Source organism: Eschrichtius robustus, chromosome 6, assembly GCF_028021215.1.
Source record: "Eschrichtius robustus isolate mEscRob2 chromosome 6, mEscRob2.pri, whole genome shotgun sequence".
Classification (NCBI taxonomy): domain Eukaryota; kingdom Metazoa; phylum Chordata; class Mammalia; order Artiodactyla; family Eschrichtiidae; genus Eschrichtius; species Eschrichtius robustus.
This window is the reverse complement of record NC_090829.1, coordinates 121,206,773-121,495,130: the sequence shown is the minus strand read 5'-3', so window position 1 is coordinate 121,495,130 and position 288,358 is coordinate 121,206,773. Positions and strand designations below refer to the sequence as shown.

The following is a 288,358-nucleotide window of genomic DNA, read 5'->3' as shown; positions in this document are numbered from 1 at the left end:
TTCTGACTGCAGGCAGGTGTAGGAAGCATGATGATCTAGTAAATGTTTTTCTGTGTCTGCAGGAGGAGGAAACAGTATGGTGACTGTGTAACCTTGTCTCTGTCTCACTTTCCTCTATAGGATAAATACCTAAGTACAATCTAAGCACATTGCTTTCACTTTGGGCCAATTTTCCTAGTATTATATAAATCATCGTAGTTTTCCTTAGCACACTCGTATTTTTTTAATTTCTCAATATTTCATAATGCAAGCTCTTAAATTTAATAAAAGACTACCTTTACTTTGTCTTCCTGTTTCAAAACACTTTATCTAATAGATCCAAGTTTTTTGAGGTTATGTCTAAAGAAGCAAAGCTTTGGGATAATATATTAATGTGCAGTTTGGGACACTTCATTTATTTAGGTCAAAGAGTTAGGAAGAAGCCCTTTAGGGCACTTACTGGGAATTGAACACTCAGACATTTACCCCAGTTTTACAATAATGAGATAAAGCAAAAGAAATCCTTGTCAATTTAATAGAAAATTCATCATCAGAGAGAAGTCTGTTGGCTTGAGCTTGCAGCAAAGCATGTTTATTGCTTGATTAACTATTAATACGGTTAGAGGTTACGCTCTTTGGTAAAATCCTATTAGAAACACACAGTGGAGTAAAAAACATTCAACATCAGCATTATTTGTAATACATTTAGAACTATGTGACTAACAGCTAAAGAATGAAAACTTGAGCTTACTTGCGTATAGAAACCATAGACAAGACACTGCCATAATGCAGTAATGCCAAGGGGAGATTTAATATACAAGAGATAAAAAAGGAAGAGTTTCATTCTTCTGACAGTCTAGACAGTGCAAAACCATATTTCAAGATCAAATGGCAGTTAAAGTAAGTACATGTGTCTGTATTAACTAATCAATCATTATGGTTATACAGTCTAATTAAGTAGAATTGAATTGTAGCCTATCGCAAACTGGTGATTAAATGGTAAGAAGGAAAATCCGAGGACCTGGCTCTATTAATGTGAACACAGATAAATGACAGGTTCTTGGTACCACCCATTTCTCTATGTGTAACACTAGGATAATGCCTACCTGGACCTGATAGTTTTAGGATATTTTTGATAAGGAATTCCACTCAAAATGAATGAAGGTTCAAATGGGGAATATGGAAAAGATAAATAATAAATGTACAAACAGTGTAAAGACTGCTTATCTTTGGTGTCACTAACATTTTCCATAAACACCAAAATATAAACATATCAACATTGAATTATTACTTAAAAACACATGTTATGCAATTAAGAGCTAAGCTGACAAATAAGGCCAGTTTCTAGTTTAGTGTTTAGGCTGTAGAGGCGTTTAGAGATCCTTTACAATTGCTACTGTTAAAAATGTCTCCAATCTATATTATGTGCGGGCAACTTATTTTTATAAACTTTTCTACTTGACTAATCATTCTTTGAATTCCTGTCTGAGGAACTTCTCTCCTGGTATCTTAATTTGATGGCATTTATTTTCTGATGAGATAGCTGGAATCCAGGATTATAAACTATTAACTCTTTAAACTTACTTTTTACTCATTATAGCCTAAAGTTAATATTCAGAAGGTTAATTCACACACAATTTAAAGTCAGACTCCTCTTAAAAACTGGTAGTTTTTTTTTTATCTTCATGGGCTTAAATACAAAGCATTGTAGAAAATAATGCCTCCTTTTTTAACTGTATTTCAAATCGAATGAGTATGAATGAAATTGGGATGATATTGTTACTTGAGAAATAAGATAAGACTCCACTACTGGTGTTCCCACAAATAAGAATCTGGGAATTAAATGAACAAGATGAGCGTCTATGTTAAAGCAAGATCTAATTCAATTAAAATTGACAGCTCTTTCTGAATTGCATAAGGGAGCACTGTATTTCACACAGGGATTCAGTATCACACATACATCATACAGGAGTCATTTATTTCAGACCTTTAACATGTTACTCTTTCAAAGGCGGTCCATGACTTCGTAAAGGATCTGACCGACAGTCCTAAAGATCTCTCGCTTACGTGTATCCATAACACAGGCACCCACTGTGCAAATGTCTCCACAAACCCGGCATTTATGTGTGAACTATACACATCCTGAACTGATGACAACAGGGTATTTGTTGCACTTGGTTTCCAGGGAGACAGCACTTTCCAGGACCCCGACTTATGTTGCTCCATGCGAAGCTGCCTTAGAATCGCCTTCAAAGACCCCTTGTCTCCATCTGTGAGCTCAAGGTAAAGTGCTGTGATGGCAGCTGCTAATGAGCTGACTCGCCTTCATCAGGACAGCCTGAATTTATTTCTGCTGTCCCCCTAGGGAACTGTCAACTAGGAATATGAGTGAGAGGAGAAGAAGTGATTGCCCTTTCCCAGGAGCATGGCACTCTCTCGAACACACTGGCTAATTTGATAGCTACAACAAAGAATGGGGGGAAAAAACTCCATGTACGTTTGCTGATACTGCAATGTCAGCTAAGTGTTTTCTTCCTAACTTTTCCAGGGGCGGCTTCACCCTGCCACGCTCTCTGCATGTGCCCGTGACTCTTCGTTTTGTCAGCTGTGTGTGCTTGTTCCTAATTGCAGATTTTGTTCCCATGCTCCTAACCTGCAACTGATGACAAAGAATTTTAACAGAAACTACTGAAAACTTAAAAACATGTTTGAGATCACTAGTTGAAAAATTTTTGTGATCTGGTAATATTTATTAATGGGGCACTGCAATGAGAGTATTAATGGCAGAGGTCCTCTGTACACTGGGTCCCACATCAGGGCCATCACTGTGAAGCAGAGACACGGTTAAGTTAGGCTACGAAGGCTTGATTCTGAGGGATAATTAGATAAATTCTGCTGAGATTGGAGCAAATTCATGACTGATAGCATGCTTCTGGTTGCATATTTTGGGGACTGTTATATTCCATTGGGAGGTTTACTTCAAAATAATGTAAGTAAAGGACAATAGGATTCTTACTAAAGACACTAGAATAGAGGAAGCATTGTGAGAGAAGAAATTGATAAAATTACGACCACCGACTAAATTTACAGAAGGTGAAACAATTGGTATCCCTTGAATTGGACCCTCATTTACACATCAGCTACAACTCCTCTAGCTGGACTTATTGCGTCTTATAGAACAACACATAATCTAGGTGGCTAGACCTTGGACTATTAGGAGAAAATGATGGTGAGATTTAGATCATTTAGGCTTCCAGAAATAATGCATTTCTTCTGGGAACCTTGAAGGAGACAGCAGAGTACGTTAATGTGATATAAGACCATAAAGGGTGTACGTGGGAAATAAGGGGGGAGTTATTTGTGTGACTATGTGAGTGTGTGTGTATGTGTGCATACACACTTGCATACAGAATCTTTAGGTTCAGAAAGCCGTTATAGTAAAATTATACTGAGAAAAGTATGTTTGTTTTCTATATAACTGAGTGTAATCCTTATGACAGCATAGCTAGGGGCTGGAAGCAGCCATGGGGATGCATCTGAAAGTCAGGTTGAAAGGTGAATGGAATGAGAATCCCTATAAACTAACAAAAGCGATTGTATGGATGGAAAACCAGAAAGCCGTCTGTGAAGAGAGAAAAAAACGTGTTCCAACGAGTGCCATGTTTTACTTTTCTCCCTTCCGAAATCTGAGTTTTTTTCCAAATACCAACGTAGCATTGAGAGAAGAAATTACAGGTTCTCCTTAAAAGAAGATATAAAGAAATCCAATGAGGCACACGACTGAGGATCTGACAAAGATGGCAGAATCACTGATGGCTCCTAAAAGAATTAAGGCTAATTCCCTGAAGAGAGGTTCTTCTGAGTGTATTAGTCCAGAAACACGTGCTTAGGGAGTTTGTTTAAGAGTAAACTACCCCTACTGTAATAGATATATATATATATATTTATATATATAAAATGTATGTATATATATAATATATATATTTATATATATAAAATGTATATATATATAATATATATATATATAATGTTTGTTTCTACACTGAAACTTAAGTAAAGATAAACATGTCAATGATAACCTTTGATCCATTGTTAATATCCAAAGAAATAAGAGCCAAAGGAAAGCTTGATAATGATATCTAAAAAGAAAGAAAATCAAGAGTAATATGGCATTAAGAATAACAACATAAATAGCTCTATCTAAAGATATTACCCTTTTGTGTTTGTTTGTTCGTTCATTTGTGTTCTGAAAATGCCTATATTCAAAGGCAGCTAGGTTTACAAGAACTAGGAGCTGCTCTAGCTTTTCTTTTTTTTAAAAAAATTAATTAATTTATTTATTTTTGGCTGTGTTGGGTCTTCGTTTCTGTGCGAGGGCTTTCTCTAGTTGCGGCAAGCGGGGGCCACTCTTCATCGCGGTGTGCGGGCCTCTCACTATCGCGGCCTCTCTTGTTGCGGAGCACAGGCTCCAGACGCGCAGGCTCAGCAGTTGTGGCTCACGGGCCTAGTTGCTCCGCGGCATGTAGGATCTTCCCAGACCAGGGCTCGAACCCGTGTCCCCTGCATTGGCAGGCGGATTCTCAACCACTGCACCACCAGGGAAGCCCGCTCTAGCTTTTTGATATTCTCTTATCTTCCTGAGGAGTCAAGCAACAAATTTCACTACACTGTGGCAAAAATATCCTCAATGATCAAAAATTGCCAATAGTTGTGAAAGCCTTGCTTGCAGTCTCTCAAGCTGGTTAGCATAGTCATGGATGTGACTGGATGGTTTCTCTTCCCTCTAGAGTTTACTGGATCCCCAGTGACCCGGTTCCTTTCTCTCTGTTCTCCAGCTCAAGGCTGTCCCACTTCCATTACCTCAACCCTTTCTAAGTGGGGACCCGGAGAGCTAAATCTAACCTGCAGACTCATTCCTGTGCCCTTTGATTCAGCAGACAAAAGTTTGAAAAATTGAGAAACTCCCTATAAAAGCTCAGTTTCCGCTACTTTTTAAATAATCCAAGAAGGTATAGCGATACTGAATCTGTCTGGAGATGAGGACATCTTGACGCCAAAACTTTACTCATTAATTCAACAAAACCCCCATTGCTACCTGTTGTCCAGTACCTGTCCTTGTTCAGCAATTTGAGTCACCTGAATGGCTTCTTAAGACATTTCAGTTTCGGGCCCTTAAAGGTCCTGATCCTCTTTTTTCTCAAGTCTGTAGATAAATAAACAATTTTCACTTTTTAAAAATGGTATGTATCTGAGATATTGCACCCATTATTTTATCACCGAAAATTTGCTTTAGTTCTCTAAAGATCTAAGTTAAGCTTCATATGTATTTGGGAAAGCATCTAAAAATGTTACTGGATAAGCAGCTATACTATATGAGTGATATGATAGAATTTTGTTTGGGTTTGTACTTTGAGAAAACATTTCTAATATATAAAATAACTGAGATGAAAACATGGGGATTAAAGGAAAGTAGTTAAATTAGGGTTGGAGAAAATAAATCAATCATTGAAAACTGAAAAAGGTTTTTGAAGTTTGCTTTAGTTCTGTGTTACAAGCTACTTTTTTAAAATTTACATTTCTCAGAGAATGATAAAATAAACGCATTGCTCTAAATTGCTGAAAATACATATCTTTAAATGTTAAAAAGATCAAATGTTTCCACAAATGCACGTTTCTATAATGTTTACTCCTTGCAGAGCAAAAGACTTCTAGAAAGTCAAAATAGCAATAGAAAATTAGTGCAATTATGGGGGACAGTTCTGCTGTCTCATTCCTGGCTCTCTGCTTTCTCACTGTCCTCACATGGTTTCATGAGAGAAAAAGGAAGCAAACTCTCTCAGGTCTCTTATTAGGGCACTAATCCCATCATGAGGGCCCACTTTCATGACCTAATTACTTCCCAAAGGCCCCATCTCCCAATACCATTGCAATGGCATTTGGTGTTAAGGATTTCAACATATGAATTTGGGGGGAGACACAAGCATGAAGTCCAAAACACTGGGTCAAAAGGTATTCATATTTTACATTTTGATAGTTACTACTAAATTACCTTCTTAAAGTATTATGTTGATTTCCACATCTATCAACAATAGAATAAGGAATACGTATTTACTAATATTTTATTTATCAATAAGATCTCAACTCAGATTTCACTTTCTCAGGGGAGCTTACACTGACCACATTTACCACAACTAATACTTCCCATTAGTTATACCTTCATGGCACAACATGCTTGCCCTTCTCAGGATTTAGCATGGTTGCAATTATATATTCGTTTCTAAAATCATTGATTGTGTCTCTTCATCTGACTCCTAAGCTTCATAAATATGCAGCAGGATTTTTCCTTGTTTGTTTCTCCCTTCACTGTTGAATCCCTGAGACTTAATAGAGTACTGGGTACATAGTAGGTATTCAACAAACATTTGCTTAATGAATTCTTTTTAACGAATAAATATATTGCTAGTTCCTTAATTATTGCTAATGTTGCACAACTTTGACTCTAGTCATCGTTCTGGATCTTCTCTAATTTTTCCATACTCCACTTTGTCTGAAATTCTTACACAAAAAGACAGCCAAGGTAGTTGTCTCAAATTATTTTAGAAATTAGGCAGAATATAAATTAAGCAAATAATGATCAATAAAATGTTAATGCATTTGGCGAATTCCAACATTCACAGAGAACCAATTATCCGTCCTTTGGTAGGTGCCAGGCTATCAATGAAGTTTGATACTTATAACATTTTAGAAACCAACTCACTGTTGATTTGTATCAGACTCAGAGTTTTTTAAAAATCTAAAGCTTTTTTACCTATTCTTTGATTTTGCACTTGGTTGAATAGGGTTTTCCATTTGTCACTATTATATGATGCCTTATTAGATTAATCTTATAGATTCCAACATGTTAAAATATTTTTGGAACTTGATGATGAATCCAAAATCTAGGGTCCAGAGTGCCGTGGCCTCCTGACAGAAACCCATTCTACATTAATTTTAGGGCTTTTCCTGTCAGTATGAATAAGAGGTCTAAATTAAGCTGCAAATATGGCCATTTGTACAAATATGGCCATTGTACTATTTAAGTATTTTTTCCATGACTTTTATCAAATTTTTCTTTGTATAAAACATTCCTACCCATCCCCTTTTGTCCCCTCCTTTATTTGACTGAGTAAAGGAAATGTGCCTTATGCATGCATGCCTGGCAGTATTCATTTTAACAGTGATTTGTACATTGTTGGTCAAAAATGTATTCATTCAACCACTTAAAAAGCGTATGTTGAACTTCTACTCTGACTTATAAACTATGCTATAAATGTGAATAAGACACAGAATTGGAGAACAGGAATTCACAGTTCTAGCAAGGTGGCAGGCACATGAAGCATTATGAAACAATTGAAAAATGCAATTGTAGCAACGAGCAAAGAATATGTGTCAAATGTTAAATTGAGTTGAAGTAATCCTGTCTGCCCACCTCCTCAATTATTTTTAGTCCTGAATTCTCAGAATAGCAAATGATAGTATGAGGTCCAGAGGCAATCAATTAACTTCTTCATCACCCTAAACCAAGCCCTTCATAGATATCTCCTCACCCAGAGAGGTTTTCAATGTATTATATTAATCATATTATGTTATGCATATCATATCATATTATATCATATCATATCATTAGTATTTGGGGAGACAATTGATGCCCTGCATAGTTCTCATTGTAATCCTATTTCAGCTAAAATGAGCTCTTCTTGTCCAGACCTTGGAAATGTGGAGAATTCTCCAAGGCATCTACAAGAAAATTTTATTAAACTTTCCACCACCTTTTTTTACAGTAAGATCTAAGAATGTCACAAAGTACAATCAAATTATTGGAAAGAGATATATGATATGAGCTCTTCTTGCATAAGATCTTGAAGTGGGAAATGATTGCAGTTTATCGAGACAGTCATTGAAAAAATACTTGTTAAGCATCTGTTACATATTTGTTACAGTGCCAAATGTAACATAAAAATAAGAGCTTTTGCCCATGGAAAATAGAGTATAAAGACAGATCTATATATTCGTTCATTTATTTAACAAGCATTTATGGAGTGCCTACTATATATTCAGCATTAAACTGATTTCTGGAGAAACAATAAAATACGTTTTTTAATATCAAATCTAAGTTTAATGGGGGAAGTAGACCCAGAAGCACAGTGACACTATGTTGTACATGCAGAAGCAGAAATATGTACAGGGTTTTATAGAAAAAGAAGAAGCACTCAGCCTATTTGTAGCAACAAGTTAATGTGGAGATGTGTAGTATCAGGAAAGTCATCTCAAGGTGACCCTAGAGCTGAGTTTCAAAAATTGGAATCTTTAGTCCTGCTAATAGTTGTTGAAAGGGCATTCCATGCAGAGGGGCAATGGGACCAATGTCAAAGAAGGGAGAGAATCCTAGAATAAAGAAGGTCAATTCAGGAAAGTATAGCAAGCGTTCTAGGAAAATATGATGTTGCCTGAACTAGGACCAGACATAGAGGTATGGAAAGGAAGGAAGTGACTCAAAATGTTTCTAGATGTTTTGGTGAAGGATGAGAATGAGAGGGAAAGACAGTTGAAGGATAATCCTCACATTTCCAGGTTGATTGACTGGGTTGATGATGACTCCCAAGCAGAATTTCCAACCCAGTATGGTAACTGGTTGAAATTTAGCAGACTTTATGATCCCCTAAGCTCTCACAATGGTTACTATGGCTTGGGATAGACGAACCCCTCAACACATCCCCACAAACCTTGAGAAGCCTGCTACATTTCTTCAGATGCATGTTAACATATTTTCATTTCCTAAGAATCGTGTGGTATGGGAAAGGTAGGAAGAAACTACATGAAGAATTTATACACAAATAATAATTACCCCTCTCCTAAACATCATGCCATAATAAATCTTTCAGAAAAGAAGCAAAAGAAACATTGGTGGTACTTTCTCTGTTATTGAATTCATATGGGTAAGATATACATGTGCATAATAGAATCAATTAAGATTTTTTTCAACCATAATTAAGTCTAAAGTGGTTCTGTCTTAAGAGAGTTACATAGTTTTAAATCCTAGAAACAATTCATTATAATAGTCCACAACTGGGACCTTAAAAAATATTAAATAGAACGCCAGTCTATCTAGACCCAGATAAGAGCTAATACATTATAATGAGATTAGTTGATGATTTTTCTCCCTGATGGAGAAATAGTAGCAAATATACCTTAGATCTTGTGAACATCCAATATAAGACATCTATTATAATCCTACATAAAATAAAGCCACAACCAAGTTCATTATCTCCTTCATTCTTTCCTATCCATTTAATCCCCATCACCCAGGATTAATAAACCTTGGCATCCTCTTTAATTGCTGTTCCGTTAGGACTTGGGGGAAAATGCTTTTCTGAAGGAGATGAGTCAGGATTAGGAAAGGCCAAGCAAGGCTTGATGAAGTTAGGGTACAGGAGTTCAGGCAGGCAGTCTACACATATCGACATATCGTACACCAAGTTGGAAGAGGCAATTTAGGACTCAAGTAAGCAATATTTGATCAACAACAATCTAGGTACAGGAGGTCAGAGCATGGTAGTCAATCAGCTAGACAGGCAGCTGGGGGATCAAAAGTACACAGGTAGGGAGTTCCTAGAAAAGATGCTGGGTGAGTGAACGGCTGAGCAGGTAGTCAGGAATCAGAAAATTCAAAGGAAGCAAAGAGCAGAGCAAGGTCAGAGGGTCTGCAACCAGATCAGCACAAGAATGAGGAATTTGACAGGCAGGACATCTCACCAGCAGTTCTGTACCAGTCGGGATCAAATATAACCACCAGCAGACTTGCTGCTCTGCTGTTTGTAAATTACAGAATATTTCAGACTTTTAACGTCTGGCTTTTCAAGATGGAAAAAATAAAAGCCCATAAAGCTAAATGATGAAAACAGGTAGGTTTAGAACATTGGTCGACAGGCTCTACTATTGCGACTCTTCAGGATTACAAAAAGGCTCAATTTGCTTTTCATGTGTTATTTGATTTAAATAGGCATATCGACAGAACAGTCTTCATGCAAATTGTGATTCACACATTAGAGCCCAGATTTTTACTCAGCAATGAACATCAGGAAGATTGTGAGGCAGGCAAAATTACCTTTTGTGCCCCCTCCCCCTTTTTTTAGTGTCATCTCATCTCCTACAGCATAAAGATGACTGAAGCGATTCTGGTTTTTATTGATTGACTTGTCCCATATATAATTTCAAAATAGATTTGAGATAGCTAAGAATATCCTGATGTAAACCCACAGTATAACATATCTCTTCAGGCTTATCAAAAGATGTATTATCACAGCTTTCAAAGGATATTGCTTCAGCCAGGGTCCTCGGTCCCCTCTTTTTAACTCCTTTTGTCCTTCAATTATTCTCTCTTTATTTTGGATCCTTCATTTCTCATTCTCTTTTTCCCTTTTGTCTGCAAGCATGCAATCTACTTGACTAAATATTACAACACAATATTTCCTAAATATTGTAACGCAATATTTCTAATCTTATAACATGATGTTTGAACCTAATGGTAACCCCTTGATCTTAGTTTCCTATTAATTTCACTGCCTGTATTCTCAAACAATGATTTACCCTAGCATCTATTTCCCCTTTTCTCTATTCTAACCAGCCAACATCTTTCTCCTATCTCTGTCACTTTGATGAAAGGACACTTTCCAATATGGCATTGACCTGTTATTAATTACTTAACTCCATGATATTTTCCCCAGCCCTCTTGACCTATTTTTAAAGTTTGACTTCAGGGAATTCCTCATTCTGTGCTTCTGGTTAATTGATCTCTTGTCTCCTATGCACACCTAAGACAATCGTTTTGAATATTTCAGTACTGGTTATTCTTTCTCTAACTAGTAAATTCAGATTAACCTGTATTTTAGCTTTTAGTCCCCTATTTCACTTTTTTTTCCTTTCACTCAAAAATGTATCACCTCCTTCTGATTAAGTTAGCATTTGAAAATACAACTATAAATCTATACTGACAATCTAACTCCTCTCTGCAGCTCTGCCCTGCATCTCTGAGGAGAATCATTATATTTAATCAATGAAAGACATGTTAACATATCTAAAACTGAACAGATTTTTCTGTCTTTTATCCTCAGTACAAACCCACTTCCTCTTCCTTTTGTTTCATGTCCTCTGGGCGTAAATTCTCATAACTGCTTCTCATCCCCTCTCCCTTCTGAGACCTCCACATTTAATCAACCCAAATCCATACCGTCTCCTATTTCTATCTCACTTCTCTTTTAGTCCTTTCTTTTTTATGTCCGTAGCCACTGTCCTAATTAAGGCTCATAGCATCTCAAGTTTGTTCTATGAAACAGATTCCTAAAAGGTCTTCTCTCACTCACGTTTCTCCTCATATGAATCTATCTGGCAAGCAGGTTAATCTTTCTAAACACTGCTTTGATCATGCCACACATCCGATTCCAATGCTTTGGATCAAATCAAAGCATCTCAACCTGGAATTCAAAATTACATACAATATATCCCTAATGTAGCTTTCTAGATTCCTCCAACTACCCCCCTCCCCACCCCTACTCACCAAAACAGATAGCTTTAGATACGGACTGGCATCGGTACATGTCTGGACCATCCAGATCTCTGAGTCTTCCCATGTTTTAACATCTTCATCACCTATCTGATGTTGTCCCAAATTTCAAGACCAATTTCAAATTCCTATCCCCTCTCCATAGAACACTTTAATTTACTCCAACCCATGATGATCTCCTAAAGTCTGTGTATACAACACCCAGCATATTTGTCACACAAAATTATGCAGTATAGTCTATGTTGACATGTGCATTGGCTCTGCAACTCTATTTCAATTATTTACTTCAAAGAATGGGTCTCATATTTCTATATTAGCCACTCATTTTTAGTTCATATTAAGGACAGTGAACTTTTCATTGCTTTTTAAATTAAAGAACATAATATTTATTAGTGAAACATAATAATTAACTTCCTTTTCTCTCTCCAATATGTGTATGTTATATGTATGTATGTAATTCATTATTTAATTGTGGATATTTCTTTCTTTCAATTTTATTGGAAAAGTATTTCTTTATCTCCATTTTTGCCCCTGTATGTGCACATACACATCACACATATTCACTCTCTAATTTCTCTGAGATTTAGACAAGCAATGACATTCTGTACCTCAATTTCTTTCCTTTTAAGTTGGTGATTATACTACCTGTCTTTACTGCCTCACTTTGGTGTGTAAACATGAATATATATACTGTGTTATGAATATATACCGTATATGTATAAATACATCATAGCCCTTCTGAGGAAAGCAGCTAAGTTATCATTACCATTATTATCTGACATTATGAAGAATAGAAATCTTTACAATAAAAGATAACAGGGCTTATCTAAGCAAAACTACTGTGGAGTTCCATAAATATCTTTTTCTTTATGTACATTTTTTTCCCTAAATGTACATCACAAAGTCTAGTAAAATTAGTTTGATGGAAGTGCCAATTTAAGTGCTCAGAGTTTTCAAATTGTCTGATAAATAATATTAACTGCAACAAATTTATTTTTCTTCTTTTAGAGCATTTCATATTACAATCCAAACTTGCCACCTTGAACCCCTACCTTTTAAAATCTTCAGTATTTATTGTGGTTACACGCTGGTTTGATATAGAGCAGCAGTGCCCTCTAGTGGCTGCTTTCATTTAGGAAGCAGCATGGTTTTTTTCCTTAAACAATTTTAACCACTTTTGACTGACTTTTCATAAATGTTTTCTAGTGAAATGTGTCACAAATTATAATTGGATACACATTTTTTCAAACTATCTATCCTTCCAAAAATATATCAAAACATATACGACCATTAATTTAATGATTTTCAAATATTTAACTTTTTTTTTAACGTGGAAATCAAATCTCTAGAACATTTCTGACAATTTTCCACCCAAACCAGTTTCAACTTCTTGCCAAATATGACTAGAAATTCAATATACATGCGAAACTTTGAGGCAGTTTGAAAAGATATGTTTCATATATTTTATCTATGGCAGATTTTAATGTAAAATGGCTAAGGGGGCCATGAGGAAAAGGAACAGCCTGATAATAAGTTCAAATATTTACTCCTCCCCCATTACTAAGTTGTCCAGAATACATAAAGTGTTCAAATAATAATTCTTTTCCAGTGGCTTATATACCTAGGAAAATGAGCAGATGTCTAATGTCTAATGTTGCTGTTTAATTCAGTTAAATAAATATTTATATCAACACTGGGTGGTGAAGATATACTAATAAATGTGCTTCAGTCACAAACAGCATTTCTCCAGCACCTGTTTTATTAAAATAATATCCTGTAGTAATTTCATTCGGTTCTTGGATATCAATAACCTTCCCGCCGAACCAGTAAAACAACTAGATTGTAGAAAGTCCAGAATGTGTCCAAGAGCATTTTGAAAACAGGAGCAGAACTCTGGTAGGCATTCAGCATTTAAATCTTAGAATACCTGTCAACTTGTGTGATGTTTTAAAATATATAGTGTTTATAAACACAAGTAGACATACACTTTAATCAAAAATGTGAATAGTTCCATAAAAAGCAAGATTTTTAAAGCTTCCAGGGCAGGTCTATAATGTTGAGAATATGTTGTACAAAACTTATGTTGTTCTCATTACCTCCTCAGTTATGAAAAAAGGAGTTGTTAAAGATTTTATTATGCTGGACCTAGTTTGCTGATGCCTTTAAACCGCAGAAGTGGCTACAAGTGATTTCCATGAAATAATGTTGAAATTTCATTTTCGCTGGGTATCTTTCATTTGAGTTTTCACATCCTCTCTTGACCCTTCTCAGCCTTGCTCTGAGTGCTGGCAGGCTGCTGTGCATGCGCTGCAGAAGTGGTCTTCTGGCCTTCCTGTGGCTCCAAGGAGTCAAAGCGAAAGAAGAATTCACTCCCCAGCCTCCTTTCCTCTGGGGCTTTGCTTTTTCTCTCACCAACACTCAGTTCCCGTCAGGTATCTCTCTGCAAGGTCTTCTCTGTCTCTGGGTTCGTATAACTGCTGCTTCTCCTCGTTTCTTCAGGCCTCGCCTTGCCAAGAGCACTGTTATGGACTGAATTGTGCTCCCCAAATTCATATGTTGAAGTCCTAACCCCCAGCACCTTAGAAGATATTTGGAGCAATGGTCATTAAAGAGGTGATTAAATTAAAATCCAGCTGTTAGGGTGCGCCCTAATCCAATCTGCCTGGAGGCCTTCTATGAAGAGGAAATTAGCACAGACAAAAGAGGCACCAGGAATGCATGGGCAACTAGGAAAGGCTTTCTGAAGACACAGCGAAAAAGCAGCCATCTGCAAGCCAAGGAGAGACCCTCAGGAAAAACCAACCCTGCCGGCACGTAGAGCGTGGACTCCTATCCTCCAGAACTGTGAGAAAATAAATTTCTCTTGTTTAAGGCCCCCCAGTCTGTGGTATTTTGTTATGGCAGCCCTAGCAAACAAATACCCGCAAGCTTTCCTACACCCTGGTCACACCTTTATGAGGAGTCATTTTGTTATATTTTCTTGAATACCCTATTAGAATCATATGGTTCCTAATGGATTTACCCTTATGTATTAGTCCCGTTTGGGGTTTTTCGTTTGTTTGTTTGCTTGTTTTTTTAAGTTAATGGCAATGATAGCAGTCATTTCCTAGAATAGTTTTGGCGACCAGAAGTCTGAAATCAAGATGTCAACAGGGTTTTACCCCCTCTGGGGGCTCTAGGACAAAATCTGCCCTCACCTCTTCCAGCTTCTATTGGCTCCAGGGGTTCCTCAGTGTTCATGACTCCAGTCTCTGCCTGTTTTCACACAACCCTCCCCTCTATGTCTTCCGTTCCCTTCTCTTCTAAGCACACTTGTTATTGTATTGAGAGCCCACCCTTAATCATCCAGGATATTCTCATTTCAAGATTCTTGAATTAATTACATCTGCAAAGACCTTTTTTCCTAAGAAAGGTCACCTTTAGAGGCTCCAGGTAAAATTTCTTTTGGAGGACCACCACTCAACTTACTACAGGTAGAAAAAAAATCTGAAAAGGAACTGAATATCTTCTTATCTGATGTCTTTTATTCAGTGTAGGATCTCTCTTGAGAAGAATAATAGAGAAGTATCATTATTAGAAAGCATAGGATCCCATAGAATTAATATAGAAGTATGCTACAGTGTGCATCCTTGACTTTCTTAACTCAAAATAAGGCACAAGAATACTTGAGCATAGAAAAGTGTTAACTAAAAGAATTTTTATAAATAGAATATAATACCATTTAGCACGTTTTAACAACTATATAAGGAACCATAGTTATTTAAGAAGAGCATCCCGTTGACTCATTCACAGGGTGTTTTTATGCCTACTATTTCTAAGACACAGCCTTTTCAAAAAAAAGAGAATAGTGATTCTTAAGAATCTATATTATGAATCATAAAATAATAAGAATTAAGTTGAGAAGATGATTTAATGTAATCATTTATTATACACATGAGAAAATCGAATCTTTATTCATAAAGCTTTTAAATCTTGGCATGGGTTTCATACTCAAATTCCACACCACACATTAACTCTTTCACATTAGCTATCTTACATTTCTTTTTTTTTTTTTGTCAATTTGGAAAAAGAGGATAGTCATAACTATTCTCTCTATATAAAAATTGGTAATATCTTAAGAGACATATAGAAACACACAGGCCAAAATTGAGCTCTTAAAGCTGTACTTGGTCAATTATGGTCAGAAAATGTATCCTTAGGTAGTTTTCATATTTTTATTCTTTTGAAAGAAATTGAGAAATCATTTCTCTCTAAGGACTCATGGTCTAAAGGAGTCCTATCAGGTTTTCGAATATCATGTGGTTAAGAAAGATTGTTTTAAAACCTGATCATAGCATTTAATGAACCCATTGTGCATCAATTAGCGGTTCATAAAAGTCTGGTCCTACAATGTTCACGACAGAATAATGATAACTCTAAAGCATTCTTATCTCTGCTTCCTCTTTCTCTATAGTATTATGCCCAACTTACTTCCCTTTGTTTTCCAAATGGAGTGTAAAGAGAATGTTATTCTCTAATCTCTGAGATGTTTATTTTACATTAGATTTGATGATGCTTTCACATTTCAATCAGACATAGTCTTTTACATTACAATTATTTTGAAAAGAATAGATTTGGCAGTTTTTGAGAAATGGTTAGTATTACTTCATGACTACCTGACAGTGTAATTATTATATAATACAAGTCCTTCAAATAAAACCATCTTTTATCAATTTAAAACTTCTTTTGAAAATAGTAAACTTCATGGAGTCATTCCAAAAAGTAACAGGTTTAAGATATTTTCATGTTTATTTTATTTATATGTGTCCCCTAAACATTTCCTTCCTCTCCAGGAGAATGAGATTCAAGCACTAAGCCAGTTTTATGCCTGATGCTTCAAGGAATGACCAGGCAAAAAGAAAAAAGTCAAAAGAAATCAAAGACTTTCCTTTTTGGTTTATATGTGATTCATACACAGATTCAGGCATTTCTATTACATTCATATTCATCAAAATGCCTGCTGAAAACCACGCAAACGTTGAATACTCCCTGAGTATTTCCACAGGAGGTTGCAATCCACATCAGGCACTTGGTGCAGTAACTTTTCATGCTTAGTGTGACTCGTGGCTCACTAGGAGGACGCCACATGGTGATGGAGTCATTAAATTCTTCGCAACTAGACATGTGAGTTAATTTCATTCTTTATTTACAAAGAAGTATGTCCATTTAAGGAATTACTACTAAAGATTCGAAATCCAAGGATCTTGGAATGCAATCATCTATGTAGTAATAGAGATAGATAGATGCCATCTTTAGTATCAAAACCAAGACTATGTGGACAGCCATGGAAGTCACTGATGCATTGAAAAGTCAAGGGCATGGAAGACATGAATCAAACAGGAGTCTCTCTTTTTCTCTATTATTTCGTAAAGTAAACTTTGCAATGACGAATGTACAGAAGATACCTATTTCTGGATGTATACAATGAGATGTGCTGAATATCAAGATTCCACATCAAAGCTAAGTGTATCTGGCTTTTCTTCACTGTACAATGCAAATTGCAGGTAGGAAAGTTGCAGCTTTACCTTAATTGTGAAACTCAGGGTGTAAACACAGTTCGCAAAAGTTGTAAGAGAATAGGCACATCTGGGTTAGTGACTTCTACATTGTTGCACCATGCCCTGCAAAGACTCTGCAGCAAGCTTCCTGTTTTTCTTCCCAATAATGCCTGTTACTGGTTGTAGATATATCACTGTCTTCCAACTCTCTAATCAAAGTTAACAATTTCCTTCTTTTTGCTCCCACTTTCTTTAAGTCACTAGCAAATAATTATATACCCTGAAATAATTTGTGCTTATATATTTCTAAGTGTGTCTTTGTCCCTTAGCATGATGCCTAACACAATGAACACTCAATACATTTTGCTGAATTGCTAGTAAACCTGACCATGATGAACTTTAGAATTTGCTTTTATCCGAATGCTGTCCATAAGCAATTTTTGCACCTTGGGCAAGTAACTCATTTTCTCTAGAGCAAGCTCTTATTCAGCAAAATAAATTGTTTTAACCAGAACTAAAATTCTATGGGCCCAAGTTTTGAGCACCACAATTAAAAATGTAAAGGAGTAGTCTTAGAATTTCAAACACAGTAGAATCTTGGTCTTTGGAAAAAGTATTCAAGATTGAGAAAAAATACTTTGTCTTTAAAACCCCAGAGAAAATCTATATCCTTAACATGGGTGCTTAAAATCAAAGGCCTAGTGATCATTAAAACTAGTAGCTACATACGCATTACGTAGCAACACAGTGAAGGCTAATTGGTTTGGGAAAACAACATTTGATCATAACCGCCAAATGCATACGATATACAATGATGAGTGAAATAAAGCTAGCGCACACTCTGTTCCCACTGTTTAGCAGTAATTATTAGTGGCTGCCTACCGCCTTGCCCCCAGCAACATCAGCGTTGCTAGAGCTACTGAACCCACTTACTCTCCATTCACTGCTTGCCTTGCTGCCTGCAGCTGTATTAATACATCCTAGAAGAATTTGTTCCCATCAATTATAGTAGCAGCTATAGTCACTGTTCTGTGACACATCAGCACTACTGCGAGCAGACAAAAAAAGTATATAAAATAAATAAAATAAAAACAGACTCAGCTCATGAGTTAGTGCAATTAAGATGCTGAGATATGAGTACAAGAGAAAAATAAAAGGCACCTCTCCTTTTTTTGTTTTTTAATCAATTGCACTTTCTTTTTTAAAACTTATTTATTTATTTATTTATTTTTGGCTGTGTTGGGTCTTCGTTTCTGTGTAAGGGCTTTCTCTAGTTGCGGCAAGCGGGGGCCACTCTTCATCGCGGTGTGCGGGCCTCTCACTATCGCGGCCTCTCTTGTTGCGGAGCACAGGCTCCAGACGCGCAGGCTCAGTAGTTGTGGCTCACGGGCCTAGTTGCTCAGCGGCATGTGGGATCTTCCCAGACCAGGGCTCGAACCCATGTCCCCTGCATTGGCAGGCAGATTCTCAACCACTGCACCACCAGGGAAGCCCAAGGCACCTCTACTTTACAAGATGAATTGATAGTTAAGATATTGCTGGACAGAGTTTAAGAATGATTTCTGGAATGACCAATGCATTTAGGGTTAGTTAAATTTTCAGAGTGAGACTGGACAATCAGACTGAAAGGTGTACAACACTGGAGAACCAGATTAATTATTTTGAGTCCTTACTTGTGACCCCCCTGAGTTTATTCTTAGAAGATTACTTTTTCTCTTAGGAATCTCTTGTTAAACTTGTATTCCTACTACCAGAAATTATTTGTAAACAAGAAATGCCATGACTGATCAACATTATGGTGTTGCTAAGATTTGAATAATAGTCCTAGAAATAAAAAATAACACTTTTATACATGTTTATTACTATGATTACTTATGACTTATATGGGCTCACTGAATTTTAAAGGCTGAAGAAAATCTGGATTCACACAGCTACATCAATTCATTAATGAAGAAACTGAAATACTTTGCCTGGGTACAAGGGGAAATTAGAGCCAATCATAATAGTCTATTTAATACTGTAACCTGCTCATCTCTCCCTCAATATCCCTGATCTCCTTGACTTCTATCTACTTTTCTTTTTTGACTTACAAGTTTCCAATCTTATCAACTCTACTTATTTATTATTATTTGTCCCTTCCTCCCATTATAATGGATTCACTAAGAGAACAGGTTCCTGTAACTATTTTGTCTGTGAGCATATCCAAAATATTTGGTGTAGTATTAAAACACAGTATTATGCTGAATAAATAATAAAGGAATGGGATACTGCATGGAAAAAAATCCTTTAAGGAAGTAAGGGAGGAAATACTCTCAGATACATAAGTGGAAAGACATTTTTACCAATAACAACAGAAGAATGAATTTATATAAGGGTAATGTGGCTACAGATGGGGGTCTTCATATTTTAATATAAAAAGTTGGTAGATTTTTGTAACCTAATATTGTTTTATTTCAAATGAAGCGGTCGGACAAGAGTATTAGCTAAAAGTGAGAGTTGAAACATCATGGAATACAACCCTTGAAGAGCCTGTGAAGAATTAAAATAGCCAGTGAGAAAATAGGAAAGAAATCTCCCAGCGAGCAGATCCCTTTAAGAAGCACTGAGAGGGTGGAAGATGAATATAGAGCGTCCGCAGTTCAAAAGGCTCTTCGATATTTTTCTGTATGAAAGCAACCCTTCCTGCGTAGTTGTAGAAAAGACAGACAATCAGTAGTGACAAGGACTCAGGACTTTGCTTTCCTCATGTTGTGGGGATCAAAGGATACAGATGCTCTAGTGAAAATGGTTGATGTGGTCTTGACACTGAAGGCTACACTGCTGTCAAAAGAAATCTGCACTGGATGGAGAGCAATGATAGCTGCAAAGGGGGGGAGGTTGTATTCAGAGAGCAGGATGTTGAAATTTGAGATAAGAAGTGTAAGAGCCAAGGTTAAAGCAACATAGCCCAAACAAGGTGATGATGTGTCTCCAGCCAATAAGATACTTTGTATTTGTCTCTTCCTGGTCCTTTATTCTTCATCCCATAAAAATTTCCTGCCTTCTGCCCCATTTTGCAATTCTGTGAATGGAGACTGTCTGCTTCATGAGGTTCAACAATAACGTTTGTATTATATAAATCGTCTTTAGTCATTTTTCAACAATTTATACAAAATGCTGTGGAAAAGTCCTTTTTATCATATTAAATATATACCTCTTTACCTTGATTAATATCCCTTTATCTCTGTCAATACTTCATTTTGCCATTTTTTCACTTTATTTATTGAGATATAATTGACATATAACATTAGTTTCAGTTTTAAAGCATAACGATTCTATATATGTGTCTATTGTGGAATGATCACCACAATAAATCTAGCTAACCACACACATAGTTACACTTTTTTTTCTTCTTGTGATGGGAACATTTATAATCTACTCAACTTTTTCATTTGACAGATAAAGAGACAGTGTCTATAAAAATGTGATCTTTTACTAACTACCTGTGTAACTTTGGGCAAGTTGTTTGTCCTGCTTAAACTCCAATTCCCTGGTTTTTTAAATATTGCTAATACCTCATAGAGTTTCTATATAGATGAAATAAGATAATCGATCTTAGTGGTTTTCCTGCAACAAAATAAGACCTCACTATGTTACCCTGTAACATTTACTACAAGTAGTAGTTTAAAAACTCTGGTCCAACCCTAGAATCAGAAGTATTCCCTGGAGACTTCTATAAGATATTTAAAGAGGAAAAAATACAAATATACAAACTCTACAAGTGTTTTTGCAAGAACTTCCAGAGTTCTAAAAAGTTATGAGGCTAGCATCATCTTAATATCAATATCTGAAAATATGTGACAGGAAAGGGAACTACAGATTTATCTCATAAACAAAATATTATCAAATATAGCACAACAATATACACAAAAGATGATAAATTATAACAAAGTATGGTTTATTTCAGGAATTCAAGGAAAGTTAAAATTCACAAACCAATTAATATTATTCACCGTGTTAATAGAATAAAGGAGAAAAATTAATTATTTTAATAGGTGCTGAAAAATGATTTGACAACATTCTGTACTCATTCACAATTAAAAACAAATAAAACAAACAAAATATCTTAGCACGTAAGAATAGTGTGGAATTTCTTTGATATGAGAAATGGTACCTACAAAAGACCTATAGCTAAGATTATACTTGATGACTTTTCCCATTGACTTCAAGAATAAAAAATAGAATGCCTGCTATCATCCCTATTTATTCTTCATTATAGTGAAGGTTTTAGTGAGTTATAATACGGAAGGAAAAAATACATAAAGATTCAAATAAATAGAAAATAAAACTGTCATTGTTTAGAGATGAACTGATTCCGTGCATAGAAAATCCAGTAATTTAGCAAACGTATGGGATACAAGTTAACATGAAAAAAACAATTGTATTGATTTTGTTTACTAGCTACAAACACATGGAAACTGAAATTGTAAAAGATACCATTTATAATAGCAACAATATACCAAACAAATTATACACAATTTTAACGAAATGTGTAAGAACTCTATATTAAAACAGAAAGAAAGACAGAAAGAGAGAGAGGGAAAGAGAGAGGGGAAGGAAGAAAGAAAGAAAGAAAGAAAGAAAGCAAGCAAGCAAGAAAGCAAGCAAGCAAGCAAGCAAGAAAGAAAGAAAGAAAGAAAGAAAGAAAGAAAGAAAGAAAGAAAGAGGAAGGAAGGAAGGAAGGAAGGGAGGAAGGAAGAGAGGAAGGAAGGGAGGAAAGAAGGGAGGAAGGAAGGAAGAAAAAGACGACTTAAGTGACTCAATATATTGGAACACTCAATATTATAAAGGTGTCAATTCTTCCTAATCCGATATGCAAGCCCAATTAAAAATCTCTCGTTTATGAGGAAAATGACAATTGATTCTAAAATTTATAAACTAATGCAAAGTGCTGAAAATAGGCAAGATAATCTTGAAGAATAAGAACAAAAACAGAAACATGCACACTTGCATATATTTTACAAACTAATAGTAATTAAGACTCCATGATGATGGTGCTAGATAATTATTATAGAGATAGATAATAAAAACAGAATACAGAATATGGAAACAGACCAACACATATATGATCACCTTACTTATGTCAACGACCTGCAGTATAGTGGGGAAAGGTAATTCTTTTTAATAAATAGTGCTGAGTCAATTGGAAATCCAGTTGGAAAAATATTATATCTTGATCTCTATATATATCATATAATGCATAAAAATATACCAGATGGTTTGCATATCTAAATATATAAACCTTATGAATGAATGAATGAAGAAATAGACAAATATAAATATTTTTCTGCATGAGAAGGATAGGGTTAAAATTAAAAGCAGGTTTGTAACCTATTTTCTCGCTTTACTGGGACACTTGAGAAATGAAGAAATAGTCTGATCAAATCCCCTTGCAATTATGCCATTAAACAGATGTACTTGTAAAGTCATTGCATAAACATCTCATGTTAAATCCAAACCAGAGCATGTCTGAATGCAAGAGATGAAGAGCCTTTGGGGAGTAGCATTGACAATTTTGGACCTCCCCAAAGCCTAGTCATGTCTTTTGCTACTGCCTGTATCCTCTGAATCATTAGTAATTTGCTACGGGGTAAGATTTTCAAAAAATTATATTGCATCTGATATGATAATTTGACCTTTATTGTAGGTAAAGATTTCTTAGTTCACCAGGTAGCAAATTCCTTCTAAGAATAGATAAATACGCTATGTATAGTCACACAATGGTATACTACACAGAACACGAATGAATAACCTACAACCATATGCAACAATATAGATAAATATTACAAAGATAACTTTCTTAGGAAAAAAAGAAAGGGTAAAAAGTCATATATACTATGATTCCAATTATATAAAATTCTAAATCAAGGATTAGTTAAGAAGATTAATCTTTGGGGTTAGATGTCAGAATATTGTTTATAATTGAGGATTAGCTACTGGATGTGGACACAGGAGAAGTTTCTGGCATGCTGGTAGCAGTTTCTCTATCGGATTCTGGTTACTTGGGTGTGGTCACCTTGTGAAAATCCATCAAGGTATACGTGATGATTTGTGCAATTGGGGGGTGGGGTACAAATGTCATGCTCCAATTTAAAAAAAAAAAAAGACTTAAAAAAAACAAGATCTAGGAAAAGTGAGGTAGGTTGTCAATAATCACACAATTGCTTTAAGAAAACAGGCTGGGGTTTCCCTGGTGGCGCAGTGGTTGAGAATCTGCCTGCTAATGCAGGGGACACGGGTTCGAGCCCTAGTCTGGGAAGATCCCACATGCCGCGGAGCAACTAGGCCTGTGAGCCACAACTACTGAGCCTGCGTGTCTGGAGCCTGTGCTCCGCAACAAGAGAGGCCACGACGGTGAGAGGCCCGCGCACCGCAATGAAGAGTGGCCCCCGCTTGCCGCAACTAGAGAAAGCCCTCGCACAGAAACGAAGACCCAACACAGCCAAAAATAAATAAATAAATAAATAAATAATTAAAAAAAAAAAAAAAAGAAAACAGGCTGAAATAATATCAGCCTGGTCTTGTCCTACCATTTTAATAATGAATAAATATGAATAACACACACCTACTATACAAATTCACAAATCTTCAAAGAAAATTTGTATATGCAACTTTCTAATAATTTTGATAGGCTTGCTAACAAAAAATATTGTGCTATATAAACACTACTAAAAGGGAAAAAGTTACATAGAACACCTTAAAAGACTTGCCCAGGGTTTCAAAAACATCATGATGTAACAAATGTTAAAACCAAAACTCTGACATTAGAACCAAAGGACTGAATTACAAGCAGTTGCTAAACATCAGAGTACAATCTATTTTAGTTGAGAAATAGCCCAAGGTACAGAGAATCTAACTGCTAACTTTGGAAAAGTAATAAATAGCAGTGACAAGTAAAGACTACCTATGCATTCCCCTACTTGAAAATCACATTTCATCTGAACTCTAGTGTGCTTTGAGCAAAATTATTTTTAAGAATTACAAAGAAAATTAAATGTTACAAATAGAATACTAATAAATTTGGAAGGGAATGTAGAACTTTTATGGTAACAACTCTAATGAGGTAAATCAGGAATTTCTATGATTAAAGCCTATCTGGTACTATAGATGCTAATAGTACTAACCATGGCTGTTTGGAAAGAATGAACTTTTTGCTATTTAAGGTCCAAGACTTTAGAGATAATCTAAAAGTATGGAGAAAAAAAAAAAGAGATAGAAGCACATTAGGATAAAATAAATTATTAATGAGAAAATATTTAAGTTGAATTTAGGAAAGAATTACTCCTTATAGAAAAATATTGTATATTGAGATGTCAAATTGGAATAAAGGGGTAAGTATTCTTGAAAGAAAATAAATATAATTCATAAAATTCCAGGCCAGATATCAAATATTTTTTAATATTTAAATGGGTTTGGAAATGCTTACCTAGTTTATTTATTTATTTAGCATTTGGACTTCAGAGGGATAGTAAGAGAAATGAGAAAGAAATACAATGAGGCACAAAACTTCAAACAATCTTCATTCTAGACCTTTTAAAAGAATCACATAAAATATTTTCCTCGGCGTTTAAAATTATATCCTTTGTCTTATACACGTTCCAACCAAAATTGCAATTACCAAAAAAGAAGGAAAAAATATAAAACTGAATAAAATTAGGAGATCTGATTTACAAATATATTCTCATTAGGTAGTTTATCTATTTGTTTTGCTGATGTTTTGTTTTGGGGTTTTTTTTCAGTGCGGAAACTTTTTTGTTTGATGTAGTCCCATTTGTTTATTTTTGCTTTTGTTTCCCTTGTCTGAAGGGACATATCCAGAAAGACATTGCTAAGACCCACGTCAAAGAGCATACTGCCTATGTTTTCTTCTAGGAGTTTTATGGTTTCAGGTCTTAACGTTCAAGTCTTTAATCCATTTTGAGTTGATTTTTGTGTATGGTGTGAGATAGTGGTCTCGTTTCATTCTTTTGCTTGTGGCTGTCCAGTTTCCCAGTACCATTTATTGAAGAGACTATCCTTTCTTCATTGTATATTCTTTGTTATTTGCAAATCATATATCTGATAAGGGGTTAATATCCAAAATATATAAAGAACTCATACAACTCTACAACAAAAAAGCAAAGAACCCAATTAAAAAATGGAGAGAGGAGCCTAACAGACATTTTTCCAAAGCATAGAGTTAGAATGGCTATTATCAAAAAGGCAAGAAATATCAAGTGTTGGGGAAGACGTGGAGAAAAGGAAACCATTATATACTATTGGTGGGAATGTAAAATTGGTGAAGCCTCTATGGAAAGCAATATGGAGATTCCTCAAAAAATTAGGAATAGAACTACCATGTGATCCTGCTATTACACTTCTGGATATTTATCTTAAGATTACAAAAACACCGATTCAAAAAGATATATGCACCCCTATGTTGATCACAGCATTATTTACAATAGCCAAGATATGGAAACAACCTAAGTGCCCATGGACAGATGAATGGATAAAAAACAGATGTGATATATATATATCTCACATATATACATGTGTGTGTATATATATATATATCTATCTCATATATGTGTGTGTGTGTATATGTATATATATACATATACACACACACACACAATGGAATACTACTTAGACATAAGAAAAGATGAAATCTTGCCATTCAGGACAATACAGACAGAACCTGACGGTATTATGCTAAGTGAAATAAGTCAGGTGGAAAAAGACAAATACCATATGATTTCATTCATTTGTAGAATAGAAGAAAGAAAAAGAAAGAAAAATAAATAAATTAACAAATGAAACCAAACAAAAACAAACACGTAGATACAGGGAACAGAGTAGTGGTTACTAGAGGGGAAGGGTGGGGGAAGGGCCAAATGAGTAAAGGGGTCAACTGTATGGTGATGGATGGAAACCAAACTTTTGGTGGTGAGCATGCTGTAGTATATACAGAGGTCAAAATGTAACATTGTACGTGTGAAACTTATATAATGTTATAAACCAATGTTACCTCAATAAATAAAATTAGGAGAAAACTTATGTTTTTAAGAATATATGCTTATTTGAAAACACTTTGAGATACACTGTTCTTAGAAGTGTGAAAATATTGATTTAAATACATACTTTCTGAAATCAAATTTATAAAGGTGTCATCAAAATCAGTGTTCAAACTGGATAATTGTTAGTTAAACTCAGTTTATCAATTATTTACATTATGATTCAAATTCATTAATATTAATAATAAAAAGTGAATAAAATAAATTGAAATAATATCATTTTAGTTTAAATACATTCACAAGTGTTTATATATAAAATTATTGAAATCATAGCTATCATAGATAAAATTACAACATTAATATAATTTCCAAAGCAAAATAAAATAATAATTAATTGTATTACACAAAAATTATTAGTATTCAATTATATCTGAAGAAAAACGTGTTTAACTTATGAAACAAGTATTTTCTCAGAGTTCGCTTTCATGATTTCTCTTTTTCCCCCACTGCATTTGATTAGATATATTAAGATTAATTCCTACTGAAACCAGATCTGCCTCGTGGTTATAAAGCCTTGAAATAGGCCCTTGATTAAATGATATTTGTATTGTTTTGTCTGCCTGTTGTTACTATACAAAGTTCAGGGATGGTTGTTTTAAGTTAAAATAGGAAAAAAGAATAAAAAATAATTAAGAGATTATAAAGACAGAACTGTATATAGGGCTGGAAAAATGTCAATGATTAAGGCTTGACTTTTTATTTTATCTCAAGATAAAAATATTTATTTTCTGATCTATCTTCCTTAGTTTTGCTTTTGACAGGTTGATAATTTGAGTGCAAAGTTCATGAGACAACACCCCTCACCTTTGACGTCAAGCAGGAATCAGCAAAAGAAAACATCAAGGAGCAGCATAGATTGTCCTACAAATGAAAATTATGTGTAACTTAATAAACCAGATCTTTCTTCTTTGATTTATTAGGATAAAACAGATTATACATAACATCTGAATAACCTAGTGAGTTCGATTAGGGACTTTATATACTTTATTTTATTTTATCCTCACAAATATAAATTGATGCTATCAAAGCCAGTATTTCATAAATGAGCAAAAGGAAGCTCAGAAGAGTCAAGAAAACAGACTGAAGTCATCTGACTGATGATCAAACAAGAGAGGAACTGTTAACAATACTACTTTATACATAAAAAAGCAGAGTCTCAGAAAGGTGAAGTAACCTTCCAAAGGCTACAGTTATTAAATGGTAGAGCCAGGATTCAAATCCTGATATGTAATTTGACCCCAGAATTCACTACAGTTGGCCCTCAGTATCTGCAGATTCTGCATCCTTGGATTCAACCAACCACAGATGATGTACCATGTTTAGATTCTGTGTTGGCTGAATCCAAGGATACAAAAGGCCAACCATGAGGCTTGAGTATCTGTGGATTTTGGTATCTGAGGAGGGTCCTGGAACCAATCCCCAGTGGATACCCAGGGACAACTGTATATCAGTTGTTACTCTGTGCTTCTTCCCATTATAGTTCTCTTGGGATTGACATGTACACACTGCTGTACAGATACATACACCCCAATGTTCATTGCAGCACTATTTACAATAAGCAGGACATGGAAGCAACCTAAATGTCCATCAACAGAGGAATGGTTAAAGAATATGTGGTACATATACACAATGGAATATTACTCAGCCATAAAAAAAGAATGAAATAATGCCATTTGCAGCAACATGAATGGTCCTAGAGATTGTCATACTGAGTGAAGTAAGTCAGACAGAGAAAGAGAAATATCGTATGATATTGCTTATATGTGGAATCAAAAAAAGGGTACAAATGAACTTATCTACAAAACAGAAATAGAGTTACAGATGTTGAAAATAAACTTACAGTTACCAGGGGGTAAGAGGCAGGGAGAGGGATATATTGGAAGATTGGGATTGACATATACACACTACTATATATAAAACAGATAATTAATAAGGACCTACTGCATAGCAAAGGGAACTCTATTCAATACTCTGTAATGGCGTATATGGGGAAAAAATCTAAAAAAGAGTGGATATATGTATAACAGATTCACTTTGCTGTACACCTGAAACTAACACAACATTGTAAATCAACTATACTCCAATAAAAATTTTTAAAAAATAAAATAAAATAGATAACAAACAAGGACCTGATGTATAGCACAGGAAACTGCTCAATACTCTGTAATAACCTAAGTGGGAAAAGAATTTGAAAAAGAATAGATACATGCATATGTATAAATCATTCTGCTGTACACCTGAAACTAACACAACCTTGTTAATCAACTATACTCCAATATTAAATAAATTTTTTTTAAATTTTTGATTCCAAGACTATAATATTCAGACCTGATTAAATTCTATTAATGGGACTATTGATGACTCATAATGTTAATTAGAATTAGTCATGTTTCCTTTTGTTCTTTCATTATGCTATCTTGTTGATAAGAGTCAGTCATTTTAGGAATAATGACTGGATAGGTAACCTCCACCAACCCTTAGTAATATAACAAAAGCATGTGAAAATGAGGTAAGAGTTAATATTCTTTACCTTGTTCACTTGCTTTGTGTTTAGTGTTAGTGAAGCAGAGTCATGAATTTAAATCCCATTTGAGTCACATAAATTTTCTAGACTTGATAGCTATCTATTGCCCTCTCAGATCCAAGCTAGTTATTTTTTTCTGACAAATAAATAAGGCTGGTCACAAGAGAGGCAAGATAAAAGCTTATAGATGAACCCTCATCATCACACTGGCCAAAGAACTAAAGTCCATCCATCGATGTCGTTCAGTCATTTCATCTTTACTTAAAAACTAAACTTGTAGGTCTCAGTAAAATTTAATTCTACTTTAAGAAAATGTCATACATGTCTTCAAACTTTTGTATATGCATAGTTGACCTGACATAACCTGGCCTGGTTAGACTGTAGAAAGCTTACTAAAATCTCCTGGAGAATCTATTGTAAAAAGCTGTTATCAACTTAAAACGTCACTCAAAAGAGAGTCAGAAAGACAAGTAAACACCCAAGATGAACTGGACTGACAAGTTTCTCAGGGTGTGAGAATTCCAGTGCTAAAAGCAGCATAGCCCAGCACTGACTGGGACGGCTGGCCACCATATTATTATGACGAGCAGTTGAAAGAATTGGAGAAATTTAATGTGAAATAATTCAGAGAAAACCGATGCTGGATTAGTTTTCTCTGGTTGCCATAAAAAATTACCACAGACTGGGTGACCTAACAGAAATTTATTTTCTCGCAGGTCTGGAGGCTAGAAGTCTGTGATCAAGGAGTTGGAAGGTTTGTTTCTCTCTGATGTCTCTCTCCTTGGCTTGCAGATGGCTGACTTCTCTTTGTGTCTTCACATGGTCATCTCTTTGTGCATGGTTGTCTCACTTGTGTTCAAATTTCCTCTTATAAGGACACCAGTCATATCGGATTAGGGCCCAACGTAAAGGGCTCATTTTAACTTAATCATCTGTTTAAAAACCCTATCTTCAAGTACAGTCACATTCTGAAGTAATGAGGTTAAGGATTTCAATATGTGAATTTGTCAGGAACACAAGTCAGCTCATAATAAAAACCTTCCAGTAGTTGAAAGACTCTCATTTTAGATAGGTTTTTAAATGTTCTTTTAGGCCTCAAAAGTGAGAACTGACCATGAGAAAAAATTACCATGAATGTATTTGTGACTCAAAACTATACAACTTAATATGCTTCCCTGTCAGGTAGTTAACAAATTTTAATCACCAGATACTTGGCAACCTGTCACAGAGCTGTCTTCTCTAAAAGGAAATTTTGACTTGATTACCAGTACTGTCATTTCTTAAGAGTTAGTGAATTCTGAATAGACCACATCTGACATTAAAAATCAGGGTATACATGTTTTGGGGTTTTTGTATAAATGTATGTATATGCATGTTTTCAATCATACAAAAACTTCAAATTTAAGGGCCATTGTTATATGAAAGCATTATACAAAGAGAAATTATAGCTTAAGATTGAAGCTGATAAATGTAAAGATAGAGATATAGAGATAGCCATACTTTCAGAGAAGGGAGTAATGAAAGGGAAAAATAGTAATTTTACAGTGAAGAAACCTGAAAAAATTACCTTAACCAAATGATGAAGGTTAACATCGCCAGTAATTTTCTGACAAAATCCTGCATTCCCTGATATTACGTAATGAGATCACTTCGTATCTGTGTCATTCTTTCCAAAAACCCATAACTCCAAGTTAACCATGAAGAAAACATAAGAAAAAATCCAAATCTGGGGATATTCTATACCATCCCTGGCCAGTATTCCTCAAATCTGACAAGGAAACGAAGAAAGACTGAGAAATTCACACAGACCAGAGGAGGTTGGAGATACATAACAACTAGATGCCGTGCGGTATCCTGGAGTAGATTCTGAAACAGAAAGAAGGCATTTGTGGGAAAAGTGGTGAAACTCAAGTAAAGCCTGGAGTTTAGATAAAGTCATGTACCAATGTTGATTTCTTATTTGGTAAAATGTACCATGGCCAGGTAAGATGACACTGGAGGAAACTAGTTGAGGGGTACACCGTGATTCTCTGTATTACCTTAATCATTTTTCTGTAAAGTTAAAATTATCAGAGAATAAAGAGCTATTTTTAAAAATCTGATAGCCTATAAAATAGATAATAGAAGGATTAAGCTTAATGAGGGGGAGGCATAACAAAACCCAGATGAGAGATCATGGAATTGGTTTGGGGCAGTGTGGAGAGAGGGATGAAAATAATCCATTTGAAAGTTAAATGTTACAAAGGACATAACTCAGTGACACTGTGGTTTTCCTGTTTGTTTGTTTTTTTTAATATTTTCAAAAGCCTCATTGCTTTTTCTAGCTAATGTATCACATGGTTAATGTATATGGAATTTACTTTGGAAAAAAATCATTAGCCTTTCCACAATCATAAATAAGAAATTTCAACATCCTCTATAGCTACAGCTGCATTTATGAACTCAAGTATAGGATCAGATATTACCCTTATGAATTCAATTCCTCATGGATAACTTTACATATTTGAATGGATATTACTTACTTTCGCCACTCAGATCCATTCACTGTTGTCCTGGAAAGAGGACCGCTCCCAAATTATGGGTGGTAACCACATCTCCCCCATTCTTAAGCGTGGAACTGGAGTATAAATCCAGTCTAAGAATGGGCATGTAATTTAGACCTGAGCCAAGCCGTCTAAAATACTACCACGGTAAAGATGATTAACACAGAAAAGACAAGTGATGCACCTATGGCATACAATTTTAATCATACTCTTAGGAAAAGGAAAGTAAACCTTGTATTTTCTCTAGACCTGCACTTTAATAAATGAAGTCCTGGAGTTCATAGAAACCAAACGTCATGATTGAAGTCTGCATGGAAAAGAACAAGTCAAGAGAGACCATCTACAACTGTATCACTTACACTTCTCAAATCCTACAAGACCTGATTTACGTGATTCACTTTTCTTTCCCTTTTCTGCCCATACAAGTTCAATCTTCATGTTTGTTACTTGTGACCAAAAGCCCTAAAGGATAAATGATATCTATGATAATGAACTCTATCATTTTTATGCACTTCATATCTGTAGATTTGTTGGCCTTTTATGACTCCTAATTGTTTATTTAGATCATGAGAAAAATGTAGACGAGCCCAGAGATCAGTGAGAATTCTGAGATGAATGATTAGAAACCTCACTCATTCATATCCAGCCTCTGAGAATGAATCATGACTGGTGTAAGTCAGTGATTTTCAGACATCAGAATACATCAAAACTACCTAAAGATCTTGGTTATCCTCTGCAGACTCCAATGCCAGAGTCTCTGGCAGAGGATTGGTTTGGGACATGAGAATTTGGATTTGTAACAAGTTCCTATAGATGGCACTTTGAGAACCACTGGTATAGGCATATAATTTTCATGTTGGGACTTCATTACTCTCTGTAACTCAACTAGGGGCTTTCCAGGAACAATTTTCACTGTTTTAAGAAAGACATAGGGTAATAGAGCCCTCATTTTCAAGTTGTTTTCTTCCAGTGTTGGACACTGTGATGAGAGATGTAGTGCTGGGAGTTGACACAGTCACATGGGAATCAAGAGAAAAAGCCAAGGGAATTACATCTACGCAATGCCCTGACCAGCCCTGGGACTAAAGTCTTTCAGAGTTCTTGTTAGGACAAGCAAATCAATGTCATTATTATTATCTAACCATTAGTCAGGCACTCTGTTACTTTTAGCTGAATGTTCTGCTTGAGATGCTTATAATGGCCTATTTGTAGGGCAAGAATAGAGACATAGACGTAGAGAACGGACTTGTGGACACAGGGGGCAAAGGGGACGAATTGGGAGATTAGGTTTGACATAAATACACTACTATGTGTAAAATAGATAGCTAGTGGGAACCTGCTGTATAGCACAGGGAGTGCAGCTTGGTGCCCTGTGACGACCTAGGTGGGTGGGATGGGTGGTGGGAGGGAGGTCCAAGAGGGAGGGGATAGAGGTATACATATAGCTGATTCACTTCATTGTACAGCAGAAACTAACACACCATTGCAAAGCAATTTTACTCCAATAAAAAAATTAAAAATAAAAAAAAATTTTTTAAAAAGAAGGCATTCTTCTGGTTGTAAGTTATTTTAGTGCAGCAATGTTTTGCTTTAGATTCTATAAACCCACAACACACAGCACAATTTCTTTTTTTATTTTCATTTTTTTGTTAAAGTAATGCATGTACATGGTTTGAAAAGCCAGTTAATATTGTAAGGCTTTAAGGAAACCCAGCAGTCCCTGCTTCTCTCCTCACTGCAGAGCACAATTTCTTGAACACAATAGAAGCTCAATAAATATTTGCCAATTTAATGATAAATGACAGCAATAGCTTGGTTTCAGTCTAAAATAGTTTGAGGTTTTAAGCATGAAAATTTTTTATGTAATTTTTTTTTCTATCCCTCCCATTAGTTACACAAACATTGCAAAAATCATTTATCTGTTTCTGATATTGTAGTTCATTCTCCCTTTTGAGAGTATTTCTCTCCCACAAAGATTTGAAATACATTTTCATACCACATATCTAAAAATAGTTTAATATGGGGAAGAATCTGGGGTTGCAGTTTGAAGTCATAAAATAATGCATGCTAAAAATGTGGAGTATATGTATCTTTTCTTGTCATGGAATATTTATAAATGCCACCTACAAGGACATCATTTCTCAGGATGTTCTAAGGCCCTAAGTCAGCTATTTAATGGAGAAGAATACTAAGAAATATGATTCAGATAAAATAGTTTTATGGTATATAATTCTTTTTTCATACATAATTTCTTAATGTGTGTGAAAGTTCCTATAAATCAGACTTAGACATGTTACATCAAACACTTTTTTGGCTTCTTTGCAACAGAGTAAGATACAATTCTCATTAATACTTAACTTACTATAATCTGCATCACCAAGCCTTTTATAATTAATGTAGCATTTCTAGAATTCTGTCAATAAAATTAAATCGTATATTTAATAGATGTAGGTAAGGATCATAATTTTATGTGAGCAAATAAAATCTGTACAAAGTCCAAAAGTGATCTTGTTTTAAAAAAAAGCCAGAAGTTCAAACTATTACAAGCTATAAGCCAAAGCAATTGCTCCCTTGTTTGTAGTACATGTGCTTTATCTTAAAAGTTATAGCACTTGCTGGTAGTGACTGATAAAGTTAGCAGTTTTCAACCTAATAGCACTGCTATCATTATTCAAAATAATTGATAATTTATTTATTATCATTTATTCAAAATCAGAAGAAAAATCAGCATTTTCAAAATTAAACCCCTCCCCTTTTCCCTTCATTTTGAAGTGATTGGGAGGAAAATTATATTTTAAGTACAAAACAAATTGATACTAATTCACTGTTTTTACCTCTTTTTGTTTAATAATAGCAAACATTCTAAAGACAGACTTATATTTTAGCTTCCAGTTTGGAATTTTTTTAACATTTGTGTGAATAAAAATAATAATTTGGAATTGGCATTTATACATGGTTCAAATCAAATTAAAAAATGACTAAGTTTTCTACTGGGCTATTACATGAGTCCATAATAATTTACAACCTCTATTGGAAAACAAAGCAAAGCAGTACATTTAGGTTTCAGCTCCCTTAGAAATAATGTTGCTATTATACGGGTCATTATGAGTGGGATGCCCACATGGAGACACTCTACACCATTGTCTCACATCTTTCTAGTCCAGGTAACTGTATGGTCTCATCCTACTCACATGACGCAGGTATCTCTGGGGAGGCTGCCGAATTCATCATGATTTCGATTCTGTGACAGGGCATACTTGGGCCTGTGTTTGAGCTCCATGACCTTTGCTCCTCTACCACGGAAGATGAAGGTACATTTGTGTCTTAGATTAGGCTAATCTTCTTCTCCCCACTCCATCCCATGAAATAGACAATTGGAATGGAGAATCATGGACCCTAATAGTGCTAAAACCTAATAACATCTTTCGTTGACACTATGAAGAGTCTGTGAAAAGTTGTTTTTGGTACCTCTGGAACTTCCCTCATCCCTGACCTTTCCAGAGCTTGGCTAATTAGCTCTTCCTAGCTTCTCTGCAGAATTCCTTTTTGTTGATCACAATAGCCAGTTCACATATCATATGTCATACCCATAGAAAAAATGTATATCTTTCTTTATATTGTTGCCTACCTACTTATCCATGTACCTCTGTTGATATATGGATAGATGGCTAGATGATAGATAGGTGATAGAGGATAGGTGACATATGGATATCTTTATATCTCTGTATATATGATATATATTGATATATATGACATTTTATATATTCATAATACACATAGGGTTACAGTGGACTTAAGAGCTGCCCCTTTAAAAGTAAAATGTCCCTGATCACATTGAATAACTTAATGGTCACTGGCTTATGACCTCTGTTTAATACCATCTATCTGTACCAAAAGACTCAATCACATGCCAATGAGGCTTTGACCAAGATAGCACAAATTCTTGATAGCAACCTAGCTGGAATAGTCTAGAAAAAGTAGATAGTAAATTATATCAATAAAATCAACTTTCCTGTTCATTAATGAAAAAAGTACATTAACAAGAATGTTGCCATTTACAAAAAATTGCCTTACTCAATAATTAATTATAATATGCAGTCAATAAGATGGAAGAGAAAAATTAGGAATGGATATTCTCAGGGTGTGAAATGGGTGGTATAATCAGTTGTATAACCAATTTTCTTTATTAGAAAGAGTAGTTGTCTTGTCCAATTCCCTGCAGCTGCTATAAGAATCTTTCCTAGATAAAGATTGATTTATTCAAAATATTTATGTGAAGAACAGATAACTAAAAAGGGATTAAAACACACACACACATATCCATTTATAACAGATATGAAGAAAAAAAAGATAGTGAAAAGAATACAAGATTGTTGTAAAAAAAAAAAAAAAGTCATAGTTGTGCCTGTATGGATACAGCCTGCAGACTTTATCAATTAATGCAAGGACAAATTTAAGGATCATAATCACAAAATGCACATTTTATAAAATAACATTCTGCTAACCAACCTGACCTGAATTTTCAAATAAAGCATAATATTCCTTCCGTGGTCAATGACCTCTCTTGTCTTTTACACAAAGTAACTATTCAAAGGCAGAGAGAAACGTGTGCTTTGATAAAACTGCTCATTCTTTTTTTTTTTTTTTTAAATTAATTAATTTATTTATTTATTTATTTTTGGCTGTGTTGGGTCTTCGTTTCTGTGCGAGGGCTTTCTCTAGTTGCAGCAAGTGGGGGCCACTCTTCATCGTGGTGCGCGGGCCTCTCACTATTGCGGAGCACAGGCTCCAGACGCGCAGGCTCAGTAGTTGTGGCTCACGGGCCTAGTTGCTTTGCAGCATGTGGGATCTTCCCAGACCAGGGCTCAAACCCGTGTCTTCTGCATTGGCAGGCAGATTCTCAACCACTGCGCCACCAGGGAAGCCCAAAACTGCTCATTCTTAAAGAGCTTCTGATTTTTATGCTGCACCAAAAACTCAGCTTTAGATAAGAGTGTTTTATTTCCATTTAACTCATTTATTACCTCTCTCCCTTGGGACTTGAAAAATTAGGCTAGAACTACAACTTGGACAGATTCCTTACCTAGCCCTTAAAAGTGATTTCGATAGAATTTTATTTGGATACAAACAACATCCATCTCATAGTACTTATTACTATAATCACATGCTTTATTAAAATAGTCTTACCAAACTTATATGTTATTGTGCCCTCTTATTGAACTGCCTCTAGAATTCACATTTTCAGTGAGGTCATTCATATTCTAAAGTACTTCTAGTGTAGTTTTTCTTATTGCCCCAACCTCACACATCCCCATTTATTGATCTAAACATTTATGCAATTTCTTTTTCTTTCCCCACGGAATTACTGTATGTAAAATTTTGTGTATTATTCCTATTGCATCTCTGGGCATATTTCCTCTTCCTAACTCCTACTTCTTGTCATGAGCTGCTTTATTATTGGTTTCATTTCTTGGTTGTTTTGTGTGTGTGTGTGTGCTTGTGCCATTCATTTAAATTCATCTAATACTTTATTTCGGTGCTTTGTGACATAATTTTGAGCTACTTTACTATCATGAAGCTAATAGAAACCTAGCCAATTAGATGATTAGATATGTATCACTCATTTAGCTTTAAATTTTTCGCATTACCCTGTTTTCTATGCTATGAGAAATATCACGCAAATAATTGACTGAGTTGAGTTCCACAAATGAAAAGAAATAAGTTCACCTCTAGAACATAACCCATTTATTTATTTTCAGGCTAGTTTCTGTTAGAATATGATATATAAACTGTGAGACTTATTCATTACTTCTACTTCCAGATTTCTTTTCACTGAGAGAAAATGTTTAGTGATATGAAAATAAAATTGCAGGCAATCACACAAAGGGCAAGCGTCACTCATGCAACAATTATTTCTTAATATTTAATCTAAATTTTCTATCTTGATAGTTATTTCTCTATTGAGTGATACCCACTTCCAAAGCAACTTCTGACTGAAGCAACAATATCTTCAGAAAAAGATGAATTGTGCTGTCTCTCCCTAGGAGTTTTATTTTACTTCCCATTTTATCAGTTTGTTTCAGCCACGGTTACACAAAGGACAACTGCCCGTATTGCCTGCCCTTTGCTCTCACCCCAGCAGGCCGACCACAGTGATTGTGTTGTCTTGTTGACCCCCATAATGTTACTGGATGTATTTAATTCTCCTGTCTGTCACGTGGAAAAACCTCCTTGGTTTCTGCCTTGCAGAGCAAGACCTCAAAAATCTACCCGAGCTGAAAATAGCAGCTTAGATACTACAGATAGAAAAAAAGTTATAGTTAATTCATAGACACGAGATTACAAAACCACAAATAGAATACTAAGTTCTTTTTTTTTTAATATCAAAACAGCCTAACTTCTTTTAGGAGACAATGTGTAAACTTGATACAGTTCTATTGAACTTCGGACTACTGAAACCCAACATTTCTGCCCTTGACAGTGAGAAAAATTGAGTTCCATCTCTTCTAGTTCACTCTGTAGTGTGTTCCACTATAGACAATGGTGTCCGGGTACCTTCTTTTGTATATCAATCACCCCTGGAAAGAGAGATTTAAGAAGTCTTAAAAACAATGATGCTTTTACAAACTTTGTGACTTCTCTACTTCTAGACTAATCTCTTTAAGGATACAAAGATTGGTTTCCCAGAAAAGCATTCTGTGGGTATTTAGCACTAAAATATCTATTAGTGGAAAAGCCTTATCTTATACCAGTACATTTCAAGTTTTTGAAATAGAGGAAATAAAGCCTCTCTGGCTTTGTTTTTTACAATGTTAAATACTTGAGATAAGATTATTTACCCTTTGTTTCCCCCATTCTTTCATATTTCTTTTCCTCTCTTCCAAAAGCCCACATATTAATACAATAAAGTTTATCACTATCGGTAACTGCTTCAAAAAAAAAAAAAAGAAAAAGAAAATAAAGAATCTGTGCAACTCAAGTGAGACGTATGTGAAATCAATGAACAGACCTTATCAATATAAATTTGCATTATAAATGAATTTCAAGACTTTAAGCTCTTCTTTTTCTGCATGTTTTATACACATTGATCACCTTCACAAAGAGATATAGGTCAGTGTAGTCTAGGCCTAGAAGCACCACATGGTAATATTGAAATGTGTAATTCTTAGCCACTTTCTACAATATTCTTAAAATTTTACAAGAACAAGGAAGCTTTTAAAAAAGCATTCTCATTTTTGTTTTGTACGTGGGAAGGGAATATATGAGACCAAGTATTGGGATCTGGAATTGTATGTAAGAAAATCATAGCTAAGGATGACTTGGAGTCAAAAAGAAAAGTTGCAGAGAAATGAAAGAAATGGAGAGTGAGTAATATGGGTGCTTTACTGTCACTTTCTCTGGGAGAGGACAAAGGATATTCCCCAACTAATCCTCACTTGTTCCACAAAGTAGAACTATGACTCTAGTAGATTTGTTCACCTGAAAATTTACTAAAACACTCAGCTACCCTTCCTTTGTTTCAGACCCAAATAAATAACAAAATAAAATATATTTAGGAAAATTTACCAAATTTACTAAAAGCTAACAATGTTTCTAGTTCAATTTTAGTTTTCATGGTAATTGAGAAAATTCAGAATCATTTTACTTACTGTTACATGAAAAAAACCAAAGTTATCTCTAACTTTAATAAAGATACAGGACTATACTGCATTTGCAGAGATAGTATACAGTACTGAGTCTGAGTTAGTCCTGTGACTAAAAGAAATAAGACTGATTATTTAAAATTTTACGGCATACTTGTGTTGCCATTCCCACAGGATTACAGAACAGAGTTTATAGGAGACTCTCCAAATTAATTCTGCCCATTAATAACATTAAATTCCCACCAAAATCTGTTACAATATGTGGCTCTTGCACTATATACTTCCTCCCTTCCTTATATCAAGGTTTTAATTATTATAAAGAATATTATAATAATAATTTATGAGGAACAAAAAAACAAAGACCCAGATGGAATTACATGGTGATTTACTACACAGGATCCAAGATTTTCACAAAATTTTTAAAATGCTAAGTATAAAATTTAATTTTTGTATCTCCTGACAAATAACAAATATTAATAATTTATCCAAGTGATTCTTTTTTTATGGTAAAAATGCTGCTTCAAGGCCCAGGAAGGCAAACTGAATTCCAGGGAAATTCCAGAACTTAAGGTATCAAATTATGTAGTTAAATTGAGATAAGAAATTATAAACAATAACCTCTCAATATACGAAGGCTATATTTAGGCATTCAAACACTTAAGAAGGAAGTGACCTCCTTCTTTTATTACAAACACTTATTTACATCCAAAAGAATTCTATAATCATCCATGTCCTCCTCCTGCCTCCAAACTGTAGTCGACAAATAAAAGGAAACTGCTGGAAATGCAACTGTAGTGAAGGTTGTGTTCATTAGTCAGGTGGACCCGAGAGCCAAGGCTTTCAACAGCCAGCTGCAATTGCTTTTTCCTCTGACATTTATGTTAAAGCATGTGATTTTCTACTTTATATACATGCAAATGTTATTAGCACCAGAATGATTTCTTTTCCATTCAGAGGAATTCATAACTTAAGACATGCCTGAATACTCCGTATTTTGTTTTGCTTTTCCAAAATGAAAGTTATTACTAGAACACATTTATTGAACCTAACAGAGTGCAGCTTGCTCTGTGAAAGGTAGAATTATATATGGTACCACCTGGAGGTCTTGAGAGGGTAAATTAAAAGGCAGGGAACTAAGTATACATACAAAGCATATGAAATACAATTACTCATTTATGGTAAATGAAATAAAATGAAACACTGACTGTGGGTAAAGGAAACAATTACCCACTTATGAAGCAGGTCTTATATTTTTCAAGCTTTGCCTCACTTCTCAATGTGTAACTTAAATATGACTTATAAAAGTATATAATGAAAAAGTTCTTAGAAATAATTGATGAAGCAGATAAAAAGTATGCAAAACTCTCATTGATTACCTTTTTGTTAGAAGGACTATATGTTTCCCTGGTTTGTTCTGTTCTATATATGCACCAAAATTAAAGGTTCCAGAGAGCTTTGGAAAGGAAGCCAGTAAGAGACATTGCAACCAGTGAACAAGAGAAATATCTCCTTCATTAACCAGCAATTACATAGCAATTATATATCAATCTGAATTGGCTGGCATATTCCCATAATGAAAATAAAGCAATTGTTTATTGTTTACAGCTTCATTGATGTATGATTGGCAAATGAAAATCATATATATTTAGGCTGTATAACATGATGTTTTGGGTTTTTGTTAGTGTATAATGTGATGATCTCATATACCTTTCCATTGTGAAATGATTACCACAATCAAGTTAACACATCCATTAACTCACATAGTTAACTTATGTAGTGTATGTGTGTGTATGTGTGTGTGTGGTGAGAATAATTGAGATTTACTCTCCTAACAAATTTCAAGTATGCAATACAGTATGATTAACTATAATCACCATGCTGAACATTATATCCCTAGAACTTATTCATCTTATAACTGAAAATCTGTACGCTTTGACCAACATCTCCTAATCTCTCCCACCACCCAGCCCCTCACAACCACCATTCTAATCTCTGGTTCTGAGTTTCACTTTTTTACCTTCTATATGGAAATGATGTATGAGAATATTTGTCTTTCTTTCTCTGGCTTGTTTCACTTAGCATCATGTCCTGCAGGTTCATCCATGTTGCTGCAAATGGCAGGATTTCCTTCTTTTTATGTTTGAATAATATTCAATTGTGTGTATATATACCACAAAATGGCCAATGGGTACATGGTAAGGTGCTCAACATCACTAATCATCAGGGAAATACAAACCAAAACTACAATGAGATATCACTTCACACCTGTAAAGATGCCTAGTGTCAACAAGACAAGGGGTAACCAATGTTGGCAAGGGTGTGGAGAAGAGGGAATGTACATTGGTATAGCCATTATGGAAAACAATATGGAGGTTCCTCAAGAAATTAAAAATATAAATACTATGTAATCCAGCAATCCCACTTCTAGGTGTATATCCAAAGAAAATGAAATCCTTGTGACGAAGAGTGATCTGCACTCCCACGTTCATTGCAGCATCATTCATAGTAGTCAAGATATGGAAACAACCTAAGTATGGGTACATGAACGGATAAAGTAATTGTGTATTTTGCCAGTGAGTGTGATAGCCTGGAAAGAGCATAGAGGAAAAAAGCTATAGCACTAAGGCTAAATCACCCACTGAAGGGATTCTCTTTTTTCATTGTTTGTAAATGAATGGGTTTGAAAAGAGAATGTCAATTACCCATATAAGCTTTCTAAATCTCTAAAGAGCTAAAAATGAAAACAAAATCTCAATGTTGTAACCACTCTGAAAATAGAAATCTGTAGAATTTGTTTGAATTAATCAAGTGTATATTCTATAATTTTGTTATTATTATGTAAATATGGTCTCATTGTAATTCACACAATTGGCCTGAACTTTCCAGTGAAACTCTCACCAGTTCTTTTTCTCTTTTTCTCCTTCCCCATCATCTCTCTCTCTCTCTCTCTCTCTCTCGTCTCTTTCTCTTCTGTCTTAAGAAAACTAAAATTACAGAAACTCTGGATTCTGAAACATTTTCCTTTTTTCTGGGATTATCCAACCATAATCTTCCTTTTCTGTTTACTCCCTTATCTTTTTAGCTTCATTTATTGGTAGCATCCACAGGGCAATATTATGAAATAATATCTTCATCATATTGTCATCCTTGAAACATAAATCTTACATCACGGTCTCCTGGTCCTGATTGACCCCCACCCTCCTCTTCATACAGACCCAGGACTTCTCCCTCATGATTAAACCTGTATGTCTCAGGTTCAAGAACTCTACTCTGTTCCTCCTCTTTTCAACTCTATTCTAAAACATTTTCCAAGAAAAAAAAAAGACTTTTTTCAAACCCTGGTACATTAATTATTTTGTATTAAAGTAATTAAAGGTAAATTACTCTGTGTCATATTTGCATCTCAAATTGGATTCATCAAGGTTTATTGTTCTCACATTTTAGCTCCATGATAGGAAAGTAGGAATTTGTTTTTCTTTAATCTGAGATTTTAAGCTGTGATATTTAGGCAAGCATTTCTCTTTAACTGAAAGCTATTTCTACAATCAATTTTTTTTCTTGCTGTCACCTCTCATTTTTATTTTCCTTAGACCAAGTTCAAGTTCTCAACATCTTAAAAGGTAATTTTTAAGTATATTCTACCTAAGTGTTTCAAAATTTTTATTTTATTTTAATAATGTGTGAGACAACAAGCAAAGACTATGGTGTTCTTTCTGTTCTTTCCTCATATGTGACCATTTACGAATACAATAGTTACTTGATTGGGTCTAACAGTGATTTTCCTCACAAAATGGATTCCTTTCTAGGTATAACATACCCCCTCAAGTGAGAGACCTGCATTAGAGACGTCATGGATAAAACAGCAATTCCAAGCAGAAATTGTGAGACTATATCACACTCTCATAGAGCAAAGGTTTGTAGAAACAAACTATTAGAATTGTAATTCACCACACTGTGTTTTATACTGCTATTGTACATAATCATGAATAATATTTTAATGCAACTTTTAATCTTTTAAGACTTCATTTATCAAAAACCCAATTAACTTCAGCATTCTATGACCTTGAGTGCTAGCAATTTTGGCTCTTTTTAGGATGGAAATGTATTTTCTTTGTGTTATCAACGCTGTAACAACAACATTAGTTGTGACTCTTTCCCTATCACTTGAATGTGTACAATTGCATTGGGAAGAATAAATCCAAGTCATATCAGAATTATAAACAAAAACAGAACAAAATATCATGACTCTCACAAAAACTTAACATATTTGACCAAGGCAATTTTGCATAGAAAGTTTATAAAATTTTGCAAATAATTTTAATAAACAAAGATATAGAAAGAAATTCCTCTTCCCAGAAAGGAAGTTTATGCCTATTTTATAACACATGGAAGTAAATTCCAGACAACCCCAGTAGCCAAAGATAACTGATAACTTTAAAAGGACACTGAAAATAATTCATTTTAAGTTATGACCAACATTCCATAGTAAATAGTTAAAAGGAGGGGAGGGATGTCTGAATGAAACATTACTGTAAAAGAAGAAACTAAAACTTATGAGACAAATTTTATTTCATAAGCTATTTCATAAAATTTTGCTTAAAACAGAAAACATGTATTATTTCTGAGAGTGGAAACAGCATTAATGAAATGTTGAATTTTCCTTCCTATAAAAAGGGAAATGTTGGAGATTTTAGTTTTTCATGATGTCTAGCTATTATTAATGATACAAGCTACATAAGGTATATTAATATTCTTTTTTCTTAATTGAGGTAACATTTATAACATTACATAAGTTTCATGTGTATACACTACAGCATGCCCACTACTGAAAGTTTAGTTTCCATCCAACACCATACAGTTGACCCTCCTTTACCTACTTCACCTTCCCCCCACCCTCCTTCTCCCTGGTAACCACTACTCTAGCTTGGTTTTGTTTGGTTTGATTTGTTTATTTACCTTGGGTTTTTGTTTGTTTGTTTATATTTCACATATGAGTGTAATAATACAGTATTTGCCTTTCTCCCTCTGACTTATTTCACTTAGGGTCATCCATGTTGCAAATGGCAAGATTTCATCTTTTAATGGCTGAATAGTATCCCACTGTATATATATATATATACCACATCCTCTTTATTGATTCCTCTATTGATGAACACTTAGGTTGCTTCCATATCTTGGCTGGTATAAATAATGCTGCAATGAACATATGGGTGCATATATCTTTTTGAATTAATGTTTCTGTATTCTTCAGATTAATGCTCAGAGGTGGAATAAACAGATCATATGGTAGTTCTATTCTTAATTTTTTGAGAAATCGCCATACTGTTTTCCATAGCGGTGCAGCTATTTTGAGTTGTTTTTTGTGTATGATGTGATATAGTGGTCTAGTTTCATTCTTCTGTATGTGGCTCTCCAGTTCTCCCAGCACCACTTACTGAAGAGACCCTTTCTTCATTGTAAGTTCTTTGCTCCTTTGTCATAAAGTAATTGTCCGTATATGAGTGGGTTTATTTCTGGGCTCTCAATTCTCTCCCATTAATCGATGTTTCTATTTTTCTGCCAATACCATGATTACTATAGCTTTGTAATATAGTTTGAAATAAGGGTGTGTGATACCTCCTGCTTTGTTCTTTTTTTCTCAAGATTGCTTTGGCTATTCAGGTCTTTTGTGGCTCTATATAAATTTTAGGATTTTTGTTCTATTCCTGTGAAAAATGTTATTGGGATTTTGACAGGGATTGTATTGAATCTGTACATTGCTTTAGGTAATATAGACATTTTAACAATGTTAATGCTTCCAATTCATGAGCATGGAATAGCTTTCCATTTCTTCATGTCTTCTTCAATTTCTTTCAACAATATCTATTATTTTCAGCGTACAGATCTTTCACCTCCTTGGTTAAATTTATTCCTAGGTATTTTATTATTTGTGTTGCTATTATAAATGGAATTGTTTTCCTGATTTCTTTTTCTGCTAGTTCATTGTTAGTTTATAGAAATGCAACAGATTTTGTATATTGACTTTTACTCTGCAACTTAACTGAACTCATTTATTATTTCCAAAAGTATTTTGGTGGAGTCTTTAGGATTTTCTATATATAAAATTATGTGATCAGCAAATAGTGACAGTTTTACTCCTTCCTTTCCAATTTGAATGCCTTTTATTTCTTCTTCTTGCTTAATTGCTCTGGCTAAAACTTCCAGTACAATTTTGAATAGAAGTGGCAAGAGTGGGCATCCGTGTCTTGCTCCTGATCTTAGAGGGACAGTTTTCAGTTTTTCACCATTGGATATGATGTTAGCTGTGGGTTTGTCATATATGACCTTTATTATGCTGAGGTATGTTCATTCTATACATATTTTATTGAGAGTTTTTTTTATAATAAATGGGTGTTGAATCTTGTCAAATGCTTTTTCTGCATCTATTGAAGTAATCATGTGATTTTTTTTATCCTTCATTTTGTTAATGTGGTGTACCACATTGGTTGATTTGCAGATGTTGAACCATCCTGGTATCCCTAGAATAAATCCTAATTTATCATGGCATATGATCCTTTTAGTGTATTGTTGTATTTGGTTTGCTAATATTTCATTGAGGATTTTTGTGTCTATGTTCATCAGAGATATTGATCAATAATATTCTTTTTTTGTGCTGTCCTTGTCTGGTTTTTGTATCAGGATAATGTTGGCCTTGTAAAATGACTTTGGAAGCATTCTCTCCTTTTCAATTTTTTGGAAGAGTTTGAGAAGGATAGGTATTAAATCTTTTTTTGTTTTTTGAATGTTTGGTAGAACTTCACCTGTGAAGTCATCTGGTCCCGGACTTTTGTTTTGGGACAGTTTTTAATCACTGTTTCAATATCCTTCCTAGTGATTAATCTATTCAAGCTTTCTATGATCCAGTCTTGGAAGTTTGTATGATCCTAAGCATTTGCCCATTTCTTCTAGATTGTCCCATTTGTTGGCATATGATTGTTCATAATATTATCTGATAATCCTTTGTATTTCCCGATACTCCTTGTTATTTCTCCTCTTTCTTTCTGATTTTATTTATCAAAGCCTTCTCTCTTTATCTGTTAGTGAGTCTAGCTAAAGTCTTGTCAATTGTTTTTATCCTTTAAAAGAACTAGCTCTTGGTTTCATTGACATTTTCTTTTGTCCTTTTAGTTTCCATTTATTTCCACTCTGCTCTTTATTACTTCTTTTCTTCTACTGATTTTGAGCTTCATTTGTTCTTCTCTAGCTTCTTTAGGTGTAAGGTCAGATTGTTTATTTGAGATTTTTCTTGTATCTTGATATATACCTGTATTGCTATAAACTTCTCTCTTAGTATCACTTTTGATGCATCCCACAGAATTTGGAATGTGATATTTTCATTTTCATTTGTCTTCAGGGAATTTTTGCTTTCTCCTTTGATTTCTTTGTTGACCCAATAATTGTTTAGTAGCATGTTGTTCATTCTCCACATATATGTGATTTTTCCAGCTTTCTTCTTGTAGTTGAATTCTAGTCTCATATCATTGTGATCAGAAAAATGCTTGATATGATTTCAATCTTCTTAAATTTAATGAGACTTGTTTTGTGTCCCAACATATGGTCTATCCTTGAGACTATTCCATGTACAGTTGAGAAGAATACGTATTTTGCTGCATTTGGATGGAATGGTCTAAGTAAATCTATCAAGTCCATCTGTCCTAATGTTTCATTTAAGGTTGCTGCTTCCTTGCTGACTTCCTGTCCAGATGATCTATTGATTGATGTAAGTGGGATGTTAAAGCCCCCTACTATTATTGTGCTGCTGTCAATTTCTCCTGTTTGATCTGTTAATAATTGCTTTATATATATATTAGATCCCCAATGTTAGGTGCATATTTATTAATAACTGATGCTGTGAGTTTGTTACCAAATTGAAGACCTCTGTTAAGCAAGAAGGAATTCTGTAGTACACAGCCTTCAGACTTGAACTGCAACATAGACTCTCTTTTGAGTTTCCAACCTGGTATCTCACCTTGCAGGTTTGGGACTTGCCAGTCTCCATAATTATGTGAACATATTCCTTAAAATAAATCTCTCAATCTCTCTCTCTCTCTCTCTCTCTCTCTCTCTCTCTCTCTATATATATATATATATATGTACACACACAGACACAGACACACTTTCTATTGGTTCCATTATTCTGGAGAAGATGATTAACACATAGTGTAAATAAATAGTTTAATAATTTAAGTAAAATGTTATAATGCTATCACAGGGGCTTATTCAAAGAACCATTGAATTCATCATCTAAACAGAATAAAAAACAAAAATCATACATTCCTGTCAATAGATAGAGGAAAAAAATATGTAGCAAAATTCAACAATTTATTATAAAAAATTTTAGTGAATTTAATTTGATAAATGGTATCTATGAGAAGCCTACTGTTATACCATATTTACTGGTGAAGTATTGAACTCATCCTTGTTATGACTGAGAACAAAGCAAGGATATCATTTCTTACAATATATTTTTCAACATTGTGTTGGTGGTCCAATCCAACGCAATGAGGCAAGAAAAAGAAATATAAAACATAATATCAAAAAGTAGTAAAACTCCTTTTGTGTAGGGCATTCATAGCCATTCAGTTCTACAAGTGTTTTGATTTCTATTATGATTTTCTCTATGATCCATAGAGTTATTTAGGAGTACTTTTTTTTTTCTTTCCAAACATTTTATTCTTGAATTCTAATCTTTTTTATCCTGGACAGAGAACATGTTTTATACATTAACTGTTCTTTGAAGTCGTTAAACTCTCTTTAGTGATGTAATATGTGGTCATTAAAAAAAAAAATGTGCACTTGAAAAAAAAAAAAAGTCATAAAACTATCTCTGTCCCAGAACGCATAATAAAAAAAAAGAAATCTATCAAGAAACTACAGCAATAATAAATAAATTTTTAAGAGTCACAGAAGAAAATGTCAAACTTTAAAAATCAATTATATTTCTTTATGCTATCAAAAACCTACTCTATGTCATAGGTGACAGAGATGACTAAGCAAGGACTCTGTTTACAGTTCAATGAGGGAGAAGAACTTGATTAAAAATAAAGATTTAAATGTGTTAGAACTGTGTAAAGTAAACTGCAATGGCTCAAACAAAATAGAAGGTAAATCTTGCTCATGAAATAGTCCATGACAGATGGTCCTCCACTATACTGACAAGAGAGTTCACCATCTCCAATTCATGGCCACCATGACACTCTGGTTGCCATCATGAGAGGTTTCGTGGGCCAGAACCAGAAGTGGCTCACATCACTTCCACGCACATCCATTGGAGAGAATTTAATCACATGTCCATACCTACCCGTAAAGAATCTGGGAAATGCAGGGCACTGTGCTGTGTTACAGTCCTATTGCCAAGGAAGAGGGAGAAAGCAGAATCTGGAAAAAAACTAGCCATCTCTGACAATAACAAAGACATCTACAAAGCTTTCTAGAAACAGAAAAGAGAAACTAGGAAATACCTACCATACTCAAAAACCTCAAATAACTATGAAAGAAATATTGAACTTTACTCGTAATTCAATAAATGCTAATTATAAAACAATGACGTGTAATTTTCCCCTATTAAATTGCCAAAAATAAAGAAAAAATAATAATAGTGATTATTGTTGGCAAGAGTCCAAAAGAAATAGGCACTTATAACTCCAGAAAGCACCAATTAGTACAATCTTTCTGGAGGGCAGTTTGGAAGTGTTCATGTAGCAGATATTGTAAAAGTCACAACAATGAGGGAAGTCAGGTGTGTAATACTGTAACATTTTTCACTTATCTATATTTTAACCTAGCTTCTGAGCCCGCACTTCCCCTTGGTATGGGGAAATTACACCTGTCAACTCAAGGTACCAGTGACCTCCAATTTAAAACTCAACTTTTGGGGGGAAGTTAATCAAATTCAGGGTTACCTCTACAGGTGACCACCATAAAGTGGAAATCGATTCTCCTCTAAAGCCTCTAGAAAGAGCACAGTGCTACCAATTCCTTGATTTTAGACTTCTGACTTCCAAAACTCTAAGAGAATAAATTAGTTGTTTTTTTTTTAATCAGTCATCAATTTTATACACATCAGTGTATACGTGTCAATCCCAATTGCCCAATTCAGCACACCACCATCCTCACCCCACCACGGTTTTCCCCCCTTGGTGTCCATACGTTTGTTCTCTACATCTGTGTCTCAACTTCTGCCCTGCAAACCGGTTCATCTGTACCATTTTTCTAGGTTCCACATACATGCGTTAATATACGATATTCGTTTTTCTCTTTCTGACTTACTTCACTGTGTATGACAGTCTCTAGATCCATCCACGTCTCAACAAATGACTCAATTTCGTTCCTTTTTATGGCTGAGTAATATTCCATTGTATATATGTACCACAACTTCTTTATCCATTCGTCTGTCAATGGGCATTTAGGTTGCTTCCATGACCTGGCTATTGTAAATAGTGCTGCAATGAACATTGGTTTTAATTTTAATTGATTAAAAATCAATTATAGGGCTTCCCTGGTGGCGCAGTGGTTGAGAGTCTGCCTGCTAATGCAGGGGACACGGGTTCGAGCCCTGGTCTGGGAAGATCCCACATGCCGCGGAGCAACTAGGCCCGTGAGCCACAACTACTGAGCCTGCGCGTCTGGAGCCTGTGCTCCGCAACAAGAGAGGCCACGATAGTGAGAGGCCCGCGCACCGCAATGAAGAGTGGCCCCCGCTTGCCACAACTAGAGAAAGCCCTCACACAGAAACGAAGACCAAACACAGCCAAAAATAAATAAATTAATTAATTAATTAATTAAAGAGAAAAAGATACCAATTTAAAAAATTAAAAAAAAAAAAAATACTAGTTGTCTTTAAAAAAAAAAAAAATCAATTATATTTCTTTATGCTATCAATAATGTAACTTTTAAAAATCCACATATAAATAGCATCAAACAAAATTCTTAGAAATCAATTTAACTTATTATGTGTAAGACCTCCAAACTAAAGATTACAAAACATCTCTGAGCTAATTTATGAGAAACTAAATAGATGGAGAGATGCACCATATTTATAGACTAGAAAAATCAATATGTTTAGCTGTTAATTCTCCCCTGATTGATTGATATAGTCTCACCAGAATTCCAGCAATTTTTAAATAGAAATAGGAAAGCTGATTGTAAAATTTACATAGAAATTAAAAAGACCAAAAATATTGAAAACAGAGCAATACATTGGCAGGATTTACACTATTTGATAAATATTTACTTTAAAGCTATAGTAATCCAGAGATGAGATATTAGCTTAAGGATAGACATATAAATAACTAGAACAGATTGGAATGTCCAGAAATAGATGGATACTTATAAGATACAATTGGATACAATTTTTGATAATGTACCAAATCCATCAGGAAAAATTGCATTTCAACAAATCATACTGAAAAATGTATATCCATGCAGAAAAAAGCAAACCTGACTTTATACATGCTATGTACTTCACACCATACGCACATTTTTTAAAAAGACATATTATTGACATAAACATAAATGATAAACTGTAAAGGTACTAGAAAAAAACAAAGGACACCATCCTCACCATCTGAGTTAGACAAAGAAATAAGACAAAAATTCAACAACAAAAGAAAAAAATGATGAATTTGATTTTGTGAAATTTTAAATCATACAATTTTCCATTATAAGATATGTTTTCCACTTCAGAAAGACTTGCATGATCAATAGGAATACTGCTCATGGTATTTTTGGCACCTGTTTCGGTCTTCATATTTCTCAGCTAAGAATTTTATTTTGAGAAAAAAGTCATGGTCTGGTAGGATTGAGTCTCTTTTATAGATATTACAGAGATGACATTCAGAGATCACCCTTAATCCCTCCTTTGGCTATGAAATGCATAGCTTTTGCAGTAAGATGTTAATTTTGAGGCTTCCTATTCTTAGAGACAGGTTCACTTCTCACTAGTTTATCTGCTGCCACATGTCAGAAATTTCCTGAATGGAAATATTTTGTCCAACCACTTTCTAAAAACAGCCCCAACTGTTCTGAGCGTTACTCTGACATTTATTAAAAGATATCCAGCTACCATTTTATTCAACTTCATCTATTTAGTAAGTGCTTGAGATTTTTATTTTGAAATCTCAAAGTTCTAACAGCTCTGGCTCAGTGTGCATTCAATATTCCTGAGTCAAATGTCTAAAATTTCCCCACCTGAACATGGATGCCAAAAGTAGACTTTGTCATGCCTTCCCCATGGTACCACTCTCAATTTTTGCTGGGGAATGCCCGAGCACTTCAATATCCCTAATTCTTTTTTTTTTCCTCATGCAAAGATTCCAATAGCCATTTCCAAATTGTGTCTGAATTAGCTGAATGACAAAGTAAGAGTGGAGAAATAGCTTAATCTCAATCCTCCTTATCCTGTCATTCTAATTGAACTACTCTAATAATATAAGGCTATTAAAAATAGGTTTATTTGTTTCTGATTAGTGAACAAAGAAAGAGGTAGCTGCACCAGCTATACTTCCATTAAACTCCTGGCCTTGGTCTCAAAGCAATATCCTCTCCCAGTACTGGATTAAATCATTTTTAACAAAGGATATTACTGACAATATAAGGACATACTAACAATGTAAGTGGTCACTTTTCTAGAATCAAACATTATAATTTCGGGGCTCCCAAACTAATTTGGTTGTTCAAAGTTTATCCAAGTGTTCAGGCTACGAAATGTTAAACAAAAAAATGGCTATATCAATTATGGCCCCATCCATTGATAAGGATTCTTAAAAGTTGTCACCTGCTTCTTTAATAGCTATCATCACTAGAAATGGAAAGCATCACCTTGTTGCCTGCTTACTATCAAGTTCTTCACATTAGAAGTGAGAGCCTACTTCTTTTTAGCCCAAATGTTTTACCTTCTTTGCTGAAACTAAGTTTTGTACTTCAGGATTTTAAACTCTTGCATTATTAATGACTAGTATAAGATTGTTACTTTCAAAAAATAAAACAATGCTAAGCACTGTTTTCTACTCCTAAACCTCCAGGGCAAGACAATCACACAGAGAAAGTGAAGCAATCTCCTGTGCATAGAAGATACTACACCACCTAACGTTCTTAATCAGCACCCATTCCAAATTAAGTGGAGGCATAAAAAGTTGCTTATGTGTGCATGCTCTGAGACAGAACTTTATTTCTCCCAAGGGAGGTGGGGTAAGAGAGAAACAGATGTGTCTCCAATAGTGGCCTAGTTAAGGAGAAAACACTCAATTATTCTAAAGCTGACACCATCCACATGCTAACTTTCCTTCTTCATGTGTAAGCCTGTACAAAAAATCATTGTGATAGTAGACCACACAGACTGAGGCACTTGGCATAACCACAGTGCTCAGCAAGTTACATGCAATTTTCCCAATCTTTCAACAATCCTATGAAATAGATACAATTACTCTCTACAATTCACAATGAGGAAACTGAGGCTTAAATGAGTCAGGTGCTTTAATGAAAAGGTCACACAGCAAGGAACACAGAGCAAATACATGTGCAAATCTATCTGATTCCAGAGCCCACTTTCTTAATCACAACATGATATTTCCTAAAAGTGATGGGCTAAAATATAGAAAATTTTATTGCCTAATTCAGGCTACTTAAACATCTTATTGTGAGGAGCAATATATCTTACACTAAAGAATGTTACTTATCTTTTGAAATAACTACTCACACCTTTTTTAAAGAGAAAATACAAATCTCTGGGGAAATCTCTTTTAATTTTGAAGTGTGTGTATCAAGGATAATATGTTTATTCCAAGTATAAACTTTGCTGACTCTTATAAGCAGCAGTAGCACTACTTATGTATTAAATTATCCATTTATGATTTAAATTCATGAACAATATCCAGCTCTAATTAACAATTCTAAACAGCTCTGCAGTGAGACTCTTGCTAAATATTTGTACTGTTTCCCCATGCTATTTTAAACAAAGATTATCTTAATTTAGTGATTGGAGTATCATATTGGAATTTAGAAAACTATATAGCTCTCTTCAGCTCCATTACTAAATTTCTCCTAAAATATGAAGCTGTTCAGTTTAAATGTCCTAAACACTGAGAGATGTAACTGGCAGAATAAATGGACTTTATGTGTTGTATATGTTTTATTAAACTGAATTCTAAATGACATAATTTTAATTGTTAACCTTTTAAACCCTATTTGACTAATAATTTCTAAGATAAAAATAAATTTGCCTAAATAGTTGCTCAATGAAACTGTGAGTTTGCACAATCATTCTATTTTAAGATTTGGAAATAAATGCTGAATTTCTAAGGAATCTCCTGGAGGAGAGAGTTAATCCCTGAATGCCCTGTACGTATTTTACTGACTAGTTAAATTTCCTTCTGTGGGCTCTTTAAAGTTATCTATTAAATAATTCTGTAGTATCTGTTCAAAAAGTAATTCCAGTAATTTTATTTCTTTGAAGAAAAATAATTATTTGACTTTTCTAATTAAAGGATTTATTTCCCATGTTAATTATATTCATTTGATTGTATTCAAGAAATTCATTTTACTTTAAATAATTTGCAAAAGGATTGTTTTATTTATTTTAGTGATCTGCAAGTAGCCAGAACTTAATGCTTCTGAGGAAACCAAATCAAATAGTGTCTGGATTGTTATTCAAAACTATACAAGAGGAGACATTTTACTTTTACTCCCCTTTGGTCCTGATTTCATCCTCTCAATTGCTAAAATTAGTAACAATTATTTGTTATCTCTTGTCTCCTAAAATATTTTATTGAGTTAAACAACTATACTTCTTTCCCAAAAACTCACTGATTTTCACTGTTAATATCTGACATAAAGCCAGAGTCTCTTGCTGAGGAATTTAAGGAAGTCTTCTCTCCCTGAGCACAGAACTAAAGGATGAGCAGCCATTCCCTTGCAATGAGAAAATGTTCAAAAGTGAATTTTGATAAATGAATAATTTCAAGGTATGGGAAGTTTAATAGGTATTTAGAAACTGAAGTTCTGATATTTCTGGCAAGTAGAGGTCATGACTTCACCAGATCAATTATTTCCTAATAGCAGATATATTTTTTAAGTAACTCAAATTTTGATGAGGAAATATCTAGAACGTATCTAAACAGCTTTCCATGAAGGACTACAATTACACGATTCCATTGACAATAATGAAGCCTTATCAAAACATTAAAATTAATCTCACATGCTCCTAAGAAGAGCCACGTATTTTCATATTAAAATGGCTTTGGGGGCAAAAGAGAATATTCTACCCTAATTGAAGAATTTAATCACTTGTAACTCCAATTGAAGGAAAAAAATCCCATCAGGATAAAATGGTATTACATCAACAAGGGGGGAAAAATGATGCATTCAACATCTAACCAGTATTTCTAGAAAATGATTTTCAGAATGCCCAAATTTCAAATTAGAGTTTATTTCATAATTACGAGTATCCTCTTTGAAACTTTGCAAATTGAGTTCTTTATATGACATTGTCTCCATTATAGAATAAAAGACTTCAGATATTCCAATATTAAATTTCCAATACTCACATTTCTACCTTTGATAACTAGGTCTCAAGGAACAAAGGATAAGTTTGAAAATGCTTTCTGCTGGCTTAGAGTATCAACTCTGTATTGAAATTGCTATCAATTAGTTCACATTTTTCTGTATTCCTATTCAATAATACAGCACTCAAAAATATCCTACTGAATCTTAATGTTGCATAATATGCACCTTCTGTGTGTGTGTGTGTGTGTGTGTGTGTGTGTGTGTGTGTGTGTGTGTGTGTTTGAGTTGTAAGCAGAGAATAACCTAAACAAGTTATTGCTACTCCTCATACCTATGTGTGCTAATTTCAACAAACCATGCTTAGGAAATTGTAAACCCAAAATAAAGAATCCCGATGTATGGGGTAAGGCTTAACTAAGTTGCTAACTCATTCAGTCTCTATGTATTTGGAGGTGCCATCACATTAATATTAACTCATTTATTGCCAGCTGATCTCTCTCCAAGAGCCACAAAGTAGGAGATAGTTTTTCCATCCTGCTCTGGTTTCCAGAAGTCCAGAGAGAATTTTTTGTCTCAAGTAAAAATCATAACAAATGTTTTTTTAATTCAATTGCCTCAGTTGGAAGCAAAAATCACAATGAAAGAATAAAATCACAACTAGGAGAGTAATTGCTTTGTGCATGCTATGTGTGTGAAACTTGACATTGGATTGACAGTAATGATTGCCTCTAAATTCACCTGAGCCAAAACTTATAGCCTGTTATTCTGTTTTCATCTTGAACTGCCATATGAAAACTGAACCTTTTCCTCCAGGGGAGTATACAAAACAGAGGGGAAATAAAAAACAAAAGTAAATTTAATAACAAGTAAAATATGTTAGTGTCTAGAAAAGCACAAGTTCTGCTGTAAAGATTTTTTTGTAATTGCAGAAAACTGTTGTAAGGAAGACAAACCAGAGCCTAGGTAAGTATATAGGACTCTTTTTTGTTTGTCTGTTTGTTTGTTTAGGAGCTTTTTAAAAAAAATTTTTATTGGAGTATAGTTGATTTACAATATTGTATTATTTTCTGCTGTGCAACAAAGTTTATCAGTTATACACATACATATTCACTCTTTTTTTTAAGATTCTTTTCCCATATAGGCCATTACAGAGTACTGAGTAGAGTTCCCTGTGCTATACAGCATGTTCTTATTAGTTATCTATTTTACATATAACAGTGTTGTATATGTCAGTCCCAATCTCCCAATTTATTCCTACCTCCACCCCTTATCCCCTGGTAACAATAAGTTTGGTTTCTACATCTGTGACTCTACTTCTGCTTTGTTAATAAGTTCATTTGTCCCTTTTTAGATTCCACATATAAGAGATATCATATATTTGTCTTTCTGTGTCTGACTTACTTCACTCAGTATGACAAAATCTCTAGGTCCATCCATGTTGCTGCAAATGGCATTCTTTTGTTCTTTTTTATGGCTAAATAACATTCCATTGTATATATGTACCACATCTTCTTTATCCAGTCCTCTGTTGATGGACATTTAGGTTCCTTCCATGTCCTGACTATTGCAAACAGTGCTGCAATGAACATTGGGGTGCATGTATCTTTTCAAATTATGGTTTTCTCCAGGTATATGCCCAGGAGTGGGATTGCTGGGTCATATGGTAGTTCCATTTTTACTTTTTTTAAGGAACCTCCATACTGTTCTCCATAGTGGCTGTATCAATTTACATTCTCACCAACAGTGTAAGAGGGTTCCTTTTTCTCCGCACCCTCTCCAGCATTTACTATTTGTAGATTTTGGACTCTTCTACACTGGAGTCCCAAGTTAGCTTGAAGACCTCAGTGTGGCATATTGGGAAACCAAGATTTATCCATCCTAATTAGAATATTGGTTTTCATTTTGAGGAGTTTACATTTAAACAAGATTATACCTTTGCAGTTTTGTACAATATCATGACTGAACATCTTATAAAAGAGATGTGGCAGAGAAATCCACTAAGATTAAAAATGGACATTTAATTCAGTAGGATTTTTGGTGAACTGCTTGCAGTTAAAATAACTTCATAACTATCGGTAACCTGATAGTAGTGTTTGGCACATTATTTTATCTTACCTCTTTCATTTTCATCATGGACCTTTCATTAAGAAACGTCCTTTTACATAGGTCCAAACTCCCAGGAAACTGAAGAACTGTATTATAATAAAATTCCTAACAAAATCACTGCATCAGAAATGAAAAAGAAGCATACAGTGTTTTTTAAAAAGTAGGTCAATCATCTGCATAAATTTGATAGAGCATTGCATTGTAATGTTGTGGCAGTGATTAATTGTGGATTATCTTGAAATGAGTAGGGTAGAAATAATCAACCAATTTGTAATGAATATCACACATAACTATAGAATTTATTATACAGGTTCAAATATTAGAATGTCTCCCTGGCTTTGTTGTTGTTTACCGTGTATACATGGACTAAATATTTATAATCCAGGTCTGTATTTACTTCTATGTCACCTGACATATGTAATAACTTCCAGTATTTTATTTAAAAAGGCTGGAATTTATATATACACATGGCGATCGAACCCCTGAGGCTGATGCCAGAGAGTGCCAGGGGAATACTGACATTCAAGGCTGCGTGGATTTTTTTCCCAGCAGAAAGAGCATTTAAATGGGTCATGGCCCAAAGGTATTGAACTTCTTCCCTGGCTGACAGCTATTTACCAGAGCACAGTAAAGTAAAGGAAGAGGATTAAAGAGTTCCAATTGATCAGAAAATAGCATTCAAAGTTGAAACCTGTCTCTACTCCCAGGACTCAGCTTTTGAAAATCTTTTAGTGAAACCATTGTCAAGGGATGGCGTAATCACAGAATGAAGTAAGAAGATTTAAAATTCTTAAGCAGACAAAAATGCATTGAGAGCCTCAGTTTTAAGGGCTCATAGGAAATAGCCTTGTGAAACTGAATCACGGAATAGTCATTGATCCTTTCAAACTATGACAAAAGATTTCAGGAGAAAATAGATCCTTCCATTCCTCAACCCCAGATGGAATAGAATGTTAGAGAAACATGTGAAATAATGGAATATGCATTTTATTTAATCTGAAATAATTCATACAAGCAATAAAAAACATAAGGTTATTTTCATTAACTTGAAAACGAATATGCATTGTATATAAAAGAATGCAAAAAGTGTATATAGTGAACTATGTTCTGTGGCTGTATATTCCCGTGGAGTTTCCATTCAACCAATTTCTTCCACAAGTTGTAAATGAAAGACTTAAGCAAAATGTAAGTGATGGAAACCTGAAAAGTACGTGTTTTAAGAAAAAATTGGGTGGAATCTTATAAATGATATATATCTTATTTTGTATTTTCTAAGGGTTATCATTCCATTTTGCGTGGATTTGTCTTTGCGAAGAGAAGATTGGTGAGTTTCCTGGGTCACCTCAGAGTAAGATATTTCCCACTGAAGCCTGTGTAAAAAAATCTGAGAGTCGTTCAAAGATTTCAGTGAAGGTCTGGACATTTCTCATTGCTAAGATACTCATAATTTTGAAAATTTGGTTTAAAAAATGAAATGACAATAATAAATGGGAGGCATTGAGTGCTAGTCATGTGCCAGGGACTTTTCTAAACACTTGACATAAATTGACTCAATTACAGTCACAAAGACCTATGGAAGGAAGTTCAATGAGTATCCCCATCTTATTCAGGAGGAAACTGAAGTACATAAAAGTTCAATAATTTGACCAAAGTCACACAGTCAGTAAGTGGTAATATCAGGAATTGAACTCAAGGATGTTAATTCTTGTTTACACAAGGGAAAAGGATATTGGTAGAACTTGTAGAGTGATCCTGAAGTAAGAAGACACACATGCATGTAGTACTTTGACAAGTCACCCCAACTCAGAGCTACTTTTCACCTGTGAGATTGTAACTGAGCAGGACCCTATGGGGCCTTCCTGAGAGAGACCCCTCCCCCATATCTTCTGCTTTAGCTTTCCTCTGAAGTACCTAGATAACAGTATCTGACGCACATTTCCTGAGCTGTTTTACAGATGCTAAAACCACCACCAAATGGAAGAAATTAACTACCTGATGACCAAGAGCACATAGAGCCCCCCCCCCAGACCTACTGACGCCTAAGGATTGATAATGTTTACCCCTGTGACACCACCCTGGTACCTCACCATCAACCAATCAGAGAATTGTGCAGGAGCTGATCACACACCCTGGGACTCTCCTATCTCACCTCGCCTCTAAGAATGCTTTGCTGAAACCCATTCGGGAGTTCAAGTTTTTAGAGCATTAGCTGTCCTGCCCACACTCCTTGCTTGGTGCCTTACAATAAATGCTACACTCTCCTTCACAACAACCTGGTATCAGTAGATTGGTTTTACTGCACAGGGGTGAGAGGACCCAAGCTTTGGTTCATTAACAAAATGGATTAGCAGTCTCCATCTCACAGCATTAATATTTGCATGAAATAGAACCAAATACATGAAAGGTTGTTTTTTTGTGAACTGTTAAATTTTGTATTTTATATAGAAATTCTATTTTTCATATAAAAGTACATTTTCAAAAGCTCTTGGAATAAGGTCATAATTCATTTGATAAATATTAGCCTCTTCCCTTCCTTTTCCCAAATAAAGGAACAAAAAGAGCAGCAACTCATCTCAGTGTGACCTTTAGGTCAGAAAAGCAAATTATGTTTATATATTTTAATTACTCAAACATCTATTCTTCATTTACCAAATAGGCTCATATAACTCACCTATACAAACAGCATAATTATCAAATATATTTTGAGTCAGTTTTGTTTCAAAAAAAAAGAATAAGACATGCTCCATATATTGTAAAATATCAGGCAACTTTCAAATCATTGATAGAAATCTTTTATTTATGTTAATATATGGTAGTTAATTTTTTTTTTTTTTTTTTTTTGGTTACTAAACCTAACAGCAGAAACTGTAAAGAATAGCTTATCTAAACAATAGTTTTTGACATTTATAAATAAAAATTGTAAAACAAATGCAAATATAATGGATTCTGGGACTCTGAATATCATAATGGGACAACATTACAACGTGATATTTTAAATTATATAAATATATCATGTTGTCATTATAAGGCATATACTAATAAATTTAGGTTTTATCATATTCTATGCTTAGAATTTTTATATTTTTTCAAAAACCAACCAAACAAAAAGAACCAAACTTTACTGATTCCTCAAAATGCATCACGTATCTTCTTAGTGTGTTGCATCTATTGTCTTATTCAAACAGCAAACAGCCTTATGCAGGAGGTGCTATTATTACCTCCATGGTGAAGATGGTGGAAATGCGGCAGGAAGTTTACCTAATCCCCCAAGTTCCCAGAGCTTGTGTCAAATAAACTGGGCTGTGCAATGAGGAAATCTGGTTCCAGACTCAGCATTCTTAGTGACCCTCCTGTAGTAAAGTGTATTAAGATCTAAGATCAGTTAGACACAATGTCATAATCCTTTTTGCTGATGCATGGACCAGTATCCTCAAAGTATACTAAGAAAACCAAAAGACTGTGGACCATGTTGGGAGATTGTGTTATAAAGCATCTTCTTGGATCGCCCAAGGCCAATGAAATCAGAATCCTTGGTGATGGGTCTAGAAATATTTTTTTAACCTAACTTTAACAAAATCCCCAAATGATTCTCAAAGCCATGAAATTTGAAGAAAACTATGTGCTTTTTAAATAGAATACAGTCTGTGTTCTCAGCCCCTAAAACAGACACAGTAGGCAAGCTCAATAAATATGTTAAATAAAATAAATTACGAAAGAATAAATGTGTATCAAGAAATCTTTTTCTGCACAAATCAATAATAAATAAAAGCAAACATATTTGCCATAGCAGACACTCCATGCATATACGTTCAAACCAGCCTTCTTGGTTTCTTTCTTCTCTCATTTTGCTTCACCTGTTCCACCACTATGACAATCACTCCTGCACACCATTCTAGGGTTGATGAAATATAAATCTGAAAAACTTTGGAATTTTCTTAAATATTGGTAACTGCTTTGAAAAACAAAAGAGAAATCTCCTGTGGAGGTTATATATGTCCAAAGCACCAAACTTAGTGTTTTTTAGAATTAAACATAGAGAGGGAAAATATAAATATTCTCATTTTTAAAGATAAAAATACGATAATTTTCACTGCCAACTTTCTCAAGCAACTGTGTTCCTCATTTTGTTTTCATTTCTCCAATAATTCCCAAAGTTGCATTTACATATACAACTAAGAATCCCAGTATAAAAATGTCACATGACACTAGGTGGTAGCTCTAGGCTTCTGTAATAAAAGAACAGTTCCCTTTCCCATTAGATATTTATGTCTGTTTTATATGGATGTTTATTATGCTATATTGAAGGCCACATGTCTATGGTTATCTGTAGCTTTCCCTAAAAGTGATTGGGTTAATCGTATGTTAGATGTTGTGTGAAGACAAGGAAACACAAATTTGAAATGCCAACCATGGAAAAACTGTTTCCCTAGATAATGGGTTTGAATATCAAAGATGATACTGCTTGTGCCCAGATGGTATTGATTAATGACAGCCTCTGCTTACCTGGGCATGAAGATTTTCCTTTCTTGGACTGTAAGTTTAAAATAGTTGCCTTAGACCGTTCAGGCTGCTACAAATAGTAAAAGACCATAGTCTGGGTGGGCTTATAAACAACAGAAATTTATTTCTCACAGTCTGCAGGCTGGAAAGTTCAAGATCAAGGCACGTGCAGATTGTGTCTGGTGAGAACCCCTTCCTGGTTCAGGGGTGGCTGTCTTCTCCCTGTGTCCTCACATGGCAGAAGGGATGGGGGAGCTCTCTGTGGTCCCTTTTACAAGGGCGCTCATCCTATTCATAAGGGCTCTACCCTTATGACCTAATCACTTTCCAAAGTCCCCACCTCCAAATACTATCATGTTAGGGAATAGGTCTCAACATACAAATTTTGCGTGGACACAAGCATTCAGTCTATAGCAGTAAGTTATTTAAACCAGATAATTCTCTTTGGAAATTTTGTGTCAAGCTGCTGTTAGTGGCTATTAACTGTTATTTACAAGTTCTAGACTTAAGTTGTGAAATACAGTGTTAAAGAGCTGCTCCCCTTGAGGCCAGGTTTGATGGCCTCAAGAGCAGCAATTAATATTCAGTGGAAATTAGCCAAGGGAGAAGGGGACTCATGGGACAAATTAAGAATCTTCCCCTATTTCCAATAGAAGCTTTGGAACTTTATTTTAGAAAGACAGCAGTCTTGTATGTTTTTTCCCCTCTAGCTTTAGATCTTCCTTTTGTCTCTTCTCCTGTTATGTTTCCTCATTTCTTATTTTTCTACACTTATTTAATTAGGGTTAGCTTGATGATTTATTCTTAATTGTAAATATACACAAACAAAATGTTCATGGATAGTCTTGGGGTAATGGTCGGGGATACACAAGGCCAACATATTTGAACTTAATTCTTACCAACATACAGAGTCACCTGTTTCTCCTAACCTGTTCAATAACTTCTTTCATAATATCTTGTGGTGACTAACTACATTTATCATCTCCAAAGTTGATTTTTTTAGGCTAAATAGAATTTATAAATTAGAAACATGATAAAATATATTCTACTTTTGCACTTATTTTATTCACTCAGAACGCTGTCTTTGTGAACCCCAGAATGAAATAGTCACAATAAACTTTTTGATAAACACTTTGATTTTAGCTTAGGAGGAATTACCATTGACTACCTGGATAGGAAAATAAACAGTAATATTTTGTATTCTTGCTCAGCTAGCTGAATAACTAGAGAGCTTCATAAGTTGTCCCAAACTCACTCTAATAAGAAATATTATTTTCAGGGTTGTGGTGCTTTGGCCTTGTGTGATGGAGGTGAGTTTCCTCTCCCAACGATGCCTAGAGAAATTGTGTCATTAAAGAAAACCTAGTACTGATGAACTTGAATAGTTTCTTTAAAAATTTAACTATTTTATAGCTTCATTTCCATTTGGAATAACAGTTAGAAGGAGTGAATGAAAAATACATACGAGGAGAAAAAAGCACAGAAAACATTTGTTTGTACAGATAAACAGTCATGTGGTGCCAGAATGTTTTATTACTTATAGCAGATAATCTGCTAGCAAACACATCAAGTGTGTCCATGCCAAGAGCTGATGACAGGCAAAGTAGGATAAATATAATTCTGGGAAAGAGCCGTATTTGATGGAGATGAGGCAGGAGACAGATGGGCTCTCAGGGCAAACGGTTTAAGTTCGTTCCCCGTGGACCGAAACTCCGAGAGGAGAATAACAGGACAGTTGAAAGAGGAAGCTGAGCCCTGCCCGGATAGAAGATAAGTGACCACATATGCTCGAAGTCAGAAGACCTCCCCAACTACACATGTGCAGAAAGACTCCTTGGAGGTCAAAAGGGGAGTGATGTCATCTGATGCTCTCTACTCAGGCCTCTTCGGTAGAATCCATCCTGGCTAAGCGTTGCATGCGCACACGTGGGAAAATCCTGAGATACACCAAATATGGACTCTGAACCAGGCAAATCAAAATGATTGGTCAAAGGAAACACGGAAGAAATGCCCCATAAAAGTGATTCAAACTGCCACGAGGGCGCGACTCTCTCTGAGCTCGCCCGTGTGTCTATCCACACGTACTATACTTCTTTTTTCCTAATAAATACTTTACTTGTTTCACTACTTTCCGTCTTTGTGGGAATTCTTTTTCTGCAAAGCCGTAGGGCCAGGGCCTTGTCCCTGACCACTGGTCTAGTGGCCAGGACTCAGTGCTCTCACCGCCTTGACCCAACCTCAATCACTGGCCAGGAACTGAAACCCCGCTTGAAGGCGCCTCAGGCTGAGGCCACCCAGGATCAGAGAGAACAGAGAAGATGTGGGAATAATTTTTTAAATGAAATTAATGAAAAAACACTCAAGATAACTAAGAAAGAACGCTCATTGATATTAAAATTTAAGTTGTTATCATTGGAGAGGTAGGAATTTTAATAACAGAAAAGACAATTGTAGTGAAGTAAGAATACAGGAAGAAGAGGATAAAATGAATAGGAGACTAGGTTAAACTAAGGAAGAATTTGCTCACTGGAGGAGGGAATTTAGTAAAATCAAGGTGTCCTAAAGCTGACAACTTTTATAATCTCACTTTTCTGCAAGAGTCTCCTGAATGTTCAATTGTTCAAATAGTTCATCTTAACTCTTGCTTTTGGGCAGTGCCTTGATCATTTTGCAACATAGAAATAGTTACCTTTTAAGCAGAAAAAAACCATATTATTATCAATCATTATATTACACTGATTTCCCTTCTAATCAGGTCTTTAAAGAATGGAAGAAAAGATATTACAATGAATGCCTAGCTAACATTCATATGAATAGGTCATGACAAGAATTTAACAAAGCATTATTTGACATTTTAAAATACACAATTATTCAAAATGCATGAATATTGGCTAATTGTTTAAAAAACTGAAGTGTTTTTATTACTTAATTTCAAATTTAAAAATTTTAGAATTTAAAAAACATACGTCCAGGATTCTGATATACACCAGATCTGTGAAGTTGGCAAGGAAATGCAGGTTCCAAGTGCTCATAATTTCAATTCTTTCTCCTATCAGGTTATACAAACTCTTTGTATTGACCCCCATAGAAAGACGTATCACCACAGTTTTGTCTAAGTAAATCCACATAGGTAAGATTTGTCTATAACTTTCCCTAAGCACTTTCCCTGGGAGCCCAGCAACACCATGCTCTTTAATTACAGGACTTCATGATAACTCCCTGCCCCCTTCACAACTATCCTACATGAAAATATTCTGTGCTATTTAAGTCATTTTCTCAGACCTCAACTCTCAGTTCTTAAGTGATTTCTGGCTTTGGATAAACATCTCTGAACCGGGTTGCACTGCTATCCACTCAGAATATTTTACACTCTAATAGGAGATTTAAAGATGATATCGTTTCTCCCCATGCTATAATTTTCTGCCTTTAAACCTAACTAATCTGTTCTTGTCCACCTATAAATCCTACTTAATATATACTTTTCCTTAACCTGCCTTCCCGTTATTGATTGTTGCTACTTTGATCATGATGCTTTTATAACTCACCTCCTTTCAAAACCCTATTTCTCTAAGAAAAGGTGATGAATGCTATTTGAATTGGAAAAAATAATGCAGTAGGTGTGAAAATTCTCAGCTATATATTTTATACTCTGATAACTCTAATACTTTAAAGTTTTTTATTAAAATAAAAAATGCATTCACTATTTTTGTCCAAAATTCTTTCAGAACTTTATTGAACATACTGAAAAAAATACTGCTTCAAAGAAAGAATGAAGACTGCTGAAAAATAAGTGTTCCTGCCTTGTTATCATCAACTAAACTATTCCCTTGCTGACTATCTCTTGGTGCCTCTTTTAAACCCTCCAAACTACAGTTTCTCCATCAATAATATGATCACAGAAATCATTGTTTCCTTTTGGAGATATTGGCAGAATTACATTAATTTTTAAATGTAATGAGCTATTTAAATGCAAAGCATTATAACAAAAAAGGCCATTTGCCATGGGTAAATTTGTAAAAGCAAATTCAGAGATGAATATGTGTAAACCTTAAATGGCCAGCAGTAATTCCTGAGGAGCATATGAGAAATTTTATCTGGAATTGGATATAAAGGGAGAATTGACTTTTTAGAGCAGATTGCTTTCAACATTGTCTAACCATAAGAAAAAAGATTTATGAGAAAGAATGCAGAGCAGATTAATTAAAAGATTTCAGAGAAAACCATATGGATGTAAGGGCTTCGTGACTCTAAGAGAGAACAAATGAATGATCTACAACATTCTTCATTAAAGCATTCTTTCGTGATGATTTGAAGTTGTTAATTAAATCTAGTTCAGTGTTCTCCTAGTGAAATTTCAACTTCCTTTAAATGGTGGCTGCAAAAAGAAACATAAGTTGATGTGCATCCATGCCTGACACAGAGGTTTTCTGCTTTAGATTTATTTTCTAGGCCAACGCTCACAGTGTGTCAATTTTCAATACCACACCACCCAACCAAATTTTTACAAAAAAAAAAAAAAAAGCATACATGCACGCACATATATTTTGCATATAATTAGAGTGTGATTTGTTATTATTGTTGTTTCTGTTAAAGTCCCTACTGTGACTCAAACCCATGTTTATAGTGTTGGCAGTAATTTTTAGTATTCAGTGATATGAAGGTCCTTGAAAAAAATAGCATAAAGCACCATACAAATGTAAAGAAATGTTTATGGTTGTTGCATAACCACTTTTGTATCCTATAGCTTACCATGTGCTGGTATAAGGGATAATCTGAAGAGGAATTAGCAATTATGTTCACCTTTCCTTGAATAACTGTAATTTTTGGATTTTATTTGAGGAAAGTGTAATAAAATGAGGGACAGATGTTTTCAACTGTTCAAAAGGAGAGAATACTTAATTTACAAAATTTCTGCAAGACTCCAGAACAAATTATTAAATCACAAGGTTTTATGAAAATGTATAAAGTTAATGTCAGTGACTAGAAGGTACATCTGAATGTATTTGGCCCTTATCAAAATCAGAGGTAACTATCTTTTGGGGAAGATAGGCTAAATCTTTGTTACTTTTAAGAGAAATGATGTGGCAGAAATTCCAGAACATTAATCAAAGAGTTTGTCCTGCTCCTTTATTTTCAACACGAGAGTGTGCAGCATGTGGATAGCAACAAACTGACTTCATTCCACTGTTCCTGAAATCTCTTCTTGTTTTATCAATTGGGGTGGATCAGACCACTCATCCCCATGAGTTGGGGTATTGGACGGCTCTAAAATTAAAAGGACAGATATTCCTGGCAGTGGTAAGGTCAGACAATATCTCCATTGCCCCACTGAAGGCAGGTCTAGTGGGCAAGACACTCCTTATTATTTAATATTAACATTTTAAAGAGTAAATTTGTACCCTTTATGAATTGAGGTTTTCACCAGGTTATTTTAAGTTTCACATCTTCAATTTCTTTCCAAATAAGAACTTTGTCTTCCTAAGAAAAGTACACAGAAATTTTTGTGTGACTTACTTGATAAAAATAAAACCATATATAATTCCTCCCAACTTTTTTCTAAGAGAAAAAATTTTGTGATAATTGATGGGTATAAAACAATTAAAAAATCTATTTCCATAATACCTAAGATATCCAGATGTATCAGTTTCCTGGAGCTGCCATAACAAAGTACCACAAAGTAGGTGACTTAAAAAAAACAGAAATTTATTCTCTTCTTCTGAAGGCTAGAAGTCTAAAATCAAAGTGACAGCTAGGCTGTGCTGTCTCCAAAACCTCTGAGGGGAGGATCCCTCCTTGCTTTTTCCAGCTTCTGATAGCCTCAGGCATTACTTGGCTTGTGGCAGCATAACTCCAATCTTTTTCTCTGTCTTCACATCACATCTTCCCTGTCTCAGTGTCTCCGTATGTCCATCTTTCTTATGAAGACACCAGTCATATTGGATTAGGGGCCCGCCCCCTCCAGTATGATCTCATCATAACTTTGCTATTTACATCTGCGATTACCTTATTTACAAATAAGATCATATTCTGAGGTATTGGAGGTTAAGATTTCATATCTTTTTAGAGGTGAGACAATTCAATCCAAAACATAACACAAAACTAAGCTTACATCATTTTTATAAGGTTATTAAATATTAGATAATTAGATCAGAAGATTGATGAAGACATAACGTCTCCAACTAATAAAAGAGTTCAGAGAAGTCTTATCGGAGGAGAAAATTATTGAAATATGTCTTAAAGAATACAAGGAGGGCTCTAGTTAGGAAAGAGGGGTGTGTCATGGTCCAAACTCGGAAAAGAATTTCCAGACACAAGGTAGAATGCAAAGAGGATAGAATTTATTAGAGGGAATGGTCGCTGCCAGGACAGCAGGCTGACTTCCTAGTAGTCTGGGAGAGCCGACCCCGAACATATGCTATTAGTCAGTTTTTATAACCAGAGAAAACAAAAGAATGGTCTGAGGTGAAAATTTCGTTTACTGATTGGTCGAGGCATGTATACCTTCCTTCTATAGGCTGGGAGTGGTACAGGGCAGATGCTTTTCCTTATTTGGGACGAGAGAGGAACAGGTCCTGTTGCCCAGGTGGGCTCAGGCATTTCGTACCCATTGCAACATGGTGGGGAGGGCGATGAGAGTCCGGTACGGTGTGTAACGCTGAAACTTTTTCAGGCAGGGTTGTCCTTTGTTCTTGAAGCACCATTGTCCTTGGAGTGCCACAGAGTGGAGGAGAGGATAGCTCTAGACTAAGAGAATACTTTATACTAAGGAGCGATGTCGTGAAAAAGCAAAATATATTCATGAAACTACAAACTATTCAGAGTTAAAATTTCAGATAAGTGGCAGGAGCTGAAGCTTAAGATAAACATAGGAACACTTATTAAAATTTTTTGTATCATATTCCAAATTTTTCAACTTATATTTCTAAAAGCAAAGGAAAGTCATTAACACACTTCAAATAGTAGAAGTATAGGTTATCTTTGTGTTGTAAAAATCCAATCTTGTAGAAGTGCCAAGGGTTAACTGGAAAGCATGTTTATCAAATATTCAGAAAATATACTCTGGAAATATTGTAGGCATCTAGTAGGTATTGCTAATTATGTAGATAAAGCCTATGCTTTCTAAAGAGGAAGAACTTACAAAATTATATGGAAATTGCAGTAAGTAATATTATATATATGAAACTTCTTAAAATAAATTATTCAAGTTATCCAACAATGGCTGAGGTTGCCTCATAGGATGAACACTTAAATATATTTGGGAAAATTTTCTTATTAAAAAAAAGAAGGAAAGATGTACACAATAATTAAAAACAAAATTGTAATTGCTATTCAGGATGGTGGTTTGAATCGGCCTGTTTACTCTCCTTGAATATTGTCTTTAAAAGGACAAAAAAATAAAGAAATGGGTGGAAAATTCTGAAACCTTTACTTGAAAAGGATGTAATCAAGTGAGAGAACCATAAAAACATTTTACATGATATTGTCAATATAAGACTATATTGAGGAACATGTCAAACTGACTGAAATTCAGCATGTGCAGGAAAAGTCTGTCTGGGTTGGAAGTACACAGGATCTTTATCATAATCTGAGTCAGGCCAGGATAAAGCAATAAGATCCTAGTCTAGGCCAGCTCTTGGGGCACTTGCAGCCTGGATGGAGCACACATTTCTATTCCATAAATTGATGCAACAGGTATACAACCCTTTATCTCTCTTTACTGGTCATCTACTCAACAAAGAAAGGAAGCCACCTGGACAATTTTCTTCTAAACACATTAATAAAAAATCAAAGAATTGCCTTGCTACTGGAGAGTCCCATCCTATAGATTACTTTGAGATGGATTGATCTGTGGTAGGACTGTGTATGGTAAGCAAATCTGGTGTCTATGGACATATGAAGCATTGCTTGGAAAATGTCACATAAGTTATACAGCTTATGAGAATCAAATGGAGATGTTTCAAGATCAAAAGAACTCTCCTTTGTGTAAGTAATGTAACTGCATACATTATTAGAGATTTCATATACTAATGTGGATCAATTCTTCTGATACAGCAAGAAAGCACTACAGGAGCTGCACTGGTGACCCAGGACCTCTCCCTGCTTTGCTTATGCCTCATGATTACTTGTATCCTTGAAATTATTAAGAAACCTTGAAACTAGGTAAGATGCTAAATGTGTGTGAGGCTGATTTTGACAGTCCAATAAGGTGTTATCTCACCAGCACATAGAGCAGCAGATTGTGACAATCGTGATCATCTTTCATTTGAAATGTATGGCATAAGTGAAGTAAGAATACTGCCAGAGCTGGCACCTAATTAAGACACCAGTTGGACAAGTCGAAAAATGCCCAGGTGTATTTGAGGTACTACAGCAGAGATGAAGAATGGACCAATCCACTTAGAATTGAGTCTTCCATCTAGGTCATCACCAGTATATTTCCTCTCCCCAAATTATAACCAAACCTATAATCAAGTAACATAAAATTACCCAAAGGAAAAAATAATTTCCTTTTCTGTTTTAACTGGAACTAAATGTTTTGAACAGAGACTCATACCTCCTTTGAGAGAAACTATTTCAAATATCAATATCAGAATAATGTGGAACCTCCTTTAAGGAAAAAAATTCACTAATTATGGCATATGATATTACTCACTAGCATGGATACACATCTAATAAGTGGCTTAACACAGAACCCCAAATTTTATTGCCTCCTTTTTAAAAAAAATTACTAAGAACTGAGGCTTTTATAACTACAGCTGACACTAATGCTGTGTAAAGTTGATGGGGGCTAAGGCATATCAGTCAGTGATGATAAACGTAACAGGATGATTCATGAGCTGAAAACACATACATGCACACATACATATTTTTAATTACTTGGCGTCACCCTCTGGTGAGCTAAAACTCTATCTAAATCAAGAAATGATTTGAGAGAGAAGGAAGCTGAAAGGAGGGGACATGAAAAAGACACTGAAGCTGTGTGGCTGACAGGGTCTTGGTGCTCTGGCTGGGTGTCAGGCCAGAGCCTCTGAGGTGGGAGAGCTGAATTCAGGACATTGGTCCACCAGAGACCTCCCAGCTCCATGTGATATCAAAAGGCGTAAGCCCTCCCAGAGATCTCCATCTCAATGCTAACACCCAGCTCCACTCAATGACCAGCAAGCTACAGTGCTGGACACCCTATGCCAAACAACTAGTAAGACAGGAACACAACCCTACCCATCAGCAGAGAGGCTGCCTAAAATCATAATAAGGTCACAGGAACCCCAAAACAGATGCGGTCCTGCCCAGAAGAAAGACAAGATCCAGCCTCATCCACCAGAACACAGGCACTAGTCCCCTCCATCAGGAAGCCTACACAACCCACTGAATCAACCTTAGCCACTGGGGGCAGACACCAAAAACAACGGGAACTACAAACCGGCAGCCTGCAAAAAGGAGACCCCAAACACAGTAAGTTAAGCAAAATGAGAAGACAGAGAAACACATAGCAGATGAAGGAACAAGGTAAAAACCCACCAGACAAAACAAATGAAGAGCAAATAGGCAGTCTACCTGAAAAAGAATTCAGAGTAATGATAGTAAAGATGATCCTAAATCTCAGAAACAGAATGGAGAAAATACAAGAAACATTTAACAAGGACCTAGAAGAACTAAAGAGCAAACAAACAATGATGAACAGCACAATAAATGAAATTAAAAATTCCCTAGAAGGAATCAATAGCAGAGTAACTGAGGCACAAGAACGGATAAGTGATCTGGAAGATAAAAGCCTGGAAATAACTACTGCAGAGCAGAATAAAGAAAAAAGAATGAAAAGAATTGAGGACACTGTTAGAGACCTCTGGGACAACATTAAACACACCAACATTCGAATTATAGGGGTCCCAGAAGAAGAGGAGAAAAAGAAAGGGACTGAGAAAATATTTGAAGTGAAAACTTCTGTAATATGGGAAAGGAAATAGTCATTCAAGTCCAGGAAGCACAGAGAGTCCCATCCAGGATAAATCCAAGGAGAAACACGCCAAGACACATATTAATCAAACTATCAAAAATTAAATACAAAGAAAAAATATTAAAAGCAGCAAGGGAAAAACAGCAAATAACATACAAGGGAATCACCATAAGGTTAACAGCTGATCTTTCAGCAGAAACTGCAAGGCAGAATGGAGTGGCAGGACATATTTAAAGTGATGAAAGGGAAAAACCTACAACGAAGATTACTGTACCCACGAAGGATCTCATTCAGATTCGACAGAGAAATTAAAACCTTTACAAACAAGCAAAAGCTAAGAGAATTCAACACCACCAAACCAGCTTTACAACAAATGTTAAAGGAACTTCTCTAGGCAGGAAACACAAGAGAAGGAAAAGACTTACAATAACAAACCCAAAACAATTAATAAAATGGTAACAGGAAAATACACATCAATAATTACCTTAAATCTAAATGGATTAAATGCTCCAACCAAAAGTCATAGACTGGCTGAATGGATACAAAAACAAGACCCGTATATATGCTTTCTACAAGAGACCCACTTCAGACCTAGGGACACATACAGACTGAAAGTGAGGGGATGGAAAAAAGATATTCCACGCAAATGGAAATCAAAAGAAAGCTGTAGTAACAATTCTCATATCAGACAAAATGGACTTTAAAATAAAGACTATTACAAGAGACCAAGAAGGACTCTACATAATGATCAAGGGATCAAACCAAGAAGAAGATATAACAACTGTAAATATTTATACACCCAACATAGGGGCACCTCAATGCATAAGGCAAATGCTAACAGCCATAAAAGGGGAAATCGACAGTAACACAATCATAGTAGGGGACGTTAACACCCCACTCTCACCAATGGACAGATCATCCACAATGAAATTAAATAAGGAAACACAGCTGTAAATGATACATTACACAAGATGGACTTAATTGATATTTATAGGACATTCCATCCAAAAACAACATTATACACTTTCTTCTCAAGTGCTCATGGAACGTTCTCCAGGATAGATCATATCTTGGGTCACAAATCAAGCCTTGGTAAATTTAAGAAAATTGAAATCATATCAAGTATCTTTCCCGACCACAACACTATGAGACTAGATATCAATTACAGGGAAAAACATCTGTAAAAAATATAAACACATGGAGGAAAAAAATACACTACTTAATAACCAAGAGATCACTGAAGAAATCAAAGAGGAAATCAAAAAATTCCTAGAAACAAATGACAAGGAAAACACGGTGACCCAAAACCTATGGGATGCAGCAAAAGTAGTTCTAAGAGGGAAGTTTATAGCAATACAATCCTACCTTAAGAAACAAGAAACATCTCAAATAAACAACCTAACCTTACACCTAAAGCAATTAGAGAAAGAAGAACAAAAAAATCCCCAATGTTAGCAGAAGGAAAGAAATCATAAAGATCAGAGCAGAAATAAATGAAATAGAAACAAAGAAAACATAGCAAAGATCAATAAAACTAAAAGCTGGTTCTTTGAGAAGATAAACAAAATTGATAAACCATTAGCCAGACTCATGAAGAAAAAAAGAGAGAAGACTCAAATCAATAGAATTAGAAATGAAAAAGAAGTAACAACTGACACTGCAGAAATACAAAGGATCACGAGAGATTACTACAAGCAAATCTATGCCAATAAAATGGACAACCGAGAAGAAATGGACAAATTCTTAGAAAAGCACAACCTTCCGAGACTGAACCAGGAAGAAATAGAAAGTATAAACAGACCAATCACAAGCACTGAAATTGAGACTGTGCTTAAAAATCTTCCAACAAACAAAAGCCCAGGACCAGATGGCTTCACAGGCGAATTCTATTAAGCATTTATAGAAGAGCTAACACCTATCCTTCTCAAACTCTTCCAAAATATAGCAGAGGGAGGAACACTCCCAAACTCAATCTACAAGGCCACCATCACCCTGATATCAAAACCAGACAAAGATGTCACAAAAAAAGAAAACTACAGGCCAATATCACTGATGAACATAGATGAAAAAACCCTCAACAGAATACTAGCAAACAGAATCAAACAGCATATTAATAGGATCATACACCATGATCAAGTGGGGTTATCTCAGGAATACAAGGATTCTTCAATATACGCAAATCAATCAATGTGATAAACCAGAGTAAAAAATTGAAGGAGAAAAACCATATGATCATCTCAATTGATGCAGAAAAAGCTTTTGACAAAATTCAACACCCATTTATGATAAAAACCCTCTAGAAAATAGGCATAGAGGGAACTTACCTCAACATAATAAAGGCCATATATGACAAATCCATAGCCAACATCGTTTGAAATTGTGTAAAACTGAAAGCATTTCCTTTAAGATCAGGAACAAGACAAGGTTGTCCACTCTCACCACTATTATTCAACATAGTTTTGGAAGTTTTAGCCACAGCAGTCAGAGAAGAAAAAGAAATAAAAGAAATCCAAATCAGAAAAGAAGAAGTAAAGTTGTCACTGTTTGCAGATGACATGATACTATACATAGAGAATCCTGAAGATGCTACCAGAAAACTACTAGAGCTAATCAGTGAATCTGGTAAAGTAGCAGGATGCAAAATTAATGCACAGAAATCTCTTGCATTTCTGTACACTAAGGATGAAAAATCTGAAAGAGAAATTATGGAAACACTCCTATTTACCATTGCAACAAAATGATAAAATACCTAGGAATAAACCTACCTAAGGAGACAAAAGACCTTTATGCAGAATACTATAAGATACTGATGAAAGATATTAAAGATGATATAAACAGATGGAGGAAAAAAAAATAGAAACATGAGAAATATAACATGTTCTTGAATTGGAAGAATGAACATTGTGAAAATGACTCTACTACCCAAAGCAATCTACAGATTCAATGTAATCCCTATCAAACTACCACTGGCATTTTTCACAGAACCAGAACAAAAAATTTCACAATTTGTATGGAAACACAAAAGACCCTGAATAGCCAAAGCAATCTTGAGAAAGAAAAATGGAGCTGGAGGAATCAGGCTCCTGGACTTCAGACTATAATACAAATCTACAGTAATCAAGACAGTATGCTACTGGCACTAAAACAGAAACATAGATCAATGGAACAGGATAGAAAGCCCAGAGATAAACCCACATACATATGGTCACCTTATTTTTGATAAAGGAGGCAAGAATATACAATGGAGAAAACACAGCCTCTTCAATAAGTGGTGCTGGGAAAACTGGACAGGTACATGTAAAAGAATGAAATTAGAACACTCCTTAACACCATACACAAAAATAAACTCAAGGGCTTCCCTGGTGGCGCAGTGGTTGAGAGTCCGCCTGCCAATGCAGGGGACACGGGTTCGAGCCCTGGTCTGGGAGGATCCCACGTGCCGCGGAGCGGCTGGGCCCGTGAGCCACGATTGCTGAGCCTGCGCGTCTGGAGCCTGTGCTCCGCAACGAGAGAGGCCGCGATAGCGGGAGGCCCGCGCACCGCGATGAGGAGTGGCCCCCACTTGCCACAACTGGAGAAAGCCCTCGCACAGAAACGAAGACCCAACACAGCCATAAATAAAATAAATTTTAAAATAAATAAATAAATAAATAAACTCAAAATGGATTAAAGACCTAAATGTAAGGCCAGACACTATAAACTCTTAGAGGAAATCATAGGCAGAACACTCTATGACATAAATCACAGCAAGATCCTTTTTGACCCACCTCCTTGAGAAATGGTAATAAAAACAAAAATAAACAAATCGGACCTAATGAAACTTAAAAGCTTTTTGGCACAGCAAAGGAAACCATAAACAAGACAAAAAGACAATCCTCAGAATGGGAACATATATATGCAAATGAAACAGCAGACAAAGGATTAATCTCCAAAATATACAAGCAGCTCATGCTGCTCAATATCAAAAAAGAAACAACCCAATCTAAAAATGGGCAGAAGACCTAAATAGACATTTCTCCAAAGAAGATATACAGATCGCCAACAAACACATGAAAGGATGGTCAACATCACTAATCATTGGAGAAATGCAGATCAAAACTACAATGAGGTGTCACCTCACACCGGTCAGAATGGCCATCATCAAAAAAATCTACAAACAATACATGCTGGAGAGGGTGTGGAGAAAAGGGAACCCTCTTGCACTGTTGGTGGGAATGTAAATTGATACAGCCACTATGGAGAACAGTATGGAGGTTGCCATATGACCCAGCAATCCCACTAGTGGGCATATACCCTGAGAAAACCATAATTCAAAAAGAGTCAAGTACCACAATGTTCATTGCAGCTCTATTTACAATAGCCAGGACATGGAAGCAACCTAAGTGTCCATTGACAGATGAATGGATAAAGAAGATATGGCACATATATACAATGGAATATTACTCAGCCATAAAAAGAAACGAAACTGAGTTATTTGTAGTGAGGTGGATGGACCTAGAGACTGTCATACAGAGTGAAGTAAGTCAGAAAGAGAAAAACAAATACCGCATGCTAATACATATATATGGAATCAAAAAAAAAAAAAAAGAATGGTCATGAAGAACCTAGGGGCAAGACGGGAATAAAGATGCAGACCTACCAGAGAATGGACTTGAGGATATGGGGAGGGGGAAGGTTAAGCTGTAACAAAGTGAGAGAGTGGCATGGACATATATACACTACCAAATGTAAAATAGATAGCTAGTGGGAAGCAGCCGCATAGCACAGGGAGATCAGCTCGGTGCTTTGTGACCACCTAGAGGGGTGGGATAGGGAGGGTGGGAGGGAGGGAGACGCAAGAGGGAGGAGATATGGGGATGTATGTATAGGTATAGCTGATTCACTTTGTTATAAAGCAGAAACTAACACACCATTGTGTAGCAATTGTACTCCAATAAAGATGTTAAAATATAAATAAATAAAAGAAATTAAAAAAATTTTTTTAAAGAAATGATTTGAGCAAAAAAATCTGTCTTTAAAATTCTTAAAGAATGTGAGAGATATCAAGAGGTTCAATGATAGTAAAGTATGTTGGATGATTTTAGGAACGAAACTGTGAAGCTGCTAGTACAATGCAAGTGATCCCAACTTACCAAAACTAGATTTGAAACTTGGTTCATTTAAGCAGGACCTCAACAGGGAGCACACCAGTCATTTAAAAACAAGACAAAGAATTGTTACACCTGAAGAATCAATACAAATCTCCCACTACAAGATACAAGAGAAAATATTTTAAGTAGAAGATAAGAATGAAATCCCCCCTCTCCTTGACCAGTAACAGTGGTGTTGTAAAGACTCATGAGACACAGTAAATGTCACCCAGTATCAAGTTGACTTACCTTTAAGAAAGGATCCAGGACAGGTCACACAACATGTAGTGTGGAAGTCATGTGACTCCCAGGCGCAGTTTGCAACATTTCTAAATCACTCTGCATTTGGGACATGCTTGTGCTAATAAGAGAAAAGGCTGACTGGGTACCACCTCAGCACAGGTAGGTTGTCAGCTCTGGAATGCCTTCCATCTTTATACCTTCCTCATCACATAGCTTCCTTGGGCTGTCTAGTGCCATTCTCCATTGTGGCTACATCTCATCCGTTACTAGTTACTCAGTGCTTACAGAGTTCTCAGTAAGAATTTTGGTGACACAAGACAGGCCCTGAATTGGCACAGATCATATTCTGCAATTTTTTCCACAGTTCATTTTGATCCCGTGAACCTTCCTTAAGTAAGTGTTGCAAGAGGCATTTCACCAGAGGAAATGTCACAGATCAAAGAGTAATTCTTTCTTTCCGGAGAAATATTGCATCATGATTTTCAATTGGATTAAATGCAAGAAAATTTTGAGACAATTAAACACTGTTTTCAGCTGAGGAACATCAGTTCCAAATTGAAAAGTTCAAAGAAGTGTATTGAATACTGAAGTCATATAAATCAAGGACATAAAAGACCAACTGAAGAAATTGGGACACCAGAAGAAAAAGCCTGTGTGTGTGCTTACATATGAATATCTATTAAGTACTAAACATTATACGTATGAAAATAACTTAAAATTTAAGAGGCATGGATACTAAAGCCAGAAGTTTTCCTGTATGTGAACTGGGAATTCTAAAAAGAATTACATGGATGAAGAAAAGGGAATAATTAAATAAATAATAGATGAACAGTTTCCTGATTTGAAGAACGATTTGAGCAAACACGTTTATTAGGCCCATTTCATGATAAAATGTAAATCCCCAGACACATTTTGGTGAAACTTTTTGTATTTTAAAGGTCTGGGAGGAGAGGACGTAACAGAGTAGCCATGGAAGAAGCACATGTGCAGGGAACAGTGCTTTGGTCTTGAATGTTGCCAAAATCTGCTCCTGGATAAGACAAAGGGGTTAAATCAAGAACAATTAGAACCTCGCATCTATGACATTTTCTTGAGGGAAAATAAGCTAGTGAATGGAAATGTGATGGGACAGCCTTTGGGGAAATAGAGCACCACTGAGTAGCTCTACTTCTGGTAGTGAACTAGTAATAAATGACGTGACTGTAACTAAAGTCCTCTACCAGCTGTGACTAAAACAAATAGTTTTTACTCACATAGCGTCATCCAAAAGGAGGGTCTGCCTGCATCAAAACAACTGCTTAATGATATAAAAAGGTAAGAATTTTCTTTGGAATCTTTAGCATATTGACTTTATTTTCTTAAATATAACAGCAAGTGAGTTGGGGAAAATAGGTAGGTTGAAGGTTAGACTAATCGTGATGCTTTGTCGAGGGCTGCACACATTGACACTCTCATCAAAATTGGGGTTCTGTTAGCAAAGAAGAAGGGAAGCAGAATTTTGGTTATGCAGCTAACACTGTCTGCCACAGACACACGCAAATGAGCAAGTGGCAGGCGGGGAGCTGAATCCATTCTCAGAGGACTGCTGCTAGATACACCTTACCTGCTAACTTGATGCTTAGAGCCAATCACTCTCTGTAAGAACCAACTAACCAACCAGCAAAACTAAGTTACAATGAAAGCGGTTCCAATGGCATCTTATTTTATCAAAAACTCCAGATAGGATTAATTTACTCTAAACCAGGTGTGGTGGAGGATGGGAATGGGGAGGGGAGACTTTTTTTAAAATTTTTTATTTCATAACATTTAAGTAAACAGTTTGTTTGTTGTTCTTTTAATTCCTGTGGTAAAAAGAACTCATATTGTGACAAGTGGGTAAGCTAGGAAGAACTGAAATATATTATCATTATACTATTAGTATAATTGGTAAACCATTTGGCAACACGTTTTCCCGTCTCTTTATTTTTCAAAAAAATTTTTTTTTTGGCCGCGCCCTTAGTTCTCCCTCCAGGGATTGAATCTGGGCCTACAGCAGTGAAAGCACAGAGTCCTAACCACTGGACAGCCAGGGAATTCCCTATTTTTCAAATTTTATCAATGAAAATATACAGTGTTATAATGATAGAAATCTTTGGTAAGAAGGAAATAATGTAAGCTGAGTTCAACAGACCTTAATAATGAAACACATTTTATTGAGATGGCCAATTTATCAGAAAGGATGTTTTAATAAAACCAAGAAATAGAAAGTCTTCTAATCAGAGAGCGGAAGTCATTGAATTCAGCTCCTCATGGAGCTTCTTGTTACACATCACAACACTGCACATTCGAGCACCTCTCTGTGGCCAGATCATCTGAATTCTGAATCTGCCGCTAACTTGCTAAGCGACAATGGAAGAGTGAATTAACTTCTCTATTCCTTGGTATCTCCCTCCGTATAAAGGGAATTATATTAATTCCTACCTTATAGAATATATATGAAGATTAAATGAGGTTGTATCTGTGAAGTACAAGTACTTAGGTTATCTGTATACATAGTAGCTAAACAAGAGTTTGTAAAATAAAGCAATTGTGTGCCCTTGAAGCTAGAAAGGAAAACAAAGACCATTACAGAAAAAGGTATGCAGAGTTAAAAAAGGTTTCCTGCAAATATTTAGGGAGGGAATAAATATACAAATGAAAAGAGATATTTTGTTAACATTTGTCACATTCATAGCATTGAGTCTGGTGCAGAGCCAAAAATCAATGTTACTGTCTTTCTCTTTTCCCACCCAAAAATATTATGTTTCATTGTTATGTTTCATTCAGGTTAGTAAAGGCTTTTGACACCAAGCCTGCTTGAAGATCAGAATACTGATGTATCTGAATCATCAAAATATGTAAGAGAATTGTGTACAAGTAAATTTGGAGGATATTTTTAAGCTTTTTTTTCCTGAATGTGGTATAAGGCAAAACAGTTTTCCAGTAAGATAATATTATCACAACATTTGAAACTTTGAGAAGTTCTTATCTGCATATATATTTAAATTTCTTAAATGATTTACCTATGTAACTACATAAGTAGTTGCTAAGATTAAGATATATCTTATGATTCACATACCATGGAAGACAATGATGGAAACAGACACATCCCAGGAGAAACTGAAAGGACCATAGCTTCTCCAACAACAGAGATGTTTTAGGTTACTGGTGGAAGCCTTTTGCTCAATAAAGATTTACATTATGGGACTTCCTTTCTTACTATCTCTTGATTTTTTAATTATTTTTAAAAAGTGTAAGAAATATTACAATCTATGCAGATTTCCTTGAAGCTGCATTCAAAGGAAAGACAGCAGATAAGTTTTAAAAACCTACTAGCCATAATTTTAAATTCAGATTTGACTGTGGAGTCCTACCAGGCAGATTTGCTGATTACAACAAAACATGGAGGACCAAATCAATATGAATGAAAATTTTAATAAGGATACTTTTCTACTGGTATGCAGCTACTTTACTCGTTTTCTTGAAGAGATTTTAGTGTCGACATTCCAAAGACGTCTTCCTCTACTTTGGCTTCTTTGTGAACAGATACTATTCCGTCTTGTATTAGTCATGCATTGCTAGGGATTTCTTTGCCTTTAAAATCTCTGGCATCTTACTTTTTTGACATTCTATTAAGGCTCATTGTTTAATTTCTTCATCCTTTCTAATGCTGTATTTACATCAAGAAAACATAAACAGCATGCAACTTAGTAAGTCACTCTTGCTTTTCTGTACATCTTTTGTCTAGCCGTTGTTATTCCCAGCCCTTTCCTAAGGGGCTTATAGCTTATGGGTTTAGAGCTCGTAACTTTTCACAAAGCATAATGCACTCATGTGCACAGTCCTTTGCATGAATCTGCAGAGTTGGCATTACTTAGGTCTGACTCTGAATTAAACCTATCAGGGACTTGCTTATTTTGTGCTTCTTATTTTAAGCAAAACAGCACCATGGGTTTTATGAATCAAAGGACTAATGAGCCCATCTGTCATATTTTGCAAGAATGCCTCAGTGAAGCACTTTTCTGACTTTAACTGGCACTGGGAAATTACTACATGTAATTAGACTCACTGAGATGTCAAAACAGGAGTGTAGAGTAAAGGAATGGCTGTATAGTTTCTCCATAGTGTTTGGCTGGGTTTAGAGCTTTGTTAGACAATTGGGAGAAGTCTGGGCACTAGAGGTTAAGATATTCAGGATGTGAAGGGGGTGAAAAGGAGTATGAAAGGGCTGGAAAATAGAATCTTCTCTCAAGTTAGCAGAAGTTATGAGGTTTGGAAATTATTGCCGAGCTAAAAGGAAGCCTAAAGAATAAACACGCCTCAGATAACACTATGAGTCTATTGGTGAAGAACATTTAAAATACTTGCTTTAGAGGTGGAAAATATAATGGCTTTCCATTTGAGAACTTGTGAAGGAACACACTTTCCATTAAAATATTTAGGCATTTCTCCAAAGAAGATATACAGATTGCCAACAAACACATGAAAGGATGCTCAACATCACTAATCATTAGAGAAATGCAAATCAAAACTACAATGAGGTATCACCTCACACCGGTCTGAATGGCCATCATCAAAAAAATCTACAAACAGTGCTTCCCTGGTGGTGCAGTGGTTGAGAGTCTGCCTGCCAATGCAGGGGACACGGGTTCAAGCCCTGGTCTGGGAGGATCCCACATGCCGCGGAGCAACTGGGCCCGTGAGCCACAACTGCTGAGCCTGCGCGTCTGGAGCTTGCGCTGCGCAACGGGAGAGGCCGCGCTAGTGAGAGGCCTGCGCACCACGATGAAGAATGGCCCCCGCTCGCCACAACTAGAGAAAGCCCTCGCACAGAACGAAGACCCAACACAGCCAAAAATAAATATAAATAAATAAAAATAAAAAATAAAAATTAAAAAAAAAAAATCTACAAACAATAAATGCTGGAGAGGGTGTGGAGAAAAGGGAACCCTCTTGCACTGTTGGTGGGAATGTATACTGATACAGCCACTATGGAGAACAGTATGGAGGTTCCTTAAAAAACTAAAAATAGAACTACCATATGACCCAGCAATCCCACTAGTGAGCATAAACCCTGAGAAAACCATAGTTCAAAAAGAGTCATGTACCACAATGTTCATTGCAGCTCTATTTACAATAGCCAGGACATGGAAGCAACCTAAGTGTCCATCGACAGATGAATGGAAAAAGAAGATGTGGCACATATATACAATGGAATATTACTCAGCCATAAAAAGAAACGAAATTGAGTTATTTGTAGTGAGGTGGGTGGAGCTAGAGTCTGTCATACAGAATGAAGTAAGTCAGAAAGAGAAAAACAAATACCATATGCTAACACATATATATGGAATGTAAAACAAACAAACAAAAAAAAAAGGTCTGAAGAACCTAGGGGCAGGACAGGAATAAAGACGCAGACGTAGAGAGTGGACTTGAGGACACGAGGAGGGGGAAGGGTAAGCTGGGATGAAATGAGAGAGTGGCATGGACATATATACACTACCAAATGTAAAATAGATAGCTAGTGGGAATCAGCCGCACAGCACAGGGAGATCAGCTCGGTGCTTTGTGACCACCTAGAGGGGTGGGAGGGAGACGCAAGAGGGAGGAGATATGGGGATGTATGTATATGTATAGCTGATTCACTTTGTTATACAGCAGAAACTAACACACCATTGTAAAGCAATCATACTCCAATAAAGATGTTTTTAAAAAATATTTAAGCAAACTCTTGATGCCTGGTTGAAACGATTTCTTCTTTAACTGAAGCACACTTGAATCTCCCCTTTTTGATTAGGTTTGTGGTAGTGTTTCCATGAATTTTTAAGGAGGAAGAGGATGAAGATGAAGATGAGGGTGATATGGAACATCACTAAGTGATCATAATGTCTCTGGCATTATGCTAAACACATTGAGCCATAATCGGTTACTATCAGGAAAGGCTTTCTTTTATAGATAATCAGTATTTTTGTTTTATAGAGATATGTACCAGTGATGGTTCTATTAGGGAAGGAGAACCATTGAGCAATATGGAGTAAGAAATTCATTTTGGAGATTAGATTCTCCACAATTATGAAAGAATGCACAAAAGGAAAGATTAGGAAAGGTATGGTTGGAGGATCAGAGAAAAGTCACTAACAAGGAATCACAGACCAGAGTTAGTGAAAGCTATAGAAGACTGTTGCCTCTGCATTCGGGAGGGGACAGGCTATAGATCAGCAGGATAAGTAATTTTGAATAAAATCTGCATCTAAAATGAGAAAAATGAAAAATAAATAAGAAACCATGAGGACAAACCAAAACCCACGAGGATAAACTAAAACCCATACCTGTCATTCATTGCTTTTCTTACTGTTTCTAATGCAACATGTAGCCTTAAGCGACCTGCAGAAGAAGCAGGGGGCCTTCACCTTGGCACTGCAGAAGAGCTTGGCCCACAGCTTAAAGAACCAGAAGGAACTCTGTGCTGGCTGCAGCCCCATGCTGAGACGAGCTAGCCAATCAGCAACAATGTGAAACCCACAGTGATGCCTGGAGCCATGGCACCCACCTCCTAGCTTACTAGTTACTGTTTCACATCCACCTTCCAAATCGCACTCATTTCTTTGGGGACCAGCCTGGCCTAGAACCCTACAGAGAAGGGCATTTGAAAAATCAAGTTAATTTACCTAAATTGACACATGTAAAACCACTGAGTTTACTGTTTAGACCTAGACTACTTGAATCTATCTCCTGAATCTGGTGTTTATTGGCTTTAATACCTTAGGCTAGTTACTCAAATGTTCTGTGCCTCAGTTTCCACATCTCTCAATAATAATAGTAGAATAATAGGGAATAATAGGGAATAATAGGGAATAATAATAGAATAATAATAATAGGGAATAATAGTAGAATAATAGGGAATAATAGGGAATAATAGTAGAATAATAGGGAATAATAGGGAATAATAGTAGCACCTAACCCACAGTGTTATTATAAGAATTAAATAAAATATACATGTAAAGTTCCTAGAATGACACATAGTGTAGTAAATGATCATTAAATGTAAGAAATTATCTTTATGTGTTTTATCTCATTTTACTCTATTTAAAAAATAATCACATGAAATAAAGATCTGTTCCCAAATGACATGTTTCTTCTCTGAGTTAGACCATACTGTGATTTTTAAAAATCATAGTACAACAAAATATCAAGACTCCAAGGGTTTCATCTTCCCTTTATTGTCTATTAAGGGTAATACGTTGCTTTCAGCCCTCTGCCTGAAGGCAGAAACACCAATAGTGTGAGAAGTCTTTTGCTCAAAGCTGGCATTGTAATTTTCAGTGGACATAACCAAAGGGATGTGTCAACAATAATTTCTCTTAGGGCAGTGAAGGTTGAACTTAAAACATATGATGAAATGTACTTACAGTCTCCATGAGACTTAATCCATTATCTTTCTGGGCAAAATTTGATATCAGAAAAATGCTATTCAGACCTTAAACAAAGGAGCAAACTATTCCATAAATAGATTAAGGAGAAATACATTCAATAGAGTGAGAGCACAATCCCCAAACAAAGTATGGAAATTGCATATGTTATCTATTTTTCTTTAATGAAATTGTGTAGTTATCTTACAAGAAACGTGCTGACCTCTGGCATCCCTAACTTAAAACACTAGCTAGAATTTGTTTAGAACCCTAAGAAAGGGAAAATTGTTATCTGACCAGGCATAAGAATATCTGGTCTCAAAGGAGAACTTTTTCTGAAGTTTTCTCTTAATAGTTAGACAATTATTATACCCATTATATTGGTGAGGAAACTGACAGGGAAATTAAGTAGAAACTATCCACAGTTTTACAGTTAGTAACAAGAAGCCAAGATTTGAACTAAAGAAGGAGGACTCAAAAGTCAATGTTTTTTACAAAGCAATGCCTTCCCTTCACAATCAGGATGGAGCAATGAAAACTGTGACCAAGGTCTTGGAACATAAAATTCCAGATTCTTCTACGCAAAGACCAAAAGCTGATTTGAAACGTTTAATATACTGCACATTTTTATATCATTGCAGGTCACATTAATGCTACATTAGTGCTGTTTCCCCAAATTTGTATTTATTAGTATTAATATTCTCAATGTTCACAACTATTAGTATGTAGCATTTCCCAATATTAGTGGTATGGTATTCAATGGTATAGTGGTCCCAAGTCAGACATTTAAAATAACAGTTAAAAAGAGAATTTCTGAGTTTCTCACTAAGCTTATTCTTTGAAAAGTCTGTGCTTTTAGAACTTCAATGTGCATCTGGGCATCTTGTTAAAATAGAGATTCTTGGTAAATTATTCTGGTGAGAGTCTGCATTTCTAACAAGCTTCCAGATATTGTTCAGAGACTAAACTTTGAATGGTAAAGATATAACCTCTTCACATCCTCTCTATATACCTCTTGGGGGAGAAAGAAAGCCCACACACCAGGAAACTCTTTGATTATATATTGCTGGGACTCACTGCAGTGATCTCTCTAATGTAACTAAGACCCAGAGTGACATCTACATGGTACATCCCACTGGCAGTATCTTTCTCACTGCCCAAGCCTGGCCATGCTATTTGTACTTAACAAGAAATCAGAGATCAAAAGCTGGTTTCATACAGCAGCAAGATCAAGTGTGCTTGTTATATATTCCACAGTTTAATCCAGTATGGTGTCATAAAGGATAACAATATCACTAAATCAAATTACTAATTGTTTTAGGTGATATATGAGTTTTAATATGTGCAAGTTACTGATGGTGATTGAGTTAGTATTCTATGCAACCACCTTCCAATTACCTAATAAAAAAAATAAAGAAAGGAAAGAGATTACAGCAAAGCTAGATAATGGTGTTAAGGACTAAATGTTTGTGTTCCTCCAAACTTCACTTCCTAGCTCCCAATGTCACATTATTAGGATGTGGGGGGTCTTTGGGAGATGATTAGGTCATGAGGTGAAGCTCTCATGAATGGGATTAGTGCACTTAAAAAAGAGACCCCAGATTGCTCTCTTGCCTCTTCTGCCACATGAGGATACAATGAGAAAATGGCCATCTGCAAACAGAAGGGTGTCCTCACCATAACCTGATCATGCTGACACCCTGAGCTCAGACTTCAGACTCCAGAACTGTCAGAAATAAATTTCTATTGTTTATAAGCCACCCAGTCTATGGTATTCTGTTGTAGCAGCCTGAAGTAAGACAAATGGTGATTTTAGCAATGCTGTTTAAGGTTACTCTTACCATAGACTCAGTGATGCTAAAGCGGGCTAACATTGTCTCATCTAAACCATTCATTGTATAAATGCAGAAGCTAAAACTCAAACCACTTACTTAAGTTGTTTAAGATAATGTTATTAGCAAAATCAAGAAGGGAACTTTAGATTTTGACTTCTAGTCTGGCGTTTAGAAAAGAAAAGCCTCCTATTTGCATATACATACCTCCACTATTACTGTATCAGTCAGTATAGGCTAAGTTATGCTGCATTAGAAAATGACTCTCAGGTCTCAGTGACACACAGCAAACATCCATTTCTTGCCCACGTTGCATGCCCATTGTTGGTCAGAGGTTGACAGAGCAGCCCTATCTGGGTAATTGCTTTTCTCACTGCACAGGGGAAAAATAATGACTTGTTTTTACTCACATTTCATTAGTCCAAAAAATCATAACATGACAGCATGCATTTTCTACTTGCAGGGAGGAATGCAGCAAAGGTCATGGTCAATCTTGATGTCAGTGGAGCAGAGAAGGATACTTTCCTACTAGGGTAGTATAAATAATATTTTTTAAATGATACAGTCCTCTACAATTACAAATGGTGAGAATTCTGTTGCTTTGGCATAGATCTAGTGTTTATAGTATACACTCAATAAACAGCCCGTAGTCAGTCTATTTTCTTTCCCTGGTGGTTCCAATTTCAACAATGTTTTCTAGCAGAGATTGGTCAGGTTTATTTTGAAGTATTTAAATGAGAGTATTCTCTCCTGTGAACAAGAATACAGCTATATGTATTTTTTATAATTATTGAGAGGGTGCCATTTTCTCTGTATTAACAAGAGGTCACACGTATGGCAACCCCCAAGCACAGGAAGGTTGACTCGAGCTTAAAGTTATAGCCCAGCCATCTGATGTATACAGGCAGACAATTCCACTCTCACAAAGTTGTGACCACTGTCATTGCTACCTATGTGACTATAAAATCATTGAGTCTACCTTACTGGCTGCAAAATGACATCATTCCATCTGGTCACAGCAGATAAAAATAAGAGATGCAGGAAAAAGCACAGGAGGACACTTTTCAGAATTACGGACTTAACTCCCTCATGCATAATTCACAGAAGCAGGGTGTCCTTTAGACCCTCTCTTTTGGATATTGTCTGCCTCCTGGTACCAAATATTAAAGAAATTAATGGATGAAATGAAACCAGAGAGGAGGGTGTGTTTGGGAGAGATGGAGATAAGGTATCATGTCTTTTGTGTTAATTGGTCATAATTGGGAGAACAAATGAATAACACGTGTAGTTACCTTTTAGCTGAAGAGAGAGACCAGGATGCAAAGGGACTGTTCTTCTTAAATCTCTAGGCAAGCTCAACTTCTCCCAACAACTCTGCTAGGGGAAGGTTGGCTCTTCAATTCTTTCTAACAGGTTCCTTGTGAAACGGATACAGCATTTTTGGCAATTATATTCCAATTATGTTTGTGTGTGTGTGAATATACGTGTGCTTGTTTTTGTATGAATGTGTATGCGATTCTGAGTATGTGTATGATTGTGTGCAAGTGCATGTGTGTATGTGCTTATGTGTGTGCTGTCACGTGAGTCTGTGTGCACGTGTGTTTATACGTGTGTAGGCTGCAGTTCTGACTGACACATAAAGCTGTTTATGATGACAACATTCTCCTCATTATTTTCTTTTTTTAAAATTTTCATTGGAGTATAGTTGATTTACAATACTGTGTTAGTTTCAGGTGTACAGCAAAGTGAATCAGTTATACATATACATATATCCACTCTTTTTTTTTTTTTAGATTCTTTTCTCATATAGGCCATTACAGAGTATTGAGCAGAGTTCCCCGTGCTATACAGCAGGTTCTTATTAGTTATCTATTTTATATATAGTAGTGTGTATATGTCAGTCCCAACCTCACAATTTATCCTTCCTCCCCCTTATCCCCTGGTAACCATAAGTTTGTTTTCTACCTCTGTGACTCTATTTCTGTTTTGTAAATAGATTCATTTGTACCATTTTTTTAGGTTCCACATATAAATGATATCATATGATAATTTGTCTTTCTGTGTCTGACTTACTTCACTCAGTATGACAGTCTCTAGGTCCATCCATGTTGCTGTCATTATTTTCATAATATGGATCAATTCACATTGAGCAAGATTAGTTCCTGACAATCTATTCGGATCATTGCACTGAAGGGTTTATTTTATTTTCTATATCAGAAACATCTAGAGGATACAGACATCTGAGAGGGTTGGGGTCTTTTTTTATCACAGGGTTATTGAGTTTGAATTTAATTGAAGTGTGAACATAACAAATCTTGTTCAACGTAGATACAAACTTAGTAGTAGGAATCTTAAAATGTTTCTAAAGTAGCATTTTTTTTTAGTAGTCTTCTCTTGAAAAGAAATGTGGTAGCTATTTTAATTGCATTCCATGCTTTAATTCCACATTTTAACTACATAACTATGTTTGGGAATCTCTCTGTAACATCTCTGTTTATTCTTTATCTTCAGAGACCTCCGTCGAGCTGTCATTGCACTTGCTTATTTGCTCTGGCAGAATTTTTATATAAGGGAGACAATAGTAGGATTATGTAAGGTGTTGGAATGGTTTATTTTTCCCTTCTTATCTTCACAAAGTGGAGACTTTTTGATTGAATTTTTAATACCGTATTGTTGGTGAAAAGAGGTAAAAAATTTTAAAGCAGAAGTGTCAAATAAATGGTGATTAGGTTTACATGTCCAAAATCTTGAAACTATTTTTCAAGGCATTTTATGTAAAATTTGTCTGAAATGTTACAATCAACATGATTTTTTGATTATGGTTTATTCTATATCCACTCACTTCAAACTGCTACCTCACACAAAAACATTAATCTTACAATTAATCAAAATGTAAAATGATATGATCATTTTACCATTATCTTCAAAGAGATAGAAAGTTGACTGGCATGGCTTATTTCAAATTAACCTGCTATGAGCAGGCTTTGTCTTCAAAACTAACATCTTAAAACCTCATTAAAGCAAAATAAAGATCACAGAAAATGTGTCCACAGTAGATAAGTGCATTCAAGGTATCAGCAGGATGTAAATGTGTATATTCTTGAGTGAATGAGCTTATCATGTCCAATAGCAAGAGATAAAGTCAAAAGCTCTGGAAATTTTAAAGTCAAAACCAACAAGAAGACATTTTTTAAATGCTTTAGAATATGCTGCAAATAGTTTGTGACTTTATCAAAGGATTTCACATTTTGGCTAAATATTAGAACTTCACAAACTAAAGAATACCATCTCCACTTTGTTAATGGTATAGATAAATCATAGGGATCTAATGTCCTTTAGACACCATTGCAAACCAGGGAGATGGCAAAATGAGCTCTCAAAACAAATGCCTTATATTAACAGTACATCCACACATGTCCACTGTCCAAAAGATGTTTAAGATGATCTGAATTTTAATCTAGGATATCCTGGAAAATTGACGGTTACAATGGAGTATAAATACTGTAAAATCATAAGAATTAGAAAAAAATTTAAAGAAACTAAGAAAAAATAGACATATCATAATTAATATTCTAATGGCAGTCTATTAAGTTCAGAACTAATACATTCCTACACTGGAACAGTTAGTCATCAAAAAGAAAAATGTTTTTAAAATATAGCAATTAAGGAACTTCTACTTTCAAATAAACAAGTGAGCACTTTCTAAAGATATTTTTTAAAATTTTTTAAAAGTGCATCATGAATTATATTTAAATTCCTCAACAAAACCCAGAGTTAAAGTTTACTGTAAAAGTGAAGTAAAGAAGTAATAGGTTGATTAAATGACACAGATGTTTGTTTTCCTCTCACATATTAGCACAGATATAAAGGGCCAGGGCATGTGGCTGGCTCTGCCATTCACAAGTAGCTTCCAAGACCACTACTTTTCCCCATTTTACAGGTTTCAGGAAGAAAGAAGAAAATTATAGCAAGGCTTCTTAAAGAGATGATCAAGAAGTTGCACATATAACTTTCTCTCATACCCCACTCTCCTGAAATTAATCACAAGGCCACATCTAAACTGAAAGAAAGCTGTTGCTCATGGCTCACAGGTAAAACTAAGGGAGTTCCATCACTAAAATGATGAGGGAGAATGAAAAGAAGGAAAGAGTGATCTCCACCACAGTTATGTCTATACAAATTTTTTCTTAGTTTTACGTAATCTCTCCAATGACCTAGTGTAAGAAATCTCAATTAACATATATGTACCCTACTTAATTCCTTATGTCTAACCAACTTCACCAAACTCATGCCTCTGTCATTGACTTTGTCACCCTAAAATAATGACTTAACAACAACTTGCAGTGGCAAGTTATTTTATTTTATTTTTAATGTCAGTAGTCCCAACTCAGCAGTAGCAGCAAGAAACATTCATTAAACACATAATTCTGGATACAGTACATTATTTAAGCAAAAGCTCACTACATACCTGGCCACTTTCATCTAGGAACTGACAACTCGATAATAAAGGAGAAGTAAACAAAATTCATGTAAAGAAGCTATGCATATACTTAGTAAACAATATTACCAAAAGGGTTTATGTGGGTGATATCTAAAAAGGCATAGTCATAAAATGAAGTGCAAAATTTTATGTGGGAATTTTGACATCTGGATCAAAGCTGAAAACTTTAGTTTCCTTAACTAGATGGTCTCTTAATTCGATCTTATCTTTATTCTTTCAGTTAGAAAAGAAAAGAAGATGAGCTTTCTGGAACTGTTTTAATGACATGACAGTGAAAACTGCTTTAGCAAGTTAATGTGGAAAATTTGTTCTGTGGAAAAAGTACAGCTTGACCAAAGACTTTGGTGCTGATAACAGGGCAATTAGACAAAAAAGCACTGAGAAAATTTGACAAGTAGGCTGACTCCCTTTCAATATCAAAAACTCTTTTGACCTCCAGGCACTAAGATGATTAAAGTTCAAAAGTAACATGGTGAGATGATAAATCCAGCCTGAGCTACAGATGTGGCCACCACAATAATATAAAATCATGGGGTTGTGAATTGGTGAGGATTCTGGATACATAGGGGGTTTCTTTGAAAATGACCTAAGCTAGCAGGTGACAGGGAAAAACATACTGATATTTTTTTCAAAGCTCCCTACTAGCCAACTAAGATGCTATAAAAAGTGTGGCAACCCCTACGAGAAAAAACCAATCTCTCCCAGCCTAGCTCATTTTTCTTTCCTGAAATACAGGTCTATTTTTGAATACTGTCATGAATAGAGTTCTCTTTGGGAACAGTTAAGTGCTATGCAGTTCAGCATGTCCAGGTATAATACCTTTGATTCAAAAGTTTCATAATCCACTTTACAGACAAAAGCAGATTGGGGAGATATGCTTGGTGAGAGTGACTTTCATATGGCAAGGTAAGAAGCCACGTGTGGAGCAGGAAAAAAGGATGAAGAACGGGGAAGCAGAATTTGCATTAGCAAAGGGAAAGTAAATATGATTTCACTGTAGTCAGACAAGAGAAGGATAAAAAAAGCTGCAATGAGACTGAAAGGTTGGTGGGAGAGATGAAGGAAAAGATCTTAAGAAAATGTTTGAAAAGACCTTGTCTCACACAGGTGATTTTTAGGTGAATCTCTGAAAGAAATCTGGGAAACAAAGACTTTTTAAGGTGAAGAGACATAAATTGTATACTTTCCTTTGGAAGGGACCATAAAAATCATAAACTCAGGAAATTTTAGAAATGAAAGTGATTTTAAGATCAATAACTTTGTCCTCCAGATGAGAAAACTGCAGCTCAAAAAGAGGTTTAGTGAAATGCCCCAGGTTGCATAGGCAAGGTCCATGTCTCTATGTAAAGGTGGGTGTACTGTCTATAGGACTAGTGCGTTTTTCACGTCACACCACCTTCTTTGAATGGCAGATACATTTTTTACTAATTCAAGAGATGCAGTTTTGCAATTTAAACAGAATATTTCAGTGTGTAACAACTTTAAAGGATTTCTTTTTACTGTCAACCTAAAAGTAGTACAGGAATCCAACTCCTGTTTGATCGGACTGTTAAACGATGCAAGAGATTACTATAAATTGAAAGGATTTTTATTCTCTTCATTTTCAGTTTTCATGCATGTATCCATTAGTAAACTAGCATTCACCTGAAAACACTGTCCCTAAATGAACTAAGTAATATTGTGTACTCAAATTTTTTCAGAGCCAGGAAGCTTTGGTATGACATCTAAACTAATTTTTAGGTATAGTTTAGTTGAATAAAATTGGAATAGTCTTTAGGTCAGAAATTACATTGGATGGACTTTTGGGTAAAGTCTGAATTAAAGCTGAAGTTTAAAGCACCCTTCTCAAGAATCTAATTGAATGAGTTATAAACTAGTTATAAGCTAGCCAAAATTCACCAGCAGGGGCAAAAAAAAAAAAACAGAAAAGAAAAAACAACAAAGTTCATGGCAAAAACTATATCCAATAGCAAGAATATTATGAAGCTCAACATGGCTCTTTTTTCTATCAGTCATCTATAAACCCTATCCTCTCCACCAGTATTGCTGAAAAGAACTCCAAAAAAGTTCTAATTTTCATTAATATCCTGCAATTTGTAGAAAAGCAGGTCAAATTGGTGAGTCAGCAGCCTGAGAAAAGAGAAAATATCTCAGGACTAGCGACCCCTAGTAGCTAATGACGCTAGGGCATCTAAGTGGAGACAGGCAGAAAACCATAGGGCCTTGTGGTCTCTCAGCGCTATTCATCAAATTGTAGGAAAGAGTGTGCAGCACAGTTGTACCTCACACACATTCACAAACAGAAAAAATCCCACATTAGTACAAAGGAACCTTTTGACAGGGTGTTTGGTAAAATTGCAGAAGAGAGAAAGGAATATGAGCCCATCATACAAAGGGGGTATATAGCCTCCTATGAGTTTCTTCTCCTCTCTCAACACCTTCCCCCAACCCCTCAGTTTACAAAAAGTAAAAAAGCAGATCATATGCATTCCTCAAACTGTTGTTCATACAAAAGCATGGAGAATTCACCCACTCTATGGGAAAACCATGGGAAAGAGCCTAAGGGAACTAAGTAAAGCATGAACCAAATAAAAAGTAATAGCAAGGCAGCCATGCAAATATACCTCAGAAGGAAAGAAGGAAGGAGGGAAGGGAGAGGGGAAGAGACTAGTTTATAAAATGTTGCCCAAAACTTTGATTCTAGAAGCAAATTCAACAGAAGGAAAGTTTTCTACAGTACTATTTATTATAAAATAAGTTAATAAGAAAATAAGTTCAAGACAATAATAAGATAATAAAACACAGAAGTGGTTAAAAGAGAAAGATTATGATTTAAAAAACCAATTGCAATCTGAATCAGCAGCATTATACAAACTAACAATAAATTACAAACAACAGAGAACAAAAAACCCAGAGTTGAACATCATATATAATTAAAATGTATGAGGGAGTTACAGATATGGTAACAATTAGGAGAAATGTATAAATAATATAAAGAAATAACTAAGAGAATCCAACCTAAAAAAACTGGACTCCAACCCCCAGTAAGACATCTAGTAAATTGAACAACAAACAATTTCAAAATTTTAATAAAGGAAGGTTAATTTTTAAATGAAGTGGAAACTGAAGAAGGTACACAACATTCCAAGAAAACTCAATTCAGAATAATCAATGCCAAATTATTTTCTATTGAACCTCATGTATGAAACAAGAATTCTCTAGGCAATCAAGCAGATATAAAACATGTCACATACAGAAGTAAGGTATAGAATTAGCTTTAGACATTTTCCCAATTATGTTCTGTGTCAGAAAGACAATATTAGAAAAATATCTTCAGAATTCCAAGGAAAAAAAATAAACTTGTCATTTTCCCATGCATATAATCCCCAGAAAAGTATCATTCAAGTATAAAAGAAAGAGGAAGGTTTCTCACATATGTATAAACTCAAGGAATATATAGAATCCATCAGCCCTAAAAATAACACACACACATAAAGGAAAACTGGCTGACAATGATGATGCACATGCAATCAGAAGATAAAAGAAAATCGTAAAAGAAGGCTAGTTCAATACTTGGTGTCAGAGAATAGCAGAGGGATACCTACAGGCTTCTGAGGGAAAGATGATATGGCACCACAATTTTACATCCCGTCAAATTTTTCCTCAAGTGTCAAAACTATAAAAAATAATACCTAGTGATCTGGAATTACAGTATCTAAGGATCCTCACTGACAAAGATGTCTAACAATATTTAAAGACCTACTCTTTTTTTCACCCCGTAAGATATTTATCAAAGTCCTCAGATATGTCACAAAGAAAGATTACTGTCCCTTGTAACACCTAAAATATAAAGAGACTTATCAATTAGGTTTTAGAATACTGTGTCGAAATTATATGAAAAGTCAAAGAAAAACATACCAGCCTTGGAAACAAGCAGATGTGTATTTCATACAGCTCTGTCATCCTTGAACCAGGAATCATAGGAGTCACCTAAGTGTTAATTGACTGACTACACTGGAGTATTTGGACACTTTTTCAGAGAAAAAAATCATCTGTAGAATCTCCAAAACTATTACTGATGAGCAATATTGATTTTCTTGTTTTATATTAGTTTTTTTTTAATTTAATCTTTATTCAAGAAACATGTCCAATAACAACCCAGTCACAGGAATTTATTTAAAGATGAAAGCTATTGGGAGTTTCTCACATTATGCTGAATAGTGGAAGAAATATTTTATAAATGCTCAGGGCCTTAATCTTTAGAGACTGTTTGCAATTACTACAGCTACATAGGGCAGTCAGAGTATAAAATCACACTGAGCAAATGAATGGACTATGTTATGCACCATGATTCTTAACCCTCTGGTCCTTATGCTTCAATAATATTAACAAGAGCTTATACACTCTTAATTTTCTTAGTTTCCAATTCTTATCCTTTCATTCATTATAGGCTAAAATAATTATAATCTCCCCTAGGAGTCTCCAAAAGTTCAATATTGGCTCTACCTACTCCATTTTTCACTATATTCAAGTATCTTCCTACTTCATTATTCACTTAACTGGAATGTGTCATTCCCATCACTGAACTGGCCACGATTTTGATTTCCTCACTGAAAGCTTCATTAAGAGCATTAATGATGCTGACCTATCCAGAGCTACATATTCTCTTCACTGAGCATACCAGATATTTGTTCTTATTTGTTTCTACTTCATCTAGATCATTTTAACTTATATGGTTAAGTTTTTAAATATATGTTTAAAATAAATATTTTACTCTCCTATAAATATTCAATGACTGACTTAAGGGGGGTGGTTCTGTGACTTCCACATTTCTCAAAGTAGAAAGTTCTATGCATAAAGATTTTAAAAATTTAGTTGTTATTTAATAAAGATGAAACTAATATCACAGAGACATCAATCACATGCTTTCCCTTTCACTTTATATGTGTATATGTATATATATATATATATATATATATATATATATATATATATATATATATATATATATAAAGTGAAGAATATATATATAATAGAAGAATGCAGAAAACTATTAACCCATATGTCTTAATCATCTAACTCTGTCAAGTTAACATGGTTCACTAATTTATTTCAAAAATTTTAAGAGAACTAACACAATTCAAATACAATTGAAGTCCTCTTGGTTGGTATTCCACTCCCATACTATCCAATCCCATCCCTACCTAGAAGTAATCATGATACTGAAGCTTTTATTTACCATTCCCATGTAAACTTTTATTACATATAACTGCATTACTAAACAAATTATTTTCTATTTTGACTTTAAATAGTGTAACACTGCATATATTCTTCTGCAACTTGTTTCTTGTTTTTTATTGAAATATAATTGACTTACAATATTATGTTCATTTCAGGTGTACAACATAGTAGTTGATTTCCAGTCTCATAGTACTGTGGTCAGAAAAGATGCTTGATATGATTTCAATCTTCTTAAATTTAATGAGACTTGTTTTGTGGTCTAGCATGTGATCTATTCTGAGGAATGTTCCATGTCACTTGAAAAGAATGTGTATTCTGCTGCTTTTGGACAGAATGCTCTATCTATCTATCTATCTATCTATCTATCTATCTATCTATCAACTATCTGATGATGGGCAGGGCCAGATCCTGGGGTATAGCTTGCTTCTTTGTGTAAAAGTTTGTTTATTATTTCCAAGCTGGTACATAGAGCTCCAGTTCGTACACTTTTAACTTGTGTATAATATTTTATTATTTAAAAAGTACAATTCATTTTCCTATTGATGGACACAAGTTTTCTCTCTATTTTGTGGGGCATAAAATAATGTTGTAATGAATATCATCTCATTTCCTGCAAGTGTTAGAGTTTCTCTAGGATGTATAGTAGTAGACTAATTCAGGGGTCAAATTGTATATGCATATTTAGTTTTGTTAGATATTACCAAATTGCTCTTCTGTATGATTATTTGAATTTTCTTTCTCACAAGTGATGAATGCCACTGCTTAGTAATGCTAAGGATGTTAATTGTTGCTAGTATATTTGAGGTCAGTAATATTTCATTTTTTATTTTAATTGGAATTCCATAATTACTACTGAAGTTGACCATCTACTAAAAGTGAGAACCTATAGAAATTTGTGTGATGGTGTTTTATTTCTTTACTGTTTGCTTGGGTTTGTGTTTTTGTTAATTGCCTGCTGTTTGTCTTTTATGTGTTAATTAGTAGAAATTCTCCATGAATATGGAAAATGTTTTTCAATTGTAAACTATAAGAGTACTTCCCACATAGGCTCTCTTCATCTCTGCAAGCTGAGGGCAGCTTTTCATGAATGTTCTACACACACACACAGGGTAAGCTGAAAGTAGGAGAGTTAAAGCCCCATAAGCTACTCTGTACCAGTGAGCAAGGCTATTTGGTTAATAAACATCCCTGCTTCCTTGCCCATTAATTGGGGTAATCCTGAGGACTTTTCTCTCTGTCTCACGCAGTCCCCAGCAGGATTATGTTCCTGAGCCTATCGTAGTTTCCGGCTTGATTGCATACTTTTATTGGCTTTATTTTCCCCACTTTTCACTTCCCAACTCATTTCATGGACTTTCCATGGATTACCTTCCAAAGAAATACCCCTGACCTAGTACTTCCTTATCTCTGGCCAGTTTTACTTGCCAGAACAAGAGGTAAATTGGTTTACTTCAGAACAGGTTTGGTTTTATTTATTAATTTTTAATTCTAAACTCATTGTTATTCAAAGTGTGGAAGTTCCCATGATAAACTGTACTTTAATTATCAGAGAACAGTCCTGGTTTTCCCATAACCACAGTTATGAGTGTGGAATTCTCATGTCCTCTTGTTATTATTATAAAAGATTAAGATTGTTGTTATTATAAAAGATTAAGTCCTGGGCAAGTGAGTAATGTCTTCCCCACCCAGAATACTTTCTTAAAATAGAAAAAAAAGTGCTTGGTTCCTCTCACAGCTGCTACTCCTGTTCATTGATAACTACATGAGGCCATAAAAAATGGGCATACGAAGCCTTGTTTCAGTGGACTTTCCTTTAGGTTAGATCAATACTCCCTTACACTGCACAACTTCACATGGGTGACATAATGAAGATTACAAAATTTGTGATTGTTTTAATAAGAAATATATATATATGTATACAGAGATACAGAAAAAGAGAGAGAAAGTGGGATAGAGGGAGGGTGGGAAGAGAGATGTAAGTATTAATATATATGTTAGGCTTTATGTATATATATATATATATATACACATACACACACATATGTGCTTAAAATTTATCTTTAGAATGTCTACACCTACATAAAACAGGAAAAAATTGTCTTAATAATGACTTGAGTCAGAGGGTGGAAGGTTGATCTGTTAGGGACTCTTTACAAATATCATGTGCATGTGCCCAATGATTAATTTGACTACCATGAATTTCATATTTCTTCTACCAGTTCTCAAAATGATAAAGTATCATTTTTGTTTACAACATGCAGTTAATATCATTCACACTGACAATTGGCCTGTTCAGGTGATTAACATTTACAACTCTAAGCTTCTCTGTACTCACTAATATCTTCTTAAACATTAACTGCACTTTTAAAGCTACTTAATGTATAGAGACATAATGTTGCCAAAGGGACATACACAACTCATTTACACTGACTAGTCAGACTAGTATAGACTTGTTTGACAATCCTTCTTGGAAAACTTGAGAGCTTGTGCTCTTCAGTTGGTGCAAGCTTCTATGCTCTCTCAGAGCCCTTAGAGTAGCAAACCTTCAAAAACCAAAGATGGGCTCAAAGCAAAGTGTACCCTCAAGGCGCCATTCTCTCAGCACCTATGAAGTCATGTTTGCAGCTCTCTTTGCCATATTGGTGGTGCTCTGTGCTGGTTTAATTGCAGTGGCCTGGCTGTCAATCAAGGGATCAGAAAGAGGTAAGTCACATAGAGTTGGCTACAGAAAAGTGCTCTCAGATGAATGTATACACTTCAATCTCCAGAATCCTGCCAGCATATTGTATGCATTGTTGTGCTTTCATGGCAAGTATTTATATTGCATCCAGATGCATCACCGTAGTTTACGTCAAAGAATTTTTTTTTAACATGGTATATAATTTGGATTTTAATTCAGAATTCAAACATGAGACTAAGTTTTTAAAACAAAAAATGATGATGTTCTCAGTTCCAACATATAACAGAGTAGGTTCATAGCCTGTGGGTCTGTTCTGATAGAATTTAAGTCATAAACCTATTCAAACATTGTTGACCATAGAAGCGGATAAATAGACCAAGTTAAAGAAAAAATATTGTTTATTTCTAGAGAATTATATCTTTATTCTCTTATTAGTACCACAATTTGAATTGCAACGGTATAAGGCAACTTGAATGTAATTGTGGATTTATAAAGATCTCAAGTTGCCTGAGTAGCAATTTGTGATTGACAGAAAAAAAAAAAAAAAAAGAAAAGGTAATTCTTATTTAGAGCTAAATTACCTGTACCAACTGCTTTTAAAAGATCTCCAATTGTATTATCTTGTTACAACAAACCTATGAGTTAGTTGTTGTTGTTACCCTCATTTTATAGGTGAAAAATCAGAGACAGAGAATTTAGGTAACTTGCTTAAATTTGCAACATTGCCAGGTGGTGCAAACTAGACAGTCCAACTTTAGAACTTGTGTTCTTCTTTACCATTTATTTATTTCTAAGATAATTTTTAAAAAATGGCAGCATAGCAGAAACTTGAGTATTGGATTTATTTTTTCTGAGAACATTTTCATATTTTTAAAAAAATTATGAATTATATATAGGCATATTAATTCCTTCTGAAAACCCTCAGGGCAAAACCTTTTATATGTGAATGATTTTGGTTTTACCGAGAAAATAAAATGCTCAGCCTTTGAGTTAGTTCTTTTCCCTTAGTAAATAAGTAAATTAGAATGTAATAAATATGATTTATAGTTTTATAAAATAACTCCAATATAATTTCTGGTTTATTTAACTACTATAGCTACGTACAGGAATATATTTTAAAGAGAAAGAAGGCTTGTGATATTTTATATAATTATAAGAACAATTTAATAAATTATAGAAATTCACTGAGACTTTTAGAAAAGAGGCTGCTTTGGTCTTACTTAAATGCTGTGAATAACTTCAAGGGTATGTAATTATTTGGAAGTCTATTGGAAGCCTTGAGGCTCAATAAAAATACAAAAGTTAGCTATTTTACCAGAAAAATAAAAAATAAATAGTTATAAATGTTAATATGATTTAATTGTGAACAACTGAATATAAGAAGGGATTTGAGATAAGTCAATAATAGAACACTAGAGGATATGACATACTACTTTCAGTACATACTTTTACTTTAACATACTTTTAAAACTTTTTATTGGAAACCATAGTAGACTTTTAAAAAGTTGCAAAAATTGTAGACATTCATCCAGCTTCCCCTAATGTCAATATCTAGTACACACATAGTACAATTGTCACAACCAAGAAATTAACATTGTTACAATGTTATTAACTGAACCAAACACTTTATTCAACTTTCACCAGTTTTTCCACTAATGTCTTTACCTGTTCAGGATCCAGTGCAGATTCCAACACTGGGTTTAGTTATCATGTTTCCTTAGTTTCCTCCAATCCATGACAGTTCCTCAGTCTTTCCTTGCCTTTCACTTTTAAATATGCAAATCTAAATGTTATTTTGAATGTTTAAAAAATAAATGAAATAGTATTAATAATATGTTACATCAATTATGCAATGATAACTGTATAGACAAAGTGCAAGTTTATTGTTTAAAGTATTAATTCTAAAGTTCCTTCTGGACTAGGAGATTTGTGTCAATATATGACAGATCTTGGGTTCTGAAGTCAGTCAATCCTTTGTCTAAATTCCAGATCTGTCACTTTTATCACATTGGGAAATTTTCTTAGTGAATCTAAGCCCAAATTTCCCCATCTGGGAAAAGAAGAAATAACATCTTCTCATACGAGGTCAATGCATCATTATTATTACATTTACTAATGATTTCATCATTGTGTGAGTTTCACCTGAAGCAATTCATTTTAAATATAAATATATATGCAAAGAAAATAATCTCATAATGGGATTGTACTGGCCTTAGTGGCACATTTTATTTCCCATGTTTGTATTCAGTTTGTTAGCTTTTTTCTTATATTTTTTCATATTGAGATAATAAATTTTCTGCAGCATTCTCAATAACTTCTCCAATAATGACAGTCTCCATCTAATGGCAAAAGGTCATACATGCCAATTTTATCATTATTAGAATGAAAGAAGTAGTTTCAAAGCTATGTTCCAAAGTAATACACACACTGAAATCTTCACAGCAATCCACATGCAGAAAATGAGCAGTGTCCCTTGACGCTAGGTGTTCAAGAAGTATCTGAAAGCAACTACAAAACTTTTAATGGTCCATTTCTCACTATGTTTCCCTGAATCAGTTCCCATAATTGGTGGAAGTTGATCATCCCTGTATCTTCCAACAGGAATCTCAATGACAAACAAACAAAAACCAAGCAAAACTTGGAAGCTTGGAGAGTTGGTTAGACTTCAAAGAAAAGAAAAAAAATAATGGGATAGAGAAGAAGAAGTTTAATTTTCAATCTTTTAAAACAACTAGATAGCTAAAAACATAAGTTAAAAAATAAAAAACAGCTGATGATGAAACACGAAGACTGCAAAGAAAAAAAACAAGAACTCCAGGGCCAACACATTAAGCAAGAACTTTACTTCTATGTCTTAACCGGAATGTGCATATTTTCTCTTATTCATTGTTCACATTTTCAGCATTTTGTTTCTTATTAATTCATCTAGATGCAGCATTTGGAAACAGTCATGAAGCCAGAGGGACATTGACGATAACATCCGGAGTTACATATAATCCTAATTTGCAAGACAAACTCTCAGTGGATTTCAAAGTTCTTGCTTTTGACATTCAGCAAATGGTAGGAGACCTTCTCTCCTCAACTAGTTTAAAATTTCATAACATAGTTTCGCTAACCACTTGCCAAAAGATACATAGATCTTGTTCTCTTTGGAAAAAATTAGTCAATAAATGTAATATGCTCAGGATACTTAAATGTATGAGACCCATCATCACAGAGAAGGAAATCACCCCAATACAGTTCTAAGTAGAATATAAAGATTACTTTGTTTAAAATTTTAAACAAAATCTTAAATTTAATATGCTTTTTCTTATCCTTTTCTTTTTTTAGATAGATGATATCTTTCAATCAAGTAATCTGAAAAATGAATATAAAAACTCAAGAGTTTTACAATTTGAGTAAGTATAGCTCAAAATTTTTCTATAGATAGAAGGCACAGGATCACAAAATAGTGATCTTTTTGCTAATATTTGTAAAAGAGTGTTACTATTTTTAGGAAAAAATGGAACATTTTAAATTTTCAACATTTTCCAGGAGGATTGAAAAAAGTGGCATAGTATAAACTTTTATATTTGTAACAAATAATAATAATAATGCTAGATAATTTATCTCATATTAACATGTTTCTCTCTCCTAAGTGCAAAATCGTTCAGAGACACATGGAGAAGGCTGAGGTTGACTGTATGCAGATGCCTAGGAGTCTTGACATTTAACTTATATCAAATAGAAGCCATAGGGTACTCCAGGATATTGGAGAATGCAGAGAGCCTCACTTTATAGAAAGACTAATCTCCTATCTCAGATCAGACACAATTGAACCTGAAAGCCTGGCACCAAAGATGCTTGGTACATGGTCTTCACAAAAGTCCTGACGTTAGTAAAAGAGTCCTTAGTTCTCAATGACCAAACAGAGGTAGGGAGGTCAAGTCAAAGGAAAAGAGATTATGTTTAGAAAAACAATGACAGAATTAGTTAATGGGCAGAAGGAAACTTTAGGCCTTGCCATTTCTTGTTGGAACAAAACGTATCCACTTAGTGGAAGCCATCACGAAAAAAAGCACAAAGCTTCATTTTATATCAAAAAAAAAAAAAATTAGAACTCTGTTTCTTTCTTTCTCACCTACTTATCTATCTATATTTATCATTCTTTATCCCACTGCATATTCATGAGATCTTAGTCTCAGTAGCCAGTCAACCCTACCTCCATCTACTGTCTTCATTCCTATCCACAACACAAATGCTTCAACTCCTGTTTTCCAGGGCTTATGATCTCTGATAGCCTCTTTCATGCCTAATTTCAGGGCTATAAGGACACAGGTGGACTCTCAGGAAAGGTTATTATTATTTTTTTTGTTTGTGTGTTTTCCTCGAAGTGCTGTTTTAAAATATTTATTCAGTATTTATTCTGTGAAGGTAAAACCATGCATGAAAGATTTTATTTCACTTTATTTCTCTGCTCTGGAATGAGTGGAACCAATTTCTCTTTTCCAGTTTTGGAGAGGATTGAATGTGGAGATCTGCATTAAATCTTCAACTGAAATTTAGTTCTTAAAGGTTTTAGAACTAAAACCTTGCTTAAGGAGAGGTAACCCCGGTCCTTCCTCACCTTCCTCAGGCTCTAACCAGTGAAATCCACGCAAAGCACGGTATCTAGTGCAGAGTTTATTAGGATAGTTTTGCTAATGGAACTCTTGTCTTCTCTTGTTTACAACATGCTGGATAATTTTGTTTTTACTAGATTGGGAAAATTTGCTGAATATAGACTTGTATATAAGGTCTGGTGGTTTATCAAAACCCGAGCATTTTCTTTGATATTTATTAAGTAAACTTATGATTCTCTAGATAGTAAAATCACTATATGTGAAACTGTAAATTATTTGAGCTAAGGAATTATTTCTTTCCCTTCCTTTAAACTACCTAGGAGACTAATATAGTGCCTAAACCTTGACACATATTTTATAACAATTCTCAGGTAATATACTTCATCAGTGTACAGAGGCTTTCACCTTGTTGTAGCTGAATTACTTTTAAATCAGAAGTGAGTTTTTAAAAGATGCAATGCAAAGGAATTTCATGAAAATGTCTGTAAGATAAATTACAGGTAGGTACTTTGGGAGACTGAGAAGAAAATGATGAGAAAAGAAATTCAGAAGCAGGAAAGAAAGTAACAAGCAAACGTTTAGGTTTACTTTAAATAATCACATTTAAAATGACATATTCCACTTATAGAAAAAATTGACAGACTCCTAATTACCTTTATAAATTATTTTCGCCTTAAACTCCGGTTGATAAAATCAAGACACAGAAATAACTGACTTCTCAACTAACTAACAATAGCGAAACCAACTGTGAAAAATACATCTAAAAATCCTTTAAAATACCTATTTCCTTTTTGTTACTGATTTTACTGAAATACACACCCCATGCATGTGTACATGGTCAAGTTATAGCACTCAGAATACTAAACTTAGTCATTAATCTACCTCTTCTTCCTTTTAAAAATATTATTTAATGTCAAATCTTGGTCCCCCTGCTAAGTTGTGTGTGTGTGTGTGTGTGTGTGTGTGTATAGAGCCACTCTACAGGACAAGCAAATGGTTTACCCTCATCTGGGAACACTTTCTATTCTGCTTTGTGGAAAGCGCTTTGACTCAAAGAGAATTTAGGAGTTGATTCTTCTAATAAAGTGCTGTTTACACTTTATGGCAATATGAAGCTTATTTTGCCCTTTGAGCACAGATAAGTCATCAAGTTAGGAAAGGAAAGACTTTTGTTTACTCAGCAACCCTAGAGGTTATCAGTGTCATTAAGGAAAATAAGAGATAAGAAACATTTGATTTATTGCACACAGGCTCTCTGTATAATGATAGGATTTATCTGTTAAAAAAAAAACAGACTCAGATATTCCACTGGAACAGTACTTTGAAATGAAAATGGCTATTGTTTCTTTTTTTTTTTCCTAAAGGAAGAATTCGCATTACCTTAATAAATAAATTCAATTTCACAGCAGTGATAGAGATCATTACTAAACTACTAACATAACAGCTTTAGCTTTCTTATTACATGAAACACAAATGTTTATTATGGTTTTCCTGATTTCTACTGTATATCTCTCTTATCTCAACATTTACTCTGAATAAGAAACAAATTTTAAAGAATACAACTGTATGTGGATATAGGATCTGTAACTCCTGTCCTTGCAAAGTATAAATTATTAAATGCAGTGTATAATTCACAACTAAGAAAACACATCTTTCATATGAAGATGTTTTATGCCTGAGGATGAACTTATCCAGTTACTTTCAATTCAGTGAAAGAAAATTCCAGATTTGTATGCTCTCTACCAAAATTACCTTACCTCTTTTACTCCCTAACTCAAATAAAATAAAAGCAAGTGGTCAGTCAAACTTAATATGTGAAAGTTACACAAAGAGAAAAATCCGATTTAATCAGAATTAAAGCTATGTGCTGTGCAACCAAGGAGGTAAAGATTAGAAATTGAAGACAGAGAAACTAATGGACTTTGTTCACTCTCACTTTATTTTTACCATATTTAACTCTGTCCATTTAAGAATTTTGGGGGGTGAGGTTGGTTAAGGAGACAATGAAAAGGAGAAGGAAGAGATGGAGGATGAAGGAAAAGGAGAAGAAAAAGAAGAACAGGTGGCGGGGGAGGAGGAGGGAGAAAGGGAAAGGGACAGGAAGAGGGAAGCTTCTATCTCTCAAAGTGTGGCGGCAATAAAATATCCACCCTCCACCCCCAATTCCAACTAGCTATTTTCTGCATCTTTTTAGATATAAAGTTCCGGTAACAATGCAAGATAATAAAAACCTAGATCTGCATCTAGGCAAATGTGTTGTATTGTCTTTCCTATTGACAAATAGTTCATAATGGTGTTGATAGCAGTGGTATGTGGGGTGGGGGATGGGAACTATATCAAAACACATTTGGGAAACAGAGGTTCTGGGTTTTATTCCTCTCTCTCTCTGATATTAATAAGCTGTATAACTCTAGGCAAGATTACCTATATTACTCTGAGTCTCATTCTCCCTATTTATAAAATTGCAATGTTGGCCAACATCAGATGCAAAAATAGAGTCATCTCCCTTTTCTTGAGCATCTGTTTAAATAAATATGGATGAGGCCTGAGAGTTGTATGCCAGTTAAGATTTTTTAAATTGCAATTAACAGAACACATGACTAAAAGTGCCTTAAACAACAAGTATTTACCATCTGACATCACAAGAAATCTGGAGGTTTCAGCAGAGGTTAATTCAGTGGAACAATGACGGAGACATAATCAAGAATTTAGGTGTTTTCATTGTTTTATTGTACTATCTTTAGCTTGTCAATCATAGCTTGCCTCATGGTCCCAAGATAGATGTGACATTTCCAGCAATCACATGTAGACATAATAACATTCAACAAAGAAGACTAGTAGTCCGCTATGAACCTTTATTTGATTAAATATAGAGAAGTTTTCAAGAAGTTGCCGATCAGCATCCCCTCATGTTCCATTGACCAGGGCCTAGTCATATGCCCATGAATAAAACTATCATTGACATGAGGAATGGTTGGAGAAGCCATGAGAAAATGGAGAGTTATTCTCAAACAAAATTAGAGACCAGCCAGCATGAAAAAATTAACACGTGTGGAAGAATAGATAAAAACAGTGTCTGTGATGAAATCTATTTTTATCAAGGACAGCAGTGATTCCATGTGTGGGTAAATTTGGGGAACCCGGATCTAAATAGTTACTAAGGAGCCTTGCCATTTACAAGATTTGGATACTCTGATTTAATCAGATGATTGGAAAGTTAAACATTCTAACATTTTTAAATAATATGTTTAATAGAGGTGAAATGTGCAATTATTGATCAGAGTATCCTGTTCACATCAATCATGAAAAGCTAGCTACATAGAAAGGAATCACTTCTGCTAAACGATGAACCTGAATAGTAGCACAGAAACCAAAAAGGAATATCCTACCGAGAGGAAATGCTGATCTGCTATGATCTTTCAGGAACATTTTTATCCTGTATATAGTCTTGGAGGAAAAAAAAAATTTATTATAGGTTTTATCAAGACATATATACATACAGATACATAAAGAACTCTTCAGAAGTTGATGAAGTCCTTCAAGAAACTCATTAACTTAAAGATATCACAAGGATATGAATGTAAATGCCTAAATTTCAGAACCAGCAAAAATACCATGCAAAATTTGGTTCTCCTTAGTCTGCCTTTTAAGGGTCCAAGTAAACCCTGAGTACCCCCAGCTTACTGAGGGATACAGAATGAAGACCAGAGCTAGAGTTTGTTTCCCAAGCAGTTGTATCCTAAAAGCACAGTAGCAAAGTAGAAATGTAGACAGAAGAGCAAAAATCACTCTTGTATTTCTAGTGGGCGCAAAATTTATTCATTTTTATGATTCTTTAAACTGCAAACAAATCACCAGTGAAGAAAACTTTGAAAATGCATGTTTCAGAGAAAGAGATGAAGTAAAAGAGAAGATGACTTGGGTCATGTAATTGAACTCTAATGTTATGGTCAGAGACGAGTAGGCAAGATAATCCCAACCCTTGACCACGAGACAGAATATCCCACAAATTCCCAATAATCCACTTATTCTTGTCTTCTTTCTACCCTTCTAAATCAGGGCATATTTCATTTATTTTATATTAAGAATGGAGAAGAAAAAGTAGATATAAATTAGTTGCTATAAGCTTGCTATCAAGCCTTCATAAACTATATAGAAAATTTTTCTCTGAAATCAGTGAAACTACTTTAGACCTATTCCTACTTAGAAGTCATCTATGAAAAATTACAAATTCACATTCTTTATTTTTTCAAACAGTAAAATAAGAATAAATGTCATGATACCATGTGATTTGGTTTAATTTGACACAAGTATCTGTGGTCTAGCCTAGGGAGTAGCGTGCTAAGTGGAACTCAGAAAAATCAGGTTCTAATTCTGGATATATCTTTGTGTTCTTGGAGAAACATTGTCTTTTAATTTCTCTTTCTTCCACCTGTGAAATAAAGATAATATTTGACATGACCTACTTTGTATAGGTGTAATAAGGATTAACAAGCGGATAACTGTGGAGAATTTCAAAGACATCTTACATAAACTGAACACAAATCATTTGAAGAAGGCTAACTTTTTTCTCTCATGTCATTTTTTGCTTTGCAGAAATGGCAGCATTATAGTCATATTTGACCTTCTCTTTGCCCAGTGGGTGTCAGATGAAAATGTAAAAGAAGAAATGATTCAAGGCATTGAAGCAAATAAATCCAGCCAACTGGTCACTTTCCATATTGATGTGAACAGCATTGATATTTCAGGTATCTGTGAACATTATTTGATTTCTTTGAATTGTTAAGCTATGAAATTAAAATTCTAGCTATGTACCAGGGGAGCAGTGAGATCACCCTGGACTTTAGAAACCTGTCTTATTGCCTGAGGTAACACATTTACATAAGACAAATAAAATATGGAGAAACTGTATTTGAAGAAAAATGTCAGTGAGAAAATGTTTGTAAAATATCAAACATCAAAAAGGTTCTGAAAATATTGGCATGCATAAATGTTTGTGGGTCTGATCACACTTTTGTCATTGGCCAAGCACACCCTGACTTTCCAGGAACCCTGCATTGGAAAGTGACACATTACTTTGTGATAGTCATATAGATATTATTAGATTACATAGTCAAGTGGCAAGTCCAGTCTCTGATTGAGGACTTAAAAGAAGGAAAGGAAGTAAAAAGAGGGGATTATGAGTTTGATTCATCCCAGTTACTTATAAAAAATAAAACTTTATTTTAAAATGATAAATAATTTTAAGATAAAAATAATCAAAGGGGAAGAGATATAGGGCATCAAAAATAATAGCAAGACAATAATGTCTATCAATGTTAGGCTATTCTAAATTTTCCATTTTAGTTATTTCCCATTCAATTTAATTCAACAAACATGTATACCGTATCCTATTTTGGTTGAAAACAATAGTAAGTTGCCAGGCCCATCCAGATCCACAATCTCTTATCTGTAAATCTTCAGGCTAAATATGTTTCAGAATTCAGAAATTTTTAGATGTTAGAAAGCTCATCAATATATAAATATCCACATCAAGTGGAATAAAGGCAAACAGCCTATTGCCAGTTCAAATAGTTTTGCTTCAGAATGAGATGTCAGTATAGATTTGCTCTTAAAGGAAACATAAAAAAACATCCATTTTTTAAATTTTGTTATAGTAGATACAAAATTGCAGACCTCTAGCTGCTTTTCTTTACAGCATGGGTTCATCAAGCACAGTACTCTTTCACTAAGCCCCCTACTATATCCTGCCGTGCCAGTTCAGTGAGAAGACAGCTCAAGTTCTTAAGTGCCCCTTCTACTGATGGTTTGGTCCCCTGTGGCACAGCTGCTGGAGCAGAGACTGTTTTGGATTTTTGTCTGATTGAAATGAGCTGAAAACTACTACTATTATTAGCTACAACAGGTGGTTTTTCTATCAACACATTTACTCCTCATACCAATCTTATTACACAGTATCTTTACTACCCCCATTTCACAGATGAGACAACTAACATACAGAAAATTTAGCTATTTCGAGGTGGATGGAGGATTCTGACCCACGTGGTCTTAGCCTAATATCTGCGCTCTTAGCACTTATATTAGAGTTTCTTTGTAATAGTTTTGTCTTTAAACAATGTTGATTATTTTTCAATAGTCAATTTTCTTCCAGAAAGGTGGTATCTTGCTATCTTTATTTGAATAGGCATCAGTTTCTGGAGGTGTGCTGAGGCAAATGAATTGACAGGTGTGCTGAAACTTATTGTCATGACTCTCTACGGTGGGACTATTTGGGAGAGGGGAGTTTGTGGTTTTAAAATTTTTATTTATGCAATAAAACCATATCCTTTGAATTAACTTAGAATAAGGATCATAAATGCAATAAACTATATCACAACATCAACTCAAGAATATGATCCAGAAGTTGAAGTTACATTTAACTTGTTGAACTATGTTAAAACACATTTGTAAACATAATACGAAGCTTAATTTTAGGTATTTAAGTTTAATATTCACTTGCATCATGTGAATTTTCAAATTTATTATATTTTTAAATTGGTTAATAATTTCACAGATACCTTTGATTTTTATATAGTATACTGTCAAACCAAACATAATGAAAATTAAAATATTATCTTCTTTATGATAATATCTTATAAAACTTATTTTATCTTCTTCATCAATAATCTACCATATATCATTTATGAAACTGCTACAGATCTTTTAGAAAGAAGACAATGCAGTAATGAAGAAATAATGTAATAAACAATCTAGTTAGTAGAAGAGGACATACCTCTTAACCCACTTACCATAAGTATTGTTTTGAATGAAAACAAATTAATTAGATCATAAGATATGCTTTGGTTTTCTTTATTTTTAAAGAAAAATAGTTGTCATTATATTTTTAAAAATATTAAACATGTTAATGGGTGAAGAAAATAGCTAGTTTTTATCTTTTATGTGAAAAGCACTTTATACTTAAACAGTACTTAGTTCCCTGTAGATATTATCATGTGTAAGATTATTTTGGCATCCACTTGTTTCAGTGCAAAGCCATTGATTCTAGGTCTGACAAGATATGGTGTGTTATATTGTCCCTCTTAAATATAAATTATTCTATATAATTATGATGAATAAATAGATATCTTTCTTTTTTTTTTTTTAGTGTTGTTTTCTGCTTTTTTTTTTTTTAAAAACATCTTTATTGAAGTATAATTGCCTTACAATAGTGTGTTAGCTTCTGCTTTATAACAAAGTGAATCAGTTATACATATACAATATGTTCCCATTTCTCTTCCCTCTTGCATCTCCCTCCCTCCCACCCTCCCCATCCCACCCCTCTAGGTGGTCACAAAGCACCGAGCTGATCTCCCTGTGCTATGCGGCTGCTTCCCACTAGTTATCTATTTTACATTTGGTAGTGTATATATGTCCATGACACTCTCTTACCCTGTCACATCTCACCCCACCCCCTCCCCATATCCTCAAGTCCATTCTCTAGTAGGTCTGTGTCTTTATTCCCGTCTTGCCACTAGGTTCTTCATGGCCTTTTTTTTTTTTTTCCTTAGATTCCGTATATATGTGTTAGCATACTGTATTTGTTTTTCTCTTTCTGACTTACTTCACTCTGTATGACAGACTCTAACTCCATCCACCTCATTACAAATACCTCCATTGCATTTCTTTTTATGGCTGAGTAATATTCCATTGTATATATGTGCCACATCTTCTTTATCCATTCATCTGTCGATGGACATTTAGGTTGCTTCCATGTCCTGGCTATTGTAAATAGAGCTGCAATGAACATTTTGGTACATGACTCTTTTTGACCTATGGTTTTCTCAGGGTATATGCCCAGTAGTGGGATTGCTGGGTCGTATGGTAGTTCTATTTGTAGTTTTTTCAGGAACCTCCATACTGTTCTCCATAGTGGCTGTATCAATTTACATTCCCACCAACAGTGCAAGAGTGTTCCCTTTCCTCCACACCCTCTCCAGCATTTATTGTTTCTAGATTTTTTGATGATGGCCATTCTGACAGGTGTGAGATGATATCTCATTGTAGTTTTGATTTGCATTTCTCTAATGATTAATGATGTTGAGCATTCTTTCATGTGTCTGTAGGCCATCTGTATATCTTCTTTGGAGAAATGTCTATTTAGGTCTTCTGCCCATTTTTGGATTGGGTTGTTGGTTTTTTTGTTATTGAGCTGAATGTGCTGCTTGTAAATCTTGGAGATTAATCCTTTGTCAGTTGCTTCATTTGCAAATACTTTCTCCCATTCTGAGGGTTGTCTTTTGGTCTTGTTTATGGTTTCCTTTGCTGTGCAAAAGCTTTTAAGTTTCATTAGGTCCCATTTGTTTATTTGTGTTCTTATTTCCATTTCTCTGGGAGCTGGGTCAAAAAGAATCTTGCTGCGATGTATGTCATAGAGTGTTCTGCCTATGTTTTCTTCTAAGAATTTCATAGTGTCTGCCCTTACACTTAGGTCTTTAATCCATTTTGAGTTTATTTTTGTGCATGGTGTCAGGGAGTGTTCTAATTTCATACTTTTACATGTACCTGTCCAATTTTCCCAGCACCACTTATTGAAGAGGCTGTCTTTTCTCCACTGTATATTCTTGCCTCCTTTATCAAAGATAAGGTGACCATATGTGTGTGGGTTTATCTCTGGGCTTTCTATCCTGTTCCATTGATCTATATTTCTGTTTTTGTGCCAGTACCAAACTGTCTTGATTACTGAAGCTTTGTAATATAGTCTGAAGTCAGGAAGCCTGATTCCCCCAGCTCCATTTTTCGTTCTCAAGATTGCTTTGGCTATTCGGGGTCTTTTGTGTTTCCATACAAATTGTGAAATTTTTTGTTCTAGTTCTGTGAAAAATGCCAGTGGCAGTTTGATAGGGATTGCATTGAATCTGTAGATTGCTTTGGGTAGTAGAGTCATTTTCACAATGTTGATTCTTCCAATCCAGGAACACGGTATATCTCTCCATCTATTTGTATCATCTTTAATTTCTTTCATCAGTGTCTTATAATTTTCTGCATACAGGTCTTTTGTCTCCTTAGGTAGGTTTATTCCTAGATATTTTATTCTTTTTGTTGCAATGGTAAACGGGAGTGTTTTCTTAATTTCACTTTCAGATTTTTCGTCATTAGTGTATAGAAATGCAAGAGATTTCTGTGCATTAATTTTGTATCCTGCTACTTTACCAAATTCATTGATTAGCTCTAGGAGTTTTCTGGTAGCATCTTTAGGATTCTCTATGTATAGTATCATGTCATCTGCAAATAGTGACAGCTTTACTTCTTCTTTTCCGATTTGGATTCCTTTTATTTCTTTGTCTTCTCTGATTGCTGTGGCTAACACTTCCAAAACTATGTTGAATAATAGTGGTGAGAGTGGGCAACCTTGTCTTGTTCCTGATCTTAGTGGAAATGGTTTCAGTTTTTCACCATTGAGGACAATGTTGGCTGTGGGTTTGTCATATATGGCCTTTATTATGTTGAGGAAAGTTCCCTCTATGCCTACTTTCTGCAGGGCTTTTATCATAAATGGGTGTTGAATTTTGTCGAAAGCTTTCTCTGCATCTATTGAGATGATCATATGGTTTTTCTCCTTCAATTTGTTAATATGGTGTATCACGTTGATTGATTTGCGTATATTGAAGAATCCTTGCATTCCTGGGATAAACCCCACTTGATCATGGTGTATGATCCTTTTAATGTGCTGTTGGATTCTGTTTGCTAGTATTTTGTTGAGGATTTTTGCATCTATGTTCATCAGTGATATTGGCCTGTAGTTTTCTTTCTTTGTGACATCTTTGTCTGGTTTTGGTATCAGGGTGATGGTGGCCTCGTAGAATGAGTTTGGGAGTGTTCCTCCCTCTGCAATATTTTGGAAGAGTTTGAGAAGGATAGGTGTTAGCTCGTCTCTAAATGTTTGATAGAATTCACCTGTGAAGCCATCTGGTCCTGGGCTTTTGTTTGTTGGAAGGTTTTTAATCACAGTTTCAATTTCAGTGCTTGTGATTGGTCTGTTCATATTTTCTATTTCTTCCTGGTTCAGTCTCGGCAGTTTGTGCATTTCTAAGAATCTGTCCGTTTCTTCCAGGTTGTCCATTTTATTGGCATAGAGTAGCTTGTAGTAATCTCTCATGATCTTTTGTATTTCTGCAGTGTCAGTGGTTACTTCTCCTTTTTCATTTCTAATTCTATTGATCTGAGTCTTCTCCCTTTTTCTCTTGATGAGTCTGGCTAATGGTTTATCAATTTTGTTTATCTTCTCAAAGAATCAGCTTTTAGTTTCATTGATTTTTGCTATTGTTTCCTTCATTTCTTTTTCATTTATTTCTGACCTGATCTTTATAATTTCTTTCCTTCTGCTGGCTTTGGGGTTTTTTTGTTCTTCTTTCTCTAATTGCTTCAGGTGCAAGGTTAGGTTGTTTATTCGAGATGTTTCCTGTTTCTTGAGGTAGGCTTGTATTGTTATAAACTTCCCTCTTAGCACTGCTTTTGCTGCGTCCCATAGGTTTTGGGTCGTCGTGTCTCCATTGTCATTTGTTTCTAGGTATTTTTTGATTTCCCCTTTGATTTCTTCAGTAATCACTTCGTTATTAAGTAGTGTATTGTGTAGCCTCCACGTGTTTGTATTTTTTACAGATCTTTTCCTGTAATTGATATCTAGTCTCATAGCGTTGTGGTCGGAAAAGATACTTGATACGATTTCAATTTTCTTAAATTTACCAAGGCTTGATTTATGACCCAAGATATGATCTATCCTGGAGAATGTTCCATGAGCACTTGAGAAAAATGTGTATTCTGTTGTTTTTGGGTAGAATGTCCTATAAATATCAATTAAGTCCATCTTGTTTAATGTATCATTTAAAGCTTGTGTTTCCTTATTTATTTTCATTTTGGATGATCTGTCCATTGGTGAAAGTGGGGTGTTAAAGTCCCCTACTATGATTGTGTTGCTGTCGATTTCCCCTTTTATGGCTGTTAGTATTTGCCTTATGTATTGAGGTGCTCCTATGTTGGGTGCATAAATATTTACAATTGTTATAGCTTCCTCTTGGATCGATCCCTTGATCATTATATAGTGTCCTTCTTTGTCTCTTGTAATAGTCTTTATTTTAAAGTCTATTTTGTCTGATATGAGAATTGCTACTCCAGCTTTCTTTTGATTTCCATTTGCATGGAATATCTTTTTCCATCCCCTCACTTTCAGTCTGTATGTGTCTCTAGGTCTGAAGTGGGTCTCTTGTAGACAGCATATATATGGGTCTTGTTTTTGTATCCATTCAGCCAGCCTGTGTCTTTTGGTGGGAGCATTTAATCCATTTACATTCAAGGTAATTATCGATATGTATGTTCCTATTCCCATTTTCTTAAATGTTTTGGGTTTGTTATTGTAGGCGTTTTCCTTCTCTTGTGTTTCTTGCCTAGAGAAGTTCCTTTAGCATTTGTTGTAAAGCTGGTTTGGTGGTGCTGAACTCTCTCAGCTTTTGCTTGTCTGTAAAGGTTTTAATTTCTCCATCACATCTGAATGAGATCCTTGCTGGGTAGAGTAATCTTGGTTGTAGGTTTTTCTCCTTCATCACTTTAAGTATACCCTGCCACTCCCTTCTGGCTTGCAGAGTTTCTGCTGAAAGATCAGATGTTAACCTTATGGGGATTCCCTTGTGTGTTATTTGTTTTTTTCCCCTTGCTGCCTTTACTATGTTTTCCTTATATTTAATTTTTGACAGTTTGATTAATATGTGTCTTGGCGTGTTTCTCCTTGGGTTTATCCTGTATGGGACTCTCTGTGCTTCCAGGACTTGATTAACTATTTCCTTTCCCATATTAGGGAAGTTTTCAACTATAATCTCTTCAAATATTTTCTCAGTCCCTTTCTTTTTCTCTTCTTCTTCTGGGACCCCTATAATTCGAATGTTGGTGCGTTTAATGTTGTCCCAGAGGTCTCTGAGACTGTCCTCAGTTCTTTTCATTCTTTTTTCTTTATCCTGCTCTGCAGTAGTTATTTCCACCATTTTATCTTCCAGGTCACTTATCCTTTCTTCTGCCTCAGTTATTCTGCTATTGATCCCATCTAGAGTATTTTTAATTTCATTTATTGTGTTTTTCATCATTGCTTGGTTCCTCTTTAGTTCTTCTACGTCCTTGTTAAGTGTTTCTTTCATTTTGTCTATTCTATTTCCAGGATTTTGGATCATCCTTACTATCATTATTCTGAATTCTTTTTCAGGTAGACTACCTATTTCCTCTTCATTTGTTAAATCTGGAGTGTTTTGACCCTGCTCCTTCATCTGCTGTGTGTTTTTCTGTTGTCTCATTTTGCTTATCTTACTGTGTTTGGGGTCTCCTTTTCACAGGCTGCAGGTTTGTAGTTCCCGTTGTTTTTGGTATCTGTCCCCAGTGGCTAAGGTTGGTTCAGTGGGTTGTGTAGGCTTCCTGGTGTAGGGAACTAGTGCCTGAGCTCTGGTAGATGAGGCTGGATCTTGTCTTTCTGGTGGGCACATCCACGTCTGGTGGTGTATTTTGGGGTGTCTGTGGCCTTATTATGATTTTAGACAGCCTCTCTGCTAATGGATGGGGCTGTGTTCCTGTCTTGCTAGTTGTTTGGCATAGGGTGTTCAGCACTGTAGCTTGCTGGTCGTTGAGTGATGCTGGGTCTTGATGTTGAGATGGAGATCTCTGAGAGATTTTTACCGTTTGGTGTTACGTGGAGCTGGGAGGTCTCTTGTGGACCAGTGTCCTGAAGTTGGCTCTCCCACCTCAGAGGCACGGCCCTGATGCCTGGCTGGAGCACCAAGAGCCTTTTGTCCACACGGCTCAGAGTAAAAGGGAGAAAAAATAGAAAGAAAGAAAGAGGCTATAATATAGTGAAGTAAAATAAAGCTATTGTAAAGCAAAGCTATACAGACAAAATCTCACCCAGAAGCATATACATATACACTCACAAAAAAAAAGGAACAGGGGAAAAATTAATATATCCTGCTCCCAAAGTCCACCTCCTGAATTTGGGATGATTCGTTGTCTATTCAGGTATTCAACAGATGCAGGCACATCAAGTTGTTTGTGGAGTTTTAATCCGCTGCTTCTGAGGCTGCTGGGAGAGATTTCCCCTTCTCTTCCCTGTTCACACAGCTCCTGGGGTTCAGCTTTGGATTTGGACCCGCCTCTGCGTGTAGGTCGCCTGAGGGCGTCTATTCCCCGCCCAGACAGAACGGGGTTAAAGGAGCAGCTGCTTCGGGGGCGCTGGCTCACTCAGGCCGCGGGGAGGGAGGGGTACGGAGGAGGCGGGGCGAGCCTGCGGCAGCAGAGGCCAGCGTGACGTTGCACCAGCCTGAGGCGCGCAGTGCCTTCTCCCGGGGAAGTTGTCCGGGGATCACGGGACCCTGGCAGTGGCGGGCTGCACCGGCTCCCGGGAGGGGCAGTGTGGAGAGTGACCTGTGCTCACACACAGGCTTTTTGGAGGCGGCAGCAGCAGCCCCAGCGTCTCACGCCCATCTCTGGGGTCCGCGCTGATCGCCGCGGCTCGCGCCCTTCTCTGGAGTTCGTTTAGGCGGCGCTCTGAATCCCCTCTCCTTGCGCGCAGCGAAACAAAGAGGCAAGAAAAAGTCTCTTGCCTCTTCGGCAGCTGCAGACTTTTTCCCGGACTCCCTCCCAGCCAGCTGTGGTGCGCTAACCCCTTCAGGCTGTGTTCACGCTGCCAGCCCCAGTCCTCTCCCTGCGATCCGACCGAAGCCCGAGCCTCAGCTCCCAGCCCCACCTACCCCGGCGGGGGAGCAGACAAGCCTCTCGGGCTGGTGAGCGCTGCTCGGCGCCGAGCCTCTGTGCGGGAGTCTCTCCGCTTTTTCCTCTGCACCCCTGTTGCTGTGGGATCCGCGCTGTTAGCTGCGGCTCGCGCGCGTCTCTGAAGTTCGTTTAGGCGGCGCTCTGAATCCCCTCTCCTCGCGCACCAGGAAACAAAGAGGGAAGAAAAAGTCTCTTGCCTCTTCGGCAGCTGCAGACTTTTTCTCGAACTCCCTCCCTGCTAGCTGTGGTGCACTAGCCCCCTTCAGGCTGTGTTCATGCCGCCAACCCCAGTCCTCTCCCTGCGATCCGACCGAAGCCCGAGCCTCAGCTCCCAGCCCCCGCCCGCCCCGGCGGGGGAGCAGACAAGCCTCTCGGGCTGGTGAGTGCTGGTCGGCACCGCTCTTCTGTGCGGGAATCTCTCCGCTTTGCCCTCCGCACCCCTGTGGCTGCGCTCTCCTCCGTGGCTCCGAAGCTTCCCCCCTCTGCCACCCGCAGTCTCTGCCCGCGAAGGGGCTTCCTAGTGCGTGGAAATCTTTCCTCCTTCACAGCTCCCTCCCACTGGTGCAGGTGCCGTCCCTATTCTTTTGTCTCTGTTATTTCTTTTTTCTTTTGCCCTACCCAAGTACGGGGGGAGTTTCTTGCCTTTTTGGAGGTCGGACGTTTTCTGCCAGCGTTCAGTGGGTGTTCTGTAGGAGCAGTTCCACGTGTAGATGTATTTCTACTGTATCTGTGGGAAGGAAGGTGATCTCCGCGTCTTACTCTTCCGCCATCTTCTCTCCTAGATATCTTTCTTAAATGGGTAAAATAAAGCAAATATTTTGCATAGGTAAATTTATAGAGAGAATACATAGAGATTCTGGAAATTCATCAAATGTACCACAATCAAATTATAATTAAATAAATAAATAGGAACATTCAGGATGAGAAAGGATGAAATGGAAACTCTGGTAGATCAGATGCCCTTTGAATGAATATTCAAACTGCACTCGATGTTTTGTAATATATTTATACTCTAAGCCCTAACTTCAAACTAACTTTACTTTATTCCAGCATCTTTGGAGAATTTCTCTACGATAAGTCCTGCAACAACTTCAGGTCAGTACTTACGGCATTTCAAAATGTATAATTTGGTGACCATAAAACTTTATGACATTAGGCAAGGATTCAATTTTTTTTCTGGCGGCTCTTTCTAAATGAGATATGTAGTCTTCATATCATGTATAAAGCATACATTTGGTTAGGAATAACATAGTTCATAATATTGCAAAGTTCATAGTGCCTAGTTATATATACAAGGACATGCATTTCCGATTCCAACGCTTCTTTCATATTTTAAATTCTATATACGTATGTATGCATATATGATGTGTGAGAGTGTGTTTGTGTGCGCCTGTGTGTGATCTCAAAATATGGCTCTGATCATGCAGCCTGGGAAATGAAACCCTGACATCTGTAAGGTCACTATGAATGAGGGAAAGGAGTTTAAAATATAATGAAATGATAACTTTCAAAATGTATCGTACTCTTTGGAAAGGACAATCTAAAGTTTAATGTTAACTTTGCTCTATTCCAGCATTTTCTCCACCCTATGTTTCTAACTACAATTGGTCACTACCTCTTCACTTTGTCTTATCAAGATCATACTGACTATCAAAAGAGTGCTTTGAGAAATTATCAATCATTTAAAAACTAACCTGAGTTATGTTAAAATGGAAAATCATTCTGTTGTAGAAAAATTATTCAAATTGAAGTCAAAAGATTTGAACACTAATCCTGTCAACTACCAGAATCACTGGGCATTTCACCTTCTGAAAATCTGCTTCCCATAAATTGTAAATAATAAAATTTTCTAAATATTTTAGAAGTCATCACACGTATCAAATTCATATAAAAATGATTTTTAAAGTATAAGTTGTTATAAAACTATAACCATATTACTTTTAATGTTATCCATAATCATGACCATTTTTATAATATTTGAAAAATCTATTTGTTTGAAGTATCTACTTGGACCAGGTACCATATTTTACAAACATTATCTCATTTAATTTTCAGAATGATTCTGTAGAGAGTAATATTTTTTCCACTTAAAATTACATAAGTAATAAAGAATGTGCCCAGAGTCACACAGCTATTAATTATCAAAGCCAGGAATTAAAAGGAATTCCTCTGGACTCCAAAGCCCATGGCCTAAGCATATCTCAAGCTCCTACTTCAAACAACAACAGATTAATCTAGAACATTTTAGTCTACAGTCATTATGAAATTAATAAATTCTTATGTTTAGTTATTGATAATTGAAAACTACCATCTTCATTATTTAAAAAGTAAGCACATCTAAAAACCTCTGCTCTACAGCTCTAAAAATCAGTAAAAACATAAAAGATTTATTTTTAGCTCCAGATACAAATGATATATTCTTGTTAGTAAATATTAATAATTCATAGTAATTTTTAAAACTCTCAAGTAAAATATTAAACAGAAGGAATTTCTAATAATCAGTTTTAAAGTGTAATTGTTATTTTTATGTCATTTATTTTTACAGACAAGCTAACTACCAGCAGTCCTCTGGCAACTCCAGGTCAGTTTTAATATTATTTCTCTTATTTAAAAAGAACTTTTCGCTAATATTTCATTTTGACTCCTGAGAATTCTCTGATAACACAGCAGTTAACAGTACCCTTATTTAATAGATAAGAAAACTAGAGCATCAAAGTTTATATTTTTAGCCTAATAGTTTACCAAAAAATAACAATATATTTGAGGCGATCAAGGCCTGGATTATCTGATCTCACTTCAGTCCTTCGTCTATTAGAACCATGGTTATTACCTTTTGCTAAGAATGCCACCAATAGGATCAAAATGTCTGCCAGAAAGGATGTAGGTTTCATAGGATGTGAGGGAATTTTTTCTCTAATTATTCTCTCTGCATGCAAGGGAGACGTGCTTGCTCTCTCCTCTTAACACGGTGTGGTTGCCAAACCAGTACCAAAGTTGCCTTGGATTCATTCATTCAGCAATTTTTCATTAAATGCCTACCTTGTGCCAACTCCTGGTATGTATTTGTAATGTGACAATTTTTCTGGATTCCTAGTAATTGTCTACTGTTCCTTTGTCTATGTGCTGGTTAACCATAATGTCTTCTCTGGTCCTAACTTAATCTTCGTGTTAAGTGGTCTGGATATGAACCTAATCTCTTTAGGTAAACTCCATAAAGGCAATACTGTGTGGATCGTCAGCTCCAAAAATAATACTGCCATTTTTATGTTATTAGAATTTATATCAAATGTTACATACGTACAAGGAGAGAACATTTGTGAAATTATAAATGATCTCTGAGTAACACAATAATTCTTGGATAAAATGGTTGGTGTGATGTTTGAAAAGCAGAATGATATATGAATCATTAATCAAAATGCTTTATGAAACAAATCATCCCACCTCTAAACCTATAGAGGTCTTTTATGGTAGGATAAGCCTGCCTGGGGTTGTATTATCCATATAGTAGCACAACATATTGAAAAATAAAACTGCTCTTCAGCCCATAGTCCCTTACCCAAGGTAGAAAACTACTTACAGCCTCTAAAATCACCTCTCAACACACTTTCAGAAAATGATTTTAGGATCTATAGTGACTAATTCCTTTAATCTAAAAATAAACTGAAAAAATAATTTTAATATATTTTGAGAAATTTATTTCTAAAACTTTAAAAGTCAGCAACAAATATCTAAATTAGTGCTCTGTTTTCCATTTATCTGTCTGTTTACTGATTCACTGAGTGATTCATACAACCCACAGTTATTGAGGACCTCTTAGGTATTAAAATGCCCTAAGAGAAATATGTGGAATGACTTGGGGGGTGGGGGGGAAACAGTGTTAAAGCAAGAAATCCTTGGGCTTAAGTTTTCCCCCTTACTCTCCTAAAGACAAACCCACCAAAATTATAAAAAGTGGCTGAACCATATGACCAGTTCCTTGCAGGACTATGTCTTGTCCAAAACGTCCATAAGACATTTGTCTACACCAAAAAGGTCCTTGATAATTTGGTCCTGTCCAAAATCATTTGGCATGGACCAAATATGCTCATGGACATTTTTTATATAGGACCAAATTTTAAGGACCTTTTGGAATGGACCAAATGTCTTATGGACCAAAATATCTCACAGGCCAAAGGTCTTGTGACATATTGGCCAGTATCAAAAGTTGGCTAACAGCCCAGTTTCTTCTGGCCAAAGGAGATGGAGAATGGGGAACAGAGAGCATGAGTGTAATACTCAACCCATACTTTTCTCTCCTAGGGAGTGGAATAGAAATCTCCTTTCCTACATGTAAACTATAAGAATGGGATCAGTACATATTTAGTCCTATCTTTCACTCTTTATGTAAGCATTTGATAATCAAAATGAAGACCAAAAAGTAACATACATTTTTCAAGCATTGAAAGTGTGTGGGTGAATCCACCATAACCATTTCCACCAATTGCTGTACACGTCGGTTTTGATAAGCTACTTAGTCTTCTTGAACTTTGTATTTATTATCTGAAAGACAAAGATTTAAATATATATCTTAGAGTGGTCGTGAAGAAGAGAAATAATACAAATACAAATTAATGACTGGCATAAAGAGGGACACATGTTAGATCCTTTCTCCTTTCGCCCTTCAGACTTAGACCAAAAAAAAAAAAGCAGCTGGATACTTTTTTAAAAACACTTTTCAAAAACTAAACTAAGGAGCTTCCCTGGTGGCACAGTGGTTAAGAATCCGCCTGCGAATGCAGGGGACACGAGTCCGAGCCCTGGCCCGGGAAGATCCCACATGCTGCAGAGCAACTAAGCCCGTGCACCACAACTACTGAGCCTGCGCTCTAGAGCTCATGAGCCACAACTACTGAAGCCCACGCACCTGGAGCCCGTGCTCCTCAACAAGAGAAGACACTGCAGTGAGAAGCCCGTGCACTGCAATGAAGAGTAGCCCCCGCTCACCGCAACCAGAGAAAGCCCACACACAGCAACAAAGACCCAACGCAGCCAAAATAAAAATTTTAAAAATAAATAAATAAATAAAAAACAACAAAGTTTAAGACAAGATTACTGTATTCAGTAATGCTCATTTTAATCTGATCAATTATTTGACCAAAAAACCTCCATATCCAAAGCTTTCCTGTTATTGGAGACTGTATTGAATTACTTTACTCAATCCTCAAAAAATTATAATAAGGCAAGTAGGTGGCAAAATATCACATTCCCTCTTTTACTGGATCCATGAGTCCCCAGTCATCCTTCCCATTTATTCCTCTCATATGTCAAGATACTATAGATCTATAGAAGGGAAAGAGACAATTAAACTTGAAAACCGCAGTTTCCAAGCAATAATGTATTATGAATATGCCTTTCAGGGATGTTAACTTTATTCTCATTTTTTATATGCCTGGAAGACAGAGTGTGAGAAAAATCAGCAAATGCATGCATCATATACCTGGGCGTTAGTAATATTATAAATTCTGCCACAGAGAATTTTTATATGATAGTTGGTACAAAGTCCATGAGGATTATGTTCTATTGCTCAACTGTCTTTGTTGCCAATTACTGTAAAGTTTTACTAACCCATTTGGAAGAGTAAAGGGAGAGATGGGAACGAAGGTTGCCTTATACCGATTGATTTCTGGCTGCTACAGTGTGCCTGAGAGGGCTCTTTTGGGCAATTGTTCATATGCTTGAAGGGTTTCTAGAATATGCATTGTTCTAGTCTTTTGTTGCTTACTGTGTAGGGAATGATTGTGAAAAAACAGAAGTTTCACTATCATGGGCTTTCTCAATCTCCAACAAAATGCAATTTGCCACAATTCCACTATGTGGAGTGGTTTGGGGACTGAAGAAAAGGAACTGGCTGATTTGGTGAAGAACATAAAATTGGGTCAAGAGAAGCTACGGCAGAATTATACTCCTCAAATGAATTAATTGCCCCAGGACGAAGACACAGGCACTGTAAACACCAAATGTATTTTGACAAGTATTTTTTTCTCTGCATTTGGGAAAAAAATATACATATATTGCTAAGCATTCTCCTCTAATTTATGACATTGCTATGCACATAATAACAGAATTAAAGTATCTTTCCACTATAATTTCATTTGAATTGACCAGTCATAGTCTTGCTAAATAGATGAAATTTGTTCTTTTAAAGTAGATGAGAACTTCTGTAAGGTGATATCTCTTTTTCTAATACAGTACAGTGAAATGAACTTGGTCTCTCAAGGCAGGCATTCATGGATTCAGGTTCTGATTCCATTACTAAGTAAGCTATTAAAGGAGACAATTACTAGGAATTGGGTTTAATTTGTCTCATCTTTGGCCACCAAGCATTATTACCCGTATTTAAGTAACAGAGAAAATAAAAATCAAAGATTTCCAAAATGTGATTTTCAAATTACTGTCTTGTGTGTAACACTTCTTGTAACTGGTTTGGAAGAAAACAAATAATGGATTTCAGTCTTTTTGTCCTCCACCATGCTTAGCACAGAGTCTGCACAAAGTAGGCACAAGAGATTCCTCACCCCAAATCACTGGACATTGATATGACTGTGAATCACTCTGAAGTAATCACATTTCAGTGTGTACTGACTCCTTCATAATACAAATATAAACAGTTACTTAAAACCTTCCATTTGCAGAATTCCAAATAATGCTAATTTACTGGTGGGTTTTCATAATTTGCCAAAAAATTAATATCCAGAAGATAAAATACCATATAGATATAAAAATATGCCAATCTTTTTCCCACTTAAGAAAACAGCAACTAATATTCAGACAATTTGAACAGCTTTTAATAAACAGAACCAATTGTTATTTTTTTTGTGCACATTTCCTTAAATAGAATTTCTTAACTCCTTTGCTAAAAATTCCCTCTTGAGAAGTACAGTACATATTTCCTAGAAAAGAAGAAATACTAGAGCAAAAATTAAGGAATGAAATGGCAAACTAAGTAGTACACAAATCAAAGGACTCTAGTTTTAAGAATGGAAGGTCATTTTAAAAAACTGGCATCTGGCTAATTTCTGTAATAGTTAATGTATTAACCAATGGTTTTGTTGGGAATTGAAATCATATATGTGTACATAAGGAGATGAGACGGAGACAGCAGACTAGGTAAAAATAAAATCTGATAAAATCCCAAAACACACTTCCTTTATATAACAAAACTATATTCATATTTTCCATATTGGTTTTTATTTTTTAACATCTTTATTGGAGTATAATTGCTTTACAATGTTGTGTTAGTTTCTGCTGTATAACAAAGTGAATCAGCTATATGTATACATATATCCCCATATCTCCTCCCTCTTGTGTCTCCCTCCCACCTTCCCTATCCCACCCCTCTAGGTGGTCACAAAACACCTAGCTGCTCTCCCTGTGCTAGGCGGCTGTTTCCCACTAGCTATCTTTTTACATTTGGTAGTGTATATATATCCATGCCACACTCTCACTTCATCCCAGCTTACCCTCCGCCCTCCCTAGGTCCTCAAGTCCATTCTCTACGTCTGCATCTTTATTCCTGTCCTGCCCCTAAGTTCTTCAGAACCATTTTTTTTTTTTTTTTAGATTCCATATACATACATTAGCATACAGTATTTGTTTTCTCTTTCTGACTTTCTTCACTCTGTATGACAGACTCTTAGTCCATCCACCTCACTACAAAGAACTCAATTTCATTTCTTTTTATGGCTGAGTAACATTCCATTGTATATATGGGCCATATCTTCTTTATCCATTCATCTGTCAATGGACATTCAGGTTGCTTCCATGTCCTGGCTATTGTAAATAGAGCTGCAATGAATGTTGTGGTACTTGACTATTTTTGAATTGTGTTTTTCTCAGGGTATATGCCCAAGAGTGGGATAGCTGGGTCGTATGGTAGTTTTATTTTTAGATTTTTAAGGAACCTCCATGCTGTTGTCCACAGTGGCTGTAACAATTTACATTCCCACCAACAGTGCAAGAGGGTTCTCTTTTCTCCACACCCTCTCCAGCATTTATTGTTTGTAGATTTTTTGATGAGGGCCATTCTGACTGGTGTGAGGTGGTACCTCATTGTAGTTTTGATTTGCATTTGTCTAATGATTAGTGATGTTGAGCATCCTTTCATGTGCTTGCTGGCAATCTATATATCTTCTTTGGAGAAATGTCTATTCAGGTTTTCTGCCCATTTTTGGATTGGGTTGTTTGTTTTTTTGATATTGAGCTGCATGAGCTGCTTGTAAATTTTGGAGATTAATCCTCTGTCAGTTGCTTCATTTGCAAATATTTTCTCCCATTCTGAGGGTTGTCTTTTCATCTTGTTTATGGTTTCCTTTGCTGTGCAAAAGCTTTTAAGTTTCATTAGGTCCCATTTGTTTATTTTTGTTTTTATTTCCATTTCTCTAGGAGGTGGGTCAAAAAGGTTCTTCCTGTGATTTATGTCATAGAGTGTTCTGACTATGATTTCCTCTAAGAGTTTTATAGTGTCTGGCCTTACATTTAGGTCTTTAATCCATTTTGAGTTTATTTTTGTTTACGGTGTTAGGGAGTGTTCTAATTTCATTCTTTTACGTGTAGCTGTCCAGTATTCCCAGCAACACTTATTGAAGAGGTTGTCTTTTCTCCATTGCATATTCTTGCCTCCTTTATCAAAAATAAGGTGACCATATGTGCGTGGGTTTATCTCTGGGCTTTCTATCCTGTTCCATTGATCTATATTTCTGTTTTCGTGCCAGTACCATATTGTCTGGATTACTGTAGCATTGTAGTATAGTCTGAAGTTCAGGAGCCTGATTCCTCCAGCATGGGTTTCCTTTCTCAAGAGTGCTTTGGCTATTCGGGGTCTTTTGTGTTTCCATACAAATTGTGAAATTTTTTGTTCTAGTTCTGTGGAAAATGGCATTCATAGTTTGATAGGGATTGCATTGAATCTGTAGATTGCTTTGGGTAGTAGAGTCATTTTCACAATGTCGATTCTTCCAATCCAAGAACATAGTATATCTCTCCATCTGTTTGTATCATCTTAATTTTTTTTCATCAGTGTCTTGTATTTTTCTGCATACAGGTCTTTTGTATCTTTAGGTAGGTTTATTTCTAGGTATTTTATTCTTTCTGTTGCAGTGGTAAATGGGAGTGCTTCCTTAATTTCTCTTTCAGATTTTTCACCATTAGTGTATAGGAATGCAAAAGATTTCAGTGCATTCATTTTGTATCCTGCTACTTTACCAAATTCATTGATTAGCTCTCGTAGTTTTCTGGTAGCATCTTTAGGATTCTCTATGTATAGTATCATGTCATCTGCAAACAGTGGCAGTTTTATTTCTTCTTTTCTGATTTAGATTCCTCTTATTTCTTTTTCTTCTCTGATTTCTGTGGCTAAAACTTCCAGAACTATGTTGAATAATATTGGTGAGAGCGGGCAAGCTTGTCTTGTTCCTGATCTTAGAGGAAATGCTTTCAGTTTTTCACCATTGAAAACGATGTTGGCTGTGGGTTTGTTATATATGGCCTTTATTATGTTGAGGTAAGTTCCCTCTATGCCTACTATCTGGAGAGTTTTTATCATAAATTGGTGTTGAATTTTGTCGAAAGCTTTTTCTGCATCTGTAGAGATGATCATATGGTTTTTCTCCTTCAGTTTATTAATCTGGTTTATCACATTGATTGATTTGCATATAATGAAGAATCCTTGTATTCCTGGGATAAACCGCACCTGATCATGCTGTATGATCCTTTTAATATGCTGTTGGATTCTGTTTGCTAGTATTTTGTGGAGGATTTTTGCATCTATGTTCATCAGTGATATTGGACTATAGTTTTCTTTCTTTGCGACATCTTTATCTGGTTTTGGTATCAGGGTGATGGTGGCCTTGTAGAATGAGTTTGGGAGTGTTCCTCCCTCTGCTATATTTTGGAAGAGTTTGAGAAGGATAGGTGTCAGCGTTTCCCTAAATGTTTGATAGAATTCGCCTGTGAAGCCACCTGGTCCTGGGCTTTTTTTTTGTTGGAAGATTTTTAATCACAGTCTCAATTTCAGTGCTTGTGATTGGTCTGTTTATATGTTCTACTTCTTCCTGATTCAGTCTCGTAAGGTTGTGCTTTTCTAAGAATTTGTCCATTTCTTCCAGGTTGTCCATTTTATTGGCATATAGCTTCTTGTAGTAATCTCTCGTGATCCTTTGTATTTCTGCAGTGTCAGTTGTTACTTCTCCTTTTCCATTTCTAATTCTATTGATTTGAGTCTTCTCCCTGTTTTTCTTGGTGAGTCTGGCTAATGGTTTATCAATTTTGTTTACCTTCTCAAAGAACCAGCTTTCAGTTTTATTGATCTTTGTTACTGTTTCCTTCATTTCTTTTTCATTTATTTCTGATCTGATCTTTATGATTTCTTTCCTTCTGCTAACTTTGGGGGTTTTTTTCTTTCTCTAATTGCTTTAGGTGTAAGGTTAGGTTTTTTATTTGAGATTTTTCTTGTTTCTTGAGGTAGGATTTTATTGCTATAAAGTTCCCTCTTAGAACTGTTTTGCTGCATTCCATAGGTTTTAGGTCATCGTGTTTCCATTCTCATTTGTTTCTAGGTATTTTTTTATTTCCTCTTTGATTTCTTCAGTGATCTCTTGTTTATTTAGTATTGTTTAGCCTCCATGTGTTAGTATTTTTTACAGATATTTTCCTGTAATTGATATCTTGTCTCATAGTGTTGTGGTTGGAAAAGATACTTGATATGATTTCAATTTTCTTATATCTACCAAAGCTTGATTTGAGACCCAAGATATGATCTATCCTGGAGAATATTCCATGAGCACTTGAGAAGAAAGTGTATAATGTTGTTTTTGGATGGAATATCCTATAAATATCAATTAAGTCCATCTTGTTTAATTTATCATTTAAAGCTTGTGTTTCCTTATTTATTTTCATTTTGGATGATATGTCCATTTGTGAAAGTGGGGTGTTAATGTCACCTATGATTATTGTGTTACTGTTGATTTCCCCTTTTATGGTTGTTAGCATTTTCCTTATGTATTGAGGTGCTCCTATGTTGAGTGCATAAATAATATTTATAATTGTTATATCTTCTTCTTGGATTGATCCCTTGATCAGTATGTAGTTTCTTTCTTGGTCTCTTGTAATAGCCTTTATTTTAAAGTTTATTTTGTCTGATATGAGAATTGTTATGCCAGCTTTTTTTGATTTCCATTTGCATAGGATATCTTTTTCCATCCACTCACTTTCAGTCTGTATGTGTCCCTAGGTCTGAAGTGGGTGTCTTGTAGACAGCATATATACAGGTCTTGTTTTTGTATCCATTCAGCCAGTCTTTTTCTTTTGGTTGGAGCATTTAATCCATTTACATGTAAGGTAGTTATTGATATGTATGTTCCTGTTACTATTTTCTTAATTGTTTTGGGTTTGTTATTGTAGGTCTTTTCCTTCTCTTGTGTTTCCTGCCTAGAAAAGTTCCTTTAGCATTTACTGTAAAGCTGGTTTGGTGGTGCTGAATTCTCTTAGCTTTTGATTGTCTGTAAAGGTTTTAATTTCTCCATCAAATCTGAATGAGATCCTTGCTGGGTAGAGTAATCTTGGTTGTAGGTTTTTCTCTTTCATCACTTTAAATATGTCCTGCCACTCCCTTCTGGCTTGCAGAGTTTCTCCTGAAAGTTCAGCTGTTAACCTTATGGGGATTCACTTATATGTTATTTCTTGTCTTTCTCTTGCTGTTTTTAATATTTTTTCTTTGTATTTAATTTTTGATAGTTTGATTAATATGTGTTTTGGGATGTTTCCCCTTGGATTTATCCTGTAAAGGACTCTCTGTGCTTCCTGGACTTGATTGACTATATCCTTTCCCAAACTAGGGAAGTTTTCAACTATAATCTCTTCAAATATTTTCTCAGTCCCTTTCTTTTTTTCTTCCTCTTCTGGGACCCCTATAATTTGAATGTTGGTGCATTTAATATTGTCCCAGAGGTCTCTAACACTGTCCTCAATTCTTTTCATTCTTTTTTCTTTATTCTGCTCTGCAGTAGTTATTTCCAGTCTTTTATCTTCCAGATCACTTATCCGTTCTTGTGCCTCAGTTATTCTGCTATTGATTCCTTCTAGAGAATTTTTAATTTCATTTATTGTGTTGTTCATCACTGTTTGTTTGCTCTTTAATTCTTCTAGGTCATCATTGTTAAAAATTTCTTGTATTTTCTCCATTCTATTTCCAAGATTTTGGATCATCTTTACTATCATTACTCTGAAGTCTTTTTCAGGTAGACTGCCTATTTGCTCTTCATTTGTTTTGTCTGGTGGGTTTTTACCTTGCCCCTTCATCTGCTGTGTGTTTTTCTGTCTTCTCATTTTGCTTAACTTACTGTGTTTGGGGTCTCCTTTTAGCAGGCTGCAGGTTCATAGTTCCTGTTGTTTTTGGTGTCTGCCCCCAGTGGCTGAGGTTGATTCAATGGGTTGGGTAGGTTTCCTGGTGGAGGGGACTGGCACCTGTGTTCTGGTGGATGAGGCTGGATCTTGTCTTTATGGTGGGAAGGTCCGTGTCCGGTTGTGTGTTTTGGGGTGTCTGTGACCTTATTATGATTTTAGGCAGTCTCTCTGCTAATGGGTGGGGTTGTGTTCCTGTCCTGCTAGTTGTTTGGCATAGGGTGTCCAGCACTGTAGCTTTCTGGTCATCGAGTGGAGCTGAGTCTTAACATTGAGCAGGAGATCTCTGGGAGAGCTTTCACCATTTTATATAATGTGGAACCAGGAGGTCTCTGGTGGGCCAGTGTCCTAAACTCGGCTCTCCCAACTCAGAGTCACAGGCCTGACACCCGGCCAGAGCACCAAGACCCTGTCAGCCACATGGCTCAGAAGAAAAGGGAGAAAAAATGAAAAAATGAAAGAAAAAAATAAAATAAAATTATTAAAATAAAAAAATTGTTAAAAATAAAAAAAATTAAAAGTAATAAAACTAGAAGAAAGAAAGAAAGAAGAAAGCAATCAAACCAAAAAACAACTCCACTATTGATAACAAGCATTAAAAACTATACTAAAAAAAACCAATATATGGATAGACAGAACCCTAGGATAAATGGTACAAGCAAAGCTATACAGACAAAATCACCCAAAGAAGCATACACATACACACTCACAAAAAGAGAAAAAGGAAATATATATATATATATAAATATATATATATATAAATAAATATATATATATATAAAGGAAGAGAGCTACCAAATCAATAAACAAATCTACCAATGATAATAAACTGTAGATACTAAATTAAGATAAACATAAAACCAGAAACAAGTTAGATGCAGAAAGCAAACCCCAAGTCTACACTCGCTCCCAAAGTCCACCGCCTCAATTTTGGGATGATTCGTTGTCTATTGAGTCATTCCATAGATTCAGGGTACATCAAGTTGATTGTGGAGATTTAATCCGCTGCTCCTGAGGCTGCTGGGAGAGATTTCCCTTTCTCTTCTTTGTTTGCACAGCTCCAGGGGTTCAGCTTTGGATTTGGCCCTGCATCTGCATGTAGGTCACCTGAGGGTGTCTGTTCCCGCCCAGACAGGACGGGGTTAAAGAAGCAGCTGCTTCGGGGCTCTGCCTCACTCAGGCCGGGGGGAGGGAGCGGTGTGGAGGAGGCGGGGTGAGCCTGCGGCGGCAGAGGCCAACGTGACGTTGCAACAGCCTGAGGCGCGCCAAGCGTTCTCCCGGGGAAGTTGTCCCCGATCACGGGACCCTGGCCGTGGCGGGCTGCACAGGCTCCTGGGAGGGGAGGTGTGGAGAGTGACCTGTGCTCGCACACAGGCTTCTTGGTGGCTGCAGCAGCAGCCTTAGCGTCTCATGCCCGTCTCTGGGGTCCGTGCTGATAACCGCGGCTCGTGCCCGTCTCTGGAGCTCGTTTAGGTGGCGCTCTGAATCCCCTCTCCTCGCGCACCAGGAAACAAAGAGGGAAGAAAAAGTCTCCTGCCTGTTTGGCAGCTCCAGACCTTTTCCCGGACTCCTTCCCGGCTAGCTGTGGTGCACTAGCCCCCTTCAGGCTGTGTTCATGCCGCCAACCCCAGTCCTCTCCCTGGGATCCGACCGAAGCCCGAGCTTCAGCTCCCAGCCCCGCCCGCCCCAGTGGGTGAGCAGACAAGCCTCTTGGGCTGGTGAGTGCTGCTCGGCGCTGAGCCTCCGTGCAGGAATCTCTCCGCTTTGCCCTCCGCACCCCTGTGGCTGCGCTCTCCTCTGTGGCTCCGAAGCTCCCGCCTCTGCCACCCGCAGTCTCCGCCCGCGAAGGGGCTTCCTAGTGTGTGGAAACCTTTCCTCCTTCACAGCTCCCTCCCACTGGTGCAGGTCCCATCCCTATTCTTTTGTCTCTGTTTTTCCTTTTTTCTTTTGCCTTATCCAGGTACGTGGGGAATTTCTTCCCTTTTGGGATGTCTGAGGTCTTCTGCCAGCATTCAGTAGGTGTTCTGAAGGAGTTGTTCCACATGTAGATGTATTTCTGATGTGTTTGTGGGGAGGAAGGTGATCTCCATGTCCTACTCCTCCGCCATCTTGAAGGTCTCCCCCCCATATTGGTTTTGATATGAGGAAATTCTCTTTATTCATGGACCAAGACAGCTGAAGAGTGTTTATACACCAGAATCTGGAGATATACAGAGTACAGTCTTGACATAATATAATATTTCCACCTTCAAATCAAAATATTTCAAACTAGAGTCATTTTCTAATCCCACCAGCTGTTTCTCTTATAATCACTAACATGATTAATGACCGTTGGTAATTCAACTGGCCACTCCAAAAGTGTACTTACCATCCTTAGCATCCCCTTAGCCACCACTCTCTGTTCAGGGGCACATCTGTTCACTAAAGCTCATCAATTCTACTTGTAAAATAGCAATTGAAATATGCCCCATCTCTTCTGCAAGTGCAAGAGTTGAGTTCCAACCCTCATCAACTTTCACCTTGACCATTGAAACAGTTTCTCAGTTGGTCTGCTCTCTTCACATGATTCTCCACTTGGTCCTGGAATTGCCTTTATGAAACATGGACTGGTCATATCACATATATATGTAAACACTTTCAATGCCATTGCTTATAGAAAAATAGTTTAATATGTTAAAAGATTTTTTAAAAGTCCCCCAGAATTTGGCACTAAACTCCCTTCCTGCCATAGCTTCAATAAACATCCCAACATCTAGATAAGTTAGAGTCCTCTGTTGTGCATATATTAATATGCTCTTGTCATATCACTATGTATACATTTCACATACCTCTCTTCCTTGTGCATTTCTAAGCATCCTTCAAAATTTAGTTTATGTGAAGATGCTTTCAATCCCTGCCTCAGAAGGAAAATAATCCATGGTGTAACCCAGTCTTTGATGTTCCCATATCACTTTTTTCCCATATCACTTTTTTCTGCATCATTTAAAAAATTTATTAATTAATGAACCAGTCTCCAACTAAACTCCAAGCTCCATGAGAATAGTCTCTGCCTTACTCATCCTTTTATCTCTATCCCTTAAAAATCCATGACACAAATAAGTAGAAATAAATACTCATGGAGTGAATGAATGATCATTAATGAGATCAAAAGATCCCAAGGGGTGTCACTTGCCAGTGTGGTTTTGAAGTTCAATCTATAAAGTTCAATAAGCAACAGACAAAATATGAAACATCAGGAAGTGAAGTTCCCATGAGAAGCATTAGATCAGACAAAATTATAATTTTCCTAGTTATATCCCCAAATCTATTCTTATAGATGCTGAACACTTAGAATTCTATTAACTACTGTTAAAATGAGACATAGAATTTCTAGAATAATGCCCTTTTTTTCTCATTTATTTATTTATCAAGCATTTATGGAATACTATCAACACTATGCCTTTCATGGATTAGGGACTCAACAATTAAGGACTCTCTTGATGAGTATCTCATAATATGCATATGTGTTTATTCAATACCATTTTTTATCATTTTTTATTCTCTTAAGGGGGAGTATTTTGTCATTTGGGAATGGCTCTGGTTTTTACCCTTTCCTATTTTAGATGTTAGGTGATCCTTGAATTTCCCAATGATTTATATCCACTTTAATTACAGACAATTACAAAAGTTCAATTTAGTTGTATATATACTCAGCAACCCTGTCTATAATGTTCCTAATTAAATATTACCTTAGCAGATTTATTGACAGAAGCACTTTTTTTCCTCCAATTAATTTCTTGGAGTATAAGGAGAAATTTCAGAATCAAATATATGTTTAAAACCCAGCAGATGGCAGTGCAATGCTGGTTTTAAGATTAAGAACAATAACAAAAAATGTTATTGAGCTTAAAGATTTTCCAAAAACTTTAAACTGTCATTGTTATTCTAATCATAGACAAAAAATATTCAAATTCTCACATTGCTTAGAAAAATAAAAACATATGTGTTTATCTAGTGGGCATAAAAATATATTTTTAGAATTGCACCTAAAATTTCCAAGTCAATTTCTAGAAGTAAAATGTGTTTCTCAGTCCATCTCTATATCTAGAAATGTGGAAGAGGAGAAGGAGAAGGACAGGACAGGCTGAGAGGTGCAAATTGATCAGATCATGGCCAGAGTATGGCATGGAGCCCTTCAGGGCCATGTTTGCACCTTTCCCCCTAAGAACCTCTGATCCAAGAAGCAAGGAGATATTGAACAGAAATAACCTTTGGGTTTCTCATGCTCAATGCGCTGGGAATTTTAAGTGTTTTATTTTACTATAAAATAGCTTTCTTTGACAAATTTTGCTCTGCAGGATGCAAACCTTGACTTCAGCCACTATATTTTCAAATGATAAGTTTATAAGTAAATGAAGTGGCTACTAGATACTGCAGATGATGTGATACATATTCCAATAAATTGCCCCACATTACACATTACAAGCCTAGGAGGTGTAAATATTGGTGACTAAATGTCCAAACTGTAGCATTGATTTGTCGAGGTTAAAAATCAACAAAATAAACATCATATTTGACATCTATGAAGAAATATGTATCATTTCTTCAAAATGTAAAACTCTAAGTTTTTACAAATGATCAAGTCATTAAGTGAAATAAATATTTCTTTTGGAAATTGAAATACATGCTTATAAGTAAGCATATACTTACCTAAATGACAAAAAATATATAATAACTATCCAGACATTGTACATATCTCATTGGTTGGAAATTAAATCTACTATGCGGGAAACTTATAAATCCAATCTTTTTTTAAAAGGAAATGTCTCAGTAGAGTGCCCACCTGATTCAAGGCTGTGTGCTGATGCTCTAAAGTGTATAGCAATTGATTTATTTTGTGATGGAGAATTGAACTGTCCGGATGGCTCTGATGAAGACAATAAAATTTGTGGTAAGTGATGACCTTCCTTCCTTCTTCCCCCTTCTCTTCCATCCTCCCTCACTATGTACCACACACATACACACACACCCCTCAAGTACCAAAAACTACTGGAGAATGAGATATCCCAATAGCCATGTTTATAATTTAATACAAAAATCTAAAAAATAATTATATTAATATTTCCTAAACTTTATCACATGACATTAAGCATATTGATTAAACAGAATTCCATTCGACAAGTGTAGAAAGAATGCTGTGGTTAATGTCTGGGGGAGGAGACTGGCATTATTTTTCATCCCTTATTAAGCTACTACAAACTATTATGAATTTGAACATCTTTTCACCATCTTATCACAATATTGGTCATTTTATTTTTGCCATTTTAACAGTTTCTAACTCAGTAATCACCACCCCTTAATTTTGATTGTTGCCTTTATTCACCTTTTGGCAAAGAAACAAAAGATATATTAAAAAGTGTACTTGAGTTGTAGTTCTGTGAATAAGGGAAATCAGCTACAAATAAGATTTTCATGTTTGATCAATAAAATATCTGTGTTTTTTTGTAAATTTTGGCATTTGTTTTGAGTGCTAATAATTTTAAAAATCACTATTATTATTATTATTATTTAACACTTAAGTAGTACTTACTAAATGCCAAACATGGCTCTAAGTGATATAAACATATTTCTTCTTTGGCTTACTTCTTCATTTTATCACTGGGTAATATACACATGAAAGATTAGCACATAAATGTACATACAGATTGGTAAGGAATGTGAGGAACTATCTGAACAATTCTAACCTATAATTTGTTCTTGAAAAATTAAACAGCAGGAATTGAACAATTTTTGGTGTGGTTTACAACCAGTTTAAAAATTGACCATGAGCACCATTAGTTCCTGAAATGTGAAAAGGCTTTAGTTATAATTTGCTACACTTTGTTCTTCTATTATTTGTTACACTTTGCTCTTCTTGCTTGATGTTAATTGAAGATGAATGCTCCATTACCAACTGAAGTTTAAAAAATTACCTATCCCCTCAGTATATACTTGAAAAGACAGGCAGTTGTTCTGTTTCCCAGAACCAACTCAAAAACGGGCAACTTAACTGAAGAGTCTTCTACTAAGCAATCCTAATTCAAATGTTCTTGGATAAAATTCAAACTTCAGAGTTTAACTACATACTTTGAAGTGCACTCAGAGCATATTGGAAGAAAGTGTAGGCTACAGAATATTTTTTAATCTATTTTATATAACTAAGTTACTCAAAGAAAAAGAAAGCAATATCCTATTTTACTATGGTTTTCAGGCAGTTTTCAAAACCTTTTCACAGAGAATGTGATACAAGTGTGCCATCATGAGGTAATAAAGTTGATGCTGATTTATTTCAAAAATAATGTGTATCAAAGTGAGACACATACCTTTAAGCCTGTATAATGATGATCGATAACTTTAAATGGGGAAAAATATATAAGATGAATAATCAGAAAATGAACCACACCTATTATGTGTTCTTTACTGTCATGGAGTTTATAATTTTCATAATAAATTAGTATCCATGCATATCAAAAAATAACCATAGAAATATCCTATGTGTGGCAACTTGTCCTAAAACAAGTTATAAGGCCATGAATTACTTTTCTTAGTCATTCTAAACGCATGACATGAACCTCACTATTATAACTGAATTCTCTAAATTTGCCTGAAAGACATAAACTGCATTATTATTTTTCAGTATCATGGAAGTTTTATGTTAATTTAAATGGTATCAATTCACCATCCATGTTACTAACTTTCTTAAGCCTCTGAATCCTCGTTTGCCATTTTTTCTTGATTCTCTTTATTTGTGTTTTAAAGTTAGCATTATATCTATTTTTGAAAAACAATTTTAAGTTGTTGTGGAACAAAGTGGACAAATCAATTACTCTATCCATCTAGGATTTTCTAGCCTATATAAGTTGTTTTATTTATTATTTAGTCATGAATGATTGTGAGTTCTTCACCTCAGCACCACCTCGAACTTCCAGTAGCATAATTTCTACATGAAAGCCCTGTCCATCAATCTACGTTCACTGAAAGTTTATTTTAAGAGAATTCTCTATGTGAAACTGACCTTTGCTCTATCTCTTTTTTCTCCTCCAGCTGTGAGCTCTAATTCTAGCTTGTGTTATTAATACAGTCATAATAATGTTGACTTCCTAAACAGCTTCTTTTTTAGTCTTTAGTTATTTAGGTTTTCACAACTTATAGCTGACTATAGCAGCACCAAGATTTCTTTAAAGTGTTTTTTTCTTCTGATGAAAATTGCATCAGCAGGAAAGTTCACTTTTTAGCTGACCTATGAGAAGAAGAGATGCGGACTCACAGCCTTTAGGCTAATGTTCAGGCCTGTTTGGAAGTTGGCAAGTGTCTCCATACATTGTTTGCATGCACACTGTATGTGCATGCCTTATAGGTATGTGCACAATAGATGGGCAGAGATCATGCTTGATTTACGTTCCTGGAGAATTCAAAGCCCTGAGAAAACACACAACTAATAAACATTGAGCCAGCAGAGGGCGCTCTCAGTGGGTCCTAAGAACACACCCATACGAATCCCATTCCATTACAGGCAATTTCAGATAGTGCAAGAGAATGGCTCATATTATTTGACAGGCTCATTGATCTCTCACTGAGAATTTTTTCTGATGCTACACTTAAAAGCACTTCGTAGTCAAAAATTATAATCCTGAATACCCAGTAATCCTACTCAGCCATGGCTGGGTTATATCTGTTTTGCCAAAAGTCTGTCCAGCTTCATGACATGTACCATTAGGTTCTCCAGAAATATCCTGAAATTAAATGAAAGAATGTACGAGAAAGTCCCTAGCACAAACCTGTATCTTGAAATGATAATATTTTGGCATTCTGAATTTTGCTATTATAAGTAGTTCAATATTATTGTAATTTTATTTTAAATGTGTTCAGGAATATTCTTCTTAATCTTTACTTAAGTGTAGGAATTCCCAGAGGCCTTTTAGAGCAGAACTAGACCTGTAGATTATCCATTTGCACTAAAACTCAGCCACTTCACAGAAAATTGAACAAGCAAACTGATCATATTCTTAAGGGCAAGCTAAATATTATGATAAACAATCTTAGCAATGTAAGACAATTACAGTTTATTTATCACTTACGTTATAGTCCAAGAAAGATGGCAAGAGGCTGTGCTCTGCAGGCATTCAGGATGCCGGTTCCTCCACCATCCCTTCTGGGCCAAGTTCTCCCCTGGATCCTTTGCAACCTGCTGAGAGACAATGGAAAAATGTTATAGAAGATCTTTTTAGAAATCATATCTGGAGATAAACACAATCACTTTCACTATAGTTTATTAACCAGACTCTGTCACGTAACCCATTTTAGGATATGCAGTCTAGTCATGTACCTAGAAAGGGACTGAATAAGGGTATGGCAAACATACAACAATCTCTGCCACCAGGGTGATCACTCAGCTTTTTGGAAATGTATGACCCCCATTGTACAGCCCAAAGCTGTTGATATCTTCCCCCCGAATATGTAGTGAGTGGATGTGAAGAATTACTAAAGTGTTACCAGCTTTGCAAATAGGTTTTACAAATTCTAAAACCGGTCTTGTTTTGTTCCCTTTTTTTCACTCTATCTTTTTTTGCTCCCTCCTGTTTGTTGTGAAGTGCTGTTGCAAATGTGATCTATATTCTAATTTTAAAAACACTGGACATGATGAAATTCTTTTAACTTTCTGTTTCTTTTTTCATTTAAAATTTCTCTCTCTCTCTCTCTCTCTCTCTCTCTCACACACACACACACACACACACACACACATCCTGCTTTTCAACAACTGAGTGATGTCACCCTGATAGCTCTATATATTGCGGTATTAGGCTAATATTAGGTATTGCCTGGCTTTGAATCAACCCTTGTATGCTGGAAGAACTTATGTTAGTTAACTTACCCGCTCTGTACCTCAGCTTCCCCACCTAAAACTTCATAAATTTGTGGTGAAGGGGACATTAATACTTATATAATGACCTTAGAGCAATGCTGGCACGTAATAAACATTCCACCAAAGCTAACAGTTGTATTTTAGGGCTGGTAGGATTGATTGCTCTTCCTTACTGTGTTCCTAAGTGTCATAGTTTAAATATAAACTACTTATAATTGTAGTGGATTTTCTTGCACTGCCTATACTCTTGGAGCCCACATGTTTCTTGACAAACTGTGATTAAAAGGCTCCATATATCACTTAAAATACAAGCAGACACTATTCTTACTTTTATGGTCATTGAAGCTAAGGGATTAATTGTCTCATTTATTTGGCGTGGTTTGTGATACGCAGAGAGTTAAGAGTGAAGAAGGAGATTTTTTTTTACAACTAGAAGATGATTTAGCTCTGCATTGAACAGACATATATTTTACTGTTTATCTTCAAATCATACAAATTAGCCTTAATTGTCCTTTTTGCTCCAGCAAGTATTACACATAAAGTGATTCAAATCTCTCAACAAGTCACAATTTTTTCTCTTTAATTTCCTGAAGTCTATGATATTGGGTTATTATCTTTTCTGTTCTTAATTTGTTCTTTTTTTTCTTGGGAATTGGGCTATAATAATCCAATGCATAATCCAATGCAATTAATTCCTAGGACATTATTCTTAAACGGACTTTGAATCTTAAAATTTATTTACCTTTTTTTGTGCCTCTACCTTATATGCCTTTTAAAAATATACACCAAAAGTAGCAAAAAGCCAACCAAAATGTGGGATTTTTCCCAAGATTTCTATGTGCTTTTCAATTTGTTTCTTCTGTTCACATAAAATATTTGATGTCATATAATAGCTTGTGTTTTATAACTTGGCAGAATTACTGTGTAATGTTACAGTGGGTTTTTCCATTTATCAATTTAGGATTAGCTTATTCTGCACTCAGATTCCAAGGGCAGCAATTTAATTTTGATAAATTTCCTTGATTTCCCTGCCCTCTATCAACACTTCTGACATACGAGGAATAAACAAAATACCAAAAGAAAAAGGACACATTCCAGGAGTCATTATTCTAGAATTATGGTGTCAACAGTAGTAAGAATATAGAAAATAACCTAAGAAAAACTAAAGATTGTGAAAATCAAATCAGTTTTATTTTTAATGCATACTATACATAGCAAGTATAAAATAAAAAGCTACAAATTATGACTCCTGGTTCATGATTTCAAGATTTTAATCTAGTAGGAAATGACTCAGTTATAAATTAAGACAACTAGTAATTCATGACATTAAGGAGATGTAAGAGAAGTACATGAAATAAATGTGCTACAAGAATTAAAAGAGGAAAATGAGTCGTCATGGGAAAGAAAAACACACTCAGGAATATTGAATGAAAATACTGAGCTAGATTGTGAGTCCATACAAAAGGAGCAAAAGTGATGAAGGTTAAAAGTTGTGTGCAGTAGATTGAATGGAAGGATCTCTTCAGGCCCCTTGCACCATATGTATCATTTGCCTGGCCATTTTCTGATCATTTTCAGGAAGACGTATCACTTAGTGCGCATAGAGGAGGTTCACCCTAGCTCCAATTTAATGGGGAAAATAAAACAAAAAATAGTTGCTTCTTTAAATTGGAAGTTTACAATTCAGATATATTTGTTTTCTTACAAATATAAAAGAATATACTAAAAATGCAACTTAGCTATGGGTATTTAAAAATAGAATGATTTTCTAAAGGGTCTATAATGGGGTGTGTAAGAGTATTTGAAAATAGATAATAGATTTAAAACACGAAGTCTGATCTATTTCCATTCGATCATTTTAGTTTTGTGAAATGACCTCGTATAGGTTTAGTCACGAGTATTCTATGAAGGTTCGTTAGGCAATTTGAATCCCATTTCATTTGAGAAACCCTTCCAAGATTGTTTTGTCTAACATTAATTGCCATTTTTTCACAGCCACAGCTTGTGATGGAAGATTTTTGTTGACTGGATCTTCTGGGTCCTTCGAAGCTCCCCATTATCCAAAGTCTTCTAATCCAAGTGTTGTTTGTCGGTGGATTATACGGTAATATACCATCTTCTATTCCATGTTCTTAAGTCATAAAGTTTTTCTCTGATGCAGTTAGTCTTACCATCTTTAGTAATGTATTTATTTTTTGGACAATTTTTTTCATTAACTACGAAGCAAAGTCTTCCCAACTGATATCCTGTCCAAGAAATTTCTCTCTCATTCTTAAACTTTTAAAAAGGAATTTTGCCCTATGAACAATAAATGGGACCATCTCATTGGGCTTTGTAGATGGTTTTTTTTCCATATGGTTGGCACAAATCAAATGCTGCCAAAATTAACAGCATGCCTGTATGTCTGTGTGTCACAAGAAACTGTATTTCACTTAGCTGCATCTTAGCTACAGAGTAGTTCCTTTCTCATTATGCTTGCATCCATGTGAAATCTCCGATGGTGTGATTTGGTCATGGCAGATCAAGAGATGGGAAACCATTATACTCATCCTTTTTGTTGTATCTTGAATAACACTTAGTTCATTTACTATATATTTGACCTCCAAGTCTTAATTCAATTGACGAATCCAATCATTATGATGATCAAAATAATCAAACTGCTGATAGCTGGTCTATCTTAACATTTGCCTAAACATTTTTCACAGAGGAGTAGTACCTAATGTTTCTCTCAGATATTTCAAGGTAAAGATCATTTGTACTAGAATAAATATAAGGAGCTCTGAAATAAACTCATTATAATTTTTTTAAAAATACAAGACTTCTCATAGCCTTAAATAAGTTAAGATGCAAGTAAATTTCCCCCAAAATATACAGTTGACCCTTGACAACAGAAGGCTTAGGGGCGCCAACAGCCCATGCAGTCAAAATCCCCATATAACATTACAGTTGGCCCTCTGTTCTATGGTTCCCCATGGTTTGTGCCGTATGCATTTATTGAAAATATCCACATATAAGTGGAACCACACACTTCAAGCCAGTATTGTTCAAGAGTCAACTGTATATATATTTTCTATTAAGCCACTGAACATTTTCCCCACAGAACATTCAGCACAAGTGCTCTGTGGAATTCACTTTGAGAAATGCATTCTAGTTCGTTCATTTCTCTTAACAGCTGGATGGGATTATGGTTTCCCAATCTGACCTACTATATATTTATTTTAATCATTGTGATAACTCACTAGAAAATGGGGAATCATTATAACAGCTGGTTAAAGAAGGTTAAAAGACAGAGCTTTGGGTTCTTGCCAAACAAATGATAGGAAATGGCCCCATAAAGACTCACAAGAGTTGTTTTCCTGAGTAGACATATTCCAGAGATGAGATGAAGTATGAAGGGAAGATTGTTCTAAACACATTTACTTGGCATTATTCAGGGAACCAAGAACATCTTGTTCTGCTTAAATAGTTTCTATTTTGGAGCTCAGCCTCATGTAAGTCATGTGATATAACTAAGAGCACAATTTCCTTTTTTTTCATGCTCTAAACAACATGTTACTTGTGTCCCAAGGATAAGATTTTGTATTTAAAATGGCAGTTCTAGGTAATTCTTGTCAAGTGAAAACTTAAAAATTTAGAGGATATCGTTTCTAATATAATCACATCATATTTAAAGAGAAGCATTTATAAATGGCTATTAACATTGTTCATAAAAAAATGAAAAATATTCAATTCTTTACCTAAAATGTCAGCAGAAAAACTTAGAAAAATCTTAAATTACTTCCTTTGAAAATGGAAAGAAAATGAATTCTAACCGATCTACATTCCTAACTACACAGTGATTTCTTCATGTGATCTTTGGAATTTTATTAATACTAAATAATGATAATTTAATTGTTCATTCCACTTCTTAGTAGAGCTAGGTCAAAACTACAGGGAGGTCTTATAAGCAGATCACAATAAACTTTTGCTATAATAGTACATAATATCATTTATGCAATAATCACACTATGTTAATTAAAGATTTGTATGGTTCTATACTTTTTACTTCCTTTTCCATCACTTAATTTTTAAAACTATTTTAAGAAATCCATCATTAATCTAGGGATGATTTTTAAAACCTATAGAATCTAAAATAAATAAATACTGTACTTCATGATAAAATTATGATTTAAAATTATATAAATAATCTAAGTGTATTTTCTTCTCAAAACTGATTACTACATTAGAGATGCATTAGACCTGATGGTTTGTTTTTCCTAATGGTGATCAAAGTGGGGTAAAGACAATAATGTTTCTTACAAGCTTGGAAGACCAAATAACTAGTGGAGAAATGGTTAAGATGCAATTAAGCTATATTTTGGGATTATATTAAGACCACATGTAGCAGTGTCAGTGATGGAGAATGTGAGCACTGGAGACTGTCTGCATGGGCTTCAAATCTGGCTTCTTCAGATTCAAGGTATGTGATCTCAGACAAATAACTAAATCTCTTAGACTCAAAATTTCTGCATCTATAGAGTTCAGTATCTCTAACTACAGGGGTCAAAGTCATTATGAAAAGTAATATTGAATGTAAAACACTTAGCACTCTACTATATGCTCAGTAAAAATGGACTCTAAAAAGAGTAGCTATTGATACAAAAATGTAAAATATAAAAATTACATTTAGGAAATTATCCTTTCCTTCAAAAATTCAGAAGGTAATTGTGGTTAATATTATAAAAACATCAGATATGATATTCTCCAATTAATCTCACCTTTATAAATGCCTTTGTTTTATTGCAAATAAGTTGGGTTTTCTGAAACAGAAGAAAGTAGAAAAAAGTATGCGCTCATTTCTCTCCTCTACTTTCAATTATCTATTTTGAAAAAGTAAACAGCTTCTGAACACAAAGTTTCCTAGGAAGCTCCTCTTGCATCCTTTAGTTTCTTGAAAACAACATCACTTGTTAAAAAAACAAACAAAACAAACAAGCAAACAACAACAACCAAAAAAACCTCACTGTTTTCTTGCCTGGAGACACCAAAACTTTCATTAAAATAACAGAAATCATCCCTGAAGGCAGCTTATTTCTTCTTCCTCTGTCTTCTTCAGTTTTGATGCTGGATTTCCTAAAGTTCTCACTAGCAGGCTCACTTTCCGCATGGCTGAAGAGACCTAACGGAGGTAGAATTTTTTTAAACAGCTGCCATCATCTGCTTTTCTCTCCTTCTCTCAGTTTGGGCTGGGAGTATCTCCTGCTCCCTCACGTTGATCTCCTTCCACCCCTGTCAACCTCCTGTGGTTACTAAATACATCTGAGGGTAGCCCATGAGCGTGGCATCTTCTGCATCTGCCTATCTTCCTCCAGTGACGCTCAAACCTGAGAGCACATCACAATCGCTCCTGGAGTATTTAAAAATGTACATCCCCAAATCCATTCCAGAACCATGGAATCTGATATCCAGGGTTGAGGTCCCTGTGTCAATATTTTTTAAAAACAACCCACCATTGTTCTAACCTCACCTTCCTGGCAGCAAACATTGGTCAGATCCAAAAACTTGGGTTACTGCTTACATGTCTTTTAATCCTCCCCTGCTAGTTGCTGCCATTGCAGTGTTGTCAACCCCGCTCCTTGAAGACTAAACCTTAGCCCTGCCTCCAGCCCCTCATCAGGAATCTAATACGTTTGCCAAACCTCAGGTCTTGCCCCAAATGGACATTTCCCAACCATGAAACTTAGAGTTTCAAAATTAACTACATTTGTGATGAATGTCCCCAGTTTACCAACTGATCACGGTACTACTGATAACTTACCGAAAATCCAAACTTGCCATGCCCCTGGGCAGGAGCCATGGTTCAATCAGCTGCCTCCGCAGCCAGCCTCTGAAGCCAAGTATCTTCTCAGTCTCCTTCTTGGCTTTGGAGACTAGATCTCTCCCTATTATCCACCCTTTCAGTATTCAGCCAGCTTCAACATTATCCATGCTCTGCTTTAATTGTTTGGCTTCCTCCTTTTTGCAGAGTTCAGGGGAACCTTGTACCTCCAAAACACTAAAGAATTATTCACATTTCTGATCCTACACTTCAGTGAGACAGTAGAGTTATAAATAGGCATTGCCCTAGACACCTTTTCCCCAAACTGAAAATTAAAATTTGAACATTTTTCCCCACAGATTGGCAATTTGATTATTTTGATCATCATAATGATTGGATTGGTCAACCAAATTGAGAGCTTGGAGGTCAAATATATAGCAACTGATCCAAATTTTATTCAAGATTTAGCACAAAGGATGTATATAGAGGGTGTTCTCAGCTTTCAATCTGCCATGACTAAATCACACCATAGGAGATTTTCATACAGATGCTGGCATAATGAGATAGGAATTATTCTGTAGCCAAGAAGCCTCAGCTTTTGTTCCCCCACAGATATGTCGATTTAACAGTGAAATGTGAACCAAAAGACATTTATGAGAATTCCAGAATTCAGTTAAGAAGTTGCATACCCCAGGTGAACACAAAGCCAAGGACAGCTGCACTGAAATGGACAAGAAGATCAAGTTCATTTTACCCTCCATCAACTCCTTCCCCAACACAGCACAGCTCAGCACAAGTCTTGACTCACTACTTCTTCCTTGGAAGGAAAAAGAAGGATGAAACATGCATCCAGTGTCCCAGCTTTTCCAAGAGCTGCCTGAGGGACTAGTTTCTGTCTCACCTCATATGGATAAGTGATGGAACTGGTATTGTTTGGATGCCTGAGAGATACTGAGAACAAAGAGAAGTGGGTACAGCTTGCTATGGCCAGCAGGGCTTGATACAATTGGGAGAAGGTGCACAATTCAAGGCTTCTCCCTAAGGATAGAAAGAAAGAAGTGCAGCATGCTTTCAACATTCTAACTGTTTCAAGAGCTTCCTCAGCAATGGGTATATGTCTTGCATGAATGTGGAGCTGATGAGCCAGCACAATTTGCATGGCCTGTGGCTGCAGAGAACAAGATATAGTTGGGTGACTTGCTGTGGTAGGACCAGAGAATGTGCAGCGCCACATACAGACAGCAGAGAGAGCAAAAAATTAGACACCACTGAAAAAGAAACTTGCAAGGTTCTAATTGCTCTTGAACAGTCAATGGATCTCATACTAAATCAAAAAGGAAATTAGAAAATATCTTGAAGCAAATTAAAAAAAAACAACAACTGCAACATACCAAATCTTATAGGACAGAGAAAAAGAAGTGCTAAATGGAATAACCTAGAAGAAAAGGATAAATCCCTAGAAACATACAATCTACTAAGACTGAATCATAAAGAAATACAAACTCTGAACAGACCATTTACTAGTAAGAAGATTGAATCAGTAACCAAAGACCTCCCAACAAAAAAACCATGACCCACTGGTTTTACTGGTGAATTCTACCAAATATTTAAAGATGAATTAATACTAATCTTTTTCAGACCCTTCCAAAAATTGGAAAAGAAGGAACACTCACTTTGATACTAAAGCCAGACAAAGTCACCACAAGAAAAGAAGACTACATTCCTGATAATATACCCCTGATAATATAAATGCACAAATCCTTAAGCAAAATACTAATAAACCAAATTCAATGGAAAATTAAAAGGATTATACACCATCACCAAGTGAGATTCATCTCTGGGATGCAAGGATGTTTCAATATATAAAAATCAATCAATTTGATACACCACATTAACAGAATGAAGGCTAAAAATCACAGGATCTTCTCAACAGATTCAGAAAAAGCTTTTGACAAAATTCAACACCCTATCATGATAAAAAACACTCAACAAAATAGGAATAGAAGGAAATTACCTAAATCTAATGAAGGTCATATAAGAAAAGTCCAGAGTAAATATCATACTCAATGATGAAAAAGTAAAGCCTTTTCCTCTAAGATCAGGAACAAAACAAGGATGCCCCCTCTCACCACTCTTATTCAGCTTAGTACTGGAAGTCCTAGCCAGAGCAATTAAGCAAGAAAAAAAAATACAATGTATCTAACCAAAAAAGGAAGAAGTAAAATTATCTGTTCACAGGTGGCAAGATCTTATATATAGAAGACCATAAAATTCCACAAAAAAACTTGTTGGAAATAATAAAATAATTCAACCAAGTTACAGGATACAAAATCCACATAGAAAGATCACTTGTGTTTCTATACACTAATCATCCAGAAAGGAAATTAAGAAAATAGTCCCATTTACATTAGCAGTAAAAAGAATAAAGTACTTAGGAATAAACTTAATCAAGGAGGTAAAGGACACAATGAAAATAATAAAACATTACTGACTGAATTTAAAGACAAATAAATGGAAAGACATCTCATGTTCATGGATTGGAATACTTAATATTGTTAAAATATAATAATGTAATATACTAATGTCCATACTACTGAAAATGATCTATAGATCCATCACAATCTCTATCAAAATCCCAATGATTTTTAAAGAAAAAAGAAAAAAGAATCCTAAAATTCATATGGAACCACAAAGGACCCCAAATAGCCAAAACAATCTTGAGAAAGAGAACAAAGCTCATACTTCCTGATTTCAAAATATATTACAAAGCTACAGTAATCAGTACCAGTATAGTACCAGCATAAAAATAGACATACAGACCAATGAAACAGAATAGAGAGGTCACAAATAAGCCCACACATATATGGTCAAATTATCCTTGACAAGGATGTCAAAACTACACAACGGGGAAGCAATATAGTCTCTTCAACAAATGGTGTTGGTAAAACTAGATATTCAGTTGCAGAACAAAATTGGACCTTTACCTTACACCATACACAAGAAATAAACTCAAAATGAATTAAAGGCTTAAACATAAGACCTGAAATCATAAAACTCCTAGAAGAAAACATAAAAGGAAAACTTCATAACATTGCTCTTCACAATGATTTCCTGGATTTGAAAACAAAAGCACAGGCAACAAATGCAAAAATCAACAAGTGGCAGTATATCTCATTAAAAACCTTCTATACAGCAAAGGAAACAATACAAAACAACAGAATGAAAAGGCAACCTAAGGAATGGAAGCAAATATTTGCAAACCATATATCTAATAAGGGGATAATATCCAAAATATATAAGGATCTCCTACAAAACTCAATAGCAAAATAGACCAAATAAAAAGTGGGCAAAAGACTCAAATAGATATTGCTCAAAAAAAATAAAAGGCATACAAATGGCTAAAGGGCATCACTCAACATAGTAATCATCAGAGAGATGCAAATCAAAATCATAATGGCCATTACCAAAAAAACAGAACATTATAAATGTTGGTGAGGATGTGGGGAAATTGGAACCCTTGTGTGATGTTGGTTGGAATGCAAAATGGTGTAGTCAGTACGGAAAACAGTATGAAGGCTCCCTAAAGCCATAAGAAATAGAACTACCATATGATCTAGCAATCCGATTTCTTGGTATTTATCCCAAAGAATTGAAGTCAAGATCTCTAAAAGATACACACTCCTATGTTCATTGCAGCATTATTCACAATAGCTAAGAGGTGGAAACAACCTAAATGTTCATTGACAGATGAACAGATAAAGAAAATGTGGTCTATATATACAGTGGAATATTATTCAGTCATTAAAAGAAGGAAATCCTATCAGGCAACAACATGGTTGCACCTTGAGAACATTATGCTAAGTGAAATAAGCCAGTCACAGGAGGACAAATCCTGCATGATTTCACTTATATGAAGCATCTAAAGTATTCAAACTCAGAGAGTCAAAAATTACAATGGTTGTCAGAGGCTGGGAGAGAAAAAATGGGGAGTTACTGTTCAGTGGGTATAGAGTTTCAGTCATGCAAGTTGAAAGAGTTCAAGAGAGCTGCAGTACAATATTGTGCTTATAGTTAAAAATACTGTTCCATACATCTAAAAAATTAAGAGAGTCTATCCCATGTTACATATTCTTTATCACAATTAGAAAAATACATTCAAATTCTAGAATACATTGAGTTGTGCCAACTGTTAAGAGTGTAATAGTCTATTTTTTGCTTTTAATTTAGTGTAAACCAAGGACTTTCCATTCAACTGAACTTTGATTATTTTAATACATATTATACAGACGTATTAAATATTTATGAAGGTGTGGGTTCAAGCAAGATTTTAAGAGGTAAGTTAAAACAAATATACCGTCCATTACCAAATGAAAATATGTGGAAAACTTTTTGGAGTGATGCGCTTTCCCTTTGATTATTTTTTTTTTAAGGTTGTTATGTCTGGCTTTATTTTCTTCCAGATATGTAGCAATATGATTTGTGAAATAACCCATTCTCTTATCGATGCAAGAGTTTTTTTTTTATTGGAGTGTAATTGCTTTACAATGTTGTGTTAGTTTATGCTGTACAACGAAGTGAATCAGCTATATGTATGCATATATCCCCTCCTTCTTGGACCTCCCTCCCATCCACCACCATCCCACCCATCTAGGTCATCACAGAGCACTGAGCTGAGCTCCCTGTGTTATACTGAAGGTTCCCACTAGCTATCTATTTTACACATGGTAGTGTATTTATGTCAAAGCTAATCTCCCAATTCATCCTGCCCTCTCCTTCCCCCCCCATGTCCACACATCTGTTCTCTACATCTGTGTCTCTATTCCTGTCCTGGAAATAAGTTCATCTGTACTATTTTTTTAGATTCCACATACATGCATTAATATATGATATTTGTTTTTCTTTTTCTGACTTACTTCACTCCGTATGACAGACTGTAAGTCCATCCACATCTCTGCAAATGACCTAATTTTGTTCCTTTATACGGCTGAGTAATATTCCATTGTATATATGTACCACATCTTCTTTATCCATTCATCTGTCAGTGGACATTTAGGTTGTTTCCATGACCTGGCTATTGCAAATAGTACTGCAATGAACACTGGGGTCCATGTGTCTTTTCGGATTATGGTTTTCTCAGGGTATATGCCCAGTAGTGGGATTGCTGGGTCATATGGTAGCTCTATTTTTAGTTTTTTAAGGAAACTCCATACTATTCTCCACAGTGGTTGTATCAATTTACATTCCCACAAACAGTGTAAGAGGGTTCCCTTTTCTCCACACCCTCTCCAGCATTTATTGTTTGTAGATTTTTTGATGATGGCCATTCTGACCACTGGGAGTTGATATTTCATTGTAGTTTTGATTTGCGTTTCTCTAATGTTTAGTGATGTTGACCATCTTTCCATGTGCCTCTTGACCATCTGTATGTCTTCTTTGGAGAAATGTCTACTTAGGTCTTACGCCCATTTTTTGATTTTGAACTAAATATGAGCTTGTACTTTAAGTTACTGAAAGGAAAAAGAAAAACTAGTCCTGATTATAAAAATTAATTATTTAGTGCTCTGTGTAATCAAACTTCTTAGTAATGAAAGATGTACTGTTTCACATGATCCTCTTCTAATTGATGTTTTAAAAATCATGTGGAATTCTACTATACTAAGTGTTGCTCCCCATTAAGCAAAATTCAAACAAACCCTAAAAACAACTATTTTTCTTCAACAGTGAATCTCTTTTTTTTTCTATTTTTATTATGCACTCTGCTTCTCAGTCTCCTGCAGGACTATTACTAATAAAGTTGGTAAAACAATGAGTAGATCAGGATGTAGTCTCACTAAATGGAAGGTGTGGAAGGTATTGTTATTATGTAGCCATTTGTCATTATGGACATAGACACCGATGGGAGCTGAGAAAGGGCAGGGAACACTCTAATAATACATGTGTGACTACCCCACTTTATTCCATCTGGTCCCCAAATGAACAGACCTATTCTTGGTAGCCAACAAAAGTAGGAGTGAAATTCCAGGAGGAAATAAAATAAGGATGAAGAAAAGAATGTGGCAATGGAATCCAGGGAATAACTCGTTTTCCTCACACTTTTGAAGAATAGTCAATAGTCATCTTAGCAGAGCTAAGATAAGGTTACAAGTGACAACTCTTATTAACATTTGTATAAAGCTGCATTTATTTTAATAATTTTGGATTTTAAATTGCACTTGTGAATAATGAAAAGTAGATCTTATTGAATAAATGTTTTGATTGACTTATTGATTTGAGAAATATTTAAGCATATGATAATAATAAGTACTTTTTTGGGGGTGCTTTTAATATGACACACATCATACTGAGTGCTCTATGTGGATATCATTTATTTTCAATAAATCTACAAAGTATGCATTACAGGAGAGGAAAATGAGATCTAAGAAGTTAAATGACCACAAGTCCACAAAGCTAGTTAGTGTTGGAGATAGAAATCAGACCCAGACACTCCGACTTCAAACACAATGCGTTTATTCATTGTGCTTTAAAAGCCCCAAGTACAAATATAATCATGAGTATACATAAAACAGATGAACTCATGGTAAGTCACATTTGGCTTAAATATATGGACCAGCCATTTCATAATCTACTTATTTCTGTAGTTGATAAATCTAGTTCCTTAAAATTATGTCAACATAAATATTTACATAGGTGGACAAATAAGCCAGTTCACATAAATTTCTCCAAGGGCTAATGTGATATTAATAATAAATTTTAACATACTTTGATCACTTGCAATATGCAAAGTAGTGTTCTCAGCACTTTAACTCAAAAAAAAAAATTCTCCCCTAAACCATATTACACAGGTGCTATTACAATCTTTATTTTACAGATAAAAACTAAATTCATAGAGGTTAACTGCCCAAAAATGATAAGTGTAAATTACCCTCATGTTCCCTTCTCTTCAGATACCATTTGCCTGAACGCTATTTTTACTTATTTTCACATGCTTAGATCATCAGAAATACATAACTAAATCTTAGAATCATTATATATAGTGATGTCAGTAATGCACAGTAATTATCATAAAAATGCAATAAAGAAATTAAATATACAAATAGAAAATAGAAAAAATCTAAGAAAATGAATTTAAATTATAACAAATAGGTAGTTGTTTAATTTTTAAGGTCTTTTTGAAATATAAATGTATTTCAAAGTTTTTTAAATTAAATATTTTAATTTAACTTGAAAAAATATGAGAAATGGCCTTAGCTGTTAAAATTACATTTTAAATTTTAAAATAATACCTTTTTTAAAGATATGTAAAAATATCTTACCTCCAGCATCTAGCACATGCCTGATATATTGTAAAAATTTAGTATTTGTTGATTTAAATTTAAACCGGCAGGTTTATATGTCATGGTATTATAGTAGTTAATTAATGGAGATCAATAGCATTTCTTATAACTCTAAAGTTGTTTTGTTTTGTAACGGTGCTGATACTTTCACTCTTGATTCAAAATCCCATTTATTTTTCTAAATATTTTCACAAGTTTCTTATTGTGAGAGATGTGTACACAATTACTTTTATTAAATTAAAATTCAGAATAAAGATAATTATCTTTTTCATGTGGAAAATATATAGATATTTTAATTAAATCAAGGAAAATAAGATTATGTAAAGGAATTATAAGAAAATAAAAGTATCCAGTACCATAAAATAGTTCTTATATACTTGATTAGGGGTAAGTTAGTATGAACACATTTTAAAGGCATTTTTCAGTCATTTTCATATAGAGTCATGATGTAAAAGTTCTCTGACTGGTAAAGAGTTTCAGAGGAAGGTGAGCATTTCATATAGATAGATGATATAGAATGCAATGGAGTCTTTTCCAAATAAGTGTGGAAATCAGGGTAAATCAGAATAGATTAACAGGATAGTAGTTCAAAAATGTTTTCTTTAAACTGTAGTGATGAAGGTAAAATATTCAATTCATTGGTGGTAATAATTATCAGTACTGGGTATGGAAGTGGTAGAAGATAAATATTCTCCATTAATACTTTATTCAAAAAATACATAGATATATTTATGTATCCTCAAAGAAAGACAACAAAAACAGCCTGTATGAGCACACTGAAACCAATTTCAAGTTGACAAGCCAGGAAAATGCATTTCTGTGTGTGTAGTTGTTACACCATTCTTTATATCCTAAGTGCTTAGCTGTTCTTCCATTCCCAAAGGGCCGTTAATAGCATATCCCCAATATTGGAGCTTAGCAGTTTAAGGACATGTTTTTAAAACGGAATCACACAAAAGTGGGCATAGATATAGCTGAAGTTATGTAATAAACATAGTGGATCTTCCTGAATTGTCAACTTATCCTACAACAAAAATAATCATATTGTGGACATGGAATTAAATAATATATACAAACATTTTTCACAGTAAAGCATTTTTATTAAAATTTATGCTTTTATTAGAACACTTTCATGTAGTGTTAGACGTACCCATTCATTCACTTCTGTTGATAGGGGTATGTTATATGGAAAAGTTTAACAAGCACTGGCTTAAGGTGTTGGACTTTCCAGAGGCTCTTGAAGATTCCTCAGTGATAGTGCCTGGAAAAATTAAGAACTACTTCCTCAGTACTCCCATGGCATTTCTCCCATATCTATCAATTCCAAAGTAATTTTTTTATAATTCATTAATCTGAACTTTTCTAATAGGCTAAGAGTGGAACTTGGTTATTTCTTCTCCAGCATTTAACACCATACCAAATTCATAGTGAGCACTCAATAAAATGTGTTGACTATATTAGAAATCTTTTATAACACACAAAGAAGCTAATCTAACTGCAGAATTTCTTCTCTTATAAATAGGATAAAATAAATAGTTTTGAGCTAGATCTGTTGAATTATACTCTGTGGAAAGTCTATTATCCTTGCCCATTGCCCTCATCCCAAATTCCCCTGAATTTTAATTATGCTTCCCAGCTTTCCTCTTTTGAAAAACTTATTCACCAGAGCCTTTATTGTTAGAAGACAAATGAGTTAATTCACACAAGTGTGGCTGCTTGGCAACTTTAATATCCATAGCAATATTGTTTTTTAGTAAAAGGCACTGGATTTTCTTAAGGAATTATTGTCTAAAAGTTTCTTGTGTCAGGTAGAGAAAAATCCAGCCTTTAGAAATTATTAGGAAATTTTTTTCTTTCAACTCCTGCCCTGACTCTTTTATGACTCTTTTATGTAGGCAAACTCTATTGCTATATTTACTCACATCTTAATTCATGCATCCAAAAATTGATTAAAAGTTTCCCATGCTCTGACACAATGGCAGAGGCTCAGAAAGCGTTAAGTATAGTCTCTGCGTTTTCAGGGCTTACAGTCCAGTTGAGCACATCAAGGAATAATAGCTAGCATTCACTGAGCACTTACTATATACCAGTCACTCTATCATGTGGAAATTACTTATTTACTCCTTATCACAAATGTTTATGGAAGGTATTATACCACAACAGAGGAAACTGAAACACTGAGAAGTCTCATAAGACATGGAGCCAGAAATGAATCTCATGCTGACTCTGGAGCCTCTGTTTTTAACCACTGTCTTCTACTACCTTTGTGGATGCATAAGATAATATTCTCTCCACTGCGTCTGTGGATCTGGGACTCTTTCTAGTCACAACTTTAAGAATCTGATAAAAGATTTACAAAACCTCAATAGATACAAATGTTCTACACCATTTCTAGACATTTATGTGTAACTCTGAAGCGTATTAATGAATCTCAAGACATAAACCCCAGACTAACTAGACTAGTGCAATAACATTAGACAACATGGGAATCCAACACATCACAACCATGAAGGGTGCCATTGAACCAGTAGCCACATTCAGATCCTACCAGAAGCCATGGCCCCCCCAAAACTCCATTGCTATAGAAAAGAAAGAAAGAAAGAGAGGCAGATAGGTTTGAAGCAAAGTTTCTAGAATATTCACATGCTTTAAGCAACTAGACATTTATGGACTACAAAGATTTTAAATATGACAACCATTTGGGTTACACAGTTACATATGCTTGTAGAAGGAATCTAAATAACCAATGTAGTTCTTCATGAGAAGATACTGAAAGAATGAAATACAACTTTACTGGGGAAAAGAGTAAGATATAAATCAATGCTTATTCATGGTTTTCTTTCCATTAGATTTTACTGAAATTATCATGCATGTAATCACATTTTTTCACTAATTTCTACATGATAAGCACAGAATTTTTCAGTAGTTTATGAAAGTATCTTTCTTCGGAACTCAATAATTAACAGTGGTGCTTTGTCTTCAATCTGCAAGCGTGATACCTTTCATAAAATTGAATCTGATACCCAGTTCAAACTGTCAAACTAAAATGCTAAGCCATTGTTTCCTATCCTTTTTTTTTTTTCATTATCACTCCCACTAAGAAACTTTTAGACCTTTTCCTTCCCTAATTGCTCCCCATGAAATTTTAATATTTCAGATATTCTCTATACCTGTTTATGTACTGTACGGCTATCTTGGGCTTTATAAATTTAAAAACTAAGAATTTTTCTGTCCCTGAAAACAAATTTTTACCACCTAGGAGGCAATATCACCCCCTTTGAGAATGTATGTGCTAAATAATAACTTTCTATAAAAGCAAATTTTATATAACAATGCTTTTTTTGTAAATCACCATGTGAGTACTTCTTATTTCTCAAGCACTATATTAACCCTTGAAAATAAAAAATCTAGAAAGATAATATCTTTTGTAGCTAGAATTTAAATGGAAAAGAGATAAGATCAATATCTGTAGAAACAATCCTTAAATTGTCTAGGATTATTTTGAGGTCCTACAGCTATATGGATAGAAAGCCAAAGAAATACCCTTATTTCTACTATTGTGATCGAGTTTAGCCTCTGTTAGTGTGGCATGGGAAATACCTGATAGAATCAAACTCATGTTTTGTTTTATAACTGTTTAACTTGTATGTTTCTTAGAGGAATTTTTTCCGTAAAAGAATGGATCTTTTTTTATATGTGTTTACAGTGTATGTAGCTAACAATTAAAAATGAAAATATAGTTGATCAAACCACAAATATATGTAATAATTTGAAACATTATTATTATAGGACAAGAGATATTTATTTAAAATAAATTAACTATAGGACTAATGTTTTTAGTTAACAGTAGTATCAGATAAAAAGGTCGATAGATCAATTGATAGATCAATAGATTGATTGATGAATGGATGGAAGGACAGATCAATAGATAAGTGAATACATATATATGTACATATAACAGTCATTCATTTTCTTTTGTAGCTTCTCTCTGGTCACAGAATCCTGGCACAATTAGGATTTTTTCCAATCAAGTTACTGCCACTTTTCTTATACAATCTGATGAAAATGATTATATTGGCTTTAATGCAACATACACTGCATTTAACAGCAAAGTGCTTAATAGTAAGTACTGTTTATTCCTTAGCCTTTGAATCTTCAGGTGCTTTAATACTGTAATGGAATTTTAAAAGTAGCAGGACCTAATATTTTAGAACAGGGTCATTATCTGTTTCATTATGCAAGTTCTTTAATGAGTATCTCTTATGTATACCTTTCTCCATTTGATACTTGCAAAGAAATGAGAAATTAGAAAATAGCTCACATTCTTCAAAACAATCAAATAACCAATTTGAGAAAAAGTATAAATCAATAGGAAAATTAAACTTTTATATACTGCAGTATTCAAAGCTTTAAAAATTAGCATAAAACTAATTCTGAGAATGTTCCACATCAACCTAATTTTGATCAGAGTATTAAATTTAGTAAATAAATAGGGGGAGCAAAAAATTTGGGACAAAGTTTATGTGGGTAAGCCAACAGAGGTAAGATATAAAAATTAAAGAACAATAAGAACAAGATGCTTGTCTTCACTGAAGCCTAATGGTGTATAAGAAACATAAGAACACAGTTGGCAACAAAATGATGTGTTTGTTTTTTAACTAAATGGAATTAAACAGTTAAAATGAATTTAAAAAATGATTTTGTGCATGCCACTTAATTATAAACTGTGTGAGTTTATGTTATTTTCAATTCTATCTATTATAATTAGTCATATTGTTGATTACATTTGAAGTATTTTATTATTTTTTTTAATTTACAGATTATGAGAAAATCAACTGTAATTTTGAAGATGGCTTTTGTTTCTGGATCCAGGATCTAAATGATGACAATGAATGGGAAAGGATTCAGGGAAACACCTTTCCTCCCTCTACTGGTCCAAATTTTGACCACACTTTTGGCAATGATTCAGGTATAGTTCATATTTAATTCATAAACTAAAAGAAAAGTGTCATGCGCTGTTCTGCAGTTCAAAGTGAGCAGTATTAAATGTAAGACAGTCTTTTCAGACTTTCTTTTTTTTTGATCATGGACTAATAAATGAATTTAAATGAAAATGGTAATCAAGTAGGCAAGTAAGAGTATTTCAAGAAATATATTTTTTACCCTATATATTCATGAAATGTTGAAAAGTACACAGAGGCCATTAGAGACAAAGAGACTTGGGTTGTCACCCTAGATTTGCCACTTATTAACTAAGGGGACCTGTGGGAGGTAAATAACTGTTCTGAACTTTGGTCTACTCTGCCTTAATTTCCATTTTCTGATTGTTCATTGCTAGTGTATAGAAATACAATCGATTTTGTATGTTGATCTTGTACCCTGCAGCCTTGCTGAAACTGTTTATTAACTCTATTAGTTTTTTAAGAATTCTTTAGAATTTTCAATAGATCAAGATCATACCATTTTGAAATACAGATAAAAAGGCAGGTTTACTTCTTCTGATAAGCTTTCTTAGTCCATCAGGGCTGCCATAACTAAATACCACAGACTGGTTATCCTAAACAATCAATAATTATTTTTCACAGTTCTGGAGACTGGAAGTCTGAGGTCAGGGTGCAAGCATGGTATGGTTCCGATGAGAGCCCTCCTTTGGTTCACGGACACCAGCCTCCTTACTGTATCCTCACACAACAGAGAGAGAGAACATAAGAGAGAGCTCTCTCCTGTCTCTTCTTATAAGATCATTTATATTGACACCATCATGAGGGCTCCACATTCATGACCTAATTACCTCCCAAAGGACCTATCTCCAATATCATCACATTGGGGTTTAGGATTTCAACGTATTGGGGTGGGGGTGGGGGACAACCATTCAGTCCATAGCAGAAAAACTATGGAAGAGCTGATTCTAAAACATGGTCCCAAGGGAAAGGTGGTGCTTTGTAAGTATATTTTTCATGTGAGTGGGATATTAGAACTCGATTTCAGGTGGAGACATTAACATTGAGACAATAAAATTTGAGAAGACCAGAAATTATTGAGAATTATCAGGAGATAAGGAACTCATAGTGAGAAGACCAACCATGTAAACCTTGGAAGCATGTATTCATAATACTAAATACAATCTAATTACAAATCTAGAAGTAATATGGATCTTACAAAGTAAGGAAAAGGACAGATTAGAAATTCATGCATTTAGATAATTTTCTTAGACAAAATCTATCCTATATTATCTCTTTTTACCAATGAGAATTCAATTCAATTCAAAGAACACATATTAAAACCTCTCTCTAAGCAGGTATGGTTCTAGGCATTGAGGACACAGATCACACATCACCATTTCTACAAAGTCTTTCTGGAACCTCCAAGTTAAAATCTTCCTTTCCGTTAAACATTAAAACACCTCTTTTGTTTTTCCTATCACATGGCCTTATATCTGCTTACTTATTTGTTTCTTTCCAACACAGTGTTCTCTTCAGGAACAAGAACCTTGTCTTTTTCATCTTTGAATTGCTAGTGTATTCTCAGTGCCTGAATCTAACTAACATGTAAAATTATTTTTAAATACATGAATGAATGTCTACAACTTTTATTCAGTAAGTCATTTCTAAATAAGTGATTGACTACATGAAATTGCTTATAACATAATAATAGCCTGAGCACATGTGCATTGTAATTTATTATTAATAGCCCCTTATATTACAAAGATCAATATCCTTGTTTTTATAACCTGAAAAGTAAATGGCTTGAGTTAATGTCAACTGTGAATGACATCTAGTAAGAGTACATTAAAAAGTTATTTTTTTCATGGTAGAAATGTATCTGAGTAATCCTGATTCCTTAGAAAATACATCCCCAGAATAATAAAATACAGTTCATCATACTACTTCAAATTGAAAGTATTTCTTAATAAAATGTGACTAATTTTAATCTATTTCCCTATGAAATCATTGAAAGTTCCTCTCAATGTGTTTATTCACTCCTTTATTTAAGAAGTATTTTTTGAACCCAGGCCTTATTCAAGGCCCCAGTATGTATCTGTGAATATAAAACAGATTTTCTGCTCTCGTGGAACACATATTTTAGCAAAGAAAAACAGAAAATAAGCAATATGCATGACAAGTCATTACATCTTGGGGTTCTGTTTAATGTGAATGAGTACTCTGGGAAAATACAGAGCTTAGTAAGGTCAGTGGGGAGGGCAGGTGTTCAGGTGCTTTTGCAAATTAAAATAGAGTCATTAGTTTCAGGTCTCATTGAAACAATAAGTGACATTTGAATCAAACCTTCCAAGGAATGGAAGGAATTAGCCATATAGATTATTCCAGACAGAGGAAACAAGCAGAGTAAAGGCTCTAAAGGGAGCGTGCCTGACCTGCTTGAAGAAAGGCCAGGAAACCAGCATGGCTGAAGTGGAATCAATAAGGACAGTAGGGCCTAGATAATAACAGGTCTTCCATGGCTTTGGCTTTTTCCCCAGTGAAATTAGGAGCTATTGAAGTTTAAGCGTAGGAATGAGAGAATTCACACTGACTGGCAGAATATATTATGGCAGGGCAAGGTGTTGTCAGAGAGACCAGTGAAAGGCTATCACCTAATCCAGAAAAGAGGCCATGGGACTCTCAGCTGTGGTGAGAAGAGGTCAGATTCTGGATATAATCTGAAAGTAAAGTTAACAGGATCCTGCTAAACTACTTACCAGTGTGGACCTATAGACAAAAAATGCGCACTGCATAGATGGCCAATCTCATTAGACCTACATGTTTAATACTGAAAATTATGACATGCATCGTCTCATACATAATTTATCTCTTTTGAATAAGTGATTTCCCAGAACCTGATCCTCTATGGATAAATTCGTAATCTCCACAGCTGAAGACTAACCCCAAGTGATAATCACCCAACCCTCTAAAGGATCCTGATCTAAAACAGTCAAATAATCTGACCAATTTTTTTCCTTAACTGTAATAAAAAAAAATATCTCTACCACACTTGGACAAGGGTAGTTAGAGGAAAGTGCAGGAAGCATTTATATCTACTGACTATGACAGATAGCTTTTATGTAGCTGAAATCTTTGATGTTCAAATTATCATTTTCTCCTTTTATGTCATCATAATAAGAGATAAAAATAATTCCACTGATATTTGAAGACTATAAGTACGTTACAGGAGAAAAATGGTTTCAGCTTGCCAACAGATTAAATAACGAAAGAAATAAAATGAAACTGACCAAAGTGAAAGAGTTTGAATGTCAGATGGAGGTTTTAAATAGTTGGGTTGGAAATGGAGTCTCAGGAGAAAGTCGTGTAGCAGGAGTTATTTAAAATGAGATGAGTTAGAGCAGTTCAGAGCCCACCAGAGGCAGCAGCGTAATGAGAACGGATGAGAGGCCTTAATAGGTCCTTCCTAACTCTCATACCAGTGATTTCATAACCTACGAGTCATTCCCCCGCAAGGGGCATTTTTCTTCCAGCCTGCTTTTTTATGTGTCAGAACATTCTGCCTCTGAGATGGAAGGGAATTAAATCTCTCCCGCTGTTCCTCTTACCCATGCAGGGTTTTTTGGTTTTTTACTTTCACTTTAAATGACAGGAAAGTCTATATGAAACAGATAAACTTTGAATTAACATTGCTTTAGGGAAGAACATCTAAGTCCCTTAACTTTCTGAGTCCTTCTGAAGAAGTTTCTCCCAGTGGAGCACCGGCTCCCGAGTCTCTGTTTTGTCAACGCTCAGTTTCTCTGTACTTCTTAGAAACAAAGGGAATTGGCGGAGACCGTGGCACTGATACAGGGCAGCATCTTGGGGTGCTCAGCAGTGGCCCATTTTTTCAGAACATTCAGGGAAAATGAGGTTAGTAACATGTGAAAACTTAAGAAATGGAGGAGTCACAAAAGAGCTAGAGGAGTCAAAGAAAGCATTTTTTGTTGGCCTTTCTCAGCGAAATCATATTGTTCTAACACCTGGGGGCTAGCATAGTGTAGTAGTAAAGATCATTAAAATAGAGACCCTGAAGTCATAGCTAGGTTTAAATTTGAGCTCTGCCATTTAGACAAGTTATCTATCTACTATCTCAGTTCCTTCATCTGGAAAGTGGGTCGATGATAATAGAACCTGACTTTGGAGGCGGCATGTTATGAACATTAAATTATTATGTTGGAAAAAAACTTCAGAAAATACCTGACATATGAAAAATGCTTTATAAATGTTAGGTATTATAACTATTTTCTTTTCATGCCACAGATGTATTCAACAGAAACAAATAGGCTGTGATATTTTTGTAAATACTACTGTTCAATTTTCAAAAGTATATTAAGTCTTTTGGATATCTGCGTTTTATTTAGCTTATAGACTTATTCTAAAATAAGTAGAATTTTAGTGTTTCAAAGTAAAATTGTCCTTATTTCCTTATCTTTCCTGTGATGTTGAATTTCAGAAAATAATATTACTCTTTAATATTGATAGAATCTGACTGAATTTGCACCATTCTCCAATCTAAACCTTTCAATATTTATCTACCAGATTCAATTAACTTTATATGCATCCACAAACTCACAAAGTGATTTATATAAGTTTATTTTCTTCTTGAGAGGGACCTCCAAGTTTCCAGAAAGTTCTGCCATCTCTGCAGTTTCTGCTGTCTCTACATCAGCATCAGCACATGCCCAGAACTTCTTTTTATTTGGGCTGTTGGAAGCAGAGGTTAGGTTCAGTTCATGGAGAAATAAGCAGAAAAAGGGATACGTAGAAGCTGTAAGAGAAACCTTATGGCTCACAACAAAGGCTCACTGAATGCTTAAATTACAAAATGTTCTGGGTTTGAAGCTGACTCTGCGATTAATTCCAAGAGCTCTCAAAGGTATTTCAAGAAAGTTGACGGATTTTAAAAGAAATTATCATTTAACCATATAATTCCCCATATGGTTACGGAAAATATCTATTTAATCATTTATTTTGTGCAGTCCTTTACTAAATTTAAAAATTAAATTTGCCAGTCTAATTAGTGTAACAAGAATAATTAAACAGTATTCAGCTAATCCATAAAAAGAATTCAAAAATGTACCTTGTCTTTCTTTTTTCCAAATTTCTAGCAAGTTTTAAAAGTCACATGTGAACATAAATACAATACACAATGGAATACACTAAGTGACATCAGAGAAGTACAAGTGCAACTGAGAACTCAAAAGGAGGGGTTATATCTAGTTGGAAAGACCAAGAAGGGTTTTCTGAAGGAGATGTTAATTTGATTTAAATGACCTCAAAAAATCTGTAGGATATTGACAGGTACAATTGTAAGGAGAATTAGAAGGACAGGAAAACAGAAAAAAAGACCCCAAGAGTTATAACATTTCTCAGTGATGGAAAAGTTAAAATAATCTAATTTTGTAGAAGTGCTGCATGTCAATATTAACACATGAATTATAAGAACTATGGCTAGAAAAGGAAGTCATAGCACAGAGGCCTCAAACATCACAGTGAATTTGTTGGTTTAGTAGGAAACAAAGAGATGGTGAAAGATGTTGAATAGGGACAGATTAGATTGTACAGAAGGAAGCATTATTAAACAACGATGTAAGTGATGAAGAATTCTCACGGGGAGTCAGAGTACTACGAGACACACTTGGAAATAGATAGTGACTATGATGGGATGACTTAAGTCTTAGTCCCAAGTTTTATGATGTTCCTACTCCTCCACCTGGTGAAATACTCCAGCAGAAATATTGTGTGGACTTCTAGTTTCCATACTCTGAGTTGGTTCTGAGTAGAACTTATCAGATGAAGAAGCAAACTGAAATTGAACCACATTAAAATCATTGAAGGGAAAAAGGACCGGTAATCTTGAGAAGACCAAGAGAGTCATAATAGTGGCCTTTACATATTTGTAGAGCTACCATAAATTCATCTTATCCTAATGAACCCAGGAGGCAAAATTAGAAACAATAGGTGCACAATAACTTATTCTTAAAAAAGAAATGAATTTTCTAATCATGTTGAAATGGAATAGGCTGCCTTGAAATGCAATGATTCCTGCTGCATCTGATATATGTTAAACAGAGGTCAAGTGACCCCCATAGGCAAAATGTTGTGGATGAAATTTAAGGACAGTGGGTAGTTGGACTAAGTAAATTTTTATGTCAACTATAATTCTCTACTTTTGAAATTCATAATTTTATGAAGAATTTCCTTCCTCTTCTAATCTGTTAACTAAAGAATTTAGCTCATTTCATAGGAATAATAATTTAATATATCATTTTACTTTATTCCAAAATGCACAATTCTATCTGATATTTAGTGTATTGTGTTTTTTAAATTTATTTATGCAAAATTCATAAGGTATTACAGTCCACATAATTAATTTTTTATCTAAACCATGATACAAAACTCATAACATCATGATACCTTAATTGGACTGAAAACCCCAAGTTTATTACTGTTTAATGGGTTAACAATACATTCAAAATATTTCTAACTATAACTAATTGATTGTGAACATGGCCAAACATAAATAGGAGCATGATGTGTGTTTAAGTTATATAACTACTGCTAACTAGAAATATTTCTGAATAGGGTAGCCATTTCAGTACTTATTCATGGCATTCAGTGGCATTTTAATTATTTCCTCTAGAACTATACTCTAAGCAACTCAAAATGGACTTGGAGTTGGGCATTTAGAGAGTCAATTCTGGAATATGTCTTCTGTATCTATACTACTTTTTATTGGTTTGAATAATTGAACACTAACTACATGGCTAAAATAAGTACTCATGAAATATCACAGCACTATACAAAGTATAAGTAGTATGTTAATACTATAAAATATTAAATACACATTCATTTCTATTTTACCTTTTGTAATCTAAATCCAGTGATGTGCATATATTACATTTAGCAAAATATTTGATGATGATTTCACCTTGATAAAATACTCATTCTGAATAATTTTTGCCTCATTGATCTAAATATGCATTGATATATCTATTGGCAGTTCTACTAGCATTTTTCTTCATGTCATGTCCTTACTCCGCATGCTATAAATAAATAAGTCTGAATTTTATACGTAGCATTGACTATAAAAATTTCTATATAAAAGGTTTGTGGTTCAAAGGATACCATCAGAAAATTTTTAAAATAACCCACAGAATGGGATAAAATATTTGAAAATTTTATATTTTGATCAAATATTTGAAAATCATATTCCCTGGTGAGGGAATTTTATCCAGAATCTAGAAAGAACTCTCAAAACTCAATAATAGAGACAAATAATGGCCAAAGGATTTGAACACTTCTCCAAAGAAGATATATGAATGGCCAATGACATAAAAGGATTCTGAACATCATTAAATTAAACATCATTAAATTAGTCATTAGGTACATACACATCAAAACTACAATTTGTTACTTTTCACATCTACTAAGATGGCTATGATCAAAAAGACAGACAATAACAAGGGTTAGCTTATATTCATATACTGCTGGTGGGAATGTAAAATGGTGTGGTCACTCTGGAAAACAGTCTGGTAGTTCCTTGAAAGGTTAAACATAGAGTTTAACATGATTAATACAGTTAAATACATGACCCTGCAATTCTACTCCCCGGTACATACTCAAGAGAAATGAAAATGAGCATCCTCATAAAAACAAGTTGATAGCAGCATTACTCAAAATATCCAAAAAAGCAGAAACAATTTAAATGTCCTCCACCTGGTGAATGGATAAATTTTTAAATGTGATATATGCCTACAATGGAATATCATCCTGCCATAAAAGGTAATGAAGCACTAGTACATTACAACCTGGAGGAACCTTGAAAACACTAACTAAATAAAAGAAGTCATTCACAAAAGACCATATGTTGCATGGTTTCATTTACGCGAACTATTCAGAATAGGCAAGTCTACAGGTTTAAAGTAGATTAGTGGCTGCAAGAGGCTGGAAGAAGGGTGACAGGAATGGAGAGTGCCTGCAATTGGGCATGGGTTTCTTCTTGGAATTATGAAAATGTCCTAAAAAAAAAAACTTCTGTTTGAAAGTACAAGACAGAAGATGATTGCTTTCAAATAAACACTAAATTTCAGCATTTCATAAAAAATTACATTCCAATAAAATTAAATTTATCCAATATTTCATTTGCTTTACATCATATTTGGTTTCATGATTCCTGCTTTCTGTCATAATACATGAGCTGCAGACTAAAAATAAAAAAATTAAATCTGCCTAAGAAAACGTTCAAGAGGTCTCATCCCAACAACCTTTCCCACACTTCAGATGACTCAAATCATTGGCTGCAAGAATGAATTCCAGACCAGAAAGCACTTTATGCAGTGGCTTGAGCTATTTAGAAAGCTTTTATGTGGATTAGCATGTTTCCTGCTCCTCTGTGATCTGACTAGTTATCATTCAAAGGAATATGGAAGATAAGATCGTTGTAAAATCAGGTCACTTCTTATTTAGAGAAACACAGTATAGGCAATGGAATAAAAAACTGACCACCTTTGAAACACTTAACTTTGCCTTCGAATTTGTATTTAACTACTTGCCTATATCATGCGTTAGTCTACCAGCATAACTTAATATCTTAATGGACTGATTGTCTCTAAAGGAGTGAATTAATCAAAACATCTAATAAATTGGAATTAAAGTGGTATTTGGACATAATAATATGATGAAACAGTCATGTGGACTCATGGTAACTCAGACTTTGATATATCCTTCCAATTCAAGGCTATTGGGAAGTCCAGAGTTGAGAAGTGATTTTCTTAAATAACAATTGGTTATGGAAGCTGTCTTCTGGCCTCCAGTCCATTGTCCTTTCCACTGTACCTAAATACATTTCCTTATATTTTCATCTTAAAGTTGTGCTTTCCTGCTTATGAATGATATAGCTCCCACAACGAAAATGCTCATAGTTAAGTGCAGTAAACAATTTTTGTTGTTTTTACAGGATTTTACATTTCCACCCCAACTGGACCAGGAGGGAGACGAGAAAGAGTAGGACTTTTAAGTCTCCTTTTAGACCCCACTTTGGAACCAGTCTGCCTTAGTTTCTGGTATGTTATAGACGCATGTTAAGTGACATCTTATTTAATGAGTAACGTTGCCAGGCTCAAATTTTACTAAGGTGTTGTCCCAAGTTTTAATGTATTAGTCATTACTTTTCCAGCTGATAAAGTAGCAAAATACTGGGAAACTCCCTCCTTCTCTCTAGCAACTCCCTCACCCAAGATAAAGGGGGGTATTTGAGTTTAGAAGGGTTTAGAAGAACCCTAAAATATATATATTCTAATGTTGTAGGAATCCATTCATTTTTGCTTGCTTCCAAACTAGGTATTATATGTATGGTGAAAATGTCTATAACCTAAGCATTAATATCAGCAGTGACCAAAACATTGAGAAGACAATTTTCCAAAAGGAAGGAAATTATGGAGAAAATTGGAACTATGGACAAGTAACATTAAATGAAACAATGGAATTTAAGGTTGGCAAAACGCTTTATAATCATGTATTTGTATTATAAAAATGGTGGTACAATTACAGTTTATGGTGATATGGTGAAAAAATTAATTTACTTTCTGGGTATAGCCAAGTCACCTTACTTTCCTAATCTTCCTCCTTTATTACCTTTGAGTGCCTCTATTTTCAATTATTCATTGACTTATTAAAAACAATTTACTGAGGAACAATTTACTACATGAAAGTACTACTTATAATGAGCCATAAAAGTCATAGAAACCTTGAAGGATATTTCAACTTTCTTCAGCAACTTTCTAGCGCAAGCCAACCGTGTTTTCCTATGTCCTCTGCCTAACTAGGTCTTGCAACTTTTCACATACACCACCTAGATCAGCCCTGCACTTTTCTAGGGAATCATCTTTTCCTGTTAAAACAACCACACCCACCAGAATCCATCCACCCTGCCCCACCCTGACTTAATCGCATATCTTTCCTTTAGAAACAAATTCTATGAGCCGTCTCATTGGGAAGTCTCTGATCATTTATTTCACATTAGGGTGAATTAATTTTTCATGTAACAGCTTCTCGTGTTCTTTTCCTAAGGGTGTTTGCAAGTAAAATGTAGGATAGGGGTTTCCCTGGTGGCTCAGTGGTTCAGAATCTGCCTGCCAATGCAAGGGACACTGCACTGCACTGGACATTTCTCCCAAGTCTGGGTTGGTGTCCTCTGAGTATCACCCTCACAATATATCCCACACCAGCTTCCTGGGTAAACTATGACCAGTACCAGCTGGCCCTGAACAACTATATCATACTCATATTTTCTCTTGTTTCCTTCTTCTCTCATTTAAATGATCTAATCAGTGTGTCTTCTCTTCAAGGTTGTATGCTCTAAGAAGGCAGACAGCTACCTGGATTTTTAATATTATTGAGGAAAGAACCTAGAATAAGATTGCTCTCCCCTGCCAGATGATGTGTATATGTGACAGAGTGCAATGAAGTATGACAATATCATGAAAGAAAGAGCTAGAGACAGAAACTGTGACAATGTTGCCTAACAAAGAAAGAAGACACTAGTGAAAATTTAGACTAGTATGAGCACATAATAGGAAGCTGGGCTCAGCTGAAGGACACTGAAAAGCAATATTTCACTTTGCGATAACTTGTCCACATTTACTTGGGCATGGCAGTATTGATTCTCCAGAGGATACTGGGCCACAAGAAGAATCAATCAGAAAAGATTAAAGCGGAATTGTTTTGTGTGCCTCTATGAATTACAGGTTGCTTTTAATGCGTTTAAAAACCCATTCCTGAGTGATATAGCATTGGATGACGTTAGCCTAACATACGGGATTTGCAATGTGAGTCTTTATCCAGAACCAACTTTGGTCCCAACTCCTCTGCCAGAACTTCCTAGTAAGTAACTTTAACATGTATTTTTCCTAATTAAGTTATTACTATTTTCAGGTAGATCTCTCTCTGACTTATTTTTTTATTATCTTGCCCTAGTATTATTTTTTTCACTGAAAATCAAAACTTTTAAAATATAAGTAAAATGGAAACTAGTAAAATATTACATATTATATAAAAATTCACAATGAAATTACTTTGTTACGCATCATGTTTATGATAATTTTACTAAATTTTCATTTTTGATAATAATCAAAGTGCTGATTTCTATTTTGTTTTCAATTTAATACAAACTAACGCTGCATTAGCCATGTAGCATGGCCTATAGTCTTTTGGGAAGAAGCCTTAAGATTCTCATAGCCTTCTTATGAGAATGATGTTAAGATCTCAAGAGGAGTTTACTTAAGCCTGAAACCCACCAAGCCTATTTCCAGAATAATTTAATAATAATGATTCGGTCTGGACTTTGAATATACCTAGATCACACAAAAGATTTTTGTCCTGAAATGGTGCCTTTGTAAGGCCTTGCAAGAGCAATGACCAGGATTTCCAATGTTCTATGGAATCTTTTATCTCAAAGGAACAAAATGGAGCCTGTATCTACCTGTGCTCTTAACTCAAATTTGAAACATGACATTTCAGAAGCAAAAGGTACATTATCAACCATCTTATTATGTCAAAGGAGACAATAACTTCATACCACTTTCAGACTATGGGATCTGACCAAAATAAACAAACAAAAAAAATGTGCGTGTATGTGTGTAGTGATAAATTATATGAAACATCCATTACCTATTGTCCCTCTATTGGGATGTTTTCACTACATTGTACTTTCGATGCAAAAGCATCCCTTTTGTTTTTGGATTATGGTGGTAGGAAGCTCATCTAGCTGTACAGCTTTGCTTGTGTTGAACCTCATAGATGTTTTTGTTTTATCATGAAACACAGCACTTTTTCCATATCCCCTTTTGTGCCAAGCACACTTGAAATTCTGCCCATATTCACATCAGCAAATCAGTTGGCAACCTATCCAAATTTGATTTTACTTTGAAAATTATATATTTTTATGCTTCTAATCTTTAACTTAAACAAAAACTGACTTTTCAGATGACTGTCTTTAACAACTCAAAAGCTTTAAAGACAAATGACTGGCATTTGAGAATGTATGACAAATGAGCAGCCATTAAGAGGAGGAGAGTAACATGACATTGTCATACTTGTCCCATGCCACCATATTGAATGTGCACTTACATCCCACCCAAAGGCTAATTTATACTTACCACCATGTGTATTAACATGTTTAGATGCATGTATGGGTTATACATATATTCCTCAATATTTCAAGCATTCATTCAAATTTTATAAATATCTGTTACATACAAAGCACTGCACAAGAAATGTAAGATGTAGCAATAACCATTGATACATGAAGCAATATATAATATTAATGAATTAACAAACTAATAAATATTAAAAGCAATATATAACTATGTGCCCCTAAAAGTAGTAAATGAGAAGATTAAGTGATAGAAGACTTTGGAGAAGAGAGTGTGAGCTGGAAAAACCTTCAAGGAAGCATTCAGTTTAAGAGATAGAATGACACTCAAAATTGAAACAAAAACAGGAAAGTACCATGCATTCCCATGTAATAGTATTGGCCACAGAATTGTGACAAGAAGTTTTCTTGACACCAAACTCTGGATCTAATTCACCTTTGCTTCACTGGTGTCTGACTGATTCTTAACATTGCATAAATACATCATCAACAAATACTATTAGGTATAAACTTAGCCTCTCTCTCTTTCTTTCTCTCTCTCTCTCTCTATTTTGGCTGTGTGTTCTAAACATTTTTGCCAAACAAAATTCTGATACCAGAACTAAAGCTTGGAAATAATGGTGGGGCTAGGGATGGATAAAATACCACATGAACACAATAATTTGGGCTTCACAGTGTTGTTTAAAAATAATTGTCTCACTTCATTTTTTATGTGTCCCACTCCCTTCCTGTCTGTTATATGAAACATTTTCATGCAAAACAATATTATAATCATTAAAATCACTGCTGGTTTGATAAATAATTGCTATAGATGCCAAATATTAGCAACATCTTGCTATTTTGATATTGCAATCATTTAATAAAACAGATTGTCTTCATAATCCTTTCTGCCAGCATGTTCTTCTATTCATCAATAAGTGGTCAAGAAGAAAAAATTTTACAGGTGAAAGTAACATAGTTTCATAGGCTCAGTATCTTAAAAATAGCAAAATCTCATCACTATATAAAATAGAAAATTTGGGATAACTTTCATATGTAAAGTCATACATATATAAAGAAAACTTTAAATATGATTTTTCATATTAGAAATGTATCTGTCTAACCCACACAGTCCTCTTATCTATTCCAATCAGAAAGAGAAAAAGATAATACCTCAATGTCAAGGAAGCATGATATGCCTGCATATTTTTACGATAGGGAAATTATAACGGTAGAATAACCCATCTGATTTTAAAATATAAACTTTAGAATTTTCCCAGAGTGTACTTGTTCCAGGTTCCAAATGGTTCACTTCAGGGCAATATTTAGCACAGCAGAAAATGCTAATTACCATCAAATGCATTCTGAACAATTTCATTCTAATGCCCTTTGCAATTGGTTCAGCGAAACTCTTACCTGAGCAAAGCTTTTCTGGTTCCAGATCACTGATTTGTTTAAGCAGAAACAAAGGGAAACCATGGTTGACTGGCTAATAGTCTTTTCTTTGGTTCTTATAGAGCATTTAAATAAGAAAATAATCAAGTAACTGACTAGCTAAGGCCATTTTTCTCTGTTGTTCCTAGGGATCCAGGTTGTGCCTTGTTTGGGGAAATGTAAGTTCAGTTTTCATAACTGCAGGGAGTTTTCCATCATGTGATTTTAATCACTTGCTGCTGCATCAGCTCTATGATTTTTGCCCTGTGATATTGGCACAAATAATTTAAATGTGGGGATTGTATTGAGAACATTTTTAAAAAGTAAACATTCCATTACACAAATATAATGCCAATTTGCAACACAATTGGAATGATTCATGACAAGTAGCTACTAAATAGAATAGGTGTATACAAAAAGAAATCAACATTTCAGCACCTGCCTTATTTCTGGGCTGTTAAAACTAGCTAAGGACAAAAAAAAAGGACAAGCTAGATTTAACTATTGTAATAGTCACTCTATTTCTATAGTTTCACTCTATTTGGCCATTATTAGGCCACTTTCCATTTCCAAAAGCAAAATAAAAGTTAATTTGGAAAGTTTCATAGGCTTGATATTATACTTAGAGCTAAATGATCTTTAGTTATTCATGTAAAAATGAATCAGTACCAATTTAACTCTCATGTAATTGATGGTCATGTAGAGCTGCTTGCCTTTTATATCATTAGTATGATTTGATACCCTTAGCAAATTCTAAATTAACTGCCCTCATATGCTCCTACATCAGTACGTTTTTGGCTACCCTTGTTTTCATCTTTTTACCTTCAAAACAGCCTATTTATTAGATCTATTATTGGCTAGATGGCTAGTAATTATAAATAAAATGTAAACCACAGGGAATATAAATTTGAACTTTATTGCCACAAATTTAATAAAAACATTTGTATTGTGGCTGGTCACTATAACCTGTTAATGGAAATATAAATTTTGACAAACTGAACCCCAAAATTTCTTTTTATATTACCACCTAAACTTTTAAAATTGTTGTGTCTGTAATACTTTAGGACTTGTTATCTATTACTATGATTATTTTTAAAAAACTGCTGACTTTGAAAATTAGCCACTTTTAACATATTCAAACATCAATGTGCGGTAGTACTTCTTAAACTGCACCTATTATTTCCCTTACATAAGAGTAGCAATCAGGCACTTCCCTGGCGGTCCAGTGGTTGAGACTTCGCCTTCCAATGCAGGAGAGTGTGGAAGATTCAATAAAGACTTTAAAATTGGTCCACATTAAAAAAAAAATCTTAAAAAAAAAAAAGTAGCAATCAGAAACCTACTATTATCATCCTTATTTCTTGCTTTAAATATCTTGTCATAAATAACTTTAATTTGAACCCTTTTACTGTAAGTGAAAGCTGGACTCTGCTTCTTTTCACCCTACAGTAAATGCCTCCACATTGACACATATATCATTTATGTCAGAGGTTTAAGCATGGATTAAAAATGACATGCCTCAAGGAAAATATCTATCCCTGAGAACCATTTTGCAAAACACTGCATATTATTTACATATTGCATGTCATGAAGATTCCTACTGGCATAGTAAGAAATTAATCAAAATACAAATCTTTGAGAGAACAGATCCAAGAAAAAGAAAAATGGTAGAATTTAACAACTGTAATTGAAGAGTTCCCTGTATCAGACAAACTATTTAACTCTCATTCTCTGGGTGGAGATGGTTTATTAAATGACACAGCAGGACTGTGCTCTCCAGAATTACATTTCATGAGTCTTTGGCTCCTCTAAGAAGTACATGCTACATCTCCACTATAGCAACACCACCGTTAAAATAAATTGTGTCATCATATTTAGAATGGCTGAAAGTGCTTTTGCCAATTCCTTACAGTCGTTTATATACAGAGAGTAACTGATATCAATCTTATAAGACCAACGATCAGAGATACTTACTGATCATTTATTTGACATAAAATTATATTTGAAATGTATTTCAAAAAGTACTTCTTAAATATTTTATTATTTTTTAAAGTATTTTAAGTGTTGAATTTCCAAGATTTCTATTCAGAGGAGAAATGCTAAGTCAACTGCCTGCCTTGACAGACTTAACAATCACACTTGACAACATTTTAGTTCTGGTGGTGTGTTTATTTAAGTCCTACTTACTCATCTGCATATAATATAATGTACCATCAAGTGTTCAGAGAAGTGAACACTCAATACATTCTCCAAATTGTTGGCTATTTCCTATATGAAGAGTATACGATTTAGAAATTTTTTTCCTTGAAGAGAAATGAGAATGATGCTTAAACAACAGCACTCCCACTGGCCACACTGGCCATGGCTAAATTTAAAAAGAAGAGCTGGCTTTCCGCCTCGCCAATCAGCCGTGTTATTTTTGTCCCTGCATTTACACTCTCCCCTCCTCATTAGTTTTCTTGAGGACTGAAGAAAGCGTTTCACGGCACTTTAGAGTTACTAAAGTTAGGTGAGTTGTGTGTATATGGGAGTTGAGGGGTTGTAGTGGATGCTTCTTCAGAAATCTTGTCAAGACAATAAGTCGCACAATCAAGGAGAGGATTCGCCTTGGAGGAACTGCTGCTGTAGGAGCGCACAGTTCCCTCAGCCTTTCCCAGTGGAGAACCTGCCCTTGTTCGGAATTATCACTCTTTCTTTGGTTCCAATGTCTTCTTCAGCACCCTGTGTACACTGCTTTCTTCCTTCTAGGTCTGTCCATCATTGACCTTACTTGTTAGTGCTCTCATCCACGTTCCCTTCTGTCCTCCTTCTCCTTGTCACATACGCACCAAGTGCCACTTACTGAGACTCAGCCTAAACCCTGCCTATAGCTCAGACCAGATGGTTGAAATGATTGTTTAATCAACCCAATAACAGACAGTAACATACTGTGAGATGAGTTTGAGGTTAACTGAGTTGAAGCCTTGACTTTGACACTGTTTATGCTCGGCATTAGCAAGTAACAGAACACCTCCAATGCCCGAATTGTCTGTGATCAGCTCGGTGCTTTGTGACCACCTAGAGGGGTGGGATAGGGAGGGTGGGAGGGAGGGAGACACAAGAGGGAAGAGATATGGGGATATATGTATATGTACAGCTGATTCACTTTGTTATAAAGCAGAAACTAACACACCATTGTAAAGCAATTATACTCCAATAAAGATGTTTTAAAAAAAAATTGAAATAGTCATAGTAATTACCTAATTCACAAGACTGCACTGACAACCAGGACTGAGCGTGCCAGGTAATGTGTAGGCACTTTTCATAAATTATGTCTGATTTTTACAACAACCTTGAAAATCTCTAATATATATCTAGTTTATATATGGGAAGATCCAGTCTCAAAAAGACAAGTAACTAACTCAGAACGACAGTTTTAATCCACCAACTCCAACACATCTTTCCTTTATACACCACCTTCTCTCTCCAGATAAGAAAATGTGCATGGAAACTTTGCAAACAGTAAGGTTTTTTAAAAAGATTTTATTATTCTTGCTAAGTTCAGCTGGTTCTGGACAAGCCAGTCCCAGGAGGGCATATAAGGTAGACCAAGCCCTTACAGAACCAAACCTTACAGAACAGGATATGTTGGCAATGATACTAGTTTGAGCCACAGCAACTGTCTCTCTCTGTCCCATTGTACATATCATAAAACCCAAATCTAAGAAGATTATTACATACAGACTTGAAAGGTGTGCATGAATTGAAAGGATCTACATAAATCAGGCAGTTGACATGTAAAAGAGGGATCAAACAAGAGGGTCTGATGGAAGGCACTGCCGTAGATGTAGAGACACTTAATTTTTCCCTCCTCTAATTTGATTTCTGTGTTATTGGGAGTAAGTAATACCATTATCGTCTGCCTTTAATAATAGAAAAAATATCTACTTATCTCAGTTTTATATATTCTTCTAATTAGATTACTTTTATTCTTTTGATCTTAAATATAACATGGTAATAAAAAATAAGATAAAACTGGGATACTCAAAGTGGTTGATGAAGTTTTACATTACTTTAGAATGTTCTTCTAATAAACAAGATAAATTAAGTAGATTAAGAATTTCATAAAGTTAGTTTACCCAATTGAAGCATCATACTCTTAACTGGAAGATCTGTGCTCTATTTTTTTCTAATAAATTTGCATTAAGTTCAGTTCCAACTTGACTCCTGAACAGTCTAGGCCAATTATTTAGAAGGTAGAGATTTTATCCCCCTTTCCTGAGAGTCAAATGCCTCAATACAATATTCAGGATGGTGAAGCTTCTTCTCTACTGAAAAAAAAAAGTAGGAAAAAAGAAGAAAAAAACAAGAAATGGCAGGATGAGTAATTTACTAGCTCTTCTCATAAGAGAGTGACAGATGTAAGATTTGTTCTATTATGAAGATCCATCTTTTTTTCTACAGCAGAGCATTGATACCTTATTTCATGAAGCCTATTTATAAAAGATGCTTGTCAAAATTGTTTTCTTGACTAAATAATTTTGGGAAATGCTGAACACTATTATGTCTTCTTGGAGAATCACAAAGAACATAAGAATATTTAAGGTTTTGAGAAATTCTTCAGTAAAGAGACCTGTTAACCCATATTTTTCCCTTACACAAACTCTAAAATGTATCTGTCAAAACCAGTATTCCAAGAAATATAATTGGAAATTTATGGGCATATAGTGTTATGTCTGAAATAAATAATATGTTACTAATGATTTTTCATTGCTTTCCTTTTCAGCGGACTGTGGAGGACCTTTTGAACTGTGGGAGCCAAATACAACATTCATGTCTATGAACTTTCCAAACAACTACCCTAATCAGGCTTTCTGTGAGTCATTTCTTTTCCAGGCCATGAGAAACAAATGTATATATCAAAGTTAGAGTCTCCCCTTGACACAGCAAAGTAATTATAAATTTGCTGTATCTGAATACAACTACCACATCTGTGAGATTGCTTAATAGAATGATAACAAGAATAACAATAATTAATTACTAACTTTTTAGCATTTATTTTATGTCAGTCACTGCACTAATGCTTTATATACCTTATTTTAGACAGTTCTCACAATAATTCTTTAAAACAGTTGATATTATTATATTTCTCAAATTTAAAAGTTGAATAAAACCAGTAAGTGAATGAGGCAGCCTTACCCCAGACACCACTCCCCTTGATTATGCATATAATGTTTATGGTGTGTATAACAAGGTTGCAATTCCATAGAATAAGGTCAGTGGAAAGTATAAAAAGCAAAGAGCCAGTTGTGACATGCACACCCTTTATAAATATAGACTAAGGTCAATAAAGCAGGCAGTTATAGTAATGTGATTAGATTCCCAATATAAAAGATGAACTAATAAAGAGGATCACTAAAATATTCTAAGTCTAGAGAGGAGAATAGACTAGAATGCTAAAACCATAAAAAGCTTGTCTCTAGGTCATTAGTCCTAAATAGAGAAGCTCATAAGGCTGCTTAGAGATTGTTTGTGTTAAAGATGCAGATTCCGAGACCCATCCTACAAAGATTCCACTCCAGTAGTTCTGGGAAACAGACATGTTCTTCCCCTGCCTTCCATAGCCATCCATAATACCACCAACCTAAATGGAAAATTCTACCAGTGAAAAAAATGCCCCAATGACAGTGAAAAATGTGTTATTAGAAAATGTCATTTCTTCCTTCAAATGATCCAGAGATAAGTATCATTTTGATAGGATAATAAAGTCACTATTATAGGGAGATATCTGATTCAAAAAAATAAACAGCCATTAATCTAATTTGACTTGTATGGAGAACCAGAGATGATCATCTTTACTTCACATTGGAAATATCTTTTAAACATGTCATTTGTACAAAGTAATGATTTAAAAATATCTGAAAATAAGCAGAACATTGAAAGAACAATTTGGAGAAATTTATTAAATTTATTGATTTATTCAACAAATATTTATTGAATGCTTCATCTGTTAGGCACTGAAGTAAGTAAAGAAGAAACAAATATAATTCAGTCTACACAAGGATTCAGATAAATTGTCAGGCATCACAAAATGTCTAAGGTACTGTTTGTAATAAGTGAAAAGGCAGGAGACTGTGGAGGGACATGAGAGGTACCTAACATACAAAAAGTTCAGAGGTAGAAGAACTTGATTTTTTTTTCTTGAATCTTCAAGCAAAGTTCAGTAATAATAACAAATGAAATTGAAGTGTGAAGGTATTTCACACCACATTAAGCAGTTTGGATTTTATTCTGAGAGCACTGAGGAAACTTTAAATTGTTTAGAGGAAAATAGTGATGAAATCATGTTTGCATTTTCGATGGATCCGTCGGGCTGTAGAATCAGAGACAGGTGGTAAAGGAGCCATCAGCATCAACAATTAGAAGATGAAAAATAAAGGTGACTTGAACTCAGATAGTGGCAGTGGAGACTGAGAAGAAAATGGGATTCCAGGGATATAGGAGGTAGTATTGGCAGCCTTGGTGATTGATTGGACGCAGTAGGAGAGAGGAGATCAAGGGAGATGCGGAGGTTTCTGGTATAGACAAATATGAGTAGATGATTAGTGGTGCTATTCACTGAGATAGGGAGAATGGAAAAAGGAGTGAGTTGGGGAAAGAGATAATTGTGTGTTCCCTGTATTACACGTTGAATTTGAGATACGTACATCTGTACACAGTAAATAATTGAATAAATGGATCTACTTCTCAAAAAAAAAAGTGTAGAAAATAAAGACTTAGATGTCATTACTATGTTGATGAAATGATTTCCTTAAGAGTGAATGAGAACATTCACGCAGAATGAGGAAAGAGCCTAGGACAAAATCTAAAGACTAAATCTTTTAAGGAATCAATAAAGAACAAGGAGTGTTTATTGTTACTAAGGCTAGTAATTTTGTTTTGTTTTGTTCCAAAAGGAACCACCATCATATGACACATATAAATAATGGCAACAATTACTTAAAGAAATACTAAAGTTTAGTTGCCCTACAAATTGCATTTTAATCACCTCATTTTCCTCTACATTTAGTCATGGAAATAAAATAAATGGAAATAGAATATTCACATCTTTGACATTCATAAATTTTAGATTGTAGGAGTGAAACACTATTGGCAAGCTTTGATTAAAGTATTCCATTTTATATGAAATAAAGCAAATTCAATTACAGTAAATTATTTCATATTTAGTTGAAATTTTACTACAAATATTCTGGAATAGATAAAATGTTTCTTCACACACACAAACAGCTTGGAATATTGGTTTATATAAAATGAAAACATCTTTGAAAGTAATTTGAAATTCTCAAGAGATTGAAGTTTTGAAGAGAAATCAAAAGAAGTATGTTTAAACGATGTTGTTATTTATTACTTTTAAGGTGTTTGGAATTTAAATGCACAAAAGGGAAAAAATATTCAGCTTCACTTTCAAGTATTTGACTTAGAAAATATTGCAGATGTTGTTGAAATCAGAGATGGTGAAGGAGATGATTCCTTGCTCTTAGGTAAGTCTCCAGTTTAAATATTGTGAAGGTTGTATGGCTCAAGACATTGGACTGATGGAGAGAGCATTTCTCAATAAATGTAGTCACTCTTTTACAACAAGCAAAGTGAAATTACAGCAGTAGAGTAACATGCCAAACTGTATGTCACGCTTCCAATATGGGGAGTGTTTACAATGATGACAGAATGATATTTTTCTGAAGCATTCTTGGCAAAGGAGGATTCATAGTTTTGAGTCAGCAGTTCCTACCAGCTGATGTTAATTTACTACAATAAGCATTACACTTTAGAGACTAAAACCTAAGAACATCCATTATGCAGTTTTCTATGCATTATGTGTACATCGTATTTCCAAAGATAGCTATTATATTATGTTTTATTTCACTTCAAACTAGAGGAACAATTGTGTTTGTTATGCAAAATTTTTAAATGCTTTTTACTTTGTGTTTCACTATTACTTTTATTGTCTGTGTCTCTAGTACTAGCTGCTTCTATATAAGTATCTGAGAATGAGTCAAAAGTTGAGCAAGTTGATTTTTCCCTAACATCTGTTGATCATTAATTTTTTTAAATAGACATGGAGGAAAAGTGTTCTATTCTAGAGGAAATTATTATACCTAGATCATAAAATACATGTTAATATAATAAAAATCTATCAGGTATAATGGCTAATATCTTACTCAATTACTACCAATTTTTAAGAAAGAAGTGTCTCTTGATAAGTCATGCACTGAACTATGAAAATACATGAAAGGTCAACTGGAATGCAGAAACAGCACACTTTACAAGTAAAAGTGTTTTATCTAACTGTGCTTTAGACCTGTGTTAATTATTTCCTATAAAATATGGCCAGATAGCTATGCAATCACATGAACACTGCAACCAGTGGATGAAGACCCCAGAGGGCACGCGCTATAGCAATGAAGGAGCAGAGTGGTGGAGAGGGTTCCCCAGCCATACTAATCCATCACCATTATGTAGGCTCTTCAGAAAAATCCCACAAAGTTCTAAAGTACAAGTTTCCTGGTAGAGGATTTTGAGAGTCACACACAGAACAAATAACAATGAAAATCTCAGTGGGGTGAGGAACCTTGTGCTAGCAAGAACTGAGGAACTTCAAATTTGATTTTCAATACAGTTATAAACACATTTTGAGTAGTTTTTCCATTTTCAGTTTACTCTGTCTTTCTAATAAAAACTTCAGTGTTCTCATGATCTAAGAAAAATCAATTTTTATCATTTCACCTCTTAGTATTTCCATCAATCACCAAAAAGGATCTCAGAATCATCCTTTTCAAATATGTAGGTGAGAAGTTCTTTTGATACAGAATCACTTTTAAGGATTCCAATATATAAAATATTTAATAATATGAATGTATTTTTAAATTAACTGAAGCCTTTAGTTTTTAATAAAGAGTAATTTATTGTTTATGAAACCCTCAAAGCCCAGGGATTAGAGGGAAAAAAATCGAAAACCACCATTTAGGTTTATATTATCTGTCTCTAATTAATTCATCTTTCAGATTAGGTTAGTGATTCAATTTATAAAAAAATCAAATAAATGTAGACAAAAATTTATTAAGGGAGACTATAAGCTCTGTTATTTCATAAGGGTCTTTAAAAGCAGGCAAATAATTATTTTTCTGTGATAACATGGGCTTTGAATAGTAGTGATGCAAAGCCAGACAATATTATGAGTAATTCATCATTAAGTTATAGAGCTGCAGAAACCTTAAGTAATACTGGAAAAGGTCAGTAGAGAAGTTGGCTTTCCTAGAAGAAGTGCCTAAAATGTAAGAGAATGTATGCATTTACTTACATGTGGTGCTTCCTGAGCAAGCCAGGCTGCATGTTGCATACCTCTGGGAGACAGAACTGAGAAAAAAGGTATATTCCTTCTAGAGTCAAAGGATCATCTCACTGATTATTCTTTTTTTTTTTTTTTTTTGAGCAGCTGTGTACACAGGGCCTGGTCCAGTAAAGGACGTGTTCTCAACCACCAACAGAATGACTGTGCTTTTTATCACTGATGATGCATTGGCAAAAGGGGGATTTAAAGCAAATTTCACTACTGGCTATCACTTGGGGATTCCAGGTAAGTGCACTCGGGATTACATGCTGCCTTGTAACTTTTGGAGCAAAACAGTAGAAACACACAGGAGGGGAGATTTGTTCAAGATGGCGGAGTAGAAGGACGTGCATTCACTCCCTCTTGCAAGAGCACCAGAATCACAACTAATTGCTGAACAGTCACTAACAGGAAGACACTGGCACTCACTAAAAAAGATACCCCACATCCAAAGACAAATGAGAAGCTGCAATGAGACAGTAAGAGGGGTGCAATCACAAAATCAAATCCCATAACTGCTGGGCAGGTGACTCACAAACTGGAGAACAACTATACCACAGGAGTCCACCCACTGGAGTGAAGGCTCTGAGCCCATGTCAGGCTTCCCAATCTGGGGGGCTGGCAATGGGAGGAGGAATTCTCAGAGAATCAGACTTTGAAGGCTAGCAGAATTTGATTGCAGGACTTCAACAGGACTGGGGTAAACAGAGACTCCACTCTTGGAGGGCACACACAAAGTAGTGTATGCATCAGGACCCAAGGGGAAGGAGCAGTGACCCCATAAGAGACTGGACCAGACCTATCTACTAGTGTTGGAGGGTCTCCTAAGAGACAGGGGGTGGCTGTGGCCCACCATGGGGACAAGGACCCTGGCAACAGAAGTTCTGAGAAGTAATCCTTGGTGTGAGCCCTCCCGGAGTCAACCATTAGCCCCACTAATGGGCCTGTAACCTCCAGTGTTGTGTTGCCTCAGACCAAACAACCAACAGGGAGGGAACTCAGCCCCACCCATCAACAGACAAGCAGATTAAAGTTTTACTGAGCTCTGCCCACCAGAGCAACACCCAGCTCTACACACCACCAGTCCCTCCCGTCAGGAAGCTTGAACAAGCCTCTTAGATAGCATCATCCACCAGTGGGCAGACAACAGAAGCAAGAAGAACTATAATCCTGCAGCCTGTGGAACAAAAACCACATTCACAAAAAGATAGACAAAATTAAATGGCAGAGGACTATGTACCAGAAGAAGGAACAAGATAAAACAGAGAAAAACAATTAAATGAAGTGGAAATAGGCAACCTTCCAGAAAAAGAATTCAGAATAATGATAGTAAAGATGATCCAGGACCTCGGAAAAAGAATAGAGGCAAAAATTGAGAAGATGAAAGAAATGTTTAATAAAGACGTAGAAGAATTAAAGAACAAAAAAACAGAGATGAACATTACAATAACTGAAATGAAAAATACACAAGTAGGAATCAATAGCAGAATAACTGAGGTAGAAGAACGGATAAGTGACCTGGAAGACAGAATGGTGGAATTCACTGCCGTGAAACAAAATAAAGAAAAAAGAATGAAAAAATATAAAGACAGCCTAAAAGACCTCTGGGACAACATAAAATGCACCAACATTCACATTACAGGGGTCCCAGAAGGAGAAAAGAGAGAAAAAGGACCTGAGAAAATATTTGAAGAGATTATAGTTGAAAACATCCCTAACAAGGGAAAGGAAATAGCCACCCAAGTCCAGGAATCACAGAGAGTCCCAGGCAGGATAAACCCAAGGAGGAACATGCCAAGACACATAGTAATCAAATTGGCAAATATTAAAGACAAAGAAAAATTATTAAAAGCAACAAGGGAAGAACGACTAATAACATACAAGGGAACTCCCATTAGGTTAACAGCTGATTTCTCAGCAGAAAAACTACAAGCCAGAAGTGAGTGGCACTATATATTTAAAACAATGAAAGGGAAGAAACTACAACCAAGATTACTCTACCCAGCAAGGACCTCATTCAGATTCGATGGAGAAATCAACAGTGTTAAAGACAAGCAAAAGCTAAGAGAATTCAGCTCCACAAAACCAGCTCTAAAACAAATGCTAAAGGAACTTCTCTAAGTGGGAAACACAAGAGAAGAAAAGGACCTACAAAAACAAACCCAAAACAATTAAGAAAATGGTCATAGGAACATACATATCGTTAATTACCTTAAATGTGAATGGATTAAATGCTCCAACCAAAAGACACAGTCTCACTGAATGGATACAAAAACAAGACTGTATATATGCTGTCTACAAGAGAGCCACTTCAGACCTAAGGACACATACAGACTGAAAGTGGGGAGATGGAAAAAGATATTCCATGCAAATGGAAATAAAAAGAAAGCTGGAGTAGCAATATTCATATCAGATAAAATAGACTTTAAAATAAAGAATGTTACAAGAGACAAGGAAAGACACTACATAATGAACAAGGGATCAATCCAAGAAGAAGATAAAACATTATAAATATTTATGCACCTAACATAGGATCACCTCAATACATAAGGTAAATGCTAACAGCTATAAAAGAGGAAATCAACATTAACACAATAATAGTGGGGGATTTTAACACCTCACTAACAACAATGGACAGATCATCCAGACAGAAAATTAATAAGGAAACACAAGCTTTAAATGACACAACAGACCAGATAGATTTAACTGATATTTATAGGACATTACATCCAAAAACAACACAATAAACTTTCTTCTCAAGTGCACATAGAACATTCTCCAGGGTAGATCGCATCTTGGGTCACATCAAGCCTCAGTAAATTTAAGAAAATTGAAATCATATCAAGCATCTTTTTGGACCACAATGCTATGAGATTAGAAATCAGTTACAGGGAAAAAAAACATAAAAAAACACAAACACATGGAGGCTAAACAATACATTACTAAATAACCAAGAGATCACTGAAGAAATCAAAGAGGAAATAAAAAAATACCTAGAGGCAAATGACAATGAAAACACGATGATCCAAAACCTATGGGATGCAGCAAAAGCAGTTTTAAGAGGAAAGTTTACAGCAATACAAGCCTACCTCAAGAAACAAAAAAAAAAAAATCACAAATAAACAATCTAACCTTACACCTAAAGGAACTAGAGAAAGAAGAACAAACAAAACCCAAAGTTAGCAGAAAGAAAGAAATTATAACGATCAGAGCAGAAATAAATGAAAGAGAAACATAGAAAACAATAGCAAAGATCAATAAAACTAAAAGCTGGTTCTTTGAGAAGATAAACAAAATTGATAAACCTTTAGCAAGACTCATCAAGAAAAAGAGGGAGATGACTCAAATCAATAAAATTAGAAATGAAAAAAGAGAAGTTACAATGGACACCACAGAAATAAAAAGCATCATAAGAGACTACTACAGGCAACTCTAGCCCAATTAAATGGACAACCTGGAAGAAATAGACAAATTCTTAGAAAGGTATAATCTTCCAAGACTGAACCAAGACGAAATAGAATTTATGAATAGACCAATCACAAGTAATGAAATTGACACTGTAATTAAAAGTCTTCCAACAAACAAAAGTCCAGGACCAAATGGCTTCACAAATGAATTCTATCAAACATTTAGAGAAGAGCTAACACACATCCTTCTCAAACTCTCCCAAAAAATTGCAGAGGAAGGAACACTCCCAAACTCATTCTACGAGGCCACCATCACCCTGATACCAAAACCAGACAAAGATACTACAGAAAAGAAAATTACAGAACAATATCACTGATGAATATAGATGCAAAAATCCTCAACAAAATGTTAGCCAACAGAATCCAACAACACATTAAAAGGATCATACACCATGATCAAGTGGGATTTATCCCAGGGATGCAAGGATTCTTCAATATATGCAAATCAATCAATGTGATACACCATATTAACAAACTGAAGGATAAAAACCACATGATCATATCAATAGATGCAGAAAAAGCTTTCGACAAAATTCAACACCCATTTATGATTAAAAACTCTCCAGAAAGTGGGCATAGAGGGAACCTACCTCAACATAATAAAGGCCAAATACGACAAACCCACAGCAAACATCATTCTCAATGGTGAAAAACTGAAAGCATTTCCTCTAAGATCAGGAACGAGACAAGGATGTCCACTCTCACCACTATTATTCAACATAGGTTTGGAAGTCCTAGCCACGGCAATCAGAGAAGAAAAAGAAATAAAAGGAATACAAATTGGAAAAGAAGAAGTAAAGCTGTCACTGTTTACAAATGACATGATACTATACATAGAGAATCCTAAAAATGCCACCAGAAAACTACTAGAGCTAATCAATGAATTTGGTAAAGTTGCAGGATACAAAATTAATGCACAGAAATCTCTTGCATTCCTATACACTAACAACGAAAGATCAGAAAGAGAACTTAAGGAAACAATCCCATTCACCATTGCAACAAAAAGAATGAAATATTTAAGAATAAACCTACCTAAAGAGGTAAAAGACCTGTACTCAGAAAACTATAAGACACTGATAAAAGAAATCAAAGGTGATACAAACAGATGGAGAGATATACCATGTTCTTGGATTGGAAGAATAAATATTGTGAAAATGACTATACTACCCAAAGAAATCTACAGGTTCAATGCAATCCCTATCAAACTACCAATGGCATTTTTCACACAACTAGAACAAAAAATCTTAAAATTTGTATGGAGATAAAAAAGATCCCAAATAACAAAAGCAATCTTGAGGGAAAAAAACGGAGCTGGAGGAATCAGACTTCCTGACTTCAGACTATACTACAAAGCTACAGTAATCAAGACAATATGGTACTGGCACAAAAACAGAAATATAGATCAATGGAACAGGATAGAAAGCCCAGAGATAAACCCACGCACCTATGGTTAACTAATCTATGACAAAGGAGTCAAGGATATACAATGGGGAAAAGACAGTCTCTTCAATAAGTGGTGCTGGGCTACCAAATGTAAAACCGATAGCTAGTGGGAAGCAGCTGCATAGCACAGGGAGATCAGCTCAGTGCTTTGTGACCACCTAGAGGGGTGGAATAGGGAGGGTGGGAGGGAGGGAAACACAAGAGGGAAGAGATATGGGGATATATCTATATCTATAGATGATTCACTTTGTTATAAAGCAGAAACTAACACACCATTGTAAAGCAATTATATTCCAATAAAGATGTTAAAAAATATAAAATTAAAAAAAAAGTGGTGCGGGGAAAACTGGACAGCTACATGTACAAAAATGAAATTAGAACACTCCCTAACACCATACACAAAAATAAACTCAAAATGGATTAAAGACCTAAATGTAATGCCAGAAACTATAAAGCTCTTAGAGGAAAACATAGGAAGAACACTCTATGACATAAATCACAGCAAGATCCTTTTTGACCCACCTCCTAGAGTAAGGGAAATAAAAACAAAAATAAACAAATGGACCTAATGAAACTTACAAGCTTTTGCACAGCAAAGGAAACCATAAACAAGATGAAAAGACAACACTCAGAATGCGAGAAAATAGTTGCAAACAAATCAATAGACAAAGGATTAATCTCCAAAATATCTAAACAGCTCATGCAGCTCAATATTAAAAAAAAAAGCAACCCAATCAAAAAATGGGCAGAAGACCTAAATAGACATTTCTCCAAAGAAGACATACAGATGGCCAAGGGGCACATGAAAAGCTGCTCAACATCGCTAAGTATTGGAGAAATGCAAATCAAAAATACAATAAGGTATCACCTCACACCGGCTAGAATGGGTATCATCAGAAAATCTACAAACAACAAATGCTGGAGAGGGTGTGGAGAAAAGGGAACCCTCTTGCACTGTTGGTGGGAATGTAAATTGGTACAGCCACTATGGAGAACAGTATGGAGGTTCCTTAAAAAACTAAAAATAGAACTACCATATGATCCAGCAATCCCACTACTGGGCATATACCCAGAGAAAACCATAATTCAAAACACACACGTACCGCAATGTTCATTACAGCACTATTTACAATAGCCAAGACATGGAAGCAACCTGAATGTCCATCGACAGATGAATGGGTAAAGAAGTTGTGGTACATATGTACAATGGAATATTACTCAGCCATAAAAAGGAACGAAATTGGGTGTTTTGTAGAGACGTGGATGGACCTAGAGACTGTCATACAGAGTGAAGTAAGTCAGAAAGAGAAAAACGAATATCGTATGCTAACACATATATGTGGGATCTAGAAAAATTGTACTGATGACCAGTTTGCAAGGCAGAAATAGAGACACAGATGTAGAGAACAAACATATGGACACCAAGGGGGGAAAGCAGGGGTGGTGGTGGGGGTGGATGAATTGGGAGATTGGAATTGACATATATACAACAATATGTATAAAATTGATAACTAATAAGAACCTGCTGTATAAAAAAGTAAAATAAAATTCAAATATAAAAAAAGAAACATATAAGACTTAATTTCAATGTTTGCATTCTAGTACATTTATTCATTCTTCCTCATCTTAAAGGAAATTTTCTTCCTTCCTTTACACCTGATTAACCACTAGCTGACTTTGTTCAAAGCCGGAATCCACACTGGTTTTTCAGCAAACCTATTTGCACTTCTCTGGTGTGAAAAGAGCTGTGCATTTTGTACACTGAAGAGAGCTGTTTTAAACTATAAAGGGGGGTTATTGGCACTGTGAGGAAAGAGGATTGTCTGTCATGTTCCCTTTGCCAAGAACGCTTTTAGAGAACAGCAGGGATACAGGCAAATGAGCTGTTTGAATGCCAACATCATCCAATTAAAAAATTAACATCATTAACTTCTTGGAGACAAGCAGTGTAAAAGCACTGCCATGAAGGGAGAAGGAATTTGATGCTGATACTTGCTGGGATGCACAACCTTCTTACCCTATATTTTTTATTACATCAATAACATAGTCAGCAGGAAAACCAAAATCGTGACCAGCTTGCTCATCATGGAGATATCTAGATATATATGTAGATGTAGATATAGATATAGATATAAATATTTTCATTCATATATGTAAGATATAATACAACTCTGCATTCAACAGTCTATAGAGAATTTTTATAGCTTGCTTCTCCCCTTGTACTATGATTTTTTAAAATACTTCTGTCCCCCAACTTAGTAGTTCTCTCTAGATGCAAATATGTCAGGAAAACAGAATACACATTCCTTCCTACATCTATCCTTCCCTTCCATAAGAGATTGTGGTCAGTTTGTATTTAATTAAAATGTCTAGAAAAGAGGTAGAGTTGGAGCATTGTTCATCATCTGGCCTATTATCTGATCCTAGAATCATCTGTACAAATCTCTGCTCCTCTACTTACAACTGCCCTAAACCTCAGACTCCATCCCAGAAAGTTGTATGCTTTCAGCATTACTACAAATATGAAAATTGACCTGTAGCTTATATACCCTCTGTTCCTTAAAATAAGTCATAACAATTGTTACTATCCAAGCTACTTAGGTGAGAGTAAGTGGTAGCCCAGCCAACTATCCTGTTCTTCAGAAGAATTTTGTGATGTTTTAGAAGCAGCTACTTATGATTTATAAGCAACATTGACATGAATCAATCAAAAAATCCATTAGTGAAGTAAACAAAAAAATCAATTAATGAAGTATACAAACAAAAAATCAACTAGGGAAGTAAACAAACAAAAATATTAAGGCCTATGAAAGAACATACAACACCAAAGGAAAGCAATAAAGACTTTTAGATCAACAGAAAATTAGAATGTATCTCAAAATAGAGTACATGGAAAAGGAGAAAAATATAGAAAGTGATATGATTTATAATTATTTTAATTTATAAATGAGATTATTTATTTATTTTTAAATTATACTTATAATTATTTTTCAAAATAGCAAAAAAGAAAATATATTGACATGAAAATATAGTTATGTGTATAAATATATAATGTATAAATTATATATTATACATTATGTATAAATATAATGTATAAGATATATAGAGATAGATATAATGTATAAAAATCAGAAATTAACTTAGAGGAGAAGTAAATCACTGCCTTGGAAAATATTAATCAAGACAATTTTGAGACTACCATTATGAATTGTCAGTATTCTATCCCTATGGCCACCTTTGGGCAGAGGAATTTCTTGTTGAAACTCTACCACACACACACACACACAAAAAAAAAAAAACTCTACCACAACCAGATTATTATTTCTGACTTGATCAGAGGTTTTTGTTAATGATGTGAACTGCACAGTTTATTTTGCACACCTATTCAAAAACTCTGGCACCAAAATACCACATTGTCACAAAAATGCAACACAAGAGCATGATCAAGTAAGCAAAAACAATAGGTAAAGAGATGGAAAAATGTGGGAGTCTGTGATAGGCATACGGGAAAAAGACCAGCCCACAAGCTGAAAATAATAGAACCAGTTGAAACTAACACTGAAAGGTGTAATGGGAAAAAACGATATACTTTCTAGATCTGATTAAAGTGACTGAAAAATCATGAAGTCTCATTGCTTACTGTAAAAAATTTATAAGCAGAAATCAGTGTTGTAACATTTCCTGTTTAAAATTTTTAATTTCAAGAGGAAAATTTTTCAGCAAATTTTTTGAGGAGAATAAACAGAATCATTTTTCAAAGATGTCAAAAATCAGTTCAGCTTTATATTTCAGTCATTTTATGGTGAATATTTAAAAACAGCGGAGTGACATTTCTAAATTTTTGAGGAGAAACTTCTGCAATAAAAAATGCATAGACATCAATATCACTCGTATTTGAATGCAATATAATTAAGTGCTCAGTTCTATAAAGTATTTTAAAATAGAGCAAGCAAATATGTAATAGTTATTCTCTTAGAGGGGAGGGCTTCCCAACTTTTTTCCAAGGATGTCATGGAGGGAACTTTTGAGAAATACTATATATTTTTAAAATTTATTATAATTATATTTATTTATTTGTTATTACAATAAAATTTATTTTTCAACATTTATTTCTAGTAAGTATAAAAACACAAAATAAACTAAGAACTTGTAGCACATTATATTAACTGCAACTCTAATTAATTATTAGCTGTTTAATATTGTTCCATATCTATTCACCAAATTAAAATGAACTGCAAACATAAGCTATTTTTTTTTTTACTTTCTTTTTTTTTATTGAAGTATAGTTGATTTATTATACTGTGTTAGCTTCAGGTGTACAGCACAGCGATTCAGTTATATATACTATATATACATATATATCTTTTCAGATTATTTTTCCTTATAGGTTATTAAAAAATATTGAGTATAGTTCCCTGTGCTATACAGTAGGTCCTTGTTGGTTATCTATATATTTTACATATAGTAGTGTGTATATGTTAATCCCAACCTCCTAATTTATCCCTCCCCCCCAACCCCCTTCCCTCTTTGGTAAACATAAGTTTGTTTTCTATGTCTGTGAGTCTCTTTCTGTTTTGTAAATAATTTCATTTGTATCATTTTTTAATTTTTAAAAATTTTTATTGGAGTAAGGGTGATTTACAATGTTCTGTTAGTTACATAGAAAATCCTAAAGTTGCTACCAGAAAACTACTGGAGCTCATGGATGAATTTGGTAAAGTTGCAGGATACAAAATTAACACACAGAAATCCCTTGCATTCCTATACATTAACAAAAGATCAGAAAGAGAAGTTAAGAAAACAATCCCATTCACCATCGCACCAAAAAGAATAAACTTATGTATCAGTTTTTTAGATTCCACATATAAGTGATATCATATGATATTGGTCTTTGGCTGAGAAGTACTATATTTTTAAAGAAATGAAGATGAATAGTAAAACCAACTGGACTAATGAGATAAGAAAACTAATAGCGCTAACCAATAAGGGAGTGAATTTATTTACAAATCCAAACAACTGAAATAATTATTGAGCATTCCACCATCTGCAAAAGTGAAAGCGTCTTGAAATGAAATTTTAGAGAAATAGTAGGTCTTTAAAGCCATATTTTAAATTGTAAGAGAAAGGGGAGGAAAGAAGTGGAAAGAGAATAGGTTGGGAAAAGGAAGGCAGCAACATCTCTTCTATTAAAAATATTACAGTTACTAGCTTTTATTAGAGTCTTATAATAAGATAAATACATTAGGATTTTGAAAAATAGTACAAGAAATTTCCCTTCAAGATAAAAGCCAAAAGAATGTAATCTATGGCTTCCAACAAAAAATAGATTGGAGATTTATGGCATAGGTGTTGCTTATATTTGTTTGCCCTTTCACTAGATTTCAGTTACTATGATTATGTTATTTAGGTAATAAATCATTTAGAGAAAATTCCCTCAACTGAAGCTAAAATGGAGTCTTCCATGACCATCACTGTGTGCTGAATATGCTGGGAATGTGGTTTCACATCCCTCTTGGCCACAGGACAGATGCTGCTGGAGAGTAGAAAACGGAGGGATTGAGTCATCATCAACACAGTCTTCTCCCAGAGAGATTTTTACACCAAAAGGCTGAAAAGCAATTACAGAAACAGGGAATTGGCAGTGGCAGATAATCACGCTGGTAACGGAAAGAGAGATTAGGCACACATATCTGTTTATATTGGTTCTCTGCTTTGCTGGTCATTTTAGGAAAAAGGGATCAAAGGAATATCATAAATTTGCAGCATGTATGTGCTTCATTTATCTTCTGAGATATTTTAGGGACACCTTCCAAAGCATTCAATTGATGAGTAAAACAATTGTATAACATATTTTTGTATCTCCTTTCTTTATCTTAGTTTTCACATTTTATTTACATTAAACTAGAGTATACGAAATATAGGCTTATTAAGATCACTCTCCTCTGAATGTCCCTTCATTGCTCTTTTCTGAATATCAGAATCTTAATTTGGAATTCAATAGTGCTTATCTGGCAACTGTGGAAGTGGCAGCTGATTACATTTAGGGGTTTAGAGCCCTCCCCAGATTGTGTGGCATGTGCCTTAGAGATCAATTCAGTTCCATTAAAACCAAGCATATGTTGACTAAATGAGGCAGGGCTACTGGAGACTTCATAAAAAGGAGATGGGAAAATTCAGTTCTTAGCAATATTTTTTTTCTCTCTCTCACTATGGGCATAAAATTATCAGAAATAAGACATCAGAGGCCACAGAGAGTTAAACTTTTGGATTAAAGACTTCTTAATGAAGCCGAACTGTTATATGTTGCAAAGAATCAGAATTCAGTTCATGCACGTAAAGGGAAATTTTGAAAGCGTTTATTTACACTTCTCCTCAGAATTTGCCATTCTTTTCAGTTCAGCAGCAGTAGATTGTTTTGCTCCATACAGCATTTTTTCATCCAATGTATTCATCTTATAGAAATAGGTTAATTTTTCCATGTTCATACAGTATTAACAGCTTTGACTAGAGCACAAAAATGAATTACAATTTTCAGATATTTATACGTGTTTTCATTCATATTTTTATTCAGATATTTAAATTTTCATTCAATGGATATGTGTTTTCCAATTAAATATAGCCTGGCTATACTAGTAAAAGAGTAAAATTATTAATAAATTATCTATTATTAAATTATTGATATTGAAAACTCATTTTTACATAATGACTTTAACAAACTGTGAAAACAAAGTAATGGGATAATATAAAAATGACTTGCTGTGACTAACATTCTATAAGTATATTATGATATTTGATTATGGGTACATAATTAGGCCATCAGGTTTTAAAATAAATATAATATATATTAAGTACAGATTTAAAATAGAATATATAAATTCAAAAACATATATACCTAGTTTTAAGTATTCCTGTTTGCTAAATGAAAATTAACACTAGAAAGATTAAAATATAAATTCAGTTAAAACATTAATGCTTGCCTGTAGAGTAAGTAGCTGTCTTTGCCAATTTATCATCTCACTAACCTGGTTTAAAAATATGTGTTTATGAAATAAATTGATAATTACATTTACAAGAACCTCCCTAATAGTATTATACTTGATATATGTAACCTACTCACATTGGATAAAGATTTGTAGAAACAACCAGCCCAGTCATGCCTTCCTTAAAGTATTTTTTATTAAAGTAACTTAAATTTGGATTGAAAAAGCATAGACTTCATCAAAGTTTAAAATAACCTATACAAATAGCTCCAATTATTCTTGTGAGATACCCAGAGGAAAGGATTATGTGTGATTTCTTGCATTATCTGGAGGGGAAAGTCACACAGCCAGAACATAGAAGTAAGAATAGTAACTTAAAAATATCAATGAAAAGGACGATTTCTAAATATTACTATCAATACTTTGCTGTTAAGGATAAAATTCATTCTTCATTCAATGTATTCATATTGGTATACTAAATGCATTTAATTTTTTAAAAATTTACTCTCATGATATACCTAAGACATAAGTGGTACTTATCCTATTTGACAGTAAAGGAAACTGAGTTTCTGAAAGACTAATTTATTTGCCCAGGGTCAAAAATAAATAAAAAGGAAGTGGCTAGTATGGTACTGGCACAAAAACAGAAATATAGATCAATGGAACAGGATAGAAAGCCCAGAGATAAGCCCACGTACATATGGTCACCTTATTTTTGATAAAGGAGGCAAGAATATACAATGGAGAAAAGACAGCCTCTTCAATAAGTGGTGCTGGAAAAATTGGACAGCTACATGTAAAAGAATGAAATTAGAACACTCCCTAACACCATACACAAAAATAAACTCAAAATGGATTAAAGACCTAAATGTAAGTCCAGCCACTATAAAACTCTTAGAGGAAAACATAGGCAGAACACTCTATGACATAAATCACAGCAAGATCCTTTCTGACCCACCTCCTAGAGAAATGGAAATAAAAACAAAAATAAACAAATGGGACCTAATGAAACTCAAAAGCTTTTGCACGGCAAAGGAAACCATAAACAAGACGAAAAGACAACCCTCAGAATGGGAGAAGATATTTGCAAATAAAGCAACTGACAAAGATTTAATCTCCAAGATATACAAGCAGCTCATGCAGCTCAATATCAAAAAAACAAACAACCCAATCCAAAAATGGGCAAAAGACCTAAATAGACATTTCTCCAAAGAAGATATACAGATTGCCAACAAACACATGAAAGAATTCTCAACATCATTAATCATTAGAGAAATGCAAATCAAAACTACAATGAAGTATCACCTCACACCAGTCAGAATGGCCATCAACAAAAAAATCTACAAACAATAAATGCTGGAGAGGGTGTGGAGAAAAGGGAACCCTCTTGCACTGTTGGTGGGAATGTAAATTGATACAGCCACTATGGAGAACAGTGTGGAGGTTCCTTAAAAAACTAAAAATAGAACTACCATACGACCCAGCAATCCTACTACTGGACATATACCCTGGGAAAACCATAATTCAAAAAGAGTCATGTACCATAATGTTCATTGCAACTCTATTTACAATAGCCAGGACATGGAAGCAACCTAAGTGTCCATCGACAGATGAATGGATAAAGAAGATGTGGCACATATACACAATGGAATATTACTCAGCCATAAAAAGAAACGAAATTGAGTTATTTGTAGTGGGGTGGATGGACCTAGAGTCTGTCATACATAGTGAAATAAGTCAAAAAGAGAAAAACAAATACCATATGCTAACACATATATATGGAATCTAAAAAAAAAAAAAAGATCATGAAGAACCTAGGGGCAGGATGGGAATAAAGACACAGACCTACTAGAGAATGGACTTGAGAACACAGGGAGGGGGAAGGGTAAGCTAGGACAAAGTGAAAGAGTGGCATGGACATATATACACTACCAAATGTAAAACCGATAGCTAGTGGGAAGCAACCACATAGCACAGGGAGATCAGCTCCGTGCTTTGTGACCACCTAGAGGGGTGGGATAGAGAGGGTGGAGGGGGGGAGACGCAAGAGGGAAGAGATATGGGGATATATCTATATGTATAGCTGATTCACTTCGTTATAAAGCAGAAACTAACACACCATTGTAAAGCAATTATACTCCAATAAAGATGTTAAAAAAAAAAAAAAGGAAATGGCTAAGCTGCAGATCAAACCAGTCATATGATTCCAGAGCTTATGTTTTAACCACCACTCAAATAAGTAAATTTTATCTTCATAATTCATAGAATCAATTTTTATTTTTCAAATCAATAGAGTTACCATCAGCCAATCAACTGCCTAATTTTTAAATGTTTTTTTTGAAATCATACTTTTAAAGATTTCTTTGTATTGCATTAACTCTATTACTAAGGTTCATACTGATTTTTGAGGCATATCACTCATTTAACATAAATTAATTCACTTAACGTTTAACAAATATCTACTGATTTCCTACTTTGTTCCAGACATTTTGTCAAGTCCTAAGCATATAAAATGAAGAACCAAGGCATAAGGGTATTACAGATAGTACATTGTACATTCAATTTAAAGAACAGACTCGCTGAGAATATAAACAGATAAAACTTTATTTTTCTCTACTTACTTTATTTCAAATCTCTCTTTTTATTCTGGGATATTTCAGGCAGATCTCTTCATTTTTCCAGTTATTTTAGGTATGCAATTTTCTTAAATGGGTAATTAAACCTCACTTTTAGGTATTAAAATGTACAGTCAAATACAACATCAAAACTTTAATATCATCTAAGTCACAGCTCTTTTTTTTTAATCTCCCAACTCAGGCACAAATCTTCGCCCAATAACTTAAAGTAGAAGAAGGTGGAAATATTGTCTTTAACTTACTTCTCACCTTCTTTCCCTTCCATCTTCCCATAGCTCCAGTGTTGGAAGAGAGGCAGAAAAGGATAATCTTCTACACTGTAGTTTTCTTTCAGCTAACAGTAGCTCCTGGACAAATGCTAACTCTTTTGTAGAACAGAGTTGTGGGTTCTTTGGCATGTTCCTCTCCCCACTCCCCAGGACCACTGCACAGTAGGCATGGGTAGTACACTACTTACACTTGTGATCTCTTATAACCCTGCTTTGCTCCTAATCCCCACCAGCCAGGCTTCATTCCCACACTTATTTGTGCTGGAGCCAGCTTGTCCTGACAGGCAGCTGTCACTCAATTATCTTTCCCAGTGTCCATGTGGCCAAAAGGAAACTCATGCACTGCCCTGCACATGGAGAAAATGCAGGTTTTTTCTACTGCCGCCCTCTCTCTTACACCTAAGTATCATCAAGGAAAGTTCTAGCCAAATGTCTGGCTTCTAAATTCATTACACAGGAAGTGAGTACTAATCTTTATTTATATAGCTATCTACCCACAAAATTTAGGACACTAAAGTTACCATCTCCCATGAAATTTTTCACTATACTTCAGTTTAGTCTGGTATTTTTCAAAAAGTGTATCATGAAATCAATTTATTGAGTTTTGGCCAGCATTCTTTGTTATGGAGCAAAATGGATGGAATGGGATGGAATAGAATAGAATAGAGTAGAATAGAATAGAATAGAATAGAATAGAATAGAATAGAATAGAATAGAATAGAATAGAATAGAATAGAATAGAATAGAATAGAATAGAATAGAATAGGATGGGATGGGATGGGATGGGATGGGATGGGATGGGATGGGATGGGATGGGATGGGATGGGATGGGATGGGATGGGATGGGATGGGATGGGATGGGATGGGATGGAATAGAAATAACAGAACAAAGTAAGAGTAAATTTTAATTTAGTTACGTGCACACACACTCACACACACACATATACACATTGGGGTGTGCCCTAGAGTATGATTTAAAATATGTATTTTTACTGTGGTCCCAGCTGAAAAATGTATCTGAAAGTCCCTGCACTAGTCCCATGTAAGCACCAGCCCTTATGACTCTGCAGCATAATAAACTTTCAGCTGGGGAGTGAGATGGCCTCTCTTCTTTAAGGCAACCCAGTATGAATTGGTTCTCTTGGGGCACCCTTCACTTGGTTTTCTGGATGGCAACTTCCTCCCATCTTGCACATGAAAACACTCTTCCTTAAGACCCTTATTTAGTCTTTTTCTAGAAAAAAACTCGAATCCTCTTTTTCATAGCTGGAAATAGGTGATAGCTAGAAATTTACAGTTGCTGGACTAGTTTTGGTAATTTTTAAAGTATTAGTATGGCTACATTTAGTACCTCTCTTTAGAATATAACAGTATTTATCAATGCTCACAGATTTGGGGCTACAACCTAGATTCTAAAGCAACAGAATTTATTCCTTTCAGGTGTCATTACATTTGGTCATCATAAATTGAGAAAGTCTCTATGGAGACCAGTACCATTTGTTTTTGAAACCATTTTAACATGAACCGTGTATCTATGAAAGCAGTACAGTATAGTAGTTAATGATTAATATTCACTAATAGCTTTTAAAATACAGGTTTCCTTGTTCCTTTTTTTTTTTCAAGTGCTTTTTCTTCCCCATTTTTATTGTGCATGCACCACGTAGGAGAAGAAACTTCAAGCTTCTCCATACCCAACTACTATTTCCTTTCTCAGAGGGTCCAAATCCCGTGTGGCCCCAACAGAGATCCTAATATCAGGATGTAGCTACCCCTCCCAAGTCATAATCAGAAAACAACTTGAGGAAACCAAATCCCTCATTTCCAGTGAGACAAAGGCTCTCCCAGGGCAAAAGTCCTTAAGATTTAAACAAACATTCCCAGGAAACATAGTTCTCACTCCTTTTAAACAATGAGTATTTCAAGTAGACATCTTTCTGCACAACTCAAATTCTGGAAAAAACTACCGGATCTACTCAGTTCCTTCCTTGTCCAGCCTCTTCATTTTCCTTCTGTTTCTTTACGTCCAAGCACATTCCCATGACTCCAACACTGCTTTTCTTGTTTAGATCTCCATTCCTACCTCCCTTCAAATTACTACTATTGCAGGTTCCATTTCTTTAGATGACTTTTTTCCCATCTCATCACGTTTTTTTGTTTGTTTTTTAAATTTATTTATTTATTTATTTATTTATTTATTTATTTTTGGCTGTGTTGGGTCTTCGTTTCTTTGCGAGGGCTTTCTCCAGTTGCGGCGGGTGGGGGCCACTCTTCATCGCGGTGCGCGGGCCTCTCACTATCGCGGCCTCTCTTGTTGCGGAGCCCAGGCTCCAGACGCGCAGGCTCCAGACGCGCAGGCTCAGTAGCTGTGGCTCACGGGCCCAGTTGCTCCGCGGCGTGTGGGATCTTCCCAGACCAGGGCTCGAACCCGTGTCCCCTGCATTGGCAGGCAGATTCTCAACCACTGCGCCACCAGGGAAGCCCCTCATCACGTTTTAATCAAGCTCACTGCTTCCAGCCTGGTCCAACTTTGATCCCACCAAAAGGCCCCTTCCACATTTCTATATAATAAAGGTTTGGAGGTATCATTTGGATGGTAAAACCAAGAGATCCCTGTATGCTTGTGTAACATGCCAGTGGTTGTTACTTGTTTTGGGCTGGCCAAAAAGTTTGTTCGAGTTTTTCCATAACAGCCTATGAAAGAACTTTTTGGCCAGCCCAATGTGTTCATTTGGGTTGGAAGAATTTGAGACTCACAGAGATGGTGCGGGAGAAGTATGTCCAAAACCTCTCAGCCATCTCTTGAAACTGCCCTGCCCTCTGCTGCAAAGGAGAGGCTTAAGGTTTTATACACGCTCTTCTTAAGCCACGCCTCTGGCTTTGACAGAACTATTGCAGAAACATTCTGAGCAGTAAGTGTGCAGTCATAGTCAACATCAAAGCCAGCTTTAAATATGCACTGTGGCAAATCACAGGATGTTTAAAGGGGCAGAAATGGGATGGGTACTGTAGAACTGTCTATTTGTCATTTCTTTATCCTATACAGTACATATTTTTTCCCCATAGAGCCCTGCAAGGAAGACAATTTTCAGTGTAAGAATGGACAGTGTGTCCCGCTGGTGAATCTCTGTGACAGTTTTCCACACTGTAAGGATGGCTCAGATGAGGCGCATTGTGGTACGTTTTGTTTTTAGGAAAATACTTTTTATCAGCTTAACCTCTACATTTGGATTCTACAGACGTGAAAGGAAGATTATGACTATATTTATTAGGACATATTTTGGTACTCTGAGGTTATGATCTCCTGGTGATTTCAGCACCGCTGTCACCATTCTGGTTAGAACAAAAGCTAACATGCAAACTCGTGTTTCTGTTTGTTTGTTTGTTTAAACTTGACTACATTTAATAACTTTAAGTCTAAGGCAACCCATCTTCAGGTAAAAAGCATAAAATACCACAGAGAGACAACAGCCCACACCAGGCATCCTAGCGTCACTCTTATTAACTGTTATACTCGGTACCTTGCCTACACACAGAGGCACCCTCATGCTCATCTATAACTGTCTTTCTCAGACTTGTTCCTTCACATGCTTGATTCTTCAGCATCTACTACTCCTCCTGCCTGCGACTTCTGCCCAGCCCCACTCCAGATCTCTATCACATTAGGAGTCATGGCTGCTTTTACTCTGTCTTACTTTTATTTCAGAGCACATACTTAATGCTATCTATGATGTGCCATGCATTGTAACTAAGTGCTGTAAAACGATCTTAACATAATTAGAATTAACTCTATTTCAGTCATGAGAAAGCTGAGGCTTGGAGGAGTTAAGGGGCTGCCACAGATCACACACCTAGCAGGGGCTAGAGCTGTGTTTCCAGCCTAAGTCTGTCTAATTCTGAAGTCCATGCTGTTATTCTTTTTATAATAGGGAAAAAAAATGTAAACATAACATTCATTTACAGAATTACAATATGGTGTCTGTGGGTAAAACTATGATGGGTGATATTTTATCTGTTTGATAAACTAGCTTACCTTAACCCAATCCCCACTTAGCCACTAATGGCCTCAACACTCTATCCAAAATGGTTGTAAGATGGAGGGGAAGATGACGGAAACCAAACAGCAAAAGAATAAGGGCAAAGAAAATAGCTTCTGGAGAAAGAAGTAGGAAAAAAAAATGCTTACAGTTATTCCTGAACTTAAGTTTTCCTTCTTTTAGAGAACACATTTGTAAGATATTCTCTTCAAAAAGCTTTATTTTCTGTTTATTTGCTGTATTGGTATGCAGTGAACTTGTATATCTCTGCCCTTTCCCTTTTTATTAGTCATATGAAAGAGCAAAATTAAGTCTACCGAATTTATCTTTTTCATCTTAAGACTTCCAGCATACTGTTACGAAAAATTGCATACTATCAACCTCTAAACTCTAAATGTTAAGAACATTGTATGTTTAGTTTAGAGTCCATTATTTCCTTTTATCAACTTAGGTCACAATGACCCTATGTATGATCTAATCTCTTTAGTGCGTCTCTTCAATGGCACGACAAACCGTGGTTTGGTGCAGTTCAGAATCCAGAGCATATGGCATGTAGCTTGTGCTGAGAACTGGACGACCCACATTTCAAATGATGTTTGTCAGCTGCTGGGACTAGGGTAAGTAATTCTACCAGCTCTCTCTTAAATTATTCTCAAGCTTTTTTATGGGTTTTAAATTGGGTTTACTAAGAAATTTAAAATTTATGGAAGTTATGAATTTAGAAAATACACATGATCAAAAGGAAGAAAATAAAAAACTTGCCTAACCCCATTCTCAAACAACAACCACGGTTAATAACCTTTTTATAAATATTACATAAATATAAGTATGTAGAAATAGTATATTACAAAATCATACAAAATACCATATTATGCTCTGTCTTGTAGCCTACTTACACATGAACATTTCTCATGTCCTTAAATATTTTCTGTAGATTATTATTTTTAAGAAAAGGAAATATTCCATTTTATGCTATAGTATAACGTATATAACTAATCACAAGGGTAACGCAGAGAACACGGTTTTGCTGTATCTTTGCGACATGTTCATAATAGTTCTTTCAGATTTGCATCAGTATAATTATTGTGAGAAAGAATATGCAAAATTACAAGACTTAATTCAACTGACAATTCCGTATTAATGATTCACCAAAAATTTACTTTACATCCCAGTTTAATATCATAATATGTTACATCAAATATATAAGTTCACCATATTCATTTTTTACCTTCCCATCAGTCTCAAAAGTGATGAGGTGAAAAATGGTGGGTGATAAGTAGTAATAATTTACTTCATTTAAGTTGTATAATCTGTCAACTCTAATTCACCATTCTGATCCTTTGGTATTCATGATTTGAGAGATTTAACCATATTGGGTCACATATGGTTATTTATCACTCATAGCACTATATTATTTACCGGGTTGGCCTGTAAACTAAGAAGTCTATAAATGTAAGACCCATGTCTATTTTATCCATTATTGCATTGCTAATTTCTAGACTTATCCTTGTTTCAAAATACAGGTGCTAAAAAATATTTGTCGAAGCAATAAATTATTCTTTATATATAAGTATATATGTAAATATAAATATAAATATTTCTAGCTAAATAAATGTATGCCAGAAGTATACATTTGCCAGTTATAAATCATTATAATTTCCTTTCTGCCTTGAAATGGAGAATTGTTTTCTAATTTATTTTAGAAGATTACATAAAATTACAAAGGAAAATAATTTAAGTCCACATCCACCTAAACTCCCAGCATTTCCAAGTTATCTGAGCTATTTCTAGTTCATCAAAATCAAAGGTAACTGATTGCTTTCCTCTTAAGGGGCCCTTCTTTCTGATTAGTAATTCATAAAGTCATCATGCTATACACAGATTTTTGAAATTTATTTCAAAATGTTTATTTTTTAACCCAAAACATATTTTCCACTAGAAATAATGTTAGTGCAGTGGTTAGATCCTGGTTTAGCCCATAATAGCCGTTTAATTTCTAGTAGACTTGGAGAGTTATATTGATTACCAGTGCCAAAAATAGCACCTAACCACCACATAGAGATATTTTACAATAGGAAAATGTGTTGAGGTCGCAGTCAGAGCGTCAGAAATGCTCTATAACTTCTTGGATACTAGAAGTTGGATAACTACTAGTTGGATTGAGAGCTTTCAGCTCCCTTTACCTCCCGAAATGCTGTTCCTTCAGAATGGGAACTCCCCAGCTCCAAGTCTCATGCAAGTGATGTCATCCTCATCAGGAAGGCAGTTCCTATCAAATCCAAATGGAGGAAGTGAGTTTTACCATCCATCATGTAAATAATCATCAATTTGGTTTATGTGCATTATTTGGAAACCTTGCAATTTATATATATTTATCCCTTTTATTATACATTATCGTTTGTGTTCTAACAAAAACCCTTTTAACCTGGGGAGCTTTGAGACATAAAGAGTCTTGGAGGAGGGTAGGTTAGGGGAAATAATGTTTTTTGATGAAGAATCAACAAAACACTGAAACGGACAACTGTTTATCCCCACTTCAAGTAAAGCACTGGATACGTGGCGCTGACTCCAGGTTCCTACTTTAGTGTTGATTTTAGTTCAATAGCAAGTTCATGCAGGTGAGGCCCTAGGAAGTCCTTTGCTTCCACTACTAAACTTGCCAGTAATGCTGAGGAGCTATTTTATAGACTCAGAAACTTAGTAAAGTTTAGACTGAGGAGATGGGTTACTTGACATTGTGTCCACAATTGATGAATCTTAATGCCCTGGATGATTGGGCTTTTACTACACAGGAGCTTGAGTTCCAATTCTTCACCTAAGCATCACTATATGCTTATAAACACAGGTGTTCTTTCCACTGTGGTTTGTGAATCTTAGCTGAATTATTTCCTCGAGGATAGACCGGGGTTAAGATGAATCATTTACAAAGATCAAAGTGATTGATATCTTCTTTGGCAGAAATATTTTGAATGCATTTGAATAAAATTTGTTGGGTGATTACATAATGCTGATTCCTTCAGTTGCATGAGAGAACATATTGGAAAGGAAACATTTATCTTTATTATTTTTTAATAGTTGCTAAGGTAAGTATATTCTTTTATTTACTCCCAGATCGGAAATCTAAGCATTGGTAATGATATTGGGCCTGGTCTTCAGATGAATGAGACATAGTTTTTGCTTTAAATGCTTATGTGGTGGAGATAGACACATAAATAAGCTGATTCACTTTGTTATAAAGCAGAAACTAACACACCATTGTAAAGCAATTATACTCCAATAAAGATGTTAAAAAAAAAGAATTACAACATAATGTGATAAATACAATGTGCTATAGGAGAACCTATACTCAATTTGGGCATGTCAGGAAAGGCTTTCTAGAAAATGGCCTGAGCTGTGTGGCTGACAGCCAATTCCACACAAGTATCTATTTACATGTTTTTCCCCAACCAGATTTTACTCTCTAGTTCACTGACCTCATTTCTAATGACTCACGGTCCTTCCAGATGGAGACAGGGACAGAGGACTAGATTTTTTTAGTGTGTGGAAAACGAGTAGTACATCCCACTCTTGGATACAATATTTTTCGTAAAGGTCAGGCGCCTTGTTTTCTTCAGAAATGAGTCAGGTAATCTCTGCAAAGACTTTAATCTTTGGCCCTGCACTTATTAAATAGGCTCCATAGTGCTCTAGTAATTGAAAGAAAGTTAGAGCCTTAATGAGAATTTGTCTAGAGTGGTGCACGGTAATGAAAGAAAACTTGGCGAGTTGAAAATGATGTGTTTGGTACAGTGGGAAGTAATTTAGGAGTCAATTTATTAAAAAGGCACTGTAGTCCCTCAAGATTATTTATTCAGATAGGGTACAAAATACAATTCCCCACAGATTCTAGTAAATCATATGAGGCAGATTTCATCAGCCTTTCCTTTTCTAAATGAAACGTTTTCATTCCCTGCCATTGATAGCTGCATAAGTAAAAAGTACTTTGAATAACATTTTCGTGTCTCTGATCAAAGTATGAAAGAAAACATTTTACACTGATGCAAGAATAAATGTTAAGGAAACTTAGAGTAGTGATTTTTAAAATGGTATTTCCTAGGAAAGCACACTACCCTGTTACTAACCCAGTAAATGAACTATGCAGTTGTTTTGCCCTGCTAAGCGATTAAAAATGAGAAGTCATCAGGTCTGTACAGCTCTACAAAATTCAGGAAATACTAATGTTTTAAAAATAGAGTTAGTTATATGTATCCCCATGAGGCAGCCATATGAGGAGCTGGAGTTAATTTTTAAATCGCATAATAGTCCTGGCTAGATACCTTCAGTTCAAATATCAAAAACATTAAGTTGAGCCTCTCATTCTGAAACCGCGAATAAGAAACAGAATTACTTCAATGTTCTTCCATTTCAGAGGTGTTTCAAAAATTTTGGGGGTGGGGTGGTGAGGGGTAAAATTTTTTTTAATTAACCTGCCAAATAAATAGAGCATGATAATTTAATTTCCTGTGTAAGCACTACAGCAAATTTGTATTCACAATTTAGCACTAAAAATAGGTTCCTGGAAAACTGAAAATAGAACCCGTGTTTCCTATTAGTTTAAGGAATTGGTAGAAAAATAATGCTCCTCTTCTTGACTATATTTTCTGTCAGTGTCCCCAAATTTTCAACTATGTGGGAAAAAGCCTTAACATAAAACAACAACAAAGATTAGATATAGGAATTAATAGAAAAAATATAACTACTACATTCAACTTTAAATGATTTCTTTTTATTTGCTAACTTGACACAAAAATAAGTAAATAATATTTTCTGTTATTTTTAAATTTTAATTTACAAGTCCAACACCAAAGGAAATTTTAATTTTAGTCTTAGCTATGTCCCTAGGGTGGGATGAGTGAGGCAGTGAGCTGCTCGGGTAGGGGGAGCTGGGGGAAGGGGGCGAAAAGAAATTTTATTTTACTTGGTTTAACTCACCTAGCTAAAAAGCTCATCATTTGCCAGAATTAAAATTTGTAACTCTGATGGGTTTTTTTTTTTCCTGTTTTAGAATTAGAAATGCATTAATTAAAAATAAGTAAAGAGAAAATAATAGCAAACTGCTGTAATTGTGTAACTTCCTAAGATTCATCTTAAGCTTATTATCTAACAGGGTTGGGGAAAGCACAGTGGCTAGGTAATTACATCTGCTATGGGCAAGGGCATGAAAGCAAGTGTACCACCGTACCACTGATTTGTAATCCAGAAACTAGATCAGCAGCTCCCAGACCTGGTGATGCATTACAATCACCCGGTCATGGTCCCAGACATTCAGATTCAGGGTGGTCTAGGTCAGTGGTTCCCAGTGTGTGATTTTAGAAGCAAATTAGTAACTGAATCACTTTGCTGTACAGCAGAAATTAACACAACTTTGTAAATCAACTATACTTCAATAAAATGAATTAAAAAAAAAAAAAAGAAGCAAACTAGCAGCATCTGCAACACCTGGGATGCATGTATACAGATGCATATTCTGGAACCGCCACCTCAGACCCACTCGTCTGAAAGTCTAGAGCAGGGCACAGCAATCTGTGTTTGAATAGTTCTTCAGGTGATTCTGCTGTTCACTGAAGCTTGAGAACCACTATCTAGGGTAGATGTCCTTAACCTTCTTTTGTGTGTGTCATGGGCATTTTTGGCAGTCTGGTGAAACTTGCCAACCTCTTCTTAAGTTCATATTTTTGCATAAAGTAAAATACACATAATTACAAAGAAAATTCATTACACTGAAAAAAGTTATCAAAGTATTAAAAACACAGTGTGGTATTATATATTTCTTTATTAACGCTGTAAATAAGATATACTGGTGATTCCAATGATTATTGTACTATCAAAAATGAGCATAAATGATATTTTTACAGTTATACAGTAACTGCAGTGTGATCTGAAGATATCTGCAATTTGTTTTGGTGGCAAAAGTATAGGTGCTTCGAATAATATTGTGGTTAGTCACCTGGATTTGTATCAGAAGAAAAGACTATATTTCAATTAGAGGTTAGTAAAAATAAAGATGTCATTATTTCTCCTCCAACTATAAGCCCCCTACATGTTACCATGAACTACTAGGGGCTCCATAGAACCCAGGCTGGAATTTTGGCTAGAATGAGGCCCAGAGGTCTTGGTTCTTTAAAGAAGCCCCTGTGATTCCGATAAGTAGTCCTCTCACTTCAAAGGAACCCATGGAACTTTGTGTACTTGTTTCAGTAGAAAACAGAAATTGTACAAAACATCTCCAAAGTTTGGCAGTTTGATTTCATCTGGTGTTAAAAACAAAGTAAAAACAAACAAACAAACATTTTTTTCCTACTGCAACCAGGTTTAAATACCCTATGTGAGGGTCATCTCTGACTTAATCCAGGGGATTCCTCCAGTATATCAAAACAAAATTAGAGAGTTTAAAAAGACCACTATAAGTAGGACATAATTAAAAGGGTTAAAAAAAAAATTCATGGCTAAGTTTTCAACAAACACAGGTTGGTATTATTGCTTGCTTGGAAAAAATTCATTCCTGATTTATCCCTCTAAGTATTTGAAAACATATTATTGGGAATTAAGGTACTCTTTTATGTGAAATGTCACTTATTTTTATTAATACAATTTAAGGAGAAATCTCTTTGTCTTTAACTTTTATTTTGACTTACACTCAAATGGGTATTTTGTAACCCAGAGAGATTTATGTGGCAAGGAAATTACTGAGAATATAATTATACACATAAAGGTTAAGAAAATCTCTTTTGGTCAGTTGTGAATCATCTACCAATAAATTTTCTGCAACATAGTTGTTTAGTCTATAAAAGTTTGTTAACAGAGTTGGGGATTTTATTTGTTTGTTTTGGGTTTTGTTTTTGTTTTTTACTCAAAGACTTTTTTTTTTCCCTTAAAGTTTGTTACATAAAAACAACAAGATATTATGGTTTTCCCCAAACCAAAATATCTTCACCATTCCCTTAAATCCTGTTGTTTGGGGAGGGGGAGGGAGGCATCTATATTTTAAAATAGAAACAGATAAAGACAGGAGAAAACTATCATCCCTTGAATATATTCTCAACAGTTCAATTTTTCAGTTCTGAGATTTTGTTTCTAAATAATAAATGGTGACTTAACATATCGTTGTTAACCTTTTATTTTGCCGAGAATATTTTAAATATTGCATTTATCTTTATCGTCTCCATCATTTCTTAAAATAAGAAATAGTTTGTCGTAGACTTCTGCTGCTTACATTCTGTTTACTATGAATACAAACTGGAATAAATTGTGTTCAGTCTGAAAAAGGTGAGCTTGATTTGGAAGGATTTGAAATGCAGGTACTGTCTCCAATTAAATTCGAACTTTTAACATCCAGCACTGACACCTGGAAATATTTGTATGAACTGATGGCCTCCATACACCACTCTTAGGTTGCTGATACCAATATTTACAACAAAAAATTTAATTATGGGAGTATTTTAGAAGTTTTTTCCAAAAGAATGTTTTTTCCAGTTGTTCTGAATAACCCAAAACAATATACATGCACCATTAACTGCAGTCTTTTCTCATGTAAAGTTTGAGGCTGCATATATAGAGCACGATCTTAGAATACAACCTTTATGTGTGTCATTTTTTCCCCGTGTATACATAATCTCTATTTTTCTCAGCCAGATAGTGAAAACATCACTATGGAACAGCACTTCAGAATCCCAGGGTAGCACATTTAGTGCTTACTAAATAGTCTATTCTTAAAGCTTTGCCTCTAGTCTTTCTTCTAGAATAGGCGTGTGTTAAAATTTTAACTGCCAATCCCATCAGTGCAATGCCAGTGGTAGGTGTGTAATAAATAGATACTAGATTAAAAACTGATTTATAAATAACTTTTCAATATTTTTTCAATTTAATTTTGTATTGAGTTTCCAGAGAAATTAATGCATCCCCTCAGGGTCTGTCTTTAAAAAGACAGCTAAGCAATAGACTAAAAACAGCTAGAGATAATAGAAGTCTTAAATCCACAACTTAGATGTATATTTTTAATGAATTACTCCTCTAGATGTCCCCCCACGTAGTCATGAGTGCTGTCAAATGACAAAACTAAAACAATTTAATAACGAGTTTGGCATCCTTTATTCAAGAGTAAACAGCCCATGGATTGGGGGGTACAGTGCCTCACAAGCAGGCGAGCACTATTCCTGAGGGATTTGGGGCAAGAGCGAGTTTTATGGAACATTAGAAGAGACAATGAAGGTCAGGGATTTCCTTACAGGCATATAGGCTACCAGGTCCTATTTTCTAGGGTAAGGTGAGCTAGCTAAACCTGAGTTGGAAGATTGTGACTGGTGTTACACTTTCTTTCTACATTTCAGGAAGTGAAGCACTTCCTGTAAGTGTAGGCTAACTTAGGTTTAGATTTGTGACGTGGGCCAGGCCCCTGGTTGACCACCATTTTGTGGGTCCTGATATATGAATTAACTTTATCAGTGGCTTAAACAGATTGCTTATAGTAAGATTACTATAGGTAACTAGAAGTCACTTGGGAAGCCAACGAGCAGACCCCTGAACAAGTAAAGAATTAGATATTTTATTTGACTATGACAGTGGTTTGCAACTAGGAAGCATCAGAATCACCTGGAAGGTTTGTTAAAAGACTCATCACTGGATCTCACCCCCAGAGTTTCAAAATTGTGGGTGGATCTGGGATAGAGCTGGGCGATTTGCAGCTAGTCCCTGGTGAGGCTAATGCTGCTTATCTGGATTACACACCTGGAAAATCTTTCATCATGGAGAGTCGGGAACATAGAAAACTACCTAGAAGAATATCCAACACACATAGGCATTCAGCAGAATAAGGATACTGAGAACATGAACCAAAAGCAGTAAAAGAAGACAGACATCTAAAAGGGAGATCGGAGAGTAATTAGGATCCACCAACTTGTCCCTCCCAGTGAAGAGCTACACTAACCAACCAATTACAATGATGTTTCTGGAGCCTTCGTGCAAAGTCAACACAATTAGAGTCTCTTCAAATTGGATAGACAGTCCTTGATATTCTCAAAAGTCAAGATTAGTGTTGATGAATTGTACCAGAAGATGTACCGATGGTAAAATTCAGTCCTCTAAAATCTCTTTGGATCCACATCCTGTCTTCCCTAAATGAGTCCTTAACTAAAAGATTCCTGCAGTGGTAAAGTCCTTCCTGATCTAGAGCATTCCTGACGTTCTACACCCTCTGCTGCCGTTTGAGATCTTTTTTTTTTTAACTGAAGTATAGTTAGCTTACAATATTATATTAATTTCAGGTGTACAACATATTGGATATTTTTATAGATTACACACTATCAGGGAGGAAGAAATTTTCCTCTACCCTTCTATAGCTTCATCTGGCTGGTCTAAGAATTAAATTGACATGAGACAGATTAATAGGAAGTTTCTACCTCTTAATCTACCTCTTTTTCCCTCCTTCCACCCATTTCCCCTCTGGCAACCCCTGTTTGTTCTTTGTATCTGTGAACAAACCCCTGTTTGTTGTTTGTATCTGTGAGTCTGTTTCTACTTTGTTATATTTGCTCACGTGTTTTGTTTTTTAGAAAACATCCAGTATTTGTCTTTCTCTGTCTGACTTATTTTGCTTAGCATAATACCCTCCAGGTCCATCCATTTTGTCATAAATGACAAGATTTCATTCTTTTTTATGGCTGAGTAATATTCCAGTGTGTGTGTGTGTGTGTGTGTGTGTGTGTGTGTGTGTACCACACCTTATTTATCCATTCATCTGTCGATGGGCACACAGGTTGCTTCCATATCTTGGCTATTGTAAATAATGCTGCTATGAACTTTGGGGTGCATGTATCTTTTCAAATTAGTGTTTTCCTTTTCTTTGGATGTCTTTATGCTTGTTTTGTTTTCTGAGCTATAAAAAATATATTTCATATAAGTCCTTAAATAAGATGATTCTTCTTCCCACATGGAAGTAATATCTTAATCTTTAGCAATAATAGTAGCAACACTCATTTTTCCTTTGGTAAATCCATTTCAGATTTTATCAAAGGAATGGTGATTGATTTCTGTGCTTGAGTTACGTTTATCTGTTTATAAAATGAAAGTGCAAGATGATAAATTCTGGGACATTAAATACAAGCTCCATTGTTCCAGTTCTCTGTTCAGTGAATGAAAGGTATCAGACACTTTCAGTTTCTTTAAGGTGTTGTCTTACCTGAAAGAGAAAGGAAACACCCTCTACTTCGTTCTTTTCCTCTTACTGATCATAACAGCCATGAGTGTTCCTTGGAAACTTCCTCTATGCACACAGACAGAAAAGGGTCAGCATTAACTATAGCCTGGGAAAAACACTGGACCTTCTTTTGAAGAGGGAGTGGGTGGGTCCTTCAAGATACTCCAAAAGATAGGAACCACATCATCTCCCTGCCAGCCCAGAGAAGATAGCAAGAATCAGGATGTTTCCAGCCTAAAGGCACATTTTTATATGAAGATTAAAATCTGGAATAAATAAAAGGCGAGAAAAGGATTAGAAAGTGAGAAGCTAAAAGTTTCCAGCTAAGCCTAGGGAAGAGTGGATAATTAAAAGAAATCTTCAGTGAAGGCTCACAGTTGAGAGCATGGCTATAACAGGTTTTCAGGGATAAGAAAGACCAGTAACTTAATGTCTTTTGTCACCTGGAGGTGTCTTTTTATCCCATTCTGGCTCACCATTTGACACTTGGAGGTACAAGGCGCATACTCCCTCTTTTAGAGCAGAAACATAGCTTCCGATTTTAAATTAGGGCAGTTAGGCTTTGAATTGAATGAAATATCAAGAACAAAGCAACAAAGGTAAACACTGAAGATCTTTTTCTACGTTGTTCTTAGGCAACACGCATTTTTTTAAAAGATGAATTACACTCAACAGGAAAAAATAATTAATAAATTATGTTGTGGCAATTCTTTGAAGTTGTCATTATAATTGACCATTATAGAAATCGTTGGACAACATAGAAAAGTCGAATGAAACAAATCAGGCACTCAAATGACATATGCACTGATTTTAACTCTGTTAAATAACATATATGAGCAGGCAAACAAGAACTAGAGGTATTACGCAAAAATTAAAATTACATTTTATGTCATTATGAGTAACTCTTCTACTGAGTTGTACCATCTTTTAGACATCAAAACATTTGAAGCTTAATATTAAAATGTTAATCTCTTTGCCTGGAATTTCATAATTTATTTCAATGTCCACAGCATTAAATAACTAGAAGTTTCGTTTCTGACTTTTTTGTTTGTGTTTTTGTTTTGTCCGCGTGCTTTTCCTTAGGAGTGGAAACTCATCCATGCCAATCTTTTCTACTGGACATGGACCGTTTGTACAGCTAAACACAACACCTAATGGCAGCTTAATACTAACACCAAGGTGGGTCCCAAAATGTGTTCTTTGACTAGTTTTACATAGACAGGAAGGAAGGTGGATTTTGAAGTCAGATGTTAATACCACCATATATGCCACATAATCTTATTTAATTTTTTTGTTATTCAGGTAATCTCAAACAGTATCTAATCGATCCTATCAGATAACATTGCCTAATCCTCATATACATATGGTAAGAGGGTCAAATGTAGTATTATAGTGTAATTAGAGAGCACACTGATAGAGATTCAATAAGTTTTACTTCCACATTCTTTTTATCCATACTCCTGGATTTATAAACAAGTAAACCCCATAGAAAGAAATTGTGAGAGTTGGAATAAATACGTCCAATGTTGATCAGACTAAAAAGAGTGACACAATTAGTTATCATCAAAAGAGAAGAAAGGGGCACAAAAGTCATGGTATTCTTTTCCCTAGCAAATAGAACATGGTTATTAAGTGAAAGAGTACAGACTTCAAGTTGTGCCTGCATTTTCTCCTTTGCTCTTTACAATTAGGTTCACTTTTACAGCTTTTACTGATGTTTTAAAAAGCAGCATCCTTCCTGTATTCAAAGATCTGTTTTAGCTTAGATTATGTCATTTCTGCTGTTTGGGAATTAATGATAACTTCGGTTGAAATTGGCTTCTGAATTTTACAGTTCCATTAAAGGCCAGCTTGGATGGGAAGAAAGTAACTTCAAGAAGAAGCTGTAACAACAGACAAGGATTTAGGATATCATTGCTGTTGCATTAGCTTGAAGTTCTTTGTTTAATACACTTAAGGGTGAAAAGTGAAATTATATAATTACTCAGCTATTCATGAAAAGTTGCCATTTCTGTGAGCTCAACCAGTAAAACAGATTGTTAAAGGAGTATTTTTAGTACCAAAGTACTTTGCAGTTGAATATTTTATATGAATATTTGCAGGGCCTTGACTGATTTTATTAGTCTCATCAAGGGTGAAGCAAAGCATCTGCAAGTGAGAAAGTGGCCTACTAGATTTTCTTTCTATAAAGCATGTCTAAATTTGCATTACCATTATAGATCTTGAACAGTGTGTATGCTGAGAATGTCTCTTATTTATATTTTATAGACATTTAAGAATCAGTTAGAAAAAAAGGAAAAAGTAAAGAATATTTTATATTAATTATATGCATATTTAAAATAAGAACTAGTTTATTCCATGCTTATCAACAAAATGCCAGTATCATTATACATTGATGTCTTTATTGTATGTATGTTCATGTTATTTGAAAGAGACACCATTTACACACAAAGATACTTGAAACTTTCATCACATCAATAATCCAGAACGTTTTTAATCTCTTCCTTAATTAGCCACCTTATACTGGGTTGACAGGAAATCAGACATATATGCACTTAGTTAGTATTTATGTATGTATGTATGTACTTATTTATTTATTGCAGAAATACATTTATTGCCCCATGAAATCTGGTGTTTTTGAAAACACCCTTTCACTAGTGGTCATAATAAAAAAAATTAGGAAAAGAAGAGGATATCAAAGAAGATGATTCTTCCAACTATGAAGATCCTATTATGAGGCATACGCATGACTAGACTACTATTTCCCACCACTGAGAAAAGGCCACTCAACATGGTACCAGCAATCTGACCTGATATAACTAACTGGAAATGTACAATTCATGCTGCTGCCAGTATTGGGTTTCCCTTTCCTCCAATTCTTTGTCTAGTAGTCCTAGATAACAAAAAAAAATTGACTTAATATATATTGATTGACAATGTGTTCTAAGCTTGGTGCTAGGTACAGGATATAGAGTGCTTATCAACAGTTTATTGAATGCCTGTCCTGTGACAGATGCTGTGGTAGAAACATTGCAATGTTACAGAGGTTATTTCTAGTCCATGAAAAAGCTCTTTGACTTAAGCAGCATGGCTCCACTGTAAGGATGAGGAGAAAAGCCTGGTGTTGATAAGTGACTTGGACTCGTTCACAAAGCTGGAGGCAACAGGAGATTCTAACCCAGGTTTATCTGGCTTCAAAGCCCTCCACTTTCCATTCTACTGTGCTACCTCTGAACTCTCCAAGGCAGCATATCACTTTAAATAACAGTTCTGGAAAGGAAAAAGAAAGAAAAAAGGCCACTTGTTGGGCATATATAGGGAGAGAAATCAGTTCATTTTGTCAACACAGTAGATACAAACTCATCCATTTGTATCCCAATATTGTCCCACTGGGCTGAGAGCAAGACACAGGATCATGGCATTGACTTTTTTCCCATACAGAGGGCTGACCTAATTCTGACTCCAGGACCAAAGGCCAGGACACTTATTCTATTTTTCTCTAATCTCTATAATGTACCTGGACAAATGTACTCACTGCTCACTCTGACCAGAAGTGAAGCAACTTACTGCTATATACTGAGACCCTACACGTGTGTTTGTGTATGAAAATTTTGATTAACCAAAACACTTGAAGAATGGGGTGTTAAGCCCAGTTTAATTCTCTGGTAACCATTAAGTTAACCAAAAACTTTTCTGTGCTTGCTGAAAAGAAATTCATCCATTTTTTACAGACCACAGAGTCTTAAACATTAACACCTATAAATGATGAACCATTTTGAATATGAGTTTTCATTGATGGATATTGTAGATGTAGAAAGTTTGAATGAAACTTGACAGTATGCTGGGGCACATCCTAAAAACGACTTCTCTCCTAACCATGGGTGGATAACAGAAGAAGCGTTAACTGAGGCTTCTTCTTTGGGGAATTACGAATGCATATTGATATATCTATATCTAGATAGATATACCTACATGCACATTGCTTATTAATAAAATGTATATTTACTTATATTTCAGTTAGCTATGTCTGCTCTCGGGGATTTGTCAGACAACATGAATGCATGTAATTTCAAGTAACCCTTATCATGTATGTTCCAGACACACTGAATTGTTTTATTGTACTTAATGATCTCATATGCGTCTTGGGTCATGTTTTGTGTTTTTTGACTTGTTCTTCCCTAAAATTTCAAGCACCTAAAAAACATGCACAATAGGTGTTGTTAAATATGTAAATAGAAACCATTAAAATTATATGTGTGTATGTGTGTGTTTTAATGCAAACGATAGCTACAGTAGCTGCCATCAGGAAAAAGTGTGGGCAAGTACTTTAATTCCTTGTGTTATACTGATCTCTAGTGGTTAGTAAGTATAACACATTTAAAATTTTTTCTTTGTTTTAATTTTTCTTTAGAATTCTTGGCTTTGAAAAAAGTTGGTATCCAAATATTTAAACGGGTAGTGAGTTTTTAATTATTTATGCCTGCACTTTATTTTATATTTACATGTCTGCCTCCCTTGAAAGCAGGACTCATGATTCATTCATCATTGAATTCCCTGAATAAAGTACACAGCCTCACACACAGTTTTGGGCCCTGAATAGTTGTCTCATTAGCAATACTGAGGCATATTCTATATTATAGAACGGTGAGATCCAAGGTTGGTTCACAGAAACTAACAGTAGCTACCGTTCATCAAGTATTCATTGTGTATAACGCACAATAATAATTCCATTGCAAATATTTCTTTACTTCTCACAAAACTCCAATCAAGTACTATTGCCCCTGTTTTATGGATGTTAAAACTGAGTCTTGGGGATATTGAGCAACTTATCCAAAATCACATGGAGAGTAAATGGTAGAGTTAAAGATACGAACTCAACTTTATTTGACTTTGAGGATTTTCTGCTGTGCATTTTATGTATGACACATTTAAAAGTCCATTTTACTAAAGAGAAAAAATAGGACAAGTTACACTATGTTTTGCTTTAAAATGTTGTGTGCACCATTTTTGAAATACAGTTGTTCTTCTATTACAGTAAACGGTGCTTAGAGGATTCACTGATTCTGTTACAATGTAACCATAAATGTAAGTAAATATTTCCTCCTGTTCTCCTCCAAGCCTTCAGTTTAAAATTCTGTTTGTTTCTTTTTTTTAATTTATCAATACACCCAAAAGGATGTGCACAAAATTTCATTAATAGTAGATAACACAGACAGAGGTGGCAGAATTTTAAAACGGCATTTAAGAAGTAAGATATTATACTTCACAAATTTCCATGTCCTTTGAAATCTTGGAAAAGTTGATTTTTTTATGAGTCAATTTTAAATTTCCCTGTGATAAGTGAAAATTTTTAAAATGTGCACTTAATACTTATGGGAGTACTGTAACGAAGCCTTGAAATTACACCATCCTGAGCTTCTCTGTGTAATAATACCTCCATCATTAGAGCTCCTGAGATTTACTCCAATGGCAACAATGAAAAGAGTCAACATGCCTGGATACAGTTCTCTCCAATATCACCCTGTAGGTCACTTTGAAACCCGAGTCTTCTCAGCCTGTTGTTGTGATCTACAGGGAGTGTCCATTGCAACACATCAATGAGGAATCTCCTTACATTATGAAGACTGTCTTTTGGTTTTACTGAAGATGGTGGCAGAAGCAATGGCATCAGTTTTTCCTATTCAGTCATCACAATCATTCTGTTTAGAGTCACTGTGTCACCTAAAGTTATTTTGCAGTGATCCACTCAATTTTCATGACCAGAGGAAATCCACCAAAATTAACTAGAAGCTCTTTCTTCAATTATCTTAACAGCATGTGGAAAAAAACTGGTGGCTCAAGAAGTTAGCCCAAGGATCGTTGGAGGAAACGATTCCCGAGAAGGAGCCTGGCCTTGGATCGTTGCTGTGTATTATAACGACCAGCTGCTCTGTGGGGCTTCTCTGGTCAGCAGGGACTGGCTTGTGTCGGCCGCCCACTGCGTGTATGGGTGAGTGCGACATCACAGCTGGCCCTTCCCCAACGAGGTGACCCCAGCAGACACTGTGCATCCCATTTCAGGCAGCCTCCCCAAACCCTCCCAGCAGGGAAATGTTCCTGCTGTTTATAACATTATAAACTTTCCAGTCATTTTCCCATTAAAATCATGTATAAAAATAGAGAAAGTATAATTAAAGTTTATTCTTCATTAGACCCTTGGATCAAGTATTATGTTTCATACACACATAAAAATTGAAATTTCCACCTATTTACAAGGTAAGCATTTTTTAAGGTATAAAATTAGTTTTCACTATGTAAATTGTGCTGGTTATCAGCAGTACAATATTTATTGTCAGCAAAGTGTCAATGTCCAAAAAAGCATGTATAGATAGCCTTCAAGTTACAAATTAAAAAGTGTGCCCTTTGAAATTCATGTGTAAGCACTTTGCTCTGAATTAGCGTAAAAATGTTTCCTTAGTTCTCAAATCTGTTTTGATGTTAACTGTAACTGAAACTTAGAACTAAATCAACCCTGTCGAATTCTTTTTTTGATATGACAAAATACATGCTGAATTTTAGAATCTATCTTCTCCCTCTAGAGAAGTCATTCTTAAAGCAGTGCCACAGGAGAAACGAGAGTGGGTGGAAGGGCCTGGAAATAAACATCAATATTCCTGGGCCCAAGAACATGTTAATTTCTTCTTCTGCCTGAAAGATGGCACCTCTTTAGGTAATTGTACTCCAACACTTCTGAATTAAGTTGGAAAAAAACGTAGCTTCCTCGTAGTAAAGATTCATAAGCCCTGACAAGGGTGATTTCCTGCCCCAAGAGGCCTCCAGGGAATGACCTTACCTGTGAGGATTAGAATGAGCCTCTAGCATCCAGAATCTCTGAGAGAAGTGTGTGTGCTCAGAATGGAAGATGCAGCCTTAGTTAATCAGGATAAAAGACTCATTATGTACAAACACAGGCATTGAAAGTTCTTGGATGGATGGAGACAAACGATCAGCTACAGGAGGCTGTCAAAATTATTCAGGAGATACGGAGGGCCAGGGAGAAGGAGTATTAAAGGATTGAGCCTACGCAGAAATACCCATCATACCAGAGTGAGAGTAAACTCAAACTCATAAGGCTGGGAACCTGGAAATGAAGACCCTCAGCTACATCCCAGCTTGGCCAATTACCTGCGCTCCAGAAGGACTGTCCAAGGCACTGCCCATCTACATCTAAAGCTGTCTGAGCCTGTGCATTACACCCCATATCTGGGTGACTAAACTATAGCCTCTTCCATATCTAAACTACACCTTCTTAACTTTGCTGCCTCTTGATAATTATATTTTAATTTGTTTTCAGCCATATCGTAACAAATGTCTATAGCAGCCAAATTTCCCACCCCCTGTTAAACATGACTTCAACCTTTACCTATATATACTCTATGCCTTAGGCATGTCACAGATGGGTAATATATCCTAACTGTGTTACAAGTAAAAGGTATCTTTAGCTAGAAATTCAGTGTTTCCTGCTGCATCATAGGTAGGTCTTAGTAAGACAGCCACCTCCTGTATTAACCTCAGATTTTGTAAATTCGTCCATTTGACGTTCTTGCAGAACATATGCTTTCTAAATGTCAACCACGCTTGCAGTGATATTAGTGACATCTTTCAATTAGCTACCTTACAGATGTACTTACTATAGGTCAATTATACCAATAACATCTTTTCAAACCGTGAATATATGAGGGAAATAGAAAAGCAGTTTCATCTAATATAAACACGTGTTCAGTCATATAGGACATAAAATGTCTTTTCACACAGTTTCAATTTGAACAAAAGCAAACAAACATAAGCTGTAATAGAATTGTGATGAAAAGCTTTTGTTCACCAACCTTGCATTTTACTCTCCTTAGCCACTCAGTGGTATTATTTCTTATTTCTCCGGTTACCAGGAGTTTTCTTGCTTTTTTCTTTATGTCTCTAACCAAGAAAGTTTCTGATACTATTTCAAATAGTTTTATCCAAAAAATATTCTTACCAGTATGCTAATACTGAGTCTTATTTGTCTTTTTAAAACTCTACTTATACAGTAAAAAGCTTAATTTCCTAATAAAAAGAAGAACCCAGATCAAGAAACGTATTGAAACCATACTACACAAATGACCTGACCCCAATGTAAATCTGCTCCCGGAGTTTTCACCTGTGGGTAGTTAAATGGTCTAATCGGACAGTTCTCTGTCTGCATTCGTATTGTCCACACTCCCTTTCCCACCCCTCAGCCTCAGTATTCCTGGATGTCACTAAACTTCCCTGTGCCTGTTCTGTTTCTCTACTGCTGACTTGTCTTCTTTTCCAACCTTAAAAGAGATATTTGTGAAGTTTTAAGAGATATTTGCTGTGATTTAAAGACAAGGTTGACTTCAAACCAGAGAATATTTTGATCCAACTTATGCTACTGACTTTGTGTGACTTAGTATCTGTGGGTTTCAAGATCCTCATCTGTAGGGTGTCCACAGGATATCTACCTCCTAGGGTGATTGTCAGGACAAAATTAAGATGCTGCAATGCTTTTGCGTACTGTGAATTATAGAAATGTGCAATAAAATTTTTATTGTTTCCTGCTCAGGAAAGGTCTGTGAAAGAAGACTCTAAGTCTTACCCACGAGACATTCAGCACATTTATTTTCTAAACTTTTTATATTGATGTAATTTCAAACATGCGCAGAAGTTGCAAATAACAGTACAGAGAACTCCTGTGTACCTTCACCGAGATTCACCAGTTGTTTACATTTTATGCTATGAAAACTTTCTTATCATTCTTTAATTCCCTCCAATTTGGAGAAATATTTATTTTCTGAATCATTTGATAGTAGGTTAGACATTGTGCCTCTTTACCCTGTTTTTTTTTTTTTACTAAGAACAAGGATATTTTCCTACATAATCACAGAAAATCATGGAAATTTAACATTAAGGCAATACGATTGTCTAGTCTAATTATCTAATACAGTATGTATGCACTTTTGTCAATTGTCCCAAATATGCCCTTTATAACATTTGTAGTTTGTTTGTATGTTTTCCACCCAAGAACCAATTTAGGATAATGCACTGCATTTAGTTGCTATGCCTCTTTCATCTTTAATCTAGAATAGCCTTTCCATCAGCCTTACTATCTTTGCCTTTCTCAGCCTTTCTTTCTTGTCTTTGTTATTTTTCTTAATACAAGCAAGTTATTTTATAGAAAGTCCTTATATTTGGGGAAACCCTTCAAGCTTTCTCCCTTGTTGGTCTTGATATATCCCCATTCTTTGAGAACTTTTTTACTTTCTGGCAAAATAAGATGTTCCAGTTTCATCTTGTGCTTTCCCTGCCTTTGCCCTCAAATCAAGCTTTCTATAAGAAACCCCAAATCCATTTAGCTATTTTAGTTCCTTCTACATTTTAAAAAACAAGATCTTCCATGCCCCTTGCAGCTGCTGGTGTGTCCTGCTTCTAGACCCTCTCAATGGACATAGCTCTGTACATACAAATATGAACTCATAAGGATAGCTCTAATTCAAATAATATACCATAGGGTACATCCTAATCTTTTTCCTTCCATATTTGTAGCTCTTATCTTATTTGTGCTGTCCACAAAATATCTATGGATTTGCTCAAGCTTAGAATGGAAAAATAGTTTGAAAATTGTGAACCCATACCACTGTGTAAAGCAAACTTACCAACTGGAGTTTAATATTTGTTTTCATTTTTTCCCACTGATATATAGCAAAATGCATAATCTTAAGTATCTAATTTGATGAGTTTTGAAAATGCATCAGCCTGTATAACCCACACTCCTATCAAGACATAAAACAATTCTATCACCTGGAAATTCCTCTCATACCCCTTCCCAGTCATCACCATCCCTGAAGTGGACCCCAGAAGGGACCACTATTCAGTCTCCATGGTGGGTGGGCTGGTCATTTATAGATTTACAGTCTGGATCACATCTATTGAATAGACATATATCAGTGATGAAATTACCCATAGAGAAGCTTCTTGCCAATCTTCCATTCTTTAACTTGCTCTTCAGAGAAGACCAAATGTACCATATGGATTACCTAATTTCTTATTAAAATGATTTCCTGAAATAGGTGTTAACATTTCTGAAGTAGATGATTTCATAATGAGGTGTTTTGGGGTATGGCAAGAAATACAGACTACTATTTATACTTTATTTAGTGCTAAATTAATTTAACTGCACTAATAAAACTCTGAAAACCAACTTTTTAAACAGTATTGACTATAAAGTAACATCGCTTAATTAATTGATAGTGCAATTACAATTTAAAATTTGGATTCTTTTTAATACCTCAAACATACTAAATAGGTCTAGGATACAGAATCTACCCAAATATAATATTTTAAAAATTATTTCATTTCTACTTAAACCGACTCTAAAAAATAAACGTCATGGGTTTAGTTAATTTCTCTATTTATCTACCTATTTTTACAGCTTTAGGAGATCAGCTAATAATAAATTATCTTCTTCAGGTTGCAGAAACACTATAATACTTTTTCAAGATTATAGTAATTTTTACAGATCAAAAAAGGAAGCACATTTTCCTAGGAGAGTAGAGATTTCAAGATTAGATTAGTGACTTATGGGTTTTTGGTAATGGCATAGATCTTGACTCCTTTTCTAACGGATTTCAAGCTTCAGTTGCTATTCATATTTCTGATAGTTAAAAATTTCTTACTGCTTCACTAGAATCTTTTAGATTTTTGCCTTTCTCATAGGTTTTACCAATTTCCAACCTGGCGTCATCTCCTTAAAATTATGCATTCTTCAAGTCACCCTCGGCCCATATTATATAACCCATTTCCTTGACATTATTCTGTTAACACTACTTTTAATAACATACTTCTTATTAGCAGGTATCTTATTATAATTATTAGTCTACCCAGAAGTTTTATTTCCTAGAAGTTCCAGTATCAGATCTCTGAAGCTAGTTCTACTTTGAGAACTAATTCATCATCTTGGGTCACATTACTGTGCCCTCTTTTTCCTTATTTAGTTTGTGTAACCACTTGTGCTGTTATGGCTTTATTTACAACTCCCCTCTCTTTACCTGGCTGTTACGTGTGACCCCTGGTTGTGCTCAATCTTTCTGGCTCCTGGATTGTTTCTTGTTTTTCATATATCTATTCAGTCATTGAACACTTATCTTGTGCCAAGCATTGTTCTAAGTTTTGGGGATAATAGTGCTCTATGGACGAACAAACTCTTTGCCCTAATAATGCTTATATTACAGGCTAGGGCAGAAAAACAGAAACCTTGAGAAGCCCAGCTACCACAGTTGATCAGAAAGTGACTGGCAGTGAGGTAGGAACAAGATTGGAGATGTAGGCAAGAGCAGATCCTAAGCCCTGGTGAGGACTCAGTTGGCCATGGTAAATGGGAAGTGAGACAATTTGGAAGGCAGAAGAGTGACATTATCTAATTAGGCATCTGTGTGGTGATTAGACTGCTGAGAGGAGCAAGGATAAAATTGGGGGGGCCAGTCAGAAAGAAACAATGGTGGCCCTAAGATTATGGCTGAGGAAGCTGGACAAATGTCTGGATCTCATTAGTAAGTTCAGATGCTTAGAGCTACCTAAACTTACTAGTGATCACAGATAGATAAGGAGAAGAACCAAGGATTTGGGTTTGAGCAACAGGATGAGTGTTGATATCATTTATTGAGATGAGGAAAATGGGAAGAAACAGGACTGGAAGGGGAATAAAAGTTCTGATTTCTATATATTAAACTTGAGACTTCCTACCAGAGTCCAAGTGGTATTTACTTGGCCAATTGGCACATAGGTACGTGAATCTAAAGTTCAGAGGAGAAGTCAAGAATTAAAACACAAATTTGGAAGTTTTCAGCATATTTCTGGTATTTAAAGTCATGGCATTGGATGAGATCATCTATGGAATTACTGTTAATGAAGAAGAGAAGAAGGCGGAAGGCAGAATTCTAGAGTATTCTCAATATTTCGATTTTTGAGAAGAAAAGAGCTGGGAAAGAAAAACTGAGGAAAAGCAAAGAGTGAAATGAAAGGACAATCACAAGTGCGTGGATAGTCCTGGGAGTCAAGTGAAGAAAGGAGCTCAGAGGTGATTCCTTAAATTTCTAGAAATAATCCACCAGGTCAAATAATGATGAGGATTATTTGGCTTACTCCTGGTTCCCTGTACTTACTTCTCTTTTTTTACACTTAAACAAATAAATGTATACCTTTATTTTATTTTAACATTGTATTTATTTTTTTAATTATTTTATTTATTTTATATTTTTGGCTGCGTTGGGTTTTCGTTGCTGCACGCGGGCTTTCTTTAGTTGCGGCAAGCAGGGGCTACTCTTCGTTGCGGTGTGTGGGCTTCTCATTGCTGTGGCTTCTCTTGTTGCGGAGCACGGGCTCTAGGCACGCAGGCTTCAGTAGTTGTGGCACGCAGGCTCAGTAGTTGTGGCTCTCAGGTTCTAGAGCGCAGGCTCTGTAGTTGTGGCGCACGGGCTTAGTTGCTCCACGGTATGTGGGATCTTCCCGCACCAGGGCTCGAACCCGTGTCCCCTGCATTGGCAGGCGGATTCTTAACCACTGCGTCACTAGGGAAGCCCCATACCTTTATTTTAAAAACATGCTTCTACTTAATGAAATGAAAATACTCACATGTATGACAATCTTGTCCCGACTCATAATAAAGACTAATAATTGAACACATCCTCCCTGCCCACCGTCCTTTCACAATACAACTGCCTTTTACACACTTTGCTGTTATTCTTTTGAGTTTCTTTATGGACTCATGGGCCTTCATTAACAGTGTATTTTATTAACTAGGATAATTATTATGATTATTATATGATGCCCAAATTGTTAAAGCTAGCTAATGTTATCCCATTTAATGTGGCTCCTTTATTCTGTAAAAATTACCTCTGATATTCTTGAAAATTTTCTTGCTCTCTGACAATACCACCACATTTCAGGGGCATTCTAATTTTTACTTGCCTTTAAAAAAAAGGAGTTGGCTATTCTCTCAGGAATCCTCTCCCATTCATTGGAGAATGATTAATAAAGACCAAAAGCTCTGTGCTGTGGGTAAACATTGGGATTGTCAGTAAGCAAACTTGCTAAGGTTGCTTTATGCCACCATTAGTAATGGTAGAACATAAACAAATTTCAATTTATAGTATGGGGTCCCATTGATCTTTTTTTTTTCCTTTTAGCATATTATGTTGCTCTACCGTAATTATCTTACCACATTTACTTCCCACCACAATGAAAATTCCATGTACAAATGGACAGTCTTATGCTCAGAGTAGTGAAGTTATTTACAACCCAGCACAGAGCAACATAGAGCGGGGCAGCGCTACTTCATCCCATCCAGTGCAACATCTGTGAAGCATCTACTGTGTGCCAAGGAGTATGCTAGGCTTTGAGGTTACAGAAGTCAGGAACATGTCCTTCTGTTTCCTATCAAACTGTACCTTTCTTTCCCTTGCTACTGAGAAAAACACTCTGGACAGAGCAGGCGAAGGTGAAATGTAGCAGAAATTCAGCCAATTTTCTCTACCTAAAGGTAAGCTATTTCTGCCATCTTTAGCCTCAGTGGAATTGGGGTCTGCCTATCCAAAGGGATTATGTCCTGTTCCTATCCCCACCTGTCTTCTGTCTTATAGCTTCTCCTTGCTATTTTGGAATGTAGATGCTTTGAAGCAAGAATATTTTAAAATATAATTAAGTCCCTTTTCTTCATCTGCAATGATTTCTCGGAAGGCTTTCTTCCCCCATTTCTTGGCTTTGGGTGAATGGAAAAACTAGAAGGATTTTATATTGCTCAGTATCCCAACAGTGATTACAAAGTATGGATTCTTGGGTCCCATGCCAATCTTCCAAATTAGAATCTCCACAGCTAGAAACTAGGAATCTGAGTTTTTAGCAAATTTCTCAGTTGATTCATAAAATTTAAGTACCATTGGCTATGACTTCTGTATTCTCAAGCCTTTGTCCTCAGAGAGAAGGATGTAGTCATTCTAGTGGTGCTCGTGCTAATGTGGAGCTCGTGGTAGGAAAGTGAATTACATAGACACAGAAAGGTACGTGGAGCAGGACTTGGGAGAGAAGTGCAAATGACACATGTTGGAGAGATATTTCCTTTCCATAGTGCTGCTTACAGATGCAGGAAAAATAAAAACATGGGAAAGAGGCTATATTCCATATAGCACAATAACAATTTCAGAAATCATTAAGAATGTGTCAGAACACCATTGCTGTAAATCACATTAGACAAGTAGCTTGAAACATGCATGTTTGATCTTCATAGTTTGTGGTTCATGTATTGATTTTCTACTCAAAACACCAAAATAATGAGAGAAAATGGTGATTACTAAACTTTGCATTAGCTACAAGCTTTCTCATATCAGTATTATTTTTATAGTTCTCAGATGGAGTACAATACTTACACAAGAGATAATCTGGGAGTTTAGCTACTGAACTGCATTATTTTATCTGAACTGCATTATTTTATCATTGATTTAAATCTATAGCAAATAAACTGCATATACCATTCTGAACTTTTATGTAATTTATTGTGAAAATAAAATATGTAGAAAGGATTTAAGGAGACAATCCTATCATTTTTTAAAATAAATGTACTCTGTTGACTTCAAAATAGAATCTATATAGTGGATTCATACTCCTTTTGAGCATTTTTTCATAGTTATTATTTAAATGCTATACCATTAATATAGTTAGTATTATTTGTAATTTAATATATACATACTAATATAATGCATTGGTTATATAAAATATCAGAATAGAATATGTATAAATAAATATAATTAAATGCAAAGTAGGAGAAATGGTGTGGCAATTTTAAACTAATTTTTGGTAAATATGAAGTAAATATATAAATTAAATGCTGAGTAAAAAACATACAATGCTTTAAAAAGAGTAACTGCTACCTAACAGGCATGCTAATCAAGTGACAATCATGACCAGCTGAGCATTAGGAAACATACTTAAAGATGTGGTAGAGAAAGAAGCTCAGAGACAGGACACCGGGAAGGAGATTTCACCCTACCCCTTCTCCCTGAACAGGTCAAAGTGGGCAGGGGAGTCCCAAGGGACAGTGGAAGTGGGTGCTGTCAGAGCATCTGAAATTATCATTATGTCCAACTTGGCCAAAGTACTGATTCCTCTGACCTGGAAAAGGGAAAGTGAGAAGACCTTTGATAATCAAACAGGGCTTCTGCAGCACATAATGCCCTCCTGGCCCAGCACCTGGAGAGTTAAGGAGCTTCCACCAATCACTAGGAGCTGAGACATCCTCCCCTACCTGAGCCCAGGTAACCAACGGCAGCGGGAATGTCTCCCTCTCCTGCCTCCCAACCTGCGCCTCATATTCTCAGCCCCTCCCACAGAACCTGCCCATAGCTACGTGAGGCTCCCCAGTATCCTGGTGCAAGGGAAGCCTCTAAAATCAGACAGTCCCACATAAAGTCTCTGCCTTACCATTTTATTTAATTAATTAATTTATTTATTTTGGAATCATGACTTTATTTTAGTTTGAATGTGTATTTCGTACCAGTATAGACTATAAAGCTTACATACAAAGACATCCCAGGAACAGTGAGCACCCCAGTGCCAGATTTCCATCTCCAATCCCCCATTCAAAGGCCCAGGGCTCTGTCAGCTGGAAGGGGAGGAAGCTTTCCCAGACTGGTGGAGTATGGCAGAAGCTCCCAGACCCAGGCCGAAGAGAGCCTACAGGCCCCAAACACGCCACTCTGAGCATTTAAAGAAAATGTCTACAATTGATGGAATAACCTTAACCAAATATCAGTCGTGCTCAAACACAGAGAGGCTTTCTCTGTCCCTCCATAAAATACACACAACTCATTTGTCACCACTGGGAGTGCTGGTGCTCCAAATTTCTACTTTGAAAGTTGGAAATTAAGGGAAAGAATTAAGTTTATTCTCGCTTTCCTAAACTATATTTTAGGAAACCTTATAAATATAATCGATGGGGAAAAGATTTTATATAGTTTTTCCTTTTCCTTCTATTTTTTTAAAAACATCTTTACTGGAGTATGATTGCTTTACAATGTTGTGTTAGTTTCTGCTGTATAACAAAGTGAATCAGCTATATGTATACATATATCCCCATATCCCTCCCTCTTGTACCTCCCTCCCACCCTCTCTATCCCACACCTCTACATGGTCACAAAGCACCAAGCTGATCTCCCTGTGCTATGCAGCTGCTTCCCACTAGCTATCAGTTTTACATTTGGTAGTGTATATATGTCCATGCCACTCTCTCACTTCATCCCAGCTTACCTTCCCCCTCCCAGTGTCCTCAAGTCCATTCTCTACGTCTGTGTCTTTATTTCTGTCCTGCCTCTAGGTTCTTCAGAACCCCTTTTTTTTTTTTTTTTAGATTCCATATATATGTGTTAGCATACAGTATTTGTTTTTCTCTTTCTGACTTACTTCACTCTGTATGACAGAATCTATGCCGATCCACCTCACTACAAATAACTCAATGTCGTTTCTTTTTATGACTGAGTAGTATTCCATTGTACTTATGTGCCACATCTTTATCCATTCACCTGTCAATAGACATTTAGGTTGCTTCCATGTCCTGGCTATTGTAAATAGTGCTGCAATGAACACTGTGGTACATGTCTCTTTTTGAATTACGGTTTTCTCAGGGTATATGCCCAGTAGTGGGATTGCTGGGTCATATGGTAGTTCTATTTTTAGTTTTTTAAGGAACCTCCATACTGTTCTCCATAGTGGCTGTATCAATTTACATTCCCACCAACAATGCAAGAGGGTTCCCTTTGCTCCACACCCTCTCCAGCATTTATTGTTTGCAGAATTTTTGATGATGGCCATTCTGACCGTTGTGATGTGATACCTCATTGTGGTTTTGATATGCATTTCTCTAATGATTAGTGGTGTTGAGCATCCTTTCATATGTTTGTTGGCAATCTGTGTATCTTCTTTGGAGAAATGTCTATTTAGGTCTTCTGCCCATTTTTGGATTGGGTTGTTTGTTTTTTTGATATTGAGCTGCATGAGCTGCTTGTATATTTTGGAGATTAATCCTTTGTCAGTTGTTTCATTTGCAAATATTTTCTCCCATTCTGAGGGTTGTTTTTTCATCTTATTTATGGTTTCCTTTGCTGTGAAAAAACTTTTAGGTTTCATTAGGTCCCATTTGTTTACTTTTGTTTTTGTCTCTGTTTCTCTAGGGGGTGGGTCAAAAAGGATCTTGCTGTGATTTATGTCATAGAGTGTTCTGCCTATGTTTTTCTCTAAGAGTTTTATAGTGTCTGGACTTACATTTAGCTCTTTAATCCATTTTCAGTTTATTTTTGTGTACGGTGTTAGAAAGTGTTCTAATTTCATTCTTTTACGTGTAGCTGTCCAGTTTTCCCAGCACCACTTATTGAAGAGACTGTCTTTTCTTCATTGTATATTCTTGCCTCCTTTATCAAAGATAAGGTGACCATATGTGCGTGGGTTTATCTCTGGGCTTTCTATCCTGTTCCATTGATGTATATTTCTGTCTTTGTGCCAGTACCATACTGTTTTGATTACTGTAGCTTTGTAGTATATTCTGAAGCCAGAGAGCCTGATTCCTCCAGCTCCTTTTTTCTTTCTCAAGATTGCTTTGGCTATTCGGGGTCTTTTGTGTTTCCATGCAAATTGTGAAATTTTTTGTTCTAGTTCTGTGAAAACTGCCATTGGTAGTTTGATAGGGATTGCATTGAATCTGTAGATTGCCTTGGGTAGTATAGTCATTTTCACAATGTTGATTCTTCCAATCCAAGAACATGGTATATTTCTCCATCTGTTTGTATTGTCTTTAATTTCTTTCATCAGTGTCTTATAGTTTTCTGAATACAGGTCTTTTGTCTCCTTAGGTAGGTTTATTCCTAGGTATTTTATTCTTTTTGTTGCAGTGGTAAATGGGAGTGTTTCCTTAATTTCTCTTTCAGATTGTTCATCGTTAGTGTATAGGAATGCAAGAGATTTCTGTGCATTAGTTTTGTATCCTGCTACTTTACCAAATTCATTGATTAGCTCTAGTAGTTTTCTGGTAGCATCTTTAGGATTCTCTATGTATAGTATCATGTCATCTGCAAACAATGACAGCTTTACTTCTTCTTTTCCGATTTGGATTCCTTTTATTTCTTTTTCTTCTATGATTGCCATGGCTAAAACTTCCAAAACTATGTTGAATAATAGAGGTGAGAGTGGGCAACCTTGTCTTGTTCCTGATCTTAGTGGAAATGGTTTCAGTTTTTCACAACTGAGAATGATGTTGGCTGTGGGTTTGTCATATATGGCTTTGCATATATTGAAGAATCCTTGCATACCTGGGATAAACTCCACTTGATCATGGTGTATGATCCTTTTAATGCGCTGTTGGATTCTGTTTGCTAGTATTTTGTTGAGGATTTTTGCATCTATGTTCATTGGTGATATTTGTCTGTAGTTTTCTTTTTTTGTGACATCTTTGTCTGGTTTTGGTGTCAGGGTGTTGGTGGCCTCGTAGAATGAGTTTGGAAGTGTTCCTCCCTCTGCCATATTTTGGAAGAGTTTGAGAAGGATAGGTGTTAGCTCTTCTCTAAATGTTTGTTAGAATTAGCCTGTGAAGCCATCAGATCCTGGGCTTTTGTTTGTTGGAAGATTTTTAATCACAGTTTCAATCTCAGTGCTTGTGAATGGTCTACTTACATTTTCTCTTTCTTCCTGGTTCAGTCTTGGAAGGTTGTACTTAAGAATTTGTCCATTTCTTTCAGGTTGTCCATTTTATTGACATATAGTTGCTTGTAGTAATCTCATGATCCTTTGTATTTCTGCAGTGTCAGTTGTTACTTCTCCTTTTTCATTTCTAATTCTGTTGATTTGCGTCTTCTCCCTTTTTTTCTTGACAAGTCTGGCTAATGGTTTATCAATTTCGTTTACATTCTCAAAGAACCAGCTTTTGGTTTTATGGATGTTTGCTATTGTTTCCTTCATTTCTTTTTCATTTATTTCTGATCTGATCTTTATGATTTCTTCCCTTCTGCTAACTTTGGGGGTTTTTTCGTTTCTCTAATTGCTTTAGGGGTAAGGTTAGGTTTTTTAATTGAGATTTTTCTTGTTTCTTGAGGTAAGATTGTATTGCTATAAACTTCCCTCTTAGAACTGCTTTTGCTGCATCCCATAGGTTTGGGGTAGTTGTGTTTTCACTGTCATTTGTTTCTAGGTATTTTTTGATTTCCTCTTTTATTTCTTCAGTGATCTCTTAGTTATTTAGTTGCATATTGTTTAGCCTCCATGTGTTTGTATTTTTTACAGTTTTTTTTCCTGTAGTTGATATCTAGTCTCATTGTGTTGTAGTCAGAGAAGACACTTGATACATTTTCAGTTTTCTTAAATTTACCAAGGCTTGATTTGTGACCCAAGATATGATCTATCCTAGAAAATGTTCCATGAGCACTTGAGAAGAAAGTGTATTCTGATGTTTTTGGATAGAATGTCCTATAAATATCAATTAAGTCCGTCTGGTCTAATGTATCATTTAAAGCTTGTGTTTCCTTATTTATTTTCATTTTGGATGATCTGTCCATTGGTGAAAGTGGGGTGTTAAAGTCCCCTATGATTATTGTGTTACTGTTGATTTCCCCTATGATGGCTGTTAGCATTTGCCTTATGTATTTAGGGGCTCCTATGTTGGGTGCATAAATATTTACAATTGTTATTATCTTCTTGGATTGATCCCTTGATCATTATGTAGTGTCCCTCTTTGTCTCTTGTAATAGTCTTTATTTTGAAGTTTATTTTGCCTGATATGAGTATTGCTACTCCAGCTTTCTTTGATTTCCATTTGCATGGAATATCCATCCCCTCACTTTCAGCCTGTATGTGTCCCTAGGTCTGAAGTGAGTCTCTTGTAGACAGCATATATATGGGTCTTGTTTTTGTATCCATTCAGCCAGTCTGTGTCTTTTGTTTGGAGCATTCAATCCATTCACATTTAAGCTAATTATTTATATGTATGTTCCTATGACCATTTTCTTAATTGTTTTGGGTTTGTTTTTGTGGGTCGTTTCCTTCTCTTGTGTTTCCTGCCTAGAGAAGTTCCTTTAGCATTTGTTGTAAAGCTGTTTTTTGGTGCTGAATTCTCTTAACTTTTGCTTGTCTATAAAGGTTTTAGTTTCTCCATCGAATCTGAATGAGATCCTTGCTGGGTAGAGTAATCTTGGTTGTAGGTTTTTCTCTTTCATCACTTTAAATATGTCCTGCCACTCCCTTCTGGCTTGCAGAGTTTCTGCTGAAAGATCAGCTGGTAACCTTATGTGGATTCCCTTGCATGTTATTTGTTGCTTTTCCCTTGCTGCTTTTAATATTTTTTCTTTGTATTTAATTTTTGATAGTTTGATTAATATGTGTCTTGGCATGTTTCTCCTTGGGTTTATCCTGTATGGGACTTTCTGTGCTCCCTAGAGTTGATTGACTATTTCATTTCCCATGTTAGGGAAGTTTTCAACTATAATCTCTTCAAATATTTTCTCAGTCCCTTTCTTTTTCTCTTCTTCTTCTGGGACCCCTATAATTCAAAGTTGGTGTGTCTCTGAGACTGTCCTTAATTCTTTTCATTCTTTTTTCTTTATTCTGCTCTGTGGCAGTTATTTCCACTATTCTGTCTTCCAGGTCACTTACCCATTCTTTTGCGTCAGTTATTCTGCTATTGATTCTTTCTAGAGTATTTTTAATTTCATTTATTGTGTTGTTCATCATTGTTTGTTTGCTCTTTATTTCTTCTAAGTCCTTGTTAAACGTTTCTTGTATTTTTTCCATTCTATTTCCGAGATTTGGATCATCTTTCCTATCATTAGTCTGAATTCTTTTTCAGGTAGACTGTTTATTTCCTCTTCACTTGTTTCGTCTGGAGGGTTTTTACCTTGCTCCTTCATCTGCTGCATATATCTCTGTCTTCTCATTTTGTTTACTGTGTTTGGGATCTCCTTTTCACAGGCTGCAGGTTTGTAGTTCCTGTTATTTTTGGTGTCTGCCCCCTGTGGATGAGGTTGGTTCAGTGTCTTGTGTAGGCTTCCTGGTGGGGAGGGACTGGTGCCTGTGTTCTGGTGGGTGGGGCTGGATTTTGTCCTTCTGGTGGGCAGGGCCGTGTCCAGTGGTGTGTTTTGGGGTGTCTGTGGACTTGGTATGACTTTAGGCAGCCTCTCTGCTAATGGGTGGGGTTGTGTTCCTCTCTTACTAGTTGTTTGGCATAGGGCGTCCAGCACTGGAGCTTGCTGGCCGTTGTGTGGAGCTGGGTCTTAGTGCTGAGATGGAGATCTCTGGGAGAGCTCTCACTGATTAATATTATGTGGGGCTGGGAGGTCTCTTGTGGTCCAATATCCTGGCCTCAGTTCTCCCACCTCAGAGGCTCAGGCCTGACAGTAGGCTGGAGCACCAAGACGCTGCCAGCTGCATGGCTCAGAAGGAAAAGAAGAACAAAAAAAACTATCAAACAGATAGAACCGCAAAACAAATGGTAAAAGCAAAACTAAACAGACGAAGTCACACAAAGAAACATACACACACACAGTCATAAAAAGAAAGAAACAAATAAAACACAACAACAACAAAAAAAACAGACAGAACCCTAGGACAAATGGTAAAGCAAACTTAAATAGACAGAATCACACAAAGAAACATACACACACGCAGTGATCAAAACAAACAAACAAACAAACAAAAATACGAACAGACAGGACCGTAGGACAAATGGTAAAAGCAAACCTAAACAGACAAAATCACACAAAGAAACATAGACAAACACTCACAAAAAGAATAAATAAAGGAAGAGAGCAACCAAACCAATAAACAAATCCACCAATGATAACAAGCACTAAAAACTAAACTAAGGTAAATATAAGACCAAAAACAAATCAGATGCAGAAAGCAAACCCCAAGTCTGCAGTTGCTCCCAAAGTCCACCACCTCAATTTTGGGAACATTTGTTGTCTATTCAGGTATTCCTCAGATACAGAGTTTATCAAGTTGATTGCAGGGATTTAATCCACTGCTCCTGAGGCTGCACAGAGAAATTTCCCTTTCTCTTCTTTGTTCGCACAGCTCCTGGGGTTCAGCTTTGGTTTTGACCCCAACTCAGCATGTAGGCCACCCTCAGGCCTATGTTCCCTGACCAGACAGGAGGGGGTTAAAGCAGCAGCCGAATAGGTGGTCTTGCTCATTCAGGCCGGGGAGAGGGAGGGGTACAGTAGTCATAATTGGAATGCAGGACGAGCCTGAGGTGGCAGAGGCCGGCCTGACATTGCACCAGCCTGAGGCGCACCATGTGTTGTCCCGGGAAAGTTGCCCCTGGATCACGGGACGCTGGCAGTGGAGGGCTGCACAGGCTCCCGGGGTGGTGGGGGTAGTAACCTGTGCTTGCACACAGGATTCTTGGTGGCAGCAGCGGCAGCGTTAGTGGTCTGTGCCTGTCTGTGGGGTCCAAGATGATAGCTGCAGCTCACGCCCATCTCTGGAGCTCGCTTAGGTGGTGCTCTGCCTTCTATGGGCACACAGAACAGAAATTCCCTCTCCTTGTGCACCCTGAAACAACCGTCTCCTGCCTCTCCAGCAGGTCCAGACATTTTCCCAGGCTCCCTCCTGGCTAGCTGTGGTGCACTAGCTCCCTTTAGGCTGTCTTCACGCAGCCAACCCCAGTCCTCTCCCTGGGGTCTGACCTCCAAAGCCCGAGCCTCAGCTCCCAGCCCCTACCCGCGCCAGAGGGTGAGCAGACAAGCGTCTCAGGCTGGTGAGTGCTGGTCGGCACCGATCCTCTCTACCCTACCATTTTAAACTGTTAGCATGCAGTTTGTGCTAATTGTAAAATCCATAGAACTGTGTTAAAGGTGAAATGAGATGATGCAAAGTGTTTGGCACTACACTTGGCACAAAATAGCTTCTCCATAAATGGGAGTTGTTTTATTGCTATAAAGCACTTAGTAAGTTTCCTCAGATTTTAAGGCAGTGTGGTTATCAGCGGATGCTTACTGTATGTTTGGGCATTCGTCGGCTTTACTGAAGACTGCTACTTGATCAAACGTAATCCTTTAGGAAATATAACAATGTAATGAATAGATAGATAAAAAGATAAACAGATGGACTTGAAATAACTTCATGCTCTTTATATATTTATATATTTGTAGGTGACTTGTATTTTAACATTTGAAATACCATGTTAAACTAGGCATTTGCAACTATTGAGAATTAAATCACTAGCTCTGCTCTAATTGCAGTTATTGAATTTTGACTTCATTGTGAATATGGCTCAGTTGGCTTAATTCCAGCTGTTCACTGGTAATTTCTTGGCGTGAAGATGTTGCAGGACAATAGCACATTTAGGAGTCCCTGTACACTTTCAGATTCTAATATACTCTCCAATTTAATCTGCCTATAACACAAATGTTATCTTTTACCAGTACATTATCAATGGTCAACACTGTGTATAAAAAATTATTCGAGTTCATTATGTGTGGAAATTACTCAAGCTCATGTATTAGCTTATAAACGTCATAATAGGTTTTATTGCTTATGCGAACTCTGTGTGAATTCAGTGACCCCCTAAACAGGAGATGCTGCTGAACCTCCTTCCTTTGTTACCATAGCTACTGTGGTTGCTGAGGGAAACCCTGGACAAAGATGCAGTCTCCACACTGGAATATGATCTAAAGCAGCGTTTCTCAAACCTGGCTATGCATTACCATCAACATGGAGATTTAACTGAAAAATGAATTTTTAAAATGCCCCTCTCCATCCCAGACTCATTAAACCAGAGATGGAGAAGGGGGAGCAGGTAACAGTGTTATTTAAAAGCATTCCAGGTGATTCTAATGGGAAACGGAAGTTGAGAACCACAATCTAGAACCAGAGATTAAGAGATGATTTAAGAGAAGTTATAGAGATTAGCACAAATTAAGGCTTCCTCTATGATCCGATCAGAAAAAATTGAAATTAAAGAAATATTTTTAAAGAAGAATTCTTCAAAGAAATTCAAGAATATTTGAGGATGGGAACACATAATTCTGAAATAACCTACTGTGAAGATCTCTAGAAAGTAACTGTGGTGGATGGAGAGTTTCTTAGTCTTCTTTTTCATAAACTTTAGGAGAAATTTAGAGCCATCTAAGTGGAAAGCAGTCCTAGGCCTGCATATGACATCGAATCTGACTTCTCCTCAAATAGAAACTCGGTTGATAGACCAAATTGTCATAAATCCACACTACAATAAACGGAGAAAGGACAGTGACATCGCCATGATGCATCTTGAATCGAAAGTGAATTACACAGGTAAGAGAAATCGGTTTTAGTCATCTTATCTGCCCAAATTTATTCAAAATTAGATTTGAAATATCAGTACCAGTGCATTAATAGTCCATAAAAGTTGGATAATTTGTTATAGAAATCACTATAATTTAAATGGAATTGGGGAATGTAGAGAAACACATTAAATTACCTTCATCACGGTGCTTAAATCCAACTTTCTAGAAAATTGAACAGTAAAATACAACTCTCAGAGCCGTCTATATCAGTAAACTCCAAGGAGCAGCCCAGAGATAATAGGCCATGCTCTATTGCACGCTGTTTCTCATGGGAAAGAAAGATAGGTCCATCTGCCACAAAGGCCAGAGTAGGACAAAGTGAGAGACAAGCATATGTTCAAAGAGCGAAGTGAGTAAGAATGGTCATTCATAAAGGAGATTCAATAATATTAATAAAATGGCAGATGGAGGACTTCCTCCAAATACCTAAATAAGGTGCAAGAAATCACCTGAGGGAGTGAACTTTATCCTGAAGGGCTCTGCTCAGCTCCAGCCTTTACTCTGAAGACTTTCCCAGTGCCCAGTCAGGAAAGAGTGCATCTCTGTGCTCCTCTGGCATTCTGTCTCCGCATGCATGAGAGCACTTAACAAAGGCAGATGATTGCTGCAGTTCGTTGTATTAGCCCTATCCTTTTATTCACTTTTGTGTCTGCCTTGGGTTTTACTTGTCATGGATGTTGAATAAATGTTAGGAGGCTTGCAAACTGTTGGAGAAAGGCTGAAAAAGTCAGCCACCAATGCTAATGCCTCCATAAGTACCCTATAAAACAATTGCCTAAAAACTTTTTGAATGTGGAGATAATTGGGGAAAATTTTTTAAAAACCTCAGAACATTTGCCCAAGTTTCTCTTAACTGACCCTGAAAAAAACAGCCTTACCAAGATTTTCATAGAACTGGAACCACATTCTATTAAGTACCGTGATTATTTAAAATTCAAATGTAAATGACTAATTCCAGAACTAGGATGTTGTGTACATAATAATAGAGTCATAGAGACAATGGAGAGGATCCTAAAAGGCCACCAGTGGTACCTAATCCACTGTCAAAGAAGTGCTTCTCTGAAATGCTTCTTTCCCCTAAGATTGATGTCTAAAAAATGTCCAGGCAGGATAAAATGAAAATACAAGTTGTTTTTTTAGATGAAATGTTGAAAATGATTGATTTTTAAAACTTTTGGAAATGAATGTGTGTCTGTTCTTGTTTTTGTTTTCTTTCATGTTTCCAGATTATATACAACCTATTTGTTTACCCGAAGAAAATCAAGTTTTTCCTCCTGGAAGAATTTGTTCTATTGCTGGCTGGGGGACACTTGTATATCAAGGTAAATTATCAGACTCAATAGAAAACGCCTACTAGTAAAAAGCATGCTATTACTCTATCCTGTGAATATTTTCAACATTTAAAAAAACTCTTATACTATAACAATTTTCTGCAATATCTCTTAAAAGCACTGTCTGGCTTATATTCATATGTTGTATATTTGTATAGTTAAATTTTTTTCCAAATTGCATGGAGCATATTATAAAACTATAATTCTTATTAGAGGGAAATTCAAGCATTCCCTAAACTCAATATCTAATTTTAGTATTATAAACTCTCTGATGAAAATATATACCTATTGAAATGAATATAACCAAAGGCTACAAAAATGTATTTTTATAAAGCATATGGATAAAGTCTCATCAAAAGCCAAATTATTAACTGTTACATTTTCCAAATCAATAAAACTATTTGTATTTATCATATAAATGTTTCACACTCACATTCCCTAAGATGAGAAGGGAATCAGTTTCAACATGCTAGTTCTGCCTACTGACAAGAAGACTCAGATATGGCATGAATCTTACATTGAAGACTATAAATTAATAAACCATTGACTCACCAGCATTATTTCGTAGCATGCTTTCCAAACAAAGAATATCGAATTATGTTGTACACCTGAAAATAATATAATGTTGTATGTCAATGATACCTCAATAAAATTTTTTTCAATGTCCTTGCAATATTTCATCCGCTCTAAGATGTACATTTTTTCACATTAAACTATGTAAAATTAAAAAATGCCACAGTTAAATAGGGAAATTTACTTTCTTTCTTCATGGCAAATAAAGCATGTCTTACAATGGAAAAGAAATAACCAAACTTTTTTTTTTTTTAAAAAAGCATTCTAGTACTTCAAACCCTCTAAACGTAACTGCAAGGTTCATTGGTTTCAAAATTCCTAATAGGAGTTACTCCATCTAGGCTAGAGTTTGACCACTCACTAATAGTTAAGCAAAAAGGAACAAGCACTATTGTTGGGTGGAAAAACCTGGTCTCTAGAGTTACAACAGGTCATATCCATGATATTTAAAAATCCTAATTGCATTTAAGATGAAAAGGCACAAAATCTTATGGAGAGGTGCATGTCCCAGAAGCAAAGGATTCACAGCTAAAATATCCTTACTTCTTGTAAAAGAGAGCATAAGATCTAAGTCAAACCCTTGCCTGACGATTCTGACAAAGGTTCTCCACTGCAATTACGTTATGTTGTTGAAATGCTTCATTTCTGCTGCCCATAAAGTATATTGAAGTCAAAGTCTGTATATTATTGTATTTCCTCCACTTGAAAAATGTCATGACTTATTAAATTTGAAATCTAAAGAGTAAAAATGATTCTTAGATAGATATTTTCTCTATCAGACTTCAAGCTAAAAGACATTTATGACCACAATGTACTCTTCAAAAGCAAATTATCTACTAACAAAATTTAAGACTCTTTATTCCATAGGAAATTATTATTTTTTTAAGAGTTGAGTAAACTTGCTCACATTTGCTTATTGTTACTAAAGATATGCATTTAATTGACTTAGGAAAAGTCTCTAGGAGTGGTATGGAGCCAAGAAAACAATCTGCATCTGAGATCAATTTCATTTAGGAATAAACAGATCACTTTTAAATACTTCCTGGGTGTGGCAATTTTAACAAATTTTATGAACTTTTTCTTAGGGTTTCCAACTACTTCTAAAACCCCAGTTTTTGCCCTTTGAGTATACTACACTAATTAATTTTTTAAGATCATGAACATGTTGCTTACTAAGAGAGAAAGAAGTATTATTCGATTAAATTAAGGCAACTAGTAAACTTAAATAACTTTACTGACATTTTTATGTGTTTTTTTTGGTATGAATATGTATATTTTCAATTATCCTCATGGTAACTCATGTTGACAAATATCAAATGTAAGAACACTGCTCAAATATTTTTCTACCAAGAAGTTTTATCATATATCCAAACAATTTTTTCTTCCTTGACAAGCAGCAAAATTTTCTTTGATTTTTATTATAAAACTAATTCTACCAGCCCATCCTCAATCTTCATAGAACAAATGACAGTGAGATGCTGAAAGTTCTCCCCCATCTTAACCTCTCTAAATCACTTTTTAAAATTAAAGTTCATTGTCAAACTTTAAAAGTCATCCAGCCTCTGAAGTCACTGGCACCAGCTGGTATCAGTTCCCAACTTCATGCTCGCTGTCATACTGGTACTTTGAAATTGACCATGTTTGGAGTGTTTACAACAGGCAAATTGGCAGACAATACACAGTGGGGCTTTGTTTTTACTTCTTGAAAAATCAGTTATTAAACATTTACCAACACACCGCTGATTACACATACATTGCTTTGCACCTATGTGCACGTGCGCGTTTGTTTCTTGTCTTTTTAGTGTGGTGATGAAACTTAGCTAGAAATGAGGGCACATACATTTTTGCAACAACACTGGCTGTCAGATGTACTAGGTTATTTACAACTTTCTGCCTTTCTTGAGAAAGCAAATAGAATTGCTAATTATTAGAAAGTGCTTATCATGTACCTTTTCTGGGCGCCCTAGACACCTGCTTTTTTCACATCCCTCTTGGGATTAGTATTTCGGTAAACAGAGATTCATGCTTCCAGTAGATGAGTCATTTTGTGAAAAGCATGGAAGTATACTCTGCTACTAAATGCCTCCTTTCTCTTCCCCTGCACGTGGATGACAAGCTGATTGCCCTGAGACCAGGGGCACAGTTCCTCTGAGCTTCGTCTCCTGTTCAGTACGCACCTGTTTGCTCATTCAGCCCCACGAAGGAGCTGAATGCCATTATAAGGGAGCACCTCTTCAGGTGCCAAATGAAAAGCACTGCTGGATTTCTGAGACTTTGCTGATTTCCATGAATGAAACTTTTTGTGTTGGCGGGCTTTTTTCCCCCAGAAGCAATGCTGTAACCATTTGAAATTACTGAAAATACCTAAAGACCGTCTAGTCCAATCCACCATCCCTGCTAGCCCTTGGGAACTAAAGAAGTGCTTTACTGTTACCCACTTGGCAAAATCTGCAGATGGGCTTTATTATGTGCTTTTGGCATTTAGTTCCATTACGTATACACACAGTACTCGGTAATGAGAGTGAACTGTTGAAATAAAAAAGACTGATGGCGGCTCCTTCAATGATGCATGTTGATCACTTCTGACTGGCTGGCTGCATTATCCATTTTGCACAGGTCCTCCCGCAGACGTACTGCAAGAAGCTGATGTTCCCCTTCTATCGAATGAGAAATGCCAACAAGAGATGCCAGAGTATAACATTACAGAAAATATGGTGTGTGCAGGCTACGAAGAAGGAGGTGTAGATTCTTGTCAGGTAAATATGTAAAACCGCTCACCCAATATTTCCAGAAAGCATTGCTACATGATGAGTTCATCACTCAACAATGATTAGGGAGTGCAGAAATCATCAGGGTCTTAATTTCATTTCCTCATTTACAAAACTGTGACTTTTCACTTTTATTTGTGGCTTATTTGCATAGTACTCCTGGGTGGACCTGAGCATTAGAAACAGAACTAATTTTTATCAACAAAGGTTACAAATCAGATGTCTTTAGAGACTAGGCATAACATGTGGATGTGTCTGACTGCCAGGAAAAATATGCAGTAGTGGGCCTGGGGGTGAGCTGGAGAGTATGTACCTTAGCTAGAATCATTTATTTTCAAATTTCAAATTCTTTAAAACCGTATTCAAACAAATCAGACAAAAACAGGTCTGTGGGCCAAATTGGCCTGAACTCCTCTCATTCTCAACCCTGATTTAGAGTCTAGCCCAGGTGTCCAGTGACCCAGAATAATTTCTGGATGAAAACCAACCTGGAGAGCCTGCAATATGTTTGAAGTATCACTAGCTTTTTTTTTTTTTTTTTTACAGAATAAAAAATGATTTATTTAAAAATACAAATACTTTGAGAATAACATTAAAATAAGTAAATAGAAGCACTAATAAGTTGGCATCCAGTGTCCTAAAGAGGTTTTCAACTGGAACTTTTTAGAGAGGTGTGATTTTTTGCTCATTCTTTTGACTTGTGTGACTTTCAAAGAAAACTCTTACTCACACACTAACCCTCACGGAAGATAAAAACATCTTTTTTTTTTTTTTTGCTTTTGCTTTTTTTTTTTTTGAATTTTTGAATTTTATTTATTTTTTTATACAGCAGGTTCTTATTAGTTATCTATTTTATACATATTAGTGTGTATATGTCAATCCCACTCTCCCAATTCATCACACCACCACCACCCCTGCCACTTTCCCCCCTTGGTGTCCATACGTTTGTTCTCTACATCTGTGTCTCTATTTCCACCTAGAAATAATGTAGCCATCTATCAGCTCCATGAAATCTATATACATTCAACAAATAAAAAGTAAATTCTGCTAGATTTTAGATTTATAATTAATTTTTAGGTGCAGTATGGACTAGCCATGAAAGCATGGATTCTGTGCTCAAACTACTTTTTTGACCCTTGCTTTAACACTTACCAGTGAGCCTACACAAGTCACTTAGGTATTATTGAGAGGTTTAAAAGAGGTAACACGTGTAGGCATTAAGTACACGCACAAAAATATTAACAATTTATATTATGAGATTTTGTAAATAAATTTTGGAGCATATTTTCTATATTTGAAAATTAATAAAATATTAACACACTAACATCTACTGGATTAGATTAAAACTGATAGCAGTACTGAGCAAATGAATAATCTACAAATGCAGATGTAGCAATCTATACTGTGAGGAAATGGCTTCACTTTGTTAAAGTGTAAACAACTTGTTATCTATATGAACACATACTAATACATATGTCATAATAATTGGACTGAATACAAGACTTTGACAGTTAAACAGGTGGATCTGAATATGTGTTCTCTAGTGAAGCCAATGTCTCATGTCATCTTAAATGTTCAGCTTAGTTTTACATTTATTCTGCTTTGATGACACTTGCATATTCAAGACGAATAGGATAGCATTATTGTTTACAATTTTTCTCTTATACTTTCCTTTTAAAATGAAAAGTGTACTAAAGGTAAGATACATTGCCACTTAGAGGGAGATTTATAGAATTATTGCTCAGAAGGGAAATCAGCTGTACAACTTCAATTAGAGTTAATGGGGGTTGTGTGGCAGACACCTCATGCACTAGGTAGAAAATATGACTGCTGATGTTATCGATGCTTGGGTTACATTAAGCCAGCAACTCATGCCAGATCTCTGAAATCTCATATTTGGCTCCAATTTCTAGAGAGTCTAAGTATGTTATTCATTAGCAAGTAAGAAAGCTCCCACACAAGGCAATACTTTGTGTAATATAATGTTATCATGATTGAGTAATCGATAGTCTAGAGAGTTACATGATTTTCTTTGTTCATCTTTAATATTGTGTTAAAAAGGAGGACTGATTACATAAGGATACATCATTTTAAATTATGCATATGTTACTATTGACATATCACTTGAATAAGTTCTTCAAAGCATTATTTTTTCCCTATAGTGGTGAAGAATTTGCCTTATTAGTCATTCACATGTTCTTGAATATCTTCTGGCTTCCCAAAGGCTTGTGCTTGCTAGGCAGCTGTTTGGATTTTAAGGCACCATGAGTGGCTGTCGAAAGTCCTCTCTTTATAAAACTAAGTGAATGACACAAAGAGCAAACCCATTCTGCTGACTATTCTGAGACTTGTTCCATACACTTCTGGTTTTCAAAGTGTGGCCTCCAATCCAGGAGATCAGCATCACCTGAAATCTTGTTACAGGCACAAATTCTTGGCCCTGCCAGAGAGTCGCTGAATCAGAAACTCTAGAGGTGGAGGCCCAGCAATGTCTGCGTGAGCAAGCCCTCAGGTGATTCTGATGCAACCCAAGGTTTAAGAACCACTACCCTAAATAAAAATGGTCTCCAACCCTTATACTCAGATGTTCAGTCAAAGAAGTTAATGATTTTTGTTTTTCTTTATAAATATAGCATCTCCGTAGAAACAAATTTTAGGTTAATACTTTATGGTCTGGACATTCACTCATATTTTTGAAGTACTTACACATCTCTGAGATAATGCAAGGAAATAACTTCATTGAACAAATCAGAAAATGAAGGCGAAGAGAAGTAACACAATAGAATTGAAATGGTGTGTGTAGTTAGATGATGGGAAGTGATAGACCCAGACGTAGGTCTCTCAAACAGACAGACCACTCAGCTGTTTGGCCTTAGGCCTGCTGGTGGATTCTTTGAATAACAGCCACTGAGCCAGTATGTGCTGTGTAATTTAAAATCCTTGTTCAAGTAATCAACGTCTGGATTCTACTGTCTTTTTAAAAATATGAAATTATTTTTGAAAATATGAAGCAAACCAAATGACTCCTTTTTAAAATACCCAAACATTTGAGGTTTATTTTTACTAACTTCTAAGTCACGTATCACTTTGAGTCAGTATTTATTCTTACCTTGAATTGACACTGTTCCGTAAATATTTCTGAACCATATTATGAACTAAGGGCTTAGGATGCAGAAGTACAATCACAATCCCCGCCTTCAAACAGCTTGAACACATTTGTTACATCTAGAAAAGGAGTAACCCATGGTTGCCAATGAGATTTATTCTCCTCTCCTCAGGAGAGAAAGGGTGATTTTCTAGACCACATTTTTTCCCCTTAAATATAAGTCCCAAAGGTGATAAAGAATCAGGCAAAATGTCTCTCAGGATACTTTTTAACATAAGCTTAGCTGAAATATTCTATTGTACCAGTGATTTACCAAAGTACACAAGGCTTTAAGTTCCTTCATAAATATAAATAAGAAAGGATTAATTTTAAATGCTTTCACAATTAATGTGGGAAAATATTTGTCAATTCTCTGTCATTAAATAACAGTACTATACATCTGCATTATATTCATTTGCATTACACAGGAATAATCCTGTGGAAACAAAATCTATGTCATTAACTCAACTAGGGATTGCTATAATTAACATTTATGAAAATTAAAAGCATTTTATCAATTAAGATAGATGAAAATGTGTGTGCCTATCACTAGAAATTATATCATAAATGTGCCTATTTCAGTTGAAATATTGTTTTTTTTCAAATCTGACTGTGCTTGTCTAATGCCAAAAAATTAATGCTGCCCAGGAGAACTAAAATCAACTTTATGTGTGAGTTATTAGTTATCCTAAAGCACATAATGTGGAATATTGTCTTTCCACAAAGCCCCTCATAATACTTAGGACATACCTCCTTTAATAAAAGGATTAGCTTTTAACATATATTTTGGTTGGGATGCTCTCAGAGTTGTGTCTTAGAAAATTTCTTGGTACCCATTAAAATGCCATACTTAAAGCAAGGACGTGCTTGCTATAAGAGTGAATCATAAAAAATTACATATAAATTTTGTTTTAGTTGCCATAGTTTCTCTGTGCCCTTACTGAGCAGCGAAAGTTTCTAATTCTTGACCTAGAGTGATGGTGAGAATATTTACAGATGACTTACAATGGCAATTAAACCATATTTTTGACCTTCGGTTTTGAACTTATTTGCTTAAAATATATATATATTTATATCAATTGATCACACATCTACAATTTTCTTTTGCAATTTACTCTTTAGGGGGATTCAGGAGGACCACTCATGTGCCAAGAAAACAACAGATGGTTCCTGGCTGGTGTGACGTCATTTGGATACCAGTGTGCACTGCCTAATCGCCCAGGGGTGTGCTCCCGGGTCCCAAGGTTCACAGAATGGATACAAAGTTTTCTACATTAGAGTGTTTCCTAAAGCAAAGATGAAAATCAGGCAGTTTTCCCATTCCACTTTAAGAAGCATGGAAATTGAGAGTTTTGAAAAAATCGTTTCTAAAAGCCTTGATTCTTTACCTAAGCCACCGAAATGCTGGGGGAAAAAACAAAAACTAATCTTTACAATACAAAGTAACTTTAAAATAATAAATTTTGATTTTATTGTGAACAGTTATTCTTTCACAGATATTATTTCCTTTGTTCTTAATCATTATTTTTATCATATTCTCTTATTTAAAGGAATGTTATTTTAAAGCATACACTTAAAGTTTAAGGAAAATTAGGAGAAGCAAAATAAACTATTTGCACAAAGTATGTTATTGTTTAAAATAGACTGTTGTAAATTATCTAATTCCAGCTTAGATCACTATTATAAGAATCTCAATCATTCTCCTGCTTTTCTATCCAAATGCATTTCCAATCCAACTTGAGCACATCCTTAATATTTTCCCCACTTATCAAAAATATTTATTGTAGGCTCATGTCACAGACCTGAACTAAATCGATTGCACAATGCTCTCAAATAAGCTAATTAAACAGCAAAATAGCACAAGTCCATATATCGCCCTTGTATCAAAATTAAAGCTAAATTAACTAATATTGTCATACTTTCATTGGATCATTTTTTACCTGGATTATTCATACGGTCCGTTTATTTCAAGCTAGTGTTTTTTAGGTTTCCAAAAATTATCAGACATATCAAAGAAATACAACTATTACAAATGTGGTTTTTCTCTGATAGATGAGTTACAGTGGATATTTCTAACATGTGCAAAACTTATTTAGACACAGCTGAATTGCCCACTGGAAGGTCAAAAATGTGGAATAAATGAATTTGCTCCACTGCTTTAATCTCTTGGATCATTTCCAGAGTAAGTGCAAACTTCAATTTAGCTTACCACACAAAATCTACTGATTTATTCAGGAAGACAAAATTCATGCAAATTAATACAAATGTACACACACACACACACATTCTTGCATGGGTCTATATGGTCCAAAGTAATAGAAGAGAGAGTAAGGTTTCAAGCAGTTGAAAGAAGGGATCAATCAGTTTACATTGGCCTTATGGAAGAAAGGAGACTTGGGCTACACCTGAGAGGAATAGTTGTTACTGACGTCCTGAAGAGGCAGTGGGGACCACCGTGTAGGTGGGAGTGATCCTGAAATTTCAGGGAGAAGGGACAGGAGATAATCATGAGTTGTCCTAGCAAAAGACTCTCTCTCTCTGGGCAATGGTCAGAGAAAGGGAAAACAATACCATATAAAGAAGGTGACATGTACACACTGCTATATATAAAACAGATAACCAACAAGGACCTACTGTATAGCACAGGGAGCTCTACTCAATACTCTGTAATGATCTATATGGGAAAAGAATCTAAAAAAGAGTGGGTATATGTATAACTGATTGACTCTGCTGTACACCTGAAACTAATGCAACATTGTACATCAACTATACTCCAGTAAAAATTAAAAAAAAAAAAAAAAAAAAAAGGTGTAGCCAGATGATTGAGGACTACAAATTCCTGGTAAACAATCACGGGATTTAGTCTTAGGACAAAAATTGGGAGTCCCTGAACACACTATTCTTTTTAAAACCTTTGCAATGACCTGTTCCTAATAGGAAGAATGGAGTGGTTAGGAAGGATGGAACAGCAAGGGTAGGGCGTGCTGTTTGGTTTTATTTCCTGAATATTGTTCTGCAATTCACCTGCCTTTCACAACACTTATTAGAAGTATGCTCAGAAAATACAAATACAACATCGATTCCTTTTGATTTTTCAAAGGTCAGCTTAAGGAACCCTTAGGACAGTCTCTCTACCATCTTCCAATAAGACAGAAGTTCATTATCCCAACTCTAGGAACTTAGGCGTTTAGTAATTGACACCGGAAGAGTAATCCAGCTCTGGATCAAGATAAAAGGCAAAACCAAGTCCCTTCCCCATTGCTTTGCCTCTCCTGCCCTGCAGCTGTTGCAGTTGTGGGTGGCACAGACGATGGGGAAAGCCTAGTCTCCCTCCATCAAGTCCTGACTAGAGGAAGAAATGCATGGTGGGAGCTTGGAGGGAAGAGGTAGATCCCAGCAGCTGGTCTCCTATTCTGCCCAGAAAGATGGGTCGCCAAGAAAAGAAAAAGAAGTGCTAAATGTGGGCAGATCTAAGCTTAGAACGCAGCTGCCTATTTCCTCAGTCTCTGAGCAGCTGAAAAAGGACCACTGCCCACTAATTTCTATTTTGCCAACCAACTGGAGTTGTGAATTGCCTTAGTGAAAGCTCTTCATTATCTAACTGAAAAGATGAGGTTTAAAACAGTCTACAACCATAACTTCCATTCTTACCACACTTAAACAGTCATTTGTTCCCCTATACTATTGCAAACATATCTGTACTTTGTTCACTTAAGATATTGAGACAACACCAATGATCATTCTTCAGAAACAAGAGCTTTTTATTTGATTAAAAGGAGCACAGAGACATTTGAAGACCAGATAGTTACAACTCTCTCTAGAGAAGAAGGAGCCACAAGCATTGAAGAAACCAGAAGGTAGGACACAGGCACCCCAGTTTACTCTCTCAGCCAAACATGGACAATGAACACGTGATCACTGATGCCCTCCAACCCATTTTTATACTAATTCAGTTTCTTTCCTTGCGGAAATGTCAGTGTGTTGTGCTTAACTGCACACTAGTGGTGACCACTCAACTAGTCCCAACTGTAAAACCGCCTTACGTGCTGACAGAGGCTAAACGGAGCTAGGAAAAACCTAAGGCAAACTCTGTAGGTATCGGCCTCCAGGGTCAATCCCAGACCCCAAACAACCACCTTTGCTTTGTTGGCAAGGTAGGGGCCAAATCGATTCCAGAACCCTCAGAGAGCTACTTGTGGTTACATAGGCAACACGTGAAGATCTATGATTTATATCGTGTATGCCACTTCTGTTGCTCTAGATTGAGTATATTACTGTTTATACAGCTATTAACAAAGTTATTACAAAATCTGTTGAATTTTAAATGCAAAATAATTGTAAGGCACATGTCTTGCACAACTGAAATTAGACAATTCTTGCCTCCAAGTAAAATATTTGACTAGATTTATACCACGGTTAATGAAATAACTTCTTATTTCTGAAGGGATTTCCTAAACATACTCTGACCCAAAGCAGAGAAACTAAAAGGAGATGAGCCATTTCTAGAAAAGGAACTTTTTCTACGGTAATATATTTATGTGTGTGTGAATTCAGTTGACAACAGTGATACATTTCTTTAATCAAAACAGCATGTATTGAAAAATGAAACACTGTAAAAATAAATACAAGAACAGTCCATTTTTATCCCACACTTACGTAAAGGAAAAATATTTTGCACACTGTAAATTTCAATGCAATTTACATTACATTAACTAGATTACAACTTATGAAAGGTGAAAGAGACAAAAATAACTGCTTCCAATGCACATACTTCTCTGATGTGTTCACAGCAATTTAATCTGCATGGTCCATCCCATTTACTTGAAGTTTTGGTGCATCCTTTAGCAAAATAAGCATGTCTCACTCCATTATTAGCACAGCGTTATTTTATAAATGAAATAATAAACTTATAAAAGTTATTTTAATATTTGCCTCAAGGGGGAGCTTACAGTTCATTTTGTACATCCTTTGAGATTTCAAGCCATTCCAAGCTAAGGTTCTGATGCCATTCCTTATACAGATCCAGAATTACAAAACTCTATTTTCTTTTCTGGAGCCAAGTCAATGAATTATTATACTTCCATGCCACTTTCTTTCCTGGTGCTTTTTGAAATCCACAGTGTGGACTGGTGTGGGCTAGTTTTTGTTCTTCCTTTACTGAAAAACAGAAGAAGTGATAAGTTCAATGTCTGAGACTTCTTATCAAACTAGGCATGTCTTGGTTCAACTGGAGATATGTCAGACCCTTATTATGAAAGCGTCTTTCTTCTCTCACCAGCATACTTTTTCATTCCTACAAAAAATTCTAGATTAATCCAGTATGTGAAGATGGTAATCAGTCTGTCTATCAGACATTGCAGAATTCCTTCAAAGAAAGAAATGAAGTCTTCCTAAACAAGCCTGAGCCATACAATTTTATAATATTACTTAACTGACTTCAATTTAACTGTGAATTTGTTACTAATAAATTACTATATCTAAATGATATGTTTTAGAGATTTGCACCCAATTAAGTAAGATCAATACATCTCTATCTATGAAGTCATCTAACATGAATGGAAAATAAGCCAAGCAAAGTCTATGAAAAACATGAAAGTTTCCTAAATGGTTAAAACAAAAGGGTGGTTAAGTTATTAATGTGGCTTTTGTGTAGCATTAGTATTTATTTTATTTATGAGTTATTATGAGTTAAGGAAACAAGACTTCTTATTTTGAACATGACATGGAATGATAGAAGCCATCATGTGTACCAGATTGGAATTTAAACTTTCTGCAAGGCATTCAGATGACAATGGAGTTGAGTCTTTGATGAAGTTTCTCCTTGCTTTCCTGGAAGAAAGGAAAAGGGGAGGATCTAAGAGAGAATGAATTAAGCACTAACAGCTTAATTTCAGAGGTAGTCTATGTTGATTTATTTTCTCACTCTGAGAATTTCAAACAAGTGAAACCTCCACAGGTCTTCAAAGTATAAAAACCTGGAAGACTTGAGAATGAGCAGAATCTCCACAACAACACACTATTTGGAAGAAGGAAAACGAACTTCAGAGAAAACTCCAAAAACTGGCACTTCAGTAATGTTAATTTTAGAAATGAGAAGGTCTACATAATTTTTTTCAAATCCTTTTTTTCACACTGATTTGTTATTTACAGCTCTTCTGTAACAGTTTGGCCGGGTTATGGGGGGATTTATATCAAATCCTCGCTCTATTTCATTGTTTTTCATAATCATAAATTTTCTTTCCATCTATAGTCTTAGGAATTAAGGGTAGAAATTAGATATTTACTATTGTCTTTATTCTGCATAAAATATTGAAAAATAATTTTAAGTGTGTTTTATATATATATATATATATATATATGAAAGTCAAGAGGACAAAATATGTCACAGTAGGTAATATTAATTTGCCAGGCTTTATCATTATTCAAAATGTCTTCTTTAAACAGCCAGTAAATAACAGGTTGGATTCTTTACAAAATTTATGTGGCGGCTTCCCTGGTGGCGCAGTGGTTGAGAATCTGCCTGCCAATGCAGGGGACACGGGTTCGAGCCCTGGTCTGGGAAGATCCCACATGCCGCGGAGCAACTCGGCCCGTGAGCCACAACTACTGAGCCTGCGCGTCTGGTGCTCCGCAACAAGAGAGGCCGCGATAGTGAGAGGCCCGCGCACCGCGATGAAGAGTGGCCCCCACTTGCCGCAACTAGAGAAAGCCCTCGCACAGAAACAAAGACCCAACACAGCCATAAATAAAATAAATAAATAAATTTTAAGAAAAAAAAAAAATTATGTGAACCATTTAGAGTTTATATCTATTTAATTCTTTTTTCTGGGGATTTTTTACTTAGCAATTCTTTAGGGTTCATTTCAGGAAAAGAAGAAGATGAAGTAAAGTCAAAAGAGAAAAATGACTTATTTGCAGTTCCTTCCCTGAAGGAAGCATTCTCTTAATCAGTTTTTATTTAAAACACTTTGACAAAGATGTCTAATTTATTCTAGCAAGCACACACTAATTAAAATCCACATCTTTTCCTTTTTCCTCTGATACATATTTATATTTCATACATTAATGTTTTAGTTTAATTGCCAAACTGACACAAATGAAAAAATTTCACCTGTAACTCAAGTGTATGCGTAAACAGATATAAAAGGATACTCTCAAGAATCTTGCTGTTAAGACATATCACTTTATTTCAAGATGCCTACTAAAAAGTAACCCATTTTTACCATTATACTATAGTTCTTATACTTAAAAGATCCTTTGGAAATAAAACAGAAGGCTGTGACTTGAAATTTTGAAAAGGTACTACAAAGTTCACTTACAAAAATCAAGTCTTTCATACAACTTGAGGTCAGGATTGAAAGGTTTAGCATTAATGCTTATAGTTAATAAAAAGAGACAGTGTAATATAGTTGCATATGTTGTGAGCTTATAAGCATTCATATTTCAGGTCTATCACACACATTAGCTATGAGACCCAAGGCAAACTGTGTGACTCATCTAAGCCACCATCTTCTCAACTGAAAAACAGAAACAGGATACCTACTTCATATGGCTTGTGAGGATTAAATGAGATAATTCATAATCCTATAATCAAGATATATTTTATTAGATTATATATACTGGATATGTACTGACAGAGATGAAAATCAGAACTTTCTTAAGGCAACTTAAAAATACAATTTTATGCTAAATTTTTAAAGAGTCCTGAAAACCTATTTAAAGCTTTTCAAGTTGTCTCTGCATATATGAGTTATTTACCTTTTATGCAGCATCTGGAAACAGCAGGTTCCGAAAGCAACCAGTATCAGTAAGAGCAATGGGATCGTTGGTATAACAACATAGATTAGATTGGGAATTAGTCCTACAAAAGTAAAACAGTCTTAACGTAAAGAGATAGTTGAGGCAGGATTCTGACATTAGAGTTGTATAAAAACTTTCCAAAAAGTTAAGGCAAAGTATAATTATTATCAATCAGATTCCAAGTAACATTCTTCCCAGAATACTGAATAATCTAATGAAATAATATATTCATGTTTTATTAGAAATTAAAAACAAAATATACTGCATGTTTGCCATGTGCCACTTAAATGTCCATATTTCCAAAACTATTATTAAATCTTCAATTAAGATAGGGACTGGTTTTCACAACATATTAATAATCTTAGTTGTCTTGTTTCATTAATGCTTCTCAGTTATTACTTTGAGAAACAAGTACTGATTATTAAAGAATAATCATGATTAAAATAATTGTTGATTTATTGGATATGTAATTATCCTAACTAATAAGCCCAGTGCCATGATGATATGCATGACTCTCTGAGATTAAACCAAAATATGTAAATATTAAATGATGATAGAGTCATAACCTAGAGACATAAGACTACAGAGGCATAAACACTTGATCTTCGTTAAATTCTAAAATGAATCATCTTTTAATCCTGTTCCATCACATTTGATAATGTTAGGTTTTCTTGGTAAAATAAACAAGCGCCACACTGATGTCCCATACAGCTTAAAATGACTTTATTAAACAATTTTTCAATGTCATAGGAGGGTAAATATTCCTAATGTAATTATTTACTGATCTCTTTAATTAGATTTACATGTTCTGAATGGTTTTAAAATCAGACACCTGAAAGTGAAAAGCGCTAAAGTTTAATATCATGTCCATACAAGAAAAGCAAATTGGAAAACTATGCATTGAGCCAGCAAATTGAAAGCCATCATCATAATTAATCTAAATAATTCTGGTCAAAGTGGACAGGACTTAGATCAAACTCTCCATTTAACTGCACATCATTTCCTTTGTTAAGAGAAGAAAAATTAACTGAGGTCCAGTGATGGAGTATTTGGGGGATAATCTGCCATGTTTTCATCCACTCTTGAGCCTGTCAAGGTGACTGCAAGCATTTTAAGGATTCAAGACACATTTCCTTTCCTTTTCAAAAGACTATCATGATCCTTTACATATAAGAGCAAAGAAAAAAGAAAGTATTTCCTACTCTTTCATGGATTTTGCATCACCTGTGGAAAGATTTTGAGACTTTGGGTCTTTGGCTCAGTCTTTACAAAGTAACTAGTATAAATAAATATTCCTGTCCAACTGGCATAGGGCCATGCTAAAACAAGCCCCTAAAGGATCCTAAGAGCAGTTTTTGACTAACATGAGATTTGCACTGGGATTGCATTTTGTGTCTTTTGCAGACAGTGGTGTGCTGGAGACGCTGAGTTGAAAGCTCATTGGACGCCTACTACCCAACCTGCTCTTCAGTGATGTCACTTGGTAGCTTGAAACTGGCCGGGGTGGGAGTATCCACACCACAGAAAACTCAAAGTCTACAAATAAGGTTTTTTTAAGCCCAGCCTACCCCAGCCAATCCCTAAACATTTAACAGTACCCAACTGTTTACAGGCCACTGAATGCACCCATTTACATCATAACACCTACATACTGGGGAAGATCCTTGTGGATCCAGGTTTTGGCGTAGGATATACTTAGTTTAGTACTAGATACATCCACTTAAGTGAAAATAGAAAGAAAACAAAATAGGTTTTTCTATTCAAAAACTAGCTTACCATCATTTGTTCTAACCTAGTCCTAAAGTAAATTTCCATAGGCCTATATTTAGTACACTATTTCACCAAGCAACAAGAAAAGTTGGGGCCAATGCGAAGCAAAGTGTAAAAGTATATTTTCTTCTCTTGATAGGTGAGTTAGAGACATGTGAACTAATTACCTGCCTCAGTAACAACCACGTTTTCATGAGTGTCTCCAGGTTGATTTGTAAAATAAGTCTTTTCTACCGGAGCTGTTGGATTAATCTCTGTAAATAATAAGTACAGTTGTCATACATAATGATAAACAAGACAAATGCAAATGCGGATGAAAATAGAAGTTTATTATAAAACAAAATAAACATTGATTTCTGAAAAACTTCCAGCTAATTCTATTTTGAATTTAAATTTATATGAAATGATCTAACTATAAAGTCAACATTTAATTATCTCTGAATAAAGATCTGGTGAGTCTCTGCAACTTGGATCCACTGGGTGAACCCCTGTAACTCCAAACTGCATTTAGCAATCCAGAGCATCTATGCTGATGATAACCTACTACAGGTAATAATGACAAAGGAGGTACAAAAGTAGGAAAAGATAGGCAAGAATTGGTGACCATAACATGAGACACTAACTATGATTCAAAGACCAGCAGGATTATTTCTATACTATTATTGGTGTATAATTTAGATTTCTCCTCGCAATAATAAGCAGCAGATAACTGCATATGGATTGCGCCTGGAATTGATGATTCAAGTAAAAATGTTCTAAAGCACATTTCTGTCCCCTACAAACAATGTCATCCTTAGATTTGCTTTCCAATAGTGTCTACTTCTTTAAAAAATAATCATAAATTAAGGCTTGCAATTTGTTTCTTTCCCTGGTTTTATGAGGCAAGATTTCTTCAATTGCCACACACTTGAAAACTGTTGAAATTTCTTACAATGATCTGGTACTGCTCTCTTGCCTAATTTTTTTTCCCCTAGGGCACTATTCATTAAATTAATAGTTCAGAGAAAATAAATTGAATTACTAAGAAAATAACCTGTAAATTTGTTTTCATTTGTTCCAAAAATATAATTCTCTGTTCATTTTTGTCAATTAATGGAAAAGAAAAAAACACATGCAGCATCTTACATTAGTTTTAGAATATTAAATCATTTTAATGTCATGTTTACTCTAATTTGGCCACATAGTCTCTATTCATTAGAAGCTTAATCATACACCATCCTATAATAATATTTGTTATTCTTATACACGTATATTACCCTGATACTTTGCCCGACACAGTCCTATCCCACACAGAATTTAGGCACTCTATGCCCCTAGGTGTTCAACTGGTATTTGCTGAACAAATAATACAGATATTATGTAATTTATCAACATAGAACTGGTTATCTTTAAAATATTTTAACAAACTTTAATGCAACTGCTGATTAAGTAACACAATTTTAGAAACATAATCTCCTACATACTATTTTTAATGTCTAAGAGCAAGAGTACTTAATGTAATTTTAATAAAATATAAAAATCAGATTCAGAAGTATCCCCTTAAAATGTCTTTGGATAACATTGATAGACCCAAAGAATAGATATTCAACACACAGAACAGTAATGAAAAAAAAAAAAGGGTGGAGAAGAGAGTGAGAAAACTCAGAAGTGAATTATTCAGTTTCTATATAGCTAGGTTAATTTTTTACCACTTTGGATATCAGTAGTCATGCTATTAGACGGTATGCAGGAACAGAAGGTGGAGACTAAGTTCACATAGTACTGTTGGTATAGTTGGAGAATAAAGTTCAAAATAATCAGTGTTATAATTTGTAAATTGTAATTAGTCTCACTACTTGATCCTCCAATCCCCTCACCACTAAAAAGTTAACTACTTACCATCAAAAAAGCACTGACTATACAAGCAAGGAATTTAATCAAACCAACATCCTTCATAAATAAGACACTAAGCTCAAGGAAAGAAGGTTAACTACATAGAAAATATATAAAAATGAAAATATTTAAAGTAAAACAAAGTAGAAAAATTCTATACATTAATAATTCTAAGTACTTTTACACTGTAGAAGTGTACATGTGCTTCAAAAACAAAAAGTACATGAAAGAATCTTGTTAAAAAACTATAGTTATTTGAAGATTTAGGTAGACTATAGAAGATAAATGAAAAACTAATTTTATGCCTAAAATGCTCTTCCATGAGTAATATAAACCTGGACTACCTAATACAAAACAAGAGGATTCTGGGGAATAGTGACCTAAATAATGTGGTAAATATGATATAAAATAAAATAAAATACAAAGGGTCACCTAAAAGCTCAAAGAATGAAGATAATATTGTATTAAGAATACGCTGTAATATACTATGTTTCATTTAATAGTTTCAAGCACACAGTGTCACAAATTTAAAATATCAAAGAATTTCAACTTCATATTTTTCTAGGAAAAAAATTAAGGCAAAGAACCTAAGTGTGTAACAGATATAGCTTTGCAAAAGCTTCTAGGAGGGTAATGATGCATTTAGCAACCAAGAGGTTTAAAGACTAAACTCACCAGGGATAAATAAAGTAGGCTAATACACTCAAAAACAGGATAAATATAAGAGAAGGGTAAATCTAATCCAAATAATCCCTTGTGCTTTACAGTCTTATGAGAAAAAGAAGACTCATGTAATTTCAACAGAATAATGGAAATAGCAGTAATTGATTGTAGTTGCCTTCCACGAACACATGTTATGAGGTCAAGCAGACAGCCCTTGGAAGAGTTCAAATGAAACTTCCAAACACTGAGAACAGGGAAACAGCAAAAAAAAAAAAAAAAAAAAAAAATCCTCATAGCCTAAATATCGAATTTGACTTTCTTTGATGATTAAAACGATGAGTTTACATCGTCCTGATTGGTCTCTCTTTTGGTCAGATATCAATTCAGTTGAGTGGTTCTAGTCAAAGTAACTCAAATTTACTATTTGAGCAGGAAACCACACTAGTGTAGCTCAGGTCAATGCGATCTTCCCACGTGCTCCGTACGGCAAGAAGTTGGAGACTTCAAACAAAAGCGAACTGCGGAGGCATGTTCCAAAGAATGAGGATCACGCGGAGAACGCGACACACGCCCCTACTTTTCTGCGCCACGGTTCTCTGACTTCCTGACTTTCACTGAGGAGCACAAACCGAGTATCACGTCATGAAATGATAAGCTAATGCCCCAGGAGAATGTTGCTTGCTTCCCTTAAATTCACCAGAAAAATCTAAAGAACTACTGATCAGATGTGTAAACCTACAGGTGCTTTGGTGTCTTATACCTACTTCACACACACTATACTAAATTTTGAAATATTTTTAAATAGATATTTATTCTTCATAAAATCTGTTTACAAAAACACAGTTTGGCCTTAATATTAGAAATAATTATTTTCTCTTAAAAAACCCCTCAGGATGTTTCTAGTTGCTCCCTTCTATTTAACTCATAGGGCAGTTTGCTTTATAGCCAAGTGTGCTTCAATACTTTGTCATCAAACTGCAAAGTAATTCCATGTCTCACAGCAGAAAAACAAAACGAGCCAAAGGTAGTGAAGGTTAAAGATTAAATTTAATATAAGCAAATATGCACAAAATCTGCTCCTACAGACTTACAGTGCTTCCTACCTGGTTCATACTTGCAGATGTAATTGTGCTTCATGTTGCACCTGTCGTCATTCCACTGGTAAAGGTAGGGACCCCCAAGGCCAGGATTGGCTGTTGGCTGGTGATACATCACAACACACTTTTCACTTCCACAGGAAGGCTCATCAGTATACCAGTTTCTGCCAAGCACAGAGCAGCAGGAACACATCTCAGTGACTTCGCCTGTTCCATTCTGATATCCTCTACAGATAACAGAAATCTCCCTTTGTCCTTTGCCCTCTGAGTACCCCCCTTTGCCTCCTCAGGAGCCCTACTCACCGGTACTGGGAACTGCTTCCATCGGACCACTGGTAGAGATCTGGGCAGGCACCAGATGTTTGCCCCTCTCCATTTCTCCAAAGCCCTATCCAGAAATCACCATCAGAAATCCCGGTTCCTGGCTTTGTCAGGTTTTGCAACATGCTTTCTATTAACTTCTGTTCTGCTTCATTCTCAAGGCTGAGAAGGACTCCCCCTTCGCTCTCACAAGCCAGGCGCGCCTCCTGAAAGCTCACTCGGCTGGATAGCTCGTGGAAGTAGGCCATCTTGTAGCAGGGATGTTTGAAATCAGCAAAACATACCTTTTGGCCTGAACAAAAAAGATGCCCGTGTATTGATTATCTGAGCTATATTCATAATGCTACTTACTACAAACTAAAACGAAAGAACCAATCAAAACAGAAACAATCTGCCAAGAATGCTTCTCCCACTGAACCATTGCATAAAGTTTATTTTCTAGATTCTTATTTCAATTTACAAAAGCAAATTGATTCCCTAATAAACTTGTAACATAAACTTTTAAACACAGTATATCAAGGAAATTTTTAAACACAGTATATCAAGGAAATTTTTGTAAAGGGAAGTCATAATTCTCCTGGCTTAGATTTTGTCAACTGACACCATAGCGAGTGAAAGTAGCTTAAAAAAATGTCAGGTATACACAGTAAAGGAAGCTAAAAGGTCAAAATTATGAAATAAGAATCATAATTCATAAAGGAATTATTAAAAACAAGCAAAAAAAGCAAATTTACATAAGGTATCATGAAGTGAATACATTTAAATAATTGAAATTTAAATAAAGTGGCAAATTTAAGGTGTAAATATTTGTTTTTATTGTATATATCTGAGAGCAAATACATTAAAATTGAAAGTTAATAGAAGTCAGAATGAAGGTAACGCTAATAATAAACAATTTATTGGGGACTTCCCTGGTGGCGCAGTGGTTAAGAATCTGCCTGCCAATGCTGGGGACACGGGTTCGAGCCCTGGTCCAGGAAGATCCCATGTGCTGTGGAGCAACTAAGCCCGTGTGCCACAACTACTGAGGCCACGTGCCACAACTACTGAAGCCCACACACCTAGAGCCCGTGCTTCACAACAAGAGAAGCCACCACAATGAGAAGCCCGTGCACTGCAACAAAAAGTAGCCCCCGCTCGCAGCAACTAGAGAAAGCCCACACGCAGCAACGAAGACCCAACACAGCCAAAAATAAATAAATTTGTAAAAACCAATTTATTAATATAATATTGTATTAGAAGTGACAGGTTAACCTTCTAGAGTACTTATAGAATACTCAGAATTTGGAGGTGAATTTGAAAATGTAATTTTTATTTTCACTGGTATTTTAAAGGTTTTTATAAGTTACAGGACTCAGTTTAACCATCTATCCTGATATCTATTAATGATTTTAGAAGTCACTATATAGAGAATATAAACTTGTGTCAAGATATTAAACGGAACCACAAGTGAAGCTTAAAATAATTCTTGAGACCTCTTAATGAAATATCACCTTTTATTATCAAGCTCCATTGCTGTGACATCACTATACTTCTGCTCAGTCTACATCAGTGAAGACTTAAATACATAGGCAATGAAAGTTTGACTTAAAAGAGCTCTTAAAATTGAATTTCACATACCTCTAGGAATTGAGCACAATGAATATTCCTAATTACTTAGTGACATAACTACAAATATGAATGATCATATTGGGTCATAATACAGCCATATATATAACAGGGATATTACAGTGTACAGGATTTAGCAGTGGAATTCCTATTGTTCCACCATTTACACCTGCCTCTTTTTACCACCAAATATGTATGCCAAGATTATAGACGCAATCTCCAGAACAGTCACGCTGTTTTGTTTTGTTTTTCATTAGCTTCCTTGGTTCACCTCTGATCTCTGCTGTCAACTTTAAAAACTGCCATGGATCCCTCTCTGTCACTATTCCTTAACCCCAGGCTGCTGTCCACAGCTTCCACTACGCTTTTAGTCTCTCTGATTTCAGCTTGAGGTTTGACCTTGGAAAATAGACTATCTAGTATTTTATGTAAAATTAAGGCAAATTCATTCATACTAAGAAATCAAGGCATAGGTTCACTGCTTACAATTCTTGTTGGGATTGAAGGCTTTTTTCACTATGTATTTAATTTTGTAGCCGATCAAGAAAATTTGACAGTAGTGGAGGGCTGGCGGGTATATTATATTTAAACATTGGCAAAAAAAGTAAAGCATTCAAGCTTTGTACTCTTAATTACAGTACATCACGCTGAGCCAGCGTCGGTATCACATCCATTCTCCCCCAGAATCAGCAATTAATGACCTGTGATGACACTTAGAGGCAGGAGGAAGCAGAAACCAGTGGAAGGCCATTAACCTCACAACAGTGTTTGAGTAATAGGCATTCAATACGTTGACACTGCTGAGAACAGCCAACTAATAACATAGCAGTTCCAGCAATGCAAGCAAGACCGCCGGTTGTCCTCTTTGTCTCATTAACTGTGATCTGGACCCAGGAGCAACACACTGAATAATAAGAACAAATTAAGAGACTGCCCCAACTAATTGTTAATGAAAAATAACAGGCTCGTATGAATGACCACGGGGAAACTGGAATTAAAGAGACGTCAAGAGGACAAATCAGTCTGAAACAAATAATCCTGGAGAGATGACCATGGAAGTCCCAATGGTTGATCCTAATACAATTATTATTTTTTTAAAATTTCTCCTAATTTATTATTAGGGGTTGTGATGTCTTCATTGTTTAAAATGGTTGTTCCTGGCAATACTCTAGCAATGCCATTAAGCCTAGTGATTTTTATGCCTGTATCTTTAAAGCAAGCTCTGTTTCCATTTTTATCTTCTACATCTTTTTCATATTTCTAAGTCTCAAAATACATCTGGACTACATTCCCTTGAGTTTTCAGTTTGTTCAGTTTTTTACTCCAAGAACTCTCAGACTTCAATTTGATTCCAGCACTTGTGAAATATTAAGTTGTCCAATGAGACTGTTTTGCAAGATAACAGAAAGAAGCCAAATTAAAAAACACACAAAAAAAGATTAGCCAGAAGTTTTAATGAGTAAAAATTATTTATGTTACAAAGCCAGCACAAGTTCAGAAAATGCCTAGGTATGACATATATGCTAAAAGTCTCTTCTCATTATCTTTGACGTACTAAAAAACAAATGCAGCACAGATTTACTATTTATGGTGAGAATACAAGAATGATGATGAAAATTACCTTATTTATAAAATTAAAATAGCACTTCTAATTAAATACATAAGAGAGCTTTAAGTGTCTTGTAGAAATTCCTAATACCACTATTAGGTACTAGGAATGTCATTCTGTAGATAAATGTTAGTCTGTAGAGAAATAATAGTAACAATAATATAAAGAAAAATCTATAGACAGGGATTATACTTAAAATAATTAAGAACTAATACTGCACAAGCCCTGGATAATAGCCAGCCTTGGCACTCTCTATGCCGGGCATCCTCTCTTTGGCTGTGGATGATGGAGTGGTCCAGGGGTCTTAGATGAGGGGATGGAGACTGTGGTGGCTGCATAGCAGGGGGAATCTCATAGAGGATCAGGACAGTGGCCAATTACCAGCTACAGACAGATATTAACTCCAAAGTGCATTCATTGAATACCAGCTGTGTCCACAAATTTTAAACTGAAAAGTCACTAGCAGTTCAGATCTAGCAAAGCAGGTTTAAGGAAATTATAGATACACTGTAGTTTTTATGGTATCTATATATAAAATCAGTTAAAGCTGACACTGGGAATTTCTTCATATCCAGTTCTCTTCTACTACTGATTTCCACCTTATTGTGCAAATTTGGTCCAAGTTGCAGCAAAATCAGCAGAAGCAGCAGCTACTGAACGGCTCACCACCATTTCAGCTGATCACACTTGGCTGTAATAGCAGTGGAACTCCCAACAGCTGGGAAACAAATGTTGCCCTAATTCCCAGAAAAGTCCCATTAATACGGATCTTCTCGAAGCAACTTTCCCACTTCGGTAAAGGCTAATCTTCTTAGGGAACCCTTATAATTAGCTCCTTTCTCATTCTGTGAGATCACGTGGAGAATTTCCTTTTCTCTTACTTTTAAATATTATATTCAGATAAAATCCTCCATCGACTATTCTGACCAGTAGGAAGCTAGTCTTCCATCTACTATTCTACCACCCATAAAATATTCAGATAAATATTCAGATAACCGTAGAGTAGCTTTTATCACACTAAGGCTACCTTGATACTGTCTAACAATAATTTACTAAATGTTACCTAACACCTGTAGTGGGAAACCTCCCTTGATTGTTGGCTTATGCGCAAGAAAGACCTTTCACCCAGGATTCTACACCTCCTGGTTTCATACATACACACACACATGCACACACACGCACACTCACGCACAACTACATACATACACATGCACTTTAATTAGAGATAATTTTCAGTATCGCCTACTAAAATAAACATTCCTATCATTATCACAGCTAAGATTCTGCTACTATTTCCACGCATAGATAATTCTGTCCTTTTTCTTAGTCATGAAAATTCCTTTAGAGCTAAATATTGGCAGAGTTTTCAATGCTTTTAGCAACAATGTAAAAGCAGGGCCAAACTCATAAAGTCATGGCAGTTTACTTTTTTCTTCCTGAATAGAAAGGATCTATGACTTGGTTTTGTTTTGCTTATATTTATCAATTTTCTGGAAGTTGAGTCTTCATTTAGTTATGAAAGTAATAACATTTTTCTTATACCTCACACTAGAATCATAATATTGTCAACATTAAATAAGCATTGAATTTATATCATATTTTTCAGTAAAAACATGGAAGATTTATTATGAATTCCTGTTGTTCAGTTATGATCTACCTTTAGTTGCAAAGAAAAAAACAAGTTGTGCAAAAGAGGACCTACATGATAAATCTTCCCCAAACCAGACTGACCAGACTTGGACATTTTACTAGAATCCCACAGAATAATTTGTTTTTCATAATTCTTTCTTATTCTACTCAAAATCAAAGGAATAAATATGCTGCAACTACAACATACAATGTGACATGACCTCCGATAGTAAAACTTCCAAGCTAAAAAAGGGAATGCTCTCAATCATAAGTATTCTGCTTTCAGTGTTTAATATTACACCTACTTTTTAAGACTTTTTCATCATAAAAATGTTTTGTTATAATAAACTTTATTTTTGCAGGAGATTTTATAATGCAATTAATTGCATAGCGCACTATTAAGATTGTGCTGGAATCCATTTTCCTATATTGATAAACAACCAAAACTGTAGTCTTGGTCATTGTTTGCATGACCAATGGTCATATTGCATTGTTTGCAATATTCTGTGGCATCTGCAAGCCCTACATCTCCACCTGGGGAATATCACAAACTTTCTGACAAGGGGATGAAATTTATTTTTTTAGTCCAGTATTTAAAATCAAGATCTAGATAATAAATTGTAAACCAAGTAGATAAATTGTAAACTGTGTGAGTGAAGAATTGAAGCATTCAATCACTAAGAGCTGGCTTGGAACCCCAGAACTGTACTGGAACTGTGGGAACGTTGGGGACATTATTTAAACTTTCCTGACCTCAGTTTTCTCACCTAAAAAGTGAGAGTGGTTAGAAGTTTTAAAGAAATAATGACAATAATAATAGCCTGACAGGGGACTTCCCTGGCTGTCCAATGGTTAAGACTCTGCGCTTCCACTGCAGGGGGCACGGGTTCAATCCCTGGTCGGGGAACTAAGTCCCACATGCCATGTGGCACGGCCAAAAAAAAAAAAAAAAAAAAAAAAAGCCTGCCATTTATCAATAGTTTAGTGTGCAGGGCCTCACTGCTAGCACAATCCACCCCTTTGGGGAAATTAGGAAAGATGATCTCTCCTGGTGATACAGGCTGCTCAGCTTGAAAAAGTTATGCTCTCCTCCAGGTTGCCTCAGCTGCAGGCACGGGGACTGCCGCGTTGAGCGCCCTCTCACAGCTTCTTGGCGGGCAGCTGTGTCCATGAAACAACCTGCACTACTGTGTTTGAACCCCTTGAACCCTGCAACAACTCTGTGATGAAGGTGCTTTCATCCCATTTTAAAAATGAGGCAAGGGAGGCATAGAAAAGTTAAATAATTTGCCAAACTCACATGGCTCATAAATGGTAAAGGGTTTAGAACCAGGCAGACTGGCTCCACAGTTCATACATGTCCCCAGATTTCTATGCTGCCTCCGTGGAGGTCTCAGATATATTTTTCTAAGGTGAAGAATTTCATGAATAAAGGGATTGATTAATATGTACATTATTACTATGACCTATGCTACCATGTTCAGCATTGGTCCGTTATTGATACCGGAGCGCTAACATTGAGGGTTGTTTCTAAGCAGAATGTAGATTTTCTTTTACTGAACATTTAGACACAGGATCCATATTGGAACATCTATCTCAGATTTTCAGACCCTTTATGTCCTTAATGATTTTTTTTATCTAGCCCTTCTAGTTTCCAAGTAAAACAAACAAGGTCCAAACTGAACTTTTTCCCAATTACAAGGAGTATAAGTTTAGTCAAATTGTCAGGCTGTGTTACATTATCAGTAATATGTTAAAACAGTGAGAGAAACAATCTTGCGTCCATCCGTCCACCTGTGTGCAAAGTACTTAACAGAAGAGAGAGGGTTGGAGAAAGTAAAACTGCTAGTGAGACCATCAGCTGAATTTCCACTTTGGACACCTTTATACAACACCTTTCTAATGTTAATGTAACAGATATTGCCATCTTCCAGAAAAAGAATTACAAAAACAAAACCATAAAATGATGAAAAACAGCCATTAAGGATTAATGGCTACGGTGAATGTGTAGTTTATTACATGACTGGTAATAAGATTAATTTGTTCCTTTCTTGCCCAAGAGATACTTAAAGTAATTGCATCTCTGAAAACTGCACTGTCATCACTTTATGCTTTTGATGATGTCATGGAAAACAGTACCATAGGCTGGGATACGCTCAGCAGTTTTTTCTTTTTAATTTAAAAAAGTTTTTGTATCTCCCTTGCTATTATATTGATGTATAGGTTACTGGTCACCACCCATGATTTTGCAATATTCTGTGGCATTTGCATGATCAAAACGGAAGTGTCTAAATCTCCCCGTCTTCTAAATAAAATGTTTGCCAATTTAAATAAGTTCAAATTAATACATATTAAAGTGTTCTGCAGAAATGTGGAGGTACCATGAAATACACTTAATGCTTTCTGCGCATAAACAGGTTGATGGATCAATGCTGTGTGCACTAAAAAGAGAAAGTAAAAACCAACACGCACACATTACTTCAAAACACTTCAAATGCTTAAGAATATGCATGTGCTCTTCAAACATATCCTCCCATCTCAGAGACCTGAATTTTGAACTCTTCTTTTTCATATGTATCCTTATCCCCAAAAGTAAAGTACTCTTACCTTTGTTCTAAAGAAGGTGTCATTACCCACCAGTCACGTCACAGATTTAAATGATGGCAGACCCCAGAGATATCCTCTACACATCTGTGTGTACAACAAATCAGTACAGGTCCAAGACCTTAAAAGTAGTTCTCAAGTTAGAATCGCAAATTCACTAAAAAGTCTTTGATCATTATCCTTATAGTTTATATTTTTATTGCATATCCATGAATCAAAATAAGCATAGCCAGTAATCTACACAAACACTTTTCTATTACTGCTAGCTGCTATTAAATCTTATGGGGCAGGTTATGATGATTTTTGAAATGTTATTTCTCATTTAAATATTTTCACTTCATTTATAAATAATGCTCTCGACTTTTAAAAGGGTGGTGTATTTAAAAGTATCAGAAAGTATCTTATTGAATAAAGTACTAAAATGAGAATTTCGATAAAGCATTATTTTGTGAGTTCCTGTCTTGTTTTCTGCAGTAATTATTTTGGTACACTGAATAGAAATTATAAATGGTTGTGCTGATATTCAATAATTAGAAAATGTATTCCATATATTGTAAGTATGTTCCTAATAATGGCCCCAAAGAGCTTGTTTCACTTGACAGACAGCTGAGTAGAATTCTGGTAAATGGTCCCTAACGGCATGAAAAAGTTTATGTACTTCTCAAAGCTTAACATCAACCAGGGAGACATTAGACCTACTTTTTCCAAAATGTCAGGCTTTAGACTCCTCTGTACTCATGCCATTATGGCTGAAATACATATTGTAAAAAATTAGTCTTCAAAGGATAAAATCACAAATCAATCTCTAATGGTTAGATTTCAATGTGAGTTTGTAAGGCCAAAGACAATTAAATTATTCATAAGAAAAACATCACTGTTTTAATATCAAGTAAACATCATCATTTATGTTAAATCAAATAGATCATGTTCAGTTAATTAGAAATTTTCCAGATGGCACCTACAAGATGCCTATAAATACTTAATAGGAAAACAGAGCAAAAGGTTTGCAGCAATTTATGCAATAATAGAACACAAAATAAACTTTTCATCAACAATTTTTATAAGTTCTTTTTTTTTTTTAACTTTACGTATTCTTTTTATCCCTTTGCAAAGTTTAAGGCATACAATAAGAATATACCTAGTGGATACTATTTAAGTCAATGAAGTGTTTCTGTGTGTTTAAGAAACACCTTATGCTCAAAGCCTGATCTCTGCTGTTAATTCATTTGCAAGAATAAATCTGACAGAGACAAGGGCAGTCAGATATGTAATTTACACATTCAGATGAGTTTTATGGTGAACTTATTATTAAGCTAAAATAGGGGGAATGGGATCTAATGCTATGGCTTTTGTAACCTCCTTGTTTGATACCGTAAAATTTTCATTTTATAAGTGAATATTAATAACAGCCTGAAAAAAATGTAAGCAACACGCAGTTCCAAGTGACATTTCACAATGTATTTAATTCCAGTGTCTCCTGAGGGCCAAAAAGTTAGTGGAGAGTGATTGATAACCAGACATTGAAGGATTATATTCAGTAGAACATCACATTGCTGAGGGAAGATCAGTAACGATTAAGCTTAATATGCCAGTTTCTAAAGGTCTAGTTTCACAACTGATTAAGTTGCTGCTAGCTGTCATCTACCTCTACCTCTGGTGACACCTGTTACACAGATGCACTGAATGTGAAAAGGAACTCGTGCTTTTCACATTAAAAAACTTCCCACACTTAAAACACATGCCCACATACATTCAACAAATATTTATTGCAACACTTTAATTAGCATCACAAGAGATTTCAATAAGGATAGCTATGCTCAATTTTCCTGTAAGGCCCTATTCATTCATCTTAGGCTTTTGAGAATCTTTATGTTTTTTAAGAGACCTTCCCCAAAAGTAAGGGAGAATGAATGCGACATGAATTGCTCAACAATAGGACAATGAAAGTGGAAGGAAAAGAAAGATCAAAGCCAACTCCGGGAAGCTTGCCAATTCCGATCCATTTCCCTTGCACTGACTCGACCGACCTAATTGGGCACCTACTGTGTGCACAAACCTGCATCGATGACCATGTACACCTCAACCCAACTCGAGCAGACTTCATGTTCTGAGAAGCCTCCAGCTTGGAATGAGGTGTGTAAGGGCGTCCTCACACAACGACCAGTCCTCTGGTATTTGTCAGCCCTCCTGAGAACAAAGGCTGCATGCCCCTGGGTCCGTGAGCCCCACACAGCGAACAGGTCTGGTCTCGGAAATCATCGGAGGGAACCCCGTGCGGGCGAGGACTGAAGTCGAGCCAGGTCGACAGGGGGTGGCATTTCTGCAGCGGTTCCTCTGTCTCTGGGCTCCCTCTGCCTACGCCGTACCCCACCCCTTCTACAGGTACCAGCCCTGCCCTGCGGCCAACTCTCTTACAAAGAAAGTCGACATTAGTCCTAGACAACGCTGTACTGCTCAGGATGAAGCGGGGCTCGCTTCGCAGCTACTGAACCTGGCGCTTCCAAAACAATTAAACTTTTCTCTGTGTTTAGGGAGGCTGGGGAGAAAGCAGAATACAATCAATTTCCCCCTGCCTCCTCCGGCCCCCTACCTACCCCGCACGGGTTTCCAACCCCTCGGAGAGCCTCCACCCCAGGACAGGCCGGCCCGCACCGCCCTCGCGCCCCGCCGCCCCCTCTCCCGGCTCGTGCGCTCGGCGGACGGCCCCGGACTCACCGCTGACCACCCGGCGGCAGAAGGCGCCGTGGCCGCAGAGCAGTGCGGCGCCCAGCAACAGCGAGACCACGCGGCTCATCGCGGCGCGGCGGCGGCGGCGGCAGGTGTGGCGTGGAGCGAAGGGACCTCTGCCCGCCGCGCAGCCGGGGCTCTAACCCCGCTGCCTCCCTGCCTCCCCGCGGGGCCCTACTCCGGCCGCCCGAACCCGGCTGCCCGGCCCCCTGCACGCATCGCCTCTGGCCAGACCTGGCGCCGGGCGCGCTGGTGCCGCGCGCGAGTGTGCCGGGCTAGAGCGCACGACCCTGCGGGTGCGCGTCTCGGGAGAGGCAACAGAAGTTAGGGGGTCCCGTGTCTAACCCAGAGGTGAGGCAGGAGCCCCGATTTGGACCCCACCGCGCCCTTGGCTCCTCTCCTCGGCCTCTGGCAAGTGAGGGGCTGGGCCCATGCGCCCCCCTGGTCGCGGCTCCCGCAGCAGCAAAGCAGCAGCTCTGCGCTGGAGGCGCCGTCTTATATACCCACATCCCGAGGTTCCAGCCCCTCGCGAGTAATAATTTTTAACTACTTCGTCTCTCCTGTCATGCGGAGCATCCTGGCCCCTCCCCTAAAAACTGAAGCCACTTTGCAAACAGTCCGGTCAGCGGCCCCACCTCCTGTCCTCCGCTCCTCCCGGTTTCCTGTTTCCATTCGCTAGCCGACTGGATACTCATTTGTGTAAAATGTGACAGCTTTGCTATTAAACTCTGGCGAAAGTTGGATCCATTTGATTTTCTCAAAGATTAATGTCCACGGGGATGCCAAGTTGTGGGGCCTTTTTTTTTTTTTTTTTTCTGTGCTAAATTGCTTGCTCATATGTATTGCTAGATGCAGGGCACTAGCCACTATTTAAAATGGATTGGTGGAGTGGGAGCCAAAACATGCTCCGTGAGTTATACAGTGTGCCAGGTTTTTCTCCACCTAGGTTCTGCAAGTAGATTACTTCCAAGCAGGCTGTTTGACTAAGTTGCCAAGGAGTAAATTAAAGAGAATATTTGAAACAGTTTTCCCAACTGATTTCAATCTCAGTCTTTGTAGCTCTAGGGAAAACCATCAACATAAAATAAATTTTCTGAATACTTAGGCATTTCCTGGACATAAAGGTATGTATTTCTTTGTAATCATCTATCAGTGACCTGGGGTCTACATCAGAAGTAAACCATTCTAAAACCTACAAAGGCACTTTTCCATAACATGACTTGCTCTTTATTGTAATAACAGTCCACGCAAGGATGCTGCGTTCTCCTGGAGTATTGAAAAACAACAGTTCATGAGAGTTTTATCTATATCTAGTCCATGATAGGAACCCTGAGAATGCTCTCATAATGGGCTTCAGTAGAACTGGTATTTTGCCATTACGTTGCTTTAAATGCACCAGGATTTGTTAAATGAAATCCTTTGGTTTTAATGATTTTGAAATCCTTTGGTTTTCATAGCACCTCCCTGTCTTTTGTTTTCATAAGCCACAAGTACACTCAACACTTGTTGGACTGTTTTCTTAGGGGAAAAAAGTCAATCTTTCTATAGTAAAGACAAGTCATATAGAATAAGAAATTTTAACACTTGGAAAGATCTTAAGGATTATTAAATCCACCCTACTCAAGAATGCAGAATTCCAAAATAATTATAATATTGTCTATTACTTTATTTTCCTTATACAACTATTAAAGGTAATTTATTCCAGGGCCATGGGCAATTGGTAAATCATGTACAGGATATGGATTTTGTGAGTTTCTCCACTAGCTAAAGGTCCAAAAGAAACAGGTATTGCTGGAATCTTGAATGGAAAATGAAAAACATAAGTCCTCAAAGCAATTGGAGGTATATGTAAGCTCAGCCCTGTAAACCATGTCAAAGAGTGTCACTGGGTATGCCTGTGGTCAGAAAGTTGTTCCAGGTGCCTTCAGAGTCCAGTGTGGAGGAAGAAATGTAATAATGACTGTGTGTATAAAGGCCATAGTGGAAGAAGTGGGAATGAGTATGGTGGTTAGCCTGGAGGAATGAGGAATTAGGGATTTTTGCAGGAATTCTCTAGCCACCTTCAGGTCGAGTGTGATGATCCTCATTGGCTGATGACCTGAATGACGGCTCCAGGTGCCTGAAGAACTAGGTAGGGTTCTGAATGGGAGCTCCTTTCATGCCATCCTACTCCCAGATAATCATGTGGCTCACAGCTATCATGGAAAGGTCCCTGTTTGCGAAGGAATGCCAGTGGATTACAATAGAAGCACTGGGTGTAATTTTCCACATATGGATAAACCCCCAAATGTCTCTAATGCCTAAAAAGCCGGCAAGTCCTTGAAGCCATTATTGGCAAGGGGGAGCCCCATGGTTTTCATACTTCAGAAAATCCAAATTATATTAATAACTATACCCTCAATATGGTTGCACAGGCTTCCTAGTATAGTTTCTTATCTTTTAGGCTATGATTCATTTATCAGTTCAGGGTGGCCACACCCCTTAATTAGGGCTACTCAGCAGTTATTCTGGTAGCTGTATGACTTATCGGAACAACAAATCATTAAAGGCTGTTTTCAGATATGATGCTTTTAAGGAGACCAGCTGACAAGACCAGGTTCTTTATTTGTCTCTCCATCACTAGAAAACATCTGGATGGATCATTAAATTCATAGAGCACATTTTGGGTAGTCATAAATATAGAATATTAGTGGTACTTGCTATTCTCTTTGAGGAGCATGGGGCAGAGGGTGTCTATCTTAATTTTTTTTTTTTAATATAGCATATAGTAGGAGACAAACTTAAAATTGTCAGCAAAATTCCTTTTCAAAACTACAAAGTTATGGAAAGTTAGGGGAAAGCAACAAATGTTAATTTTTTAAACAAATGACTTTGTTTTTTCCTGTGAATATGCACAAGGTATCACAGGAGACAAATGACTTTCTCATAGCAAACATATTTTAGTCCCAGAAGTTTAACTGCTTTTGGATCAATCAGGAGATGAGGGCTCCCACAGAAGTAACCAAGAGAACCTGAAGTTATGTGAAGAATGTTTGTGCACGTGTAGAGCTGGGCTTTCAGAGTCCATGAAGCCAAGGTGCGACAAGACCATGTGACTGGTGACTGGCAAATCAGGAGAGCGGTCTGTTGCAAGTCAAGATTCTTTGCCCAGTTTAAAAAAAAAAAAAAAATTAAAATGAGAACTTCAAACTGATTAGGCTAAGGAGTTCAACATTGACTCAACAACCTAAAACATTACTCTTCAAGGCCCAGAATAGAAAGGTGATCTCAACAAGAGTGATCCCAAAGAAATCTCAGGCAGAGTCAACCACTGCATCTCCAGAATCTCTGAAACATCAATTGGGCAACAATATCTGGAATCCAAAGTCTTGAAAAGTGACATCAGGGCCCTTAATAAAACACTATGGAATCTGTATGCCCCAAATATACAACCTCCTCCTTCATTCTCCCTATTCCTTTTCAAACGTCTGCAATCCTCAGTGAGCATCTGTTTTGTGTGTCCATTAATAAGCCTCAGGAACAGACAGTCTGAATCACAGGTACTGATTTGCACTCAGGGGCTTCTCACTTGGGCAACTCTGTACAGTGTCTTCAGCCTCAGCCACAGCTGGGTTCACTCATATGTGTTCCAGAGCAAAAAGTGACAAATGTGGTTGTCTTACTCAGTTCGGGCTGCTGTAACAAAGTACCATAGACGGGTAGCCTACAAACAACAGAAATTTGTTTCTCACAGTTCTTGAGGCTGGAAATTGGAGACCATGGTACTGGCATGGTTGGGTTCTAAAGAGGGCACTCTTCTGAGTTTCAGACTGCCAACTTCTGGTTAGGTCTTCACATGCAGGAAAGACAGCTAAAGAGCTCTCTGGGGTCTCTTTTATAAGGGCACTAGTCACATTTATGAGCGCTCCACTCTCATGACCTAATTACTGCCCAAAGGCCCCACCTCCTAATGCTATCACATTGGGCGGTAGGATTTCGACATGAGAGTATGGAGGGGGATACAAACATTCAGTCCATTGCAATGGGCTACAAAGGGGATTTGTTATACTTAAAATTATTACAACTTTATATTAATATATTTGAAATGTTATTGGAATCCAATAGTAAGTAGTTTATTCATTCTATTACACTTTAAAGATGGTAAATGATTCTCCTGAGCACTATCCATAACACTGTCAAGACATAATAAATATTTGAAAGTGAAAAATAAACCTATTACCATATAACCACTTCAGCAGTAGGCAAAAACTGTTTCTTTTTTTCTAAATAATGGTTAGCTGTCACTTCCAGGAAGAGACCATTGAATCCAAGGTTTCTCCTCCCAATTCTTCAGAGGTGACACCTTGGCATTTGTGCAGTCCTGTGACCGCCTTGAATGCAAGGATGAGCAGTTGGTCAAATTCCCCAGAGATTTACTTGTTCTTTTCAAAACATGTCTGTGCTATGGAATACATGGCCTGCCTCATTCAAGAGCCAGTTCTACTCTTCCTCATAATCCCAGGAGAAGCCTTAGTCTTTATAGGGCTATCTTAGGGAGCGTCACTCTTCATAATGCTGTTTGAAATTTAATGAAGAATTATATACACTACAAAAACCTACCTTCCTATCATTTAAAAGTTTAAATTTAGGAACTATTGAGTCTGTTATATGTTTTGACCATTCAGGTGATGGGTTAAAAATATTTGCGGAACTCAATTACTAGAAGTGTATGTTATCGGATCTGAAGAATCATATGAATTTATGTGAATGTGTAATTAAATATCAAATCAGTAAATTAAAATTTCCTTTTAGTGCTTCTTTATTAACTGAAAGCAATGCAATCAGTACCACTGTTATCAATTTACCATGGGCCAATACTTTTTATTCTAATCTTGGCTGAAATACTAAATCGGATCTTAACATACATTAATACAAACAAGCAAAATTGAGGTAATCAAACCAAAAAAAAAACACTATAAGCTAAAGTCATCCCTACTTCAAGTGTCCGGCCTGAATTACCTAGGTATGTAGTTGACAAATTCCTTATTGAGTATTGTAATATGGAAAAATTATTTGGCTAGCAGAATCATTAATCCAAATTTTTAGTTAATATGATCTTGGGCAAGTTTCTTCATTTCTTTTGGTTTTCATTTTTAAAATATAAAAAAAGAATGAGTTGAAGAAGTTCTGTGCTTCCTGACTGAATGGCATTCGGCCCCAGAAATATTTCACAAATTTTTCAAATCTTAATCTTTATGTGCACTAAGAATCATCCCCAGCCAGGATGTCATTATATATATAATATAAATACATACACTAATTTTCCAGATGTATACAGATGCAAGTTTAATTCTTAAATGTCAATAAATTCATAAAACTTTTTCCACATATTTTTTATCAACATTTACTGAAAGAACAATCGTTATTATGTGGGGTCATGGAAAAATACGTTTGTTAAAAATAGAGCATCATAGTCAAAGAGGTAGGGAATCACTAAAGTAGATTATTTCTAAAGTCCTTTTCAGCTTTATAATTCTCTCACTCTAAAGTTAGGAAAATCTAACACTTTTTTTCCTTCCTTCATTTTTTTCTTTTCTTTCTCCTTCCCTCCCTCCTTCTCTCTCCTTCTTCCTTTGAAAACAGACAGTGTCAATTTATAACTAATGGGTCCACTCCCTTATTTGATTTCCAAGTTAATCAGAAAATAGGCGTCCTGGAAAATTTTCCTATCATCCTTTGAGTAACAGATCGATATATCGCAGATGCCACATAAATGTAAAATCCAAACAAAGCAAAATAAAACTGAGTGCCAGGTTGAGTGAAAGAAAATACAACTAAGAGACCATAAACCTGTAAATAAATATTTGATGAACCCATATTTCCTCCTATAAAAGTGCTCCATTTTATTCAGAAGGAAATTGTATATGAAGAGGAATAGCTAAAGACCTAGAAAACATAAAATATGCCTTTGTTGTATGCACAAATATTCAGTGTTTCTCCAAATATATCAAAGTGACTAGAAAACAATGGTGTCAGAGCAGCCATAATAGCAATAAAATGGGTTATGTGGAATGACATTTAAAGTTAGAGAATTTGGGGGAAAAAACAAAGGTTTTAGGACAAAAAAATCAATTTAAATATCCTTCTGGAGGTACATCTGTCACTTCAGTATTTGTTCATACACTATTTCTCAGGGTAAAGGCTTATGTGCCAAATGGGTGTGTACACTGCAGCACAGCAAAATGGAAATTTTAGAAAAAGCAAGGAACACAACTGTCAGGTAACTGGTAGCTACTGGCATCCATACAAGTCTCTATCCTCTAGACTATGCTTTTTAAAAAAAAATACAAGTTATCATTTATGTGTAATAAAGTCTAAATATTCTGCATTGTAAAGAAGCCCTTTTAAAATAAACCTGAACACAAAGGGGAAAAAAACAGCAAAAGTTAGTACATTTCTATTGTCAAATCTCTTATATCAGAAAAAATAAACTGACAATATTATATAAGGAGTTGATGCTATAATATTTCTCTCCAAAGAGTGGACACATAAGATTCATAAGACAGCCCTAATTTTCAAGAGCTTTCAAGAACAGAGAGGCAAGAAATCATCATGAATCTATTAGCTAAGTACCTCCTATCTTTTCTAACGGGTAGGAGTCATTTACTCTGATACTAAACAAAAAGAATGGTTTATATTTTTAAATATTTGTGAAGTCTAATAATACAACAGTTGCAAAAAGATATAAAGTTCTTAATGCAAAACTGGGATGATCATTGTGGATTCAGGTTCATTTCCACTGGGGCTCATTAGCATGTAACCTAATGATTTTTGAAAAAAATAATACATATTGGGAACAAAATGGGGGACAGAGGTAGGCCTGGATATCTTCATCCCCAACTCATTCCCCGACCCATCTACATCAACCCCTCCTAAACAGATTACTTCACCCGGCTTACTCTCACATGTTGAGGGCCACTAGAAGGCTGGGGTCTTCTCCCAGACCGTACATTGATTTCTCTAACCCAACTTCAGAGTTCAGGGTGCTAAGAAGCTCTTTACGATTGCTCATAAAGGAAATGAAGACACCGTCCTTCTCTTTCTGCCTAGATCTGCAGAAAGACCTTCCCTGACCACATAATCCAAGTCCACCCCTGCTTATCTCTCTCCCAGTTTATTTCTATGACTGCATCTGTTACTCATTCAACAAACATTGAAGGAGCACATATTGTACTTTTTTTCTGTTAAAATTGAGGGTATACTTGTTCGGTTGTTTAACGTTTGTCTGTCCCCCCTAGATTATAAATTCTGAGCTGGTTTTATTTTCCACCAGTAGGTGCCTGATAAATATTTATCAAGTAAATAAGTGTAAGAATGAACGAGTCTCTGAATTAAGTTTTTCACCTTCACCTGAAGCCAGATTTTGGCACTTCTCCCTTTTCCTTTTCTGCTTACAGGAATGAGTGGGGCGGGGGGGTGTGGGAGGGACCTTGGATACGGCATCCAGCACAGGAAGGGCAGTCTCCTCTCCTCCACATTTCCTCCATCCCCTGGAAGGGATGAAAGGAGGCTTCCACAAGTCTGAAGAACCCTCCAAAACCTTCCTTTTCTTTACTGATACTGACAGATGCTAAGCTTGCAAAGGGAGAGGTTTTCAAGAATAATTCACATCACTTGCATTCAAGAATCTTAGTTTAAACCTTTCCTTCCTATTCTGCAGAAATCGCAGAGTCACCCACATTTTAGCTAAAGGTATTTTTTGTAAGAGAGAATGAACATGAATCCAAGATTCCAATGTGCATTCCTTGATGATAATGTTAGAGACTCTAAATCTTGTTTTTCCTATCTCCACAAAGCTACATACTTGCATCAGTAATGTCTTCCATGAATATGGTGACCATACATCCTGATTTGCCTGGCAAAGTTCTGCTTTGCGCAGAACAATGCCTGTCCGCAACTTTTTGATTGACTATTACCTCCTATATGAAGCTTATTTTTTAATTTCCAGAAAAAAAAATATTTTCCTGCTCTGATTTTTTAAAATGGTATACTATACGTCTTCTCCAATAGTTAGTTAGGTATATTATGTCTCTTTATGTAAACACATCAATTTCCTTTAGGGCAGATTAAATAATATCATGTCATAAATATCCTGTATCCCAGTGCCTAGGAATTCATAAATGTTGACTTCAATTAAGTGTTTTCAAAATCCTACAAATAGGGGCTTCCCTGGTGGCGCAGTGGTTGAGAATCTGCCTGCCAATGCAGGGAACACGGGTTCGAGCCCTGGTCTGGGAAGATCCCACATGCCGCGGAGCAACTGGGCCCGTGAGCCACAACTGCTGAGCCTGCGCGTCTGGAGCCTGTGCTCCGCAACAAGAGAGTCCGCGACAGTGAGTGGCCCCCGCTCGCCACTACTAGAGGAAGCCCTCGCACAGAAACGAAGACCCAGCATAGCCAAAAATAAATAAATAAATAAATAAACCCATTAAAAAAAAAAAAATCCTACAAGTAGAAATTACACATAAAGTTTTACCTATCTGAACGTTAATATAAAATTTCACTACCTGTATGTATTCTTATATAATGTTTGCTATCTGAATGTAAGATACTGAGGATATCTTATAACTATAAACAGAAAATGTGCATTTATTGTTCAAATGGTTATCTGAAATTCATGCCAAAATTATTAGGATGCAAAATATTGTATTTTTATCAGATTGCTGCAAACATTTTGAATTATGAAACTACCTACTCTTTTGCTGAGCCCCACAACTGCAATTCCTAGTGTGGCACTGAGGTAAAATCTAAAAGAAACAGCAAGCATCTAAACCAAGTGGCCATAATGACCATGCCTCCTTCCAAACAAACTTTAGATATATTTTGTGGAACACTTAGGATTCATAAAACACATTTTGAAAACCAGAGTTTCAATCAATAAATAGCTATCATATCCTGAGCTAAGGATCAAAATGTTCAGAATCTACCAAAAGCAATCAAAGCTCAAATAGATGAAAAAAGTTTTTGAGATTCAGAAAAAAATAAAGGATAGTTGAGTCATTTAATAACCAGCAGAATATGCAAATATAACTGGACATTCTAAATCTATACGCTTTTAAGGGGGGAAGCTATTCATTTTTGAACACTTGAGAATTTCAAATTTCTCCCTGGATTTATAAAAATCAAAAAGGAATACCATTTGGCTAAATATGAACTATTTGTCTGTCTTTTCTGTCTCACCTTTAATGTTCTAGTTTCCAATTGCTGTTCTAGGTTGTCATAGCAACAAAATGCTATTTTCAACAAGTTTTGGTAGAAAACCTGTGTAGCACACCTAATTTAGCATAAGTGAAATATATTCATCTGGTTGCATGTATGACAGATTTTTAAATTTTTTTAAAGAATTATTTGATTGTATTATTCCTGATGACTACTGCTTCTTAAATTTTTATGACATAAAATAACTCTTACAGTTCATTGACAATAACGGGAATAACTTCAGTGCATACATACCTGTAGTCACTCCAAAGAGTTGACTGAGATTTAGGTTTTAGCTTCCCCCAACCCCAGTACATCCAATTATCCTACACACCATCAACACGTAGTTTGCCTGAAAGACAGATTTCTCATATATTCATTATTTGAATTTCTTAATTTGCTCCTGCTGTCAACATAAATATACTTGCAGAAAACATAAGACAAATATTTTAGAAGGAAAATTTATGCATAATGCCACCACCAAAAGCTCCTATTGAAACACACACACACACAAGGTTTTCACGTATTTTATTGCTCAAAAGCTTTCAATTGCATTCTGGCTGATAGACTAAAATTTGAATTCCTTCGTCCTGCATCCAAAGCCCTCCAAAATTTGACCCTCTTTACCTTTCTAGATTTATTTCCATTTCCTGCTTTCATAAATCAGCCAGCACCACCAACCAGGTGACTGACAGTCTTTCTTTATGTTTTCTCACCACGATGCACACTGCTACAACTTTCCCCACCTTTCCATGCCTGTCTCTTTCACTATGCCTACCATAAACATTGGCTCCTCTTTTCTCAAAAAAATCATCTCAGATCACTCTCTCACCTTTCCCAAATGGCTAAAACACTTATTTCGTCCTTGAATAAAATCTACCTTGTAGAACGTTTTGGACTATCAATTTTCACAAGTTACTTAGCTGCTTACATGCATGTATTTTACCTTCTCAAATGGAAGGTAAGTTAGATCAGAAACAGAACCATGTTTGGTGTGTCTTTTTTCCAACCCAGCAACAGTGTTGTCTATTTTATTTAATAGAAGAGCCTTCAGAGTAGAAGTGGTGTTCCAGATCCTTCCTGCCTTCCGGTGATGAACTTTGATAACTCACTTTGCACCCATACATTATCAGACATATGGGAACAGTGTTGGGGATTAAAGGCGAAGGGCTGTATTGTTCCTTCTCTCTTCTTTTAATTGCATTATCTCCTTTTATCCCAGATATTGCATGACTGTTACAAACAACCACTTACTTCATGAGTTACCTATCAAAGGGGACCTTAGCATACACTCAAAACGTATCGATACATAAGGAAAGCTGTAAAAGTAGGTTAAGAGCTAGGAAGCAATATCAGAAACAGTGGTGTTTCTTTTCTGCTTAACTACCAGCCAGGTAGTTAAGCCAGGTTTCATGACAAGACAGGAAAAATAAAATATTCTGTACTCTTCTTTCCTTTTCCTACACACATAAGGAAGTCACCTGATATCCTTTCAGAAACATGATCATCTAAGCAACTATCCCCCCATGGAGAACAGTCTACAGTCATCTGGCTAACACCCACTTTCCACTCACAGGGCAACTCTGACAGCAATCAGAGAGTAAAAGTAGAGCATTTGAAAGAGGATATATTAGTTTTCACACAAAGTAGCTTATTTATTGTCATCAAAGTTAAAAATAATAAAATGTGATTTGCTTTCTTGCACTTATGTTAATGTGCACAGTTAACCAAGAGCCTTGGGCATGGAAAATTTCTTTATCTTTGCATTTTTAAGAGTTAAGCTTTATTGATTCATTGTATGAATAATACAATTTGGAATATCATTCCTCGATATATCACTAAAGGATTAAAATATCATGCATTCTGTATTATGTGTTTTTTGAAAGTTGTGGTCAGACTACAGACAGTATTTTATGGACTTAAAATAATCTATCAAGGTTTAAAAGTTTAAGTCACAGTGTAAATTAATAAATAATACAATTTTGATAATACAATAAAACAAAATAATACAATTTTGCAGAAAAGGGAATGCATAAAGTCTTACCAGAAGTAGCCTAACAATTATGAACTAAGGCCAAATTATCTTAGTAAAAAATATATATATATATGTATATTCCAAAATATTTGGTTTGGTGTTTTAGTAAAATATTAGCTGGGCTGTTAAAGCTAAATTCAGGTCTTCAGACCATATCATGTTATTGGAGACTATGAGTCTTTCTTTCTTAGGAGAGGAATAGCAATAATAATATCAGTTTATAGTTACATTCAGAACAGGCACTATTCTGAAAGATTTACATATGTTAACCCACTGCATCCTCACAAAATTCTTATGACACTCCTGTTATCCCCATTTCTAAAGATAAACTGAAGCACAAGGACGCTAAGTAACTTACCCAAGGCTACACATGGCTAAAAGATGATAGTTGGGATTTGAACCCAGGCAGTCAGGCTCTAGAATCTGTGCTCTTAACACAATATCAAACCACCTCTCAAGAGGAAGCCCTCCTGAGCAATAGACAGGGAAAGACTGGAGCCTCCACTAGCCACTGTTTCCCAGGACAGACTTTTTCCCGTTCCACATACCTAATCCTCCAACCATCACACAGCCATTTGCCAATTCTAATCAAAAGTAAGTCAGTGTTTCCCAGAGGTGATCTAGAGGGTTTTAGGTGAAATATTTTTAAAATGTTAATAGTTACATATTTACTCTTATGTGTATTAAGAAATCAACATAATTAGCACATCAAAAACATGATCTTACAGATATTACTGCTTGAACTAGACTGAGTGACTAATTTGGATCACTTTCAAGAAAAAATATTAAGCAAATAATAGGACAAATGGGGCAGAAATATTGAAGATGGCATGTGACCAATAGAAATTTGCTGACCATTAACCTCAGCAGTGCTTTTTTCTGAGAGCTCGATTTCCAGATAAACCAGTCCTGGAGTATCTCAGTTAAACTCAGTCAGGATTATTGTAGCTGTGTCTCCTTTGCCACCATTTCCTTATATACAACTAGAAGCTTTCTCCTGTCACAAACACCCAGGGCCACTAAGGCAGTCATACCCATTATTCAGTTCTGGTCTTTCCAAAGAGAAGCCTATTTAGAAGCCAGCAAGGCTCATGTCTCTTTTATTCTCAGAACACCTAGCCAGGCCCTTTGCAGAGGCCCAAGCAGCAAACAAGGGTAAACACGAAAAGAGATGGAAAGGAAAAGGGAATTGTGTGACACTTGGGAGACCACAAAGGGAAAGCACCTGCTCTGTGCTGAGTGGTGTCTTAAGCACTGTACCGACTAGCTAGTTTACTCTTCCAAATAACTGAGCTGAAGACATCGTTGTCCCTCTTTTATAGATACGGACACCAAAACCCACAAAGCACGCAGAGTGTACACCAGGCTCTTTGATTCTGAAGTTGGAGGACTTCTACTGCACTGAGCAGTAGAGACCGAAGAAGGGAAGCAATACATAGAGGATGAAATGAAGTTGAAAGAGACCTTGAAAAGATATATTTCAAATCCTCTTTTTTTTAATAGGTTAAAAATTAAAGTAAGGCAGAGACAAATGGTCATGCACCCAGACCTACAACATGGATATTCAAATGGCCAGTTCCGTGCTCTTTCTAGCACCCTTTTTGGAAAGGCTCGGGTACTGGCTGGAAGGTAGAGCTGAAGAAGATGCTTAAATTAGTCAGATGGAAGGAAGCGCTGCTATGCCAAGTCACAGAGCGAGGATACGCCCAATGGCCGGAAGCCATGGAAACAATTTCTGCTAAACAGGTTATAAAATAAATAGGCAACTGCGCGGAACTTTTCAAGCAGTGTCATTTCATGATATTGGAACCAAAAGTACTGAGCACTTCAGTGTACTGGCAGGGAGAGGAGCTGAGAGTTACCTCATCGAAATCTTTATTAGAAGTCCTGCTTCTTTATTGTAACATTGATTAGTACTTTTTCTTAAATTTTAAAAGCTGAGCAAATTTGTTTCTGCAAAGACAAACTACAACAGACATTCTCCCCAGTGAACTATAATATCACCAACTAAAGGGCCGTTTTTGTCTTTATATCCCCACAGCGTCTTGCCCATGGTTGGGGACATAAGGTTTGTTGAATTGAATCCAACACATTATAAAAGTTGAAACACCTGTGCAGGAATAAATGAAGCTCCTCTAAGTGTAGGGAAAGAAAAATCATAAAATAAAAAAGCATTTGTACCTCTAGCAGTTTGTATTTATCTTCTTTTAAAGCTATCTTTTGAGAAAGTCATTATCATAAAAATAATTTTGGTCAATTATGACATAAATTATGCTAAAATTATAACTTTGCTACTCAGTGACTCATAGTCCTATTTTACCTTTTTCATTGGTATTTTAATGCATAATGCTGCTATTAAGAGGCATATTAACCCACCTTGTAACTCCAGACAATCCTCTTTAATGAAATTTTTTATTTATAAAATGATACTAGATATAAACTTTCTATTATATTAATTACTTTGCATTTGTATTTAACCCACTTTGTCTGTCTTTTAATATTTTATAATAAATGATAAAGCCATATTATATGGAGTCAATGAGCATTAGAGATAATGAAATTCAAGTAATTTCAAGCCTAAATACTTGAAATTCTATTTAGTTTTTATTTCCCTTTTCCTTTTCTAGTGATGACAGCAATGTAAAGCTATTTCACTTAAAAGGTCACATTTTACAAGGAACTAATACTGCCAATTTTGTAACCCTGAAATGCATGATTCCCTCATTGAAAACAATCTTTTCAAGGTAAGAAAAAAAGTCTGTGGCCTACAATTTGAGTGACTTTTGTTTTGCTGTTTCTATATGGTTCTACTTCTTCCCAGCTCTTTTCTCTACAAGGAATGTTCTAGCAAAGCGAGTTTTGTGTGGAACTAGAACGGTGAGGACTCTGAAAGGCACTGAGAAAATTGCCCAAGGAAACAAAGGAGGATACTGTAAAGGTAATAGCTTCCTCTCAAGGTAAGTTTAGAAACTTTTTCCCCCTAAAGTCCAAAACTATATTTTATTTGGCTACAACCCACTTAATCATTTGAGATAGGTTGTACTACTTTCACAAATATTTACTCCCCACTCACACCCTTTACGGGAGGAGTAAAATTCCTATTCAGTTGATTGATTTTGGCCACGTGACTGACTTTGGCCAACAGAACGTAAGGATGTGACATAAGCCATATCCAAGCAAACACTTAAAATGTGCGTGGGTGATTTCTCTTGTTCTTTTGCACTTTAGATCTTTCCACAAGGAAAGAGCTCTCCCAGGTGGCAACTGCTCCTTCAGCCTGGGCTGCAGGATGACGGACATGTGACACCAAGCCGATCCTCACTGACAGCTTAGAGCGCAGCCTCCGCAGCGAACCCACAGGACCATTTCTGGAAATTAATTTTATGTTGTTGTAAGTTACTGGCATGCTTCAATCCATTGTTATGTACCATTAGTACAACAAAAACGAACTAATACAGAAATTGATACCAGAAGCGGGATGCCTGAAGGAAAACGCAAAATTAATGACATTGGCTTTGGGGCCAGATGTGGGTGGCAGGAAACTACACATTTTTAGAGATTATCCTGTCCTGTTCCACCACTGAATGTTGGGTGGGGGGTCGGGGTAGGGGCAGCTGTGCTGTAGAGATTATCACAAGATTTTGAACTTCAAGTCTGATGCCATAAGAGCATAAAACTTTGAGGGGAGGAAGGGGTCTTTACTGGCATAGGGGTGAATATTTTTTGTGGCTGGAAGAAAGGAAAGTTATTATTTGTCATCCAAAGAACAAATTATGAGTAGATTGAATAATTATACCACAAATATTTGTTCTCCCTACTCGATCGCTGAAGAAGTACGTGTTTCCACGCTATTGATGTTTGCCTTGACTACGTAGTTTGCCTTGACCAAAGGAATATGATAGGATATGACATACAACCTACTCAGACAGAGGCTTTAAAGGTGCTTATGTGTTTTGGTTTGGCCTCTTGTCTCTTCCTTTCTCCCATGAGAAGAATATGCCCTAGTTAGCTAATGTTTATTCAACCTGCGTCTCAGAATGACAGATATATTGAACACACCTAAATGTGCCTGGAGCCTAGAGAAAAGAGGCCTCAGCCATCTAGCAGACCTATGAGCAAGGAATAAATGTTTTTTGATACAATCCATGGAAGTATTGGTGTTATGTGACATTATCACAGGAAATCTGACTAATATACACTTTCACAATAATGGGTCAGTAATCTATACACATGAGAAAACAAAAGTGATATTTCACCTGATCTTGCCTTCTCCCATTTTCATATATTTTATATGTGCAATTTTTACAGTTTCATTTGTAGTTCTGCTTCATCGTCATACAAAAGCACACTTTTGTAGGTGTTTGTTGTTTTAACCCATACTCCCCTAGAACATCCAAGGGACTTTAGGAGATTCACAAACTGTTAAGCTCATGAGGTCAACCTTGCTACTCCTCCAAATAAACTTTATAGACCCTAAATCTGAGAGGATTTGTCTTTTTATGATAAATTAGGAAAGTGTTGCATTAGACACAACAACAAAACCTTTGTGACGCATCTAATGGTAACCTCATTAATTACTACCCTACATATGTTTTATCTCATTATATCAATGTTTTTAGTTGAAATGAAGCATCTTCTGTTTTATAATCCTAAATTTCACTGATCAAAACTAAAGAGAAAAAAATCTTTGACAAACCAGCCAATTTAAACGAAAGAAGTACACCAGGGTAGATATTAGGGTTTTAGGATTTGAGTCCTCTTCTAGCTGCCCGCAGAATTAACAAGAGGATTAGGTTGGCTCATGAGCACCTTCTCATGCCAAAGTAGACACCAGGGAACTGAAAACACAGCTGGGATGCTTAGATTATGTGTGTGACAAACCCTCGAGGAACTGCCAGCCAGATGCCCACAGAAAAGCCAGCATTCCTTGTGCAGCACAGATATGAAACTAATGATGCATTCCATGATTCAGCCATTGAGATAAAACCATCTGTTGGTTTATTCACCCATCATTTTGTCACTACAGATGAGCATTAAGAAAAAAACATGGCATGAAAAGCAACTTACATGGGGAGGTTTCTGGTGTGTAGATACGCCCTAACGACTACACACATCCCTAAATTTGAAACTGTCTATTACAGCACTATCTTATGTTGCACCATCCACATAGTATGTATGTGACCACAGCATGTTGAAAAATTAAACTACTGGTTGCAGTAAACTGTCAGATTAATTAATTTATGAAGATAAAATGTAAGATGTAAGAAGCCTTGAGAAAAGTCAATCAGGTTAATATTACTAGTTTTTAAAAATTGTGAACAAATGGCATTGTCATACAGAATGGCTAAGTTTGTTCCTATCAAATGAAAAGACGCAAAACTGAAAAATTAGTAGTCCAACCATAGCCAACTTATTATTCTGAGTGCTTATATAGTAGTAATCCTCATAATAGTGACGTCAACACGAAAGTCTTGGTTTTTTAGAAAGCTGGAACTTTTTATTGGAAAGCAATATTTTAATTCAGATGTTGTCATTCACTGTCTTTTGTTTTGCAAATGTATCTACCCAAAAAAGCACTGTGGAGACTTGTAAATTTCCAGTTAATCTATGCTATAAGCAAGTGAATAATAACATTTTATGGATCATTAAGATTTAGAAAATGTTTTTATACAATTTTACCGGCATACCTCAGAGATATTGCAGGTTTGTTTCCAGACCACCACAATAAAGCAAATATCGCAATAAAGCAAGTCACATTAATCTTTTGGTTTCCCTGTGCATATAAAAATTATATTTATACTACACTGTAGTCTATTAAGTGTGCAACAGCATTATGTCTCAAAAACCAATGTACATACCCTAATTTGAAAATACTTTGTTGCTAAAATTAAAAAATGCTAACCATCATCTGAGCTTTCAGCAAGTCACAGTATTAACAAAGGTCACTGACAACAGATCACTATAACAAACACAATAATGAAAAAGTTTGAAATATTGTGAGAACTACCAAAATGTGACACAGAGCCATGAAGTGAGCAAATGCTGTTGGAAAAATGGTGCTGATAGACTTGCTCAACAGTGTTACCACGAGCCCTCAATTTGTAAAAAACACAGTATCTGTGAAGCACAATAAAGCAAGGTATGCTTGTTTGTTTGATTCCATTAATCACCCAGTATGTTAGTTACTATCATCTGCATTTAACCATGAGACTCATGAGCATGGGAGAGAGACATGGCCCCGTCCTCCTGCCCCATCACAGAACGGGTAATTAGAAGAGTTCAGACTTGAACCTAGATTTTCTAAATCCAAATCAAGTTGAATCTCCAATAAGTGAACAGGTTTTTCTATTTACTAGTTAAATTAACACGTTTTCCCTCTTCATATGAGTATTGCATTGACAAAAGTTAAATACCCACTACATACCTACAAATATGCTGTAAAATTTTAAACAATATTTTTAAATGTAAATAGACATGGGAAATCCTGACAATTTTCACGTTAAGAACCTTAATTTCATAGCAAAATTATTTGGCACTTACCACCATTAGAAATTTTTATATTATTTAGAACAATTATTTTCCTTACATTCTGTTTGGCTAGAAGATGCAGAAAACTAAAATTGGCTAACCTAAGATTTTAGAAGCTGTAAGGCTACAAGGGCTGAACCTTTTCTCTGGGATGTAACTATTATTTGTTTTTCTCTCTCTCTCTCTGCCCCCAGAAAAAAAATTAAAAACAACTTTTACTGCTTTAAAATAGACTTTGAACAACTACTTTAAATATATGAATCTATATATTTATTTTATTATAAATGACAGGAAACATGAAAAGTTCCAGAGGACTATAATAAAAAATCAATTTATATAAAAAACAAGATATTATAGCAGCACTTCAATGAGTATTGCTAAGAGACAGGAAGAGTATCTTCTATCTAGGACAGAAAATGCAAAATATTTTCTTTCGATCACAACTCATTTTATCTATAACTTAAAATAATGAATCCATCCCTTGGAACTCTGGGAGAAATAAGCAATTCATTTCCCAAGCGTGAAGGGGAAGAACCCTTGTGAAAATGATGTACCTCAGTTTTTCCCCAAAGTTGGCAGCCCGCACAGTCATTAAAAGAGATACTTACAAGGCAGCAGCGTTTACCTTTGGCTCCTGTCCCACGTCTCTTTTAGATCCCTCCTCCCTCCCCTCTCTTCCTGCCTTTTCTTTTTTTTTTTTTTAAACATCTTTATTGAAGTATAATTGTTTTACAATGGTGTGTTAGTTTCTGCTTTATAACAAAGTGAATCAGTTATACATATACATATGTTCCCATATCTCTTCCCTTCCTGCCTTTTCTTCCGAAGTGCTAGAGCCTCTTGTTAACCATATCATCCCTCCAGATGGAGTGTATTGTCTGTGTGTGTCCCTTTATTTTATATGGGTCTTGAGGATAAGTACCCCTAAAATCTAAAGAATTACTATCTTCAGACAGTTATTGTATGCTTATAGGTTAATTTTCAGTGTGCAAACTATATTTTTTCATTAACTTGAAATCAAAGATATTTACTGTAAAGTGTCTTCTTGTTTCAATTATTTTCCCAATTTTCCTGGTTTCCATTCATTCCACCAAGAAAAGTCACTTATATTAGTCTCAAGTGTTCTTTCACCTATATTTTAAGCATATATGAAAAAAACATATAGTGTGTCTTCTTTCCCATTATAATTTTTTACTCAAATAATTGAATAACATACAAATGTTTATGTTGCCTTTTTTAAAAATTCACAATATATTTTGAAGATTTTGCATTCAACTACATAAGAGATTCTTCTTTTAAATTGTTAAAATATGCTTCATTTATATTAACACTGTAAGAAGGCCTGTATGTCTCTAAAAGCAGTTTAAATGTTAAACAGAATAATACCTAATCAGAGAAACGCAACTCAAAACTACAATGAGGTATCACTGCACACCAGTCAAAATGGCCATCATCAAAAAGTCTACAAGTAATAAATGCTGGAGAGGGTTGTGGAGAAAAGGGAACCCTCCTACAATGTTGGTGGAAATGTAAATTAATGCAGCCACTCTGGAAAACAGTATGGAGGTTTCTTAAGAAACTGAAAATGGAATTACCACATGATCCAGCAATCCTACTCCTGGGCATATATCTGGAAGACGAAAGCTCATTTGAAAAGATGTATACACCCAATGTTCATAGTGGTAGTATTTATAATAAGCAAAACATAGAATCAATCTAAGTATCCATCAGCAGAAGAATGGATAAAGAAGATGTGGTATGTATATATATATATATATATATATATATATATATGTGTGTGTGTGTGTGTACACACACACACACACACACACGCATACATACATAATATACATACACACAATGGAACATTAGCCATAAGAAAGAATGAAATAATGCCATTTGTAGCAACATGGATGGACCTACAGATTATCATACTAAGTGAAGTAAGTCAAAGACAAATATATCACTTATATGTGGAATCTAGAAAAATGATACAAATGAACTTATCTACAACACAGATATAGACTCACAGACACAGAAAACTAACTTATGGTTACCAAAGGGGAAGGGGGGAAGGGATAAATTGGGGATTAACAGATGCATACTACCATATATAAAATAAACAGCAAGGGAACTGTATAGCACAGGGAACTATATCTTGTAATAAACTATAATGGAATAAAATCAAAAAAGAATATAGATATATACATATATGTACAACTGAATCACTTTGCTGTATACCTGAAACTAACACAATATTGTAAATCAACTACACTTCAATTTTAAAAAAGAATAATACCTAATCAAGTTGTATAACTCGTTTAACAGAATTTTTTCCACCTGTGGGCAAATTGAGTCTATAAGGTGACATCTACAGGTAATAAGCAATTGCCCTTAAATACAAGACCAAACACAGTAGATACACACTCAGGAGTAAACAAAAGAGCTAGTTACCTTTTTAAGAATGACAATATTTTAAGTGAACATATGTATGTTTAACTCAAATGAAATACATCACCTCTTAATAATTGCATACTTAGGATTATTACCTAAGTAACAACTATTTTATGTAATACCACAAATCATAAAATTAACATGTGTGTGGGTGTATAAAACTTTTCCAGTCTAGCAGAAAAATCATCCCTGTAATGTAAAGAACACTAAACTGCACTTCCATTCAAGCCTTTTTAAATGTAGAATTCACAAAGTATAACATGCGTTCAAAAAATTACACAAATCATAAATGTCCAGTCTACAAATTTTCAGAAAGGGAACATACCTGTATAACAAGCATCCTAATAAAGAAACGGAATATTTACCAGCACCCTGAAGATGCTCGCATGAAAAGAACAGCCAGAGGTACTATCTTGACTGAAGAAAGAACAAGTACCTTTTATGAGAAGTTGAAGAAAAATTATTAAAATTCTGAAACTATTAACTCAAATACTGCACTCTCTATATAGGAAGTCTATAACCTCCTACCCTTTCAGCTTTTCTTCAAAATGCTATAAATATAGTTCATGCTTGAAATCACAGGAATGTGAAGGTTTGAAGAATGGGGCATATTCAAGAAGGGCACAATAGTCCAAGTTCTCAATCCCAAGGCAATATAACAAATTCCATACTAATTTGTGTCTGGAATTTAAATCTCAGAGATTAGATCTAAATCTCCAAGATGGAGAACCAGAAAGTGTCAGGGCTTCTAGTGAGTACCAGCTCTCAGCATCTTTTGAACATCGGGCAATTACAACTAATTAACTGTTAATTCCAACAATTGACAGTAAGGAGGGCTAACCATGACTGTTTTGCCATGACATAAGCTCTTCTAGATACTTTATAGGATTACCTCATTTAATCTTCATATCAACTTTATAAGGTAAGTACAAGTATTATCCCTATTTTAAAGATGAGCTAAGTAAGGTAGAGAGGGACTAAAGTGATAAAAACTATTTGGAATGGGTCATCCAGCTTGGAAGTGATGGAGGCAGTATTTTAAAGCCAGGCAGTCTGATTTCCACTACAGGAGGGGCTCACAACAAGTCTCTGACAGAAGTCGGAGGGTTCTAAGAGTCAGCTTGGCAAGAAGTAGTGGAGCATATGAGGGAGCTCAGTTAATCAGGCAGCAGAGTACAATAGGACTCCAGGCACAGGAACTCAGGAAACTGGAGTCCAACTCAGTATTCAGAGTCCCAAGGGGATTTAGCATGGTCAGTGTCAGGGTTCTCATCGCCCATTCCACTGGGACTCCCTGGTAATAGTTTAGAGGGTCTCCAAAATTGAGGCGATTTTCCTCCAGCAGATGGTATTCTCTCAGTCAGCCTCTAACACTGGCCTCTTGGTAATGATAGGTTTCTTTTAGTTTTATGATCCTTCCCATGGAGGTATCACAAGGCTCACAGATATATTCTTTCTTGAGAAGAAAATTCCCTGACTTCTTGTGTTAAAAATGTACATATATGTTGATATGTATATTTCAATGGCTTTAGACAACAAAAGTTTATTTTGTGATCATGGAATCCCATGTGGGTAGATTTTATTTTTTAGTTACGCCATCTAGCACTGGTGATTGTGATGGAAAACTGATAGAAAAATGGCAGAAGCACACCTACTGAGAACTGCCTCAGCCTGTAAAGTCCTAACTGCAGAGGAGTCTGAGTAACAGAGCGGCACACGTGGTATCTGGTGAGCCCTATGTGCCCACCACACACAGCTTACTCTTTTAAAAGTTGGAGACATTCCTGTTGCCTTTCCTTCTTCTGGATTATTGATCCTCGCATTCTGTTTGGTCAATTGTGAGTCTCACATTTCATTGGCCATTTCTCCAGGGAGGCTTCCAAGACCCTTATACAAATTGCATTTCTTGTAGGGAATGCTGTAATATCCCAGTGTGGATATGAACCTCTTTTTAAAAAAATGTATTAATGTAATTTGAATTAATTTTGTAACTCAAGGAAACAATTCCTATGATTTTCTCTTGGTGCCAGTGACAGCACTTTATAGATATTGGAGATAAAATATTCTAGAAAATATACTGATTGAGCTCTTTGGACGAATAGTTTTGGTTCTCAATTTCCATGAATTTTACTGATTATCACTCTTCAATTTCTGATCATTTCTCCCACTTATGTGATTAAAAACCTTCTAGTCATTGGCTCTTTTTACTTTTTAATATTTTTTTCTATTCAATTCTTCACATGAAATATTATAATAGTTTCATATCAATAATATAGAACTTTACTGGCAGTGAGGCCCTTTGCATCCCTGTATTTATGGTGTTCTTAGAAGATCAATTGCCCAATCTCCCAAGGTGGGGTTGGTGGATAGGAGGGTTACTCCCACCCCAGCTGAGCAAGTTTATTTTGGAATGATAGGAGTTTCCCATTGGAGGTGACTCAGAGAACAATATTCTTCCTCGCAATGGTGGAAATTAAAGGATATAAGCCTGAGCTCTCTCTCCCATTAGTGAATTACCTAGCAAGAGCCTAAGCCTGGAGAGAATGAGGCAAGATGCCTCCAGATCATGGACAGCAACCTCAAACCATAGGACCTTCTTTACCAAAATTATGTTTAATGTTTTAGGATGATCGTGGTTGTTTTATCATGACTATCTTTGCTTATATTTTCCTGTTTAGTATTTTAATTTACCACCTTTACCCTTTTGGACTCTACTTTTTACCTCTTATTGTTCATATGTTGCTAATTTTACATTCTTGTTATTTCCATACTCTTCTTTTTTAAAAGTATCAGCCAAACATCATAGCAGGGGCAGATGTGAGGTTGAGCTATGCTGTAAATCAGGGATGTCAGGTAGCTGTCTCATGTGTGATACTGGCCGAAGTTCAAATACTGTCTGCACTGAGCTGGCCCAGGAGAGATTCCTCTAGCAAATAATGATGCTCAAAAGAGTGCCTGGCAAATTTTAGATGTCCAATAAATATGTACTGAGTCAATGACTGTCTTCCCCATTTCATCCTTATTTGGATTCCTTAACTATAAAATTAATCTACAGTGAGAATAAATTGTCCCCCTTCAATTTACAAATGAAGAACTGAGGGCAAGATAGGCTAAGTAACCTGAGAACAATAAGTGATTCATTGAGTCAGGCTTAGAATTTGTGTAAATATCATGTAACTTGATTGAACAGATGTTAATTAATGATTGCTATATGCAAACCACTTTGCTAGGTGATAGGGAGATAGATAATTAAGATGTTATTCCTATCCATCCTAAGCATACAATCTAATTAGAAAAATATAGAATCTGAACCATAGCATGAAAAAAGTACTACTTGGATTTAAAGAAGCAGGAAGTCCAGAGGAAGGTGTGATTCATTATGATGAATAGACCTGGTAAAGATTTAAAAATGAGGCGACTTAACTTTCCCTTACTGGATAAGACTTTAAAAGGTAAAGAAGGGAGAATGCTGGGCTAATGTAATAATACAAGTCATAACTTAAACCAGTGAAAGTTGAAGGAAATTGGATATCCGAAGTGATAAACTATAGGTAGTGATAAAGTTAGCATTACAAATTTATTAGAGTCCATGGATAGGAAAAAATAATTTCAGAGACCGTAGCCTCATTGAAATTTTTGAGGAGAAACTTGTCATCGTTCCCCATTTATTTTAGAATTTCTAGCTTGAACCCCTCCAGTAGAGCAAGAATAAACTAGCTAATTCAGTAACCAAGGATCTCTCCACTCAGCTTTCTCAATCCAGTTCACTGTTTACAGTGGTGAGAATACTGCCCTGCCTAAACCCTGACAACTGTTGAATAAACTCATTTTGACCTAACCCATTGGCTGGGCTCGGTTCTTGTTCCAGTGCCTCAGTTTTACAGATAAAAATCCTTATAGTGGCATAGTTAATTGAAATCTGCATTGGCCTATGCTAAGTGGCTTTTAAGGTGCACACCCAGAATTAGATCAGATGCCCCCAGCTTCTTAGCCTCTAGTCTTGTTTACCTTACCCCTGTTCAAACTTATACTTAGTCTCAGCTGGGCTCACTTCACACCCAAGGTCTACCTCTAGCATTTTCATTTCTTCTATAATCCTACTAATTTCTTCTACCTCTAGGTCCAGTCCACCAAATGACTGGTACCACGCTAGGATATCTAAACCCTGTTGGTTGGAATAACAGAGAAATGCTGTGTCCCAACACAGGCAAAAATGAGAACTGGACAATAATAGCATTTGTTGTTTGACTGGTGTATACTAAATAAGACAAAATGTCAGTCACTGTGGACATTTTGTTTGAATCCTAGATCAGAAAATATTGCTTTCTGC

At 35.6% G+C, this 288,358-nt stretch overlaps 2 protein-coding genes across 3 annotated transcripts; one reads left to right on the top strand and one right to left on the bottom strand.

The window, feature by feature from the left end:
• Positions 1 to 97,949: 97,949 nt before the first annotated feature.
• TMPRSS15 (transmembrane serine protease 15) lies at positions 97,950 to 241,352 on the top strand. Of its 2 annotated transcripts, XM_068545722.1 has the most exons (26): positions 97,950 to 98,094; positions 101,001 to 101,131; positions 101,402 to 101,469; positions 107,269 to 107,420; positions 117,502 to 117,546; positions 118,997 to 119,032; positions 133,685 to 133,816; positions 139,763 to 139,871; positions 147,792 to 147,898; positions 154,880 to 155,020; positions 155,718 to 155,867; positions 164,840 to 164,945; positions 165,223 to 165,373; positions 166,629 to 166,764; positions 174,213 to 174,302; positions 176,842 to 176,967; positions 178,920 to 179,060; positions 196,673 to 196,783; positions 198,131 to 198,260; positions 208,958 to 209,053; positions 212,910 to 212,959; positions 213,689 to 213,863; positions 232,044 to 232,225; positions 233,484 to 233,579; positions 236,778 to 236,917; positions 241,197 to 241,352. In XM_068545722.1, exons 1-26 carry the CDS (start codon positions 97,950 to 97,952, stop codon positions 241,350 to 241,352), a joined length of 3,102 nt encoding a protein of 1,033 aa, XP_068401823.1. The 2 variants fall into 2 exon arrangements, with proteins under 2 accessions (XP_068401823.1, XP_068401824.1); XM_068545723.1 differs by lacking the exon at positions 117,502 to 117,546.
• A 3,727-nt stretch (positions 241,353 to 245,079) lies between these two features.
• On the bottom strand, positions 245,080 to 263,841 carry CHODL (chondrolectin). Its single transcript, XM_068545721.1, has 6 exons — positions 263,763 to 263,841; positions 253,580 to 253,889; positions 253,283 to 253,440; positions 249,812 to 249,898; positions 247,833 to 247,935; positions 245,080 to 245,231 (listed from the first exon to the last, which is right to left on the bottom strand). The coding sequence occupies exons 1-6, from the start codon at positions 263,839 to 263,841 to the stop codon at positions 245,147 to 245,149; spliced, it is 822 nt and encodes a 273-aa protein (XP_068401822.1). The 3' UTR covers positions 245,080 to 245,146.
• Between the last annotated feature and the right edge of the window lie 24,517 nt (positions 263,842 to 288,358).

Coding starts and splice junctions, on each gene's coding strand:
- TMPRSS15 (XM_068545722.1), top strand. CDS start 97,950: ATGGGCTCAAAGCAAAGTGTACCCTCAAGGCGCCATTCTCTCAGCACC. Junction 101,470..107,268: donor TCAAGAGTTTTACAATTTGA/GTAAGTATAGCT, acceptor TTTGCTTTGCAG/AAATGGCAGCATTATAGTCA. Junction 147,899..154,879: donor TTCAAGCAAGATTTTAAGAG/GTAAGTTAAAAC, acceptor TTTCTTTTGTAG/CTTCTCTCTGGTCACAGAAT.
- CHODL (XM_068545721.1), bottom strand. CDS start 263,841: ATGAGCCGCGTGGTCTCGCTGTTGCTGGGCGCCGCACTGCTCTGCGGC. Junction 253,441..253,579: donor GGAAGCAGTTCCCAGTACCG/GTGAGTAGGGCT, acceptor TGTGCTTGGCAG/AAACTGGTATACTGATGAGC. Junction 245,232..247,832: donor TTCCAGATGCTGCATAAAAG/GTAAATAACTCA, acceptor TCTGTTTTTCAG/TAAAGGAAGAACAAAAACTA.